The sequence below is a fragment of the Pygocentrus nattereri genome, chromosome 17, assembly GCF_015220715.1.
Source record: "Pygocentrus nattereri isolate fPygNat1 chromosome 17, fPygNat1.pri, whole genome shotgun sequence".
Classification (NCBI taxonomy): Eukaryota; Metazoa; Chordata; class Actinopteri; order Characiformes; family Serrasalmidae; genus Pygocentrus; species Pygocentrus nattereri.
The window spans coordinates 29,132,247-29,373,297 of record NC_051227.1 but is presented as its reverse complement, the minus strand read 5'-3'; the positions used below and the strand labels follow the sequence as shown (position 1 = coordinate 29,373,297).

Here is a 241,051-nt window from a genome sequence, read left to right as displayed (position 1 = left end):
AAGACAAACAAGATAATCACAAGAGGTTTAAAGCAACATAGTTGACATTCCATACAGTAACTGTTCTTCAGTGAAGTTTATCACAATGTATTGAGTCTTTAATTTTAATTATTATTTTATATTATTGTCTTATGTTGCTATATTATACTATTGTTATTTGTTATGCATAGTTACATAGGTATGTTAGCATTGACAGTAATACATGTGTTTATAGTCTAATAGCAATCTCAGATAATATGAGTAATCTGTCATAGTTTCACTTCGTAACTGCTTATTTAGCTGAACCTTAGTGTGTTAGCAGTGTGTTGTTACAGTAATGTTAACCCTGTGAATGTTCTCTGGTAGGTGCATAAGAATTGTTAACGAAAAATGAAGTTGCACTAACCTGAGGCCTTATTCCATCTCTAAAGTGAATAAAATTACAACAAACACGTGTAGACAAGCATGTTGCAGATAATGTTCTAAGACTTTCAATATATGAGTCATTACTGACATATGGGCATAAGGTTTTGAAAAGTGCTGGGCACGGGGTTCACAGTGACAACCATATATCGTAACTAGATAGAGTCACATTCGCAATACAGTGCAAGCCACTTTCCATAATTAGTTTGTATAAGTCTCAAAACTCTTTAAAATGTACTTTTTCCTTTGATGATTTTGACAAAGTATTACTAAGAGCAACTGTTTAACCTTCAGAAAATTTTTATTTTTTTTTATATTTAAATATTATTTCCCACTTCAGGCTTTCAAATCAAATACAATATGATTTACCTGAAATGTACATTTTACCATTTTTTGAATTTAGGAAGATGTATAAATAACATTAATTAAATGTAAACATAAATTAAAAGCCTGTTAAAATTCATTACTTTCTAGCAAGAAATACAGGAGTAAGGAGTTTCAGGTCATTTGCTCTCGTTCGGCTAAGGACTCTTATTTTGAAGGGAGGGGCTGGTTCCGTCCGAGGGCATTATATGCGTGTGAGTGGAAAAAGCGATGGGAGGGAGAAGCGAACATGAACGCGGCACAGTAGAAGAACGAGGAGGATGTGTGTGTGATATCAAAGTAAGCAAACGTCACACATTTTTGTAGTCAGTTTTATTAATATTCACATCAATAGTTGACAACCACAACAAAGAATACATTTTTCATAGGCAAAACATTTCAGCTCAACGTATCCTGACTAAGGCTGATACCCAAATGCCATTGAGAGTTAAATACACACTGAACCCGAACTGACACTGGGGACTCCGAGCTGCCTGACTGGAGTGCTCTACACTATTACATGCCAATGTGAACCTACTGGTTTGTTTCACAGACACAACACAGACTGACTGACCTTCATAGGCTACGTCTTGGGAGCTGCTTGTGAGAGGAATCATTGTTACAGGGGTCAGTGATGACCTCTAACGTCTATTCCCGCCACTGCTGACTAAAGGACACTCAAGGACAATCTGCCTGTCACAAGTCCTTCTGATTTTGTTCCCATAAAATCGAAGTCAGTGGATATGAAAATGCGGAAAGCATTTAACATGTTTAACACTGATTATAAATGTATAATCAAGCCTTACTGTGCTTATAGTGAATGATTTTCCATTGTGAGCCGCTTTCTGTATATTAGGGTGAAATGAAAATAGAGTATATTATATATATATAATTGTTATTATTGCTGTGTGAAAACTTTCAGTGGTCACTTCTGTTCAGATTAGTGTTGCTTGACTCCAGTTTTATCACATCCGTCTCTTTTTCTGGCTATTAGAAGCTAGAGAAATATTCTTCTGGTGTTGACTTAAAATGGGAACATTCAAATCAGCATGTGGAAAACTTCATAAAATTGTGGACTGCTACATTAATGTTTCGTTGGCTGGTTAGATTTGCTTAACAATTCCATCATATATACAATCGGACCAAAAGACTTTACACCAGAATTAAATCACGACTGATTAATACCGCTAGTTTACTGTTAAGTGCTGTGTTTCAATGTAGATGAACTGGAATTCAGTGCTTAGCTACATTTAAAAAAATACTTGGTACTTTTAACAACATTTCATTTGTCAGACTTATCCATCATCTAGCACAAGCATTCACACAGAGCATGCATAATTCACAAACTATGGCAAGGCTCAGCTTTGCTTAGCAGGTACACATGTTTTGTAATAACTAAACTGTACAATCAGAATATTTCAAAGAAATGTGTAACTCATTGACTTTCCTTCACCCTGCCTGATTCTGCATCAGTGTGCTTTTGTGTCCTAACGGATGGTGCAGGTTTGTGTAAACTGACCACAGACTGCAGTGAAATGAAGCATGATGTTTAACAGAGTCATAAGAGATGGTTACTTTTGTCTTACAGGAACTCTCCCTGCTCACAAGATGAGTTCGTGTTGAACAGGTGGGAGGTTTCTGTTTCTGTATTCTGATGTGTCGTTGGCCTTTAGTTGTGAGTACATGTCTCTCTATTATATATTTGTGTCATATGTTTATATGCCCATATATGTTATGAATTGCCCCTCAAGTACAAATAAAATATATTCAATTCTATTTAATATTCAAGAATAAATTAACATTTCTGCTGCTTTTCTGGGCAAAATGAAAATGAAATGAATTTTCTGAAGGATAAATTATTGCTACTTGTTTTTGCTCTGCATCATGATCATTACACAAGCTGCTGTTGCACAAATTCTCTAACCTAACACCTAACAATGGATTGTCTCTTCACACATACTAAATACACCTAGCATTGCTATTTCTTCCCCTTCATTTGCCTTTACTTTGTTAAGAAATAATAAAAAAAAATACCTGTAAACATTCATTGTATTTTTAACTCATAAAATACTGTCCAGAGAAACTGTCCAGACTGCAGACCTTTTCTTTGTATCCCTGTATCAGTCTATCAAGTATCTTTTAATCATTGTGGTGACAACAGAAACATTGAGGGTGTATTTACAAAACTGTTGTGTGTGAATGTGTGGGTCTGGGGTGGGTGGCATACTCTAATAACACTGTATGGGCGTTCACTGTCGTTGCCTGTATCTGTGAGTGTGTGACTACTACACACTGAAGCTTATGCAACCCCTGCACTGTACACAAGACACAAAGAGAGCTACAGACAGGACGACTGTAAATATATTCACAGGCTCACTGGCTCAGGTATTACACAACATGTATATGCTGCATTCTGAATCCACTCTGTGGTGCCTTGACATTCACAAAATGTTTATTCTCTAAACAGGCCTTCTTGGTGATTTACATTTACACTGTATCCCAACAAGGTTTCTAGTATATCACTGAAGAGACTGATTTTTTTATTCCAGGGAATGTGTTTATAAATATGCTGGGGCTGATTTAAATCATGTATATTAGTATTATTTTAATGAAGTTTATTAGTACTAACAAAGAGTCCACTAGCTCAGCTCCATAATAGGGATGCGCTGAAATGAAAAATCTTGGCTGAAACATGAAGTTCAGACCAGGGCTGACAACAAAAAAAGGTGACAATAGATAACTAAATAAAATTATTACAGTTGACAATGATTGTATTGAACCATGAACATTCAAAGAACTATTTTCATGCTTAAATGTTTTTTTTTCTTTCAGATCTATGGAAAATGTGTTGATTTCTATATAGAATTTTTTGAAGAGGTCTACATAGCACCAAACACGGTACTTCTGTTGTTACAAGATTCACATCATACCAATAGCAGAATCCTAGTTGGTGCTATATTAAACCACACAACGCATTCTCCATCAGTTTGAAGAACCATTCATAGAAACATCTAAGCATGAAAACCATCCTTTTTAAGCACATGAACTTTGCACTTTGAACACTTTTCTTCTTTTTGAAAACTTTAGGGGGGCTTTCCTTCTGCTTCTGTGCTGTATTAGTTAATTCAGTGGGATATCATGTTTTCAAGTTCTATCAAACCTGTAGTGGAGAAGTTCTGGGATGTTTTTTCCTCTTGATTCTTGAAATGAACTTGAAATGAACTACAAATCACTGGTCTAATGCAAAATAGATGTGTAAATAGTCTAAAAGTGTCAAATTGGAATTTGAAAGAAGAAAAATGAATAGAACTGAAGGGGTCGGTCAAATATACATTTTGCTACACCTCTTGGCCAAACTGGTGTATAATTTTTATATTTTATGCCTTTGATTATGCGGCAGATCCTTATGATGCAGGCAAATTAATAAAATACTAAACTGGCCAACAGCATTCAGTTAGATACCACTTGGCAAGTTTAATGCAACATTAAATAGAATTAAAATGTAATGAATTGTCCCTCAATCACATTGTCATATGCTGAGTTTAGTTAGTTCTTCAATTCTTTCACAACCATATCAATGGGTATCATACAGAACATCTCCTAATCATGGACAGTGAGATGGACCTGATTTTGTATTTTCGTCAGCATGCTTCCCTCCTGCATAATACGCCTTCATATGTCCCGCAGCATCTCATGTTTATTTTCTTACTGCCTCTTCCTTCTACTCCTGCTCATATAGCATGTGGGACTTTTTCTCTGCACTGTGCTACAGTAAATGTTGGGAAGGTGTCTGTTAAACTACGATCCTGATATTCAACTAATTATTCAGTTATTCTAGAGATCAGAGAAACGCTGAAGTGACAGACAAGGTAAAGACTCATTGTTACTGTAACCTATGCACATTACAGTGGAACTGTAAATGTCCTACTACTCAAACAGCCTACAAGTGCCTAGTAGTGTTCTATGTACGGAGGTAACATTATGAGTAGGTGGTATTTGTTGATTTAATTGGGTTAAACACACAGTCTGGCATGCTTGCAATAGTGGGTGCTTACTGACAGCCATAATAATTTAACAAGACACAACTGAAGTGAACTCTGTACTTTCCACTCATGGATACCTGCTGCCAAAGGGACCAAATAATACTGGTTCATTATAATCTTGGAGCAACGCACTGTAGTGTTGACATACTAACGGTTGTAGTGGCAGTTGAGGATAGTGAAGTGGATACTGGTACTGACAAAAAAAACTTAATCCTACCCAGTGGTTTCCATTTCATACTTAACCTCCAACCTGCTAGCCTCATAGAAACATCCTGAAACTAAATGTATTTCTGTCTAGCTTTTTGTTGTTTCACACTGTCTGTGTGATGGTGCTGCCAAATGGTCATAAGCATTTGGTGCAGCCATTGTTCTTGTTTTCAAATTCCACCACTAGCATTGCTGACCCGAACAGAACATCTAAGGAAAGCAAGAACAGCATCTGAAGAAGCATCTACGTGGAAAGTAAACAAAAAAATGTTTCAGGATGGTTGTATGAGGCTACCAACATCCTGCGTTCAGACAAGTCCATGAAGGAAACCAAGTATGGATTATCCTGAATGAAACCACAAACCTGTCAAAGCCTTGCCTTGAGATCTGATCTGTGTTTATCTGGGGAAACAGAGAACATGGTTAAAGAAGAGAGAAGAAGCTGTTGACAATGGTGAGATAAATGCAGGTTTTAAAGGGTCAGCTTGTGTACTGCTAGAGTACTGGTTTGAACCCATTCCCTGGCAACTAGATGCGACAGGCTGGACTGAGACGAGGGAGACTGTGGACCCCAGAGAAACACTGCGAGAGGTGTTGCAATGTGGGTGGGAGGTGGCTGCCACTCGGGGAGGACCAGGAGATGATATTGGTGCCACGGTCCGTGTGAGCTTGTGCATCCTCTTGGAAGCTCAGCTTGTAAGACTCAGTCTGTGGAACAGAAGTTAAAGATACTAAACCTCAGAGCATTAAGTGGAAAACTGCTGTTTTCTCTGACAAAACACATCATATATTGATATAAATATATATTGACTGATTTGGATCAAGGGTTTGAAACATTATCTGAACTGGGGATATCATTAGAATTTCTTGGCACTGAGCAAGTAACGTTCAATGAACTCATATCAATTAAATCTAATCTTAAATTTCTTTGGTAGGAAGTGTGGCATCAATACTAAGTGGCACAAAGTTCTACTCGGTTCATTTCAATGTAGTAAAAATACCCATATAATTTAGGTAAATGTTCTTGATCTTCTCCTAATATGACTGTTCTGATTCTGTACATTCAACGGGAATGTTAAAATTAGTTGTTCCTACTCTCTGTATCAGTTTCTCAAGGAAATCTGCTGACAGGAAATTTTAACTTTGAGATTGAACAGCATGGCAACTCACTGGCTGGGAAGGCTTCCATTACTTATCAGTCAGCATGAAACTCTGCCTACCAGACTTCCGAGAGAGGCTGTATCTCAAACAGTAGCATAAGCTGTAGCAATTTACTAAAGTTTCTTGGATATAAAACTGATATAGATAATTAATTTGAAGGTGACCTTTCAGTGGCATGCCGCATGCACTCAAATAACGTGATGAAATGGGTCTAAGAGATTTGCTTACTGTTACTCATTTTCAAATTGGACAAACTTAAATCTTGACATTTTAATTCCCACTTGTTTTTGAACACGCCCTTTGTGGCTGTGATTTGCTGGAAGAGCAAAAGACAGACAGGAAGGAGAGTTCTTCTGACCATTAATTCTTAGAGACCATTTCTCATTTCTGAGAACTTTAAAAAGCTTTAAAAGCTAAAAATACTTTGAAAGGCTATAACTGAGAAATTCTCTGAGGGCAATATCTGACATTGTGCTAATGAACAAGCAAACAGTGTCAGTGTAGCAACTGTTTGTCAAATAAAATAGCCTTTTGCATCCCACAACAACAGTGTAGAGCTGCATGTAGTGTTATCATGTAGTGATAATTCTGTTTTAATCAGAACACTGTATACATGTCAGGATCAGAACTTTTATCAGCTCCAAAACATTATATAATCGAGGAACAATCAGGGTGCTCTGATTAAACTGTTTTGGCTTCCATTGCTTATCAGTCATCATAAAGCTCTGGCTACATGATTAGGCAGAGAGTCTGTCCCTCAAACAAACCCCCAATAAGTGCCTTTGGCTTTAGCTAAATTGTACATTTTGCCAATTGGTTTGGTTGCCTTGGTTATAAAACTGATATTAAAAAGAATGAATTTAAAGTTGTTGTTTCAGTGGCATGTTGGAAACATTCACAGTTGACATAATGAAAGAGATCCAACGATTTTGCTTATGGCTACTGATTTCCAAATCCAAAGCTTTTAAATTTAGCTTGCGGTTGTTTTGTGCATTAGCTAACAGCGAAGACTATAAAGGGCAGCTGCTTCCTTTATTCAAATGTGAAGCAAAATAAAAAGAAACAAAAAAATGAGTTTAGAGGTTTTCTGAAAACACTGACAACAAGGATAACTCTGGGAATAGAGAAAATAACAAGTGGGGATAACAGAGCAATTAGATAAACGAGAATGACTAGATAGAATAATGAAATGAAAAACCTACAAAAGAAATCAAAAATATTAAGAGTTAAAGGCCGACGGACTAGATCATGGTGCACAGACATCACAGTTTAGTGAAAGTGCCTCATATATATTCTTACTTGTCGCAGTGATACGCTTGTCCAGGCCCTGGGAGTTCAATAACCCCTCCCCCCCAGAGGGAACAGCAGAGGAACCCTCCTTCAGCCCACTCTCCTTAGCCGCTTTATCTGCCTGACTGGGGAGGTTTGCAGCAGGGGCAGGTGGGCTTCCCTCAGATTTCTGCTGTTGCCCCCCCGCCTGGAAGCACAAGTGAACATTGTAGTGTACAGAAAGGATGATGAGGATGTATCAGAATGTCTGTTAACACAGGCTCTGTGTAGAAAGAGGGGAGTATAGCACAGGCCACTTTGCAGACAAGCAATATCAAATAGCTTTCATGATGCTGCAGCCTTTCTGTTACCTTCTCTTCCTGTGGTACAGATGTGCTGTAGTGTGATGCTGGGCAAGAAGTGCCAGCAGTTCTTGTATTTTAGGCATGTTTTCCAACAAATACAATAAATAATGATGCACAGCAAAGTCAGATACCACCCCTCATTTAATTAATTACCAGTCAGAACAACCATTAAATACAATTTATTCATTCTTCAAGAGATATTTCAGAGATGGATTAGATATAAAATAATCCACTTTCATAAGGAAGGGGCAAAGAGCAAATGAAAAGAAGTGAAAGTACTTAAAACTTTCATCCTTGAGAGACTGGAGAAAATCAATCTCTGCTTCAGACATTGAAACTGCTGGTGCTCTCAAAATGATGAACTGATCGCCCCAGAGCCCAAAGCTTAGCGTCACTGAAGGTGTGTCGAATAATGAAATGAAGCCAGCGTCTAAGACTGAACTTTGGAGGTGTGGAAAAACATCCTTGCAGATGAAAAACTGAAAGCAAGTCTCCTAATAAGAATGGAAGCTCTTATAAAAGCAAAGTATGTATACACTTAAATTTTTTTTTTTAATTGTTGTGGTTTAATTCTTTTAAATACACGTTTTCTGCTTTTTCCTGATTCCAAAAAGACACATTTTTATTGAATGGCCATTTTGACTGGAAATTAAATAAATAAAGTGTGATCTCTCTTTCCTCAGTAGTGTATCCATAGAAAAAAACATAAAAACCCCCTAATATATGCCCAATAACATTTGTAATACACACCTAGGTAAAAGAAACTTCTAATGGTTTATGACTCGTTCATGAAATGTCAGCCAAACGTTTCTGCAGATTTACTGTGAGATGATCTGTCGGTTTGCAGATATGACCATTTTTTTGGCCACAAGTACGAGATGTTTTTTTGTTCCTTTAAATTGAACCTAGACGAAATCTCTCCATGACAGCAGAACAGAGATTTGTAGATGTAGCAGTGATGTTAATTACCTTAACTTGCTCGCCTTCGGGTTTATGGCTCACACCGTCTGGTGATCCGTCATTGGCCTTGGGGCTGCTGTTTGTCTTAGGAGACGTCTCGTCACCATCACCTGTTATGGATCAGTGGTTACTTACAGAAAATATATAGCATAAACAGAAAAATGATTAGCAATGACTAAGCAGTCAGTAAGTTACCTGGCTTGTTCTTAATGTTGTCCTTGGAGCCACACTTTGCGGTCACTTTGCTCACATCAACCTTTTTGTTCTGAATCTGAATCTGAAGATCATCACATTAGGAAGAAATTAAGTTCATAGGGAGGTTGCTATGTTAAAGAGCTAAGGGTCCTTTATCTGTGAGAGGAGTCAAAATGAGTCATTGTAGTAGGAATCATGGAGAATTATGTGTTTTGTCATTACATTTTATTGTAGTTCTGTATTTTTATGAATTTTACATGTAAATATTTTAATATACACTATATTTCCAAAAGTATTTGCTCATATGAACTTGAGTGACATCCCATTCTTAATCCATAGGGTTTAATATGATGTCGGCCCACCCTTAGCAGCTATAACAGCTTCAACTCTTCTGGGAAGGTTTTCCACAAGATTTAGGAGTGTGTTTATTGGAATTTTTGACCATTCTTCCAAAAGCGCATTTGTGAGGTCAGACACTGATGTTGGGCGAGAAGGCCTGGCTCGCAGTCTCCGCTCTAATTCATCCCAAAGTTGTTCTCTCGGGCTGAGATCAGGACTTTGTGCAGGCCAGTCAAGTTCTTTCACACCAAACTCACTCATCCATGTCTTTATGGACTTTGCTTTGTGCACTGGTGTGCAGTTATGTTGGAACAGGAAGAGGACATTCTTGAACTTTTCTCACAAAGTTTCTCACAAAATTGTCCAAAATCTCTTGGTCTGCTGAAGCATTAAGAGTTCCTTTCACTGGAACTAAGGGGCCGAGCCCAACTCCTGAAAAACATCCCCACACCATAATCTCCCCTCCACCAAACTTTACACTTGGCACAATGCAGTCAGACAAGTACTGTTCTCCTGGCAACCGCCAAACCCAGACTCATCCATCGGATTGCCAAATGGAGAAGCATGATTCGTCACTCCAGAGAACACGTCTCCACTGCTCTGGAGTCCAGTGTTGGCGCTTCACACCACTGCATTCGACGCTTTGCATTGTGCTTGGTGATGTAAGGTTTGGATGCAGCTGCTTGGCAATGGAAACCCATTCCATAAATCTCTATGCAATGTTCTTGAGCTAATCTGAAGGCCACATGAAGTTTGGAGGTCTGTAGTGATTGACTCTGCAGAAAGTTGGTGACCTCTGCGCACTATGCACCTCAGCATAAACTGACCCCGCTCTGTCATTTTACGTGGCCTACCACTTAGTGGCTGAGTTACTGTCATTCCCAATGGCTTCCACTTTGTTATAATACCACTGACAGTTAACTGTGGATTATTTAGTAATGAAGAAATGTCATGACTGGACTTGCACAGGTGGCATTCTATCACGGTACCATGCTGGAATTCACTGAGCTCCTGAGAGCGACCCATTCTTTCACAAATGTTTGTAGAAGCTGTCTGCATGCCCAGGTGCTTGGTTTTTTATACCTCTGGCCATGGAAGTGATTGGAACACCTGAATTCAGTGACTTGGATGGGTGAGTGAATACTTTTGGCAGTATAGTGTATTTACTGCCCCTTCGATGTGTTATGGATGACCCAGGCTGCTACTAAGTACTGATGACTCAGGGTGATACTAAGTACTGACTTAGTAGTGTCCATATGTTTACAAATGCCATAACCACTGTTTTATCTTTATTGTATTTTTAAGTTTTTAATCAAATATAAAGTAACTGTTCATTTACATGTTTTGCTACAGTTTGTTTACTTTTTACACTTTTACACAGATATGTACAAATTTGTCCTGGGATGCCCAAACCTTTACATATAACTATAGATGTTCATGACTAGTGAGGCTTGAACATGAATTCCAAGTTGTTGTACATTTCTATTCAATCCAAACTTGCAACTGAGCAAGAAAATATCAGTCCAAATATGAACTTTCTTAAGTGCTCTCTCTGTATTACTCTATGGACAAATTAAAAAATGTGGTAGTTCAGTTACATAAGTTTTGTCTGACTAATTTTGTTAAGCAAGTGCTGAACACATACATATTAAGGCAAAAGTATTTATACATAAGGTTGCAATGTGTGATTGAAGGAGGTATAATATGTTTATGCATGCAATACTAAGACGTGGGGCACTTACATTCCCTCCTCCTGGGGTGTGCTTGATGTTGTCCTTGGAGCCACAGCGGGAGGTCACATGGCTGAAGTCTAGTTTTTTGTGGACTATCTGAATCTATACAAGGAACAGAGGGCATAGAGTCACAGATTCCAAAACAGAGTAGAGATTTATGGTCTTATTACTGTAGTTTTGAATCTGAAAGGAGCAAATAAACTTTTTTTTAAAAGCCAAACTATCTATACTACATCTTTACCACCTTACACTAATACATTTGCATCCACTGCATAAATCTTTGTGTTATATCAAAGTTTTAATGTATTTACTATTATTTTAAGATGAGGTAAGTAAATAAGTAGATATGTAGATAAGTAGATATGCTTTTGATTGATACTGTAGATAGTAATTTTTTTACAGCCATAAAGAAAAACATGAATTCTCATGCAAATTAAGTTACTGTACTAAGCAGCAGAGTAACCTCACTCTTGATCACGATACCTTGCCTCCACCGGGCTGGTACTTCATGTTGTCTGTGGAGCCAATCTTGGAAGACACATTTTTTAGGTCAGGCAGGGGGGCGTTAGTGATTCGATTGTTACGGGGTGCTCGCGGCACTGGAGGCTTCCTTGGTAATGGAACCTGCTTGGGAACAGGGGGTTTGGTGATGCGTGATGGACGAGTGGTTGAGTTCCCATTGGTAGCTGGAGTATTGGCATTCGCTGAGGAGGAGGTAGGGGTTGTCCTCGGCGGGATTTTAGCTTTTTGGAGGAGGAAGGCAGGAATTAAAAACAGAGACTTGAAGTTAAAGATATGATTCTGTGGGCAAATCTAATCTTAGAAAGCAACACAGAATATGGTACTACTTAACAAGAAATTAGTCTTGTGGAATTGAACTTCAAAAGTTCAAGACTATTCCCACATAATATATTAAAAGTAAAATTATTCACTGCAAAGCAATGATACATTTCAAAATAATACTTTGGTTAAATCACATGTTAAAAACATGGTATGCTGGTTGTTGTAAGTTGACTTAATCATAAAATATTAATAAAACAAAGAAAAAAATGCTTGCATGCACACTTTGGGCATATAGTGGCAACATCTGTCATTTTTAACTTAAGTTAAGGTAAAATGTTATGGGTCAAGTTTACTTGAGACTAACCAGAGGAACCCCGGCCAGTGCGGGTGTTGCTCTTGGTGCTGCCATTAAACTTTGGCACAGGAGGCTTCCGCTGGGGTGGAGCATCATTCTCTGGAGTCTGAAGAGAAAAAGGCAAAGAGCTCATGTAAGAGGTCTGGAGAAGTAGCCTGGTCATAGTGAAGTGGGTCAAAGAGCAGCCTAATTGCATGCTTGAAGGAGAGATGACATGCTACTGCTGTTAGCATAGAGAGGGTTACTCCTGTTATCAGATGCCAAAGGCAGTCACCTGACAGACCACAGTCTCAAATTTGACCTAAATGGCTTTTTATCCAGACCAGATAGCACTGCTCACTGTAGACTTACACTGACCCACTATCATATACACTGGCTTATGCTATGTCAAAACAAACATCAAAGTAATTTATTTTCACAGAAAATAATTTCTTAATGACTATTGTTTTAAATGACAAAATAAAGAATTGTTACATTTTCACAGAGCAGTTAACCTAAATGTACCCCTATATGGCTTGTACAACCTTTTTTTCAGTCAAGAAAAGTTTTTGCAATGACAAATGAAATAGGCTACATTTTTAATCTCCAATTGCTTTTTTTCTTAAACACTTCGTTATAGTGGACATTTTGATTTGATTTGCTTTCACTGGGAGCAGACTTTTAAACATACTAGATCACACCCAGACTTCATGCTCACCATCATATCCAAATTGCCACAGCTGGTCAGGGAAAAAGTCTACTCACCTTTGCTTCACGGGCAGAGGTGGTCCCAGAAGGTTTCTTAGTGCCAGTGGTAGGGGTCGTTGTCTTGGAAGCAGGGCCTTTTTTATTGGCTGAATTTTCTCCAGTGGAATGCAAGTTTGGTTTTGCTGAATTCTGTTTGTCTGCCTGCATATGATTACATACCACAGCCATATGCAAACAGAACGTTAAAAAAAAGCATGCTAGCATAGATCATTCTTTTAAGTCATGGAAGAAAATGCTTGGTCAAACTAAGTTTTAGCAATGGATAAAGTATTTCCCCATTTAAGGCCTACCTTAGCTTTGTTGTCAGGGCTGATCAGTTCTTTATTTCCATTAGCTGTAGTGGGCTTGACTGTCCCTTTACCAGCCTTCTCATTCTTCTCATTTTTGACCATCTTGTCCACCTTTTCACTGCCATTCTTCTTCTCTTCTTTCCCTTCATTGTTTGTTTTTTCAGCTTTCTCAACTTTCTCGTTCTTCTCAGGTTTATGGTCCTTTTTCTCTGCCTCCTGATTCTTGTCCAAATTCTCTTTCTTCATGGAGGCATCAGTCTTCTCTGTCTTTTCAGGCTTGTCTGCTTTCCCAAGAGTACTGGAAGTATCCATCCTAGCAGTTGTATCCACCTTCTCTGTCTTGTCTTTGGCAGTCAAGCTTTCTTTCACTTGAAAAAGACAAGGGGTGTCATTAATAAAATTACCTTTTTTACAAAGTTTTTGTGCATTAAAAAAATGATTTAAAGGTCCTGATCACTCTGCTTTCTCTCCCCTTGTGTACCCATATCGCTTAATATTTATAACTACTGTTACTAAAATAGATGCAGTGTTATTTTGTAGGTATTATTGGAGGAGGAATCCTTGACTGGTTGTAACTAGATGCAAGAAAGGTTCAAAAACTGATATTTGTGTGCACCAGTGAAGATCTCAGAGGCCTGTCCTCATCATGAAAGAAGAGATGTAGGTCACAGCAACCCCTGACAGGTACAGCTTACATCTGCATTTCTCCTCTGCCATGTCAAAGCAGGAAATATGCTGTTGGTAGGCAATGTCTCAGCAGCTTTTCCTCTCCACTGCACACATGCCATTGCAAACAAGTATTCAGCTAATAAATACCAGGGCAGTAGTTTACTGAAAGTGGTAGATGATCAAACAAATGATTATTTACTTTAAATTACAAACCAGACTGCTCAAAGATTATTAGCTGTCTGCAAGTGATAAATATTAATTTAAAAAATATGAATTTCAAGCTTTTTTTGTTGAAAATGACTGATGTTATTAGTCATCTAGACTAGAATAATAATTTCATTTCACATGAACCGAATATTACACATTTGTTTGTAAGTTCTAGGACCCACATGTCAAACACAAAGCCTGTGGGCCAGATCAGGCCTACGACACAACCCTATCCAGCCTCCAACAAACGGATCAGGAGTGTCTGGTTACTTTTTGCACATATAGTGTATGTTTATATTAATAACTTCAGCAACATGTCCATATCCTTGGAGCTGTGACTCAGCGCTACTGATTATCAGACTTTTCAGTTTCTGTTTCTGTAAGGGAACTGCAGTTGGTATTTTAGGTGCTAAAGGTTGTTAGAAAATATTAATGATGTTCTCAGCATCTTAGTTCCTTTTTGAAAATTTCAGCCTACAGTTGCAGTTGTGTCATCTGTAATCTGAATATCAAATGACTACTTGGTTGGCTGAAGCACACCTCTCACTCCAGGTTCACTCAAACAAATCAGTATGTGTCACCATCGATTGGGTGGTCTTGGACCTTTACATGTCTTTGCATAAGCTATTTTACAACAGCTGTAGTGACAATAAGCAAGAAAAGCACTATAAACTGTTATGCTGGCAACAAAGTTTAATTGATTTAGAAGTCATGCATGCACTTTCACCCACTTGCTAGGTTGACAGTACTATGCTTTTTGCACACCGAGTGCCATCTATGGATGATTTTCATAAAGGTAAAACACTAAATCTGAGCATAGATGCTATAAATTGTTAATATGGCATGCAGAAAGCACCCCCCAGTAGTTTGATCAGGTGAATATGCAAGTTTATTACAATATGGTGATAAGATGCTTCCTCAAATGCTCATTTATCATTTCCTTTTGTGACAGAATATTTTAAAGATGTCACACTCACACACAATCGTAAGATATAATCAGTATTTTGTTGGTGTTTCAGGTTATAGAGTTATATAAAATGAAAGACTGAGATGTCTTACCTGTTTTACGTCCAGAGTTCATCAATCAGTGTAGTACATAAACAGAAAGTAAAAAGAAAAATGTTTTCATTAATACTAGATGTCCTGTACTTAGCATTTTTTTATTAATACATCCAGAAGTCCAGTAGTCATTGAGGAAAAAAAATCAAACATTTGAGCAGATTCTCAGATTAGAAGTCAACTGACAGAGCTGTAGATTTATATTATGAAAACTGTTCTAGTTGAGAGAAAGTCTTGAGCAGAGCATGGGTATAATAAATGACAGCACGTTTGCAAGAAGATTGGCCTACAAACTGACACTATCATCAAACCACTCTGGATGAGCAGCATTGAATACCATACACATAATCAGCTCATGATAGCCACGCAAAGCTAAAGGATCAATGCACTCTGGGAGATGCTGCGAGAAAAAGAGGCCTGCTGTTATCCAGAAAAAGAGCCAATAAACAATTACATTCTTTTGGTTGATGCAATGCAAAGCAATCAGTGTGTTAAGACAGCACTGACAGTTTATTACATGCAGGAAGGATCAGAGAGTATATGGCACAGGGACAGTTTACTATGGGATTTCCAGTCACAGTAAATTCCCAAAGAGAACATTTTCATTTACTCTTAAAAGAGGGGTTAAATATGAATAACAGTAACTCGGCCAATCTGGGGCACTGGGACTCAATTAAACAGCTCTTGTGCAGCACTGTGTTAATTTGCTCATTGGCTACATCGTTGGCAGGTCAACAATTCGAATTACATTCACCCGGATTAACATACTGCACTTGTCTCACACAGACGTTTCTGTTCCAGACTGTCCATCTTTAATTCATCTTAGTGGGTAGATTTATTATAAGTTTTCTAACTTGTTCATGGCTGCAGCAATCATCTATTCTCTAATAACTGTCACTTGGAGATCTGTTAATCATACATTAATATACCAGTTTATGTTTTATGTGCCCCGCGACCCTGACGGAGAAGCGGATTAGAAAATGGATGGATGGATGGATGGATGGATGGATGGATGTTTTATGTGGTAATGCTGCTAATTTTCCAGAACAGACAACAGCATATATAGACTATAGCAGTGGTCACCAACACTCCTCCTGGAGATCCCCTCCTGTAGGTTTCACCTCCAACCAAAATCTAATGTACAGCTAATCAAGGACTTTTTAAGGCATTAATTACATAGATCAGGTGGGGTTGACTGGAGGTGGAGCTGAAGTCTGCAGGAAGGGAAATCTTCAAAAACAGGGTTGGAGAATGCTGGACTACAGCATTTTCCCCTAGATTTGTTTTAGATTGGGTGGTAGACCTTCTGAAGCTACCAGTCTTGGCATGGAATCACCAAATACGTGCAGGACTGAAGTAGTGTCATCATGCAGAATAATAAATTGTGAATGAACTGTACATGTGAATACACAATTTTTATGTTTTCTGCACATTTACTTTCAAGAAGTGAACTTAAACAAGTAAATAATTTTTTGCGAGTTAAAGTCAGTTAATTTATATTAGTATTATACTGACATGCAACTAAATGCTTTGCATTTAATACTATGCCAAAGAACAGTTTTCATGTATTTCTATAGAAAAAAAGTGTTAACACATCCTTAAACCAACATAAAATACTGTTTGGAGAGTAAAGTCTATTAGGAGGCCTAGATAGATCTATTTTTGATTATAAGTGCTTACAGAATGCTACAGGACACTGACTACTTGTGTCTGTTAACATCTAGAAAGGATGGTTCTCACTAGTTTCCTCAATGGTAAAACAGGAAACACCATGCTTCAGTTTCATGTCTTTTAACACCATTGATTGAACATCGTATTTCAATAAAACTTTCTGAAACGAATATTTTGTTCAGAAATATTCAGTGATTAAAGTCTACTTTGACCTACTTTGAAAACTAACACTAGATGCTGCTCCTTTGGGAATAACCAGCTTGCCTCTGCCACGCACTGTCATATCGTACTGCTGTATCAATCAGATCGGAGCATGTTCAAATGTCCTCTTAAATTGTGCAGTGTGCAAGGAGACAGAAAGAAAAGTAACGGTTACTATCAATATGAATTCATCAATTAGTTAAAAAGTTAGTTCAGAGTAGTTATCTGTATTATTTCATAATGCAGAAGTATAATATTCTCATCTCAAAAAGTCAATGGTACTGATGTGTGAATGATGTTTGAATTAAAGATGACATAATGACATGCTTTAAGGACTCCAGTCTGAACAATGCACATGTAAGTTAAAAACAGCCTGCTGTAAGTGAACACACTTTGTAACAAAGTTTGGCTCAGTGCTGCATGAGAGAAGCTTGTTTTTTTGTGTCCAGCTGGGCATTTTGTTGTTTGTCGTCACCTGAGTTTGGACCAACTTTCATGGAAAATTGTTCTACAGTAGGTTACTGTGACCTAAAATGGGTGTGGTATCTCAGTACAGACATAGCTAAGTGGAAGAAGGCCCACTCCATTGAGCCATGCATTAAGGAAATCATCTTCATATATTCTTCTGTATCACCAACCTTGCAGTTGGGGGGACTTTGTCAGCGGTGGCTCCTGGTGCTTTGTGAATGAGGTGAGGGAGGCCGAAGCTGCAGGGTTTTGGCTTACTACAGTGCTGGAGGTGACTGGAAGGGAGGGGACGGGGTCAGACATAGTGGAAATGTTCAGGGAGGTAGTGCTGGTCTGTGGGCTAGGGATGGAACCTACAGTAGTCTTAAAGCCAGAGGTGAAATCTAGGGATACATGCGAGGAGGCAGTTACTACTGGGGTGCTTTGGGAAGGGTCTGAAATTGTAGATTGTGAGATAACATTTGTCTGACTTGCAGTTGGGGCAGCTGATTGAACTGTGGTTGTAAGAGATGTAGCATCTGGTCTGATAGAAGTTGGTGCACTCCCTTGTTCATTGCTAGTGGTAGAAGCAGTGCAAACGTCCATGTCTGTGACCATAGAGGGACCAGGTGGAGGAGATGGACTGCTGGTATTTGCCACGGTGGCCCACTCTTCAGGGAGCTTTGTTCTACTCTTGTTTTTTTTGGCTTGGATCCGACCTCCACCCCACTCTCGAATCTCACTCTTCCAGCTTTCCCCTGGACTTGGGGGTGAAGAGCCTCCCTGGTCAGTGCTTTTTGATACAGTTTTCTCAGGAGACCGGAGGCTTTCCAAGAGACCATGCACCTCTTCCATATCATCACATTTTTTCTGCTTCTGCTGGCCTCCCACATTTGACTCTTTCTCAGCTGTAGCATCTTGATCCTGATATCCTTGGATACCCAAAGGCTTAGTGGGACTCTGCTCTGGCTTGCTGGGGGAATGGGACAGCTCTGTGGAGAGCATATCCTCACCTGTCCAAGGGTTTCCCCAAACTTTGCGGTGTACAGAGAGGAAGAGGAAGTGTCATTTTCTACCATGCATATCATTTGTGAACAAAGGTCATCAAAAATGCATCACCAACACATAAAGGCCTGAGAAGCACTGGACTGGGGATCTATCATCACTTGTACCACAGAGAAACAACGTAACAAGACAGACCTGACACCACTTTTGCTACTCAATGGACAACAAATTAGCCATTTGAATTTTTTAGGCTTGACAGTATCATAATGAATGTAAGATAAAAGAGAAAACAAGCAAAATAATCATAAGATAAAATAAATGAATCAAAGCTGTAGAGACCAGCTGACTGGGAATGTAGAAACAAACAGCAGTTTTAAATTTCCAACTTAAAGCTCCCCTAAATATTTCTTCTTGGTAGACAGTGCTGTAGCTCAGGGCCTATAGGTTTTCTATACACAAAAGCCCTGTTCAAAGCAAAAAAGCAGGCCACCCTTTGGCCAGTTAATGCATTCGCTGGTGACATTTTCCACACAGATGCACAATTTTCAGGAAAAAAACTTTGTCCTCAGCAGCACCAAAGGCCTTCTTAAAACATCTGTGTTAAATATCAGGGTGTAGACCCTCTATTCTGACAGGTTTAAAGAGGTACTCATATGCATACACAGTATTTTGTTCATAAAAAGCACTTCCTTTCATGAAAGAGCGTTCAATTTTATCACACATGTCCATGTCACAAGGAATTGAAGCTCTTACAGGAAAAATATTCTAAATACTATTTTTTTTACCTAATGTTTAAAATAAAAAAGGGAAATTTTTAAAGTATAGGCATTTTGGGACTATTACTTAATCTTGCCAATACAGCAGAGTAATTACTTACTTATTAACAATATAAATCAGCTATAAATCAGTCATGTAGATTTAAAGTTGAAGAAGCACGCTTACAAGTAAAAGGCTTGTGTATTCAGGCAAATGCTGGTCAGGCATTGTGTATTTTTTTTTACCTGTTTTATTTATTTACTTATTTTTGACAATTCACTTTTTTGCTTTTTATTATGCAGTTTTAAAATGGTATAGGCTAGGTGTATATTCAGTGGGTGTTACTAACTAAATATTTGTGAACTGGCATGCGCCAGAAGACTGTAGCACATGCCTTAATAGGTATACAAAGAACACTGCACTGTGAGACACACCTGTTTATTATCCAGGATCTTAAACCACTACCAGATCTCAGCTCAAACCACTGGCATTCCCAAATTCTTTAAATGTTGTTCAAGCCTGAGACCGCAGGGCAGATGGCTGTCTAGTTTGCACTAATATTATTCACCTGTAAATGTGTATTGTTGTAGGTTGGCTGTATACCAGAATCTCAAGTTCACTTTACACTTTTTGAATACATTTGCTTCATACTGCATGTGCATTATAGAGGAAGGTTCATTTGAGATAATGTTCAACATAGAAAATGTATTTTGATCAACTGCACTTTTATTAATTAACAGAAAAAAAAGAAAGTAAATTAAATATCTTAAACACAACAAAGACAGAACATAATTGAAATATTTACTATTATTCTGACTAAGCTGTCCTCAGTGTGGTGTGGTTAGCATTTTGACCGGAAGCTCTGAAACAAGAAACTGACCACAAACCTCAGTTAATAAGTGATCCTGTTGTGTTGTTTACAAGAGCACTATGACCTGCATTATAATTAGAGATTAAGTGTTGACAGTTAATAGTTAACATCTGTCTTACCTGCACAAGTCTGCAGTGAGGTGTGTTAAGTAGAGTTGAACTTTACCTGCAGAGTTGTCCGAGGTGTTATGAGGGCTTGTGTCAGAAGGTTTACTCTGTGCCTGGAATGGTTTGGGTGGTTCACTGGCATGCAGAGTAGATGTCTTCTGAGGTTCAACCAAGCTGGGAGGTTTAGAGGACTGGAATGGGGCCATGCCCACATTCATATTAGCACTCATATTCATTGCTGGCTGGGAGAACCCTGCAAAGCATAACAGTGGAAATATAGCATGAGGTTTCAAGAGATAAATCACATAACATGCATTAGCATTATTACAGTAGTAACCTATAAAAGTGTCCATACTGTTGTCCTCAAGCCCCGTTTGCTGATTTGCTGGTCCTGACACTCATCTAGGAGCTTTGGAAGCTGGACTGATCATTCTTTCATTATAAGTAGGGGCACTCAAATGGTAGTTTTATCACATACTTTCATTTATTACATTTTTGGTCAAAGATTTTTTTTCTGCATCAAAAAATAAAATCACAAAACATACTTTTGCTGTTCAAAAAAAACAAAAACATGTATCTCCAATATAGTAACTTTACAGCAGAAGGCAAAAACATTGAATTGATCAATAGAAATGCTTCAAGATTACTTTTAATAAAACCTCTTTAACTCAAATTAAAAGAGGTTTTATTCCAAGTAATTATGAAGCATTTCTATTGGTCCATTCATCATGAATGTAAAGGATCAGCACACAATGTAGAGGACAGCCACAGGGTTCAGATTATGTAGAGAATTTTTTGGAAAGCGAAATATATTTAACAGAATATTACAGTCTCAACAACTAAATATGCTATTAAGTGTGTCCACGCTTTGCTTTTATTACAGCTGCTATTCTTTTTGGGGGACCTGCTCTTAGTTTTTATATAAATGTCAAATAAATGTGCAGGGATATTTTCTGTACTTCTTGTAAACACCTCCAAAGTTCAGTTTTAGAGGTTGGTTCATTTTTCTGCTTCTGATGATCCAGATAATCCCAATTACAGATTCGTCAGTTCATTTCATACATTTCAGAGGAAGCATGTGCTACTGTTACTGTACTGGTACTGTTACCCCTTGGTATTATTGTAAAATTGAGGGGGGGGGGGTGGGTTCTGTTTCTGGACAGCAGTGCATGCTGTCAGACTCACAGTAGAAGGATGGACAGAAACAAGTGTGTATTTGTCAGATATGAAGCAAGAGTGAAGCTTGATTTTCTTCTCTCTAAGATGAAAGCTTTAAGTGCTGTGTCAGTTGTAGTCTACCAGATCTTGCACAGTTTTATTGTTTTGTCATTTATTATCTTTTGACTTCCCCTTTTTTATGTATGTTGATTACTTTATATCTTTATGCATTATTTTATATTTTATATCTCCTCAGAATATCTCCTATAGCCTTGTTAGATGCACATGAAAGACAAATCTGCAAGGCAGCTAAGGTGTGTTCGGGTACTTGTGTGTGTGTGAATGTTAGCATCTGTTTGAAGGGAACTAACCTTTAGGAACAGCTTTTGTTGGGAGGACACAGCTGTAGCTCATTGATTTTAAGACTAGAAGAATGGAAGAGTCAAAGTAGCTGTAGAGTGCGGAAGTGAAGAGTGGACCAATTAAATGCTGATAGATGTTACAATTAGAGTTGGAGGCTTCTGTGTCATTTTCTGTTACATGTATGTTTCTTGCTTTTTTTCTTTTTTTTTTTACTTGCACTGAATGGCTAACTGGAAATTAAATAAAGGAAAAGGGTGGCCTCTGACTTTTCACAGTACTGCTTCTATTTACATTTAAATGTCACATTTTATTCATTTATACTTTGCTTTAAATCAATTGCACAGGCCGATTATATGCCCATGACAAATTACCATAATTTGACTACTGTTCAGAAAAAGCAATGTTATTAAAGTATAGACTATCAGGTTATTTAGGAAAATACCTATTTCTCAGTTAAGATAATAATTAAAATATCATCATCTACCATGCTGTCATTATTCTTTTTTGTATTGTTATTTTGTATTTTGTATCTTAGCCTGTCAAAAATAATCATTAAGCAAGATCCAGAAAATACAATTCACTGAACTGAACTCAACTTACTGATCGACATTTACTTTCTCTTATACTCACAGAACATTTGCTGTCAAAATAATTTCTAGACAAATGTGCCACAGTCAGCCTCACCTGATACGTCAGTGCTGAAGAGCGTTTTTTCAGGTGCCCCAGGGCGACTTTCTCCTAGGAAACCCTGAAACTGGCTCCCAGTCTGCCCCCCAGGCATTCCAGAAAGGAATCCAGACCCTGGGAAGGCTGAGAGAAGAGAAATCGCACTGAGCCTGGTCATTTTGTTAATGGCAGAATGAGAGAAAATTGTACTTCCTTTCCAGTCAGATGGCTAAGTTCATGAAGTGTGACAGAGTATGGTTTAATGTCAACTGTAGCTTGGTGAGTCTGTTACTGAAACAGTCCAGCCTCATCCATAGTCTTAATCAGGTGTAATGAGAGGGCTAGTCATAGACAACTGATGCTGAAAAGAAGAGACAGGCAGAGAGTGTGGGCCCATTACCATGGTTACACAACCAGCTGTGACCATCCTCGATCCTAGCAGCAAACTGTGTCAAGTAATTGAGATGAGGAATGAGAACGCATCGAGCTCCATCCACATGGTTCATTAAATGTGTTATGTTAAAAAATAATACATTTTGAATCAGTTTTTTCAGCTTGTGCTCTGTAATGCACTGTATGTACTCTATAGCCTTAGTGTACAGAGTGAATATGCTGATGATTATTTATAATGAGAATGTCTCAAAATAGCTTTGTGCATTGTATGTCAAAGCCATTGTGTTGCTGCACACTCTGTTCCCCATTGCTTTATCGTGGCTTTTCGACTAAAAGAGTAAAAGTTGCCAAAACTTTATATTTTTTGATGGTCTAACAAAGTGTTTATACAGTGTAGCTGTTAAGCTGACATAACATGCTGTCTAGGAAGCACTCCATATAAAAGCCAGTAAAGTATTTTTAGGAAACACAATTTTGAGGCTTTTCAGAAAAGAGTAGAATGTATTGCCATGAGGTTCAAGCTCACCTTCACTCTTCCCATCTGTCCTCTCACCAGCTTTGTTGTCAAAGCTCTTTGCCTCTGGACTAGCCACAAAGTCTTTCTTCAGCAGGCTGTCCTGGCCTGGCTTGGGAGCTCCGCATGCATTATTATCACGGAAGCTAAAGTCCATTCTCCTGAACTGAATGAGAACCACAGAGAGAGCCAGTCAGACAAAACAAAGGGTGCAGCCATCTGCTCAGCTTTTTTTAGACAGAGTTGAGGCTGTTAGTCCAAAGATATGTTTCGACGGCATTTTTATAAAAAATATTTTTTTTCCAAAGTAATGACGAGCTGCCAGCTATTATTGACAACTGTTGTTCACAATTAACTCAATAACTGTATTCTGATTATATAAAACTGTAACAGTGCCATATGTAGAGAGCAACTAGTACTTGGCTGTACAAAAGCATTGTTCTAAGGAAATGAATTCTATCCAAGGCAGGCTGCATTCTTTTCACCAGCTAAGCATTCAAGTTATAACACAAAAGAGAACAGACAGCAAACAAAGTTTATATTCTCTTTGATCACATGGCTTTTGTGTCATATGCAGCATATGAGAATGTCTCTCTGAGTTCAAATGGAAATGAAAATAAGACAGATGTCTATTTCTAGACATCATTATAATGCAGAATAAAAGACAAGCACAGTTTAGTAGCAAGTATTCGTGTGTAAGTTTGTCTTGTACTTCAGTGGGATGTCTCAATGTCACATCATAAAAGAATAGCAATTAGAGATGGCACTGATCTCATAACCGGTATCAGGCTAATATCAGCAGAACATGCTGAATTGGCTATTAGCGGGAAAAAAGAATGAATTCAGTTCAATCCTGTAACAGCCTGAGTACACACACTCATTGTGTGATGGGATGTCAGCTGTGTATCCTTCTTGTGGGATGGTAGAGTGAGCAGTTTGAGCATTTAGATGGCCATCTTTAGTTAAGTGTTTCACTTTAAAATAGCTCATTTTAAAGCTAAGTAGTTTTTAATGGATGAGTATCAGCTCTGTATTGGCTCAAGATTTCAGTATCCAAGTCAGTATCAGGGAAAGTGTTTTGAAACGTAGGCCCTTAAATACATCTGATGACTAAAGGGGAATTCTAATTCTGGTCCAGTTTAGTTTAAGATGTAAACAAAGTCATTTAGCCCAGTTTAATGTGACATACTCATGTTTCTCTAGACTGGAGTCAGAATTTCTCACAGTAATGGTAATAGGAACCAGACATCTGAAGACTTCAAGGCCCATAAATTCTACCTCACAGACAGTTGTTTTATGGAATGGTTACAAACACACTGTCTGATGCCTGAGACGTTGTTTCACAATAGTTGTAATAATAAAGTTAGAATCGGCTAGAATTCTAAAGTTAGAATTTTTTAATCCAGAGAGATACACACAGAATGTTTGGAGGTTGATTAGCATGATCAACATTACATATGACATACATATGTCATAAGACATTGCTGGTTCATTGCTCAGTCTGGACAGTAAATAAAACATGCATATTTCTGTTGTGACCCCTGGTTCCTATCACCACCATTATAAAGAAATCAGTTGGCAAGTTTCTCTACAAAACGCCATTTCATTTAAAGCCACCCTAATGAGGTTTGTTTACATCTTCAACAGCTGAATTATGCAGAAATTTTGAGAAGTAGGTGGAGATCCTCTTTGAGGCATGGCACAATACAAGCCACCAAAACGAGTGTTAGAAAAGTGACAGTTTGAGCGTTAATGTGATTTGCAGGTAGGCAGCAGCTTTGGGGGGCTAGAACAGCTGTCTTGGTCGTCAATGTCAGACGACGATGTCCGCTCTGTCTCGTCGTCTTTTTTTGTGGCGCAATTTCTGCCTCTGACGTCACACACACGCGCACAGGCCTCTTCTCTGTGCTATGACTGGATGGGCACTGGTGGCGCAGCACAGGCCTGCTGGCCCTACACCGCATCACTCACATGGCACCTGTACACACATCACCCATCAATAATAATAATAATAATAATAGTAATAAAATACACAGGACAGCCCCACACATCAAGTATTCCCCTGAGCAACCAGGAAAACAACGAATATGCGCTATCCATCATCTTTACCCTGTTCATTAATTATTAATCAGCGTGCTCGCCAACTGCAGTTCTCCCTGCTCCGTCTAACACCACACACCGCTCAGTCAGTGAGGCTGAATGACTGCTGAGGGCCTCGGACCGTGTAAACAGCGACTGATTGTTGACTGACTGTAACACGCCCCAGTATTTGCCATTTTCCATGCTCCCTTCATCACGGCAGCTCTCAGCGTCGACCTGTGTGCTCCAGTCTGCCTCATTAGCACAGACACTCTCAGCTGTGGACTAGTACGAGTTTTAAAGGCTCACTCACCGCTGTAGGCTTTTCAGACTGGGATGATGAGGTTGCCCCTGTTCGCCGTCAGATCCTCCTTGGAGTACAGTGCGTCTGTATGACTGCAGACACAAACATGCACACGCACAAACACCCCGCCCCTTCACCAGGCTCGACCAATCACAGCTGGCCAATCTCGCCCGCCGCTGTGAGCCCCTCGTCTCATCACTGAGGCTGCATGAAAGCAGCTCTTGGTCCTCAGCCTCGTTATCGTGAATCTCTCTGTCGGTGCGTGAAGAGCAAGAACCGATAAAAAGGCTATTGTTTTTGTCCAACGCGTTCTCTCATAAACAGCAGACAGTGGCTTACAGTTTGGTTCTCAGCGCTTTGATGTGGAGGAGAGGTGGGCGTGGCAGCGCGGGTGGGCGTGGTCTTCACAGTGTCAGGCCCGCTTAGCCTATCAGACAACGCAGGCACATGAAGCTGAGCCACACTGACCCGTTCGCTGCTCTGTGGACCTGACGGATCTGGAATGTTCCTCAAAACGAGGAATTGAGCTGCTGTCAGCTGCTGTTAAAAATAACGCTGCTGGAGGTCGCTTGTTCAGCGAAAGGGCTTCATAACGTAGATATTTACTTATGTTAAGTAGGTAGATTCTCCTCCTCCAGTGTACCAATTAAGATGTTTTTTGGTAACACAGTAAATCGATCCACATCACCTTAATTTATGCACAGCAATATAATCTGGCGAGCATGAAAAATATGGATGTCGAAATCATGGATTTCAAAGCTAATGGAAAAAGAAGCAGGTCACTGAAATAGAGGGTAATTTCCTGCCTAGAAAGTCAAAGCATTGTAAATTACAGCTGCCTTCATGACACCAGATTGTCAGTTTTCCCCTCTGGCTTGCTCAGTGGTTAAACTAACTTGACATGAAGGATGTAGTTTAAGTGGTGTATGTGGGTGTGTAAGTGTCAAGGGCACCTCTGCTGAGGTTCAAGTACCCCAGTCCTTGGTAGATGTGCACAGTAATCTGACTTCATTATGCATGAATACATGCAAATCATACTATACATCAAAACTGTGCTTATCGATTAACTGTGCACAACGCGGTTACATCAAATGAAAAAGCAGATATTTAGGATTTGCTGTAATTGTGTCAGTTCAGCCGTGGTTAATCTCACATTTTTTTTGGTCAGGGTCAGTTTTAGATACTTAAAGCTGCCCAAGTCATTTTCCATTGCCAGAAATAAGGGAGTGCTGAGTAGAGATCCCCCACCCATACGTATAGTATATATACACATATAAACAAAGCACATGCAAAGCTATTTGCTCTAAAATCACTCTCATTCTTTGTTCAACAGAGTTTTAAAAACCATCATCAGATTTATCACACTGTGATCTGTTATCTGTTAAAGTTGATCATAATAAATCTTAAATGTTAATAGAGCAGGGTGTGAGATTTGTCTCTACTTGGTTATTTAAAAAACTCATAACAGGAACACCACTAGCAGACTGAGTATAACCTGTCTTCTCCCAAACATGGTCATGAACATGGTCATACTCACTGTCTTAAGCTCTCGCATCACAGGGCACAGCATTGGCAATAGCTTGACTTTCATGAAGACCCAATCACAGTGAGTCCACCAACTGGGCAAATGTATACACAACACAGTACCACATCAGGGAGATGAAATATTTACACAAAATCTGCATGCACGCCATGAAAGACTACAATAAACACTTTGACCACTTGATTAATTTATTTGGCAAGAATACCAAACAAATGGGATGACAGAGTGGTTTACAAGTAGCTACTCCACAAGATTTTCCCTGGAATTGTACTTAGTATTTCTCAGCAATCACTTTTGCTTGAACATTTTTCAGCTTTTCTTTAAACTTTATGTATGTGACTCTTAATGTATGTGACTCTTAATAATATAATTGAATTCAGGTTATCTGTGCTGATCCAAGTAAGTGAAGAAAATAATTGCCATATCACTGACCAGCAAAAGCTTGATGCTAATGCACAGGGGTGGACAAAATAATGACAACACCTAACAAATATCTAATAAGGAGCATGCTTGCCTTCAGAGCTGCTGTAAACATTCTCAGAATGCCATCTTGCAATCCTAAAAAAGCACAGATATTGTGAGTCTAAACTAAACTGATAACTTTTGTTGCATGTGCAACAAATGAATCTGAAATACAGAATGATTTTTTATTTTTAAGTATTTTTCCCATACTGTATGTTAGAACAATGTCATCTGATGCGTTTAGTTCCCTATTTTTAGTTGAGTATAAATACTGGGACAAAGGAAGTTGCTAATGCTGCTCGAGAGTTTAGTTTTGTCTTTGTATATAAATAAAAGAGCTGTGACTAAGAGAACTAACTATAAGCTGTGAAAAGAGAACTGAATATGACAGAAAAGGAAGCAGTTTTGATGATCAGATTCAGTTGGGCATTGAACAGATCAACTGGACACTGAGTGCCATAGAATGAGAGAGACTGCTCGTTTCATTGAGAGTTAGTTTGAGGTTTTCCTTTGTGATTTTATAGATTTTTTGTCATCGGTCTTTCTGAGGGCTGAGCGATATTACAGCATATATTGTGATATTATTGTGATAAATTATTTCATAATGTGTAATACAGTATACTTTTCTGAACATATGGATATCATCTGTACATGTAGAGCACTGAGCAACTGCATGTTTCATTATGAAGAGAGGAAAATTACTCCTGTTTCACTGGATTTAATGCAAAACAGTATGCCATGTGTTGAATAAAAATCATTGTTTACATTGTGTTTTTAAAAACGGATCAAATATTTAAAAAAAAATATTTTGACCTATCATGCATTGTGAAAATTTCTTGAAGTATCATTATATATTTTTGCCATATCGCCCACCTCTAGTCTTTCTTAGATGAATCACATTCATTTTAGTAGTTTCTTTCTTCTATAAAATCACTGCAAAATCTAGATCATGCTTTGTAATTGTGTTTTAGTGCCTTCATGTGGTGTTTCTCTTATTTTGTCCACCGCCTGTATACTCACTTTTAAAGTAATGTGAGTTATATTGTTATTCATTTTTTTATTCATATTCAAGTCAATTCCTGGGGAAGCATATCTGTTTGCTCTGAAAATTTTCTAGTTGACTAGTACATTTCTGTAGTCTTTCAATCACAGATTGTTAGCTATAGTTTGAGATATCTACAGTTCTCAGTCTGTAACTATTCAATAAACACTCCTATTCAGATTTCTACAGCACATCAGACTAGATCATGTAGTACACTTTTACATCATAAGCTGTACTCAGGAACATTATTAAAGAAATGTCTTTGTATTGCAGTGGTCTAGGATACTGTTCATTTAAATGCAGGTTTTAGTTATAAACAGAGAAAATGAGGCATGAACCAATTACATTTTTTAAAGATACTTTTCATCACATTCACATCTGTAATTTCAGTCATGAGACGGTTCATTTTAACTGCATTCACAACATCATATAGCACAGGAATTACTGAGTATCACTGAGAATTACTCAGTATGAGTATTTTAACACAACTAGACCAGTGTGCTTTTCTTTTACTACCTGAGTGAGACTCAAAGCACATTGCATTGTCAGAAAAAGGTTTACCGTACTTTGAGGGACAATATTGCTCGGTCTGAAACCATAAAAAAAGCACAGTTATGACTACCACATGTAATAATATTTGCAAACTGTTTTCATAGCATTTACTCATACCAGTTAATGTAAAAGAGCTCTTTCCACTAAAATAAAAACAAAAGTTGACACTGACATTAAGCAGGGACTGAACCACAAAACAACAACACTAGGAATTGTTAGACCGGCTAACACAAACAGTTTATCCAACACTGGGAACATCAGTCGCTTCTGTACATTAAACAATAATTCCTGATGTAGTCCATATAAAACTAAAACATACCAGCTTACAAACTCACACTCCCACTGGCAGCAAGAGTTTTTTTCAGTCTGAAAATGAAGCAAATATCCTGCGCTTAACATCCAGGATCAGAGGCATGTCTCTTCTGAATGGAGGAGCACTTCTCCATGGGGTGTGGCCCTTGCAAAGAAAGCCGTCTTCCGCATTCAGAAGGCATCAAATCTTGCCTCTTTTGAGCATAGTGATGGCTAATAGATTCATGAAAGCTCCTTCCCAGGGTAGAATTCCCTAGAAGACCCGTCATTGGCTGTCTGTCAGGTTGAGAGCTTATGACATGGGAGATCCTCTCAGGGCTACTAGTAATGCTCAGTGGCCCTGTGTCTGCTCTTTGGATGTGTGGGTCAGACACTAAACTCTCAGGAGAGGAGTCCAGTGGACAGTCCAACAGCTGGAGTTCCTCAGTATGCTGCAGTGACTCACAAGGCTTTGCAGAAATGTCACCAACATCCTTAGGATCAAGTATCTAGGAAAAATAAGACAAGAAAAGAAAGAAGTATTAACCCCGTAAACTGTGAGTGCCTGTAAGCCCCACATTTGACTTCCTCACATTAATAACAACATAACTTCTAAATAATTTCATAGTAGTTGCTGAATCATTAATAACTGAATGATAAGCCTGCAGTTTAACAGATTTAAGTATAAAATATGGTGTAGCTCCAACACCATGTAAGTGCCTACAGTTTAGCAGTGGGTTAGTGGTACCGGTGAGAGAGTGGGTGGTGTTTCCATTTCTAAAGGGTTGACTGGTTGCACTAGCTTTTGTCCAGATTTTGGTGGTTTTGGAGATGATTCAGGTGGAGAGGTCACAGTGCTGTAGGCCGGTGGAACCAATGACATCTGTCGCTGAAGAACCTGCATGATGGCTCCAATGTCTGTGGACATACGGGACTCCAATCTGTGGAGGTACAACATAGAAGATTAAAGTCTACACATACTGTAACGTTTGACAGGGGAGAGACGAACGCGGATGAAGCTAACAACATCCCAGGGATAGACAGAAGTCGAAATCCACATAGCCAGTTCCAAGTCAAAACAAGGAAAAAGCCAAAAACCTCCAGCTAAAGTACAAAAGGGTGAAACCAAAGGATGAATTCGGTAGAAACGAGAGAAAGGGTCATAACATGTGGATATCTAGAAATCGCTCAGTACGTTCTTATGGTGGAGAAGCAATACCTCGCACCGAACCCTACTTTGGACCAGTCTTAAATAGTGCCAAAGTAGGTCAACCTGTACAGGTGCGTCTGATCAATAATCAGGGGACTGCCAGTGCTGGTAGTGACACGGACGCTCGTCCCGAGTCATGTGATCTCCCGATGCTGTCTGGGAGATCGAGTCCGAGATGACGTCCGAGTCCGCCTGAGGCGTGACACATACAGTAGCTGACATATAGCTGACATTTAATAAGGCATAAGGCTGAGGAGTTATATCAATATGCAATGGATCAGATAAGTGGTTGTTAATGATCTTGACTGAAGTTGGGAAGAAAATTTCTAACATTAGTACCCAGGATTAGCATAGTTTTCAGTGTTATCATAGTATTGCTAGAATATAAAGAAAACGTTTAAAAAGCACTAATACAAATTAAAATCATTTTATAATGGCTATAAACGATTTTATATGATTTTATATGATATGATTTTAAGAATTATAGTATAACAACTTTATAACAAAACCAAAACTCAAATATGGTTTTCCCAAACTAGCAAATTATCATATAGTCATTGCATATTGTGCCTGCAGCAGTAGGCTATTTACTTTTATTGTGACTTGTGGGTAGTTGTGCAAGATTATCAGAAGTATAAACATTTAATTTTTATCATTAGGTTTTATACCACAGGTATACCATTGAAACCTTTTCCATTCCTAGTCTTACCTGTTAAGCTGCCTCTGCAGCAGTTCCAGCCTGTTTTCCACCTCACTGCGTTGATGGTGGGTTATATTGTGCAAGAAAGCGCTGTGTGGGGGTGAGGGAGGAGGACAGGACATGCTGTGGCTGGGCACCTCCTGGTACTGATGCCCTTGACTTTCTCCCCAGAAACTGAAAATGTTGGAGATCCCTGAAAAAGTTCCTGATTTGAAATAAAGAGTGTTAAAGCCTGTTTTTAATGTCGTAAAAAAGGCACAAGCCTGGTCCATGACTGTGCTAAAAATATATATTTTTTGTGAGCTTTGTGCACTATGTAGTGAGATGAACATAATGCCAGTAACTACTGGTTATTATGGTTCTTCAAAGGATCTACCTGAGAGAGTGTTACAGCTGTTTTGCTCTCTTTTATTGCTGATGTTGAAGCTTGGAGCGTGACTCTGAAAAAAGCCCACTAGAGTGGAGGTTTCTTTAGATTCATCCTCATCATCACTGCTGGGGTGTGAGGATGAGGAGCCTGAGTCCTCATGAACTTTGTGTTCTTTGTCCTCTTGCTGCCTGCTCTTCTGGCTCAGAGGCTGGAGAGTTGTTCTGTTGCGTTTGGGTTCTGCCTTCACTGTATTACAGAAAACATTGTATGGAAGCAAAATGTATCAACATCTACTGATAAAACTGAACATATATAAACAAGCATTACCCCAAGTATGCTGCACTCATGACTTCACAAACACTGGAAAATGAGGTGGTTGTTGTCATATGGCAAAAAAGGACAATAGAATTTGTCACTGCTGTAAGAAAACCTGTACCTTTCTCATTGTTGCGACAGGACAGCCTTGATCTCTGCAGATGACGGTTCAGACAGGCCTTGTCTGACTCCTCACTGTTCACTGACCCGGAAATAAAACTAACCTGATAGGAAAGACATTTTGTTTACATTTTTAAAACAAATTCTTAACAATTCTTTTATTTGCTAAAGTTCCAGTAGTTGTGTGTCTCAGTAAGTAGACATGTACATCTCTGAGGTTGAAGGTGATCTCCAAATTGCTCCAAAAGTAATCAGAGAACTCCGGGTACATGTCCAGGACTTCCAGCATATCCTCTCTGTGGATCTTGTGCAGGTCACAATAGGTTAGTGCTCGGACATCAGCACTGGACTTCCCAGGACGTGCATACAAGTTAATGGGTTCCCCAAATATATCATTTTTTCCTGCAGAATCATACAGGACAAGCAGTACAGTAAATGTTTTGATCAGCTTATAAGCTTTGAATACATATAGACTAATACAGACATATACTAATGCAGCGCTCGAGAGTGAAGGTAAAGTTATCTCTGTGATAGGCATCTCTAAAGAATAGGCAAAAACAAGAAATAATGAGTGAATGAACAGTTTATAAACTAGGTACATTACAACAACTGATGTCTTACAGTCGCTGAAGAAAGGAAAACGCTGATAGCTGGCAAAGATGCTCAGAATACAAGTGCACAGTGATGTCCACAGGAGGGCACTCCTTCCAAGACTTCAATACTTCAAAGTACTGTATATAAACTCCCCTCAGGCAAAACATTAGGGATGTCTAGATTTTTTCAATTCTTTTAAAATTAATTTCTTTGTCGGTTTGCAGTATATTGATCGAAAGCTATTTCTATCTTGCCATTTTTGTAGACAAAAACTGCAAATCTGATGGAACAACTGATAAAAAATACTCCCTTGTGAATATTGCTTCATACTCTTAAAAAAGATGGTTATTCAAAGGTTCTTTGGTAAAGACAATGTTCTATATAGAACCATTAACAATCAAAGAACCATTTGCATGCTTAAATGTTCTTTACACCATGAAAAGGCTTCGATATAGCATTGATTTCAAGCTTGCAACAATAGATAAAGCTTTTTTGGTGCTATATAAAACCATTTTCAAAAACATTACATATAGAACCATATGCAACACATTCAATATCTGAATATCAATCTGAAGAATGCTTTAAGCAAACAAATGGCTCTTTGAGTGTTGATGGTTCTATATGGAACATTGAGTGTTCATGGTACAAAATAGACCCATTGTCTTTACTAAAGGACCCCGAAGAACCATCTTTTTTTAAAGAATGTACTGTCTTGATTTCAGACCTTTTAGGCTTTCAGCATGTGCTTTTAACAATAGTCTGGAAAAGAAAACTACCTTTATTTAGGCTAAATCTACTCTTCATACTGAGGAAGGCACAATAATGAAAGGCTCTGTGTGCAAGAGCATTCAAGAGAATCTAAAACTGCCTAATGCAAGCCTTACCCAAAATGGCTACTACCACATCTCCCCTCAGGATTTCGATGGAGCCTCGGGAGATGAAGTAAAGGGCTGAAATGACATCGCCTGCATGGACTAAAGTGTCTCCCGGTGGGGCATGAGTTGTCTTGAACTTCATAGCTAGGGCGCGTAAGCAGCCTTTGGTAGAGCCTTTGAAGGCTTTGCAGTTTTGCAGTAGAGCCCGGTTCAGGTGCAGACAGATGTCTGCCTGCAAGCATTCAGGGAAGCCCTTTAGAACCTGCACAGAGAAGAAGACCACTATTAACAGCGGTCAGGTTATCTAATGGCTGCACATTCCTAGCTCTATTATATACTGTTCACTAGTTGTGAGATGCAAATGTCCTTGCTAGCACAATAAAATATAATAGAAAAAAATTGCAGTAGCAGGTTCATAGTTAAAGTATAACATTCAAAGTGTGTGCAAACTGACGCAAAGCAATGTCTACACGGTACATTCTGAAAATATGCTTGAAAATGGAACTCACAGCATTCATGTCAATACCGTTGGTGTAGGACCAGGCATGTTGGAAATATTCCTCTAGTCTCTGTCTGAGTGGATTAGGGATCTGATGAAAGCGAATAAACTCTCGAACTCGGAGCATCTGGGTGTGGTAGCGAGCAGTTCCAGAGTAAAGTCTCTGGATAATTGCTGATACATTTCCAAAAATACTGGCATACATCAGTGCTGTACAAAGACAAAAAAATTGGGTTTGCATTTTGCCAGTGCAAAAGCTGCTGTTATTTCACAACTAATAGTAAACCTTTATTCATCCAGTGATAACTCTTAAGAAAAATTCTATAGTGGTTTCTTAGAAATATAAAGCTTTTAAAATTGCACTTGATGGTTAGAACACACCTGAGAGAGGCCTGTGTGCCGCAGCTTGTTGAGATCTGTTGATTTCTAGCCACATGCTCTCACATGACCAAATCTTTGCAAGTTACTGAATTCCATTTTGGTCTCAATAATTTCAAACTAGAAATTGAAACTTAGTATTTCACATCTGCACATATCTTATTTTCTGTTTTTCTCTGTAGGCAGAATGTACTTTGATCATTTAAGATAAAATTATATAGAGAATCTCCATAACACAAAAATAAGGATGGTTATAAAGAAATATACTATTTATTCTTTGATGTATTCTTTTTTTAAATTAATATATATGAAAGAATATTTAAATACTAACCACCAATGAGCATAACACAGATGGAGAAGATCTTCTCGGAGTTAGTGTTTGGGGAGACATTTCCAAAACCCACACTAGTCAGGCTGCTGAAGGTGAAGTAAAGAGCCGTGACATACTTGTCTTTTGTTGATGGTCCTGAACCTGGAATAGTCACATTATAGGGCTTGCCAAGCTGTTCACCCAGCGAGTCTAGCCAGCCAATTCGAGATGAGCCACTTCTTTCTACATTTCCTATCGCATACCAGATGCAAGCCAGCCAGTGAGCAATCAGAGCAAAGGTGCACATGAGCAGGAAGAGCACTGCTGCCCCGTACTCTGAGTACCGATCCAGTTTCCGCGCCACACGCACCAGTCTGAGTAGCCGAGCAGTCTTCAGCAGACCAATCAGAGTTGTTGTCTGGTAATGCAAGACAAATAGCTCTTTTGAAGTAGGTGCAAAAATGTGAAGAGAATAATGACAGTGTATAAAGCGCCAGTCAACAAGCAAATTTAAAAAATGTAAACATCTTTAAATTAAAACATGCATTCAATCAGGTGTGCCCAGACATTTAACTGGTACTGTACAATTATAACCAAAGAGTATCCTCACCTCCTCCCCAGACCGGTAGATAAGCAAGTCAAATGGAATTGCAGCCACCAAGTCAATGAGAAACCAACCTTTAAAGTAGTGGACAGCAATACGGCCAGGCTGACTGACCACCTCATCATTGGTATTGACGTATGTTGTGCGAAAGTTAATGACAATATCAACAACAAACATGATGTCCACAATGAGATCCACCACATTGAGAGGACTGCAGGAGTAGCCACAGCGCTGCATGGCAGCCTCCTCCTCGTCACTGAGCAAGAAGGATGCTGAGTAGGGTGTGAAGATGGCTGTGTAGATGACCAGCAGCAGAATGACCCAGTCCCACACAGCCTTGAAGGGACTATAGTGCAGGATGGTCCATTTGTGAATACGGGGAGCCTGGAGCTTGTACTCAGGAAGGACATCATCACCCAAAGAAAGTACCTGAAGCGAGATGTATACAATTCCAAAATGATTAGCTTTGATCTTTAAATAACAGGATTACTTTGATGTGCCAGACCCTTCAAAAAGAATCTGTGTACTTTGGGACTGTACAGGTTTTCCTTCCAAATGCAAATCATATCACTCTCACTGAAGTCAATGCAAATAGAATCTGGAGAAATGACTCCAAATCATGTTAAGTATTTTTGCTGACATTGATTGTAAGAGGAGAAAACATGAGGGACAAGTTCATTAACCACCATATGTGCTTGAAGGCAAAGATGCTACTTGCTAAATATTAAATTTGTTGTACGTTCAAACACTTTTCTGGGTATATGGAAGATTTCCACAGCTGTTCCCAAACAGCCAACACTGAACTCATCTGCAACCTTCTAATAACAGATTGCAATAACAACATGGAGTTATATAATAACTGTCTCTGAGAAAGAAAACCATGTCCACAGTCCTCACCCCTAAACTAATATCAACCATGTATAGATGATCATCATTACCTATTTATGTGTTTGTTTTTTAACTCATCATCTCTCCTTTTCTTTTTGTTTTCTCTTTAAATTTATTCCTCCAGAAGGGTTTGACTAATCGGCTAGAAGAAAATGAGGCCATGAACTAAGGCCTTAGAGATCTACATCTCTTACTCAGTCATCAGCAAATCTTATTTCCCTAATACTTAGCTTACTGTGAGCAGGAGGGATGTTTCACTGCTTTCTTACACTTTTACATAGCATATTTTACTTGGTTTCCAAAGAAGTGGACAAGGCTTACCTGTGGGCAACCTGACACATCAGCAGATATTATTTGTGGCAGTGCTAGTATAATTTGTTTGTTCTCACTGGGTATCTACAATCGGATGAATGCTCACTTTTACCTTTACTTTTACAAAGGTAATCGCTACATTTCCAAAGGTGATTCCTGAGGAATCTGTCAGTTTACCTTTCCACTATAGTCTTCATAAAAATAATATCTTTAACAGGAGCAAAGTTCTCTATGGCTTGGTACTTACATATCATGTTTAGCAGGCTGATGATTGTCCAGAAAGGGGAGCTACAATCTATTGAAGCAGCATTTGAGTGCATCATTGAAATGGAGAAAGCAGTAACTGAGTACCTGTGTGGCACCTATTCACGAGAGAACTATTCACCCAGACCAGAAGGGTGAGTGTTAACATTTGCAGTTTACATGCAGAGAGATTACATTTGAGAGAACAACACACAGGAGTTAGAGGAAAGTGGAAAAAGAAGTTGACTAAAGACTTGAGAATAGTAATAGATAACTAAGAGTAAGTTTATGTTGCTCGTGAGACATTGTCTGCTAGGTCAACTGCAGAAAGTTACCACATTCTCTGAACATGAGCTAATATAAACTCTAAGTCAGTAAGTTTTTCTGCCTGGTTTTGATCGATTAAGCCTAATCTTGCCCTACATTTTTGTGTCAGTTAAGAATTACCATTAAAAATTCTTTTTAGATTAAGTTTAGGCTTAATCTGGGTCTTGAAACTGTCTCTAAAATACTGAAAAAAACATGTAAAAAATAAGTTCCCCCAAAGTCAGTTTTTTGGTTACAGGAGATGCAGATGTGTCACATCCTTTGACTTAAAAGATATCCTGATTTGAGGTAGCCAAAGATGCTCAAGATGAACCACAGATTCTAATTCATTTCACCTAATCTAATATTTCTCTTACTCATCATCCTCTAATTAGGAAGATGAAATGTATCCGCCCAGACCAGAAAAGGAACAGGGAAACAAAAACAGACGTTCACTTATATTAATTCATTTATGTCTATACTGTGCACTATTTCAGGATGATCACAAGCACAAATCCTACAAATTAATTTAAAGATCTAATCCCACAGCTCATGAACATCTAATGCAAGATACAACAACAGCTCATAACAATGAAACCACATTTTAATTTACACCTTTGTTGTTTACTTTTCTGGAGTAGGAATCTTCATGTCCAAAAGCAGGTGCTCTGCGAGCCTTAGAGTCTATGAGTAATGAAGTTACAGAGCGGTAGTATTGAATTAGCATAGCCTGTGGCATTTGTGTTGTTTTATGTACTCATTGTAATTCATTTTCCAACCTCTCTTTATTCCTTACAATTAAACAGGCTTTTTTTACTGTGCCTTCAAGACAGATATCTGTAAATTAGCTCTGTTCTGGCTTGTTGCCCTGTATTGTGCCTCATTCAAAAGGAAGTCCCGGCTAAAACACTCCTTTTAACTGTAATGTTGATGGGCGGGGCTGAACAGCTATAAGCTGAATAAATGGATATAAACCAATCAGCCATAACATTAAAATCCATCTCCTTGTTTCTACACTCAGTGTCCATTTTATCAGCTTCACTTACCAAATACATACACTTTAGTTCTACAATAACAGACTGTAGTCCATCTGTTTCTCTACATACTTTGTTAGGCCCCTTTTACCTTGTCCTTCAATGGTCAGGACCCCCACAGGACCACCACAGAACAGAAACAAGGTTTTAATGTTATGGTTGAACTGTGTATGTCAATGAGTTGCTTTTTGTAATGTCACAACGGTAACAAATTCAAAATGAGCTGTTTTTGCCGCTTACTTTCCATTATATGGACTATATGGACTGGAGAGTGAATGATAGTTAGAAACTTTGACAGTTTTTAGGTGAGACATCAAACCCTTCCTTTTTGTGAGGAAAAGTATATGAGCCATTTAAGTTTAACTATAGGCTAGTTCCAAGCTTTACACAATACTGAATCAAAATGGGTTCCATTGTACAAATGAATGTTGAGCTTAACAGTCAGTAAGTAAAACCTATTGCAACTTTTTTTTTTTTTTTTAAAATAATTCAACAATTATATATTACTATCTTATTACCATAAAAGTGGAACAGAGGTTTATTGAGGTTTGAACTGAACAAAAGCAATATTTTACATCATCTAATATATCCTCCTAAAACCCAAGCCTTACTGTTTAGTGCATTGTTAATTTCTTCTGGCTTTTTATAACAAGCAGCACATGCTAACTGTGTAAAATTAACAACAACCTTAAACACTGACTTATTAATGAAAAAATTATGTCCTCATATGGCGACAGTTGGCTTGTTTAAAATAGCTTGGAAATAAAAAGAACATAAATAGTGTGGTATAAAAAACAAGGGTAACACTTTATTTAGATACTGTAGATGATTTGTAGATGTTCAGTATATCTTCACATAGCATTCAGCTAAATACAATGAAATGCAACTGAACTTGAAGTTGAGCGTGGAAGATTCTAATAAATCTAACCCTAATCCTAAACTATTCTTAATCTCAAGGCAAAACCTACACCTGCTCCTAAACCTAATCCTAACCATAATGTCTGCAATAATCAACTGTCATTAGAAAGTTTGTTAATGTAAGTATCTGTACACCATCTATAGGGGACCATCCAAATAAACTATGACCAAAACAAGTTGCAGGTTGTTTCCTGCAGATAAAAAATGTGCAATTTAAATTAATTAGCAACAACAACAAAAAATTTATATTTTTTGTCTATATTTGTATTGGTTAAGAATGCATTAGAATGTATCTGTTTGTTCTGAGTAATAAATCTTATTCATATATTGTCGCTGTCCAGCAAAAAGCAAGTATCTCCCAAATAGTAACTTTACAGGAGGAGGCTAAAATGTTCTTTACTTTCAATGTGAGTTAATGGAAAATTTTTTATTCTAAGCAATTTTGGAGCATTTCTGCTGGTCCAATCATAATGAATTTTTCACACAATGTAAAGAAGAGCCGTAGAGCTCAAATGCTGCAGAAAAGTAAAAATCGCAAAAAATTTACAAAACGTTTACAATAATTTAACATAGTAGTTATTGTTCTATACTTATATTCTAGTTGGTATAAAAAAGTCTGCTTTTCTCTAGTGAGAAAGTTATGTTCACTTGACAAGCACTTAAACACACCATATTTCATACTGCATATGTACAGTGTAAAAATGAATTTAGAGGAAAATTATAAAAACTGAATACAAAAACAGGCTGAATAGTGAGAAATTCAAATTATGTGGTATATTATCTTACTATTGCTTTCCTAGGCTATGTATAAGATTTTCCCTTTCACCTACTACGTTTTTAATGCCATGTCGGCCTGTAAATGCCATTTAAATGCATCTAATTAACCACACAGTTTACTGACTGTAAACAAACTAATTACAATGGCAGAACAGTTTCTATGTGCTTCTCCTAAGGCATGTTGGTGTGTCACCTTTTGTAAACACCATAGCACGTTATACTACTGATACCACCAGATAGCAGCACAATTTCTGAATGCTAGTTGTAAGTTGATAAAATAATGCCAAAATGTGATGTCCTCATATGAATCTCTTTAGGAGGCTATATAATTATTGCTCTCTAGTATTTTGTATTAATCTGACATGAATAAATCCATTTAAACTACTTGTTGCCATATTATTGACCTAACACCTTTTTTTCCAGTGACGTTTAAACATGTGTAAATCCTCAAAAGTTGATATTTACCCTACTCAGAATTGCTGCTGACCTGCTCTGGCTCCATGGGCCAATTATCCCTCAGCTTATTATAACAAACAAAAAAAACAAAATCAAAACAAAAAAACACTGTCTTGGCTGTATACTGGAGATTGGACATGCTTGATGTCCACCATCTCAAAAATCCTAAACATTTTTCTTCTAGTGAATTAGACTTGAGCTTTGAGCACTAACAGCACTCTAAAGTTAATTAGTAAAGAGCAGACAGACTGCAGTCTCTGACAGTGTAATAACAGTGGTGACCCAGGACAAACAGATTTCTCCCTCGGACACTACTCTCAAATATTCAGCGAAATTTATGTTCACAGCATTCATAAATAAATGTCTGGCATGCACTTACGCATAGCATGCATCATTCACTGAGGCAGTGTACCATGTTATAAATAGAGTCAGGTCCTATAGCATGACTGCACTGTCCTTGCGAAGGCTGGGGAACATATTAGCCCAGGGTGAATGGGAAATGAGGCAGGGCTGCAGTGGAGATGATGAATAGAGTGATGAGATGAAGGGACTGGCCTTAGGCATCCAAACAGCCCTCAGGGATTGGGCTCCAGCAAAGGACAGCACAAAGTCAATACGTTCATCTTTTCTAACAGACAGTGTATTGTTTAATGAGCTTTAATTTGGTGTCAGGTCATCTATTTATGGCGATTCCGAAGAAGAGATGTCCTGAGTTGTCCTGAGTTATTAACACTCTCATTAAGTTAGTGCATTTATTTTAATAACTAGTTTGAACACATTCGTTGTAGGTTTACATTAAAAAAGCTGCAATGCCAAATTCATAAATACTGGACTACTGTACGTGCTGCCAGTCAAATGCGTATCACAGTATAATGTTCTGTACTTTTACCTCTATTTCTGCATATTTCTCAAATGTAATAACCAAGCTGGTAATAATATAATCAGGTGGGCATCTTCAACCTTTATGTAAATCCTTTAATGTATAAATGCAAATTTATACATGAATGCAAGTGCATTCAATTATGCCAATTAAATTAACTATAACACAGTTCCTATTAAATGAATATTTTGACATCATTTGTGTGAAGATCAAGTCTTATGCAATATACCTGTCTCTTTTAGCTTTACACAATGTGTGTGTACTCTTCACATTTTTACTGAAGCTATCCCTCAGCAGAGTGGTGTGTCAAGCGCATGCAGTTAAAATACCAAAAAAAAAGACACATTTCTGGTGCAAGGACAAGTTCTGTGGTCATTAGTGTGTGTGCTGTATAATGATCTAGAGCTTATAACAAGTGAAAATACATATTTTTATTTGTGCTTGATCTAGAAGTTCTATTAAAAATGCAACAGCTTTGTATGACATCCTTCCTAACATCTACCATTCTTTTTTTAAACAACACCAGATATATGATGATAGTGTTTATTTCACTTGATTGAAATTTGTACATTAGTTCCACATACTATAATGTGCAAGTCAGAGACTGCCCTTTTCTAGTCAAAATGGCTATTACCTACAGTGTATTAATTGTTTAAGAGATTAGATACAGGATAATCCACATGCATGAGGAAGTTGAAAAAATATTAAAAGATATTTAATAAATGGGACTCCCAACAACCATGCAAGACTGTGTAGACCACCAAAACTGGATATCAGATAACCATCAGATAAACAGTACTTAAGGCTTTCATCTTTAAAAAAAAGGAGAAAATCATGCTCCACTGTTGCTTCAGATCTGAAAAATCCACAGGTGTATCTGTCCATCCTTCCACTGTGAGAAGACAACACTATAAGTCTGAAAGCATGTGTAGCTGCCAAAATGCCATTACCAAGAAAAGGGAATAGACAAAAAAGTAATAAACAATATTACAAATCAAACACAGAAGCTGCTGGCTTTCTAAGAACAGTGGACTGACCACCCCAGAATTACTTGAATAGTGAGAAGCAGAAAATGCAACTTCTAAGACTGAACTTTAGAGATGTGGAAAAAATGTCCTTGCAGATTTCTATGAAAAATTGAAAGCAAGTCTCCAGAAAAAAGGGAAGGTCTGATAAAAGCAAAGTGTGGACACATTCAATAAAAAAAGTTCAGATTTTGTACTTAATGGCTGTTTTAACAGATTATTTAAATGAAGGCTGCTCTCTGACTTTTACACAGTATTGCAAAGATATTTTAATTGTAATTTAAACTTTTAAATTTAACTTTTGGCAGTAACTGTGTTAAGGTAATGTATTTTATTCCTATAGTCTCAGTGTACACATTTGAGTCAAGTAAATCCAACACATAGTGTAACAGTATAAACAGACCTAAACGCTCCTCATGAGTTCTCCTGTTTCTCTCCCTCTGCCTCCTTCAAACCTTTGGTCACTCACCTCTTGAGCAACAACACTAGAGATGCGGACTGCTCTTCTCACCCGAGTGTTCCTGTGCTCGCTGCCCACTTGGGACTCCTTCTGAGGGACACCCCTGGACATGTCTGTGCCCTTCTCTGCTCCTTCCTCTGTTTCTGTTATCGTCCGCCTCGCATTGCAGCTTTAGCTACAGCTCCCAGTAACAGTTCAGGGAATCAAACACGCCTGGAGTCTTACTGTCTGTACCTCCAAAGTCGAAATAACATTTCACCCTCAGAAAACTTCCACTCCCAGGATATTTCAGCGCTCTGTGAACCTGTTACCTGATACTCACGATGTTCTCCAAAGTACAGAATCAAATGCTCCTTAAAATCCTCCTGCAAGCACATTACCAGGCGCAGTTTGTTCAGGTCATCCAAATCTCTGAAAGAGCTCCTCACAGAAAGTTGCAGATGTTCACTTCATAAATACAAAGGAAAAACTGAGGTTTGAAAGTTAGTACGAGCACCATTCTCACATTCTCTCTGCACAGGCCTCTGGTTGTTTTTGCATGGGTTTCTGCTAAATTGTCTGTGGTGGTCTGCTCACACTCTCTACCTTTCTCTTACTGCATGTGTGTATGAGCCTCACACACACCCTCCCCCTCTCTGTTCTGTGGGAGTCCCATTCAGAACAAGCCATAATTGCAGCTGGCAGTCTGACTGTCCTCTATATCTCTGGGTATTACATCTGTAGAGCCTGATTGATAGCTCTGAGTAACACTCTGAGACATTGTAAAACAAAGCCATTGAAGAACGGCTTCAGTAACTGCTACTTCAGTCTGATGAATGTACACATGGAGGGAAACAGCAAGAACCATTGAAGTACAAAGGTTAAATGCACTCTTATGCAAAAGTTTGGGCACCTCAGGTTAAATGACACGCTTTGATGATTTTCTAAGTGAAAATAAATTAACAGATCCTCTACAGGGAATACATTTCTGCACATTTTAAACAAATAGAAATGGGAAATAAATAAAAAATGCCATGTTTGTTCCCTGTAGAAGATGTCTTACTTTTTTCACTTAGAAAATCATTTGACCAGGGATTTCATTTTTGCACACAAATGTAGTCATTAAGTTGGTGGGGGGGGTTCCAATTTTTTGTCTCTCAAAACAAGATGGTAGGTAGGTTTAAATGCAGCTAAAATACTTTGGAAGTTCAATTTTAAAAGTAACATTAAAATGTATTCAATTCTAAATATTACATAATGTAAATATTTAAATGTCATCGCTGTCAGGACAAAGCATCATCTCCAAAATGATAACTTTACAGAACAAGTAAAAAAGAAATTAACTTGTAATGGAAGCTAATACAGCAAGATCTTGTTCTAAATCATTTTGGACACTTTCTATCTGTTTATTCATGATACATTTTGACACAATGGCTTCTTCAAATCATGTGAAGAAAAATGACAGATTTGTTTCCTCAATCCGTTTGTTCTCTCATTGGTCGGTAGGCTTATTCTCTCAGTCAGTGAGGGGGTGTGCCTGGAGGGCCAAATCAAACATCTTCATGGTCCAACTTTGGCCTGTGGGCCAAACTTTACGTGAAGATTTCTATTTATTTGATAATTAAATCTTACTCCACTGAAAGCCCTGCGGTCCTGTAATATGGTTTGAAAGAAACAAGCTAATTCCTGGGTGCAGTAAAAGCCAGCTTGACTCCCATGAGCTTTCACCTTATTCTGCTTCATGGACTCAGTTAGTCATCCGAAATGAACTGGAGGTGCGCCTGGGGGATTTAACTTTGTTTTTCAAATCAAAGTGCACACTTGTGACATGGCAGATACGAACCCTTTCGAAATTTAATTAATACGAAATTTAATTATGTATATTAAATAAAAAGGTGTAAAAATATATAAAATGCTAAATAAAGATATCTAAACAGTGGTGCAAATAATCATAAAAAAATAAAAACAATGGTAAAATAAATGCTAATTAAATTCTACAGTAAAAGATGAAGAGGTTTTGGTTTTGAGGTTTTTCTTGACAGTAGATGAGACCTGATAAATAAGCTGTAAGTGCCAAATCTATGGAACATAAAAACTAAAAGGCTGCTTCACCCCGTTTCTTGTGCTTCATACTTGAGCTGTGCAGTCAGCCAACACTTGGTCATAAAACTTGGTTTGGAACACAGTCTGTAAGGCATTCGGAGATTTATGAAGGTGCCAAGCAGTAAAGAAAAAAAAGACAAACCTTTAAATCCATTCTAAATGAATGAGGCAGACAGTGATGCTAAAACAGGTGTAATAGATTTCTTAATATACCTACCTACCTACACTACATATACACCATCATATTTTTAATGTATATAAGACAAAGGTTCACTTAGTGAACTGTCCCGGGCCGGCCATGTGGTGACACTAAAGCACAACATTTGCATGTACAATTGATAGGAATATTAGAATGTTGCCATATGTGCATCACATATGAGTTTGGGAGCATTTCTCTTTGATCTGCACTTGAAATTGGAATTAAAACAATGACTGTGTGGTGAGACAGGAATTCCATAATTTTAAAAAAAAATTCTGCATAATTAAATGGTTAAGATATAAACAATCATTGAGAGTTGTTTGATAGGTATCAAATTCTAGAGAAGCTTGTTCACAGTGGTGGTGACAGGAACCAGATGTCTGGGAAATGCCTCTAAAAGCTACCTCACATAAAGTTATCAGAAGAAATAGTTATGAATACACTGTTAAACATATTTTGAAGATGCTATCATGGTGGAGGACTACATGCAGGGTTCTGTGAGGCAAAATAGTATTCAAGAAATCATGTTTTTTCAAATTTACCACTGTTTTAACATGATCAATGTTACATATACACACTAAAGCGACATCTAGAAGTTCACTGGCCATTTCAGATAGTAAATAAAATGGCTATGTTTGTGCTGTGTACATGGTGACCTCTGGTTCCTATCACCATCATTATAAAGAAATCTGAAATGGCAAGATTGTCTACAATGAGCCATTTTATATCAAAGCATTCTGAATGACTGTTTACATCTCAAGCACTGAGTTATGCAAAAAAATAGAAAAATCTGGGGAATTCTCCTTTAAAGTGCATGGGCTTTAATTTGCAATATTTTGCTTCCTTATTGGATTTCAGGAGACCATCAGTAATTGAACCAGGGTTGTTTCTTGGAATAAGGGTTAGAAGCAATTATTTAGTGCCCCCCAAGCAATGAGAGAGCCCTGAGTATTTACTTTTTAAAATGTATGTGCTTTAATGTCATTTAAAAGGTCTATAGATTTATGCAGTATAGTTTAATAAGTAGAGACATAGATTATCCTGCACAATAGTGAAGAATGGAGAAAATGTGTGAGAAAAGGGAACTGCTCATGATCCAAAGCGTAGTACCTCGTGCATGAAACAAGGTGGCTGCTAGTGAAACCGACTCATTTGTTTTTGATGATGATGTGACTTCCAGCGTCAGCAATGGTATGAGTTGTAAATTCCAGATGTGTACAGAAGCATTTTAACTGCTCAGCTCCAGTTTAGTGTTTAGCAGTTAACCGTAAAGCATAACAATATCTTCTACTGTCATACTTAAGTTGGAGCTGAGTCTGAGTTCTTGAAATGCAGTCCGAAAAGCCTTTCTAAACAAGTAAGAACTAAACAAATAGAACCAGAAAGCAGCTTAATTAGAGGTTTGACAAAGCATCACCAAGGAAAACATAGAATGTCTAATAAAGTCTGTGAGTCAGACTTCAGTCAGGCCTTGATTTTAAAGAGACATACATGTGCTGTGATTCCTGTATGTCAGAGATTGTCAATTCAGTCCTCAAGGACGGCCACTCAGTCTATATTTTAATCTACTCCAGTTTCTAACACACGTCTAACAGGTAAACAATAGTTGCAGAACCCTTAATCTCCTCAGAAGCAGGTGTGTTAGTGACATGAAATAAACCAAATATGTGGATTGTGAGACTCACAAGGACTAGAGTGAGAATTATATGGTTCATCCAATGTATGTGTAAATACTCTTAAACTAAAGCTGACATTTGGCATTTTAATCTGGAATACAGAGCCAAAACAACAAAACTCTCTCATTATCAGTACTGTGTACTGGGATGTCCAAAAATATCCACCACAGACAATGTTTGTTTCCTGTCTGATTTACATGATGATGTAGCTCTGATACACAACTCATCAGCCAACTCTTGATAACTAATAAAAATATAAACAGGCCATCAAAAAAATATTTAAAAGCTGTATAGTTTGACAAAAATAATGAACTATATTAAGTAACTAAATAGTCAATCAGATGTATTTTTAACGTAAGGCATTTCCGTAGATCCTACTAGCACAAGTCTTAAATCTAATCTGTGTGGATTCTGAGCCTTGCTTATCTCCTTGTATTACTACATTCTTTAAAACCCTTCAAGGGTTCTTCAGTAAAGAAAATGGTTCGATATAGACCCAAAAAACCCAGTGCAGATTAAAGAGTTCTTTACAATGTGAAAGAGTTCTTCAGATTGATGGAGAATGTACTATAGAGTGTCCTATATAGCTATATAGAACATTTTTGAAAAAAGGATGCTTCTAATATCCCAAATTTTGGCACTGTAACAATAGAAGAACAATTATTGATGCTTTAGAGAGCCCTTTTCAAAAGGTTCTATATAGAACCAGAAGTAATATATTTTGCATCAATCTGACGAACTCCTCCACGATGCAAAGAGTCATTTAATCACGCAAAGGGTTCTTTGGGTGTTCATGGGTCTATATAGAACTAAAGAAACCTTTTTTGAGTGTGTAATTTTACTGATCGTGTTTCAGTAGTTTATGCTTTATTCAAGTGTTCCCCTTCTATTATCACAAGTTTCACTTCCAAATGAAATGCCCAAACTGACTGGGACAGTGGAGTTTGTTATGTGTGATATGACAACCACACATAATATCACTGTTTTGGAAAAACAGCCAAATGTAACTATTAAAAAAAGATGTTTTCAACATGGAAGCTGAATGTTTATAAACTGTTCAGACAATACAACACTGGCTATAACCTTTCTGTGAGTTTAGCACTTCCTGTGTTATGAATTATATGAAACTGTTTACTCTTGGTACATGGTGGCAGAAGTATAATGGCTATTCTGTGGGAGACCACAGAGGCACTGAGAATTTAGTTATCACTATGAAAAAGGAAGCTTTTTATCTAACCTTCCCTTTAAGGAGGTGTACAGCGCAATGCTAAAGTCAAAAACCTTCCTTTCATTTATTTGATTTCCAGGCAGAACAGCCATTAAGTATGTAATTCATTTTTCAGTGACAGGAAAATAGCAGGAAACACACAATTACCTGAAAATTACACAAAAGCCTCCAACACTTAGTATAATATCAAATCTGTCAGTATTAAATTTCTCCACTCTTTACTTCTGTGCACACTTAACCTTCTGTCCTTCCAGTCTTAAAACAATCCAGTTCCAACTGGCTTCTCCCAACAAAAGCTGTTCCCAAAGGAGTCACTGAGTTTATGTTACCCTTGAATGAGACTCCTAACATGCAAGACCTGGTAAGCCATCAAAACACTACCAGATAACCTTTCATCTTTTAGAGATAACAGGAAAAGTAGCTCCATTCTTATTTATCTAAAAAAATCCACAAGTGTTTCGGTCCATCCTTCTACTGTGAGAAGACTCATTACTCTGTGTCTGAAAGGATGTACAGCTGTCAAGAGGCCATTACTGAGAAAAGGATATAGAGAATTTGCACTATTGCACTGAAACTGAAAGTAAGACTATGTTTTTTTTAATTGATTTTATAACTGGGATTACTTGGATGGTAAGAAGATGAAAATTTTACCGCTTAACAAGCCATGGGCCTGCTGATGAACAGGCGTTTTTTTATTACACACTTCTATAACCTAGAATAGCTTCCTTGGGGTTAACCAACTGCTAAGACTGAACTTTGAAGATAAATATCTTTTCTTCCTCCCAAAAATATGATGTATTTTTACCTGTTGAGGCTTTTGTGCATTTTTCTGTTTACTATTTACTTTTTCTAATGCTGAAAAATTAGAATAACTTGTACATAACGGCTGTACTGACTGAAAATGAAATAAGAGAAAGGGTGGTCTCTGACTTCTTCACAGTATTGTAAATAACAGGGAGACAGGACTGCATACAGACATGCGCTGATCAACATGAACATGTGGCATGATTTCATCCTCATGCTTAGGCCTCCAGTGGCTGTGTCAGTGTGATCAATGAGATAATGGCTCTTAAAGTGGGCCAGGACTCTGGAGAGGAGTGTTACAGGATTAACTGTACTGTGAGGGATGGGGATGAGGTTCCCTCCTCTTTCCTCTACAGTATTACATCCACCACAAAGCCCCATTTATCCACATTACAGAATGTCAGAGACTGGCACAGTCATCAGCTATTCAAAATTCATAATGAAAGAAAGCTGTCTGGCCAATGCAGCTGTCCCTGTGCTCACTCAGTGATGACTGTCTACATGTATGTGAACTAAACACTTAAACTGGCAAAATGAAATTATCCTCTTGCAGATCATTATTATTCATTTCTGGACAATTTATACATTTTTTTTATTATTTGAAAGTTACTTGCCTTTGTTCCTAAATGATACAGCACATACTGAATATTTGCCTTGTTTTATTTTAATTTTTTTGACATATGGACAAAATGTGGCTTTACTTCTCTTAGACTTCTGGTGGGAACTTTTTATTATAAACTTTTTCTACAAATATACCTTATTTGAACATTACTTTTTCACTTTTGCCATTTCACATTGATTTCCTCTGTAACCCTGTAACACTGCAGGTTTTTTTAATGTTTTACAAAACAGTGCTTCTATCTCAGATGAAAGGCTGAGTAATCGAGCTGCTCCACTCACCTGAGTAACTCTTTCAGTCACGTTATGGGTGCGGTCGATCAGTTTGCAGGGAGCAATGATGTCAATTTCGCTCGGAGGGAGAGTTACCAAGGGGTCCGACTTGAAGTCTATTAAGTTGTGCGTTGTTGCAGGACCTGTATTTAATGTGCGGAACCGCATCAGGTCTGAGTCTGACGTGGAGTTGGGCATGCTGCCTTTACGACGCATGGTACCTGAGCAAACACAAAGGATTTAGAGACTCACTGGTGCTCTTATTCAGTGTTTATAATTGTTATATAATTACTACATATGTATTTATAAGTTATACTTTTTAAAATCTTTACCTTTTACTCACTGATATATGAATATTCAGTAATTATTTGAAATTGTAGAAATCTCACCATTAAATATAGTTCGTAGTCATTATTAAAAATGATCTAAATATTGTGCTACTTTGAGATGCATCAACTTTTCCTGATGCTTATTGATTATAAAGTGGTTAACATATATGCTTTAAACATTAGTAATCATTAATTGGACCCTGATTATAAAGTTATGACATTATAACACATTTATAAAGATATATTATTATTTATCCTACTTAATTAAGATATATTTGAAAGTGCCTTCATTATTTGTCTCATTAAACAGATTCAAAAGGTAAATCATGTTCCTGCACAAGTAATAATTATAGAATTATTAGCTATCTTTGAAAAAACTATTAGGTAATAATTAAATTACTTATGATCAGGTCCTTTTATTATCACTTTTTCCTTAGAAGAATACATCCTAACCATGAACCATTTAAGAAGTGTTATTTTTAAGAGTGCACCATAACCGACAGCATGCGTTTTGTTATTGAAAATTAACTGTGCACTCACCTGTGCTGTTGGGCCTGATGAGCAGCTTTTTGTCCCAGTTGAAGTCATTTGAGGGAGAGCGGCGCATGCTGCACAGGCTTTCACAGGAGCGGCTGTGGGACATGCTGCAGTTGGAGGGTGAGGTCTCTGGCTTGGGGCAGTGCAGCCGGGGGGAGGACAGAGAGAAACCCTGGGTCAAAGGCTGGGCCGGTGCTGAGAGAGACTCCGACGGGGGCTCGTCTTCCCACAGGAGCATCGGAGGCCCCTCTAGTGCAGCGCGTTCTGGAAGGGACAGCAGCTTGTCCAGAGCCACGGACTCATGGCCCATGTGAGGCATCTCCCGCATGTGACCCATCTCAGCATCATCGCGCAGAGACTGCTTATTGCCGCTCAGAGGGTGCAGCAGAGGCCGGGGAAGCCTGAACCTGGGTCTGCTGCAAGCTGAGAGACACAGTTTATTTACCAAAGTTTATCTAACCGACCTATTCATGCTCCTTCCACAAGTACATTCTTTTGTAGCAATTACTGGTTTGGACAGGCTTTACAAAACACTGGTAAAAATTTCAGAGTTCTTTGCAGTCTGAAATGTAATGCTACCAAGTTGGATTATGCTGTTATAGCTAAATAAAGCTCGGCAGGTTGGAAAGGACAACAGATTTATGACCATGCTAATGATAGTTTGATTACATGATGAAAAATATACATCTATATATATTTTCTGTATATCTATACATCTATTCTATTTGTTTTATATATCTATGTATCTTTCTATCTAACCTCCTACAGCTAAATATACAATGTAAATCAATTTTCTTGCAAGTACATTAAAGTAAATCTTCTTCTTCTTCTTTCGGCTGCTCCCTTTACGGGTCACCACAGCGGATCATCTGCCTCCATGATTCACTAGTTTAAGACAAAATTGCTTATGCTTTATTAAAATATACACTGATGCAGATCATTTTGAGAATGTTATTTACTTTAAGTACATCAAAGTAAATAGCATTCTCAAACTGATCTGCATCAGTGTATATTTTAATAAAGCATAAGCAATTTTGTCTTAAACTAGTGATTCTGCCAACAATCTGATTTACACAATTTTCCCCTTAGCCCAGATGTGGCCATCCAGCTGTGTTTGCTTCTTTTGTTTTCTCTATTTTAATAGACAACACAATGTAATACAGTGACAGAAACCACATAAGTCTATCTGAGATAAAAACTCAACACAGTTTGAGGGAAATAAGATTCATAAATGCCGTTTGCACAGTGCTATTTGGAGAAATATAAGCTTCTATTACTATATTATACTATTATTATACTAGTATACTATTATACTACTATTAAGCTACATTATTCTTCTAGATGCAATGCAAAACTCAAAAAGCGAACATTATACATCATCTTCTTGGCTGATCAAGCTCATTTTGGGTAAGGGAAAAATTGCCATTTAGCTGAACCATCATTTCAACACAAGTTAAGACCTCAGGGTCTTGAAATATGACCAGAAGAACCCTAATACACTTGGAGTGAGTGAGTGGTACTATATCACCTTTAGAGAGCCATGGAATGGGCAATTTGACGGTGCGAGCTTTTAGTGGTGAAGTGTTTGCTCCTCTGTCCTGCTGGTCTGCCAGCTCAAAGTTCAGGATGAACATGATGACCATTCCATCCTCGTTTTTTACTGGAACCACATCCACGAAGCATGGAAAACACACCCCTGTACAGAAAATAAACGTTCAGATGTATATGTGCATAAATGGGTGCATAATACCATTTGCCATCAAATGTCTGCCTCCAAATACAAGCCTTCTTCCACTAGAGGGAGATAAACAACAAGATTCAGGGAACTTGTCACTGGTATGGCTCTGTAGCACATCTGCTGCCTTCCTATATGTGCACAACTTAAGCTGTACCCAGCAATCACATGACCATTTGACTGAAACTAAGAAGTCACAGTAGACGTTGTAGATGTTGAAACTGGCTCAGAACTTAATATTTACAGACCCAAAACTCCGAACATGTGGCCTAAAGCACAGATAAATACTCGTATAAGCTTAATTACATGGCATGAGGAAACTTACTATCCACATTCTCCACAACAGGATTTTTTTTTTCTTTAAGGATAGATCAGATTTACATTTTCAATACTGAAATCACATTCATAGTGCATATGAGTCACAGACCAGACCTCAAGATCACAGAGTGTGTTTGAGATTACTTGAATCCTGAGAAGCAGAAAATGCAACCAACTTCTAAGAATGAACTTTGCAGGTGTGCAAAAATCGAAGGTCTCAGAAATAGAACGGAGGCTAATAAGAGCAAATGATGGGCTCAAGCATTGATATATTTAGTGTTTGTAGCTTCTGTGTTAACCTTTCTGCAATCTTCATATTTTTCTTTATCTTTATCTTTAACTATCCAAAGTTCTTGTACTACTACAGGTATGTTAAGGATGGTTCTTTAAGGGTTCTTTAGTAAAGAAAATGGTTTTATATAGAGCCATGAACACATGTTCATGTATGGTTACATGTTTCTATTGTTATTGTTATTGATGACAAGCTTGTAACAGTAGGGAATCCCTTTTTGGTATGTTTGGTGCTATATAATATACATTTTTGGTGCTCAATTAAAATGTTCTATGTGGAATCATCTACAGCACATTCTCCATCAATCTGAAGAACCTTTCACCATGCAAAGAACACCTTCATAATGCAAAGGATTTTTTGAGTGTTCATGGTTCTATATAGAACTGTTTTCTTTACGAAAGAACCCTTAAAGAACCATGCTCTTAACCGTCTTCAGTGCTACTCAGGCATCAGAGCCCCAGACCTCCCTATAGCGCCACAACACCAACATGTTCTGCTTCCCCAGTGCTTACAGCAGTGGGAGGATGAAAGCTGAGGGGACCCTGAAGGACAGAAAGGACATATGTGGGGCCGAGGACATTTTTTAGTCTTTCAGGGATTACTGATGAGGACATGCCTGTCTATTCTTCTCTAAATCATTTCATTCATACCACCAGCATCTGCTACTGTATAACATCATCCCGCACCATCTGCTGCTGAATGCCACACAGCCCCAGAGGCCCCTACGTCATAATCTTACAGCGGATATGTGACAGCAGGTTGATACAGGTGAGAATGGATCCTATCTTGTAAATATACCTTCATGCACATAGGCTAATGTATTTGAACGGTCTGGAAAGCATGAGGCACATGGGAGAGAGGATTAAAAGTCCTGAGTGCCCGAGGGATATGATTTGCAAACAAGAGCTTTATGCAGAACGGGGGGTTTGGCTTCTTCAGCACCAAGGACAGAGATGCCAGAACCACAGAGGTTAATGCCTCAAGAGGAAAGGATCATAGTTTTCGTAAGACCATAAGCACCATATAAAAATCAAATTACCATCAGGATTTAAAGCCTGAAAAGCTGACCCAAAGTACCCTGTCTCACACCTCACATACTCCTTTCCCTGCTCGCTCTCTCCTGGCCTTAGTATTGCTTGCTTTGTGGACCTAGTTTGTGTGAGCTGCAGAGATGTGCATTGGCAGCTGCTCTAACAAAGCTAGCAATATAGTAATTAAGTGATGAGCTTAATCAGGTGTGCCACTAAACTGTGCTGGACTCTATATAAGTATACATTTACAGATGTTCATGTGGTGCTTTTGTAATTTCCATTTTTTGCAGTTTCAAAGAGCCTGAAGCAAAAGTTTGGGCACCCTGCATGATCAGTGCTTAGTAACAGTCCCTTTACTATTAGCACTATAGTACTTGTAAATGTTTTTTTGTAGCTAAAATTAAATAATCTAAATGTCTGTTAATTCTTATTTAGGGTTTTTTGCCCATTCTTCCTTGAAAAAGGGTTCTAATCCTGTGAGATTCTTGGGCTGTCCTCTTTTAATGTCTATCCACAGATTTTCGATGTGAGGGACATGGCAAAACCTCAGCTAGCACCTCTTAAGGTAGTCCACTGTGGATTGTTAAGGTGTGTTTAGGATCATTATCCTGTTCTAGAAGCCATCCTCTTTTTTTTCTTCAGCTTTTTACAGACAGTGTGATGTGATGTTTCCAGAATTTGCTATTATTTTATTGAATCCCTTCTTCCCTCTTGAACATCTTGATTATATTTTCAAACTGCCGCTCACACAACATCATTGGACAGCTGAACGCCCTTGGAAGAAAGCACCAACTGCCAGATCTGTTACATCAGATGCCTGCACTGACTAACATCACATTGAGCGATGGGGGAGAAAGAATTCTAAAAATTCTATTTTAACTTCATCAATCCGCAGGACTTGTTTAGATGTTCCTTTGCAAATTTCTGATGCTGAATGTTTTGGTATGGACACAGGAATATAGAACATGTAGTACAGCACAGTGGAACACTGCATCACCACTCCAGAGCTAAACCTTCCTGAAGGTCTTTTGCTGTCAAACAGGGGCTTTTTTTCATTTTTAACTTTATGGAAATTGATTTGACAGAATTAAATTTTTTTGGAAATGTTTGGAGCTCATCTTTGAATTTAACTATTCAAAGTAACAGAATTTTTGACTACGCTGCCCAAATTTAGCATGCCACTATATTTACAGGGGTCGCTAGTTCCAGTCTACTATATCATGACTACAGTTTAAGTTTTTGGGTTATCTGTACTGATAAAAATGAAAAAAATGTAAACAAATTTTTAAAAAAGCATAACACAATCTCATCCAGCTTGTGCTACTTTTAGTTTTTTCTATTTGAATTTTTATTTGAGATGAGATTTATTTCACTTTTTATCAAACTACACACACCTTATTCAAATAGCTATTTAGTTAAACAAATGCTCAGATGAGTTCTGTACAGCACAATAACAGTGTCTCTTGCAAATGTCACAGTTTGCACCGCTTAAATATTTACTGACTTTTGCTAGTTATCATGTACGACCAAAAATGTAGAAGTCAAAAGGTTTTTGGCATCAATGCCAGACATCATGTTCGGGACTGTGCCAGAAAGAAACCCTCAAATATCACAATTAAAGCAGGTTTGTCTCAGACAAGGGGACGTGTTTTGTTTTATTTTGTATACTAGTAATTTGTATTTATCACTTACATTAAAGCTTGAGAACATTTTTCCTGTTTGGGAAAACTCCTTTTTGGACATGTTTTTTGTTATTAGAAACTACATCCAAAGATATTATTGAGTGTCTATAACATTTACCTAAAATAGGCAACTTGTGAAGGGGCATATATAGAGTTGTATGTAATTAAATGTGAAATTACATGCACTGTTGATTTTTTTTTACCTGGATTACATAGCTGATAATTTAAATTCTTCACAATTAATTCAATTTTGAAATTATGTATTGTGGGAAAACATTTGTGTCAGCAGAGTGACTAAAGTAGCTTTTAGAGAGTCTCTATTTCAGGAACTGAAGACTAATTGAAACAAAATCAGAACACTAAATATAAAAAAGTGGAAAGAAATACTGAAGTCAAACCAGTTTTAGCTGAGAACAAAAAAGGAAAATGTCTGGCTGTGGTCCCTCAGACGAGACAGCCATACTGTCCTACTGTACAAGTGACCAGGGATGAATAATTAACTCCCTGAGACAATCTCAGTCATTACTCTGTCTAATTATAGCAATGGAAGCCATTACCAGACTATAAAGACTGATGAGTAGGGTCATTCTCTATCTCTAGTGAATTATTTGAAACAGAAGCATTTATTGTGCTATTCTTTCATACTTTGAGTCATCAAACATTTTAATTGGTAGCCCAAAATAGTCCATTATGAGCATTGCTTGTAAACTGAAAGTCTTTTTTAGGTTTAATAATAATGATGCATAGGCTTCTAATTTCATTTCATAGTCTCTTTATGTATTTATGTATGTGTGTTCCTGGCTTCTTAGAAAGAAATGGCACCCTACAACAAATTTAATACAGGAATAAAACAGCCTTTAGGTGAAATATTTTATATATATATATATGTGTGTGTGTGTGTGTGTGTGTGTGTGTGTGTGTGTGTGTGTGTGTGTGCATTATACATAAGCCTGAAGCCTGCTACTGTTGGTGCATTCCAATCACCATTATAGTTCCCTGTGGAATACAGACGATATTCAGCCATTTTAAGTGTGATTTCAAACAATAAAGGGTGAAAATATTCATTGGAATGGATCATCACACTGTGTAGGGAGTAGTAAACAACCATTTATCACTTTGCAGGAAGTTCCAGGAAAGTTTACACATTAGTCATTGTGTTCTCTAGAAGAACGGTGTAGCTTCCTGTTTGATAATGATGTTACTGAGTGTTCCAGACAAATCCATTTCATCAGCTGCTGCTCCGTTACACACATCCCATGCTCAGTGTGTAGAAAAAGAGTGTTATTGCATAGAGACCCTCTGAATGATACAGTATTAATACAGTATTAAAAATCTAAACTAAAGCAAAGTTATTTCTGCTCACTTTTAAGATTCTAAACCGCATTTTCCCTTATGAGACAAATGGGACATAAACAGCTCATTAGAGCTCAGTTTAGTGTAGCCAGAATGACTCTGCAATTTGTTGGTCCAAAAGTATTTTTATATGCTCATGTTATATAATGTGTCTTATGTGCATAAATAGTGCTTTAGTATTAAACAGGCAAAGGATAACTGCTATATCAGGACAGCACAGTGTGAAAACATTAGTATTTTATTTTATACATTTTTTAAGTATCTATGACCTAATTATGGCTATTAGTGTCACTAAATGGTAACCAGCACTCTTATGTGAGATGTCTTTAGCACTTTGGGTGACTAATGTGCCAGTTTGGGTCAGTTTTGGAAATTCAAAATGTGATACTGTGTATAGGACTGTGTTGGGCTCAGAAAAGCTGTATTTGAGTTTGAGCCCGATTAAAGCTCTAACTTTACAGGAGAAGGAAAAAACATTTGTAACTTTGAATGGAAGTTAATGAAACACTGACACATATTGGACCTCCTTCACAAAGCTTCTTAAAGTAGGAGTGCTGAGTTAGGACCAGATTCTATTAATAAGAACAGATCCTAGATCTGCACTCCTGGTCTACTTATTGGTGTAGATTATTGTGAGTACTGTATGAAATAAATGATAAAATGTGGCCCTAAAGCCTCATTAGAAATATCATGTGCACAATAAAAAAGAACTTCAGAGATTAATACAGTAGAATATTTTCAGTCCCCAAGAGTCATCGCTAAGAGGAGGAAATCTGCTAGTCTTCAAACACTTCTAAATCATTTCCCTTGAGTTTAACATCAATGCACAATCAGGCTTAAAAGTCACTCGGGCTTTTAGAAAATCACTCAAATTTATGGAGCTACCCTTTCGTACTTCTTGTGCTACTTTTATACCATGTTTTGCTTGGAATGTCCTTCCTACAAACTCCTTGAGGAAAAGGTCCTTAAGGATCCCCTCTTCAACTAACAACTTGATATAATATTAAGAAATACAATTCTGACAAAGAGGCATGATCAACATGAAATTCTCAGTACAACATTTTTTACTGTAACTGCTTATAGATATGAGTACAAAACCAAACCCCTCAGACTGCATTATGAACCCTTTCATGGCAAACGATTTCTAATAATTTGTCCTCTGCACACTATTCACCTTACTGGACCAGTTAAAGTCAAGTTAAGTTAAAGTCAAACCTGTTTTTGCTAACTGTACAATCTCTTCTGCACAGCACACAGACATTTCATCTGACTGTAAAATGTCCCACTGTTCAGCTGGAAAGGAACATCATACCATATTGGGAGTAGTGAGTAGTGTTTAGTAAGACAAGGAGAAAGTGACCTGAAACACAGTGAGGCATCCAATGACTTCAAGAGAGAATAAAAGTTGAAATTATGCTGTCCAAATCCTAATTTATGGGCAATAAAGCATGCATTTCAATAATGAAAAATAACCACTGCAGATGGCTGTAGCAAAAATAGTACAGTAAATGCTTTCATTCATTCAACTTTTCATTTGTTCTGTAGCGCATAGTGTAAAAAAGTAGTTTTAACTGTGCTGTTCCAATACTTACAGAGGGCACTCTGTAAGTCTCTTTAGCAGAAATAGGTAGAAATTAGGCTAGTGCTATAAATCAACTTGTAAACTCTAAGCCCAATGCCGTAAACTGACTGACTTTTAAAAAGATCCTTAAATCAAAAGGAAACAGAAAGTCACCTTACTGGTTCAAGTTCACGTAGAGAAAGATTATTAAATGTTTTGTTTCACAGAAGAAAATATTTGTTGTAGTAACATTTTTAATACTACACTACGTTTTGGGGATTTGGAGACCTCTCTGGTGGAAATATGTAATTGCACACAACATGCAGAAAAACGTTATATAACAACAGTTGTGTTTGGACTCCTTCCCTGATGAATCTGATGATTGTGAGAGCACTGAAAGAGTATTGACAGAGAACTCAGTCAAAACTTGGTGAAGGACCTGTCTTCTGATGACATCAGTGAATTATCTATTATCATCATCATATCTTCATTACTATAATGTTATATATGTATGTTGTATAATATAATAATGTTGATTTTAGATTTGAGACGTAAACATCAAGCTGGACCTGCTTTTTGAGCCTATGCGTTGACATTAACTTGTAAAGACGTTTGATGTGGTCTGAAAAACTCCTGCGTAATCCAACCCAAGACCTTAACATTTTTATTTTAGGCTTTACAGGGAAACCCGCAGCAGCACACACACACCATGTTCAGTTTTTTTCCTCTTGATTTCCCTCAATAATTCTACTTCATTAATTTAAAAAAAAGCTTACACAGTGCAGCTTTGAAATTTAAAGTTCATGATTAATATATGAAACTAAGCTGCATACATAGCTCATTCTGAATTCATTGTTTGAATTCATTCAGCCTACAGCAGTTTCCAATCCAACCCCTTCATACTGAAGTTATAAAGAGTATTTCAGCCTGGACTGCTGAATGTGACACAATACAGGGCAGCCAATCAGAACAGCTTATGAAGTTTAGGATAGTTTGTTTCATTTTTTTAAAGATTGAATGGTTTACTGCCTGCCTACATCTCAGAATGTTGATTACAATCAGTTTGCATATGATTTCTGATGTAATTTAAATGAAACACAGAAGTGGTGAGACTTCAGTTTATTTTAATGAAGCACATGAATTTGTCAGCCCCCTTACACACTTTGTAAGAAGCAGATGTGATGTTTTTTAGTTCTTGCTTTGGGTTGAATATTTAGCAGACCAATTCATGCCAAGTAGAACCAATGCAGAACATCTCTGAAAGGTTCTACTACCTCTCCTCTGTATAGAAGATCAAACAATATTAGAAATTACTGCCCATTTTATACCTTCATTCCCCTTTTAAATTCTATTATTTTTGTAATTCATATGAAACTAATTCAGCTGCTCGGTGCTTTACTTGGAACTGGCGCAAAAGTGTGACTTTCTCTATTGTTTACCTCGAGTTAATCTTAAAAGCTGGATTCCTGCCATTTCATTCTCCACTCAGATTATCTCCATGGGTTATCCTTACTGCTTTGAAGGAGAGTGAGTGCAATATTTAATGGTTTACTCATCTAATTAGGGATTTCGCTTAAGAGGATTATATTCAATTGGATGTAGTGTACCCTAATAACTGGAAGGAGACACCCATAAAAATAACCACAAATAACTATTAATGACTTGAGAATGTATATTGATATATGTATATGTACATCGTAATGAATTCAACATCATCAGTAGTTCACCATCTTAATCTTTTCCTGCTAAATGAACTTTCACACCACACTGTTTCGCTTTGTTTGTTTCCAGAAAATCGGCATTCTTTCTTTTTTTGTTGGTTAAAAATACCCTGCATATACTGGAAACAAAGATTTGAACTTAAAAAGTAAGTAGCTGTAAACCTAAAAGTGTTTTTCACAGCTTACGGTTTGATATTCAGCCAATTCAAATATGTAAGGCAGACAGTTAACTCACCTTTTAATTTAAAACATCTTTTAAAAAATCTTTTTTTTTTCTCATGACTGTACAAAAGTAGAATGTACATGCCAAAGCCAGATGTGCAGTCAAACAGTATGCCACTAAAGCCTATAAACCTTCTGATGTACATGGAGCAAGCACATTCAGTTATGCAACCCTGTTTATGATCAGAAAGGGAAGATTTTCAGAGGATATATGGAGTTAGCAAGGTGTCTCCTGATCAACAGTAGAAAGGATTTGCTCATGCAAAATAAATACACTGTTAGAAATAAACATACTATGCAGGTACATGATTCATTCATCAAGGTACAAACAATGTAAGTGTACCCTCAAAGGTACAATAGTGGTTTTAAGGTCCAATGGTGTACCTTACATGAGTTTTTCCTAGTGGAAAAGTAGACATTTGTACCATTTCATAACTGAATGTTTTAAATCAGAACAATAAAATAAAAAGCCTGGAGAAGAGATGGGGTGTGTGGAGTCAGTACAGTTTAGAAAACATAATTTCAATGGATTATGGTACAATGTAGCTGTAGATGATTCCATAATGTCAGAGAAAGCTCAAAGTATGTTCTCAAATGCAGAAACCATTAGACCTTCTCTAAATCTAGCATTTAAACGAAAATCATACTTTTACACCGTATGTCTACTGTGAAAAAATGTAATTGTATTCAAAATTATCTTTAAGGAGAATTCCAAGGCAAATGCAGGTGTTAGTCAATGTACATATTCAGAAAAGGGTTAGAGTATATATAGCTCAGATAATGACTGCTGTCATGTTGTTAGTATGTAGGGATGTTAGCTATTTGTTAGTATGTATGAATATAAGGAATGACAGGACACAACCTAACACAGGATAAAATGCAACCCAGGTTCTTTTTTGAGGTTAAACTGGTAGAGCTGAATGTGATTTTTGTCATCTTGTATACTCATAGCAACATCATCTGCAGCATCATCTCACAGCAATTGGACGAATATTTGTAGCATGAATAAATTTTTTTATCATGTTTTTCTAAGTTACAGAACTGACGGCTGTAAACCAGCACCATTTTAAGCTCCTAAAGTAAACAACGAGAAAAATCCATATTCCTGTCTATAAACTAAAAAAAAACAGTTTTTCTTTTAACATTATATTCATGGATTGGTTGATTATATTTACTGATATTTGCTGTTCTACAATGTGGTCAACCATTGAATTGACCAACTGAATGAAATGCTTCTTCCCATGATTATTAATGTTATTGCATTAATGTTTATGCATATATTTCCCCATATTGCTGTTTTGAAGTAAGAGTTGGGTCGGCTGGCAGTGTTTTCACTCTCTGCCATATCTCAGGATTACCATGCTTCAAATAAAAGCTGTACATCTAAACAGGTAAAATTCATGTGAATCAGTTAAATGTAAGGAAGGTTTAATTTATTTTATCTTTGGTTTGTATTGAAGAACAGTAGCACTCTTGACAAAATGGACAAATGGTAGTTTAGAGGGCAGTCATCTTAATGTCACAACTTTGTGAGAGTCCCCTCTTTTGACAGCCAGCCCCATTCTTCAACTCACCAGACTTTTCTATTGACCCTTGGGTTAAGTTGAAACACTTGCACTCGTGTCATTTGTAGCAGAGATGTGTAGTTTCCTTTTATTTATTGTACTATATTTTAAATATATATATTAAAAATGATATATTTTAATAAAATAATATTTTAAAAACTATTTAGCAAAAATAAAAAAAAATTAAGGCTGTGCTCGCTCCTGTATGACTGACACTGTGGGGGGCTATAAGCACCACTCTTACCGTCTTTCCTATACAGGGAGATCTCCACCTTCCTCTCCTCAGAGCCCAGGAGGGCCTTAGCCATCTGAGCCACAGCAGACCTTCCCGTGTGAGGCCCGTATAGGAAGCTGCAGGTACACGGCTTCTGCATGACCTCAGCACGTGTGTAGCCACACATATGGCAGAAGCCGTCATTGCAGAAGATGATGGCACAGTTCTCCACTCGTGCATTGGCGATGATGAATTTACGATCTGTTGAGGGATTAATGCTGTAGATTACATGCCATCCTGGAAATACCTTTACAAATGACACTGAAACAGCACAAACATATGGTAGCAGACAGGACACATTTCAGAGGACTCTCAATGATGCACTGAAGAAAAAATTAACCAACACATTACAACCAACACGTACAATGCATGCATGTATCCACCATCAATCGATGGTCTAAAATAAGTTTAGGCCAAAACCAGATCACAAGACTATCCTAAAACAATGTCTCAGGCTGTGTAATCAAAACTATTGCATGTAATAATTTTATGTGAGGTGGCTTTCAGAGACATTGAACATGGCTGATGTCTGGGTCCAATCACAACCACTCTGAATGACTTTGTTTACATCTTAACAGACAAACAGAGAAATAGTTTTGGCCGTAGACGTCTTATAGAGGAGGTGTTGGATTTATTGTTGTCTGTGAAGAATCGTGCACTGATGATTAAGTGGTACAGAGAACAAGAACAGCATCTCTTTAAGTGAGGTGAAATGAAAAACTGTTTAAACTTAATGTTTGTGACAACAGAATACGTTGAGACAAATGAATCAGTGGGAAGCCTGTGAGGAAATCGAAGAATGAACTCATATTCTTGCATGATTAAACAGTTCTTCGCTATGATGGAAAATGTGTTGCATATGGTTTAAGGGCCTTTTCCACAAAAAAATCCATAATCATGAACTTTAACAAATCTTTTAACGTTAAGCACATTAAAACAATCTGTTGGACTCTTCAGGGCCAGTTTCCCAGGATTAAGCCTACACTCTTAAAAAAAGATGGTTCTTCTAAGTAGGTTTTTTAGTAAAGGGAATGGTTCTGTTTAGAGCCATGAGTTCTATATAAGAACCATGTTGTGCTTAAATGGTTCTTTGCATGATGAAGTGGTTCTTGAGAGCGATGGAAAATGTGTCGTAAATGGTTCCATGTAGAACCTTTTTGAAAATGGTTCTATAGAACCTAAAGGGGTTCTCCTGTTGTTACAAGCTTGACATAATAACAACGGTTCTATTTAGAACCAACAGATCTCTCTGGAGAACCATTGCACCATACCAAGATCCATTTAAGCATGAAATGGTGAAATAGTTCTAAATAGAACTCATGGCTCTAAACAGAACCATTCCATTTACTGAAGAACCCTTGGAAAAACCATCTTTTTAAGAGTGTAGTGTTGGACTAAATTCCAGTGGTGGATCACCATAGGAGATGCTTGAAATGGTCAGTTCTATAAACTGACGAAAACTTTATGATGATGATGGTGATGATGATCTGTACCAGACAGTAACAGTAATAGCTGTAGTTATTCTCTTACTTTGTCCTTCGAATTTCCGGATGATTGTGTCAAGGAAAGTGTTCTGGGGGGCGACGTGTCCCCTCCTCACCGGCATGATTCTCCTTTAGAACACGCGGAACTCCTTTAGTTGTCTGTTGGCGAGATTCCCGGCTTTATTCAAGTTGAAGTTTCCTCCGAGCTTCAGTTTCTCTCCCTGCCCGACTCACTCCATCCTGAGGGGCTGTGTGTGAGTGTGAGGCTCCATCCGCGCCTCGGCGCTCTGCGCTCTGTCCGCTCTGACGCGCTCAGTGCGAGAGGAGGGCTAACACGTGGCTGAGTGTGTGGATGGAGTGGAGGGATGGGAGGGTGAAGTTGGATCCGCTGTTGAAGGGTGAAGTTGGATTCCGGCAAGTTTTCAGCGAACCTTCAGCTTCGGCTCTGTTTTACTGCGAGGCTAAACACGACACCTCAGCGAGATCAGACTTTTTGTAAAGACTTTGTAAAACAGGCGAGGCTGAATTTGCCTCCTGTCCGTCAGCTTCTTGTTCGAATTTTTCCGCTCCACCTTAAATGGTGCAGGTGACTGAACGGAACAGCTGCACCACTTAAGGTGGGGCGAAAAAAACGATTCTTCTCTGATTTACAGACTTTAAAATGTGAGCCGCTTCCTCTCCTCAGAGTCTTACAGTGGATAAAAGAAAAAGCTCCCACAGCACCAAACTCTCCACACGCCGCACAGCCGTCTCCAAAGGTCTGAGCAGTTTAAAGGCAAAAGACATCCCTGCTGAAAAAAACCCACAAAAACTATAGTGTTTCTGTTGGCTCCTGATGGTTTTTAATGGTTTGGCCTTTTAAATGGGTTAATATCACAATGTAAAGGATCCCAATAGTTTAACAGGTGACTAATGCCTGATTCTAAATGCCTTGATGGTTTCCTAGTGGGATCTAAAGGTGTTCTACAGTGAAGTAGTGCTATTCATTGGAAACCGTTAACCCAATTCTCATTAGAAAGCAAAACCATTAAGTTTTGAGCCTAATGCCATCTAATGGTCTTTTTTCAGCAGGGATGTTCTGTTGATTTTCTAAGTGAAAATATATGACCACGTCCTCTACACTGTTAAATAAAGGTTCTGTGCAGGTACATTTATTGTTCATCAAGGCACAAAAGTGTAAATGTTCTCCCTAACGTACGGCAGTGGTTTTAATGTCCCATTGTGAACATAACAGTACATACTTGTACTGTTTCATAACCTAATGTTTATAAAATAAAAAAGTCTGGAGGTGAGACGGGGTATGTGGAGTCAATACAGCTCAGAAAATATCCTTTCAATGCGTTATGCTACAGTTATGTTCCCTGACTGACGTACCCATGAGGGAACCAGCTCAGCCGTGCTTAAGTGTGTTCTCTGTAGAGAATAACTTACTTCCATTTAAAAGAAGCAACAGGTCATTTGATCAGGAGTGTTCAAACTGTATATCAGAGTAGCTTTATTAGGGAATTCCTCTAGAAAGCTCAGTCATGCTATCTCTTCATTAATATCTTGTGCTCTTAGCTTTAAAAGGCTACTTTTCCTAAAGATCTCACACATTTCCTCTAAGTTGTGTGTTACATGTGTTTTCATATATATTCAGTTCAAACTGAATAAAACAGTTTAAAGGGAAATTCCACCAAATGTTCCAGATTTCTGTATAATTCAGTCACTGAGATGTAGAGTCACAAAGCAAATACAGACATTTTATTTGCTGAACAAATTGACCAATGAACCTAAACATGTCTTCTGCATTTTTTTGTGATAAATTTGTAGCAATCCAAATAATAATAATAATAATAATAATAATACAACCCAAATTCCAATGAAGTTGGGACGTTGTGTAAAACATAAATAAAAACAGAATGCGTTGATTTGCAAATCCTTTTCAACTTATATTCAATTGAATACACTACAAATACAAGATATTTAATGTTCAAACAGATAAACTTTTTTTTTTTTTGCAAATATTCTCTCATTTTGAATTTGATGCCTGCAACACGTTCCAAAGAAGTTGGGACAGGGGCATGTTTACCACTGTGTTACATCACCTTTTCTTTTAACAACACTCAGTAAGCATTTGGGAACAAATTTGAGGACACTAATTGTTGAAGCTTTGTAGGTGGAATTCTTTCTCATTCTTGCTTGATGTACAACTTCAGTTGCTCAACAGTCCGGGGTCTCCGTTGTCGTATTTTGCACTTCTTAATGCACCACACATTTTCAATGTGAGACAGGTCTGGACTGCAGGCCAGATCCTGTATATCACAGTTTATCCAATATATATCAGTGTTCATTGTATATATATCAACATTCATTCAATATATCTCAGTGAAACAAAGATTGATATATATATATATATATATATATATATATATATATATATATATATATATATATATATATATATATATATATATATATATATATATATATATATATGGAATGAACTTTATTATATATGTATATACAATGAACTTTGATATATATATACAACAAACTTTGATTTATGTGTGTGTGTGTGTGTGTGTGTGTATTATGGCAAGCCAAGCAGGAACTATTTAATATAATATTTATATCATATTAAATATATATCATTTTAAATGTCAGGATAATTAGCTCTAAAATTTGATCATCAAATTTTATCATAAAATTAACAATTTAATTAAGTTTCTTCATTATGGTATACAGATTTGTCAAATATGGGATCATCTATGGGTCTGTTAATCATCTTAATTTTTGCACCATCCTAAATTCAAGTATATAAATGATTAACGATATCTCACAAAACTCATACCTATTACATAGACACTGAACTGACTGAAATGAACCATTTATTAATGTGAACTAATCACAAATAGACAATATTACTATTAGTTAAAATAACTAAAATTACTTTTACTACTAAGTATAAACTAAGTACTGCAGTTACTACTAATGCTTTTTAGTATTTGCTTTCAGTAGATTGATTAAACTTTATAATTCTAATTAATGCAGCAAGTTTTCTGACTGACATCCAGTTGCTTCAAGCAAAAAGGAGCAAATGATTCAAATACGGGCAGAATCATCTATTTCAGAGAATGCATTTGATTTCAGGCTCTTGGGCTTGTCTGTTTGCTTTCACTCATCACAGTAGTACAGACTGAACTTCACTGTGGTTAAAGTAACAAAAACATGTCAAAGATAACAAAAAACACAAACTTAATTTAAAGAGCCCTGATAAAATAATGAAAATGAACAAATGAAAAAAGAGCTTATTAAGAGATATGAACAGAAAAGAATGATGAGAAACTCATCTTATCATTTACAGTAACTGCAATCTATAAACTCTGTTGCAGTCAAATAAATGAAAGAAATGTTCAGTCGGCGGTATCTGTGGAAATCTATGGGTTGCTGCCAGGTAGAGGAGAAAATGTGTTTTTTTCCTTCTCTGTTGTTCTTCTCTCTCTGGCAGTATTATTTAAAAATTTTTAATTATTATCTTGACATTGACTTCTCTTGAAATAATGACACATTTCTCAAAATTTTGGGTCATTAAGACAAAATTCTGACATGCTATGTTGAAATAATAAGTCAATTTTAAAAAAAGCAAGCAATTATTTCAAGACACTAAGTCATTGTGTCCACATAGTACATTATTATTGTGAGAAAATGAGTCATTATTTCGACATAGTAAGTCATTATGTTGACATAGTAAGTCAGTATTTTATTTTAAGATACTATTTTAAAAGTTTGTGTGGAAATGAGATTCTTTAGAAATTTCTAATGACTACAAGACTGTTTTAGTAAAGCCAGCATCAGCATTTAAAGTGTATATTGCTGCCATGTTTGACATATATTTATTTGGACCATATATATTCAGTTTTAAAAAGTCAGTACTGATATACACGCCATTATTTCAAATTCACACTGACAGCAGTCAGTTAGTGCCCTTTCATAAAGCAGATATTGGGCCATTTCACACTCTTGCTTAAAGTCTAAGCAGCGACCAGGATAAAATAGGAATAACTACTGTGTTCTTCAAATCATTTGATCCATGGAGCAAGTGAGAAGTGAAACTGCAGGGGGAGCCATTTCTTAGTCTTAGAGCTACTTCAACTGATTATCAACACTCAGCTTTGAATGAGCTCACAACAGATCAGACACATGTGTTTCTGACACTATACAATCTTCAATTAAATTACTGTGTTTCAGCTAAATTTACTTGTTATAGTTGTGGGCTAGATGATGGAAAAGTGAAAGAATCTCAGGCTAAAAACATGTGCCATTAAACAAGCAGCACAGAATCCTTAATTTGCATTTACGTTTACATTTACAGCATTTAGCCAATGCTCTTATCCAGAGCGACTTACAAGAAGTGCTTTGTCTATCTAGAGAAAGCATCTTTGCTAGTTACCAGTAGGTTAGAGAGAATAATACACAGTGCAATATAATAAAATACAATATATAACTGCAGCACAACATATTGCAATCAATACTTAATTCAGTGTTCATTTAAGTGCTGTATAAAGAGATGTGTCTTTAGTCTGCATTTGAAGACAACAAGAGACTGCTGTACGGACAGCCAGTGGGAGTTCATTCCACCACTTGGGTGCCAGTACGGAGAACAGTCTTGATGCTTGTGTTCCATGCGCCTTGAAGGATAGCGGGTCAAGCATAGCTGTACTCGAAGCTCGAAGGGCTCATGGTACAGTTTGAGATTTCACTATTGCCATCAAGTAGGTAGGGGCTGGTCCATTTTTGGCTTTGTAGGCAGGCATTAGGGTTTTAAATCTGAAGGGAGCGCAGCAGTGGGGTGATGTGGCTGAACTTGGGAAGATTGAAGACGAGCCATGCTGCTGCATTCTGGATGAGTTGTAGCGGCTTGATGGCCTGCATGGGAAGACCAGCCAAGAGTGAGTTGCAGTAGTCAAGCCTTGAGATGACAAAGGACTGCATTAGCACCTGGGTGGCCTCTCAACTGAGAAATGGTCGGATCTTCCGGATGTTGTACAGGAGAAACCTGCATGATAAGAATGATGAGAATGATAACTGGCCACCCAGAATCACACCAAGGCTTCTTGGCTCTACAGACGGAACAATCAGAGAGTTCTCAAATGAGATCATGATGAGGACCTGTAGTTGCAGGGATGAGTAGCAGCTCAGTCTTGTTAGGATTGAGCTTCAGGTGGTGAGCTGCCATCCATGAAGAAATGTCAGACAGACATGCCGAGACGCGACTGGAAACCTATGTGTCAGAGGGTGAGAAAGAAAGCATTAGTTGAGTGTCATCAGCATAACAGTGATAAGAGAAGCCATGAGATGATATCACATCACAAAGAGAGCTAGTGTAAAGAGAACAGAGAAGACCCAGCACCGAGCCTTGTGGGACACCAGTGGAGAGCCTTCATGGAGAGGATGTGGACCCTCTGAGAGGCTGAGAGGTCAAGAAGAATAAGAACAGTGATTGTGATGATGGCCCAATGGAATCTAACTGTCCATGTTTAAGATGTCATATACTGACTCAATGGGAACTGAATATCATGGCCATTACTTTTACTTTAACATTTATATTTATTATTACATTGGCATAAAAGCAATATGGAGACTATACATGTACAAGCAATATACAGATAATGTACATATTACAGACAACACACAATATACAAGCTACATACATATTATATAGGAACAAAGCAATAAAACTACTTTACTTTAATTAAATCAACTTTACTGATTATGACCTTAACTGTATCATGTTTACCATTAAACAGCCTATTTAATCATATTTACAACAAAGATTAAAATCAACTGTAACATTTTTGCCTAACAAATAATGAAGGAATAATGTGTTTCCTCTCTCAGTCTGTAGAGGGCAACATTTAGAGCAGAGATCAGCAACTAATCTCCTGCAGATCTGCCTTCCTGCAGACTTTGGCTGCAGCATTATTTAAACCTGCCTGATGTATCTAATTATTGCCTTCAGAGGTCCTTGATTAGCTGAATGAGGTGTATTAGGTTTAAGTTTGGAGGCAAAACCTACAGAAAGGTAGATGTACAGGAGTGGGATGGTGTTGAGAACTGTAGAACTTAAGTGTTCCTATTACAAGAGAATAACTAAAGCTTGAATGATCAATAAATAGGTTATCTAACCCTACTGTTACTGTATAATGTTACTGTATAATGATTTGGTCAGTAACAGTCAAAGATTATCTCTCTGTTGGTTCCTATGATTTAACGGTTGTCATAACTTTTTTCTCATTCAAGTCTCTATCAGGTCTGTTATTGTTGCTTATATTAGCAATTATCAATAATTTAGTTGTCAATCAGGTATTTTTAATGATCAGTTGAGCAACCATGGTTTTAAAGAAAGGCCAAACAATTAAGATTTAAGACTTAACAACAAAATGCATGGTCTTTTGTTTCCTGATTTCCAAAAAAGAAAACTAAGAAGTCTTTTAAAAGTATTTGTAATGCATATAAATAAGTCTCAAATCAAGTCAAATCAAATCTCACTTATTCTCACATCACATTTACACGTGAGGCGAAGGTGAGTGAAAATCTTGCGTGTGTGGCCCCTTTGTAGTATATTTATAAATGTTATATTTACAAACGTCTGTTTGGTAGAGAAGTTTTTTTAATTGAGTAATTGTGACAATTTCGGTATCTAACTGGACTGTCCATTGGTTATGCCACTCCATGAGGTTCTGTGTCACCTTTTTGAGAATTTCCTTTGTGTCAAATGGTGCCATGCTGCATATCTTATCAGCAGCCATCCTCCAGTAACTGCATTTATAGTTCTGTTATCAGTGTGCACACCCTCACAGCCACAGGGCAGAGTGACAGTGTGCTGGGCACGTGTTCATTTCCAACGATTTCTAGAGGGTTCAGATGTTCTTCAGTTGACATATGCTTCTTCTTAGTTATATTCTAGCATGGAACACAGGCGCTATTTGTGGAAAAGAACCTCAGCAGTGGGAGGAAGCTGCTCTGAGTGAAGGGGAAGCAGTTATTTACCTGTGTATTCCCCAGTGTTACCAAATAATAACAATAAATTACATTTATATAGCGCCTTTCACAAACCCAAGGTCGCCTCACATAGCACAACTGAAAGGTATATTGTTTTCCAGGTTTTCCCAAACTCCTGTGTGTGTGTGTGTGTGTGTGTGTGTGTGTGTGTGTGTGTGTGTGTGTGTGCGTGTGAGTGTGAGAGAGAGAGAGAGAGAGTATTTGGGTGGGGGTTGTCTCAAGAATGTGCTGTCCTTTGTTGTGGTCACTGTTGACTTGTACTCTCTCAGACATCACCACAAGTTGCCAACTCCCTCTCAGTTCTATCTCCCAATCCTCTCAGGTACAACAAGAATGCCATTAACAGAAGCAGGAAATGCCACCCCAGGCACTGTGTTTGGAGCATCAAGGTTAAAATATAACAGGACACAGCTGGATTTGCCTGTTCTCTTCAATGCCTACACACTCAGAACAACATGTAACACTGGGGCGGGCAAATCATTAGACCAAAAGCAACCTTGTTAATGGTGGGAGAGAGTGAAGCAGTTACATAAAGAAAACGGACATGCTAGATTTGCTGTTTTACATCTAAATTTGGCTAGAATGTATTACTTTTGTAGCCTTGTTCCTGGCACCGTTTGTCTTCTTAACTGGGGCTAAAATGTGCAGTTTTCTTCTCATCCCAAATATATTTGATCATAAATGACATGTTATGCTTCTTTAGGTTTGAACAGGAGCTAAGATGCTAATGAAGTTCACAAGTAATGGAAAGCTGTAGCCATTAGTTTAGCAAACAGCATGCCTGAATCATCACACATCTGCTTCAAAATGTGTGGATTGTTAAGTAATCTAAATTAGAGATGTTATGTTTTTGGTTTCTGACACTGATATCTTTACAAATAGTCTATAGATAAACATAAACAGCTGCTGTCTTAAAACTAAAAAATAATTTTATCCAGAACTCTGTGTGCTTGGAGGAAAAGTGTGTGATGATTTAGAGGGAATTGCTGGCTGTTTTATTTCATTACTTGTTATCTGTATTAGCTAAGTTAGTTAGCTTAGTTGTCACTACTGTGTCAACTAAAGAAGATAGTTGGCTGATGGACTACATTGATAATGGATGATAACTTCCACTTTAAATGTGCTTTCTTACCTTTAAATATAGCAACAATATGCTGCTTTCAAAGGATTTTCTAGTGAAACTCTGTTTCTTATATAGTTTGTTTTACACACCTAAAAACAAAGGTTCTTAAATGATTCTTGGTTGGATTGTTCTAGGTCAAAACATTGGTTCTTGTGGGGGCCAAAATGCAATGTTTGTGGAGCAGAGGGCCAAAAAGAACAAAACTGAGTACAAATAAAAAAAGGCACATTGCATTTTAAAAATTCATTTGGTAAGATTATACTATATTTTGTTAGGTTCAGCAGCTGCCTTTTACACTGTGAAAGTTTCATGCTCCAAAATGGTTTGCAATAAAATCTCTTTACATTTACTTCCATTAAAATTAAAGGATGTTTTTGTTTTCTCTTGTGAATGTACCATTTTGGAGATCCTTGTGGTAATACTTTATTTGGAGTGGTCCTTTGTAGAAGATTAATAAACTCTTAATAACGTGTCAGTAACACATTAACAACATATCAGTGACGTAGCAGTAGTGAAGCAACTGAATATATTGAAGTAAATACCTTGTAGATGTTCTGTTGATACATTACTTACATTATTTATTATTTATTGTTAATATGCTATTTTCATTACCCAAAACTTAACCTTACCCAAACCTAACCCTAAACCTAACCCTCATATGTTTTTGACATGTTACTGAGAGTCTGTTGAGTGTTTCATCTAAAAGGGCCACTCAAAATAAAGTGTGACCAGTTTTGGACAGTTTATAAAAGTTCTTCACACTCATGTACAAACACATATCTTCAAAGAACCACAATGAAGTGGTTGTTTTATAGCATGACTCCAGAGCCCTTTTTGGCACCTTTATATTTTACGACTGTACTGTCCCACCGCTAGGGTATATCATGGTTGAGAGTGAGCGCCAGTCTCTGCCCCTCTGCTCGGAAGTGTCAGGCAGTTTCCCAGAGGGATGGGCAAGGAGGGAGGAGTTGTGCAGTGTTCCTTATTTGGTGGAACAGATCACATGGGTCCCAGTGCCTAAACGGTAGTGGTAAGAGAGCAGGGGGAGGGAGAGGGGGAGAACTTAAAAAACTTTTGTGAGGCGATCTAGAAGGGAGGGGGTGTGTTTGTGAATGTGTGTGAGAGAGAAACAAGGAGAGCAGCGATCTCACACACATAAGGAGCACATGTGGTGAAAGAAAATGCCCACCAACTTCACAGTGGTGCCGGTGGAAGATGGTCAAACTTCAAGTCCAGACTCTGATGATAAACACTCTGGAGGAGAAGATGAGGACAAGCCTGGGCTTTACTCAGGTAAGTGTTATTTGGAAAACTCTTTTTCCTGTGAGTGTGAGAACCAGCCCAGACACGCACTGCCACTCCACACGGAAGAGTTGCTCTTTGTCTGAGCCATGACTCACATTCACAGGCTGGCGCGTCCTGTAGATGTCCACTTCTGCTCTTCTTCATGTTATTCTGACTTTCAGAGGCAAAATCCTATGTTACAATGTGTCAACACACAAATGCCAGTTCAGCTCTGTAAATATGTAACGGTTTCCTGGACTTCCTTCTCTCATTTTCCTGTTTCTCTCTTATCTCTCTCTCCCTCACTCTCTCACTCTTTCCTTCCATCCCTCGCTACTTTCCTCTTGCCTTGATTGGAACCACAAAGTAATGCAGACGAAAATGAAACCTCAGGCTACAGAAACCTGCGGTATTCTGCTTTGAACAACAAGTTAGGCTTAATCTGGGTTCTGATCTTTATCATAAAGGGGTAAGCCATAATGTTAAATTGCAGCTCAGGCCTCATTCTCTCATTGTAACACAGTCTGTTATTGCTCCTTTGTTGACACACTATCAGGACACGTTGTATAACCTTGGAGGTAAATGCATTAAAGTGGAAAACTACTTAACATCTGTACTCTGTCATCAGCCTTTCTCTTTGGAACTTTATCAGTAACAAAATAACTGGACTGAATTCCAGCAAGTTTTTTGTTTGTGTTTGTTTGTGTTTTCCTTCATATCTTTGCAATCTGCTATAGCAAACAGTGACCATAATGAGAGCTCATAATTGCATGCTTTACAAAGACAAAGTAAAAGGTTATAAACAGATATGTTTTATGAATGATTTTAGAAGCCATGTACTTTATTAGCCTTTATTAAGACTTTATTCATAAGCCATGAAACAAATTTACCTTAATTTGTTTGTAGGTCCTGTGATTCTTCATCAGCTTGATGTACAGTGTATTTAGCACTGTTTGTGAGACTGGAGAGACATGCGGGTGTTGACGAGTAGAGACACTAGTGCATTAGTTTATCTCACTAGTCTGTAATGACTGTTTACAGAATCTTTTCGCTTCGTGGCTAGTTTGTGTGTGTGATGGGAAATGTTTCTTTCTGAAGCAAGATCAAATGACTCAAAGAAAAGTGCCTCAATAAGAGATTTCAGGAATGTTATGAGTAATTAGTCTGTCATTTTGGGAAAACTTACAGTGAGTATTAATGACTATATTGTCACTGTCCAACAAAAGAAGCATCTCCAAAACATTCTTTAACATATGGACTATTTCTATTGGCCCATTCACTGTGATATTTTCACACAATGTAAATATCAGCGCTGCTTAAAATATGTATCAAAATTTAGATAGAAAAAAAAATTGATTTTTTTTTTAGACAGCAATGATATAAGTGAATAAACAACAGCCATTGCAGAAGTTGTCATTTGCAGTTCTCTGTCTGTTATTTAAAAACTATACAGCACATTGGTGATCACACAGATTTTGGATCCCAGTCAATTACATACTTTAACACATTCTCTGCGGGAAACAAACTTAATTATGGCATTTTTAACCCCTTTTTTAGTGCACTAGTTCTTTGTGTTTGGTGAGTTTAACTTATTATTATACTTTTGCATGGGCCACACTTTGCTTTTATTATTTTTCTAATGTGTTAAATTCAGCTATTAAGTAACTGTTCATTAAATGTGCAGAAGTGTGTTCTCTGTAGAGGATTTATTAACTTATTTTCAGCTAGAAATGTAATAAAAGTAAAGTAATTTTACCCAGGTGCCCATACTTTTGCATATGACTGTTTTCCTACTTTCTAGACTTTGTCTTTCATGTGATTTTGACAGTGTTTGTTATCTGTAAGCATGATTATTTGTCATATTATTGAAGTGGGGTGTTTTAAATGGTAGGGGTTTACTTGAGGAATCATGTAAGTGCAGTGTACAGTGGTTTGAGGAATGTGTGTAATTTAAATAATGCTTGTGGTTTACTAGAAATGCATTTGTCTTGAAAGTGAGGTTGTAAACACAGTTACCTTGAAAAACTATAACCTAAGCAGTTGAAGAAGTTGTAGCATTTGAAGAGTTTTTCAGCTGTGCTACAGGAGGAAAGTAACTGAACTATTCAGATTGACATGAGACACTTTAGTGAAGAACAAGGCTTCCAAAGTGGCGAGAATTGTGTAAAGGAGTCACTAACCCATGCCTCTAGACTGGACACTAAGACTCTTCATACCTCTGTCTCCGGTGTTTTGATCACAAGGACAGCGAAACTTCTAGCCCTGGCATTCCCATGAGTCTTGAATACTCCAGTGACTACATGTGTCAGGTTTCATGACTAGAGGAAGGGTGCAGCGCACATTTACTACGTCAGTCTCTCAATGTGGTCAGACAAAAATGTGCCATGAATCGTTATTTTTGTGCATGAATAGACTGTTAAAATTTTTGAGACTACATAAATTGCTTAAACAACTACTAACCCAACAGGACTGGGTTTCCTGAAAGCATATTAGTACAAAATGATTCTTAAGTGATAGAGTGAGCATCACACTGAACACTCTCTCTACCAGTTAGGATCAGCTTAACACTGAGATGCTTTTGGGGAACTGGGTTTTACTGGGTCCAGTAGAGGAGGTGAAGAATGTAGCTACACAAAGCTGCTGCTTTTATTGGTAGTGTGATGATACAGTTGATTAGGTGGTCCTTTGAGCTGTTGGGGTTGCCCACAAATGTTATGTGGTCGTATGTGTAGCTGACCACCTCTGAAGGTGGTTTGAGTGATCAGCTCACATTGCATCTCCAAGACACATTGGGCTCCTTTCACACCTGTACTTAGCACTGTCCACTCCAATTCATCCCAGGAGCATGTGAATACCAGGTGTGAATGGCTCAAGATGACACCCATATGGCAGGGAAGGGCAATGTTGTCACAATAACTCATATTACATTATGTTTTCTTGAGCACATCAGATGATGTGGGAATACATATGACTTGTAAACAAAAGCCAGTGGCATTACACTGTTACATTAAAACTGCACAAAGACAGTATTAAGAGCTGATTAGATGGTAACGATTATCTTAGTTTATCATGGTTGATTTTTTCCTTCTGTTTTTATGAATCTCTATTGAATAAAAAAAAATTAATGTATTTATTTATCTATATTTTATTTCGTCTACAATCTGTGGAGTTTTTCAGTGTTTGCTGTTTTTCTGGCACCCCATGTCTGTTACAACTTGTTGTACATCTAATATTCTGCCATATGGCAGACAACCATTTAGACTCTGGTGCCAGAGATGGTGCCAAACATACAAAGCAGCATAAATAACATTTCACACAGCACTTTTAACTTAAGGGAGCATTTGATTTTTCTTATTATGACTTGATTCAGCCACTGTTCTTGCCAAAGACAAAGCGGAATATCACAGACTGTTCCAATGTGGTTACATGTTTGTGTCAAGTGGCCCAGGACAATACACCCGTCTCAGCAGACAATTACTAGGCCTAACACCTGTCCCAGCAGACCTCTGATCAGTGAATCAGGGAAATTTTCAGCTGGCATTCTTACGTTCATTCTTCAGCTCCAGAGGTGTGAAGCTTCTGCAGTGTTCGTAGTCGTTTTTCAGACCACAGTTGACACACCTTAAGCTATTTACTCTGCCACCGAGTGCATTTACATGTACTTTTCAGTAGTTATCTGATTATTCAGGTGGTCATGTAAATAGCATACTCTAATTCCTTACATTGGATTAAGGCAGATAAATTTGATGATGCAAACAATACATCAGCTAGGAAACATGCAAGGCAGCGTCTGAATGATGATGACACATTTCAGAAATGTACAGAACTTTTGTACATTTTCTTACAACTTCTACTGAGTGATCCACTGCCTACATTTTCTACTAATTGAACTAATCCAACTATTTAATAAGACAAGCGTGTGTTTCAAATAGAAATGCCCCATTTGTATTAATGAGAATTGCCAACCAAATGTTGGATCAGACATCAGAGGAAAAAAGAAGGAATTCCATATGACCCAGAAAAGAAAAAAACTGTATAGTTTCACTTTATTCGATTATCTAATGACGTTCAACACCAACAGTTAAACTGCTGCTAGAAAGGCTTGGCAAAACATCTGAAATGAAGATGGTAGACAGATTCTGTTATTTGATTGGCAATGTAATTGATACAGTGTTGTTACTCTACTGATTACAAAGTCAATATCAATGTTTGTTCTTTATTAATCTTAATTATTTTATTATTACAGTGTAGACGAGAGGAACTAGGTAAAAACTCCAAAAAAGGATCTGCCCCAAAGCACAAATACACAAGAATAAAACTCAGTTTTGTGCTGAAAGTATAGTATAGGATTCAGGTAGTTAGCTTTATTTAAAGTGGAATCTCTAAGCAGGATTATAAGTGCAGTCACTAATCATCAGTTTTATGTGCAGTCTGAAGCATTTAAGGGTTAATAGCAGGAAAACACAGAATGTATAATCATGACATGCTGAGACTGAGGCGGGACCTGCCCTCCAGATATGAAAGAGCTGTTGTTAGTCGTCATTTCCCTGGCTTGCTGAAAAGGTGTTACCAAGAATGATTCCTGGAAATTTCTCACTCTTTAAATCCTGCACTTTAGAATCTAGTTAATTTAATAGTTTTGGTTAGAGCCACGAGTCATACCTTGACATATGTAGCAGGGATTTTCAAACAATTGTTTTATAAGAAATAACCCAAGAAAAAAGTCTAAAAGTATTGTTAAGAGTTTTGTTTTCTTCCTCTCAGTGAGTTTACTACAATGCTACAATGTTACTACAATACTAGGTTTAGTACAATGACTAAATATAACCATAAATATGAAAATGAGGGCGACTATTGCTGACTGCTGTGCATAGTCTGGGTTGTTTTTAAGGTGACGTGTTTTTGATGACCAGAATGGTGGCACCGGTTGTTAGAAGGGTGGGGCAGCTGAGCACTAATGGGTGTTACTGGATGGAGTGGCAAGCATGGAGTGGAGGAATTCAAATGTCTGGACATCTCCAGGGACCTGGTTGCTTTAACATGAGTAGTGTTTCCGGGATTATATAAGAAAGGTTAAATGGCCCATATGCTGTATTTTCCGTGTATTTTATTTTTCCCACAGGGGCCACTTATACATTTTTACATGACCACATTCCAACCTCTCTTTCCCCTTAGAATTAAACAAGCTGGTTTTGTTAATGTGCCTTTAAGGCTGGTCTTGGTAAATGAGCTCCCCTCTGATGGGCGGCACTGTATGGTACCTCATTTAAAATACAGTCCAGGCTGAAACACTACCTATACATAACTTAAGTGGGTGGGATTAAACTGCTGTAGGCTGAATAGGGTGATGTATGTAAATGTGCTGGTTTGTGCATCAATTTAAAATGGGCTCTTTGTGAAGCTCAATATCTATATATGAATGCATCGGGCAGGGAGTTGAACTGTATGTTTAAAAATGCTGGCGGGGTCTGCAACCTTCCCTATTCATTCTGTACATTTGGCAGGAGTAATAGACCATGATAGCGTTTCTGGGATGCTGTCAGCTCAGTGATATTACCTTGTCTGTCTGTTAAACATGGAAACAACAGATATATTAAGCTGCCATTAACCACACGATTTTAAGCCTGATCACTGGTGTACATAACAGTTGGAAAGGAGCTAAGGAACGTGATTTGTAAAAAAAAAGAAGACTTAATCTGCCAGGGTGTATAAACTTCCTTTGACAGAAGTATGTAGAAGTGGAGAAATGTATTGATGCCTTATCCTTGTGCCTGTCCAGTCATGCAGGGTAAGTTCTAGAGTTATCTCAGTCATCATTACTGATGATGTAACTAAAGACGGCAACACTGCTTTGACTTCAGTAGTGTACATAAAGAGAGGTGAGGCCTGAGAATAACAAGAAACAGCAGGAGGAAAGGAGAGATGGATGAAGTGTCTAATAACAGGCTGAGAGACAATTACAGGGTGCATATGAAAGGTTTCAGAGTGCAGTGGAGTACAGTAGAGGAAGTAGGGGAGGGGGCACAAAAAATAATATGCATCAGGGGTGAGAAGAGCCTGTTGAGAGTATGAAAACTAGAAGCAATCTACAGCAAAAGCATAAACAGCATAGAAAAAGACACCTAAGACTGCATTTTAACATCAATATTAGCATATTAATTAAAGTAAGTTTTGAGTTTCTGCTGTTGGATAACTGTAAATGCCACAACCAGTTGGGCCTTTTGTTGTTGTTTATGGGACTATTTGTCTTCACTGATCATGCCATGCATTGTGTATATTTCAGTTCATTATAAACAATTTTTTAAGCATGTCCCAGTAAACTCTTACCTTCACCCTCAGTCATACACAAGAGTAAGCTGTTCACAGGGTTTGTCCTGTTATAAATGGCTCCCATTCAGATTTAGTGACATACAGCACTGTGCAAAAATGTAGACTATTTGTCATTTATTTCATTTCCAGTCAAAATTGATCTATTTTTCAATTGATGCAACATCTGGTAGAGCACCAAATCTGTTGATATCTAAAGCCTTTCTCTTTGAGAGATTGGAGAAAAAAAAATCCACAGGTGTTTCTGTCCATCGTTCCACTGTAGGAATACAACTCAACACTATGAATTTCAAAGGATGTGTAGCCATCAAGAAGCCGTTACTGAGAAAAGGAAACAGACAAAAAGAAAAAGATGCTGGTGTTGGACAATGGACTGACTACCTTAGAACCCAGATCTCACCATCACTGAATGTTTTTGGGATTATTTGGATTGTGAGAAACGGAAAATTAAACAAACTTCTAAAACTGAACTTTGAAGGTGTGATAAAATATACCCGAAGGTACTAAAAACCAGCAAGTCTCCTGAAAAAAATAAAAAGCTCTAATAAGGACAAAGTGTGAATACTCCCTCCAGTCCCTATACTAAAAAAATATTGAAATGAAGGGTGCTCTCTGACATCTGCACAGCATTGTAGGCTGTGTACTGCTGCACATTATCATTAGGAGGTATCTGAGCATATATAGCTTGTCAAAGTTAAGAGCCTGTGAAACTAACTGCTCCAGTCTCTTATTTCAACAGCTTGGTCAAGTTATGCTCTAGTTTGTACTCTTTTACTACATCATACAAGGTCTTATATTCTACATTATAAAGCAATGTTTTTGCATGAGTAACCTTAATCCAGTTTTAGATAAAAGATTTGTGCAGTGTCATGAGAAAATTTATAGTAGAATGCATGATAAGTGGGGTGTGGTTTTGAAGGATCAGGGGCCACTTTGGTGTGTGTTTTTTATTTTGTTTCATTCATACCCCCTTCCCTCTGTGGAAGTTGGAGAGAACAGCTTATAGCTGTGCAGGACTGTCATAGAATTGACTGAATACATAATTACCTTTTATCTCAGTACTGTATACTTTGGAGTTAGTGCAGAGGTCACAGCTCATATTTGCTGTTCACTCATGTAATAACAAGCATCCATGTGATCAACTAGCCCATATATTTGTGTACTGTATTCAGCATAGACAAGCTTTGCACATATTTCTCTATCAGCAGAAGACTAATTTGCTAATTTCTTAATGTCTTTCATTCCTGTACTGCGCTGAATTTTACTGTCCTTGTACTAGGTAATAACTATGTGGATGAAGATGAGGTACTACATTGTAGTTCACCCAGGCCTTCATGCTACTTTGGCTTAGTTGACAGCGGGCCCATGATGTAATATGAGAAACAGGCTTCTGGACATATTGGTCTTTCCATCATCAGAAAAAAGAGCTGACTTACAACAGTGAGAATTAACATGTTATTAAGTGTCATGACATTCCTATTCCTGCTGTGGTGTAAACAAAAAGCATAGAAAGGTCGAACAAGTAAAATATGAACTAACTTTAAAAGTAAATGTCAAAATATGTGTGTTAGCAGGTGATGAAACCCCTGGAGAGGACAGTCCCTTCCTCACCATTTCTGACCATGAGAGGAGCTGTGATGGGAATAATATGGCACTGTTCGAGGTAAAGATCAATGCTGGTTAAAGTTTATTCAAGCACTGCAGAAATGTAATGAAGACAAATAAAGGGTTCCATTATATTGTACAGTTAAATGCTTCTGTGTTAAATTGGACACTAACTCCCAGTCAAAAGGTACACAGGACCGAATGCTAAAGAATGCTATATTTTTATGACAGTGCGTGCATGAACATGATGTAACCTTCAACATGATATTGTATTTGTATGTACAAAAGGCACTTTCTTTTCTATTTTTTCTTTCACAGGCTGAATGTTGGGACTGGGGCATAACATTTCATCCCATATGACAGAATCTTATTTCAATACATGAAATTATTTTTTTGCTTGATTCTCAAACACAGACCTACCTTCATTGTGATCCTTTGTTATTTTCATCGAAATATTCACGCAAATGTTTTTAACATCAGTAATTTAATTTCACATACCTTGTCTGCTCGTTCTCTACACTCAGGAAGAAATGGACAGCACTCCAATGGTGTCAGCCCTCCTCAACAAACTGGCCAATTACACCAACTTGACACAGGGGGTTGTTGATCATGAGAAAGCTGAGAGTGAGGATGGCGTTAAGAGGGTTGCCATCAAGGTCAGTATCAAACCATCACTCTGTGTTGCTGATGAAGGTCTTACTCGTGTCATATCCAACTGAAATCACCAATGAAAAATACTGTAGCTTAATTGTTAAAATACAATATGCTAAAACTAATAATAAAAAATATAAATGTACAAAATATGTCCTATGAATAACTTTTCAAGGCGTATTGTGCCAAAGTTTTCCCCTTTTGCTGTAAAGGCTGATGTGGCTTTTGTTACATACAGTAACAAAACTCTGTTCTCCCTACAGTCTTTCTGTGTTTGAGTTGAAGAAACATATGAAGTGAAAGCTAACAACGGAGCAAAAGCTAACCTGGCAAGCATGAGTTGTTAAGCTAGCTCATCTGTCTGCCTGTTGTCCATCCATTTGTACATTAATTTGTACATTTTTACATCTGCCATTTGCTATTTTTTTTCAATCTTCAGCCCATTTGTTTGTTCAGCCAGCAGACCAGTATCCCTGGATGCTCATTCAGCATTAAAATAAATAAGCGTTTTAGTGAGCTGTGGAGACCTGCATATGTAGAACCCGTTTCACTCTTTTCTCTCTGCTTCATTCCCACTGCTGTGTTTAGTTCTGCGTCAGTGGTGTAGCAGGAAGAGTGTGTCGGACTGAGGAATGTCAATCATGCATGCTTATTAGAATGTTAGGACCACTCAGACAGTCAAAAAGGCACTCCATTTCATTATCATACAAACATTTTAAACATTTTACACTGTGTTTTTCCTGGGACTGTATGGTTAATAACAGTAATAAGCCTGCATGGGCCTAAATGGGTTAATCCGGAACTATTTTGATGGCACCTGAAGCCAAACTGGGGCCTGTGTATGCCTGAATTCAGCTCTGTCTTTATCCTGTGTTTAGTTTCACATTTTTCATTTGTTCCAAATTGCCTCATGCTGTTCCACCTTGAAACAATTAGGAACAGTTGCTCAATTCCAATTCTCTGTTACTTGTATTCTCAGGGTCCTCAGATGGGCACGTTTATAGGTGTGTACCTGCCCTGTATGCAGAACATCTTGGGTGTGATTCTGTTCCTACGCCTTACGTGGATCGTGGGCACAGCTGGAATCTTGGGTTCCTTCACCATCGTCTTCATGTGCTGTGCCTGTGTGAGCATCGTTAAGCACTATCTCATGTCATAAAACTTTATTGTTTATAATGACCATAGGATTGTCCTAGACTCTTACTCTATTATTAGTATGTAATTCCATTTTTATACACATTTCTGTTTTGGGGTACATTTAGGCTCTTCCGTAACCCCTTTCTCAGTTTTGTGTATCCGCTCTATGTTCTGTCCTATAGACTCTGCTGACTGCAATATCAATGAGTGCCATTGCAACTAATGGTGTGGTACCAGGTATGTTTATTTTGTGCAATGGCACAAATAATTTTGTCCTTCTGATGTTTTTAGATTTGGCCGCGCTCCAGGACGTTTGTAATCACTTCATATGAGTAGATTTAATTCATTTCTTTCTACATTTCTTAAATGTGGTGTTTCTTTTTCAGCTGGTGGCTCATATTATATGATCTCAAGGGCACTGGGTCCAGAGTTTGGAGGTGCTGTTGGCTTGTGTTTGTACTTGGGTACAACCTTTGCTGGATCCATGTATATACTGGGCACCATGGAGATCCTTTTGGTGAGGACATCCTGAGACACTGAATGAAAGCTTGAACAGCTACAGTGTTTATAATAAATGGGTTTATTGACAGCTTTTAGTAAAGATTAGGCTTAGTGTTTAGTAATCAAATATTTTGTTTTTCCTGACATTGTGGCATTTGACCATTCAAGCCAGGCATTTGTATTGCTGGCTTGTTCAATATTTACTCATTTTGCTCTTTAGCCACAGAAAGTCAGTGTGATATAACACACATTACATAACAAAACCTTTGACAAAACCTTTATGTCAAGACGCTGTTACTGAGACATAAACAAAAAAGACAAAAGAAGAAGAAAAAGAATATTTGAAAATCAAACAAAGAAGATGTGAGTGTTCTCAGAATAATAGGCTGACCATCTCACAGACCAGACCTCAGCGTCATTGAATGCATTTGGGATTACTTGTTTAATTAGCACAAAATACAGTACAACGTCTATGACTGAACTTTGGAGGTGTGCAAAAACGTTCATGCAGATTTCTTTGACAACCCAAAAGCAAGTCATAATGAAGACGAGAGGTTGACATGCTAAACTTTAAAAATTAATTTTTTTTAAATTAAAAATTTAAATTTAATGAAATGAAATTTATGTAGTTGCTGAGGCTTTTCTGTTTCAAATATGTTTTCTGCTTTTTCTCTGATACTTAAACATGAATAATAAAGTACACAATGTCTGTCTTGACTGGAAATATAGCAAATAAAGGGTGCTCTCTGAATTTTGCACAGTGCTGTAGGTCTGAGACTTATCCGATATTCAATTTTGACCCCTACAGGCATGGTTACACATTGTCTGAAAAGAACTGTATACTCATTAGCTACATTTTTAATTGCTGTTTTTATTGTTAAAAATCTTTATTAACTGGACTGGTCAGCTCAGATGTTGCAGCAGATTATGAGAGAAATAAAAAAAAAATTACATTGCAACATATTTGTTTAGAACAGTGGTGAGGCCATGTCTCTAATACCAGGAGATGTTGTATGATGTGTGTATTCTTTCAATCTCTTCTGTCTAATGTATAGATGTACATAGTGCCAGATGGAGCACTGTTTGCTGACAAAATGGATGAGCCAATGTCTCGGCAGAATAACATGCGTGTTTATGGATCCTGCTGCTTGGCTCTCATGGCTCTGATGGTGTTTGTCGGTGTGAAGTATGTGAATAAACTGGCACTGGTCTTCCTCTCCTGTGTGATTCTCTCCATTATGGCCATTTATGCAGGAGTTATCAGAACTGTGATAGACCCTCCAGAGTTTCAGTGAGTACACGGCACACACAGGACTACATGACATCACATGTAAAACTCATGACTGGTTGTTGCAAGTTAAAGCTAAAAATGACTTCATATGTATTACTTAACAATTTATCTGTAATAAAGCTCAATTGTACATCAATTCAAACCTCAAAAACTTCAAATCAATTTTTTAGCTCTTCCACTCTTAATAGTGAAGTCTGTATTTAAGCTGTTGACTGCTTATCCTACTGCTGCTCTGTCCTAGACACTGTATACCTCACTGCCTATGAACAAGCCTGTTCTCTTAACTAACATGCAGTAAATGCATCAATTGCTAGTTCACCACATTTAATTCTCAGGCTCTTCCTAGATAAACTTTGACAGACTTGTAACGTTAGTCATACATTTTCTTTGGTTAATGTAAAAGCCTCTGTTTAAAGAGGAAATCTACTGATTTTCAAAGTTCCTGCATAATTCAATTGTTGAGATGTAAACAAAGTTATTCAGAGTGTTTTGATGTGAACTGCTACACCTAGGATAAACTTACCAACTTGGATTTTCTTTACAATTAATAAGGGATTGTGTTAGGCAAGGTCTACAACACAAATACAGCCATTTTATTTACTGCCTAAAACAACCAGTGAGCCTACACATATCCTCTGAGTTATTGTATGTAACGTTGATGATGGTAAAATGGTGTTTAATGTGAAAAAATACATTTTCTTTGGGGAAAGCTTTGCCTTAGTGCACCCTGCCTGTAAAATATATCATAAAAAATAACAAACCCTAATAAGGCATCTTAGTCAGATGTCTGGTTCCCACTACTCCCACTATCACCACTACTATGAACATTTAAATTTATGAATCATTTAATTCTGCAGATTCTTTTTATTTTGCATTTAACATTTACCTCATTCATAATTTTCATAACTCTGATTGTTATTGCTTGAGTTATGGTTTTTGCTCTCCGATGTCGACCACAGAAGGATGGTTCTCTTAGGAAGTTTTTCCTGGCCACTCGTCAAATCAAATAAAATCAAATCACGTTTAGTGTCGCATCACATTTACACAGGTGGAAAGTGAGTGAAAATCTTAGGTGCGTAGCCCCCTTATAGAATTTAAATACCAAAAAATATATAAATATCTAAGAAGAAAAAAGCCTGACCTTGGCTTCCCGTTAGGGGCTTTGGTGTAGATTTCTCTTAGTCAGCTTTGTGATGACGTATACTGTAAAAAACTCATAGTATTATATTGATGTTTTTTTTCCATATTCACCAGAGTGTGTCTGCTTGGCAATCGCACACTAAAAAATCTTGACTTTGATAAATGTCTGAAGACAGAAGTCATCAACAACTCAACTCACACCACTGAGCTGTGGGGGCTGTTCTGCGATGGACCTTACCTCAACGCATCTTGTGATGACTACTTCACCTTCAACAATGTGACTGAGATTAAAGCCATCCCAGGCCTGCTCAGTGGAGTCATCTCAGGTGACACTTCAGCTAAAGCTACAGACTTCAGGTACACTCATCTGTATATACAGCCAGTAATGCAGTAAGTTTATATTTGTTTTCTAGAGAACTTGTGGGGAGATTATGGTCCAAGCGGGCGGCTGATAGAGAAAAATCTGTCATCAGAAGCCACGCAGGAGACTTTTGAAGACATGAAGAAGCCTTATGTCTTCAGTGACATCACAACCTACTTCACCCTGATGGTGGGCATCTACTTCCCCTCAGTTACAGGTGAGAGATAGGAGAGAAAAAATGTTTACAACTAAGGGCTGATATCAACAAGTTGTGGACAGCAGAAAGCAGACTGCTTTCCCACTTGTTAAATTTGCAGTTGGAATCAGAGATTTTTATATCTTATCAGATCTTTTTTGACACAAAAGCCCTCAGACTGAAGCAACCTGAAACACTACATGCAGTAAATACAAAATTTAAATAAATGCAACTTGAAATGTTCAGCCTGTAACTGTTTAGATTCGCCTGTAGTGTACTGTTAGCCTGTAGTACACAGCAAGTATGCTAGCTAGCAAGTCAGCTGAAGTTTTAGTGACCTGTAACTTACAGACACTTAAGCTAGCAGACAAGTTCAGCTAGCTGACAAATTTAAAATGAGCTAATAATAATTTCCCTATAGCTAACATAACTGCTATTCAAACTACTATTCAGCCAATTCTTTCGACTTGTTTTGTCTCTTTCCTTTAACGACTACATGTCCTACATGTAGTGGTTTGTTCTGTCCATCAGACTGGCATATTTCAGTAATTAAAGACTCATTATTTTAAGATGTATTGGTTCTGCAAGCTGCAGAAGAATGGCATTGCAATAATGACTATGCATGACTATAGCAAGAAGATGGGCAAAGTTATACGTGTGAGGATAGAAACCTAAGTTTTTGTTATTTACTGTGTAAGGTTACTGTTCCTTGTCAGTTTTTTTCTTGTTTTTATCTCAAGCTAAAATTTCCATAGGCTCCAGTCAGAGTCAAATCGCATGGGGATTCAAGTGTAACTTGAGCCCACATCTCTGATTGGAACTACCAAGATATGAACTAACTGATAGGATCTTAAGAGATTATCAAAAGAGGGGCTTGCTTTTAATAGAATATCTAAAAGAGCTCCTGCCTTAATCATTAGCAGATGTTTGGTATGTAGATACAGTTATAGATATTATGTGATTTATGATATGTTTGTTATGAAACATGCTTCTCGTGTTCTTTTAGGCATCTTGGCTGGATCAAATCGGTCTGGAGATTTGAGGGACGCTCAGAGGTCCATTCCTATTGGCACCATATTGGCTATTGTTACCACTTCCATCATCTGTATCCTTTGGCTACAGTCAGCTCACCTAGCAGAAACTTATGACCTGAGACCGTGCCATCTGGAGAGATGATTTTCACTCTGCCTATAGAGTGAATTGCAGAAAGATCTACCAATCATCTTCCCATGAAGTTTAACAAGTTAAATACCTTAATCATATCATTTAGATATGTCCTGTGTGGTGCTGTTTGGAGCCTGTATAGAGGGTGTGGTAATGAGAGACAAGTATGTGTTTTGGTGTAAAATGTTAAGTCCACTATGCTACATTAGTTACGCTGTACCAGTCTGTAAAGTTTTGCTTTGAACAAAATCCATCAAAGCCTTTGTTGGCAGAATATCTTGTTAATCTGGCTTCAGAACAAGTTCTGGATGTACAAATGAATATTCAAAAAAGTGAAACTGCTATTACAACATTTGTTTAAACATTGCTTGTGTGTTGTGTTTATTTAATCCCTTGAACCTGTGACTTTGTATTACGTTATCAATCTTAAGGCCTATTCTGTAACTATGATTCATTATTCTGTTATTACTATGAAATTAATATGTAAGTACCTAGGTCAATTAGGAATTGAATTGTGGACCCACATTTAGGCACACAAAGTTAGACTATCTAAGACTTATTATGCAGGTTTTGTAGTTGTCATAGCGAGGAATTAAAGTTTGAGCCTATATAGTGACTGTTGTAGTGTACAGCTTTCATTGAATTATTATATTTTTCATGTGATATGTATTAACAGGTTTGGCTACTCTCTGAAAAGAACCCCGGTGATAGGTACTCTGGCCTGGCCATCTCCTTGGGTGCTTGTGATAGGCTCTTTCTTCTCCTGCTGTGGAGCAGGATTACAGAGCCTAACTAGCGCCCCAAGGCTTCTACAGGCCGTCGCACGGGATGGAATTGTACCATTCCTAAAGGTGATTAACAAAGTTCTTTACCAGTCTTGTCTTTGCATATAGAGCAGCTGTAAATGTAATGACATATGTGAAATGTTTTGTTGCATTGTTGGTTAATTTGAAGCAATTCTTTAACTGGTTCACACAGGTTGTGATAATAAAATAAACAGCAACTTAAAAAGCCATGTATATGTTACTCTTATAGGTCTTTGGTCATAGTAAATCCAATGGTGAACCAACCTGGGCTTTACTGCTAACTGCAGGAATCTGTGAGATTGGGATTCTTATTGGCTCCCTAGATTTTGTTGCTCCAGTCCTTTCAATGTAAGTGTGGACCTACTGTACTTTCCTTCTATGAACCTATTCCTTCATTAGAAGTCCTGCAAAATATATAATTGTTATCAAATCAGAAATCCCCAGTTTAAAGTTGCTTCCTTATTTGCTTTGACTATGAAAAACAGAAAGTTATCAATCTTAAGCTCAGGTGGAACTTCACATCCATACTTCTACATTATGTGCAGTTTTTGAAAGTTGCAGTTCATCATATTGGCTTGTTCCAATATCTTAAATTGTGTTGAATTGTGTTTTTATGTTTGAGCATCTTTCATATGAATAACAAGAATAATCAACCAATCAATCAACCAACTGATAGGTAAATATCTTTTGCAAAGATATGGCAAGCATGTTAGTTGTCTGTATAATACAAGTTGAATGACCGTGTATTATAAAACTGGGATGTAATGAAAACTTGATATAACTCTGTAGACACCAGTGCCTTAGAGATTTCACAGACATGCATAAACTAAAACAGGATTTGGTTTTAACTGCATAACAGCGCAAGTTGTTTAACTTTTTAAATGGCCAAGACCTGGTCGGTGGTTCTGTTCCCCTCTTCTGTAACTTATAATTAAAGCAGTTTGCATTGCTTTCCATGTACTTCAGGATGTAATAAGCCTGGGAATCCAAGGGGTTGAATGGGGTTAACCCATTAAACTGTAGATTTGTTATTCTGTTATTAATCTTAACACTTCAGTAACTACAGTCACTATTATGACACTAATATGTATGATATGTGTTTATGAGACTGAGGAACTGAAATGTTGACCCATGTATGGATCTTTGCAGCATAACGGGTAATGATTAAATGGAATTGATGAATACCTGTTATTGCTATCATTGTGTTCAGGAATAATGCTCTTAAATGGCCTAGGCTCCCCAGTGGGCCCAAAGTTTTATTACACACTACTACAACCTAAGAATTGCTCAGCCAGTTTTCTTCTGAGTCCCTGTAGTTACTGAATAATAAGCCTTAGTACGTAATAAGCCTGGGATTTTAAGGGGTTAAACTGGTTGAAATGCTTGCACAGACTGGAAGAGAGGCCTTGTCGGCTGCCAAAGATTTGCCAGAGCAATCCAGCTTCGGGTAACAAGATCAGAGTCAGAGATTAGCAAAGGATTTTCTAACACTCAGCAATATTACGATGCTCTGATCAGCAGTGTCACTCATGTAACATGATACTCTCAGAGGCAAACTTATGAGTCTAATGATGATAATTTGTTTATAGCTGTTGCATAATAGATGTAAAATGTTGCTTGCTGCTCATATACTGAAGGAATGAAGATTGCTTAATTGCATTCAGTGGTGTACTTCACTGTAAAGGCAATAAAGAACAAATCTAACAGTCCTCTTTAGTGTATTCATGGGTCACATTTAAGGACAAGTGTGCTATTCTCTGTGTAATCACATGGAACAATAATAAATAAGTGCCATCTTGCAACAGTCATCTCAGTATACCAGCCTCCAATTGTATTGCATTTGGTTGTGGTGCAGCACAGTTCAGTCCTCACAGGCTGAAAGATTCCATTTATTTGATGTCAGTTGATACCTTTGGTTAAAGTTTATTTTCCTCACTCCTGCCGATCCTGTTTTTCCGTGGTGTACAGGTTTTTCTTGATGTGCTACCTGTTTGTTAACCTGGCCTGTGCTGTCCAAACACTACTGCGCACCCCAAACTGGAGACCAAGGTTTAAATTCTATCACTGGTATGTAAACACACCATTTGTGTCATATATGATAAATAAATGGAGTATTTTTGCCTCCTAATGTGTCACTCTAATAGTATTTCTTCCATTCTCCAAGTAAAAGCAAATAATTTTTGCTTTTGGATTAAAGTAATTTATGTGTGTCCATACACTTACTGAGAAACTATAGCAGCACATCCAACAGCAAAGACAGCATAACACATCTTTTAAACTGCTATCAGAAGTTTGAAATTGCAATTGGAATCACTGTTTTTAATTATATAAATCCAACATTGTTGGAGGTACATGTGTGAAATGACTCTGATATGATGCTACTACTCTACAACTTTACTGATTTCAACCAAAGTGTACAATACTGTTTGAAAATACATTTTAAATATATCTAGAATGAAGTATGGCGTTATACATGATTCCTTCATAATTTTAAAAGCTGTATATAATTGAGAATAATTAACTATTATTATGAAATTGGCATTCAGAATGCCTTGAAAAGTAATAATCTGATTGTGAGTTAATTGGTTTACATATAAACTACTATAAATAAATATTTTTCATTTAATATCTTTTTGGTTTTCCAAAAAATTGCACCTTATTACATACTTAAGATATCCTCTAGTGTCTAGCTTTTATTTCAGTTGACATGCCAACTCTGAAAGGCAGTCAAAGGGTACAAAGCCAGAGTCTCTAAAATTATTGCTGGTGAGATATAAGGTTAGATAGTCTAAAAACATATAAAACATATTTTCGTTGTCAAAGTACTGTACAATTTAATAGTCAATATTCATTGTTTGCATATAACTTAACCATACATTTACTATTTTTTAACACTGCTGTTGTTAATTTACAGAGGTAGAATGTAAGTTCATTAAGGCAAATTATTGACTTTATTTTATAGACATTCACTTTTATTTTAATAACAATTTCTATTATTATTATGGTAAAATACTGTGCACCAGAAGAATTAGTTTAAATATTGAAACTGTTAAATCACAGTAAAAGAAATTGAATGACTGTAATTTTACCGGTTTTTCCAGCATTGAAAATTGTTAATTAACAGGTTTTGTCTGACATGTCTGCTGTAATAATACTACATATGCATATTACATTTGGTAATACCACAATTCTATACTCTTGGATTTAGAGGTTTAACCATTCATTAATGGTAGAAACCATTTCATAATTCACCTTGACACAACTAGGAGAGTGACAGTGGATCTCTGGGTATTTTGCAAGTACTTTTATAGCAAAATACAGACCATAAAATAATGCAATACCTTTGTTCCTATAGGAGTCTTTCATTCCTCGGGATGAGCCTTTGTCTCTCTCTTATGTTCGTTTCCTCCTGGTTCTATGCTTTGGTTGGGATGCTGATTGCAGGATGCATATATAAATATATCGAATACAGAGGGTGAGACTCTTTCCCTTCAGTTACATAATAACATATTTTACAAGGTGCAGACTGTGTTTCCTTTATATTAGTTAATGGTGTTTTTGAAACCTGCAGGGCAGAGAAGGAGTGGGGTGATGGAATCAGAGGGTTGTCCCTAAATGCTGCACGTTATGCACTTATTAAGCTGGAGGAAGCACCACCTCACACTAAGAACTGGAGGTAAGCACAGGGACTTTTCATACAATGGCAAGAATTTGCGAAGCGGCAGATAAAAGGCAAATGTAATTATTGTAGTTGTTCTGAGATTGAAATTACAGCTGATAATTACAACCAGTAACACGGTTATTGGATTATTGCTTGAACATGCATTGACATGCTAAGTCACTAGTGGCTCTGTTCAAGTCTTTCATAAGCAAGTCACTCAACAAAATCTATAGAATAGTGGATAACACAGCTGCCCAATACATGGAAGAATATTTGATTCTCTGGCCAAGCAGGAATGCTACTGCTATATCAATAAGATTCTCTTAATGCTGGGCAAGACTCACATTATACATTAAACTGCAGGCACACTAGACCTTTGCAATTCATGTCACTTTTCAAAATGAGAGGCTGGTCCTGAAGATTGCAGACAGAAAATGCAGCTTGCAGGGCAGTGGTGGACACATACATACAGACTCCTGACTGTCTGTGTATCAAGCAACCTGTGTTTCATGTGTTTATTTAAAGCCAGTGGTGAAGAAATGGTAAGTGGATTGTGATTAGACCCTGATTAAATAAGCATTTCCTTCATTTTGGAGGTTTAGGACTTGACACAAATTTTTGCATGCAAAAATGTATTAAGCCCCAGAAGTCACTGCAACATTCAATCATTCATCATGCAAATTACATTGTAATAAATGGAGTTTTGCTCATGAAAATTCCTGACAAATGTAGTTGTGACTAAGTCTTTAAATTCAGTTACCTTTCAAAAGGAAAATCTGGTAAATATGTAAATGTTAAATGAGTAAAATAATTATTGATATTTTACTTATTATTGATATTAGTATTGACCACAACATGGTGCAAATTATTGGTCCATTATCAGTCCTCATCAGTGACACCTAAGAAAATGTCTTTGGATTGTTTGATTATTTTACATGCAGTATCTCTCTTTATCTCTTTTTGTCAAATTTTTGTACATCAGATTTACCACTAATGAAACATGTGTCCTGCAGGCCCCAGATGCTAGTGCTGCTGACCCTAGACTCTGACTTGGCAGTGAAGCACCCACGTTTGCTATCTTTCACATCCCAGCTGAAGGTGGGGAAAGGCCTGACCATTGTGTGCTCTGTGCTGCAAGGAACCTTTATGACACGGAGTGCTGATGCCAAACGCTCTGAAGAGGTAAGCTCAAGAAAAATGAGGCCCAAAATTTTTTTATGATGTTAGAACTTGAATGACAATATGGCTATGCAAACTTAAGAAGTTGTTTTTGTTAAAAAAAGGAAAGAAGGCTAGCTTGTTGATGTCTTCATCAGAAGTTTGCCAAGTGTATTTACACCCATGTGGTCTTCATTACTGATTGGAGTCAGCTTAGTTGAACTAAAGCCCAAAATCAGAGCTCTGTTGTATTGCTGGGTTGACGCCCAGCAATGACGCACTTCCATGTCCACAGTTGCATGCAAAAGTTTGGGCGCCCCTGGTCAAGTGAAAATAAGTTAACACATGCTCTACAACAGGGTCTTTAATTAAAGTTCAATAAGGTCCAGTTACAAAACATATCCTCAAGCAAAGGTCTGGAACATCATAATATCTAATTTGCATCATGATTCAGTGCCATATTCTGTATACTGAAGTAGCCTAGTAGTAATGTGTGTGATATTTACAAAATATGTGATTGGTCTGTGAAAAGCTTCAAAATAGGATCAAAATAGGAGCAACCTGTCGAAATTAAATAATTCTCTATAGTTTATCGGTTATAGGTCCAGGTCCGCATTAGACAGCGTCTGGGTCCGGACTTGGGCCGCAGTCCGCCTATTAATGACCTCTGTTCTACAGAGAACACACTTCTGCACATTTTAAGGCACAATTACTATTGGATTTAATGTACTGGAAGTGTAAAATTAATAACTGAAAGCAACACATAAAATGTGAAAAATTTATTTCTTCTGTTTTCCAATATGTTACACCTAGCAAATAAACAAATAGACTTTGTGCTATACAACATGCAGAAAAAATATCATATATATATATATATATATATATATATATATATATATATATATATATATATATATATATATATATATATATATATGTATATATATATATATATATATGATGTGTTAACTTATTGTTGCATAGAAAACCTACAAAACGTGTAACACAAAACATTTGACCAACAAAATGTCATTTGATGCAAACATTTACAAATTGACAGATGTTAATAATAATAATAATAATAATGATAATAATAATAACATTTTATTTGGTAAGCGCTTTTCAAGACACCCAAGGACACTGTACAATGAAAATCATAGAAAAAAATGAATTTAAAAAGCAATTAAGTTAAAAAGAATTTAAAATAGATTAAAAAAATATATATAAAAGAAATGCACATAGTTCACAAAAAATCACAGTACTTGTTCTCCCAAAAGCCATCTGGAAAAGGTGGGTTTTAAGACTAGCTTTGAACATAGCCAGAGTCGAACAAGCACGCAACTCAGAGGGGAGACTGTTCCACAGCTTGGGGCCAGCAACACTGAATGCCCTGTCACCAACAGAGCACAGCTTAGAGGGAGGAACTTTAAGCAAATGTGAATCGGAGGAGCGAAGGGTGCGAGCTGGAGAGTATAACTGAAACAGACTGCCAAGGTAGGAGGGGGCAAGGCCATTCAAAGATTTAAAAACCAGCACAAGCAATTTGTATTGAACATGATGCTGTACTGGGAGCCAATGAAGTTGTTTCAGAGTTGGACTGATGTGCTCCCAGAATCTAGTGTGGGTTAAAACTCTAGCAGCTGAATTCTGCACATACTGCAGACTATTCAGAACCCGAGCAGGGACTCCATGTAGCGCAGCATTACAGTAGTCAATTCTAGATGTTACGAAAGCATGGATAACAGTCTCAGCAGCAGAAAAGAAGAGAAAAGGGTGGATCCTAGCAAAGCTCTTCATATGGAAAAAGGCTGCCTTACAAGTGTTCTTGATATGGGGTTCATGTTGCTAAAAGTTTTCTTTTTTAAGTAAAGTTAAGAAAATAAATGAATTGTTGTTATTCATGAAGCCCTGCTTACTGACCTAGTCTCAAGCACTAACATTACATCATGAAGCATATAATTAACATTCCCAAGGCTAATTTGTGTGATTAAGCTGCCCATTTGGGAGACCACTTGGGACCCATAAATGGTAAAGGGTTCGAGCAGAGTAAGAACAGCCACATCTTTAAATTCCGGCTCCCTGTTTTTCAGAATGTCAAGAAATCCATGGCTGCCGAAAAGACAAAGGGCTTCTGTCATGTTGTGGTGTGCTCTAATCTACGGGATGGCTTCTCAAATTTGATCCAGTCGGCTGGCCTGGGAGGCATGAAGCACAACACTGTTCTGATGGCCTGGCCCAGCAACTGGAGACAGGCTGAAGACACCTCCTCCTGGAAGAACTTCATTGGTGTGTGCATGCTTCAGGCACTGATTAGTCCCTAATGGTGTAGACTTATTACTCAGCTACTTTGTAGCTCTGTTTCTGAGAATTTTGCTTTTCTATCTATCTTCACTGTCACTTTTTTTGGTGGCCAGCAGGAGCTTCACTTAGGCTGTATTTAATTAGCGTAAGCTCATTTATATGTGGATTTTGATTGTTTCTTGCCTAGGACACCAGTAAAAATACTCCACTGCTCAAAAGACACAGGTGTACTAATTACCACCCTGCTGACTCTATAAATAGCTCTTATTTACAGTGCCATACATTTTGCATATGAATTTGGCCCACTGCATTATAGAACTGCAATACTTTGCTCTAAATTCAGCTGATAACTGTTGTACTTTTTCTTCTGTACTTGAAACATTTAATTATTCAAATCTTAAAAAAATGAGTGTAACTCGCCCATAATAGAATAAATAAACTCCTTTTCACAGCTGCATAGGACTGTTTACACATCACAGCTGTTGCAGCACTTACCAGTCATTAAATCTACAAAGATGCCAGCAACCAAATATCTTTTAATTATAACATTACAGGATAAAGCAGTTAACTGGAACACAAAACAGAAGAGCCATGGAAAATACATTCAAATATGTATGTGGGGCAAGAATAACATGTTCAAAGACTAAATCCTGTGAAATGAACTATTGATGAAAAACAAAAACTAATTGATGAAAACTAACAAAACCTCAAGGAGTGCTGGTAAGCTTCACACTCATCACTACATCATTCAGAGACAGTCTGTCCAGAACTGCACAAAGTACTGCCTACTTTCCCAGTGTGCTTTGCAAATACTAACTACTTTTAGTAAAATCCAATACTTTAATTTGTTTGGCAAGATGCTTTTTTGGAGCAGTCAGTAGATTAACAATGGATTAATGCAATGTTTCATGCTGTAAATTTACATCAAATCTTTAAATTTCATCTTAATGTATTGAGATTTTATTCCAAGTCAATTGAATCATTCAACATTAAATGTTCAAACAATAAAGGGCAGCTGCTGTTTAAAAAACAAAGGAAAAAAAAACAATAGGTATGGAGTATGATGGTGATGACATGCATGTTTCATGCCTAGATTTCTGAATTTGTGAATCATCAGTACTTAAAAAATGCATAGATATCCTTTTTCTTCACTAACCTCTCTGCTTTCTCATTTCTCACCTCATTGCCTGTACTTGTACCATAAATTCAGCGTAGCTTACATCTGAAAGTAGAATGACCTGTTTTGTAACCCTGTCTGATCATAGTCGTCATCTCAAGCAACATGGAAATATGCAAATTTCTTGCTCTGCAGAGACGGTGAGAGAGACGACCGCTGCTCATCAGGCTCTGCTTGTGGCAAAGAATATCGATCATTTTCCCTGCAACACGGAGCGTCTGGTTGAGGGCACCATAGATGTGTGGTGGATTGTCCATGATGGAGGCCTGCTCATGCTGCTGCCTTTCCTGCTCCGCCAGCACAAGGTACAAGGCTGAGAAATAATCATGAGCATTTTGAATTATGGAAGGTTGGCGTAGCAACAGGGTCTGACTTTGCTTTTCTCTGTAGGTGTGGAAAAAGTGTAAGATGCGCATCTTCACTGTGGCTCACCTGGATGACAACAGCATTCAGATGAAGAAGGATCTGCACATGTTTATGTATCAGCTGCGCCTTGACGCTGAAGTAGAGGTGGTAGAGATGGTAAGATTCTACTGCAATTATAGTTTATGGGAAGAAAGTACTGAGTTAATAGATGTGGTGTGGAAAGGAAAGGAAAGGAAAAGAAAAGGCAGAAAAGGACAGGACAGGACAGAAAAGGAAAGGATAAGAAAAGATAGGAAATTAAAGGAACAAGACGGAGAAGAAAGAACAGGACAGAAAAGAACAGGACATGACCGCACAAGGTAGGCCACGACAAGACAAGAAAGTATAGAAATAATATCTTAGGTGTGGATACACATTTGTTGATTATGGATCTGCTCCTAATAAATCTTGCTTCTATCAGCGTATGCGTCCGCCTCATCATCACTGCTACACGTTACAAGATGTTGTTTTGTTGGCACCCAGCCCAGGAACATTGTTATGACAAGAGTAAAATTAAACTTAACTTTAGAGAGACATTCTGGCTAAATAAACTGGCTGTAACAACAGTTTATATATAGTTACTGAAATTCTTAAATGTTTTAAATGTTTAGATAAATTCAGTTTGAATTCATGTAACCTTTCTCAACACTTTTATTGTTTGTGTTGTTTAGCATGCAAGTGATATCTCAGCCTTCACCTATGAGAAAACCCTGGTGATGGAGCAGCGTTCTCAAATGCTCAAACAGATGCAGCTCTCCAAAACAGAGAGAGAAAGAGAGGTAGTAATTCTATAGTGTACCATTAATGCTTCAAATGAGTCAGCATTCTATCAGCATTGTTGACAATTTTTACCTGCTAATTCATTAAATAACAGATACATACATCAGATACATTGTTGTTTTTTTATGAAATTGCAAGTTCTCTGGCCTTTTCCTCCCACTTGACGCAGCTGTTAAGAGATCCAGCAATAGAGTGGTTACAAACCCTCCTTCTGGAGACCTGCTTTCCTGCAGAATTTAGTACCAGCCTGCATCTAACATGCTGCCCCACCGCCTTACCTAATGCTAATGCATCTGATCCTGCCATTCAAGGAGTTCTAAAGATCTTAAATGGCTGTAGCAGGTGTGGCAGATTGTTGTTAAAAGTTCAGTCCAGAGAAAGGTTTTTCTCCAGGACCAGGGTTGGTGACTACAGGGCTATAGCCTGTTTGCTGTCTGCTTCTATGTGTCAAAAGAGAGGAGCGACAAGTGTGTGGCTTTTGCTAAGTATGGAACAATGTTCTGTATGTCCCTAACTCATAAGATTAGCTCTGTTTAGGAGTAAATCTAACTTGAAAGTCTAAGTATTGAGCATATCTCTGGGACTTTGTTTAGTAGAGGTCAAGATTTATATGGCCTCTTATGTTCCTTTGTTACTGTGTTGTATGTTCTATGGGTGATGGCAGATTCAAAGCATTACTGATGAATCCAGGAGCTCCATTAAGAGAAAGAACTGCATGAAGGAACCAACTCCCAACACCTTAGAAGTACCAGGCATGGCAGAAATAGAGAATGAGGTATAAATTTTGTTTGTTATAATGATAATAATAATAATAACAATAGTAATAATAATAATATTAATAATAATAATATCAAACTCACCTGAAAATAATAGAAAGTTTGCACTCTGCAGCTGCAACTCAAACCACATATAACGTACTAAATAATATAATGGTGCCATTACTGTGTTGAACATACTATTCAAAGGATAAAAAGGAAAGTGAATTCGTTTCTTATTCATTACAGCTACTTTAAAAAAAAAACAGTTAAATATGCTTTTTGATCTGTTTTATGCATTAATCTACAGAAAGCACAGTAAATAAACAGTAGGTTGCTTTCTCATGATTTTATTTGTGTTACACAATGGCAGAACAAATAGTAGGCTAGGAAAATGTATTGTCCAGAGTTTTACACCTTAAGTTTGTTATAGACAATATGAAGAAATATATATAAAAAAACTAAACTCACTGAAGCCCTCTGATGGGCCATGATGCCCCAATACTGCAGTTTGTTCTTGATAAGCAATACAGTTTGTCTTCTTGCAGGCTCAGATGTTTCATGAAAGGAACACTAAGCCACATGATGGCCACCAAGAAAAGCATAGCCCCACATCTGACCACATCCACATGACCTGGACCAAAGAGAAGTTCATTAGTGAGAGGAACCGTCACCGTGAGGCCAGCCCAGGTATCCGGGACATCTTCAACATGAAACCGTAAGTATTACATGCATGGACACAGGAAAACGCTGATTCTCATATCACCTCCAGCCATGTAAGAATTACACATTAGCATGTATATTATGTATGTTTGCTGTTCACCCTGAAAATATCTAACACCAGCTTTTTCGTCTCCCCTTTTCTAGAGAATGGGAACACCTGTAAGTCATATTTTATTTTGTTCTATTTATATGTGTACAGTGGATCCTAAACTCTTGTTTGGAAATGCACATTGAGTGTGTATTTGTGTCCACTTACTGCAGTGTGCAGAAATCAGAGACCACCCTTTTATTTGTTTTATTTTCAATCAAAACACTTTCAGTTTTTCAAAGAAATCTGCAGGGATGTTTTTCTACACCTCCGAAGTTAAGTATTAGAAGTTGGTTGCATTTTCTGCTTCTCACTGTCCCAGTAATTTCAATCCCTATGAAATCTCACTCCATGTGTTCTCCAGTTTTAGTATTTTACAATAAACTTTTTGTCCATTTCCTTTTGTCAATCGACAGTAAATTCCCTACTCTGAGATACGCTATATGTACAGTTTTTAGACACCTGCTCATCCAACGTTTCTTCTCAAAACAAGGGTATTAATAGGGAGTTTATTCCCCCCCTTTACTATGAAGATTTTATTGCATTCAACCACAAGAATTTTAGTGAGGTCATTTACTAATGTTGTATGATTAGTTCTGGATAATGAACACAGCTGCAACTTATCCCAAAGGTATTGAGTGGAGCTCAAACATTTTAGAGAATGCAGCTACTCAGGAGTTTTCCATTCTACTGACAGTATTTTATGCAAGCTGTGTGTGTGTGTGTGTGTGTGTGTAATTGGGTGCTGAATTTACTGTCTGGATGCTTTTGATGGAAAAATCTAAACAGATTTTGTGTTTTCATTAAAATCATTATGATTACCTGAAATTGTTTCTCACAGAAACCAATCCAACGTGAGAAGAATGCACACTGCAGTCAAACTGAATGAAGTCGTGGTCAACAAATCCCAGGGGGCACATCTTGTCTTATTGAACATGCCTGGACCACCTAAAAACAAGGGTGGTGATGAGAATTGTATCCTTTTTCAATACATATTTATGTCTGAAACTCTAAAGAGTTTTGCATGATTTGATAAATGATGCTAGTTAGTGGTGTAGTAGTAAAATATCTCAGACCCTGTAGTGAAGAGGTCACATGGTCAATTTTCTTCTAGTAAATATTTGCACTTACACTGCAGACTGCAGGTTCTAATAGCTCCAGTACTTACACACTTTGTAAAGAGATACAACTTTAAACTTTGTGCTTTGAAGGGGATTCCAATTCTAGTTTTTTTTTAATTTCTCAATAATTGAATTATGTAGAAAAATGATGGAAATGGATGGAATTCCCTCAAAGTCAGCCAGGATGAAGGAGTCTTTTAATTTTTTAAAGGTTGTTTATGGAAGCCATTAAAGAGCTAACCATACTGTTTTGTACAGCTATGTATTCTTTGGACTATATTGTGACCATTTGCTCCTTGACAGGCTTCTGCCAGACATGGAGTTTTTGGAAGTTTTAATTGAGGGCTTGGATCGGGTTCTGCTTGTACGAGGTGGAGGTAGAGAAGTCATCACCATCTATTCTTAACCAAATGGCAGAACACGCACTCTGGAGAGTGTACGTGTACAAAGGAACTGTCTACGACTCAGGATAGGAAAATTGGAAGCTAGGAAATTTGCCTTCTGTCAGGGATGAGTTAAATAGTAAACACTTTTAACCAAACTGGACTCTTGGATCCTGGAGTCTATGCCAAATCGTCAAAATATTTGACTCAATGTGTAACTGCTGAACATATAGCCAGTGAACATGTAGGCCAATGTTTTGGGTAAATATATTCCTTTAGGCTACTTTTAGATATGTTTAGCTATATGTACTGATTGTGACAATTAATGTATGTTGTCTTCCACTCGTAGCAGCCAAGAATGGATGCTAAATGTTACTATTGTTTTTTTAATCTGCTGCCAATCCAGTGTGATCCACTGCAAATAGAAGAGTGAATTTTCCAGGACTCTTCCCGAATATAGCTGTATTTGCTTCTGACAAATGATTTAGAAACAGCTGAATTACTTATTTTCTGTTTTATTAGGGCAAGACATTGCACTCAAATTCCAAGCCAAAGGGTTGCAGGCCTCACAAAACCAACAGTTTTTCCAAATATGCCAACAGAAAGTATTCAGTAGTGTTTATATCTAAGCACATTATACATGTGTTATGAATGATAATATGAAGTTTATAAATAGGGTCTGTAAACTAAAATTTTACCAGATATGTATATGTATTTATCATGCTAGACCTGAGATGGATGCAGGCTTTATTCACAATTGCTTGATTTCATTTTTAATTTAATGTAGAATAATAACTCTAATAATAACTGAACTGTAAGACAGTATTTTAACAGTGTTGGGTTAATTAATAAGTATTTGTATCCTCCTTTTTTCCATGTATTATACATATCTTGTGCTGCTATTTTAAAAAGCATCAGTTTTTAACACAAGGAAAGGGCTCACACACTCAATTTTTCACAGTAGTAATAGAATAATTAATTATTATGATTCTTTTTCATAGCTCACATATGTTTTGTGTGAGCCACAATGGAGACTGAACAGCCTGCATATATTGAGATCATTCTCAGTGATGAGTGTTTGCTGAGGAACATGACACAAAACCAGGCTTATGATGATGCCACCTCAGACTTAGTAACACTTGCCCATTGATCTCTTCATAATGAGTGTCAGATTCAAACCATTGAAGAAGACACAGCCTGCTCACTCCATGTACTATCCAAAAAGTCTTAAGACAAACTGTTAAAATTAATAGTTAATTCTATCAGCTTTACAGTGCACCTGCCTGTTCTAGTCTGACTGACCCTTGAGGTTTGCCGTTTACCTGCCTAATGTCCAAATTCTGCACAGACACTGAATCCTGTAGTCTTGAAAATGTGTATATAGTCTTGAATGCTCTTGGAAAATTGCTAGGACTCAGTTGTCTGACACTGTTTTAGTATTTTTAATTTATTAGGACATAAATGATTGCTTTTTGCTTTGGATTCTTAGGAATTTCATAGAGAAGCGTGGGTGTACTTACCTATGAAACAATCTTCTAAACAAATACATATCAGTTAAATGTTTGATTGTACTGATACTGACTGATTACTGTTCACTGGAATGAGCCAGTTTAAACTTGAAAGTTTAAAACAGGGGGTTCTTGTGCTGACGTGTTATTTAACGAGCAGTTGTGAACAGAGAGCTCTTTGTTATGCTTCATAGAAATGAATGAAAAGGTTCCTATTCTTATCCTATGGATAGAATATCATTTGAGGAAGCTTTTTTGTCAGTTTTATCTCTTTTAGATAGATTTGTCAAGTATTTAAATGCACAAGTTAGATAAGATGCTAACTTGGGTTGAAAAAAGTTCAGATTGGATTTGTCAACATTTCTGTTTTTAAGGGGTTTTTTTTGTGGGGGGGGGGGGGGGGTGGATTTGTAAATGTTTTTGAGTAGAGTGTTCTGTCTTAGCAAAACTGACATTTTTGTTAGATATCAATAAAAACTGCACTTCAACTGTATTTCTGTTTTTCTGTAGTTGTTTAGATTCCCTTTACTGATATATTTCACATTAAGAATTAGATTACAGTGTCTAGATACACACACACATACACACACACATACATCATCTAAATCCTTCTGGGTTTCTGGGTCATAGTGGGGTGCTGAAAGCTATTACACTTAACACAATTCCTTTAAATATATATTTTAATTCAATTTGATTTATTGCCATATTGGTCATTCAAACCTGTTTGAAGTAAACAGGGGTATAAATTTTACATTATCACTTCAATTATAGATGAGATGACTTCCTTAAAGACTCATATTTCTTGCTTTTTTACAAAAGCCAACGTATTTAAATAGATCCACCTATTCAATCTACAGTAGTTTAGCCCTGCCTATAAACACTGAAGTTATAAGGAGTGTTTCAGCCTGGACTACTTTTTGAATGAAGCACAAAACAGGGCAGCCTATCAGGAGAAAGTCTTAAAGGCTTAGTAAAAAAACAGCCTGAGGTTGGAAATGCTCATGTAAAAATAAATTATTATGCTATAATATGTATAATAAAATGTATTATTATATTTCAGAGGCAGATGAAATGGTTTTTAGCATACTATTTACTGTGCATTTATGGTCCATTCAGTCCATGCCTTCTTGCAAAGCCCCAAAATTAGATGGGTTTACCCTGGAGTTTTGTAAGAAGTTTTGTCCTGATCTATCACGCATCCTTATTCCTGTCTGTTATGCACACAGATAGCGTAACATACAGAGTTCTGCAGAACAGCTTCCCTCAGTCTGCTTTTAAAAAAGGACAAGAATCCATTTGAGTGCTCTACTTAGAGGCAGATAAATTTATTGTATGTAGATCTTAAAATCATTGCCAAAGCTCATAGGCTAGAAGGCCTGTTGCCATGGTTGATACACTCAGATCAAATAGTATTTGTGAGACATTGCCTTGTGATGGACTGGCAGCCTGTCCAGGGTGTTTCGTGCCATTCGCCCAATGACTGCTCGGAGAGGCTCCAACTCCTTCTGCAACCCAGAAGGATACGTGTCTTAGAAAGTATGTGTGTGTCTGTGTGAGATCAAGATACCACCTCAACAGAAACACGGATCCAGTGTTGATTGTATATCGTAATGCTGAAAAAACTGGGACTTCTTATTTTCACTTTATGATGTCAGAATCTTTGTGAAAACTGTGTAAGTGGGTTTTAAAAAAATGTGTTGGTGAATGAGGCCCTTTTATAAGAAAGTCATTCTGTAGCTCATCTTTGGAACAACGCTTGGAAGTTATTTCCAGCCATACAAGACCAGACTCCTGTCTCTTTTTGAATGGAGAGACCAAAATTCTTGAAACTGAAATCTAAAATGCGTCTTTGAAATCAATAATAGAAATAGGACTTTCTTGGCTCAACAACACACAAAACGTTTTTTTGTCTGGTTGTTCTGGCAACTGCAATCATGCAGATGCCCACAAGGAGGGGGGCTTTTCCCACTCCAGTGAGTAACCAGTGAGCTGATTGGCTCTTTTTCTTGAAGGCCGGAACTTTCTCCACAAACAGATGCCCTTTTAAGTGTTCCGAGCTTTCCTATTCATTTTCCAACCAGTGATGGGTTTCCTCCTTTACGACTTCTCTGATTATACTAAATGACAGTCAGAAATATCACACAGATATTTTAACTTCTCTGGCAACAAAAATGTATCTTATTGTTGTGGAGATCTTCAGATATTCCATCTCTTCTCTCACTCTGTGCCATGTGTGCTCCGCTACCTCTGTTTTGTGAGTTCTATAGCACACACTGCAACATCCATTTCTTTCTCCTTTCATTTTTCCTCTCTTTTTTAACACAATTGTTACTTTTTTCTTTTTTCCCTCACTGCAATAAATGTCTGCTGTAATCTGTAATTTGTCTTTAATCTTTAAATATTGTGTAGCCGCTTTCTGTTATTTTGTGGCAAGGGATAATTTGTTATTGTAGGCAAAAATCTTTGCAAATCAATAGACATATATATATATTTTTTAATGTACTATTACACTTTTGGTACATAAACCCATGTGGACCTCAAAGGAATGAAAAAAAGGAACAGAAAAGGGCACAACATGGGCTCTTTTACGTGTGCTGTAAAACTCTGAAACTGTTGCAGAAGCAGATCAATTCAGTCCAGTTTGAGCAGCAGGAAAATATGTGAAATATTATGTCATTATGTTGTCTTGGGGCAAACCTGTCTGTAATTTACTTGAGTTAACATGAGGAATTTCTCTTAGGTTTTCTATCTCCTCACATTCTGCTCAAGATTCATGTCAGTTTACTTGCTTGCTCAGGATATTGTGTAAGGACAGCTTGCTATACTAAAATAATTGAAGATGTATACATAGCACATAAAAAATAATCTGTTCTTGACTTGAGTTACAACCGGCCTCTGGACATGTTGGCACAGGAACTGTTCATTCAGGAACAAAAAGTACAAAGTGTGAATGTGCAGACATTGTGTGCAAACAAAAATTTAACTAGAAACAATAAATATGATAAATTAAACAGACTTTAGACACAGTAAACAGACAGGACAGTGCAGCACCGACACAGCACTCATTCTGGATATTCCACAACCTCATAAGGTGCAGAGATATTAACACGCTGTGATCTGTGAGTCACGCAGTCAGATGACATACATAAACACAGCAGTTACTGAGGTAGAAAAACCTGAGTAAAACAGTCAAAACACAGTGTAGCAGCAATGATCCAGATAGTAGAGCATCAGAGGTGTGTGTGGAGTATGTGTGTGAGAGTGGGGGTGGGGGTTAGCTCATTCCTTGTGAGTTTAAAAACCTGATTGCTTGAGGAATAAAGCTGTTGCAGAGTCTGGCAGTGGTGGCATGGATGCTCCGGTACCTTCTGCCAGATGGCAGCAGTGAAAAAAGTCTGTGTGAAGGATGGATGGGGCCATCCAAAATGCTAGTGGCCTTCCGGATACAATGTGTCGTGTAGATGTCCATGATGGAGGGGAGAGAGACCCCAATGATCTTCTCAGCTGTCCTCACTATATGCTGTAGGGTCTTTCGGTCTTAGGTGGTGCAGTTCCAAAACCAAGCGATGATGCAGCTGCTCAGGATTCTCTCCACAGTCCCCCTGTAGAACATGGTGAGGATGGGAGAGGGGAGATGAGCCTTCTTCAGTCTCCACAGGAAGTAGAGGTGCTGCTGGGCTTTCTTGGCTATGGAGTTGGTGTTGAGGCACCAGGTGAGGTTCTCTGTGATGTGGACACAGAAGAACTTGGTGCTTCTGACAATTTCCAAGCCTCTCGAAGCACTTCATGATGATGGGAGTGAGTGCAATGGGATGGTAGTCATTGAGGCAGGACACTGGAGACTTCTTCGGCACAGTGTTAATGATGGTGGATTTGAAGCACACTGGAACGACTGCAGTGCTCAGAGAGATGTTGAATATGTCCGTGAGAACAGCAGCCAGCTGTTCGGTGCATTCTCTGAGCGCTCTGCCTGGTATGCTGTCAGATCCTGGTGCTTTTCATGGGTTGACTCTGTGTAGAGTTCTCCGCACATCAGCTGTGGACAGACACAGTACCTGTTCCCTTGGAGGAGGTGTGGGTTTCCTTGCCGTCGTGCCATTCTGTGCCTCAAACCGAGCATAGAAGTTATTAAGCATGTCTGGAAGGGAGGCATCACTGTCACAAGCAGGTGGAGGTGACTTGTAGTGGTGATGTCCTGGATGCACTGCCACATGCGCCGTGTGTCAGCAGTGTTTTGAAAATGATCATGGATTTTCTTTGAGTAGGCATGCTTAGCCTGTTTGATGGCCCGGGAGAGCTTGGCTCTTGCCACCCTGAGGCTTGCTTTGTCCCTTGACTTGAAATTAGGGTTCCTTGGTCTTCCAGCCACACACATGTCTAAGATCACCATAGGCAACAACACATCAGCTGGAGTGGTGCAAATCTCAGCTACTACACTCTGGAGTAGTGCAAACATATTCTCTGGAGTGATTCACCAGTGTGATAAACGGAGTGGATGCCAGAGAACGCCACCTGCCGTAATGCGTAGTGCTAAAGTTTGGTAGAGGAGGAATAATGGTCTGGGGTCTTGTTTTTTATAAATTTGGGCCCTGTTGTTCTAATGAACAGAAACTTATGCTATAATATACAGTGGACATTCTAGAGAACTGTGTGCTTCCAACTTTACGGAGACCTTTTGAGGAACGTGTTTTCCTGTGTAATCATGGCAATGCCCCAGTGCACAAAACAATGTTCATAAAGACATGGTTTGCTGACCTTGGTGTGGAAGAGCTTGAATGGCTGACACAGAATCCTGACCTCAACCCCATCAGAACATTTAGAATAAATTGGAACGCTGACTGTGAGCAATGTATCATCGCTCAATATCAGTGAATCATGTGCATTCTCAAGGAACACTAAACGACACATCAACAAATCCCAAAAGTCATGTTCCAAGATCTAATGGAATGCCTTTCGTGAACCAGCACACATGATGTTCAAGTGTCCACATTCTTTTGGCCATGTAGTGTAAAATGCCTCTAACTACGTGTTTTCAACAATGGGATCATTTATCAGTAGATTTAGCCTTGTGGTGGCCAATGTGTTCCCTTTAACAAATAAGCCTTAATCTCCTTTTCATATCTGCCAAAAAAACATTATTCAAATAGAGAAAGAAAATAACTGTGTTTATGTTACGGTTCTTTTAGAGATGCTTATCTTCACAGGGCAAGGCTACCAACTCTGACCATGAGTCTGTCTAAAATGTACTCTCTCTCACTATAAAGTGGGAACTGAGTGTCCCTAAAGGAAGACATGATGGCTGAACTTTATAAACAGGATAGCTACACTATGCTGGGTCAGTTAGTTATGATCCCAAACCAGCATGCAATTATAGGCCTTTACATTATGCAGTGCTTAGTTGTTTTGTAGAGGAAAAGCTACAAAAACTACTTGTTACCTAAATATAACATTAATTGTAAAGCACAAGTACATAATAAGGTATACACAATAGACATAAAGGGTTGGGGTATTGCAAAATAGGCATTTTATTGAAGAGGTGTTTGATGAACAGATAAGGATGGTAGCTGTGGATGTTTGATCCCACGAAGCTTCCAGAGTCAGATGGTCAATCTTACAGAGGGAGAAAACATGCAGTTTAAACTTACAAATAATTCACTGCTTCTTTTAAAAATATAAAGTTTATTCTCTCTTGATGTTACTGATGAGCAATAAATCCTCTCTTTCTACATTCTAACGTTACCCTTCCAATCATGCCCTTTATTTAACCAGAAACGTTCATGGAGAACAAATTCTTTTACAGCTTTACTATAAGATCATGAAGTTAAGGCTTAAGTGAAAATGTCAGCAGTGCAGATAAAGCACAACAAGGAAGAATAGTAACCCATCCTACACACATTTACCTTATTACATATAATATACACATACACACACACATCACAAGAATTCACAATTGTGTATTGTTTTCATCATTATCATCAGTGTTCTCACTACAGTAACCAGCATTACACAAATACATCACGTAAGCCATTCTCTTTATCATAATGATGGTTTGAAGACCGTTCCTACAGTTATTTGTCTGACTTCCTTTAGCATTCAGAAGCTAGCCTGCCTAGAAAAATCCACTCTGAAGCAGTTCTGCTTTTCAAAAGTGCCTCCCACCATCATCAGAAGGGGGTTTAACGTCTTTAAACCAGAAAATCTCACTCTAGAACAGGGGCGTCAAACTCAACCACTGAAAGGGCCGTATTAAAAAAACTCAGCAAATCCGTGGACCAGCTGTGTTTTTATTTCAGTCTTAACACTTAACGTTAATGACCTGAATGGGCCAAAGCTGCAACAACAAATTAGGCATTAAATACTTATTCAAAAATAATACTAAATAAAAATAAATTGTTTTGGTAGTTTTTTGGAAACTACTTATTTGCTTGAAGTAAACACCAGGCATCTTTTCTTTTTGTGTAACTGCTGGCCTATAAATTGTTGTTGGGGGAAGGGGGTTAGAACACACATTCTGTTGCAGGGCATGCTGGGGACAGTAGTGCATCTTAGGGTGAAACCGGCAAACAAGAATAGAAAATTAAAATAATTTTGTGGTCTGAGTAGGCCTGTGCTACAGGCCTTGTGTTTGACACATGGACTCTAGAGACTACTTCAGCGCTGCATCGTGTTTTACACCAAATGCAGTAATGGTTGCATTTGTCATTTTTACTGGAGTGCCCTTAAAGAACCTCCACATAAGGTTCTATACCAATTATGTGTAAGGAATCTTTCTTTTATAAGCAGTAAAGAAATGCATCACGTCTGTTTCTACAGTAAGATTTTTTCCATTTGTTGTGAATTGAACAGTAGCACCGTCATAAACATGAAGATCCGGATATACATACGCACACATACAGCTACTGCAGTCCAGTGGCAGTGCTCAGAGTCACTGCTGATTCTTTGCTTTCATCACACCAGTGGTTTAGATGAAGGACATCTTGCTTTCCTTCTCAATAACAAGCTTGCTGTTCTCCTAATACTAGGACGCCTGTACAACAGAACACACATTTATTTACACTTTATCTCTAGAACCAATATCAAATCACTTTCTGTTGCTTTATCATTTCTATGGAAGTTTAAAAGCACATTTCTTACTTGTTTTAGCATTAACAGTGGGAAATAGTAGATTATAAGCCTGCTACAGTAATAGCAAGTAGGCTAAGCGCAACAAAACAGTATTTTAATGCTTGTTTAAAGTTAACTTTTCCCAAAATTCATCCAAAACATGGATTCCGAACACAACAAGTGCCCATCTACAAAACATATGAGCTTAAATAATTAAATTGCTCGATGACGTACTTACCTCGGATGAAACCCAGTCCGGGAAATATTTATCAGAATCAAGAAGAAAAGTCCAATAAACGCAGCCATGATGATCCAGAATATGATAACGATTGAATCTAAAGTGCATCAGAGGACAGGATGCCACGTTAGGAAATCTCCGACCCAATGATTCTCTATTGTTCCCAGTATCAGACATTCCCTCATATCAGTGCATCTATAAACAGAAAGGAAAACTTACATCTGTTGTATCTGAGGGTTCTCGAATCCACGATCACTGGATCCAAGTAATCATAGTAATACTCATATGTCAGTTCATACACGGACGAGTTACGGGACTTCTCCATTATCCGTGTCTTCAGTGGCAAACCGGCTCAGAGACAGAAACAACATGCTGACTGTGTTCTTCCATTATAGTCTCCACCCATGAACCCATAAAGGACTTCTGAAGGACAATTTAAATGATCTGATTACAAAAACAACAGAGATGAACAAATGACAACTAAAGTCTTGACATCAAAATGACATTTTTGGCTTATTAGTTTAAATTCAACACCATTCATCATATTATATACTTTAAAATACAAAATTACTGTTTACATAATCTTCAATCACAACGCATGTACTGTGTCCTGCCTCTCAAACCTCTGCTGAGGTTCAGTTACGTCACTGTGACATTGCATCCACTGAAAAATCCATCATGTTATGGAAAATGTGCTCTGACATCCGATTCATGTGGAATTGATTATAAAATTAATGCTTTTAAATCAATGAGGAAAAGTATTTTATGTCCAAAAAAAGGAACTAAATTCCACACATTTTCACTTTTTATCACTTTTACAACTTTGTCAACATTTATTTTATTTAATATTTTTTAATGAAGGGGCGGCACGGTGGCGTGGTGGGTAGCGCTGTCGCCTCACAGCAAGGAGGGCCTGGGTTCGATTCCCCGGCCGGGCGACCAGGGTCCTCTCTGTGTGGAGTTTGCACGTTCTCCCCGTGTCTGCGTGGGTTTCCTCCGGGTTCTCTGGTTTCCTCCCACAGTCCAAAGACATGCAGTCAGGCCAATTGGACGTGCTAAGTTGCCCCTAGGTGTGAGTGTGTGAGTGACTGTCTGTGTCTGTCTGTCTGCCCTGCGATGGACTGGCGACCTGTCCTGGGTGTATCCTGCCTTCTGCCCGATGACTGCTGGGATAGGCTCCAGCATCCCCCTGCGACCCTGACAGAGAAGCGGTTTAGAAAATGGATGGATGGATGGATTTTTAATGAACTTTTAAGACTTTTTTCACATGATAATGAGAGGCTTATCTAAGATTAAAGAGGAGGCAAGAGCGGCTGAAAGCAGCTGACGATCCAGTAGATGTTTTTCGTGGCTCTACGTGTTCATTCTGCTTTATGCACTATTTCTGATTCTTGTCTTATCCATAGCTAATTTAGCAGTTAATTGTTTCCAGGACTCTGATTAAGCTTAAATCTAGTCTCAGATCAAGGCTGTTTGTGAAGATTTGGGGGCCCTAAGTGATTCCTACGTGGGGGCCAGCTACCCACCCCAATCAATACTTCAACTATTTTGAGCCAGAAAAGGTTCAATAAAAGTTTTGACCATATAACAATGAACAGGTATTTACACATCATGCAATATACAAATACATACAGTAAATAATACACACATAAATACATACTACATACTTATTGGAATGTAACCCAGGACACACATTATACAGTACTGCACAAAAGTGGTTAAAGCGGTTTTTAACACTGTTTAAAACTATTTATCTGGGCAAACAGTACATGACATTACAATACATATAGATAAAAATGAATATAATAAAACACAAGAATGTTTTGGTCATGTTGGTTTGAATCAGAGGTGGACGAAGTACACAAATCATGTACTTGAGTTAAAGTCGAGACACCCAAGGTAAAATATTACTCCATTAAAGTAGAAGTCCTTACTCTAGACCTCAACTTGAGTAAAAGTACTAAAGTATTTGCCTTCAAATGTACTTAAGTATCAAAAGTAAAAGTACTAAAAGATTAATTCTGTCTCTGATGTCCTGTTATCATTTTTATAACAAGACTCGCTTCACAAACTCATTTCAGGTGAAAGTCCTCCATCGTCTCTCTTGGTAAACCAGTCTTTTAATAGAACGTCATTAATTAGTGACGCTGACGTCTATTAAAATGATCATAAGTACAAAACACTGAAGGTAAACAGTTTCCATCAGGGAGAACTGAGTGGCTCTGAAATCACTTTTACACACAAGCAAAGTTTCAGTTTAAGATTACTTTGTAAATTAGTTACAAGCTGAATAAAAACTGGCTTTAAACTCAGGATCACGAATAAGCTCCTGTACTGTATTGATCTGTAGGTCTCTGTTCATTAACTAACCCAAAATAATTTACTATAAAATGAAAGTGTTTGTATGAATTCAGAAAAAAAGAAACACACCAGTCACGACTGCATGTGTGGACATATTTCTATATTGTGGTCTATTTACACAAAGTTAGGTTAGTTCATCATTTATGTGACGCATGTGCTCCCAAAACTTTACGCTGCTGCGCTGACGTTGAACTGTGTGCTGCACTGGGTTGGTATGACCAACAGGTCAAAACAAGCTCAGAACAAAGTGACCGCTGTGCCCTGTTTAGCGTTCCTGCTTTGCGCTACTTTTGATTTGACGTTGTTTTTATACACAAAAAAACAAAAGGAATGACAGATTTCACAAAATGTAGCGGAGTAAAAAGTCAGATATTTGACTCTGAAATGTCGCCCAAAATGGAAAAACTGAAGTAAAGTACAGATACTTGAAAAAACTACTTAAGTACAGTAACGGATTACATTTACTTAGTTACTGTCCACCACTGGTTTGAATAATATATTTAGAGTACATAAGTTTAGCTCCTGACGTGTCACTGAACGCCAGTCACTGTATGTTTGATATCAGCAGCACCTGACTGAATCCACTGAAGGGTTGATTAGCTGAAGCAGGCACTGGTTAATAAATATAAATACTGGTCTTCCTCGAGGACAGCTCAAACACACACACACACACACACACACACACACACACACACACACACACACACAGACACACACACATATCAAATCACAATGTGCTATGTTTGCATTTCTTAACGAATAAATTGCATGTGAATAGATTTACACATCATCATCACTGTTTGTTTATGATAAGAAGCAGCTGCAGATACTGTATATGGGCCTAATGTGATACCAAGCCTTTAACCTCCATAACTCTGCTGGTCACCCTTCAGGTCTGACAGGACCATAATCAGCTCAGGCACAAAATAGAAACGGCTCCGATTAAAATCCATTTCCAGCGGTGATTTATCTTTAGCACTGCAGATCAAACTTAACTAACTGAACTAAACGTTTCTTTTTATTTTTGTTATAGATAATCCAGTAAGAATCAGGTGGGACCTTACAGGACTCGTCCCAAATCGCGGTTTCAATTCGCCCTCTTCTGCAGCCGCATTGCCACGTTTCCTTTAGGCGTCCAGCAGGTGGCGACGACAGTCCTTTTACTTTGCACAGTAGAAGAAGAAGAGCAGCAACAACATCGCCAACGAGGCCAACCGTCCCTCACTTCCCCTAGACACTTCTACTAGGAAGAGACCATATTACTGGGAACAACATTAGTTTGTACATGACAAATGTCCTAATTTTAGATGTTTCTGTTCAGTTTGCAATTATTTTAATAGTTAAAAGTCGTATTCATTGGAGTTATTGTAGTAATTTGTGCACAGTTGTAATTAAGCTGCGGTTAAGTGCCGCTACGTTTGTTAGACGACCCCGCTTTCATGGATTAACCCAAAAGAAGGGATTAGAAGAAGTGGACATGGGCCTGTTTATTTGTTGGATTGGAACGGCACCTGCGTTTAAAACTGCGTACCGCCATATCAAATAACGTTGAACCGACTTGCTTTTCTATTTTTTTTTTTTATTCTCTTACGTTGTTTGTAGTTGAACAAGTCGTTTTTAATGTCAAAAGCTTACCGGGATATTTCTGACTTCGGTGTAGTTCGCGTTAATGATGAGCAGTGCTGTGTTATGTGATTGTGAGAGGTCGGATAACTTGTACTTAGTGTTTTAATGACTTGTTTCCCTGCAGACGGAAAACAGTTAGATTAACTCTAACAGCGCTAACCGCAGGTTAACTCGCTCCCCGGACGAGGGAGTCAGAGAGAGATTTCTGTCAAAGAGAAACCAACGTCATCTTCAAGTTTACCAACTAACCTAAAGCTCTTGTTGACCTGACTTTGAAATTTCTTCTTTAGAGGAAAGAGAGTGAGAGAGAGGAAAAGGGGTTCAGCAGTTGTTGTTTTGTTTGTTTGTTTTTTTGCTGTGCACTCGCAATGGCGGAAGGAATAAACTCAACCTTCACCTCCCGCGTCAGGAAAACCAACAGCAGCAACACGACCGCAAACGTGAGACGAAGCAGTCGACAAAGCAGCAAGAGGGACATTCACAGCCGGGTATGAGCTTTTTCCTCGAGGCTGAAATTTGGTGTCTTATTCGCCAGCTTTTTGTTCGGATTTTTCCGTTCCACCTTAAATCGTGCCGCAGTTACATTCTGGGGCGTATAAGGCTGCACCATTTAAGGTGGGCCGGAAAAGTTCGAAAAGCAGTCTGACTTCAGCTCTGTGCTTTTCCCCACATTTGGTCAGTAAACCGCTGTCTGTTCCTGCTAGCAAAAGTTTGGAGACGGGTGTGGAGGGATGTTGTGGTGGTCCGCCCTCCTCCTCATCCGAGGCAGCGCTCAGGGCGCAGTTTGCTCGACCATGTGAAGGGGAGGATTCTCCTACAAGTCCAGCTGGACAAATGGTCCCTAAAGGACCTCCAGCAACCGCATAGCTGGAGGCAGCGTTTTGAACTTGCTCGGGAAACTAATCGCAGTCTGTCACTGGTGACTCTGGCAGGGGCCACACGATGTCATTGTTTTGTGCATCAAAAACAGTCATAATTTTCCTAATATTGTCTTTTTTGGTTGTGTTGTTATCGTGTTATTAAGACTTATATAACTTATGTAATACAAACATCTAGGGATAGGCAGGGAAAATGCGCTGTAGCCTCATAATAAATGGAGATGTGGAGGTTTTTGTGACTCTACAATCACTAAATGAACTAAATTAGAGACATTTGAAATCCCTTCTGGATAAAGCGTCTTTATTTGTACTGTTTGGACTGAACAGCATGTTCAGAGTCTGTGTAGCACATCAAACTCTCTTTCTCAAAACAGTGAGGAAAATGATTTTCTCTGCAGTTGAAATGTTAGACCTCTAAGCCCTTTTCAGGTTCCCTCAGGATCGACTTTAGCCGATTCTCTTTGACAGGAATACAGCTTGAAGATGACATGATGGCTTTTTACACCAGATGTTAGAACATTGCTGTGTGGATTCGATTGTATTTAGCCACATGAGCATTAGTCAGGTCAGATACTGATGTTAGATGATTAGTTCAGGATCACAACCCCACTGTTCCTCATCCCAAAGGTGTTGGATGAAGTTCCATTGCTCCAGAAAACGCAGTTCTGCTGCTCCACAGTCCGATGCTGGAGAGCCTTGTGTCCCCCTCTATCCAACACAGGGTATAGGACATGGTGACCATGGGCTCATGTTGTAACCCAGTACCTCCCATTTCCTTAACAAAACTTTTTTTTATTGAGATACAACAAGCTGTGTGTGTGTGCAGTTTTACACAGTATTTGTAATCTTAAAGTAGCTGATTTAACTTATTAGAAGGGTGTTTGAATACTTTGGACATGAAGTATAGCTGAAGAAAAACAGAACGCCCTCTTTTCGGCACTGAGAAAAGAAAAGCCTTTGTAAATTCTCTAGTTAGTTAATCTTATCTGGAGGAATTGCTTTTCCTAAACCCTACTTTGCTGACAAATTATTTTGTCATTCCAGGTTGTTCTGGAGAAAGTATTGGGAATCACCACCTCCAACAGCAGTGGCTTGGCCTGTGACCCCAACTCGGGGTTTGTTGCATATCCTGCAGGGTAGGGTCGTGTTGCCACGTGGATTTAACAGTTGGAATATTTAACTCTTTCTCTATAACTGATGTAGTTATTCTCTTGCAGATGTGTTATTGTCATCCTCAATCCAAAGAAAAACAAGCAGAGTCACATCTTCAATACATCACGGTATGTAAACTTTGCACTTTAAAGTGGCTCTTCTAAAGCTTACCTCTCTGTTGCTTTTGCTCTTTATGAAGTGCTACATGAAGCAGGATCACCTCGGCTTTACTCTGGTTTTATTGCACAGAAAAACCTTCAGTGCCTTGGCGTTCTCCCACAATGGAAAATATTTGGTCACTGGTGAGGTAAGTGGCTGGAAATACAAAAATTGAAGGCTTTGTATGCCTTCTGGTCATTGCTTTTGATAACCGCTCCAGAGTACAAGGCTGATCTCATGCTTGTCCCATTTAACACATTTGTGCGAGAGTTGTATTTCAGTGCTGCTTCAAAAGTTACGTCTGGGATCTGTCTCATGAAGTATTTCCAACTTGGAGAAGCTCCTGACTGATTGACAGTGGTTAACTCTGTTAACCCTGTTCTAGATACTCAGGCTGGGATTAATCCTTGTATGTGTGAACATGAAAGGATTACATTCATGACTAACAGCCAATTGCATGAAGCATGAGGATGAGTTAAGTGGCTTATTTTTCAAGGAAGGGAAAATAAATCATGCTAAATAAAACGTAGGAAGGGAAGCATTGAAAGCTGTAGCTGCACTTTATTATTCTAATTTTATTTTTATGTTTGAGTCATGTTTTTAATTTCTAGTTGCCTTTAATTTGTTACTTTTTAAATTCTATTCAGGGTTCAAGCATGCAGTGTGTAGTTGCACAGCCAAATGCATTTTGCCATATAACTCCTAAACCAAAATATTTAGAGACAAAATTTATTTTTACCTGATTCTTTGGGTCAAGATGAACAATGTTGCAGTTTGGAAAATTTAGTGCCACCTACTTAGTTTTTTTTTGCATATTTGCATAATAAGCAAAACCTACTTTTGCAATCTAGTCCTGGGTTAGGGGGCATGGTACCTGCTAAATAACTGTTCTTAGTGTCTGTATATCCGCTCAAGCTGAAATTTTGGCAACCATCTCAAAATTGTAAATGTGTATGTCTTGAGAATCTGGTGAGGCCTGCAAATTGTAAAATTGGCCCATAGAAGGGGCCCTTTAGCACTCAAAACCACATTTACAAAATTATTTGTAAAACAATTGGCATGATGTGATTCCGTTCTCTGGTCTAACTTTGTAATTACGTTATGTCAGAAATTGGACTTATTCATTCAAAGACTACAGCTTATTATACAAAGGTCAAAAGGTCATTCTGTACAAAACCTATTGAATATCTTCGTTGAAGTCACTTGATCAATAAACATAACATATGGACACCTTGTAACAAATTCTGACCCGCTTTCATGTAGCTCCTGTATGCCAAAAAGGCCCCTAATGTGTCCTTTGGACCTCAGTATGGCCTGCATATTAAAGGGTTAAACATGGAGACCAAACCACTTTGCAGACACAATTATATCTGAAATTTCTCCCTCAGTAATGCATTTTTAACATCTATATTGACAGTCTTTATTGTTAAACAAGTCTTTGTAGATCAGTGTCTATGTTTGAAGACCACTGTTCATTATTTATGACAAATGATGTCTTTTGATGAACCCTGACTTCCTTTTCTTTTTTCATCCTATCTCTGTATATAAGGCCCAAACTACATTAGGCCTTCTTTGGCCTAGTTGGCTCAAACTGCATAACGGCTTATTGTGCTGATGGCCTCTTGAACCTGCTGTTTGCCACTTGTGGCTGTATTTTGAATTGTCTTTGTATTTCATCATTTGTAAAGCACTTCGTATGTATGACTACAGTGTATGGAAGGTGCTATGTAAAATAAAAGTTGCCTTGCCTTGAAATCTTATCACGCTTGGCAAAATGGCTTGTTATAGCATTTAAACTAGATGTTTCTCTAGTTCTAAGCAATGCTTTGATCAGTGTATTTAAAAAAATATATTTATTTTTCCAACTTACTCTCAAGGCTGGTGCTGTCCAATATGTATGTAGTCACAATATAAATTGTGACTACAATTATTTGCTCTTTAATGGGTAAAACGAAGAATTAAATAGAGCTACATGGAAAGCAAGATGCAGCAGGCTATTTAGCCCAGTGAGTCAGACATAATTCTGCTACAACCTTTTATATAGGTCAGGAATGTTCAGTCTAATCAGCGAAGAGCTGTTGTGGTTGGAAAAAAAGAGCTGTTGTGGTTGGTTTTTGCTCCAACAAAGTAGGAGCGCACATAATCAGTTATTGAAGAATGAGACCAAGCCAATCCGACTGAATCATATTGGACACCCCTGACATTCAGCAGTTCAGCAGCATTGAAATACAGCTTGAGGTTTACATTGTTTTTAATCATAAAATATCAACACATATTGAGCAAAATAAAAATAATAAATTGTTGATTGCTTGTTTAGAGCAAACATCTGCTAAATTCTGACATGGCAGATTCCAGTCTTGGATTATTATCTTTTTATTAGTATTGTGTGAAAGGGGGAAAAAAGTGTTTTGCCTCATGTCTCTTTTCATCAGTGTCTGTGTCTTCATAGAGTGGGCACATGCCATGTGTAAGGGTGTGGGATGTCACTGAGCGTACGCAAGTGGCGGAGGTCCAGTGTCACAAGTATGGAGTGGCCTGTGTTGCTTTTTCTACCAACGGCAGCTACATTGTGTCTGTAGGATTCGAGCATGACAGAACTGTCAGCGTGTGGGAATGGAAGGTGAGTTTAGAGATACATTGAATCACAAACTGAAAGCCACTGATATAGAAATTAATAGGTCTTGTTTTTTCTTTTTTAATATCTATGATAATTTTATAGTGGTGGCACTGAAGATGCTAATTCTAAATGCTTTAAATTTATCTGCTTGTTAATAATAACACATTTTTATTAGACTAATTGAGGCAGCCAGTGTTGCTGTAAATGTATAGTTATTAGGAGACCTTTAATGTTCCTTGCTCATTTTTTTTTTATTTTAGGGGAAGTTTGCAAAAAGTTTTCTCTCCTCCTCTTAATTTGCAGAGAGGTACTGTTATTGCATCAAACAAGGTGTCTAGTCGAGTGCTGGCTGTCTCTTTCTCAGAGGACAGCAGCTACTTTGTCACTGCAGGAAACAGACATGTGAAGTTCTGGTACTTGGATGCCTCCAAGGAGAGAAGGGTAAGACTGAAAGAACCTTTAAAGCCTGGAGTTAAGATTTAAATTACTGTCCTTGCTAGATTATTTTCTCATTAAGTCTGTGCCTTATCTAAATGGATTTAAATTGCCATTGACTATTTAGTAATTGTAGACACTTGAATTAAGTCTGCTTTTCCCGCATCTGTTTCGAATCTGTGAGGAAATGTGCAAAATAAGTGAGAAAGAATGACTTGGAAAGCTTAAAAGTGCAGCAGATGAGTGGAGAGGCTCATTAAGGGATGATGTAACATTGTTTTGACTGGGCAAGCTATGAGTTGGCTTCTGCCTCCCCTTTTGAGGGTTCTTCGAAAACGGCTCATATGTTTTCACTCAGTACCTCCAGCATAAAATGACATACCTCAGCAATGACTAAACATGTCCTCCCCAAATATTTCAGTTCCAGTTTTGAACATAAACACACAGGCTCATACATTTAAACAGACCATGCACATTAATGCACAACATTGTTTTATTATGTAAATATACCATATTTAACCAAATGTCTCATTATCATCTGCTCCTCCTGTTGTTAGAATGACTTACTTTCCATTATACAAACCACTAAAGGTTTATCTGAATGGGGAAAATCAACTATTTTAAGCTGTTGATGTTTTTGTTGTGCTGTGAGTGACACTGGTTTGATCTTCCAGGTAAACAGCACTGTGCCTCTGATTGGACGATCAGGGTTGCTAGGAGAACATCAGAACAGTGAATTCTGCGACTTGGCATGTGGTCGTGGCACCATGGCGAGCAGCACCTATTGTATCACCCACACAGGTCTGCTGTGCCAGTTCAACAGCAACAGGCAACTGGATTTATGGGTTGACCTCAAAGTAAGTCACGTTGCTCAGGAAGAGATTAGCAGTGACTATACAATGATGTTATTTCCTCTCATAGATTGCTTTAGCACAACAACTAACCACAAGATAGGCTTTCTTTAGCAGGCGCATCTTCATTTGGTCTATTGTTAGAAATAAGTTTATGCCAGTCTGACAGTATATGCAAACATCAACTTTTATTAACTGAAACAGAAATTCCACCATTTTATAGTCATTCAACATGTTTTGTGCCTGGCATTAAAATGTCACAGATTACTGACAAGGACCATCTGAGCTTGATCATTGTCGTAGCACACAGTGACACATTCTGTGATTTGCTCCAATGCTCATTTGCATATTGTAACCTTAAGTGATCACATTACAGAAAGTATGGTAATTGTGATCTGTATATGGTGCAGCCCTAGACTGTATTAACTATAGGGTTTCCTCATCTCATTGCACGTATACAATACAACATGTAAAGAGTTCTATATCATGCCCCAAAATATCTTCTATATGTTGATTTCATTGTGTTTGTATGCAGACGTCTTCAGCACGATGTCTGTCTGTGAGCGAGTCCTTTGTTTTCTGTGGCTGTGCTGATGGCACAGTGCGGGTGTTTAGCCCTCAGAACTTGCACTACATTACCACCCTGCACCGGCCCCACTGTCTGGGAGTGGATGTCTCACAGGGCGTGCAACCTGGGTAAGACCTTTGTCTCCGATTGGGTGGATCTAGAGCCCATAGTAGTTATTCCAAATGCTGGTCTAGGCTTGTCAGTTTCAGATATCAGTAGTAATGTATTACATATCTTCCCTGGTATTCATACAGCAGTCCTGAGTAAGCCATCAGATCAGATTCCTATTCCTGAAGTCTCACTTAGCCAGTTTCCCAGGTCCAGAAAGAATTACCAGTAGCGATTCACTATTAGTGCTGCTCTTTAATCCAAGTCTAGGCTTAATCCATGTCTGGGAAAATAGGCCCATAAGCATTCAAGAGGTGTCCTTAGCGGTTAGAAGTTGCTGAAATGGTAGGGGCAGCTGTTACCTGCTTTTATTTTTATTTTACTTCCAAACCATCTAATCTATCTGACTGCTTAGAAAAGTATACATATGATGAAAAAGCTGCTTCTATTTAAAAAAAAAAATGTATGCCTGGCCTACAATGCAGGATAATTAGGCTGATGTTCAGGCTAATTTCTTTCTCCCATCAATTGCAAATGATAGCTTCAACTGGTTTTAAACTATCGTCTTCCCAGATTATCCTGTAACGTGGCATGTTTTTTAACTTTTTTTGATTAATTCTACCCTTCCTAGTTTTCTATAGCGTTCATAACATTTCTAACATTTATGTTATGATTCTGATTCTGATAAGTTAACTTTGGCTGCCCTACAACTGAAACCATCTTTTGCAGACAACAATTAATGCATATTGCATATTAATAAGCTTGTGCAAAACTTATGAAGGTTTATAGTATTTGTTTTTGCTCTAGATACAACAGTGTACGTCTGAACATTTACTAGATAAAGAGGAGATGGTGGTGAATATTAGCTGTGTTATTATACAACAGTTAGTTCCAGCCATGCGAGCTGATTGTTTGCGAAGCGTTCTAACTGTACTGTTATTTAGCCATAACAGAACGTTATGCCATTAGTAAGCAACAACTTTGACAGCTGTAGGGGATGCTCAAGCCGTTTGAACGTTTTTACTCTTACTTTGCACACAAACAGAAAATGCTTACTTTTAAGATCACATTTGACCTACAGCTGATTTGGTCAGACTGTGAAGATGAGACTGCACTAAATTCTGAAACGGCAAGCTTTTCAATCTGCAGCTGTGACAGAAGAACGCCTAAACAATCTGGAAATTAACTGAATACCACAGTTGCTGTGATGATCTACAGTGCTCGCTTTCAGCTTGTGCCTGTGACCAAATCACAGCCGTGATGTTATTTCGCGATAAGAAACTGCTTCTCATCTTCTACTGCTAATATATATAACAAATTATATTTTTAACCAGGTTTCTCTGTATAACTCTTTCTTTCCAATTACTGTTGTATAGGCATCTGTTCACTGCACTGCCAGATGCTGAATATCCAGACACTCTGGCCCTCACTCATGACCCTATGACTGGCCACTTGACGTGTGTATTCAATGACCACAGTGTGTATGTGTGGGATGTGCGAGACATCAACAATGTAGGGAAGGTGTTCTCTGCCCTCTACCACAGCAACTGTGTCTGGAGTGTTGAGGTATGTTTCATATTCTTTATCATTTACACACACAGCATTATGCAGAGACCATTATTAATTTATTTAATTTCCAGCCAATAAGTACAAATCATTAATTTTTCAGAGGATATTTGGGAGATTATATAGAAGACAGATTTGAAAAATCCACTGGGGTTTCTGTCCTTCATTCCAATTTGAGAATACAACACTATGAGTTCTGAAAGGGCCGTTACTGATGAAAGGAAACTGAACAGTGGAAACTGGACTGGCCACCCCAGTGGCTAGACCTAAGCATCAATGAACGTTTTGAGTATTATTTCGATCATGAGAAGCAGAAAATGCAACCAATTTCTAAGGTGTTCATTGCGAGATTGTTGTATAGTTGCAGAGATGTTTTTCCTATGGTATGTTTTGAGAAAAACCCTTCCACATGTATACACACTTTCCAGACTTACCCAGAGTTGGAGGATTCAGCTGCAACTCTGCTACCTGGCTCTTTCTTCACCTGCTCGTCTGATAACACCATTCGCCTTTGGAACAGTGATTTTCAGCAGAGCCACAACCAAAACACTGACCTTCACCGCAATCTGTACAGTCAGGTAATGTTCGCTCAGTCCACATGGAGTCCTCAAATATTTGATACTAAATTTCGATCTGTTTGTTCAGTTTTTACTCTGTATCGGTTTTGTGGCATCTCTAGTAGCATCTTGTTATTAATGTGTGTTTGTGTGTGTATTAAAGGACTTGGTGAAGATCGTGTATGTGGATGAGGACACTCGGCACCTCAAGGCTCTGGCCGAGAGAGTAGACAGCAGCCTGGATGGCAAATTTGGAATCAGAGTGCTGGGAATCAGTCCAGATGGCCAGCACCTGGCTGCCGGGGATCGCAGTGGGAATCTGCGGTGAGACACACACACAAACACAAATATATACACATACACACAGGCCCGTTAATGTCAATTCCATGCCCTGTTTTCTCTGTTAACTAAACCTAGTGCTTGTTTGAAATATTGGTGGAGTTATGTATGATTGGCTGACTAACTGTTAACCAACAAATGTGATGTTTCAACCATGATGTTGATGTTAAAAAAAAAAGTTCATTTTGTTCATTAAAATGTTTAATCTGAATGGGCGAGTATATAATTTTTTCAGTTTTTCTATTGTATGCATTTGGGTGCAATAGACCATTGATTCTATTAAATAGACTGACCGTAAAATGAAGTGTGCAGTTAAAAATAGTGGTGTTCAGGTCCCCGTTCTCTGAGATAAAGTGTGATGCACAGCAATGTGCGAAAATCACAAATGGGTGTTTAAAATTGTAGAGAGGGACGTGGTGGACAGTGACTGCCTTTGAGAGCAACTGAGGAACATTGAGCCAAAATTCATCCCAGTCATGTTGGTTCTAACTTATTCTAGTAATGACTGCTAAAGGCAACTTTAGAAGTTTAGAATGTAGAACCCTCTGTAGCCCAATCTGTTTGCTTCATATACACCCTATTTAGGCCTATCACACTCATGGACTCTCTTGACATCTTCCATCCATCCATCCATCCATTATCTTCCGCTTCTCCGGGGTTCAGGTCGCGGGGGCAGCATCCTAAGCAATGAAGCCCAGACCTCCCTTTCCCCAGCCACTTCCACCAGCTCTCCAAGGGGGATTCCGAGGCGCTTCCAGGCCAGCTGGGCGATATAGTCGCGCCAGCGTGTCCTGGGTCTTCCCCGGGGTCTCCTCCCAGGTGGACTCGCCTGTGACACCTCCCGAGGGAGGCGTCCAGGAGGCATCCTAACCAGATGCCCGAACCACCTCAGCTGGCTCCTCTCGACGTGAAGAAGCAGCGGCTCTACTCCGAGTCCCTCCCGGATGACTGAACTTCTCACCCTATCTCTAAGGGAGAGTCCAGACAACCTTCGGCCGCTTGTATTCGCGATCTTATTCTTTCGGTCATTACCCAAAGCTCATGACCATAGGTGAGGGTGGGAACGTAGATCGACCGGTAAATCGAGAGCCTTGCCTTATGGCTCAGCTCTTTCTTTACCACAACAGACCGGTAAAGAGCCCGCATCACTGCTGACCCAGCACCAATCCGCCTGTCAATCTCCCGCTCCCTTGTACCATCACTCGTGAACAAGACCCTGAGATACTTGAACTCCTCCACTTGAGGCAAGAGCTTATCCCCGACCCAGAGAGGGCTCTCCACCCTTTTCCGCCTGAGAACCATGGTCTCGGATTTAGAGGTACTGATTCTCATCCCAGCCGCTTCACACTCGGCTGCAAACCGATCCAGCGAAAGCTGAAGTTCGCAGCCTGATGTCCCCAATAGGACCACATCATCTGCAAACAGCAGCGATGTGACCCTGAGGTCACCAAACCGGACACCCTCCATCCCTTGACTGCGCCTAGAAATTCTATCCATAAAAATTATGAATAGAATCGGTGACAAAGGGCAGCCCTGACGGAGTCCAACTCTCACTGGGAACGAGTCTGACTTTGTACAGGGCCTGAATGGCTCGTAGCAAAGAGCCATGTACCCCGTACTCCCGAAGCACCTCCCACAGAATACCCCGGGGAACACAGTCGAATGCCTTCTCCAGATCCACAAAGCACATGTGGACTGGTTGGGCAAACTCCCATGAACCCTCCAGAATCCTGGAGAGGGTGAAGAGTTGGTCCAGTGTTCCACGACCAGGGCGGAACCCGCACTGTTCCTCCTGGATCCGAGGTTCGACTATAAGCCGGACTCTCTTCTACAGTACCCCTGCATAGACCTTGCCAGGGAGGCTGAGGAGTGTGATTCCCCTGTAGTTGGAACACACCCTCCGGTCCCCTTTTTTAAAAAGAGGCACCACCACCCCAGTCTGCCAATCCAGTGGCACCGCCCCCGATGTCCACGCAATGTTGAAAAGGCGTGTCAGCCAAGACAGCCCCACAACATCCAGAGCCTTGAGGAACTCAGGGCGGATCTCATCCACCCCTGGAGCCTTACCTCCAAGGAGCTTCTTAACTACCTTAGCAACTTCGGCCTCAGTAATGGACAAGCCTATTCCCATGTCCCCAGACTCAGCCTCCTCACTGGAGAACGTGCCGGTGGGATTGAGATGGTCCTCAAAGAATTCCTTCCACCGCCCAATGACGTCTTCAGTCGAAGTCAGCAGCACACCATCTCCACTATATACAGTGCTAGTGGCACACTGCTTTCCCCTTCTGAGTCGCCTGACGGTTTGCCAGAATCTTTTCGGAGCCGACTTAAAGTCACTTTCCAAGGCCTCACCAAACTCCTCCCATACACGGGTTTTTGCCTTGGCGACGACTGAAGCCGCAGATCGCTTTGCCTGTCGATACCTGCCAGCTGCCTCTGGTGTCCTACAGGCCAACCATACCCGGTAGGACTCCTTCTTCAGCTTGACGGCATCTCTCACCTGGGGTGTCCACCACCGGGTTCGAGGATTACCGCCCCGACAGGCACCAACTACCTTATGGCCACAGCTACAGTCAGCCGCTTCAACAATGGAGGAACGGAACATGGCCCATTCTGAGTCTATGTCCCCCACCTCCCCCGATATCTGGTCAAAGTTCTGACGGAGGTGTGAGTTGAAGATCAATCTTACAGGTTCTTCTGCCAGACGTTCCCAGCAAACCCTCACTATACGTTTGGGCTTGCCTGGTCTGACTGGCATCTTCCCCCACCATCTGAACCAACTCACCACCAGGTGGTGATCAGTTGACAGCTCAGCTCCTCTCTTTACCCGAGTGTCCAAAACACATGACCGCAAGTCCGATGACACGACTACAAAGTCAATCAATGAACTGCGGCCTAGGGTGTCCTGGTGCCATGTGCACTTATGGACATCCTTGTGTTCAAACATGGTGTTCGTGATGGACAAACTGTGGTTTGCACAGAAGTCCAAAAACTGAACACCACTCGGGTTCAGATCAGAGAGGCCATTCCTCCCAATCACACCCCTCCAGGTCTCACTGTCATTGCCCACGTGAGCGTTAAAGTCCCCCAGTAGGACAATAGAGTCTCCAGGAGGAGCACTTTCAAGCACCCTTTCCAAGGACTCTAAGAAGGCTGGGTACTCTGAACTGCTGTTCGGTGCATAAGCACAGACAGCAGTCAGGACCCGTTCCCCAACCCGAAGGCGTAGGGAAGCTACCCTCTCGTCCACCGGAGAAAACCCCAACATACAGGCACCGAGTCGAGGGGCTATGAGAAAGCCCACACCTGCCCGTCGCCTCTCACCATGGGCAACTCCAGAAAAGAATAAAGTCCAGCCCCTCTCAAGGAGATTGGACCCAGAGCCCAAGCTGTGTGTTGAGGTGAGCCCGACTATATCTAGCCGGTATCTCTCAACCTCGCGCACCAACTCAGGCTCCTTCCCCGCCAGTGAGGTAACGTTCCAAGTTCCAAAATCCAGTTTCAGCAACCGAGGATCAGAACGCCAAGGCCCACGCCTTCGGACACTGCCCGATCCACAAAGCACCGAACCCCTACTACTGCCCCTCCCATTGGTGGTGGGTCGATGGGAGGGGGGACTCATGTAAGTCCTTCGGGCTGGGCCCGGCCGGGCACCATGAGTAAATGCCCGGCCACCAGACGCTCGCTGGCGAGCCCCTCCCCCAGGCCTGGCTCCAGGGTGGAGCCCCGGTAACCCTGTTCCGGGCAGGGTACACAAGTCCTGCTTTTGTGTCTTCATAGGGGTTATTATGGATCACCCTTTGTCTGACCTGTCACCTAGGACCAGTTTGCCATGGGAGACTCTACCAGGAGCTTTTGCTCCAGACAACATAGCTCCTAAGATCATTCAAGCACGCAAACCCCTCCACCACGATAAGGTGGTGATCCAAGGAGAGGTCTCTTTACATCTTGTCAAATTAAATTTTAGCTCTGATTTAGCTAAAGCATGTCTCATGAGTAAATGCAATTAACAATGTAATTGTTTATTTTGTTTACTGCTATTAAAATACAAGCCTAAAATAGCCATATTGGGTGAATAAATAGAAGTTATGAACTTTTAACTAATGTGTCTGCTTTTTTATTTACATGTGTCTGCCTTAACCAAACTGGGAAATACATCCAATTTACATGCTGTTTGTTGTGACAAAACCATATAAAATGTGAAAGCTAACAACTGTGTTAAATAATAACAAATGCAGTCAAATAATTTTAATCAGGCCCAACTCTGATGCCTGGCCCCACCTGTTTCAGTACTATTATGCATTAATACAGAATTCAGTTGATGTGTGCACTTGTGTGAATTTTACAACGATTTTAAGTGTAGCTCAACCAGTCAACTTTAAGATCTGTAAGTTTCTGTTTTGTAATGTATATTTCAGTGGATCACATCCTCAATTAGGCCTGCTGGTTAACAAGTAATTGCCAAAAATTTGATACATAGCCCTTTAGCTTTACAGACAGGTAAAGCTAAACACCATTTAAAAGCTTGACTGTCTCCACAGTTTAGAAGCATAATAACTAAAAGATGCCTCTCTATTTCCTGTATTTTACAGAAAGTATTTGCAGAAGGCCAGTATCTGCAGATCTAAGATCACATGCTTGAACATAAATAGAGACATTCTGTGATCTAAGTGGGTCCTAGGTCATCTAGAGCCTTGAAAACCCATAGCAGAACTTTAAAATTGATCCTTAAAGAAACTGCATTTCCTTTTATACGGGAGCCATGTGATCTCAGTTTTTGTTTTTTGTTTGGATCTGTGCTGCCACATTTTGTACGAGTTGTAGAGGCTGTATTGTTTTCTTAGTCCAGTAAGAAAAGCATTACAGTAATCAAGTCTGCTTGTAACAAATGCATGAAGTTTTTCTGCGTTAAAAAAAGCAATATTTCTCAAACGATAAAGAGCTACTTTAGTGATTGTGTACATGCAGGGTAAAACAGAGTTTCTCAGAGTTTAAGTACCAACAATCAGTATTTCTTTTTTTTTTTTTTTTTTTTTGTGATTTGTAGAAAATTTTGTGACATCCTGTGAGAAATATCTGACACACAGCAGGTCAGCCTGTCTACAGAGTTTTGATTACCAGAAGAAATAGAAATGTATATTTGCATGTCATCAGCATAGCTATGAAAATTAATGTTTTCTAATGACATCACCTAGAGCAGGTGTCAGCAACCCAAATGTTAAGAAAAGCCATTGTGTCAAGTTTCAACAAAAATCTAACCACCGTGGGAGCATGAACAATTCATGTCCATTTTATTGAAGTAAGGTTTCACCATCTTGGCTGTAAATATGTCTCAATATGTGCTGAAGTACTAGTATAGGCTAAAAAGTATAAATGAAAACATAGGCTTGATTTGCTTTGCTTTAAACTTTAGCATAGCTATAGCCACTTTTCTCCCATGTCCGGCAAGTTACTTTTCCACAAGAGTAGAATATTTTTCATGTAAATTGTCTCTTAACTTTTGACTTTTACGAGGCTTCTCATTCACCAGCTTCTTGTTTGAATTTTCGTGTTCCACCTTAAATGGTCCATTTATGACCAAATTATCGATGTTCATCTTAAATATTTCTCTTTGCCTTTTTGTTTGCTATGGTGACTCCAGAATTTAAGACCATTAAAACTGTTAGAAGGACCAGAGCTTGATTTAAACCATTCTAAAACTGTACCTGAAAGGCAGAGTTTGGTTGTAGCATTTAGATCAGAGACCAGGTCATCACATGAGGGAGAGAGAGCTGTATTCAGTGAACCACTGTAAAAATGTTTTAATCTTCTCAAAAGTTCCCGAGTCAATGGAACAGTCTTTAAAGTACTTTTCAAACACTTTCTTCCTTTTCTTTCTCTTTAGGATCTTTGGACTTTTTTTCATGGATGAGCTACTGAAGATTGAGGCGCATGACTCTGAGGTCTTGTGTCTGGCCTTTTCCCCTGCTGAGACTGGTAAGGCAGTATTACATTTAGTTTACAAAATACATTTATTTGTTGAACTAAATAGTTATAAATGGGGGGGCAAGGAGGTGAATGATTTTTTTTTTAAATATAACCTAAAGCATGTTATGTCTGTCATATTTAATGTGCTTAATGCTTATAATAAATATATAATAAAATATAAATTCTTGGGCCTTCATGTTACTTTTTACACACAAAATGTTTTATATGGTCATTTTCTTCCTCTCACCAGTTGTAGCCATTATTTATTTTTTAACCACAAGATATCTGCAGAATATCCAAACATTGCCATAATCTGAAATTCTGGATGAAGCAGGGAGTTGTGTTAAGGTTTTATTTCAAATAAAATCTCTCTGCTGCTCTCTGTGGAATGTTTTTCCCCCTCTACCAGGTTTGCAGTTGCTGGCCTCAGCTAGTCGTGATCGACTTATACACATTTTCAACATGGAGAACAACTACAGTCTTGTACAGACTGTTTATGACCATTCAGCGTCTGTCACTGCCATGAAGTTTACCGGTCAGTTAGAGAATATTATAAAATGTTAATACCTATTTCTCTATTTGAATTGGCATGTTTGCAATTTTTTTTTTGAGGATTGTGATTTGTTCACACTCAGTGTCTTTATTGTGATAGGTGTGGGTTCAAAGGTGTGCATGGTAAGCTGTGGTGCTGACAAGAGCATTTACTTCCGCTCTGCCGAAAAGGTCAGTCCACCAAACTTATTGTAGTGATCACATATTTCATTAAATGTCACCTTTCTGATGTGAACTTTTTAAAAACAAATTTCTGCCATGCTGTTGCTGGTTGTTACATAGAAAGCTTTGTATATGATTGCAGTCCTCTGAAGGCCTGGCCTTCTCAAGATCACATCACGTGGTGGAGAAAAGCACACTATATGACATGGACCTGGATGCCACAAGCACTCACACTGCCATTGCATGCCAGGACCGCAACATAAGGTAACGTCTAATAATTAGAGGGGTAAATCTCTGACCTCACAATAATTTGATTGATTCGTCAGAAAAACGATTTGGTGCATCACAAAATCTCAGATTTTTACTATGAATCAGTTTTTATTTATTGCTTTCCCTTTGTGCAAAAAGAATAGAAAAAAATCACAAGGCTACATTAACAGACCATCACCAGTTAGTTAACTACACACGTACAGATTTTTTGTTTTGCACAAATTTGTCCAGAAGATGGGTGCCAGTTTGTTGATTTTGCCAGTCTTTTGATTTGATGGACCCTCCCCTCCCCTCCACCATGGACCAGACAGTTTAGCATACTAAACTGGATGATGTATTCTGTGTGCTTGAAAATCGGTAGTATTACTATGCTTGCTAATAATCTGTTTATTTTCAATAGTTCTCCATCTGAACATTGGCAAATGGGTGCATTAAAAATTAAGTAATAGAAGCTATCTTGGATAGTAATCTTATGCAAGGCTCTGTTTCATTTGCATGTGGAATGTCTTAACTGAATTTGAATCACAATAATTCTGCAGAGGATATTAGTTTATTTGTCTAAACTTACATCATTGTCCAAGCTCACTGAATATACAAATATGAGTGGAATATACTTCATTTTAATAAATAAATAAAAAGATTTTGCTTTGGTTAATATCAGTGCATATTTCCTTCAGTGTTAATATGAAACTGTAATATTCCAAATCACTGTGGTTGAATTGTTAACTTTAGGATTATTGTATCGTGGTGTATCAGTATATTTATACATATCTAGTGTACGATAATAAGACCATAAGAGAGCTTTAAGAGGTTAAGCATGTTTATTTTGCCATTTCCTATTTGTTTTTGTATTTTTCAGGGTGTACAATGTGAAGAGTGGCAAGATGAAGAAGTGCTTTAAGGGTTCTGCAACTGATGATGGCACCCTGCTCAAGGTGTGCTTATGTTTATGGGAAGATGTTAAAGTGAAAGTGTAACGGCATATAATTAAGGCTTAGTTTATAATTACAGAATCAAAATCATATTAATCACTGCTACAACTTATTTATTGCTAATAAGTGTCACTTTTCTCCTCTGACAGGTTCAGCTGGATCCTTCTGGCATGTTCTTGGCCACCAGCTGCTCAGACAAAAGCATCTGTATTTTTGATTATGAGTCTGGAGAATGTGTGGCAACATTATTTGGGCACTCTGGTGACTTCCTTTTTTGTGCCTTACTCACCCTACATAACTTTTTTTATTTTAAGTTTTTTTTGTTTCTTTTTGCTTAGTTATCTATTTTTTCTTCTATAGAAATTGTGACTGGGATGAAGTTCAGTCCAGACTGCAGGCATCTCATCACTGTGTGTGGTGATAGGTAAACATTTCTCTTTTGCTTTGTCTCTAGTTAGCGCTCTCTCTCTCTCTCTCTCTCTCTCTCTCTCTCTCTCTCTCTCTCTCTCTCTCTCTCTCTCTCTCTCTCTCTCTCTCTCTCTCTCTCTCTCTCGAGGGGGCTATTTTGGGGTAAAAAGGTTTTTGGGAACTATTTTGCTTTGCGCCAGTTCTCCACCATGACTGTATTTTAGGCCAAAACTTTGTCTTAGAACTTTTAGACATAATGTTATCCTAGCACTTACCTTAAAAATGTTAATGAATCAAGTAGTGCATTCGTTACCATTTCATGTAATAATTCTCTGTGAGCTAGCTTTTAGAAGCATTAAACACTTCCTATCACCACCATATATATATGTATATATGTGTGTGTGTGTATGTATGTATGTATGTATGTATGTATATATATATATATATATATATATATATATATATATATATATATATATATATATATATATATGTGTGTGTGTGGACATTTTGGAAAAACTTGTAATTCTCCTTTAACACATTTTCATTTTGATTTTGTGCTCTTTGTAAAGGTACCATGATAAATGATAAGTAACGCTTTGTCTGTGTTTGTGTGTTAGCTGTGTGTTTGTTTGGCGACTGTGCTCTCAGATGACTAACTCCATGAGGAAAAGACTAGCAGAGAGGAGACGGAGAGCAGGACAGAGGAACTTGCAAAGAGGAGTCCCCTGCAAAGAGCAAACCATCAGGTACAACTAACACATACTCACCAGCTTTTCACTTCTGATTTAATCCACTGATGCAAATTTAAAAGCTAATTGTAATCTTTCCAAAGAATGACCAAAACCTAACCTTAAATTCAACCCAAAACCAAAATCTAATCCTAAATTTAATCTTATTGCTGTAGTTAATCTATTGCATTTTACCAGATAGGTTGCTAATGATTTGAGCAACTCTAGATAATCTCTCAAAACCTGCACAATCCTCTTTTTGACATTTGAACTTTGCGCTGTTTTTTTTTGTCACAAAAATCATTCCATCTAATCATAATTAACTATCCCAGACGAACCAATGTTTCGTATGTTCAAGAAGACCTCTGTGAAATTAATGTTAGTTACTTATGAGAGTGAGAGGGAAATTTGGATATCCAAATGGGATAATCCTGAAAACCTTGTTACTAAATTTTAGTTTGTGTTCATTTTTCAACATTTAACAACTATTCTTAACATGGCGTTTTCTTTTGCTGCACAAAATGCTGCACAATTTACATCACAAATCAGTGGCTTGTTGGAAATTCTTTCTAATCACTTAAATTCTTTACTCAACACTTTCTTTACTGAGCTATCAAGCTAACGTTGCTGAAGTTTTAGAGTTTGTAGAGACTTTCACCATATAGGAGTTTTGCATACCAAACTATTACAGGTCTAGTCTTTATATAGGTTACGACTGTGGATAACACCTTAGTTTACACAAGCTATCTAAAATACATGCTGTTATAATTATTGAATCATTTTAATGCCTCAAGCGCCAAGAACTGTAAGGAAACAAAAGATCCGTGGAACAGTTGTAGGCTCAATGTATTTTGTCTTGCACCATTTTAGGAGGGAGACTTATATTGCTGTACCTCGCAGTGGACTAGCGAAGACAGAAGAAATAGAAGCAGATAGCACAGTGGAGGAAATCCCCCACACTCCAGCCAGGACAGACACCACTATCGGTGAGTAAATGTAACAAAATTGTTTTTTTTACAGTCATATGATTGAAAAAGTGTACTGTGTATGTACTGTAAAGTATATGGAATTCATCATATTGTAGTCTGGTATTCAGTGTCCAAGGGTCATATGACCGCTGGTTATGTCCTCCTGAAATGACCGCATTGCATTTTGGGATGCAGTATACCAAGAAGATAGATCTGTAATATTTGAGCATTTCCTCATGCCTCATACTTTTAGCGCACTGTACAAATTCATGTGTGTAGGTATATATATTATATAAACTTAGCAAATACACATATTACATGCAGGTTGCCCTTTTCCAGTTACTTCTATTTTTGCATATTTGTCATGCTGTTCAAAAAAAGCCCATCAAGCTATTTTAATATTAGACAAATATAACTCAAGTCAACAAAACACTGTTTTTAAATGATGATTTCACTTACTGAAGAAAAAATGCTGTTCAACCTGGTCCAATGCAGAAAAAGTAATTGCCCCATTAGGCGCTACATCAACCAGTTAACCAAATTCAACTGACTATTGTGTTCAGTTTCACTAGCAACACCCAGGCATGATTAATGCTAAACCTCTTGAATCCAAACCTCACTTAAATAGAACCTGTCTGGCAATGTGAAGCAGGCTAGAAGGTCTCAAAAAGCAGCACAGGATGCTACGTTCTGAATAGATTCAAATACAGCAACAAAGTCACTGAAATCTTACCAGTCTGGAAAGGGTTACAAAGTAATTTCTAAGGCTCTGGAACTCCAGTGAACCACAGTGAGGCCCATTATCCACAAATGGAGAAAACTTGAAACTGTGCTGAACCTTCCCAGGAATGGCTGGCCTACCAAAATTTCACTAAGAACGTTTCAACAGCTCATCCAGGAAGTCAAGGCCTCACTTGCCCCAGTTAGCGTTAAGGTACACATTTCTACAATAAGAAGAGGACTGATGAGTGAAAGGTGGAACTTCTTGGAAGACATGGGTCCTGTTACATCACACAGAAAGCCAACACCCCACACGTTCCACCATAAGAACATCATACTAACAGTCAAACATAGTGGTAGTGTGATGGTCTGGGGTTGCTTTGTTTCTGCAGGACCTGGATGACTTATCATAATTCATGGAACCATGAATTCTGCTCTCTATCAAAAAATCCTGAAGGAGAATGTCTGCCCTGATGCTCAAAAGAAGCAAAGTTAAGGTACTCAGATGGCTCCTTCAAAGTTCTGACTTGAATCCCATTGAGATGCTGTGGCAAGACATTAAATGGGATAGTTCATTCTCGAAAATCCTCCGATGTACCCAAATTAAAACAATTCTGCAAAGAAGAGTCGGCTAAAATTCCTCCATAGTGATGTAAGGGATTCATCGTGAGTTATCACAAACGTTTGCAGTTGTTACCAAGGGTGGCACAACCAGTTATTAGGTTTAAAGGGACAATTACTTTTTTCACATGGGTGGTATAGGTTTTGAAAAAAAAATCTTCAGTATGTGGAATGATCATTTAAATGCAATACATTTACAAATATATATATATATATCAATATATCAATACAAATATATATATATATATTGTGTGTATGTATACAACCCCAATTCCAATGAAGTTGGGACGTTGTGTTAAACATAAATAAAAACGGAATACAATAATTTGCAAATCCTTTTCAACCTATATTCAATTGAATACACTACAAAGACAAGATATTTAATTATTTAATGTAATAAACTTTTGGTTTTTGCAAATATTCACTCATTTTGAATTTTATGCCAGCAACACGTTCCAAAGAAGTTTGGACTGGGGCAATAAAAGACTGGGAAAGTTGAGGAATGCTCAAAAACACCTGTTTGGAACATTCCACAGGTGAACAGGATTGGAAATTGGAAACAGGTGTGTAATGATTGGGTATAAAGGAAGCATGGGTATAAAGGATGGGGCAAGGTTCACCACTTTGTGAACAACTGCGTGAGCAAATAGTCCAACAGTTTAAGAACAACGTTTCTCAATGTGCAATTGTAAGGAATTTAGGGATTTCATCATCTACAGTCCATAATATCATCAAAAGATTCAGAGAATCTGGAGAAATCTCTGCAAGTAAGCAGCAAGACAGAAAAGCAACATTGAATGCCCGTGACCTTTGATCCCTCAGGCGGCACTGCATTTAAAAAAAAAAAAGACATTCTGCACATCTTACAACAGCGTGGCTTCATAGTAAAAGAGTACAGGTACTAGACTGGCCTGCCTGCAGTCCAGACCTGTCTCCCATTGAAAATGTGTGGTGCATTATGAAGCGCAAAATATGACAAAGGAGACCCCGGACTGTTGAACAACTGAAGTTGTACATCAAGCAAGAATGGGAAAGAATTTCACCTACAAAGCTTCAACAATTAGTGTCCTCAGTTCCCAAACGCTTATTGCGTGTTGTTAAAAGGAAACGTGATGTAACACAGTGGTAAACATGCCCCTGTCCCAACTTCTTTGGAACATGTTGCAGGCATCAAATTCAAAATGAGTATATAATTGCAAAAAAACAATAAAGTTTATCCATTTGAACATTAAATATCTTGTCTTTGTAGTGTATTCAACTTAATGTAGGTTGAAAAGAATTTGCAAATCATCATATTCTGTTTTTATTTATGTTTTACGCAACGCCCCAACTTAATTGGAATTGGGGTTGTGTGTGTGTGTGTGTGTGTGTGTACGTGTGTGTGTGTGTGTGTGTGTATGTATGTATGTATGTGTATTCAAATTAATTTGATGATCTGAAACATTGAAATATGACAAATTAGAACAAATGGAAGATATCGTGTGAGGGGCAAATACTTTTTCACACACTGTAGATGAACTCTCTGCCTGCTTAAGAATTGCCTCCAAAATCTTTGTCCTCTATATCCACACCGAGGTCCTGGGATCTTGTGATTATGGGTCAGTATTTCATGGCAGAAGAGTGAAAATGGTGTGGTAAAGTTTAGAAATAGCACCCTTTTATCTAAAGATCTATTTTTAGGATTTTGAGAAATTAATTCTGATCACATACTGCATACTATTTTTTATTTTTGGGCACGATCGTGTGTTCAGTGGTCTGGGATTTAGTTTGTCTTTACCCTTATCATCTATATCTTTATCTTACAATTTTTCAGTTTCTTTAATATGTCTCTTTCTTCATGAGTTGTATTAAATTTAATTTAAAACATACTTTGTTATTGTTATTTTTTTATTTAAGGACACTTCCATTTTAAACGTGTTACTTGAACAGAGTTAGGTCAACTTTGATTTAATCATGTATATGTTGGCTTGTTTTAGAGAGTCTGGATCTCATGATGCCACAGACCAATGGCCGATTGCCGATGTGGGCCCGCAGATTGGTATGTACTCTGAACTACGTAATTGGTACATACTGTGTACTGTGTGAACGATTGTGTGTTAAAAAAAAAAGAGAGAAAATAATAATAATAAATAAAAAAAATAATTAAAATAATTAAAAAATAATAATAAAGAAGGAACTGATCATGCTGAACGGTGTACAGTCAAAGACCCAGGTGAGACCTAGATTTGTTAACTTCTCTGTCCCTCTGTGAAACAAGTTTGGAGAGTATTTACTTATGTGTGTGTGTGTGTGTGTGTGTGTGTGTGTGTGTGTGTGTGTGTGTTAGTGTACTTTTTGTTTTGTATTTTTCTTTTCCATTTTTCCTAAGACCGCCTTAAACCACTTATGTGGCTTTATCTACCCAGTGATAATTAGTTAATTTTTTACTTGATCAATCCAGTCTGTCTTTGTTTTAGAATTAACCAGGCTGTTTTTATTATTCTGCCTTTAGGACTGATATATGTACATGTATGTAATCTATGATCTATTTGGTTACTCTGTATTCTGCTTCATTGAAAATGCAGTCCAGGCTGAAACACTCCGTGTGAATTTGTAGGTTGATATATGTAAAAGTTGTTGTTTTTGTGACATGACAACATTCATATAGGCCATTTTGTTTACATATGTGCACTGTATAGACTGCTGAATGAATACTTCAACAATGTTTGTGTACTACATAAAATTTTAAATTAGATTTTCCATGGTCCCTTTAAGCAGCCTCATACATATAGTAATAGACCTGTTGAGCATTAACCACTGTCAACTGTTTGTTTGTTTTCTGTATGTAGGGTGCTGGAGTTAGCAGCAGTGTGAATCCCACTGGTCCTAGTGTCACTCAGTGCCACCAGCCACAAGGACGCTGGGCTGTACGTGCTGACCCACTGGCTGTTCGTTCAGTGCTGGAGACCTGGAGTCTCCAACTGCCCCTCTCTCACACTCCCAGTAGAGCAGAAGAGGATGAGGAAGACTGTGAAGAAGAAAAGGATGGACATGAAGATGTGGACTTTCATCCTCAGAGCCTAGACAGTCTTCTAGATGAAGAGGAAGAGGGTGATGTAGAAGAGGAAGACGACACAGAGAGGGTTTGTAGAGTAGCATTAAGTTGCAATAGTGTACTGTGGCCATTTTAACAATTTTTTTATTTGAATATCTGTTTTAAGCTAATGTTATGTGTATCCCAATGAGAAATGAATTGAGATTGTTCTGAACAAAAAAGTTAATACAGGGGGGTTAAAATGTATTCATTACATTAGCATAATAGGCGTTCTGTGCTTGATGTGTATGTGATTTAACTATGTATCGGTCAACAGAATGAAAAATTTAAGTTATACAACATAAGCTGTACGAATGTGTCCTCTTCTTGTAAAATATTTTCACAAACAGCTCCAGTTTTAGTTAACGTGAGTCATTATTTTGTAGTCTGGTATGTGAGAACTTGTTTAAGTAATATCAGAGTATTCTAGCCCGGGCTCAGTCTTGGATGGACTCGGAAATTCTTCTTGAGACTAGCTATGTGCAAAGCCTCTATCTGAGGTAACTGGAAACTGATTTTTATTCTTCAAACAGAATAAAACCGTTCTTGCTCTTCATGCACTACATTTCAGTTGAGGATCTAATTGATCCTTTCTATGATGACTTAACTGGGTATTATTTGTTTGCTGATGTTCATTGGTTCCAAAATCCAAGCATCTCCCGAAAGCAGATCAGAATACTATTATTACTGTTTTCATTTAATCATAAAAATGGATGCATGTTGTTTGTTCTACAATCAGTTGACTAAGTGGTGGTTCTGAATATGTTTTAGAGAAGAAAGGATGGAGAAGTACCTCATTTTTCACAATGCAAAGTTGAACTAAGACTGAAAAAAACAAACAAGCAATGGTAATATTTTTAGGCTACATATTATCAAATGGTTTTACAGAATATTTGATAAAATATTATGAATTAATATACATCATGTATAATGAATATACCTTTTTATTTTTAGATTCTGTAAAAATTCTAATCTGGTCTTGGTTTTGACCACTCCTGGCCTCAGTCATGCTTCAGACTCTACTACAGAGTCTTGATCTTGACTCGAACTTGATGTGTCCAGGTCCATTTATCTGGGGCATAATGAATAAGTATGACCGGATGTTTCTGTTTGCTCTAGGGGTCTGAACAGTTTAGCAGGCTCAGCTCTTCAGAGAACAATGACTATATCCTCTACCCAGCCAACAGCACTGCCCTATCCACTGCTGGAGAAGGGTAAACTGCTTAAAACTTATTTATTTATTTTTTTTTAATTCTTAATTTTTACAGTGGTTTACAAAAGCTCATATTTGTGTGCTTGTCTTAGTGACTGATCAAACTGATCAGCCCTTAATATGCCCCCCAAAGGAATACCACCACATAGTTTTTAGAGTGTCCCTGTGCTTTTTCTTTACAGGGAGTTTGATGTGAAGGCCCTTTGTGAGGGTGTTGAAACTGATCCAGAAGAGGAGCTAAGTCCAGACAGTGCCTGTTCAGCTGAGAGTGACCAGGTGCACAGTGATCAGGCCCATGACCGTGAGTTTGCCAGCATTATAATTATTTTTAAGGATCAGTTAGTAATTATGTGGTTACTTTATTGATCTTTAGTATCCTAAACTACTGTAACACTACTTCAACTTTTATATATAGCCAGTAAATATACTCATTTGTATGAACATATCTTACATTTTAGAGGATACTGACTCACTCAGTCAGGCAAGCTCTGTGGGTAGTTCTGGAGTGGAGGAAGAGGAGGATGAAGAGCCTGCAACACTTCTACGCCAGCACTTTGACACTCTAGCTGTGGCCTCTAATGGTACAACATGCTGTCTGTCTCTTTGCTGTATTTTGTATTTAACTATTTAAAGTGATGTTACATTTTGATGTTATTTATAGTCAGCACTGATTTGTAAGCCAATTTTTATCATCATAGTTTTTCTGTAATCTCCTGCCCATGGATTTTGTAGGCTCTACAACAAGTTCATCTCTTGTGCTGGAGGGTCAGTGTCCAGCACAGTTTGGTGATTTCCCTGTTCAGAACACTTCTCATTCAAATCCTATGTTGATTGCCAGGTTCATGTTTGAGTAGGGGGAACTACCAGACTGTGCTGGAAACCAGCCCACAAAGTAATAGCCTACAAATAAAGATGAACTTGTGGTTTTGTACTTGAAGACATGTGATCTTGAATGAACATCTTCAGTCTGCAGGTGGAAAAACTATATACTATACCCATGCTTAACAGTAGGTCAGTAATATACCACGTGCAAGTAAAAACAAGAAGGACTTTTGTAACTACTTATTGTAACTGTTTCCATAGAGAAATTCAACACAGATCTTCGCATTCTACAGCCTACTAATGAGAGCAACTTCCTCAACCCTCGGCTCAGTCTGTCTACCCGTTTCCTCTCACGCTTCCAGAGCCGCGTTCGGTCAGTCTACATCACCACACATACACACACAAGTGCACTTAAAAAAAAAAAGTTTTTTTTTTTCTTCCACCAAACATATTTGAAGATGCACATAAAATTTTCATTTAAGCTGTTGATTGAAATCTTTAACAATGTAGGTTGGGGTGTCTGAAATGAAAATGCAGTCTGGTTCAATGTGTTTTCAAAGGCTTTCTGGCAAAGAGCACAGTAGGCAACAATATGTAATTGCAAAGAGAAGAGGTGCTGTTTTCCATTCACATTTGAATTTTGCCCTCTTTTTAGCTTGGTGTTCTCTTTGATGATGCAATTTAAATGCCTTATTACAGAGTGAAAATGCTATAAGATAAATGACATTAATTATTATTTTGACACAATTATTGCATCATCACATAAAGCGTAAATATGCAGTTCTGGAAATACATTTTAATTTATGTCAAGCTACTCATAAAACATCTAAATCTTTTATGTAAATAAAATGTCAGTACTAGTGCACCAAATGGTGAATTAAAATCTCAGTATTGAATTAGAATTTTCATTTTGAGCTCAACATTGCATTTATGGGTGGGAAATGTGAATGTAAACACACAACACTGCCATTTTACAAATTTAATTTTAATTTTTAAAACTGATATGCCTATATATGGGTAGCTTTTGCCACTGTTTATCTAGAAGTGCATGTGTCTACCATTAGGGGAAAAAAACAGCAGAAATTTGATGTACATAGATGTGCCAGGAGGGAAGTCTTTGCTGTCTAAAAAGAAACACTGGCGCTGGACTAAAGCTTGCTAATGAATATCTAGGAAAGGACCAGAACTACTGGAACCGTGTGCTATGGACAGAGATAGGGTTGTTGACCACAGTACCCATTACTACAGTCATTGTCCATTTTGTCAGCTCCACTTATCATATAGGTACACTTTGTTTTTCCACAATTACAGACTGTGGTCCAGCTGGTTCTCTGCATACTATGTTTTGCCCCCTTTTACCCTGTCCTTCATTGGTTGGGACCTCACACAGAGCGGGCGTTATTGGGTGTGGATCATTCTCAGCTCTGCAGTGACTCTAACCTATTGGTCCTATGTCAGTATATATTGCTTTGGTATGAGTGGCTGACTTGTATGTATGTGACCACGTTGTATGTAATTTTGCTTTTTTAAGAAAGCTCAGGGGAAGTGGTTGGTTACTGGGTCTGGATTAATGCAATGCAGGATTGTGTAATAAAAGTTACTTTTGTCCTCTTACTCTTCCAGTGGTACAGGAGCAGGAAGTGGTTCTGTGTGTCGACCTGGAACTTGCCTGCCCAGTATCCAAGATGAGTCCAGCATTAGCTCTGCAAGTCTGGAGAAAACAGAGGTATTATGGACATATAGTGCCAAATGAAATGTGCATCAGACTTGTGGTTGAATTGCATTTGATGATCATAAGGCTTTCTTATGAATTAAGGGGTACAAATGCATCATTTCAGACTGTCAGCAAGGTTGCTACTTTACTTTTCCTGAACACATTTTCAAGAATACAAATTTTTCTTCTGCTCTCACTTCCGAGTTGTTGGGCAAAGTGTGAAAAACGTTAAATAAAAAACACCAAAAAGTGATATGAAAAGGTGCTGTGGTTGAGTGTGAAATGAACATGCTCATAAAGTCATCACCTGTATATGTCTGTCTGTCTCTGTGTGATTTTAAGGATGATTCCATACTTATCGCTCAGACTTGTGGTCCAAATACCACAAGAAGTGATCAGAAGAAAAGCCAAAGAGGCGGTAGGTTACATTTCTTGTGTTGTGCCATTTTTAAGGTAATCGCAATTAGATATTCCACAAGATGATTTTAACGGTTAATTGTAAACGACTTTAGCTTAAATTACAGAATGTTATTATTTTATTAGGCAGTATATAATTCCAAAATTATTGTGCACTTGACATAAGAACTTCTGAACTCATCCTTTAGCCACCAAGAAACGCTTCTCAGTCTCTGATCCAAAATCTCACCTCAGCCTCCGCTGCAAAAACATTCTTAGAGGTGTGTTTGAATGTGTGAAAAAAGAGCAAAGTATTTGAATATCCAACATTTCAAAATTATTCACACCACTGGGAATTGGGATGATTTCACATGGTCTTAATTGGTGGCACATCAGTTTTGTTCTACCTGGTTCGAAGGTTCTGTTCTATCCTTATATTTTTCATTTCATTTACCATTGGAAAAATGCACATCTGAAACCTCTAACAAATTTTTTTTTTTTTTTCCTCTTTTATTTCAATGCTTTTTCTTCCAGATATTACAGACAAAGCAGTGGTCTCACAAGCGACTGTCCAAAATTCTGCCAACAATCAAAGCATATTTGACACCAAACCTGCCAACCTCTCCTTTGATAAAGTGTCTTCTACGTTGGGTACCACAAAATCCTCCCACCAAAGTGACATGGCTCCTTTTGCTAGTTCCTACACCACCAAAAGTAGCTCCGTGGATGAGAAAGTGGAAGAGCCCAAGTGTGGGAATGCAGTGCTCCAGAACGCTTCATTGTCTAACCAGGACCTCAGTTTGAATCTGGAGAGTAAGGAGAACCTCCTACCTCAATGCACTCATTCCACAGAGCACCTTCTACCCATACCCGAAAAGCAAGCGCCTCCTCCAGCACCCCCTGCTCTGGGTAACCACAGTGCCCGGGCTGCACTTCACTTGGACCTGTCTGCTCCTCACGGTGCCAGCATGGTACCTGCTTCAATTAAAACTCTCAGGAGACAAATGCAGCATATTGACCCTCCGTGTAGACAGGCTTTGGTGAGTCCGACTGAGATGCGGTCACTTGGAAAGGATAGTCGAAAGAGGATCAGTAATATTGAAAAGAATCTGACACCGAAGTCTTCCACCAGACTCTCATCTGGGCGTGCATTGTCTGCGAAGTGCAGCCCTCTTGCAACGCCAAAGAAGAGCTTTGAAAATGCCCAACCTCTGGCTCAGTGCAACACAGTGGAATCAACTACATCAGAGGTCAAATCTGAGGGAGCAAAACCTGTAGACTCAGGTACTGTATACTTTTCATGGTGTCCTAACCTAATGCAGGGTTTTAGGTCCTAATTTGTCTGATTTAATTTTCACTTTACTAACATTGCCTGCTTTTGAGCAGTAATTTCAGGTGCACAGAGATCCGTTGATAAGGTTGTGCCCCGCTTTGAAATGTTTTTATATTTGGTATATCATCCCTGCAGATTTGGTGTTTTTAAAATAGTCTTAAGTGTTAGGTTTTACTTCAGGCATGACTACATTTACCTTTCATAACTTCTGTTCTACTTTTTTTAGATGAATGTATGACTTTGCAGATGTGTAAGGAGATTGTGAATGAGCTACAGCACACCATGCAGAAAGCAGCAAGCTTTTACAGTAAAGTAAGTTTAAAGTTCTTAAGCAGGTTTTTATTTATATGCCTGTAATTGGCCTTTTTTTATATATATGTGAAGCACCTCATGGAAATGGGTTCATAATAGCAGTTCTTTGGATCATTAACATCATTGGCCTATTTACACCTTGCATTAACATGTGTTTTTGGTGATCAGTGTTAATTTGCCGGGTGTTAACAACCCCAGGACACATTGTGAGGTGATTACCACCACATTTGGAGGTGATCAGAAACAGATCTTGACCACATTTTGCACATATGTGAATAGAATGTATTTTAGTTATCTGTATATAATTACATAAGCGAAATGAGTCTGTAAAGTGCTGACTAGTAGGTGAGATAATAAACAGTGAAACAAAAGATGGTGGATACATGAGGCTGAAGTAATCCCCAAACCAACAGCCTTCTTGCACTCTGGACCAATGAAAGCATCCAAGCCAAGCTTGTCTAACTTTCTAACGGGGGGGAAAAGTCAAATGGAAATGAAGTAGGTGTTGATGTGCTTTTTATGCAGGTAAAGTAAATTCAGATCTCTTATGGTTACAGAGTTTAGTGAAAAGTAAATGGAATTAATACAAGATGTAAACAGGATCTCCTGCTAAGCTCCTTATTTTGCAATAGTTGCTTCTGTCCCATCATTTCAGATTTTTAAGTAGACTGAAAATGTTTGTAAAACTATTTTAATGCAGATAGAAAATGTCAGATGCCCCATGCAGTAACTAAAAAAATAAATAAAGCTAAACAGATTGTCATATGTTCACAAATTATTCATGCAACTGAAAATGCATGAAAAAGCATTTTACCACCTGTTGTAGTAATACACTTATGAGTGTTTGGGTCTCTTAACAGCTGTTAAGTGTGTGAACTGAGTGAACATATGTGAACAATGTGTGGTAGGTCATTGTGGAATAACACATGATTAGTAGTTCTGTATTCAGGCTGAATGAGATGTAAATTATCATAATGCTGGTGTAAGGTGGTATGTGGAAATCGGCAGATTTCTGCTTCAATGTCAGTCATAGTGTCAACATCTTAAATTCAGAATTCACTAAATAGAATGCACATGAAATAACACCTCACAGACCAGGTCATCCAGCATATCATGCTGTTGAGTGAATGGCGCAAAGCATAGGCATTTGTGCGACAAAGGCAGTTTTAACTGCTTTTAATAATGTACCAACTAGTCTGTGTCTGATTTATGAAACTTTCGAATCAACATCCTGTAATGACATGTAAACAAGCAGAAATTTGAGTGCACATGAAGAATCAGCTTCAGCATTGAGCAGTGAGCCAGTAGCTGTGCTCAAAGGCCATGTGCTCAAATTATTAATAGTATTCCATTTTTTTTTATAGTATTATAAATGATACTCACAAACGTTTTTAGTTATAACTAATTATTTTAGTATAATTTAGTTATAACTAAACTTAATAAATCTGCCTTTTTTTCAGGTTGTTAAACTATTACAAAAAATTTACAGAGACTCACCAGACATGAGTTTGATCATGCAGATGACAGACAAAAACAAAACTGTCAGTGAAGTTTTTCTAGCAGATTTGACCGGGTGCAACGTTGATAAGTGAGGGCCAGTGTTTTTGTTCCCTGAATTGGTGGTGTATGTAGGGTATTACATCAGTCTTATTATGCGCCAAAATATATTTAAAATGTGTATTTATTTTAAATATTTATGTACATAGTGATTATGTACATTGTGATAAAAGAAGACACTTTACTTTTGTTTATTGAAAATCTTTGCCTATTTGTATATACAGAAGATTTCTGTTTTTATTAGCAATCAATAAATAGGTGACATGGCACCTTTGCATGAAACAACTGGTTGTACAGTAATTGGTTAAAATAAGGTGACCTCAGAAAAGCAAGACAGTTGGAAGATTCAGTTTTAGTATTAACAAGAAAAGCATTTTTGAAGCTTTGAGCCACAATATAAGCATATGTAGATTCTGTAAATATAAAAGTTGCTCAGCTTAATTAATAAATTAACAGTTTAATTGCTGTTAAGATGCTGTTAAGGCCCAACAAGATGGGCTGCCATTATTATAAAGCAGTTTGTGACTTCTGTAGATCAGCAGGAAACCCTACTAAACAGTTCATTTAAATGTAGGTCTATCACCCTGTTGTATGCCTAATTTTTTTCCATGATTCTCATACTGCTGATGGTTTGTTGTGTAGAAGAGCCAAATTTGGAAGCTTGCTTCATGGTATTAAACTGCTATGAAGAAAGTCACAGGATTACAGGAATGCACAAAGTTTCCATGCTGACTTCTGCGTCTTCCTACTTCTTCTGTTTTTTATGGTGGCTTGTTGATATTTTTGTGCTTTGGTCAAAACTTCAAACTTAGAATCAACATTTAGCATGATGTGATACTGTAAAAAGTGGCTCATCAGATCTACCTAAAATTACTTCATGTGGTAACAAGTAAATTGACTAGTTTTATTCAACCTGAATAAATACTTTGATTGGATGATTATTACAAATGATGTATTTCTTAAGTTGAATAAAACTAGTTCAGTTGCTTGTTACCACAGTATTTTTTAGGTAGATCTGATGAGCCACTTTTATATTGTGTGTGCAGAAAATGTTTTACTCATATTACAGTTCTTCCATTTATAAAATAGGCAGATACGTTGTCTACATTTCTTCTTTCTACCTTTCTTTGCGTGTAGCTTCAGGCCATCAGTGAGTTGTCAGAGCAGCATGTGCAGATGAAGAGCATCCTGCAGGAGGCTTTTGCTGGGATTCTGCAGGAGCTGGACCTTCTCTGCCCCCAGAACCCCTGCCTTACTGCCCATCAAACAACCCAGCAACCTCCTGAAGACTCACCTAGCCGGCAGCTGAGGGACGACCGGGCCATGGCCCTGCTGGAGAAGTACTCAGAGATGCTCCTGTTGCGCATGGCTGAAAAAAAGACAGACTGCAGTTGAGTTATTACAGACGAGTGGCATTGGGACACTTGAGGGAATGTTTTATCAGTCCAGATGACAACGTGCCTGATTCAAAAATCCTCATTTTTGAAACGCCTTGAACAAAAAGCAGTGTATTTGGTGCCTTTGTCTTGAGTTACAGCACCTGCTTGAATCGTCCTCAGTATTTTATTTCAAACAGCCTTAACGTTTCAGTTCTAAGCTCGTTTAACATTGGTAGCATTCTGCAAATTATTTATTAATGCACAGTGATTTATTACTATCAGTGGTGATCATTTTTGCCATTCATTACCTATAAGGTCTAAGATTTCTGCTTATTATAAATTCTTTTACACATTTCAAGGTATCTTTCCTCCAAAGAAAAAGCTGCCAATGAGAACTTTTAACATCTATCAGGGTAAAACACAGAAGGCTAGATTCATCAAGGTAAGTCATTCAGACCAGTACACTGTGGTTCCAAGCCAGTTTTTTTTCTTCAGATGACTATCTTTACTAACTCATTATTTAATTAAAGGCAGTATTAACAGTATTTGAGTTGAATGCTCATTGAGTGAAGTTGTCATTGCTCGTGTAGTTTTGTGGTTTTGGTTCTTGACCTTGTTTTAGTATCACTGCGTTGGCTTTAATAACACCAGTGTCACCCCGTCACAACCACCTGTTCTGATTCCTGTCGTCCCTGAAAACGACTGTTTGCACAAACCGTTGAATTTTTCACATTGTCTCTCAAATGCAAGTGTTGCAGAAGTATGTGACTCCTGCTCACACTTTGGCTTTGTCCACTGACTTTTATTTTGTGAAGTGCTTGTAAATACCTTTTTATACCTGTTTGTTTTTAAAATATTAAAGACTTTTCAAGACTTTGAGTACAGTTTTGCTTTTTTGTGGGAACTGGAATGATTTCCCTTAAGCAGTTTTGGCACATCATTGGCCAGCTTCCAGTCCTAGATTAAGCTTAAGTATTGGGTGGATAGGGTTTTTAATGGTGGTCTTTGATTAAATTGTTATTGCGAGGGTTAATCCATATGTCTGGAAATGTTTTTTTGACTTTGCATTTGTGGCCAGGTCAAATGCCAGGTCATAGTCATATTCAACGTCAACACTTTTAGGTAAAACTGCTGACCTTGCCAGAAGCCAGTCCCACACCGAAGTGAGCTTTTAAATCGTTAATCTGTAATTTTAAAATGGGTCAATGTACATCAGCAGTGGGTCTTTAGCTGAAACTGAATGACAGAAACTGTTCTGCCTGTTCTGCTGAGTCACAGCAGAAAACCAGGATGGAAAGTATTGTTTGGTGCCTCAGTGTGGAGTTAGTCACCCAAAAAAGAAACCTTGCCTACTTCCCCGTGTCTGTTTTTGTGTTCGACTCCAGTGTCTTCGTTCATTTTCCGCTTGTGTAAAAGCAGCCCGGTCTTTACGGGGCGGGTCGTCGGCGATGACGCATCCCAGTTTCCGGGCGCTGATTGGCTGTCCGCCCCCGGTGACGCGCTCGCTAACTTGTTGCTGCGAGTTTCTTCTCGTGTTGACCGCGGCTGTGTCCGCCGCCTCAAACTGACCGCTTAAAGGACTTACTAACGTCAGGGCTGACCATGAGCACATCCACCATCAGCGGTGCTGACGGAAAGAGGCGCTCCTGTGTGTGTTAATCATGGCCACGTCGGAGCCTGAGGAGCGACTCTGCAGGAAAAGTCCCGATGCCAAACTGACAGTAGAGAGCTGGAAACGCCATATCATACGGCAGCTGAAGTGTCGGGATAAAGCGCAGAAGACTCTCTTCCAAGATGTGATACGCTCATGTAGGCTATGCTAAATTTTACACTAACTTGCACTGCTGTTTAACACGTTGAAGCTGCTGTAGGGTGTTTCACAGCTGACTGGGAGGCTTGGCGTGTCCTCTATTGACCTCAACCATGTCAATTTTGTGCATTTCAAACATTAGTGGCGAAAACATAAACAAAACTGCTCCAGGTTTTCCAGCCTGCTCACTCGGCTCACGCTAATGTGCTTTGTTTTTCAACGTGCTCCTCAAATCAGAGAAATGATGTTAAATAAATAACGAAGTCAGCTTCTTATTTCAATTTCCCCGTTCCACCTTAAATGGTGTAGCAGTTACGTTCTGGCGTCAATTTTGTGCTCGAGGCGCCAGAATACCCGCCGCAGCATTTAAGGTGGAACGGGAAAATTCGAAAAAAAAAAAACAGCTGACTCCAGCCTCGTCAATAAATCCGAGGAAAACGTCAAAATATGTCTTGTTTACCTGCGAACCTGCCGTGTCTCTACTACTGTTACTGTAGTGTCTCAGGCGGGGAGCAGAGTGAGCACAACTGATTCAGAGCGGAGATTGACACTCAGGTGCGAACAGAAAAGCTCATCAACGTGTGGTTAACCTGTGAAGTCAGAATGTTGTGTGTTGCAGATGTGAACCTGCTGGAGAGATGCACTCAGAAAGCCTTCATCACCAAAGGGATTCTGTCAGCGACAAGGTAACTGATGGGCTACTCTTACAAAAGACGGTTCTTTAAGGATTCTATAGCAAAGAGGCTCTGTCAAGTTCTGTGTTGAGCCATTTTATGCTTAAATGGTTCTTTGCATGGTGAAGTTCTTTCGATTGATGGAAACTTGACATGGTAACAATAGAGGAACCCTGTTTGGTGCTGTGTAGAACCCTATACACAACGTCTCCAACAAAGTAGAACTTTTTACATCAACAGAGGTTCTACAGTACCCTGCATATGAACTGAAACTTGAACTGCAGAGATGATTTATTTATTCATTTAATAACTGTAAGAATTATTATTTGAAAACTAACGTGTTAAAAGGACCACTTTAGGACCAGATATGATTTGGGTGGTGAACTATTCTCAGCACAATATCCAAACTGTCCAGTGAGCCTACACGTGTCCTCTGAGTTATATGTGTAATGTTGATGATAAAAACAGTGGTAAAATAGTGGTATATCTGAAGAAAACAAGGGTTCTGTTTTGCCTTACAACATCCTGCTTGTACCTTTCTGCTACAGTTGTTGCAAGAATATGTTTTAAGCCAAATCCTTTCCATAAAGCTATTAAACAATGTCGGCCTGTAAGCAGCATTTTTGTAACCTTTTCATGGAATAACTTTCTGTGAGGCATCACACATTTCAGACGGTTCCTGTTAGCGCCATTGAGAGCAATTCTGACTTCTCTAGAATGGAACATTTCACACCAAACCACTCTGAACAACATTTGTTTGTTTATCTCGTCACCATTTAGTTTTTAATATTAAATGTCTGTTTTGCATACTTTTTGAAAAATGAGTGGAATTCACCTTTAACATCCACTTATTATACGCAGCTGAAGACTATAGTGTGGTACTCCAGCTGAGAAAAGCCACCCTGGCATGCTGTAGTGGTTAAAGTACAACAAAGTGAGTTACAAATGAGTGTTCACTGTACACAGAGAGAGCCTACAGGATAGATACAGTGAACGCTCTCACAGCCGTGCCACTATGTACACAGTTATTTCACACATCAGTGGAAGACACAGTAACCATCTGTGAAGCCGTAAATATGCACACCAGAACGGTTTAATCCCACTATTTATAGCGATTTTATAGTCGTATAACGTCCTTGAAACCAGGACTGTATGAAAATTCTGAGTGATTAGAAACTCAGCTTTTAAATAGGCGTAATGTATGGAGGACATTAACATTCATGACCGTCTTAACACACAGATGAATTATCATTTTCATTATTTTTGGACCCACAATATTAACTCTAACATCATATTAAAATATTCTAACTCTGTCTCCTTTTGTTTCTGTTCTTATTTCCATCATTGTTTTAAAAGTGTAGCTGCCCTTAAAAGAGAATTTCACAGATTTTTTTTTTTAATCCTGCGTACTTGTTAGGGTGTAAACAAAGTATGTGAGAATGGTTTAATGTGAAGTGCTGCATAGTAGAAAAAAAAATTCTTTAAACAGGTGGTGATAGGGTCAACAGTCTACCAGCATGTCTACAACACACATTTAGTCATTTTATTTATTATGCAAAACCACCAGAGCACCTACATATATTCTGAGTTTTTATATGTAATATTACAATGCCCTGCACATATCTCACCTCCATGAATAGGTTTAAAAGAACAAATCCTAAAAAGCTTTAGGCTTGTATTGTCAAAACGTCTGGTGAATTAGCTTTTGGAGACATCTGTTTCCTGTCACCACCACTGTGAACAATTCTTACTCAGTATATTTTACCAAAAGGAACATTTAACATCAGACCACTCTGAGTGACTTGTGCAGAAAAAAAAAAATCAGCTGTTTGAATGTTTCATGATGAGTATTCAAATGGGAAATGGAACTGCTCTAACTTTTGTAATGTAATATATAATGATAAACAGCAAAAACTGAAGGAAATAGACAACTAAGATTGTTTATATGTGTAATGGAAGTCTTCTTCTAGGCTTCATGACCGCCTCAGACTGTTTTATTATTTGATAATAATGCTAATTTTGAAGTCTTAGCTTCCCTTGTGTCCTTCATTGCCATTCACACACATCTACAGTGGTTAGATCCATCAGTGGGAAAGAATAGGATGACAATAATAATAATAAATAATAATAATAATGATAATAATAGACCATGTGAGTTGCCACTGCTGTGCTCAGAATGGTCCATTACCCAAATATGTGGTCAGCAGCAGTCCTGACCAGTGATGAACAGAGTGTATATGCATCTCAGCAGTTCCTGTCGGTATAGTCACCCCCCCCCCCCAAAAAAAAAAAGTTTACAACTATGCATTTTGGCTTGGCCGTATGTAGGGATGCACTTATGTGGCAGTACCGAATGCCAATATCCATTATTTTTCATGTTCATATCTGCTGTTACTGATACATAAACATTTACAAAACGTAAATAGCTTTTACCTGAATTAGCACTGCAGAAAAATATAACATTTATTTGTACAGAGGTACAAATGCAGTAAAATGATTAAAATGGAGATGCCCAGCATTACCTAAACATTCTGCTCTACAAAATACTGTGGGAAGTCTGGGACCACCTTCAAAATCAAGAGTGTTTTTCTCATTTAAACCTGGATGTGAACAACAAAGGTTTTGCATGATTATGACACATAAAAGGAAGAATATGTGTTCAAGATTCTGAATTGTTTCTAGGTCAGTATTCAAATTTTAACACAATAAGTTTATGGCTGCTCAAGTTCACACTGCCCTTAAAGCAAAAGAGAGATACCAAATACTAAGAAATTCTGAAATTATATAAACATTCAAAAATTCTACTTTTCACTCACAGACTGTTATGCTAATAATGTCATTTATAATAAAAAGAGTTTACATTAAATTAAAAAAAGCTAAATAGATGCATTTTTATTAGTTGTCTCAGATTTTTGGACTCACATATGTGAATGCTTACTGCCCAGTTTAATAGATTTAAATACAATTTTCTCACAACATCTTTGCACATCTATATATAAGGGTTTGTATTGACAGCATGCAGCTTCCCTCCAGCCATAGCATGCTCTAATCATGAAGATTTATCCAAATGTGTTTTCTTAAGTGTTATGACTAAATTGCTTTATAATCTATGCAGGCCTCTGCTGCTTCCCTCATCTGAGGATTCACTGTCATCCCTGAAGACAGCCACTGGTGAGGTAGGAGCAAGTACTAATTCCAAGCCAATATAGATAAGTCCTGCAATCTCAGATCTAAATAAACGTTTTTACTAATCTCATTGTTCTCTTAAAATGGTTTTGTTCAGTCACTCAAAACTATAACAGAAAAATGCAAAGATTAGGCATATTACTTTCTCTTTAATTAATTTAATTATTAGCCAGAGAGCTAAATTACGAGACATAACAGGTTCTTAGTTTTGCCAGTCAAGTGCAATCTGATCCTTAAGGTTATCCACACAGCAACAAGTGTGAGGAAATTGCGAGAGTCATCTGCTTGCTTACACACTAATCTGTTCTGTAAAAAATAAACAAACCCCAACATGTCTGAGCAAGTTGACACTGCTGTACTTCACTGGATGCTTTGCGGCATAATAAGTATGTCGTGTCTATTTTTATGTCTGTTTTGTAGCTTGCTTACCAAGTCGTGGAGCTACAGCAGGAGATAAAAATCAAGGAAGCTGTACTTGACAAGCAACATGCCAGGTAAGCCGCCTTGTCAGCTCGTGACATTCTTGTCCAAACACGTTTCTCGATTTTGAAGTGTCTATACATTTTATGTTGTTCCAAAGATATTTCAGGTATGTTTGTTTGAGCTTGTCAGTGTAAAAGTTCCAGTTTTCATAAAGAATGATTTAAGCTACAGGACATTTATGAAGTGTTGTTATCCATTGTCTGTGCATCAGTGTTGCTTTAGAGCATGTAGAACTGAACGTTCATAAAGAATGTGAGAAATTAGATTCTTATCAGCATACCTGTTATAAAGGTGGGGGAGATCTTTACTGTAACCTGACTTCAGCCGGCAACGCACTGGCTCAGGGTGTCCTTGTTTATTGCCTGGAATTGTCCAAGCAAAACCAGAACATCACAAAAGATTAATGTTTATACAAACATTGGTGTGTATGTTAAATGTTGGTGGTGTTTCATCAGGAAATGTTGGTCATGTTGTAATGACCTGAGTATAGTCCCCAAGATTTGTGGTGTATTGAAATGGTGTAAGAGTATGGAGCTGTGTTAAGTACTGACATGCAGCTTAATGACTACATCATACAGCTGGCAGTCAAAGAGAATTGATCATCTGCACGTCATACACTAATGTTTAGCAACTGTTTTTGAAGTGTTTCCTGTCTCTTCACTTAAAGAAGGAAAGCTGCAACAAAATCATGATATTCCAACAACACCATGGAACATGCCACAAAACTCATTAAGTGAAACCCAGCCTTCTTGTGCGGCTACACTGGAAGATGTATGGAGAACAGAAGTCTGACTACTATGGATTTGGACAGCAAGAATCTTTGGGAAACAGTTGCTTTAAATTATTTAAAATAAATACATAAATTAATAGATTTAGGTGTGAGCCAGGAGAATAGTTGCAGGTGGGTCTGGGAGGCCTTGAAATATCCTGCATTTCTGACTACTTCAAAGATAAAAGGCCAATGATGATGCTATAAAAGAATACAGGATAATACTTAATGCTTACAGTATTGGAGGAGCTCTGAGTTCTTGGGTTTTTCGCACCTTAACCTCTTAAATGGCCAGGGCCCACCAGCAGGCTCAAAGTTTTAATACATACTTCCATAACCTAGGAATTGCACTGAAATCCTTATGGTTACTGAATAATAGTAAGTAGTTAGTATGTAATAAGCCAACTTTGGAGGTCACTTTTATGTATTTAACCCCTTCAAATCTCAGGCTTATTACATTATAGGGCTTATAATTCAGTAACTACAAGGATTTCAATGTAGACTGGTTGAGCTGTTCCTGGGTTATAGAAGTGTATAATACAAGTGCTCCAAAATTGTTTTTAGGTCATCAACATTCCATATACTTTGGAAAATTCAGTTTTTGTTATGTCAGTGATCATTACAGAAATGCCTTTGAGTATTTCTTTTTTTCTGTGTTGTATCCCCAGTGGGTTATACATGGTACCTGAATTTCACTTAATGGATTTTTTGCCATATGGCACTGTTTTGTAGGAATTTTCATTATTTGTTGTGGTTTTCTTATTTTAAGTTAACAGACAGGATAAAGATGTGTGCGAATGAGCAATTCCTCCTGTACTGAGGATTTTATTAATATTATACAGAATTCTGCCTGAATGAACATGGAACGTCATATATTGTCTTGTAGATTATTTGCTGACATGCTAGGTTCATACAGTACTGTATGGAAGCCAGAGACTACCCTTCATTTGTTTCATTTCCAGTCAAAATGGCCATTAAGTTTAGAAAATAACTGAATATAATGTTTTTTTCAGCATTTGTTGACACTTTTTCCTGTGTTACAGCTTACATTGTTCCCAAGAGACTTGCTTTTAGTTTTCCAAAGAGATCTGCAGGAGTATTTCTCCAAACTTGCAAAGTTCACTCTTAGAACTTGGTTTCAATTTCTGCTCCTCAAAATCAAATCCCAAACACATTGAGGTCTTGGCTCTTGGGTGGACAGTCCATTGTCCTGATACAACCAGCAGCTTCTTCAAACTTGCTTCTTTTTGCGTCCGTTTTTCTCAGTAATGGCTTCTTAGCAGCTGCACATCCTGTCATACTCACAGTCTTGTCTTCTCACAGTGGATTGTACCTTATCTATTGATACTAAGATTGGGCAATTTGCTTTTACAAATCATTTCACTTATAATGCAAACCTGTGTATTATTTAACATACACCGTGTGTTCTAACTGCTAAGTGTACAGACCTGTGCTGTGTTCTTTTGGCCTTAAGGCTATATAACAAAAAAAACAGGCAACTCTATTAATTCACATCTAAAAATTCAGTTTGATTTTTTATCAAGTTCACAATATAAGAAACAAACAAACAAGAAACAAACATTAAATCTAAATCTAATTTACACATTTTACACATATTTGTTGGTAAACATGCTTTGAGGGTGTAATACTGATGATTTCACGGGCTGTATTTCACAATAGCAGTGTGCGCTGTTCTGGGTTATCAGGTTGAGTGAGACGCAGGATGATTTAAAGGAAGTGCAGTTAGAGCATGGCAGACTGCGGTCCTGTGTGGCGGAGGTGCAGGAGAGGAACCAGCTGCTGAAGAATAAATATGACTCCCTGCTCGAGTGCTGCCAGCACACAGAGGCAGCCTATCGCAAGGAGAAGCTTTATGGCTCTGAACTGTTGGAGGACATGATCCGCTGGAAACAGCAGGCCGCTGCTCGCATGAACTCGCGCAACGAGAGGAGAGTCAGGTGAGTGAAGATGGCAAAATAGTCCCGTTGCCCTTTGAGGCAAATTTTTGTTCACAAGTATTATGTTCATGCTCTTAGACAAGATTATGGATTAAACCAGAGTTAAACTCAGAAACTCAGCATACACCAAGATCATGTTATTGGCATACAGATCTTTGATCTTGACCCAATAGGCCTATTTTAATGCAGCATTGTATGTTGAGGCTCAATGAAAACGTAATTGCAGCTATCTCTTGTTTGAAGTTTTGGCCAAACCTCATCTCTGCTTTCTAGAAATGTTTTTCTCTGTTTCAGAGCCAGAGAGGCTGGTATTCATAGAGAGCTTGAAGTAGCTGCTAATAAGAAGGTGAACATTTATGAGTAAGTATTCATGCTGAACAGTAACTCATTCGTTCCTTTCTCAGAATCAAAGAACAGTTTTGAGACGTCAGAAAGTCATTGTTTCAGAAAATAATCGTTTTCCAGATAAACCTTAATTGGTCATGGACCTTGTGGCCACATGGAAAACAAATGTTCCTGTAATGTCTTTTAATGTTGTTAAACAGACTATGAGTTCAATATTATATTTACTTGTGAATAAGTGTAAAGTGTTTTGAGAGATGCATGTTCAAAAGTTCACAATGCCAGAAGGGAAATACTGTTAGTAGTTACATAACTTGCTTATTGACCTTCTACTCATAATGATCATCTCATAATGATCGTCTTCAAGGGGAATTCAGTAACATTTTGTTTGAATAGACCATTATAGATGCTTTATAGATACTTACGTTGCATTTAACTTACATCCATCTCAATATTTTTTTATTCACCTTAACATTGCATAACCCTAACCCTGGTCTTAACTCTAAAGTTAACTTTGGCCTCAACTCAAAACCTAAGCCTAGCTTTCACGCTGGCCCTAATCCTAACCCTAACAGAGTTGAGGATCATCTGACTTTCACCAGAGAGTTTGTTAAGAATTTGAACATCTTTAAATAATGCATAGGGGCCCATCCAATCTACAGGGGTCCATCTCAGTGGGACTGGGAATTCCACAGATTTTGTGAAATTTCTGCAGGATTGAATCGTTGAGCTATGAAAAGTCATTTTATTTATTCTTGGCTCTAATTGGCCTGACTGCATGTCTTTGGACTGTGGGAGGAAATTCACACAGACACAGGGAGAACATGCAAACTCCATACAGAAAGGACCCTAGTCGCCTGACTGGGCAATCCAAACCAGGCCTTTCTTGTTGTGAGGCGACAGCGCTGTCTTGTTTACTTATTAAAGACTTAATCATCCTGAAACTTAAAGAAATCAATCAATATCAGTGATATTCTCTTTTTTTCCTAGTAAATTTCATCCTTGTCTGGCCTTAAATAAAGGAGTTAACCCCAACATGTCCATCTCAGCAGACCCTGTGGTTTCTCTGCTTTGAATGAATGAAGTAAAAATAAAATCAGTGTCTGTTAAGGCAATGGTGACCACACAGCATGATTAACCTTTTTATTGTCTAGGTAGGACTTTGGCTTTCGTTTTATATATTGACATGCACCTTTCATATTTTGTAGTATTATTAAATGTGAGAGTGAAGCAGACAGGTTGACAGGTGGACAGACAGAACGTGAAGCATTGAGGTGAGCAGAAGGGAGCTTTCTGTCATGATGGACACTAAATGAAGTTTAGAGAATGTGAGGTGTGGCAGATGTGTCAGTCTGTCTCTGACACTGCAGCACTTTGTAGAAGAACAGCAAATGTCAGAAGAACAGCAAAAATTATGCTTAAAACTGACACAAGGTCATGTACAAAGTTTCCAACTGCCCATTTCAGTACTGGCTTTAACATGCACTCATCCACTCATTTTTAAGGGAGTGCAGTTGTTATGAGCATTTTAATGTTAGAAGTTCTGATGATGAATAAGAAAAGCTTGAGTCCTTCTACACTGAAACACTGCTGAAAGCACTGTGATATAGAATAGGGCTAAATAAGAAAATGAGCTTTTACACTTTTTTTCAATGGAAATATTATTCAGCTAAAGTCCAACACAAAAGTCCATCTGTGAGAGAATATGAAAATCCAATGGTTGTTTCTTAGGAGTCATTTTTGAGAGAGAGAAATTTGAGATTAAGAGGTGATGTCATTTAGAATATTTCTTTCCTCTGAGTATCTCTACTTGGGGAGGGATCACCGACAGCATCTTAAGGGTTGTTCCATTACTATATTAGCTCAAGTGAAGTTTGTTAGATGAGAGGCGAGGGATTGAGAGAACACTGTCGATTTCAGCAGCAGAACTTGCGCAGAAATCATTGAGGTTTGATGAATTTCCCTAGAGATGTTATGAGCGAGGAGACCAGTCACTGATTGAAATATGAGTGGGAAAGCTTGTAACACACAACATGGCATCTGTTTACAGGGAAAGTCCTGGCCTTCAGTAAAAGGAACCAATCAGTTTGCTGGTTACCAGTAGCCAGAGCAAGCTGAAAAACATGTTTTTGTGTGGTATTGGGCCAAATGCTATAAACACTACTAAGTTTATTTGTGAGATTAAACCAGAGATTTCAAATATGTTTCAGTGTTGAGTATTTACTTATAGTCTGGTCATGTATGACCTGGTGGAGTTGCAGATGACAGCCAAATGAACAAATTTTCCTATAAGCTGTTTCCCCTTTCAAACCCCCTAAAATGGGGGACAAAGCTGTTTATAAGCCATAACCAAATCTGTATGCATTACTAATACAACTTTATTACATAACTTTGCTAAATTGCTAGGAAGCTAAAGGCTAACATACCTGTTGATTTGCTCAGGAATTGGTTTGTTTTAATGACAAGCGATTTGCATGTTACAGTTCAAGCTGCTAAAGAAGCTTGAGATTCTGCCATGTTCTGATGCATTAAACTTTGACATGTTGCAAAAGGTTTGGTGTCTGATTTTAACAAATGACTGGTTCTGGTGGATAACTGACCATCATTCTATTTTTTGTATGCACAGAAATTCAAGAGATAGACAGTGTATGATGCACAGATACATATTGTGCACTTGTGTTTTTGACAGATGTTTGCTGAAATGCTTGTTGAAACTGTAAAATGCACTTCATCCTCAAACAGCAAATTGGAGAACAGAACATAGAATTGATAAGAATTCAGACTGCATAGCAGAATCCAGCATGTTTCATACTTAGCAACCAGTGTACTCAAATAAAATGTTTTTGTGGTTAATTAATTCATTAATTTAATGTATTTTTTGAAAAAGAGTACCTCAAAGTGCATCTTTACCATCATCGCCTTCATCACAGAGGAGTGAGAGTGGAGAGAGGCTGGAGAGAAGCCGTGGACGACTTTTCAGGTAATAATATCTATTATATTTTAGTAAAGTATCTAGAAAGTATTTATTAGGATTAATAAGTCTTAATATGTTATGACTTGCATATTAGAATCAAGAGATCCAGAGAATAGTAGACATCCTTGCATGTTATAGAAGTGTGAATTGAAATTATAAAAACGATACTTCTGGTTCTAAAATCTGATTGGCGGAGGCACACATCATCGCTATTTCTCCCCAAAAAACTATCTCTTAGTATTTAGTATTTTTCTTTCTTTTTTTTGGACAACAATGATATCCAACCATTAAAATAGTGTAAATACACAGCCGGGACCGAAGTTATTAAGAGCTGCATTGTTGCATGGCGACTATAGCATATTTTACTGACTACATTACTTTGTGCAATAATTGTAATCATTAATAGTAAAAATAATATTTAGTAAGCATTAGTATATTTTGTCATATTTTATTTTGTCATTATGAAACTTAGCAGACCTCTTAACTGTTAAATCACTGTAATGCTCAGCCCTTATCGATTTAGTTTGGAGTTCTGGAAGCTGTAGTGCTCATGGAAGGCACAGGAGTTTTGACTGAAGCGCTCAGATCTCATGAGTTAGACACATGGAACCAGGAGCAGGAAATAATTAGATTATACTAAACATGGCTTGATGTGCATTGAGTAAATGGTGGACAGACAGCATGTATGGTATGTGTCCAAAAGTATCCAGACGGTCCTAATGAGCTAATTCAGATACTGTAAGATTTGCCTGTTGCTGACATAGGCGTTCAAATACACATGCACAGTTTGTAATAGTAAAGTACTGACCAATAGAATTAGACACTCCACACATGAGCCTAAGGTCTCCATGCCTAAATACTCCCAGCCAAACTTCATAGTAATCTTCCATCATTTAGTGAGAAGCCTTCCCAGAACAGTACAGGCTGTTCCTATTAATACCTTTGATTTCAGAAGAAACTGGATGAGTAGATGTGGAGTAGATGTCTGCGAACCTTTGGACATATATAGTATATAGTACAGAGTGATTTGGGGACAGCGTTTAATATTCAGTTGAGGTGGAGCAGCTGAGGTGTGAACGTGACACCTGTGACAGTGAGGCACTGGAATGACTATGAGGAGGTGGTCTATCCTCCTTGCAGATTCTTTGAAGTACACAACTTACCCAGACCTTTTATTTACGGTCTTTTATGTCTCCCTGTGTCTCTTCTGTGTTTCTTCATCTTCTTTTTTTGCCATCTGCTTTGATCACTGTTGCTCACAGGTCTGCTTCAGCAACCTCGCCCCGAATTCTCAGCTCCATCAGAGATCTGTTTGAGTAAGTTAGCCTTTTTTCTCTATTATTGTGCAAGTGTGCACTTGTAGACTGTGCATATACTATGATCACAGGACTGCTGTGAATATGAACACCACCTTTAGAGAATAGATCAGTGAAAGAACCCAAATGCATTCAGTAAGGTTGAGGTCTGGACCTGGGGGTTGTCAGTCCATTGTTCTGAGAGCAGCAGCAGCTTCTTTGTTTGATTTGCCAATTTTCCTCGTTTTTCTCTATTTGTGTTTCTTAGAAACAGCTTCTTGACAGCTACACATCCTTTCAGACTCATAGTGTTCAGTTGTCTTCTCACAGGATGGACAGAAACATCTATGGATTTTTTCAGAAATAAAGCAGCTTGATTTTCTCCTTTCTCTCAAAAATGAAAGCTTTAATTGCTGTTTATCTGATGGTGAAAGTTTCGAGGGTCTCCCAGTTCCTGCACAGTTGTTAAGAGTACCATTTTCTCTTTAGGTTTTAGTAAATGTTTTAACTCCAGATTTGGAAGCTCTTGCTTTTTTCATTTATTTTACCTTTCCTTATGAAAATATGTTATCTTACATCTGATGTCGTCAGAAATATCTACTGAAAACGAGGTGAACAACTTCAGGAATATACTGAATGTGAATGGTTGTCAAGTGCTGTGTATATCTTATGTTAATTGAGAAAATTGATTAGTAGCTAGGTCAGTCTTGTCAGCTCATTCACTTTTCTTGTTACTGCTTTCAAACAAATCAGAATATTTTTAAGCAGTGAACTACATTTAGTAAACATAGTACGTCCTGTGTGCATATTTTTGCTGTTCTCAGGAAGAAAAGGCGAGGCAATTCCGTTTGTAGTTTGGAAGAGGACTTCTGCGCTCCTCTAGGAATCTGTCTAGCTGCTAGAGTTCCAGCCAGAGCCATTTACACACTGGTAAGCGTTTGACTCTTGGAATTTATAAGCAACATAATAACATTTCCCCTAACAAAGAATATTTCATATGCTGGAAACATGCATGATATCAAATCACTTCAGATCAGAAGATTGGAAAGTGGTGTGTAAATCAATTTGTTTGCAAGTTTTAGGAAATCTGTATATCATGAAATCACATATTTGATGACAATTCAATTTAGTTTAATTGTTTTAGCACCGTTCAGAATTATGTTTAACCACACACTAAATACACTGGCGGAACTGTTTTAACAGTAGAGGTTGATTTGGATTTTTTGGTTTGAAAATAGAATTTTGTGTTGGCCAAAACAAAAGAGCTCATACTTCATACCCATACTAATTGATTACGATTGATTCCGAAATCAGTACAGTTGACCACCTGGCCACCTTCATACAAGTGCATCCCTATGTCTCAATTTGTTTTCGCTCCCATATAACTGACTACATAATAGTTATTCAGATTGAGTTATGAGTACATAGAGTGACTGATAGATACATCAGTAGAGAAAAGCATGAAGCATAAAGAGACTGATAAATAGATGAGACTTGTCTTTTTGACTTTATGTGTAAACTAGTGAAAGGAAGCTGGTGGTCCATGGTTGGTGTGGCTCTGGAGGGATAAAGGCTTGTGTGTGTCTCTGCAGAACAGAGTCCCTCTGTGCGACACTGCAGCTCTGTCACAGCTCTCAGCACACAGGGCCGTTTTTTAGTTCCACTGCACACTCTAGGACTAGATTAGCCACCCTGAGCTGCGGGAGTCCTTAATTGCACAAATGTCAGAATTTGCATATTGTGTGTTATTTTCAGCATGTGCAAATGAGAGTTAGGCCTGCACGTTTCCTCTGTTTTCTCTCCTCTCAGTAAATTGATACTGGGTGTTTTGAGATCTGAATGAGTAAAGACTGTTTAAGTTAGTGAAAGTTGGATGCACATTTTGTGTATTTAGTCCTTCGTAAACAACCATTGTCCATTGCCATTAAGGTTTTACATTTAATTTATTTTTCTTTGATTTTGCATTTCTAAATGAAAGACACTTTTGGCAGTAATATTTTTCTACAGCTATGCTTATGGGAAAGCAGTTGAATCAGTGCTTTTGTGTACAAACACGGTGAAAGCTGGCAATTTGAAAGCAAGTGAAAAGCATGGCTAGATCAGCATTTGAGCCAAACTAACTGAACAAAATTGTAATGTAAAAGAACCAGACAAGACCTGTCATTTTGCTTGCTTATAGGGCACTAAGCAGACATGAGCAAAACAGCTTACACCCAGGAAATGCCACCTTTCCTCAGACCATAATTTTCTATCATGGAAAGCAGTGTTTCACTCCCAAATGTATTATTCCCTATTCTTCTAATTTTTGTACTAAAGCAAATATACATATAATGTACGTATAGCAAATATACTAAAGAAAAAAAAATTGTGGAGCATTAAAAATAGGAAAAAAGTCCTCTTAGAAATTGTGGCGCAAGACTTCAATTTTCTGGACTAATCAGTTGGTCATGAAAACATTGTCTACACCTCATATCATTTGATTTTGGAAGTACAGTTTGAATCTGTATGAACACTAACCAGTGCTTTATTCTAAATGCTGCTGTGACTGATTTGAAAGAGTCTTTCTCTGTTGGTGCAGGACGCACATGAACTGGGAATCAATGCGGCCAGATTCAGCCCAAGATCAAACCTGCTGGCTACTGGAGGCACAGACAGAGTCATTAAACTGTGGGACATCAAAGCAGGTACAACACACTGCAACACTAAATTAGAAGCAGCTTTTCCATCTTACACTACAGCTTTAATGATCGCAAGAGAAACTACAAAATTCTCCCATTAGCAGCATCTACTAGCTGTTCAGACACACTGCTGTAGGTGTCATGTTGTTCTGGGCAGTATGCTGTGTGTGCTAGTAATTTTGGGATTTCTGTCACAGAGCAATATCGATTTCAGGGATGAACAAAGAAAAAAAAAATCCAGATTTGAGTGGATGTAGAAATATTACTGGTGTAATATTACTTGAGTAAAAGTAGAAGTAATCCCAATTATGTTTGCCAAGTAGCACCATTTTTCCATGTTTTTTATTTTTTAAATGGGTCAAACTGGCATTTCAAATTTGTACATGATCCCTGGCCTATTTCAAAATCAGAACATAAAATCAAATGAGCGCTACATTCAAGGTGTGACAGAAGCATTCAAGCACAAGTGTTAATGTTTTTGGCATCATTAAACTGCAACAGAGCCTGAGTAAAAATAATGAATTGGCTGATTGCCAATTGCATGTTTGGAAAAAAAATACACTGTGCATCTTTGATTAAAAGTAAAAGTACTATGAGCTATTACAGTAATTGCCATGTTATTTTGATGACATAAAAATGAAATGATCGTAGACCGTGTTAAGTCTTCATGTCTGCAGTCACACAAGCCTCCTTTCTAGAAATTGCTCTTCAAAATAAATGCCATAATGACTAATTAAGGTTTATAAGATGTTCTTTTAGCATATCCTTTCAGTGATTACATCAATGCTTTAATGACCTTTACTATTGCAAACATACTTATAAAGGAACTTATAAAGGAACCTTTTTGGTGCTATGTAGAACCATTCTTTGTGATGTGTTATCATATTTTCACTTACAAAATCAATAAAGCATGTAATTTGACCTGAAGTGTTCAAACTTTTGCATACACCTGTAGCTTAAGTATGTTTAAATGAAAAGAGAAGTAAGCAAAAATGTGTTATCATCTTGTTGATAATAATGTACACAGTTACTTTAAATCAGTAGATCATAAAAAGAACACAGTCACATGTTTAATGCAGTAAAAGTGTATTTTTAGAATTTAAGAAAATAAGAAATAGATGTGTATTGTATAGCTTTCAGAAAATGATTTGTGCAGCTGCAGCGTGGCGTGCTGTGCATGTGTCAGTCTCGAGACCACTCTAAAAAAGTTCGGTTGTAAAGAGAACGTGTTGCAATTTCTGTTCTTCTAGGTGTGCTGCACAACAGAGGGACACTAGAGGGGAGTAATGAGGGCATCACCAGCATTGAGTTTGACTCTACGGTATGAAAACACCATTTCTCCTTAGGAGGTCTTTGTGAGGAGCTCCCTTTGATTTCATTTAAATACAAGTATAGATTGTTTAAATGATTGGAACCCTGTTTATTTTTTGCTGAGATTCAGTTCTCCTGACTAATATCTGCAGGGGATGTGAATGCTCCTGGCTTAGTTAACTGTGCTGCAGTGCTGTGTGAGTGGGTGTCTTTGTGCTTTTAAGCCTGCCTGTATGTCTATTCATATATCTTCATATTATGTCCTACCTTCATCAGGGCACCCGAATATTAGCTGCGTCATACGACAAGTCAGCTCTGTTTTGGAGGCTGGATGACTGTGTTCCCAAGGTAACAGCGCCTCCCCTTCACCCCCCACCCCCCACCCGGTCTCGCCTGAGTGGTCCTCATATCTGCTGCAGTGTACTGTCTCCCCGAATCACTGTCTGCAGGGCTTCATCCACACAGAGCTGTTCCTGCTTAATTTCAGATGTGTAGTTTGAATTGATATGGCACTGACAGGAGAGAAAATGATCTCTTTTATATACTCAGTCTTGTCTTTTGATATTTTAGACTTGCTGAGCCTAGAGCTTTTTTTTTTTCGCAATGTGTCCAATTCAAATCAGATTTATATGTGCATACAGTTATTGGTGCTGCTCACATTTCTTTTGTTGATGGGTAAATGCTCTGTTAGCATAGATGCAATATGATTTGTGCATATATATATATATATATATATATATATATATATATATATATATATATATATTAATATAAAATATAGATGAGCACTGTTTTTGAAATGCACATACACTACTGTGCAAAAGTCTTTTTTTTTGTCTCACAAAATCTTCTAATGGGACCCAATGTTAAGCACGTCCTGCTACAAGTGCGCAAAACAAACGTAGCCTTGAGAACAATAGGAGGAAGTAAAAAAGACCTGCTGAGCCATCATTTCATCTCTTTTATGTGTTTGCATGGATTTTTCTTTTGAGGAATCCAGCAAGCCTTTAAAATGCTGTCCTTTCCAAATTGTAGAATTGTCCAGTGGTGCAGTTTTCCACTAGAGATCTTTGCACATTAAAGGTTATATTTGTGAGTAACAGAGCTGCTGTCAAAAACAGATATTGAAAGCAGTGCTGAAAGCAAAAAATATATTGAAAGATTAATAAACAAGGTCATATCTTTTATGTACCTGTACATATAAAATAGATCAGATATACTGCTTTTCACACAGGTCTCAAGACACCTGAGAAAATGTATGCTGTGTTTATATAGTGGTGTCGAATAGAGCGTTCCGTGCTTCATAGCAGCGGCTTGCAGTTCTATAAACGCTGCTGTTGTGATTGTATTACTGCATTTTCCACTGCTGCTTCATTCAAAAACATGGAACATCCAGTTTGCTGTTGTACGTCTACTGTCATGTAAATGCAGTATTAGACTTGTATTTTATATTGTATATTTATTGTATTATTGTATTGTATTTGTATTGTATATTGTATTTTGGCTCTGGTTGTACAAGTAGGAGGGCTATAGTGAAGAGTTATCATTCAAGAGGAATATCCTAGATGCGTTTGTGTATTTGAGGTAGAGAGAGACACTGAGGAGACAGCTTGTAAATATGAGCTCTGGTTAATTTCACCTCTGTGCTCTGTTATTGTAGTTTACGCTGACAGGCCATTCTCGCAAAGTGACCGCAGCCAGGTTTAAGTGCAACTACAGGCAGGTGGTGACAGGGAGCGCTGATAGAACAGTGAAGATCTGGGACCTGCACCGTGCTGCCTGTAAGTCTCTTACACATACCTCTACATAATGTCAGTCTAGTTGTCAAATTGACAGGTGTATTTTAATGCAACACATACAGTGTACTTATGGATTTATCACACTTAGAGCAAGGGTGGTTATTGTACTCATTAATTTACAATGGGATGTATCTGAAAGGCTAATTATAAATTCAGTACAAATACAAACCTTAAGTTGAAACAGTATTTGAAATGCTAATTAAGAAACAGAAAGCAGTCTTTGACCTGTGTTCAGTTGAAAACACTTAATTAGATCCTTTTTTTTTTTTTTGATGTCCACTTCCAAAAAGTTGTGAAAGGTAAATGTTTACAACTGTGTTATATCACCTTTCCTTTTAACACTTTTAACACAAAAATGTTTGGGGATTGAAGACACCAATTGAGCCAGTTTTGAAAACCAGTTTATTTTGTCATTCTTCTGTTGTACACGTCTTCAGTTGTGCGACTGTACTAGACTTTAGTGCATATTATGCACTTCATAGTGCACCACATTTTTTCAATTGGATACAGATCTGGAGTGCATGCAGACCAATCTAAGCATGGGGTGTCCTTGAAAAAGTCTGTAAAGCAGCACATATTGCTTAAAAATGTGTAAATATCTCTCAGCGATAGCTACCTTCACAGAAAACGCAAGTTACCCATGGACTCTTATTAATACACCCCCATACCATGACAGACACCCTTTCTGGGTGTGTGAAGTTAATGCATCTAACACAGAATGTGGTACGTTTACGTTCCATATCTAAAGACACTGAAGATGTAACCTTGAGACAACATTCCTAGTGTTAACCATGTCCCAACTTTTTTGTAACTTAATTGTGTTATAGATATAAATGTCATAAGGAGCTTATAAAAAATACCTTATCTTTGTACTGTTTTTAAATACAGGACAAAGTGGGTTTACAAATCAATTACAAATGCTTTACAAAGCAATTACAAATGCTTGATGTATTTTACATACTGTCACAACCTTTTTGGAATTGAGGTTTGTAGATTCCGGCTCCAAATTGAAAGTAATGTTGTGATAACATTACTCGACTAAGCATTTCATTGTGTGGCTGAGATTTACACAGGGAAATGTACATGTTTGCTTATTAACAGTGGGCAAACATGATTGTTTATATGTTGCAAACAAGTGAATGGTGTTATGAAGCTACGTGTGTCACACAACAAACATGTTTTGGCCAACTGATAGTGCTTGGAGTCGGGGGATAGACTGTATATTTCACTTTCTTAGTGAATCTTTTTTTAACTAGCTTGAAACTGATTTTTTAATTCTCTGCCCAAAGTGTATGTGATGCAGGTTTTTGAAAGCTTCATTAGCTTTTCCTTCACAGGCAGCTCTCAAAGCTTTCTGCTTTATGCAGACTGACACCAAAGCTAACTACGTCAGGACTTGAAATAGTCCTGTCAGCATTCCACTAGGTGTAGTTTTGCCTGAAAGATATATATTATACTATTCAGTAGGTTTATAAAACAAGGTGTAGCACTGCATGTGCTCAAGGAGGATGCTGGAGGCAGGGTTTATGGTGGCAGCAGCCATTACTTTTAATTTCTCACACAATAAACGAAGTACACACAACCTACATCATGCTGGCCACTTTTCAGTGGCTTCTACTGAGTCCTTTCTCACAGGAGCTTTTCAGCTCTTTGTCTTCTTGTTGCTGCTGCTTGTCCCCCTCTCACTCTGTTCCCGCTCAGCTCTTTTTAAAGGCGCTCAGGCTGCCCACCAGATGAGAATCAACTGGCTCTCATTAAGGGCAGTGTGAGCACCGGAGCCGAGAGGGAACGAGAGCTCGCTGCTACGCCTCCTCGTTATCACCCCCAGCTGGCAGCTCAGCCGCCTGGGTCAAACATAGTGGCCTCGTTGTGTAACAGGGGGCGGGGCCCAGGCGGTGGAGCTTGGGACTCACTCCTTGCTCTGGTGCCTCTCGTAGCTGGCACCAGCGTCACTCCCGCACATTGGGGGAGCTTGGGCTTTGCACTCTGCCCCCTCCACACTAGTGGCTCTCTCCCTGGCGTCCTCGCTGAGGTGCGTCGCCACTGAGTGTTTGGGCCCCGCCTTTATCCCGCCTCTCTTGGCTATCATCATCGGGGCCCAGGGGGCGGGCGCAAGCCACACAAGCTAATTGGGTAATTAAGCATTTAAATCAAGCTTATAAGTACAGTTAGACAGTGTAATCAGCTATTTTCTATCAAGTGGATGTAAATGTGCTCACCTGTACTTGTTGCTCATATTGTCTTTCTCTGTCTTTCAGGCATACAAACCATTGAGGTGTTGTCGTACTGCAGTGATGTGGTGTGCTCTGAGTATTACATCATTAGCGGCCATTATGACAGAAAAATACGTTTCTGGGACAGCAGGTAGGGAGACACCACGCAAATAATGAAAGTAATTTGTTACCACTTATACAGATGTTTCAAGAGGTAGAGCAGGCTAAAATAATCACTGTGTGCTTAGTAAAGCATTCAGCTCCAGAGGGACTCTAGCTGTAGCTGTTTCATGTAAGTAAATGTAGGTGGTGAAGTGAACATTGTCTAAACAGAGTTTATTTAAAACAAAATGTTAATTCCATTAAATGTCAATGATATTTTTAATTTAATACCTTTTATTACATGCCATGCCACCATTTACACGGGGTCGAGAATAATACTAAAGTATTCGACTTAAGTATTATTTTTAAAGAATTGTATTTTAAGTACGTATTATTGAAACTGAATACTTGTATGATTATATTACTGGCTACTTTTAGTATGATCTTCGAAGTACTTTTTAAAAGTCACAGTCTAAGAGGTTTTGCTCTTTTTTTCTACTGGCAGTCCGTTGAGTTAGCGCACATTTTAATTAGTTTTTATATTAAACATCTGCCGAATTATTCCACATTTACTTGAGCTACAAATTTTTAATAGTGTTTTCACTTAAGTGCACGTTTTCTGCTTTGTACTTTTTCCTAGAGGTGGGTGATTTGGAAAAAGTCTAATATTGCAATACTTCAATAAATGTTCACAACTCACGACTTGTCACTATTTTTATTTTTTTCAAACAGCAGTTGGAACAGAGAAAGAAAGAGTCAGTAGTGCTACATTTAAAAAATACTGTCAACAACTGTGAAAACACTAATTCGTATTTAATATTTTGCTTTTTAATGCAGTGTTGCATTAAAAAGTTAAACAGGACAAATTATGCTCTCTTTATAATGAAGCATGCAGTTAGTGTTCTACAATTATTGTTCATATGCACAGCGTGTTCAGAAAGCATATGGTATTATGACATAATTTATCACAATAACTATATATATTGTCTGATTGCCCAGCCCTCGTTTTTGTCCCCTGCATATTTTCAAGTTACTGTTTTTTGTCTTCCCATGTTTGTACCAAGTTGTTGTCTGAGTGTTAATTGTGAATGTGTGGTTTGGTGGGAGAGAGCTCTAATGGATCTGGGAAGAGCTGCTGTTCCGCTGGCCTCTTCAGCATTTTCATAATCTCATTTAATGGAACTGAAATTCAGCCTTAGAAGAATTTCACATGCTGTGAGCCTATGACTGATTCCGTGCAGTGTGTCTTTGAAGAGATGAGAAGTGAAATGTTGGTGTCAGAAAGTATGCAGAGCAGGAAGTGTTTACAGTCCACTCTGATGTGGGAATCTAATGCAGACTTGAGGCGAAAGAGAAACACAGTCCAGAAAATCAACAACGCTGAATAATGTGTCGTTGCACTGTGGCTGAGTTTGTGAGAGAGAAAGCAAACGAGAGAAATATTTGAGGGAGAAAATGCGTTGAATTCAAGACGGTCAATATTGATTGATTAGAAATTTGTAAATTAGTCAGATGACTAAATAATATTCATTAAATAATCTAAAAAATGGATTTACCTGAACTATATGAAATTTCAAACATCCAAAAAATGTATTAGAAAAAGAAAAACAAGGAAGTTTAAAATCAACCTCAGATTAAAACGGACATTGTTACCTTGTTTTTTGATGTCCCTGGTCATATTCAGAAGCATTTATCATATCAGGATAATTTCAAATACACAATTCTCTTGTACATTTTTGTAGTAATGTCCCATCAGAGTGTAATGATTTTCACCCATAAATGTATTCAAAATTTTGATCACATCAGTAGGTGAAGAAAAAAAAAGCTGATATGATGTGTCATCCTCCCTCCCACCATATTAGGCCTATCACTTGGCAAAAATGCTCATCTAGCTCAGAGACTCTCTCTAACATGTATGCAACTGTATACAAAAGTTTGGCACCCCTGTTCGAATTGCATAGCATTGCAGATAAAATGTAATTTGACCAGGCGTGACCAGCTTTTGTATAGTATTAAGCGACCATTATTAGTTCCACAATGGGGAAATTTCACCTCTGCAATCTAACCCATCTGTGCAGTGAAACACCACATACACACTAGTGAACACACACACTAGGGGGCAGTGAGCACACTTGCCCGGAGCAGTGGGCATCCCTATCTGCAGCGCCAGGGTCAGGTGCCTTGTTCAAGGGCATTTCAGTCACGTACCGTCGGCTCAGGGGATCGAACCGGCGATCTTCTGGTCATATAGCTGATTCCCTAACCTCCGGTCCACAACTGTCCCCATATGACTGTGTAGTACTGTGCAATAGTCTTAACATTGTTTAAAAACATTTTTTGTGGTGTGTGCTTATAAAAACATCACATTTCCTAAGAACTAATGCAAAAAAGAAACGCACACACACACACAAAATTTTGTTGTTTTCAAAAAATTAGTTGAGATGTTGGGAGCAAGTGTGAAGAACAAAGTTTGGCTCCAGATTTCTCATGGACGCCTCCAGCTTCACATGAATTTGTAAAATTCCATTACATCATCAGCACATCTGCTGTATCATGTTCATGCACTGATTTCCCAAACCAGGTAATAGATGACAACTGCAAATAATACTGGACTGCTATGAGGAGAGGTTTGAAAATGGTAAAAGTAACACTTTTGCATATGTACAATCGCTAGTTACTGTAATAGTATTTGTTGTATATATTCTAACATTAGTATTTTTCTTAACTAAGAAATGATTACTGTCCAGATAAACAGCTTTTTAATTTTACTCTTTTGCACAGTACATTATATATAATAGTGTTTTTTTTTCTTTCTTTTCATAAGGCAGACGTCATCTAGTACTGTTTCACTGAAGCGAACTGTGTTGGTGAGCTTCTCTTTAATTAAACTGTGACAGATAACCCTTACTGTCCCTCCCATCTCCCTGTCTAAGCAGGGCTGAGGGTCTAGAAGTTGCGTGGCCTCCGGTGGGTGTGTAATTAGCTGTGGTGAGAGACGGCTTGTTAACACTTTGTTCTTAATGCAGTAGACTGATAGCCCTGCAGGTGTGTTCATAGCGGTTTGCTATATTTACTGCTTAACATCTGCTCCTCACTCTCTCTCTTCTGCAACACTTATGTGGTGCACAGCAATGTCTGGAGCTGAATATAAGTAGACAGTAGTTACAGACTCCTCTTTATCTGAGGTAGAAAAGTCATTTCAGACTTGGCACATTTACATTGGTTTTAATCTCTTCGTTATAGCAGTTTCCTTTATTATAAATCCAGTAAAGCCATCCACTAGTTGATAATCAGTTGTTGTAGCATTGTTAGTCAACTAACATTCTCTTAGCAGACAATTGCATTGATTAATTGATTAATACATACTTCATGCTTTCTTTATTACTATAATGACCTACTTATAAAACACAAGTGAGTAACCAGTAGTTATATTAGTATAGTAGGAATAGGTGTAGTTTATGAAGTATACATTACTGTTAAAAAGTTTAGAATCAATATTTTCAATAATGTTAAAATCAATTTGGTTGCAGAAGTGTATAAATTAATTCTAATACATTGGTCCTGTACAACATCACAAGTTCCAATAATAAATCAATGACTAGGATACTATGAAACTGTAAATGAACTTTTCTAGAATGATGAACCGAGCTGAAGAAGATTCTTTAATGACTGAGGATGCTGTTTAACAGCAACATCAAGAATGATGTTGGAATAAAATTGATATCCTGAATTCTTCATAATGGAACATTGCAAAAAATCTATGTCAGTAGATAATAATAGTATATTCTTGATTATTTTAATGACTTCATGTTCACTTGACTCATAAAATACTGGATAAAATATATGAATGCACAAATACACTATATTGCCAAAAGTATTCACTCACCCATCCAGATCATTGTATTCAGGTGTTCCAATCACTTCTATGGCCAGAGGTGTATACAACCAAGCACCTGGGCATGCAGACAGCTTCTATAAACATTTGTGAAAGAATGGGTCGCTCTCAGGAGCTCCGTGAATTCCAGCATGGTACCGTGATAGGGCGCCAACTGTGCAACTAGTCCAGTTGTGAAATTTCCTCACTGCTAAATATTCCACAGTCAACTGTCAGTGGTATTGTAAGAAAGTGGAAACAATTGGGAATGACAACAACTCAGCCACAAAGTGGTAGGTCACGCAAAATGACGGTCGAGACGTGAAGACATGTTCTTTGGCGTGACGAATCATGCTTCTCCTTCTGGCAATCCGATGGATGAGTCTGGGTTTGGTGGTTGCCAGGAGAACAGTACTTGTCTGAATGCGCTGTGCCAAATGTAAAGTGGAGGGGGGACTATGGTGTGGGGTTGTTTTTCAGGAGTTGGGCTCGGCCCCTTAGTTCCAGTGAAAGGAACTCTTAATGCTTCAGCAGACCAAGAGATTTTGGACAATTTCATGCTCCCAACTTTGTGAGAACAGTTCGAGAATGTCCTCTTCCTGTTCCAACATGACTGCACACCAGTGCACAAAGCAAAGTCCATAAAGACATGGATGAGCGAGTTTGGTGTGAAAGAACTTGACTGGCCTGCACAGAGTCCTGACCTCAACCCGATAGAACACCTTTGGGATAAATTAGAGCGGAGACTGTGAGCCAGGCCTTCTCGCCCAACATCAGTGTCTGACCTCACAAATGTGCTTCTGGAAGAACGGTCAAAAATTCCCATAAACACGGTCCTAACTCTTGTGGAAAGCCTTCCCAGAAGAGGTGAAGCTGTTATAGCTGCTAAGGGTGGGCTGACATCGTATTAAACCCTATGGATTAAGAATGGGATGACACTCAAGTTCATATGTGTGTGAAGGCAGATGAGCGAATACCTTTGGCAATATAGTGTATGTTTTGGGTAATGGTTTTGTAATATTTAAATCACATTTTTACAAGTTATTATTCTATATGTTATTGTTTGCTGTCCAGTGTCGACCAGAGCAGGACAGATTCCCTTTTGAGTCTTGGTTCCTTTCAAGGTTTCTTCCTCTTGCTTTTAGGAAGTTTTCCTTGCCACTGTCACCATTGGTGATGCTAATGGGAGCTCAACCTGGATTTTTTTCTGTAAAGCTGCTTTGTGACAACGCCTGTTGTGAAAAGCACTGTAAACTTTGACTTTACTTGCTTTGACTTGACTATATAAAAAATTTTACTTTGGCAAGTGATTTTGAACACTAGCCTAGAGAAGCAGTGTGTGTATTATTTGCATATTATTTGCATATTATTTATTTGTTCATTTTGTAAATCTATTCATTAAGAAATACACACATTTAAAAAAGTAGAAAGAAAAGTAATAAAAACACTTGCATTAGCATATAAAGTCAACTCAACTGAGTGTTTATATTAGGAGTATGGTCATTTTAATTTCCTTAGTCTGTTGTTTCCTATATTATGTCATTAGGTTATTAACTGTTTCAGAGGTGTAGAGAAAGTGGAGCAATTAGTTTGATTTTAGACAAATCTTTTAGTGGATGGTGAAAATCCTCAGTCAAGAGTAGCCCTAAAATGTACACCCCAAACTTTTAGTGTCAAGCCTTCTCCACTGTGTGTGTAGAGGTAGAAACCTCTTCAGCGGTGGTCTGGTGGAGCAGTCGTTATTAGATGATCATTGTGCAATTAGTCATTATGTAATATTCTTGTGCATAACCACAAGGAATGCCATATGGTTAGCAGTAATAACAAAATATTGTTTCATAAGCACACACAGTGAGTCTGTAAGAAATTGCTCAGTGATACAGTTTTTGTTTTGTTCTCCAGCACATTAGATTTGTTAGAGTTTATTAGATTTGTCGTACCAAGACAGGCTTCAGTAACAAGTGCATATATCAGTCAGAACAATGGTGTTTCAATGAACATACTTTACAGTGCATATGTGCATACATTGAAACACACCATTTATATACACCCTTGAAGTTTTCTTCAGGAAAGGCAGTGGATACATATCTGTGGGAGCTCTGAGCAGTGTGTGTGTAGATGTATATATAAACACACACACAGATGGGCCATTATGGCCATCTGCCTAATATGCTGTTCGTCCTTCGCATGACAAACTGCTCTGACCTGCCAAGGCATGGAATCTACAAGAGCTCTGAAGGTGCCCTGTGGTATCTGGCACCAAGATGTTAGAAGCAGATCCCTTAAGTTCTATAAGTTACAAGGTGGAGCTACCCAAGATCAGATTTCTTGTTCCAGCATATCCCATATTGGAGGCCAGGGCAACGCATTCATTAAGTTCCTCTAACCATTTCCAAACAGTGTGTGCAGTATGGCAAGGTGTATTATCCTGCTGAAAGATGCCATTGCTATCAGGGAATACCACTGCCATGAAGGAGTCTACCAGCAGAAGCATCACTCAGAGCGTCATAATTCCTGCCCTGGTTTGCCTACTTTAAACAGTGCATACTGGTGCCATCCCAGGAAGACAGAGCAAACATACCCAGTCGTACCTGCAATGTAAAAGAGAACAGGACTGATCAGACCATGCAACCTTCTTCCATTGCTCCTAGGTCCAGTTCTGATGCTTATGTGTCCATTGTGCCACATTAGCCTTTCCGTCTGTTTGGACCAGATGGGACAGCACTTGTTACCCTCATGATGAGCCTTGTACCCTTATATTCCTGTAGCTTTATACATCTATAAAATGAACTGTAAAATAACCTTAGGTTTTATTAATCCTGTGCGAATCTATGCTAGTAAATATTCTATTATATCCTATCCTTTAAAAGTAGTTAGTAGATTTTTCAAGTATCGAGACAATTCAAGAAGGATTTACTTGTATTCTCTGTGGTCATCAAGCAAAATCAAGCCAAAATGTACTGTGTATGACTCATACATCATGCATTCATTTAAGACATCCAGGTTAGATAGTTGGGGTAAATAAAATTATTAATAAATCAAATGTTTGCAGGTTTTATACTTCTGAGCAGTGAAACATATTGCATAAGAACTTTTTTGATGTGTCTGCAATGCATATGGTAAAGTAGTCACTCCTGTTTCTGTGATTTATAAAGTGTATGCATGGATACTGACATACTCGATTAACCATTTGAAGTGGCAGTAGTCAAATACTGAAATCTCTATTCAGGTGTTCGGGTATTATCACAGGAAGACAAAAAATATAGACGAGACCAGCAGTTCAATAAAATGCCATTTTATGTTTTAACAAGACTGTGAAATGTTATGGTTTTGCTCGTATTTGTGAGTAACTATATTACACTGTCACTCAAACACAAGTGAGTGCGTTGCCAAGCACACATTGCTAAGGATGTGATTGAGAAGTTTGTGGCTTTATTACAAACTATTCTAACTGCTCTAGCTGATGTTTGCTATAGTTTTAGCTTGTGTCTAAAGATGCAGCCTCTGTTACTCCAATCCAAATTACACATTTAAGTAATAAAACATTTCTGAGTGTGTTCCTCGGCTTGCTGCTAAACTTTCATTTTTTTAATCTCTTAACATCAGAGAGGATTAAGAAATGCAGAGCTAGGTTAGATTTAACAGGCCCATGCTTAAGATCGTAGTGTAACAGTACAGACATTTCACAATATGTATTGTAAGATAATAAAAACGAAGTTCTAGCATTCATTTTGTGTTTATTTTCATTTTAGTCAAAGACCAGTAGCACCCAATGAAAGTGTAATTAATCAATTATTAAGTATACGCAGTGCTTTGGGTGCATCATAGAGTTTTTTTTTTTCTCTTCTTTTGTCACTCTTGAAAAGTTGTGGGGTGAAAAAATAGTTTAAACCATTCCAATTTCTTAATATATCTGATACCACAGATATTTGTATCATACGTCATAAGATCTAACTGTGTTTGATTCACAGTGATGTCTTTTAACCTCTTTTAACAAAAAAATCAAGACATTTAAAATGAAAAACGTTTATAAATGTATCTTCGCTGGCTTTCTGTAGCTGTGTGTAGGTTGTCAGCAGGCATGTTGCATTTTAAGCCAAAGACTAGTCAGAACAGCCGTGTGATCTGTGTGTGTTGTCCAGTACTATAATCAGCATGCTTCTGCTTCTGCACATTTTGAGGTTTAAAAATGAGCCTATTATTCACACCATGGCTGAGCCCTTGACATCTCTCATTCACTCCCAGCAACAGTAACCTCCAGCTGCTGCTGTGCTGGCAACTCGTCTGTCGCCTAGCAACTATCGGCCCACATACTAATTGTCTCTTCAAGTCTCTGTAATAGGTGATTTGTGCTGTGTTATGACATCTGTAAGAAAAAAAAAGTGCAGTGCTTTGCTGATTTGACAGATTTGTTCCAGAGTAAGACTTGTATGTGGTGACTTTATGGTCATATGCTTACTTAGTATTTGTTCTAAACTCATAAATTACTCGTTTCATGAGGGTGCACATTTGTAAGTCATTTAGTTAGCTTCTTTTGCTTCAGCACAAACATGCACTGTTATGTTTTCATTTTAATGCATTCCTCACCAGCATAAAGCTAAGGCTATATAAGCTTTCACACGAGTCTCCAGCTCTGTGCAAAAGTGAATCAATCAGGATGCAATGAGACGGATTGAAATCAATAAAATCAATTTGTTTAAAGGTATAATAGAGTATATAGGTGCTCAGAGACCTAAAACCACCAGGGAAGGTCATCTAATTTATTATCTTCATGGGTCTTTTGGTGGTGCTAGGGTATAGGCTTTTAGAAAAGTAGTGGAATATAGTTAAATAGCATGGCATAACATTAGAACAATTTAGAAATTAGAACAAAAAGGACTGTATGATATTTGCAGGAAACAGACTTCCTTTCAACACTAGACTGCTTTGAAGAATCCATCTCCATTGCTAATGGTAATACTAATGGCACTACTAATATTTTTATATGAAATCTGTATATATAGTATTTCAAAACACACAGCAAGTGTAGTGGTTATACAGAAAAAAGGTGTTGTACACTCTAATTCCCCCATCATCAAGGTAAAATGGGGTAAGAATTTCCTTACAATACTGTCTTTGACACATCTCATCTCATTAATTTATTCCGTTAAAATGATTCTGTGGTAAACAGTTTACCTTTACCATCATAAACAGTGAGACTATATAAAAATATATTACTTCATGGTTTCCCACAGGCATCTAAAGAAGAGTTCCAAAGCTCATCTGCTATAGCAACAGAAAACATCTTGTTTTTTATTACACAATGTAGACGTGGCTTTGGAGCTCCCGACTAGCAGGCTGAAGTTTTTCCAACAAAGGGAGCTATTAGCACACTTTGCTTTAGTGTTCATCACTTAAAGAAAGGAAACTGACATGGACTCTGGTAGGATGCAACAAACACATGTGTTTGCAGTAACAGCTTATGAGACTTATGATCTGATATTGATTATCAAAAGATATTGAGTGATTTATTATAAGTTTTGTGTGTATTAAAATATTTTATGAAGTCAGATAATGGTAAAAAGCATGTAAGCTAAAGGCTGAGTAGATCTAAGCTGCAGAGACCTAAGCTGTTTGTGTTTCACTGTTGATCTGCTACTGCTCAGATGGTTTGAATGCACCTGTTTTTTGTTTTTTTTTTAAACTGTCATTCAGATTACTTAAGTGGTAATTTTAAAAGGAATTTTAGACCTGTTTAACCACTCTTTGCAGCAAAGACTGAAAAGTGCCACATTTGACCATTTTCAGGTGAAAAACCGGAATTTTGGTGCATCTCTAAATTGGCTTTTAATTTTACATGAGAGGAAAGCAAAAACTACAACTTACATCTTTTATTTTTCATTTCTGCTGTTTCACTGTAATAAAGTATGTCCAGTAAAAGGCCAATTTTAATACTCGACCTGTAACAGCCCTAAAATGATGCTAGCACTTTAATTTTGAATCTTTTTGGGACATAAAACCCTTTGGCTTTTGCATTTTGGGCAAGGTGCAGTCTGTATGCAGGATTATTTTGTGGTAATCTTACAGACTGCATTACACTGGTCTAAGGAAGAAATGAGAACAAATGCATGAGTCAGCTAATTAGCATCTTGAAGCGTGAGTCGTAGTGACATTATTGATGTCTGATTTAAAAGTCAAATTAGTCATGTTTAACACCTAAGTTAGGCTGCTCTGTCTAATCTGCTTGATCTAGTCTTGTTTCTAGGATTTAGTAATATTAAGGACAATTTCTGTCTTTTTCTCATTTAGTTTAAATAAATTATTGTTCATTTAACTTATTTCACACAGAGCTCTGCAGTTATCTGTTACTACAGAAATGCTGAAATTTTCTTTTCAAAAATGTAGGATTTGGTTTACGAATGAAAATTTAATGCAATTGATTTTCTCATCAAAAATGATGCCAAATTCACACACTTGTAAGATACTAATGTTGAATAACTCCCAATAACACATGTGTGTTTAGCTGTGGTAATAAGAAGAGTATATCAGAATAAGTTTTTTTCTGTTGTTTTTACCCGCTACATATACAGTATACAGTAAGAATAACTTGGTGCATTCGATTTGAAATCTAAATCATTACTCAGCTGACATTCATGTTTGTACAGAAAACATGTTCTAATTTTTTGAGATTTGAAAATAAATACCTTTTCTAGAAAGATGAATGCAAAGCAACACAATTATTTTTTTACTTTAAGTAATTTTCCATCCTCTTAATTGCTTATTTTCTTTTCTCTGAAATCATCTTTCCCTAAACCTGTCATGCTACTTTAGGGCAGCAAGCTGCACACAGGAGGTCCCCTTACAGGGCAAAGTTACATCATTGGACATCTCTCCCAACCACAGGGAGCTGTTAAGCTGCTCAAGGGATGAGAGCCTGCAGTTGGTGGACTTGAGGATGAGCAACACCAGGATGGCCTTCAGGTGCAGAGAACTGTACAATATTACAACTGTATAGTAGGGTTGTCCCTGTAAACGCAACTTTGACTTTAGCAAGTTTAAGACTTTCATTAAGTCAGATAATGCAGTACAGGTCTGCAGGTCCTTTAAAAGTCTTGAAGTATTAAATTTAATTCAGTGACTTTAAGGCCACACAGAGCATTACATTTTAGTATTTTATCTTTTTATAGTTGTCTTAAACAGTGTGCACTGCAGCAGGATTATGTTATTAAGTATGTTACACTGAAAGATTAGTGTTTTATAGCCTATTTAATTGCACATTTTGTCATCCATTGATGTGGTTGCGGTGTGGGCAAAATGGTTGCCAGGTCCATCTTTGTTGAGCCAACTGCATTAATTCTGCTGTACTGATAGTCTTAAATTGCATTACTGCTATAAATTGCATTATACTATGACCAATCTCTACCAGTCATTACTGAATAAATTCATGTCTTTAAACAGCAATCAGTGAGTAACTTACATGCACACTAATGTCTTTAGTTGTGCTGAAGCGCTTCAGATTTGTTCAGTTCTCTGGTCACATATCTTACATGTACACCTTAATGTAGTTTTGCTAAAGTGTGATTAAAATCTCTGTGCATTTTGGAGCAGAATCAATTTTCAAATATTCCTGGCTTTACCCACCATTTTTTATTGGACCACCATAGATGGAAATGCAACAGCAAGTCATTTGTTTAAACAAAAGTAACAAAAATGAAGTTTTCTTTGCTCTTTGTTCTATATGGTCATTGTAGGGCAGAAGGTTTCAAATGTGGAAGTGACAGTACCAAGGCCATCTTCAGGTGAGATGCAAAAATATTACAAGCAGTCCTGCTGTCCAGCCAGTCCAAAAAATCCTGTCAGATTTAGCGCAGTACAAATGTGAATCACTAAATACAAATCATGATCTGTAAAGAGTTTTTAATGGTTGTTTTTAAATGTGGCAATGCTAGTATAATGTGTCTGTTTGTCAAAATATTGTGATACAAGGCTGCTGAAACCAAAGGGGTGAGTGGGTGCTCGAACCACTACTTTTCTGGGGGTACTGGGGTGATTTTTGGATTTATTCATGATGCTTTCATAAAAAAACAAAAAAAAAACAACCTCTACTCTCCATAACATGCATGGATCATGGACCACTGACATATAGACATATATAGTCACGTTGGCATAACCTATCAAAATCTCCATTTCAGCTGAGGGGAGGGCAGAATGTTTCCCAAATGTTTAATTTAATGTAAAGTGTTCTGCCTGAGTGTAGTTGCAGTGCTAGCTTTAGGACAAACTGCTGCATGTTAGTTTAAAATGTGGCACAGCACATGTTGTAATCTTAGTCTGGAAAACTGTAAACATATGTTAAAAACCTGGATTTGAAAGATCATATTTAACATGAGATATTAATACTGATGAAATACCAATCATTTATAGACTAATTTGTTTAGCCTTTAAACTAATAGTATTTTATCCATGCACACTTTAGCTCCACCTCATTTGTGTGTTAAAACAGGCAGGCTTCACAACTGTTTTACTCTTTGCGTGAACCTAGAGTGATGCACTATCTGAGCAACAGCTCAGATTTTGCACTCAAAACTGTACTCCTTAAATGCTGGATCAATAAGAAGAATCTGTTCTTATAAGCAGGGTAACATTCAGCTGTCCTCTGATAAAACATTTGTGGTCAATTTGAATGTAAATGATATTGACAGTTTGAAAAAGCTTTTAGAGAAAAAAAACTATTTACTATATTATGTGAACCAGTAGATTCTGGGAAGAGGCCTTTTGTAGTATCCCAGATGCTTTCGTAAAGGTCAGCGTAAGAGAATTGCTGGAAGCCTTTAGTTGGCTCCCTCCTCCTCGCACCACACACCCTTTTCACAGTGTGACCCTACCATTTTCTTTGCATGATCACCGAATGGGGTGTAAACGCTTGGTGTGATGTAAGATGAGCGAAGAAAAGAGAGACAGAGAGCAATACAGAAATAACAAAGGCTGAGGCCCCATTTATGCTTCTGGTGAGTGGCTGACTCCCAGTTGAGTCATACACTTAGTAGTTTCTATGGCAACAGTAGAACCAGAATGCAATGCGTCATTTTTTTAAGGTTGGGTCTGCCTGGGTAATGTGAGCTAGGAGAAGGAGGGGCCTAATGGAAGATTTATCACCCTCCCCCTCAACATTTTCCTCAGGTCCAGAGCTCACCACAGCACCGGCAGCTCATCACTGCTGCCAAGAAACAGAGCACGCCGCCGACTTTTACACACAGATTAAGCTTCATCCTTATGTAAATGGTGCTCTAATGAAAGGGCAGATGAATTAATGAGACCATAGCAAATCGGTCCGAATCATTAGATGAGAGCATCTGACCAACTTCTAAAGTACGTTTAAAATGAAGGCATACTGTGACTGTAATAACTTATCATTATGGGACATTTTCCACCCTAGAATTTTAAAGTCAGTTTAACCCTTTAGAGCCACATTCAGGCATTTCCACTGCATTTTGCCTGATCAGACATTTTTAACAAGTATCATCTACAAATGTAGAACAGCCTCAACTAATGAGATGAGTAAACACTCCTGTACAACACATTAGAACAAATCAGTCATAAACATTTAAATTTTTTACATATTTTATATAGGGATGTACGTGGGTGCTTCAGTAATTAGTAAGCCATTTAAGGTGCCAGTATTTCAGTATTAAAGCACTGAAATCACTATTTGGTGTTTGGTGTGTTTTGTATTATAGTTTTGCTCATATTTTTGAGTGTCCTTGAAGGGTTTTGTTCTAAAAAATACAAGAACCATCACTGTTATATTATTAGAGAAATAAAAATGTGTTCCATTATACATCAGCTATTATTCTTTTCAAAAACTCATGCGTAAAATTGTTTCAAAAGATTTTACAGCATTTTGGAGTGGAACTCTTCATAAATATAATACTTTACGATACAATTACCATAATGCGAATTTGTTGTCAAGAGCAAGCCGTAAAGGATGTGACTGAGAAGGGAGAGATAGTGTGCTAACAGGGCTCACCACTCTAACTACTCTAGCTAATGTTAACTCCAGAAGTCCAGAACCAGTTTAGAAACAAAATTTGATCCCACCTTCGTGGGAAAATATATTTATCTGATGAACTAACATGTTGGAACACCATGAGGTGAAAACTTGTGTAGAAGACACTGTTGACCTCATCAGCAGCCAACATTGTACCATTAATGTTAGCTCATTACGTTCTCTGAAGAGGTTACCTCCCTTACTCATCCAACAAGAAAACCTACCAATATTCTGTTTGCTATTTTTGAATAATAAAAGATCTTTCCACATTTTAACCCCTAGTGTTATCCACTAAAAAGTCCCGACAGCCTTAAGCTAACTTTAACAAAAGTTTTTTTTTTATCGTTGCTTTTTACATCCCTTTGATTACCCAGATAATCATTTATTAACTTTGACAGGTGCTCGATTATCAACCAAAATTAGGCCTTTAAAAGACCATTTGAAATGTGCAATACATGATCTTTTCGGCAGAATTTAAGGTAATGCAGCATTAGCTAAAGATATAAATTAGCTTTGAGTGAAGGAGGTTACACTGACAAATGTATTACAAGTTCTTGTAGACAATTATTGTGAATGAGGGAACATCTTTGCAGAATTCGATCCCACTTGGCCCCCAGTATAATATTTGTAGTGGTTAAAAAGTTTTGGTTTTTTGGTATTTGGGTTTGGATTAGTTCAGGCCCTGGTTGAGGTTTAGGCTTGGGATTGGAGTTAGGAAACATTAAAGAGAATTTAATAGATAAATAGTTAATGTAACTAAAAGCTAGGTAAATGTATAAGCATCTAGTGCAAACCTTCCAGGTTTTTTTAACCCCATATTTTAACATTGGTTCCTGAATAAAATGAAATAGGGAATCATTTTCATTCTTATTTTTATGTGGTGCTACAAATTTAAAAATCTAAAGCACTCACTCAGCTGATTTCAGTGCATTTAGTAACTGCATCAGCCTTTAAGAAGGCATCTTCACCCAAAAGGTCACTGAATAATTATACTTTCGCCTGAAAAATCACAAGGCAGAGGACAGGTATTTGAAAAACATATAGCTAGGCATATCTTGAGAGTTGCTTTTATCATCTGTCTTTAGTCCAGATGGATGTTACCTGGCGGCTGGCTCTGCAGATGGTTCTCTGTACGTGTGGAACGTTAGCACAGGCAAGCTGGAAACCCGACTCCCGGATATGCACAGGTATCCAGAATCCCACTGTTAGCCTGAAACAGTTTCTGCACAAGATTAAATGATATAAGGACATGAGAGGGATTTTCTTTTTGTTGAAATACTAAAATCATTCATAGCTTGGATTGTATTGTCAATTTAATATTACTCAACTTTAATGTTACATAATATCAATTCAGGAAAAGGTACACTGCAACATGTTTTCCAACTTAGTCCTTAAGAACTCTCAGTTTATGTTTTTACTCTATCCTGGTTTACAGGACAACTACAGCAGCTATTCTGTGTGTTTGAATGCTTAATTTAGGTAAGCAAGTAGGTTATTAACTTTAAGGTTATTCTCTTTTAATAGTTTATATCAGACCTGAATAGCATCTTCTGAATACATTTTACTTGTTCTTCAAAATATCTTGTCAAGTAAGACATGAAATGAAGATTTGCTTGAGGTAAGGACAGGTTTGTTATAATATAGGACCAGCCTTGCCAGTTCAAAAAGTAATATGAGAGAGACTGTAAAACTTACAGCTCAGTATAGAATGAGACCTTAAAGGGGCACATTGGCCAAAATGAAATATCTTACCATTACTACATCTGTTGTAAACATGACTACTCATCTCCTGCAGTGATACCACAATACTCCAGTTTAAGTGCTTGGAAAACCCCCTTCAGGTGATGTATTTTGAAGGTGGGAACAACATTTTAAACATCACTATAACAGTGTTTCTTTACTTGGTGGGATTGCCAATGATTGTATAACATTTATACAATGCATGCCGGGCATTGTAGTGAGAGTGCATTGATAAACTAATGGATACAAAATTATGAATTGATTAAACCTTTCATCTTACTACTTGGCAGAATGAATTTTATGCCATTTTATAGATGTCAGTTTATACTATAAAGGATAGTTTGGCAGTTCAACCTAAAAAAAGACTTCATGTGGTAGCAAGCAAATTAGCTATTCTTTCAACTCATATAAATACTTTGAATGAACAATTTTTGTTTATTTTTTCTTGATTATTACAGCATTGCATTTTTTAGGTTACCCTTTTTACAGTGAACCTCTGTTTAATCTGATATACCCTTTATCAACTGCATTATAACAGTTTGTTTGGAGTTTTCTTAACTATGTCAACATAATGTTCAGCCTGTCATATAGTTGCTGTGTTGACTATGTTTACATGCATTCAGACTGATTTAACTTTCAGTACATTTAATCATAAACCGAACATTACAAATGTAAGATCTCATTTCTAGAGTTAAGCCTTTAGCTGTAAGATAACTTTGTTTCCTTTGCAACTCTCCACCGCAGCCATCAGGAATATTTTTATCGCTCTGTTGTTTATGGACATGTCTCACTAATGCCAAATTGTGGAGATTAACAATCCTGCTTATAGACTGCACTGTTTATTTCAGATGCTCAGTTAATGCTGTGGCATGGTCAATGTCGGGCGAGTATGTGGTGAGTGTAGATAAGAGCAGGCGAGCCATTCTCTGGAGTGACGTCTGAACCTGGAGACACAAGGCTCTGCTCCCTGTTGTTGGATTGCCCACCAGTCTCAATAACCTTCGGTCATCCATCTTCAGCATGTGAGGAACAGTCCAGCATGCTTTATCATCCAACTATACTCCTGTGTTTCAGTGCAGACAATGCTACACAAGCCAGCATGCAAGCATCAAGTTGGTTTGACTTTCTACAGCGTTTTGGATCCTTCAGATACCTCTCTGTTGATTATTTTCATAAATTACTGACACTGAGTGTGCAAAAGCATTTGTTTGCCAACATTCACAGTGCTGTTCACAAATATTGGAAGAGTCAAAATTTCACTCATACCCTCAAACTGTTTGGCTTTGTCAGAAAAGACTAATGCCAAGAAACGTATGAAGAGAGGTGCCCTGTACTTTTTGCCGTATTTGTATTTCCATCGTTAATGTTCACTACTTCAGTACACAGAAATATGCAAATTCTATTATGATGTTTAATATATTTCTGTATTTATAATATATTTGATCTTTGGGCAGTGATTCCACTCCGAGGGCTTTTAGTGGACTTTTTTTAGCCAGATACTTTTACATACTCAAGATATCCAGTGGAGTTTCTCAAGGGAACGCTCTGATTTGTTTACATTCTAATTTGGACTGTGTGTGCTCTTGGTGCCTAAACTAAAAGGTGAATAAATGTCTTACCATAATGCAAAGTGTTGTGATATCTTTAACAATGTGCTGTTCAGACACTGTGGAGCAGCAAGAACCTTCTGGAGACACTGTGTGAATGCAGGTGACAGAGTGATTCACAGTATAATCCAGGTATGCCACACTGTATTGCTTTTGTGGGACAAAGTCATTAGAACACACTAGAGGCCTGTGGCATTTCAGATGACTTTATTTTTATGATATCAATTGTTTGGGGTTGTCAAGGCAGACATTAGAGAAAAGACACATAACCCAAAGTTACATGCTTTCTTTGATCTTGATCAAGTTACAAAAGATTCTGGAAGTCATATGAATGCAGTGGTAAGATAAAAGTAAGCGAACCCTTTAGGTTGCCTAGCTTTCTGCATTAATTGGTCTTAAAATGTGATCTGTTCTTTATCTCAAGTGCAGACAAACACAATGTGCTAAAGCTAATTATAATCATTTGTGTCTTTATTGTGCACACCAATTAAACATTCAAAGAACAGCCCCCCTGACACGATCCTGTTGGAGGCATTGGTAAATTTGGGAATTAATTTTTTTCCTTGATTGTGATTGATCCAGACCCAGCGGCAGCAAAGTAGCACCAAATCATGATGCTCCCTCCACTATACTTCACCATTACGATGATGTTTTTTGTGTTGGTATGCAGTGCCCTTTGTACCCCTTACGTAGTGCAGTGTGTTTTTGGAGAGCTGCAGCTGAACCATGCCTGTTCAGTGTTATTTGTAAGGTTCACTTATGAATACAGATATTAAATAGTTCCACTGATTTACTCCATCCTTTAGCTGTTACTCTAGTGTTATTGTTTACTTTATTGAGCATTTTGTTTGCCTTTGGTTTAATTTTGACTCCCACTTCTAGGGAGAGTAGACAATTATCTCCATTTATAGAAAGTTTTTCTAACTATAGGCTGATGAATATCTATAGTCTTCAAGACTACTTTCTGACCCTTTCCATTAGTCTAGAGATTTACATACATTTTCCAACATATTTGTTGCATGTTTGAAGGATGTTTGCAATATGGAAAAATGCATTATTTTGTGTTCACTTAAACAGTTTAGTTTAAACAGATTATGTTTGTTCTTTATTTTAACTTGGATGATCACACCATACTTTAAAATGACTTTATACATAAATGCATATGTTTTTCTTTCCACTGTATAACCTTATGTCCAATTGTGAGCATCATGGTTAGTCCTATGAGTTGCATGATTAACACCCTTTTTAATAATTATTTTAATATTTAAAAAAAAAAAATCTCACAATTTTTGTTTTGTAGTCACATTATTAATATAAATGCTGGGAAATTTCTTTCATTTGATTAGTCTTGCATTATCTGGGCCGGTTATTTCATATAACTGCTTCTGCTCATCTTTGTCAGACATTTTGACTGTCTCTTTTTGGAGCTCCTGATTTTCTTCAGTCTGCTCTGACTAGTGCCGGGTGATATTAATAACACCAGGTGATCAGGTTAATAACAAAATAACAATAACAAAATATATATATATATATATATATATATATATATATATATATATATATATATATATATATATATATATATGACAATAGTAGAAAGACAACATATCAATGTTGAAACACACACACACACACACACATATATATATATATATATATATATATATATATATATATATATATAGATAGGTAAATGTTTCAACATTGATATGTTGTCTTTCTACTATTTTCAATTAAATGTAAGGTTTAAATAATTTGCACATTGTTGCATTCATAAAACAACTAAATATAAAACGTCTGTTTTTTCCCACTAAGTTAAATTCAGTAAGTGAACAGTAACTGTACATTAAAATGTGCAGAAGTGTGTTCTCTGTTTTGCTCTAAGATGAACTTATTTTAGAACAAAACATTATTTGACAAGGGGTGTTCAAAATTTTGAATGTCTGTTTCATTGCTCAGCACTACTTTTGGTTGTATGTGACATGCGATCTAAAGAGCCAAAAATATTCAGACGTTATTATTATATTCAAAATGTCTACAGATCAATCCAGAAGACATCTTTTAGACCACGTGTCAGACCAAAACCCTGCCTCTTTAAGAACATCTGATTCAGCTCATCAGCTAATTAGCAAGGCCTTCATGAACTGAATTCACAATGTTAGATGAGGGTAAATGATAATATCTGCAGCACTTTGGCCTGGAAGGTCCCCAATTTTACATGGCTGTTTTAGACCATTTTGATATTCCAGAGAATGCAAAGAAGAGCAGATTCAGTGTAGAGTCGGCAAGTTCTGTTTCAGCTTTTTTCTCATTTGAATGTTCTGTCTTGTGGTCTTCTGCCTATGAATCTGTTCTCTGTACTAACTGTTGTTTAGGTTAATAGCATTCATCTTCAGCCCCAAACGACAGAATGTGAGTACTAAGCAACTTCACGGCCTGTGAGCTCATATGCATCACTCATCCAGGTTAGATAGAACCACTGAAGTTTGGCCTTTTCAGTAAAGAATATGTATGGCTGATTTTTGATACTATGATACTATGATTCATGTGAAAGATACTATGATTCATCTGAAAGCTGCTTTGTCTGGCATTTTTCATAAGTGATTAAAGCCTTAATGGTTAAAGTCACCCTGATGCATGATTTTCACACAAAGTCTTGATCTGACAGGTGTTTTACAGATCTTAACCCTGTAATGTGTAACTTTACAGTGGATAAAAGTGATGAATAGTGATCAATTGACAAGTTCGTGTGATCTCACACATCATATCATGACATTAGGGAGCTGTTGTGCTCAGAGGACAGGGTATTGCATTTGTGCAGCTGTTATCTATTCAGTCAGGGTCCTCTTATCCAACATTGCTGATAATATTGCACTGAAGCTTTCAGCAGTGTGTGTATCCCACACTGCATATTACAGCAGAACAGTAAAGAATATACAATGACTGCAGTGCTGCAATCCAAACTACAGAAGGATGTTGCAGACAAAGTGTTGCTGATAAAGTGATATAGCTATTGTAGGGTCCTAGCTATTAATATATGATTTTTGGTAGTATTACATTTTTAATAGCCACCATGAATTATTCAAAACTATATTTTACTGTGGAAAAAGAAATTATTAAATTAGAACATTTAAACAAGAGAGGTTATGAATTATTCAGCAGTCTAAAGGACAAGAAACCCTTAAAATATACCTATTGTGCTGAAGAAGCTGGGCTGAATGGAATGTGGCCAACAGAAATGCTAAACAGAAGTTGGGAGACCAAAGTTTGAAAGTCATTACGATTTAAAAGGTTACATTTAAAATAATACATTTTTTGTGCACCACAAGAAGGAGTTTAAACATGCTTCTGCCAACTCGTTGAAGATGCTGAGAAACTGACTTTAGGTGAACTTTATAAATAAAGGTGGGTCAACATAAACAAATGTACTCAATGCGTTTTTGATTATTTTAACATTTTTAAAATCTGAACAAATAACAGTAGAACTGTTAAAGTACATGTATCCTGAATTTACTTAGATGATACGGTACATCACAAAACAGGGGTTTTATCCTTGCTAACTTTTTGTTGTTGTTTTGTTCTTTAATTTATGTTTCTGTGCAGCTGGCAAAATACTCTTAAAGATTCCTAAAAGGTTACTAGCTTGGATATGCAGTATTTGTCACATGTGAAAATACATTATCAGATTTTAGCAGACATTTTCACAAGTAATAATACACAAAGTATCAAAGCCATTCATCTTTGTGGAAAGACTGTTAAAGGGTCCATGTCTTGTTTTTTTAATAAAAGAATGTGGTGTAGTACATAAATATTGTTAAACCATAACATTTATCCCCATCCATACAGTCCATATGTGGAAATTGCATGAACAGCATGCTTTGAATTCATTTACATACACAATATGGACAAAAGTATTGGGACACACCTCCTAACTCCTGAATTAAGGTGTTTCAGCCACACTCATTGCTAACATGGATAAAATTAAGCACATATCCTTGCAGTTTCCTTAACACTGGCAGTAGAATGAGTTGTACTGATGAGCTCAGTGATTTTAAACATTGTCATAGAATGCCACCTCTGCCACAAGTTAGTTTGAGAAATTTCTGTCCTGCTAGATCTGCCCCTGTCAACTGTCAGTGCTATTATTGTGAAATGGAAGCACTTTGAAGCACCAAGACATTTTGGACAATGCTATGCTTCCAACTTTGTCAGAACAGTTTGGGGAAGACCCTTTTCTGTTCCAGCATGACTGTGCCCCAGTGCACAAAGCAAGGTCCATAAAGGCATGGCTGGGTGAGTTTGGTATGGAAGAATCTGACTGGCCCTCACAGAGCCCTGACCTCGACCCCATTAAACAGCTTTGGGATGAACTATAAAAGAGATTGCAAACCAGGTGCTCTCATCCAACATTAATGTCTGACCTCACAAATTCTCTTTTGGATGAAATTGCAAATATTCCCACAGACACACTCCAACATCTTGTAGAAAGCTTCCCAGAAGAGTAGAAGCTTTTATAGCGTCAAAGGGGGATCAACTCCATATTAATGCCTATGGATTTAGAATTTGATGTCATAAAAGCTCCTGTGGCAGTAACATGGAGGTGTCTCAAAAAGTTTTGTCCATACAGTGTATCATCACTGTCCAAAAAAAAATAATTATATTAAGTTATAAGGTTAGAATGTTATTTATAACTTATAAGTTATAAGTGTAATTAAGTTATAAGGTTAGAATGACTGTTTCAGCTTGTTTTTCCATAAGATACAATACAGGGCAGCCAATCAAACAGAGGCTATTTGCATGCATCTTCATTTCAAAGGCACAGTAAAAAAGAATCTTATATCTAAGAGACAAATACAGGGAGGAAAATTGTCACGTTAAAATAAATTAGGATAAAAATAACAATTTGTTACATATGGCATTACTTCAAAGGGTCTTTTTGCCACAGTTGTGGGCCCAAATCTTAATTTTTCTTTTCCTGCGATCCATTTGTTGTGATTGGCCACTCTGTGTTGTGCTTAAATAAAATAAAAATCTGTCCAGGTTGAGAGACTCCGTAAACTTCAGCGTGAATGACTGGGGCTAAACTGCTGTAGGCTGAAAAGGCAGATAAACAATACTGTCCTAAAGTCGTTTGAAACAGTTTATCTGCACAACAGTTGTATTTTCACTTGAAAAATCAACAAAGAAAATTACAATCAAAAGAACTAAATGCTATTTTCTTTAATGCTTAAATGTTTAATGTTTAAAATGGAAGATTAATGATTACAAATAATTAAAAATAACTTTTAATTTTTGGTTCTAGATTACTCCTCGACGCCCTCAGCCATTGTATAGAATAGTTGAATTCAACCACCAGCACAAATGTTTTGCTTTAATGAAGGACTGATTAGCCAAACCAGGTATAAGAGATATAACTACAAATATAACAGAGCTTCTTCAATGAGGTTTCAAAATGGTTAGAAAGGAACAACATGCATATAATATTGTCATTTTTATATTAATATTCATTTAGATTGAAGAGTTTTATGCAATATTAGTATATTTCTGTATTTTACTGCCCAGAAAAATAGCTCTTTAAATATCATTTTCTCAAGTGCCTTAACGTTTACACTGTATGTCAATGCATTGGTTTTTGTGACATCAGAAAAACAATGATTTCAAAATGGTTTGTTATTGAAGCAACAATTCAGTGTATGGTCTGGGCAGAGAATGGTTTGTGTACATATTACATTAAACTCTAGAAGTTTGGAAGATAATTGCTTCTCCACAGTATGGGCTCTTTAAGAATGTAGGATGTCATCAGTGTACAGCTCTTTGAAAGCATGCAGGGTGTGTGTGCTGATTCCTTGTTTCTCTGCTTCTTTTATGGCAGGGGCAGTAAAGCTGTGTGCATTGAGGGAATGTGTGCTCTGAATTTCACTCCTCTGTCATCTCTGTTAATGTCTGCAGAGCAGTGGTGAGCAAAAAACCCTGTCCTCCTCAGTGCTGGATATCAGCCTGTACACATCCCCTCTTACTTCAAAAGAGGAGGGCGAGAGAGGGTGGGAAATTATGTGAGCACGCGTGTGTGTGAGAGAGAGAGACAGAGTGAGAGAGAAGAGACAAAGAGTGAGGGAGAGAGTACGTGTGTGCATGTGACAGAGGGAGAGAGCGGAAGAGAGTGTGGGAGGGAGATGGAGATGTAGCGAAGGGCAGCAGCAGCAGCTCTTCCTCACAGTGTGCCTCACTCAAAAGCTCAGGATTTAGAATGCAGGCTTGTTTTTTTCCCCCAACAGAATTTATCTGAGGAATGCTGTAGCTCTAACTGAAGAGGGACGGAGTGGGACGTGTCCAAGTAGAAGAGTAGGGGGGAGTCATCTGCTTTTGCTTCATTTTTGGGGAGGGGGCCTCTTTTGACAGGCAAAAAAGCAGAGGAGATGCTGCTGTAATCACATTCAGCTGGACAGCGTTCAAACTGCAGGGAGGACATCTACATGACAGAGGCTGTACGCACAACCTGAGTCTATAAGTGATTCTCTCTCACTGCCTCTCTCTCTCTCTCTCTCTCTCTCTCTCTCTCTCTCTCTCTCTCTCTCTCTGACTCTTCTCTCTCTCTCCTCTCTTTTCACTCTAGCTATTTTTTTCTTCAAGTTGAAAGCAGAGAATCCGCCACATAAGAATCTTCATCATGGGTGATAAAGGCACGAGGTAAGCATTTTATACATTTCATCATCATGATAGATGCTGTGGAGGGAAGTAAATCGGTGAGAGAGTGTTACATCACTGCCCACATCTCTCATCCTTTCTTAGTGATGATTATTCTATTTTTGCTGTCAAATCAACAGAATTAGCTTAAATAATAATTGCCCATTTTTGGCCAATATGGTGATGGTTTTTCATTTATATTATTTTCCAACTACAAAATATTAAGAAATAAATGTGCGAAACTTTGAGGTGCGCCTGCTCACTTCCAGCGTCAGTATTTTTCACATTCAAATGCAAAAACTAAAGGTGCCAGAAAGCGTTTTTTTTGGAGTGACGCCATAGAAGAACAATGCTTGGTTCCCTGAAGAACCTTCTTTGACAAAACACTTATGTAATCAAACGTGAAGAACCTTGTAAAGTTTCTAGACCCAATTAACAATTTCTCCTAGAACCATATATTCAGGCCAAGAACCACTTAAGAACCTTCATTTTGAGCACATTTTCAGGAAAGTACATAGCGTTTCTGTGTATTTTCAACATAATTGCTACTGTCAGAGCAAAAACGTTATTCATTTTAGGTGAGAGAGTTTTATTCAACTTAGTTTTAGACAGTTTTTATTGGTCCATTCATCATGAGTTGCTTACACAATGTAAAGGGTAGCTAGGGTTTTTTAAATGTATGCAAACATTTAAAAACACAACAACGGAGATGCAGCAACGAAAATGTTCAATAAATATCTTAAAAACATATTTTTTACATGTGAAACGTTAGCTGTTATTCATTTCTTAGCCTCCAGAATTCTCTCCTTCTTCTGAGGGTGTTTCTGCCAGAGCTTTATCTGTTAAGATTTTAGATCTTAGACAAATTATCACACTGCATTTTGACTCATCTAGTCACTTCTTGGCTGTTGATATTTCACACATAGCTTGGTAGCATAACAACAACTCTGAAGCACTTGAAGCTCTCTAACGAGGAAGTAGGCTATCCACCATATCTTTGCTCTCAGCAGGATAATGAGGCAATTATCCTCTTACAGTAATACCACAGCTCTCTGCTCTGGCTGCATTGTGCACTGTAAAATATCAGCAACAGCTGGAGAGGAATCCCCCAGTGTCCTGTGATGGATCCTTCCATCAGAAAGGCTTTCGGCTGTTAACTGTCTCTCTGAATGCAAGTGTATTGTGTCTAAAGTCATGTTGATGCGAGGAATAATAAGTTTCCCCCCACTAATATTTCATTTGCATCTGTTTATCTGTGTGTGTTTACTTGTTGTATGGGTCTGTGTGTGTTGTGGGAATTCTTCCTGATCAGTGTGTCAATGTTTTACCCAAAATTCTGTAGAAAAAAGCAACTTTTACATGTAGCCTAATCTGGCTTACACAATCAGTTTTAGTGTAGGTTTGGAGATAAAAAGGAATATGGAGGGAAAGATTCCTTGCCAGGTTCCTCAGATTGGATTATGTGGCATGTGGAAGGTGTGTTTTCCGTTATTTATGGTATTATCACAATACAGTATGTACTATGAATGTTGCATAATTTTGATCTGTTTGTAAAACGTATGAAGTAGAATGTGCGGTCATCTAGCTTTGTTGCAGATCCTGATATTTTGGCATTTGGACACAATGCATTAATATTAATGCCACATTTAAAATCAGTTATCAAAAACAAAATGATTTTTGTTTAACATATTACATAAACATGACTAATTATGCTCCCTTTGTAACCAAACATGTAATTGGTCATTGTTGTTTAAGTATGCTGAGAAAAGCATGCTGTGTATGACGATAATGGAAATTTATTACAATAGTGCCATAATATCGTAATATTGCCTGTGTTTACCTCTAATACATAATGCAACACACGTGACAAGAAAATAGTAGGGCTGCATGTTACTGGAATGATAATCACATTGCAATATTTGAGCTTTTTGTAAAAAATATTGCAATATTTCACATTGTATTTGCATCAAATAAAATCTCTTTACATAAACTTACATTGAAAGTAAATAATGTTTTTGCCCTCTCATGTGAAGTTATCATTTTGGAGATACTGGTTTGTCTTTGGACAGTGATAAAACAAACAAATACAAAATTTACTTAGATGAACTATTCAAAAAGCTAAATGTCATTCTGTCAAAGGAAGAGTGTATCTATAAGGGAAATTAAGGCAGTAGTTGAGTATTCTATTTATATACTCTATACAGTCATATGCGATTGTTCGGATGCCCCTGGTCAAATTACATATTTACACATCCACTACAGAGAAGACACTTTTCATGTATAATGGTTATTTGCTGAATTTAACATACTGGGGAAAATAGAAAACATAAAATGTGGCCTGTGAAATGGTAATAAAAATTTGCAATATTTGCCATATTAGAAAAAAAATGCCATATTTAAGTTTGTTCTCTGTAGAGGTTGTGTTCATTTTTTACTTAAGATATCAACCAAACTTATACTTTAAACATCAACGTTTAAACTTTTCCACAGAACTGCATAAGTTATATTCAACTGACACGCACTAGGGCTGCACAAATACTCTACTGCAATTCAGTGGACATCTGGTGACATTACTAAAGATTAGTGTGCATTATTGTAACCAAAATGATGCATGTTTTTTAGATTTTGTCAGTGCCTTGTTTCATCAAAACACCCACAGAGACTCATCTGAGGCTGATCCAATTGTGCTGTAATTTGTTGAAGTGTTAAGTTGCGTGTAGCAGCCTTCTGTCATATTAGTTCTGCAAAAGCCAACATCACAATAAAAATAAAAAATGCTGTATTGCACAGCCCTAGAAAATAGTATCTGCCTCAATGCTTGTTTAAACTAATTTCTGTGCAAGGGTTCTTTGGAAAGCATTTCAATGCTCTGTAATATAAAGCTACACATGTAGGAGAGCTGCACGAAGCTTCTGATAGAGTGTGGAGATTTGGGCTGTGGAAGCTCATTGTAAAATTAGTTATGTGCCAAGCAATGATACTGAGCCATTGAAGGTAATACATAGAGTTAATTCTGGAAACAGACCTGGGGAAGGTGTAGCTGTTGTTTGAAGCACTTGTAGATGTGTTTAATAAATGAATAATCAAGTAAATACAAACAGTGCTCAAAAGTGGTCTTGGGACATTTCAGTCATCATTTGCTGATTGTTCCATTTGTTACTGTATTATGAAAAGATAAAATAATCATAATTTATGTTCAGAAAGCTTCTCAAACTCATTTTAACACTGTATATAGTGGTTTCTTTGTAGAATTACTTAGTATGTTCTTCCCATTGCAGTATAGAAGGAATATTGTCCAGCTGATGGTCATGCTGTTCATTGATTATGATTGCTGTTGCTTCTCAATTGAAGCCTCTGGTTTCTGTCCACTGTTGTGCTCTCAAATGTTGACCCCTGGTGACCCTGTCTAATCACTGCCACCTTTATTTAGAAGTTGGCTGGCCATTTCGTGCTAAGAGCAGAAAGAGTAATTTGCTAGTCATTTATCAGGTCCTTTTTGCTCAATTACCCTCTTTCTTATACCTCATGTCTCAACAGTTAGGCACAGACTGTATCACTGGTACTTGGTATATACTGATTTCTGTTAGCCGTCCCTTTTACATCAGTAAAGTATTTATTTCTCATATTTTGAATGATTTTTAAAGTATCCTTTGTTTTACTCTCTCTCTCTCTCTCTCTCTCTCTCTCTCTCTCTATATATATATATATATATATATATATATATATATATATATATATATATAATTGTATATTTAAAATTGTAAATTTACAGGAGAAAAAAAAGACACTTTACTTTTAATGTAAGTCGATGGAACCAGATTGATCCATTCATACTGTATCCATCTATCTAATTTTGGTCCATTCATCATGAAATTTACACACAATGTAAAGGCCAACAGATATTTTCAAATTATGTAAAAAAAACTGAAAATTGTGAGGTTAAGAGGTTTTTTTTCACAACAGCAATATATATATATATATATATATATATATATATATATATATATATATATATATATATATATATATACTGCTGCAATTTTCAGGAATGCAAGCCTCATTATATAGAGGGCATAATGCATACTTACAGTTTGAGATATGAAAGCTAGCTCATGTATTTTTGGATAAGCCTTTGCTTTCGAAAGACTATGCAGATTAGACTTACCTACCTACCTACCTATCTACCTACCCACCTACCTACCCACCTACCTACCCACCTATCTACCTATCTATATTGATCCTGGAGGGAAATTGCAGTGTTTCAGTAGCAAGACATATAATTAGGTTGCTAAGCAAATGGAATATTAATATTCATGAAATAGTGTGCATATGACTCCTGCTCTCAGATTACTAATAGTCAATCAGTGTAATCACTTACAGGCATGACTGAAGATCAGAGTTAGGCTAAAGGAACATTTATCTCCTGAACACACACACAGGTAGCAGCAGATGAAAAATCTGGTTAGAACACTTTCAAAGAGCAGTTCAAAAAGACCAATTTGTTTGAAAAATCTTTAAAGCCTAATCTTCTTACTACAGAGAGACATTATGCATTACCCAGAATTACCTTACTTAAGAATTTTACTGTGCCGTTTAACATAAAAGAAATGGCAAGATCTTTAATGAAATTGAACAGCAAGCATTAAACGAGTGCTGTTAACCACCATGTGTTACTGCAGCTCATCTGCTGTTGTTGTTTCTAAACTGGCACACAGCAGATTCACACAGACCAGATGGGAAAGGGGTGATCATGCAGGCTAAGACATTCATCTTGTAAAACATATTTAGCTAGTATTATCAAAGTAATCACTCTTAAAGCAGAATCTCTGATACTTGTTTAATTGTACATGTTCTACCTTTAGAATGCAGTTTTCCTGCTCCAGAAACTTTGTTTGAACGTACTTTTTTGGTCACAGGACACAGAAGTGACAGATGCACATGGCTGCACAAGCTGTTACATGACTGTTTTTCATTGTGGAGACTTTGGTCTGGTTCCAGCTCTCCTTCCCTCAGCCACCCGAACTACATCCACTTATGTTGTCTGTATTTTTGTCATGTTTAAATATTTTATTGCTTTCACAATAAATATTATATACAGTGGAATAGAATATTGGTCCAATGCAACAAACACAGTAGGCACATCTAGCACTTCTCTACTGAGTTATAACACTAGATTGTGAGTTAATTCAGTGCCAGTATTGTGTGTGTGTGTGTGTGTGTGTGTGTGTGTGTGTGTGTGTGTGTGTGTGTGTGCCGTTCTCACTGCAAGTTTGTTCTGGGGAGTTTTTTCCCTCACTTGACAGAGGAAGTAGAGTTTAGAGACAACTGTCAATGTGGAGAAGTATGGCAACCATTGTATTGCTAAATGTTTCATTATTCCATAAATTTTAATAATTTAATGTATTATTAAATAATAATACAGTATTGATTTTATTGTTAGGTTTGGTTGGCTTTCATACCTTCAGTGTCCAAAAACTGTTTAGGAACAACATCAAAATCAAGACGTTAATTTTAGTGATGGTTGAATTGGATGTGAGCTATGTGAGGTCAAAGCACTATTTTTCATGTCTTTTGGAGTCATCTTGGTGAATAAACTGTTAGGCGAGACAACAGAAGGTCACCCAGATCTCTGAAGTGACAGACTGGATATAAATATTTACACTAATTGACCCCTGACCCATGTGACAAGATGAAGCCATTAGATTTGTCATGTGCCAGGGCAGATCACACTAAGCACTCTGACAGCAGTACACTCAGCTGACAGTCAGTACAACACTGTGCTGTACCTGCACATCCCAGCGTCATTTTCACCTTAAACGCTCTCCGACACTCAGTTTTAATTTCTGCTGTATAAAGCTTGTTTGTCATCACATGATAAGGCTGCCTACAGGCTTCAGATTTCTAAGCACAGTTTTCTTGTCTTTTACATTGAGTTTAATTCATGGACTGCTCATGGTTTGCGTTTGGAGTGCAAAGGTGGTGTATATTTAGCTTTAAGGCTTGTGCAGGGTGGAAGGGAGTATTTGTCTGGGCTCTGAATTCATTTATTGATTTGGCTTGAAAGCATCTGACAGGAGGAAAATACATGTCTGCTGTTGAACTGTCTCAAGGCACTACTCAAATTGGTTGTCTTTTACTAGCGTCTCATGCTATGATTCTGTGTATACATAGTCATAGAAGTGAAAAGGTAATTTGTTCTAAAATAATGTTCTTTCTTCTTTGTAATTGATTGAAGTACATCTGCAGTCACATTGCAGTAGACGGCCGCAAACGTCACTCTTTTAAAAAGTCAGGTCTTATTTATTTATTCATTTATAACATTATATTTCATTCTTCCTCTTATCCATATTTGTGTGATTTTCTATACCAATAAGAGTCATATGACTCTTAATAAATTGTTATGTGACCATGTTTCAACCTCTCTTTATCGCTTAGAATTAAACAGTCTGTTTTTGTTATTTTGCCTTAAAGATATATGTAAATATATATAAATATAAATAACCTCTGTTCTGGGTTGGAATGTAAAACCCCACACTGGCTAATTGTGGATAAGACTGGACACCCTTGATGTAAATAATCTAAAATGATAGCTAGCCTTGCCTTGAAATTACAGAATTCTTTAGACTTTATACATACATTGTATTAAATACTCTGTTGTAGACAGAGAAAGTCCTCACTCCCATGAATGTCTGATAAAAACCAGTATATGGCAACAATAACATACCGTTTTTATAGACTCTGATCTACACTACACAAACACTAAGAAATTCTGAAATTCAGTGCAAAAAAGAAGCATTTTCACTCTCAGACTTTTGGTACCACTGTAGTTACATAATTATGTAACTAATCAATTTATCTTGACCCACAATTTTAGCGTGGATGATTTTATATTTGCTGCACATGATGGCAGTGTGAAAATGACCTCTCTGATAGGTTATACTATTGTAAAGGGATGCATTATAGCTGAATGGGAGGCATGCCTTGAAATGACAGAATTCTTTAGACATTTAATACAATACATTGTATTAAATACTATTTGTTGTAGAGAGAGAAACTCTTCTCCCAAGAATGTCTAATAAAAAACAGTATATGGCAACAATAAAATACAGTAAGTATAGACGTGAGCCAAAACATGCTCATATTTACTTGATTCTATGTGAGCAAACGTAAAATAAGATAAAGATCAGGAGCGATGCAGGACATGGTAAAATCATGCTAGTAATCAGTAGCTTTGTGTAATCACATTCCTGTCCAGACCAGCAGACTGTCATAGTAATGGAATTGTATTAGGCTAACCTGCAACCTAAGCCTAGGCCTAATTCAATCCCATTTTAAGATAAATAAGTCAGTGTTGGAACCCTAGAGGCAAAGCTGAGTAATGAACTTGGTTCACACCAATTTTAGTGAATTTGAGAAACTGGAGAAGTTTTCCTTTAGGCAGTGCCAGGTATTTGCCATCTTTCCATTGTGAACAGCAGTGAATGCCATTTCCCCTTCCTGCTGAATGTGATGGAACCAGCACAGAAGGATGTTAATAAGAACAGTTTGCCTAATATTTTGTGAAATTAAATTTTACAGTTTAACTGTAATCTTTTAGATGAGGAGCTCTTTTCTCAAACACACAGCTGTGCTCTTTCATAAATGTAATAATACAGAATTCTGCAGAGTGATGTTAAGGGGCATAATTATCAGACATCTGCTGTGGAAGTAGATACACAGATAATAGATTTGTCAGTGGAGTACGCAGTGCAGTTTCTCCTCATTGCTTTAAAGAACTTTCAAACCATTTGACTGTTTGCATTTGTGAATTAGGGAATGTCAAAGTAAAGGTAGAGAATATTGGGAGGACACTTTGAATGTGATGCTGCAAATGAAGAGTAAACATAGACATTCCCCCCAAGTGATTGTCTGATGGCAGAATTAATGTCAAAGTGTATTATTAATTGAGTAACTTAAATTCTAAATCTGTTAGACATTTGTTATCATTTGTATATTGTCAGGATGGTGAGGTTCTCATATTGAATGAATATATTGAAAAATATTGAAAAAATTAAGAAATCTGAGACCTTGCTGAGCCTTTGTGTCACCTTTCTCAGCAATGTTTCAATGTGGACAAACAACTTTTTGGTAAAATGTGTAATATGTTATTAAATATCACACTGAATTAAATAGCAGTTCTCCTCACATTAGACAGTGAGAAGAATTTAGGGTCTGTGCCTCCCTTGAGGAATATCAGAATCTGTTGAATGGCTAGTCTGAGTAACATTAAATTGATGTTAAAGTGTCTGAAAATTTAGATTTGTAGCTTGATCCATAGACTTAACAGACACCAGCGATTTGAATGGTAGCAACCCAGTGTTCCATTCAAAAATACCTGGTATTGTTTGACAGGGTGTTGTTGCTAAATCTGCCTTCATTATTTTTGCTAAGAGCATGCACAGCAGTGACACCACATGCAGCTGTATTTATCTGTTCATGCATAATTTAAGCCTATTTATTTGTATGATGAGGACCACTGAGACCACTTTAGAAAACTAGGATTGTTTTAATTTAATCCTACACATAAACAGAAAATCTTACAATTTTGAAATATTCAAACCAAAGAAAAGTCATAAGTATAATGAAGAAATGCTCAAGATTCTGCACTGTTTCTAGGTCTCTTTTCTAAATTAAGCAAAGTCTTCTCTCACTGTTAGTGATCAGAGTCTTGCCAGCTTGAGAGCATGCTGTTATTAAATCAAAATGGGGACAAACATGAAGAAATTCTGAAATTCAGTGCAAGAAAAGGGGCATTTTCACTCTCAGACTTTTGGTACCACCGTAGTTACATAATTATGTAGCTAATCATTTTATCTTGACCCACAATTTTAGCATGGATGATTTTAGATTTGCTGCACATCATGGCAGTGTGACAATAACCTCTCTGATAGGTTATATTATTCTAAAGGAATCCATTATAGCTGAAACACTAAGATCTTAATATACTAAACCTTTTGTGCCAGTTTCTGGTGCAAATCTGATGCAGTCTACCCAGGAGTTTATGTACAAAACTGGTGCATGAGCCTATACACACAGTATATGGGCTGTATGTATGGTGGATCATGGGTGGATCACACAAAAACTAAATGGTGGTATTATTTGTGCAGATGATTACATATTCTGTTATATTTACTAAGGTTTGAGCAACTTGTGGCAGTTTGGTTTCTCTGCTTTTTAAAAACAGGTGTTAATTTGCATTACAGGCTCAAAAGTCATCTTGTAGAGAGACTCCTTTAACAAAGGCAGCAGACACTATGGCTAGATGAAGGCATTAACCTTGAACATATGCTGAAAGAATGTTTACCATTAGAATAACACTGTTTAAACTCTGTGGACCAGACGTAGGTGAGAAAAATATGCTGTGATGTAAGCATGCCTGCAGTCTGTTTGATTGCAAATTCTATTTTCTTAGCTTGAGTGAAATAACAGTAGAATGTTTTGATGGGAAAGGCTCATGAGGGAGCCGTTAGTGGGCAGGGCTACACACAGTTTGCATGATAAGGCGCAGTCTTAGTAAATTGAACATTGATTTCTGTCACATTGTGGGCACATATTCTGGCCTCAAGGCACATTTTACATTGCTTCTGGGCTCATATGTGAATCTGGCCCACTGTGTCTTTGTGAAGACTATATCATCAGTCATGTATTTTGAAAAATCATATGCAATTGTGATTCCCACTCTTCATATGCAATACCTCCAAAAATCAGACTCCTAGTAAATATTGCAGATATTATATGCCAAACATTAGTTTCTCTATGAGGCAGGCAGAAGATTGAGCTGATTCAGCCTCACAACCCAATACAGATTGCCTGGGCATTACTACTGCATGCACTCATTTAAAAATTCATACACACTTTAAAGTCACTTACTGTATGTTCCTGGGCTATTAAAACCCGGAGTGAAAGAGTGCATGGAAGAGCTTAAAAGCTTTCTCGAGCTTATGGTACCTCTTAGGTTGAATTTCTTTTTGGATCCCACCTCCATGTTTGCACATCATAGGAGGGGCTTTTAAAAGCAGGAATTAACATGCATCATGCAGTAATACACAAATATGTGTATTATTCTATATGTATTTGTAATTCTTGTGGGGATAGCATATAAGCATGATCCTGATTTGCTAAGAGGTTTTAAAGCTGCTCTTGGCACCTAGAGGAATGGACTCTAATTTACATTCAAATGCAGTGCCATGTGTCCTGCTGGGACAAATGGAGTTAGAGTAAATTAATGTGCTATAACAGTTAGTATTTAGTCACATATTGCCTGCACATAATAACCACACTGAGACTATAACACAATGACATTACCATTTCCATCATTTTCTTTTATGCTTTGTAAAGCCTTTGCTTCTATGAGATGGGCTGCCAGCCTTCTTTTTATGCTTAATTGAATTTAAATTGGGAGGTTGAGTTGGCAAGTTGAAAACTCCACTTTTTCTGCTGATGAACTCTTACCTAGGCAGAGTGCAGTTATTGTTTCTCTGCATACTGAAGCACTGCCCACTAATTCTGAAGGTATTCTTATGTGAACTGGAGGACTATTTCTGTACTCTTCCGTATTGATGACAGTATGTAGACCTTATGTCCAAACGCATTCAAATACCTCCTCTAATCAGTGAATTCAGCTACTTTGAGGGGCATTAAATAGCTGACACAAGCATTCATTTGTGCACACACAGCTTGTATAATCGCCACATTGCTAAAACAATGGGATGCTCTGAGGCAGAAACACATGAGCTTAAAGTCTGTGGAGCATTGAACCATGTTCTCTGGAGTGATGGAGTTCCATCCAACACCTTTGGGAGGAGTTAGAGTGGCATTTGTAATCCAGAAATAATCATCCAACATTAGTTCCTGACCTCCCATGTGCTCTTCTGGTTGAATACAATCAAATCCTCACAGCAGTGTTCTAACAGCTATTGTAAAGCCTTAGCAGACGAGTAAAGGCTGTTTCTGAAGGACAAGCTCTCTATTAATACTGTTGGTTTCAGAAACTTTGGCTTACCAGGTGTTTATAAACTTTTGGACATGAAATGTATATTTTCAGTTAATTAATAGCAATGATCGATTCAGAGAATTATATATATGGCTAATCAAGGCCTAGCCTTATCTCAATTGAGCTGGTTATGGTTTAGGTCAAGAACTAGTAGCATTTCTTGAATATGTCTTTTTAATAAACATGTATTATCTTGACTAGTTGCAGGTTTAAATGTAACATATGCATATGCACTTGTTTCTTTGTTTCAAACTGGTGATTTTTCTAGAGATGCACGGTAAAATTAGAATCATATTGGTATGATAATTGTTTTAAAAAACACTATTGGCATTGGACAGATGTTTAGATCTGACCGATAACTAGCTAGCTAAATTATTACTTTCAGCGTCACTTGAGTTGTATCAAAACAATAAGTCAGTGCTTATTACTTTGTAAAACCCCAATTCCAAAAAAAGTTGGGACGTAAATAAAAACAGAATACAATGATTTGCAAATCCTTTTCGAGGTACATTCAATTGAATGCACTACAAAGACAAGATATTTAAATGTTCAAACGGATAAACTTTATTGTTTTTTGCAAATATTCACTCACTTTGAATTTGATGCCTACAACACATTCCAAAGAAGTTTGGACAGGGGCAACAAAAGACTGGGAAAGTTAAGGAATGCTCAAAAAAACACCTGTTTGGAACATTCCACAGGTGAACAGGTTAATTGGAAACAGGTGAGTGTCATTATTGGGTATAAAGGGAGCATCCCTGAAAGGCTCAGTCGTTCACAAGCAAGGACGGGGCGAGGTTCAGCACTTTGAACAACTGCGTGAGCAAATAGTCCAACAGTTTAAGAACAACGTTTCTCAACATGCAATTTCAAGGAATTTAGGGATTTCATCATCTACAGTCCATAATATCATCAAAAGATTCAGAGAATCTGGAGAAATATCTGCAAGTAAGCAGCAAGGCAGAAAACCAACATTGAATGCCTGTGACCTTCGATCCCTCAGGCGGCACTGCATTAAAAACCCACATCATTCTGTAACGGATATTACCACATGGGCTCAGGAATACTTCAGAAAACCACTGTCAGTGAACACAGTTTGTCGCTCCATCTACAAGTGCAAGTTAAAACTCTGCCATGCAAAGTGAAAGCCATATATCAACAACACCCAGAAACGCCGCCGGCTTCTCTGGGCCTGAGCTCATCTGAGATTGACTGACGCAAAGTGGAAAAGTGTCCTGTGGTCTGACGAGTCCACATTTCAAATTGTTTTTGGAAATCATGGACGTCGTGTCCTCCGGGCCAAAAAGGAAAAGGACTGTCCGGATTGTTATCAGCACAGAGTTCAAAAGCCAGCATCTCTGATGGTATGGGAGTGTGTTAGTGCCCATGGCATGGGTAACTTGAACATCTGTGAAGGCACCATTAATGCTGAAAGGTACATACAGGTTTTGGAGCAACATATGCTGCCATCCAAGCAACGTCTTTTTCAGGGGCGTCCCTGTTTAGTTCAGCAAGACAATGCCAAGCCACATTCTGCACGTGTTACAACAGCGTGGCTTCATAGTAAAAGAGTGTGAGTACTAGACTGGCCTGCCTGCAGTTCAGACCTGTCTCCCATTGAAAATGTGTGGCGCATTATGAAGCGCAAATTATGACAACGGAGACCCCGGACTGTTGAGCAACTGAAATTGTACATCAAGCAAGAATGCGAATTCCACCTACAAAGCTTCATCAATTAGTCTCCTCAGTTCCCAAACGCTTATTGAGTGTTGTTAAAAGGAAAGGTGATGTAACACAGTGGTAAACATGCCCCTGTCCCAACTTCTTTGGAACGTGTTGCAGGCATCAAATTCAAAATGAGTGAATATTTGCAAAAAACAAAGTTTATCCGTTTGAACATTAAATATCTTGTCTTTGTAGTGTATTCAATTGAATATAGGTTAAAAAGGATTTGCAAATCATCGTGTTGTTTTTATTTGTTTTACACAATGTCCCAACTTCATTGGAATTGGGGTTGTAAGAAGGAAGGATTGTTTCTTTTTTTTGTCATTTGATTAAATACCCTGGAACAGATAGATAGATAGATTTTGTCATGCTAACATTTATATTTTTACCTTACAGAGAAATAAATGTTTTATCTCTCTATAATGCAAATCCTGTTTCAGTTTCTATGTTTTATAAATATTTATATGTACATGAACAGATATGCACATGAAAAATATTGGATATTGGCGTTGACTCACAATTTCCATATTCGTGCATCCCTACAATTTGCTAAGCTTCATATTTGTTTTGTGGTTCTTTTGTGGTTCATAGTTCTACTTTGTACTTTCAGCACAGTGGACATCGTCGTCCTCTTCAATGCTGTCTTCCTCAGATAATTTGCAACTTTTCTGTTAGTTTAAACTGACTGACTCAAGCTTGGTGATAACAGAAAGGGTCCAGAAAGAAGGGTTTAACCCTGTCTACAGTGACAAACCATGTTTATTTTTTCCCTTTGTTTATCATATTAAAATAATAATATTCAAATGGAAAGAAAATGATGATATTACAATGTTCTGTTGATGTTATAAAAAGAAACTTCAGAAACTAACATGATGCCAAACTATTTCATTTACTTGCCAAACTATTTCATACACTGAGACATCTTTTAAAATATGCAGATGAAAGCAGGCAGTGGGAATGAAATGAGAATAAAAGTGATATTGATACTAATCTGAACTGACATTCAATTATCTGCCATGTCGGTTTCTACCTTTGCGTACTGTGAAATTATTACTTTCATCAGCGTCACTCAAGTTGTATCAAAACAATAATTCAGTGCTTATTACTTTCTAAGATGGAAGGGTTGTATCATTTTTCTTTTGTCCTTTGGTTAAATATCCTCGAACCGATCTTTACTCTGGTTGCCACTTACGATTCTGTCAAGCAGGAGAGGATGAAAGAAAGCCGTAGGGTTTGCTGTCTGTGTCTGGATAGTCTTTTTAGTCCTTTGAAGAATATCCAGACACAGACAGCAAAGCCTGCCTCCTTCGTAACAGAGGGACTCTAAAGGCTTTATTTAAATGAGAGAAAATGTAGGTCAGTAAAAGCCACGGTTGGAGGAGTATGCTTATACAGCAAGATTAAACTTTAAAATGTAGCCCATATCTGCTCACCCTGTATCAAAGAGTGATGGTAGAGTTCCAATTACTGAGAACATGACATGTATTAACCTCATTCTTTAAATCAATTTGTCGGTTCTTATTTATTTTGCAGTATATTTAAATCATTCAGTATCAGACTGTCATGTTATATTACAATAACTGTGCGAAACATTGTAAGTATAGAGTAGTAGCACTATGAACTATAAATACGATACAATTGAAAAAAGCAGTGCTGCAGAATCGTGGGAAAAACATTAAGCTATGTGTCTGTATGCTACTGTGAATCGCCCCTGTAAAGCCTGAAATAATAGTAAAATAATAATAAAAGTCAGAGGTGTTGGGTTGGATTTGGGGGGAGTTTTTCAGACCAAGTCATATGTCTTTATGTATTAATATTACACTGGCTCAGTGTTTACATCTTAAACACAACATCAAAATTGTAACAGTACATAACATTATAACATTACTGATAAATAACCAATGTTACAAAATGTTCTTCTGCGCATTGTGTGCCACATTTACACATTCATTTCAGAGAGGTCTCCAAAATGCCAAGATCTTATCAAGTGCAACTTTAAAGTCAACGTTTTTGCATCTTGCATAATTTGTTGATTTTTAGAGTGAAAAACAAACACAGCCTCCACAACAAATTGCAAACTACAAAAATAGTTTTCTGCAAATATTAACACACAGTTACTTTATATTTGATGGACCAAAAAAAAAAAAAAAAAGCAAAAATAATATAGTAATTGTGGCACGCTCAAAAATGGGACACTCTACCAAGTCAGTACTTAGTAACACCTCCAGTCCAACTCCTGCACATGGCACAATTAATATCGATTTTTTTTCCAGGTTAAATATAAAGTAACTGCATTAGCAGTCGCAGAAAGATGCTATTTTTAAAAGTAGTTTGCTGCAGAGAATCAATCAAATTTTGCCAGTGATGCCTAAACATCTGCATACTACTGTATATATGTTGATATTAAAGCTTAAAAATAGCTTAGTTAAAGCTGAAACTATAATTGGCCTTATGAAGACATTACAGTCAGCATTGTAAATTGATTAGTTACATTCTTTTCCTTCAGAACTTCTCCGTTAGTGTTTGTATCTTCACTATTACAGATTTCCCATTACTGAGAAATGTAATATTTGCTGGGAAAAGGTCAGCATAGTTGTACTGTGCTCATTTTGTCACTGTAATTACTGTAAGTGGTCTTGGGTTGTAGCAGCAGAATCCATTGCCTGCTGTCATCAGCCTCATTGCATTTGCTTAGGCCACTAGAGAATGGTTAGATGCTTTATTCTTATGCATGTATCTCTTAAGTGGCCAGTTCAGATGTTCAGGCACTTCACAGGAGCTGGAATCAGGCCTTTGGATTTAGAGAGGCTCATATTTAGCTGCCACTCAGCTCTGTAGTAGCAGATGTGAGGCATGAGTGCATATGCTAACTAATCACTAAATCAGGCTCTGGAAGGAAGTTATTGGGGGGAAAAAACAGTGGATATTAACTCTGCCTCAACACAGTTGGTGTCATCACTGTCATGTTAAAACGGACTCTTTTTTACACCACTTGAAAAACGCCAGTTGCCCTTAACATTGGGGGAAAAAGTTTTTTTAAAAAAAACATTTAATCATTAATGGACAAACAGGAATAGTCCAAAATTACATGGACTACATTTTGTTACACTAATGTAAATTAAACCTCACAATCTTCTTTCTTCTACAGTGTTACCAATTTGAAAATATTCAATTCAACCAGTCTTATTTATACAGCACTATCTAAAACAGATAGACAGGACGCAGGCAGCTATTTACAAAGCGGTTTTATAGAAAATCCTCCCTAAATGAACTCCGAAGGGGAACTCATCCTCACCCTAGTAAAACAATAACGCAACAACTGCAATATGAATAAAGTATAAAGATTTGACAGTTAATAAACAATATTAAACAATAAAGAAAAGAAGTGAGGCTGCCATTAAACAGAAGTATTTAGATCAGGGGTGTCAAACTCGGCCACTACAGGGGCAATATTATAAAATCTTATCAAATCTCAGGGACAGAGGGGAAAAAAGCTTTTATTTCATTTTTAATTAATGTTGTGCTGTAACTCGACCTGGACATTATTTATTCAAAATTCAAAAACTTCAACAGTCAAATACAGTAAACCTTGTAGTAAACCTTGAAATATTACATGAATAGTTGAAATATTCAAAAATATATTTTTTTAATTCCCCTATATGCTGGAACTAGACACCTGGTGTCCTTTCTTTGCTGCAATTTCATTAAAACTTAAGATCAATTGCTGAGCTGCTGAACTGATATTAGGTATTTATACTGGCTGAACTGCAATCACAGTGCATGCTGGGGACTGTAGTGCAGCACATTGTGAAACGAGCTAAAATTAATAGAAAATTAAAATCCTTTTGCGGGCTGGATAGGATTCTGCGGCCGGCCTGATCTGGCCCTCAGGCCTTGTTTTTGACACATGGGATTTAGATTAACCAGTAAAAACTGATAACTACTATTTGAGGCCTTTCAGAATAACAGTAAGAAATGAATCTGTGTTACTGTTACTGTTAGATATGAGGTCTTTTCATGATAGCAACGATGCATCCTTAGCATTTCACCTCCATTTTATTATATTGTTCAGTGCATTAATAGTGCTTTACTGTTAGGATGTGATGGCATCACAGTTACATCATTAGTGCAGGCACAGCTTGGCATTAGGCAGAAAATATCTCTCATGTTGATGTTGCCTGATGAGTGCAGAATTACTTTTTATTCTCTGAAATTTGCTTAGTCTGTGTATCAGTATTAGATCAGCTAGAAAAGTACAGTGCAGTACGTAAATAGGCCTTGTGTACTTTCATATTTGTCATTTCCATGTTAGTCATATTTGAGAGAGAAATCTCTTTCACTACACACACTTATCTTCCACTACATGCACTTTCCGTTGTCAATAAATAACTTCCAGTCTTGTGAGAGGCTGAGCACCAGAGCATGACGCATTGCAATCATTACTCTAGGAGATAATATCTTGGCAAGTGAAGCATTTTAAATGAAGGCAGCATGTCTAATATTTTGTAACATTATGAGATGTTACAAAATAGTTCTGCCTACAGGGGGTCCAAAAGTATGTGACTATATTGATAATCCTTCTTTTCCCTTTAAGCCTAAATAAAATATAAAGGTTTTACAATAAAAAAAACAGGTGACAAGTAAAACAGAGAAGTAATATTCAAGATTCTGCACTATTTCTAGGTCACTATTAAAATTTAAGAACATTTGTGACATTGACTATATTACAGTCTTTATACCAAAGGTCAGATTTTGGTCCCACTACAAGCAAAATTATCTGCCTCACTGCAGTGTCATTTTATCAAATAAGTCATTTTTACATAAATTAAGCTACATTTTTGAGTCATTAAATGAGTGCTTTTAATCAAAGTTGAACATATATATTTACAATATGTGAAATGCCAAGTGATCAGTGGGGGATGTGGGGGCAACAACGTTGTGCAACAATGGAATGGATAAAGGCAGTAGCAAGAAAAAGGTCTCCTATGTAGCCACTTGAGAGAACACTGCACTTTAAATTTTCATTTTAAATTATTTTTTATTTAGAATAATTGTTGTGCTCTTGCTTAAGTCTAACATATTTAGTATATTATTATATATAATATTAGTAGATGGAAGCCTGTTACAGTCAAATCTAACGTGTTCAGTTAGCATACTGATGGTTTACTAATATCATCAGTTTTATTAAAATAACAGAAAGCCATTTCTGTTGACCAGTTATTTTTATTTAAATGACTTCGTTCTTTTTTTAATATTTTAGCTCTCTTTAAACAATCGGTAGGTGTGGAAGAAATCAAAACAATAATTTACAGTGTCGCATCACGATGACATTGTTTGGGCACCCGAAGTCAAATTACATACAGTATTTGTTGAAATAAGTTCTGCACTCTTTAACACAATTAGTATTTATTTACTGAATTTTACATATTTAATAAAAAAGCATTTTTGGCCTCTACAAAAGATATGCATATGTTACAGTAGCATCTTTACAAAAGCGATTTATGAGTGTGAAAAATATATTTAAAAAAACATGTAAGGGTTTTGCATCCAATTGAAGAGTTCTTCTGAGAACCTTTACATTAAGTGGAGGTGCTTTACAACATTTCAAAAGGTTCTTCAGGCTCCTTTTTTTGGCACCTTTATTTTTTAAAATGAGGGAGCTACACCAAGGAACCAAATTTCAAATAAGAACAATAATGATACTAATAATAAGAATGCTTGGTTTTCTTGCACTCTAGACATGGAGGTACATTTTGGAGGTGGAAATTCTGGTTTGAGAGGCCAGAGAGTGACATGATGTGAGTGACAAATACAAATCAAGGTGCCAGAAAGGATTGTTTGGAATGATGCCATAGGAGAACTTTTGGTTTCATAAAGAAACTTTTTGTTTTCTCAAAGAACCGATGAAGGGTTCTTTCTATGACATCACACCAAACAGGTCCTTTTGGCTTTATTTTAAAGACCCCAGGAGAAATTTGACTAGGCTAGAAGTTTGAGTCGACCCAAAGCGTTAAGTCATTAGAAGTAGGCTGCACTGCATTCAGGAACAGATTTCTAGCATCTGTAATTTGCAGGAAATTAATGAGTCGTGCTAATGGCTTAGTGTGCAAAAGCTCCAGAAGCTGAGCTGTAAATACATCCTAAAACTATTGGCGCCTTCTTTACCAATAAGAGATAAAGGTCGACACTTACATTAGGAAGATATTTAACTCCACTGCTGGATAAATTGTACCACATTTTACAAAAAATATATCCTCTAATCATGAAAACACTTTTATTCGAAACAGCAAGGATGTACAGGAGTCCAGTGAGATTTGTGGAGACACCAGAGCTAATTTATGACACCATTACAGCCTAACAGATAAGAGGCCTGGGTAATTGCATCTGAAACCATTAACTTGGCTAAGGGAAATGTTACTCTTGTGTTGTAAAGGACTGAGTAGACTCATTTTGTGTGAGAAAGTGCCGGAGGGTGGTTTGTCTTTTTCTTGCGTGTGATGAACAGGTTTATTATGCTGTTGTTTATATAAACTTCATGAAAACACTGCTCTCCGCCCGAATATGTCATAAGGAAATATGACATTAAAAGAGATATTTTTTAACATAAAACTTTTATGTTCCATTGTTATGTGCACTCTCCTGTCAGATACCATCTTTGCTCTCTTTCACAAGACATTTTCATTTGTTCTCTTTCTTTTATGGCTGTGGCCAGCACAATATGCACTGAGCTCAGCCCTCCTTTTTGTCTCGATACAAAATGAATATGTTCTTTCAGTCAATATCAAATTATTGTGCTGGTTTCATTGAATGTAATGGTACTGGCAAATTAACCTCAGATAACGTTCTAGAAGCAGCTATTTTGTGAGGTAATGATGCCTGAAATGGAGGCCCTGAGCGATTTTGTAAATGTGTTCCTCTTTGTTGGATAGGAGGCCAGAGTGCTGGTTACTTTTCTTTTGAAGCAAATTCAACAATTATCTGTTATAACAAAAGGGTCACATAATAGGGTTCATCTTCTAGATTGTCTGAAAAGCTTTTGTAGGTTTCAGACAACCCATTTAAAATGACACACACATTGGACGTGGAAGCTCTGTTTAGTAACTTTCCTTACAAGAACTTTTCTTAAGTAGTTGAGCTTTTGGCTAAACAAATTCATGTTTGGATTTCACTACATGCTCTTGAAGAGCAGCAATTGTTGGGGAAAATAGCCAGTACATGCTTTTGGTACCATCTGTTTAGCCCTGCCCATTCACATTGAAGTTATGAGTGTTTCAGCCTGGGCTGCATTTTGAAAAAGTTAAGTGATACTTTTTTAATCCCACGAACGGGGAAATTCCACCTCTGCATTTAACCCATCCGTGAAGTGAAACACCACATACACACACACACACACACTAGGGGGCAGTGAGCACACTTGCCCGGAGCAGTGGGCAGCCCTATCCACAGCGCCCGGGGAGCAATTGGGTGTTAGGTGTTTTGCTCAAGGACACCTGATTCATGGACTGTCAGCACTGGGGATCGAACTGGCAACTTTCCGGTCACAGGGCCAGTTCCCTAACCTCCAGCTCCATGACTGCTCCAATACATTGCAGCTGATTAGAATACAGCTCATTTACATATATCAGTCTTAAAGACATAAAGAGAGACTGGAAAATTGTCATGTAAAATTAATCATAACGTATTAAGGTAAATTGAAAAGGAAATTTGTAATTTTCTGAATTTGTAAAGGAAAAAACAACATAAAGCATAAAATGACTGTTTTGGTACCGAAACTGGCACAAATTTCAGATGTGCACTTTAATAAAGCACACAGAAAATAACATACAGGAGAAATTATTTGTTTGATTACTTGAAATCAGTCTCCCAATTCTGTGTTGACACTCTTTTAGTCTCTTTTCCAAACATTATAATAGGTTAAAGAGAAACACAGGGGCTTGAGATTATACTACATAAATAGCACAGAAGTAAATAATAAACCAAAACACTAATGCACGTAACAATTCCATGGAATGGCTAAAAAAACTGAAAACCCACCTGCATCTACAAGGCATGTGCAAAATAAATCCCAGAGCAAATTCAAAGAAGGTTAAAGGTTGACTTCTGATTGGTCCATGAGCTATGTATGATCTGTAATCTTTAAATGACCCTGCCTTAGAGCAGGTTAGGTGTGCACCATGAGATGCCATGGTGTTATAGCCCAATAAATATGAGACAGGAAATCCAGTTAGGTCCAATGAAATTTAAAGTTAGCAATAAACCCTGCTTTGTGAGACTTGCCCCTGAGTCCATCAGAATAAACACAGACTCATAATTCTTGCTTGTTGTCCTGTTTATTTACATACAGCATCAGTGCTGAACAGTATTTCCCTGAAGACAGAGAGCTTTACCCATTCTGTGTAGCAGACTGGATGGATGAGGCTTATAACCACATTCTGTCCGTGCTCAGTCTTCCAGAAGGTTGCCTGGTTTACTTTACTAGTATCCCTCGTGTGACTAAGTGGCATTTTGCTGCAGGGTTCCGACACAGTTGATAATGAATGTAGCACATCTGAGTAGAGATGCTGTACAAGTCAGTGAAGCTGCCAGTGCTGAAATCTATCATGCAGAGAAAAGGCTGGAAGTAGGAGGAGCTAGATGTGACTGCAAAGAGAATGTCTTCCTTCTGAACATCTGCAAGCTCTAAACAGCACCATACTGGTGGGCCCTCATCCATGCCAGTAATATTGTTTTGTAGGCAAGATGGAAAAGAATTATTACTTAATTCTTAATTTTGAACAGTAAAATGTTAATAAACACCCAGATAAACAGAATGAAATGATAATAACCTGTGTACAGGGAAATAAAGTCTTCAACTCAATTATTGTTTAAAGGGCACATATCATGTAAAACCAAAGTTTTCTTGCATTTTTGAAATAAAGGAGTTTGAATTAATGTAAACATTGTCAGTTTTAAAATATACCATTCACCACCAAGTCCTTATTAATGACGTCCAACTTATTTACACATATCCATATATATAGCCTACTCAGCCTACAGCAGTTTAGCCCTGCCCATTTATATTGAAGTTATATGGAGTGTTTCAGGCTCAGTACAAGCCAGCCAATCAGAACAAAGCATATTTATATAATCAGTCTTAAAGAGACAGTAACAAAGATAAAGAGAGGCTGGAAAATAGGTATGTGAAAATGAATAATGGAAATTTGCTGGAAGTGAAGAGGTATGTGAGCTCTGGTCAGAACAAAGGCCAAGGGCAGTGAAGGATTCTCAAGCCTCCTGATTAAAATAGTCTTAAAATAGTCTAAGACATTTTACCCAATGTGTGACATTAACATCCATAAGATTATTTTCCTTTCGTCTTTAATGCTGTTCACCGGTGTCACTTATTCACCGGCCCCCATGTAATCTAATATTTGGATTTAATTTGTTACCCAAACAGGTCTCTAGCTGAATTCCTACTGTAATCTTTTAAGCACTTGATTATATGATTATATTATTATGGTTTGATGATTATAGTCCCTTATAAGGACATAATTGTACAATATTTCTTATGTGACGATTTGGACCCATCGCTGACCTGCTGTTCACAAAACTGATTGTAGTTTTTGACTGCCAACTGCTGTCCGTGATGTTGACTTGTGTATATGTATTATGGATCCACTGCCACAGTGTATATCTTTTCATTTGTGTTAGTTGCCTAATTTTCTCTAGTTTGTGAAAAGCAGTGAATTCACACAACCCTTAGATGGCATCATAAATAAATATGCTCACAGGGTGACAATAAGTAGACTAACATGGTCATTGCTAAAACTAGTCAGGAAATTTGTGTTCTTTTGAAAATGTATGCAGCTGAGAGCTGTGATTTATGGAGCTACAGTCCTTTGCTGTAAGGCCTTGTCAGTGAAAGTAATTGCTGAAGCTGAAAATGTTGTGCATAGATTTGCAACCTTCATAGGAACAGAATCAGTCAGCGTTGATACAGAAGAAAAAACTCTGAGGGAGATAAAACAGCCTGTACATCAGACCATTCTGAGATTGACAGATCTATGTTTTTAAACACAATGACTATTTAATGATTCTGTTAATAAAACATATTGCTTTTGAGGAAAGTTCTTTTTCTTCTTCTGATGAGTATGTATGTGCTAAAAATGTGCACATTGCATTTTGCTACACATGTTTCTTCTTCTTTTCACACAGGGTTTTTAAGAAGGCCAGTCCAAATGGAAAGGTGAGTTAAAGTATGTTATTCACAAACTTGTAATGAAGAAATTGGTATGAAAAAGAAGATGAAAAGGTTTTCAGCCAGTGATGTTTGCTGGACAATGTATTGGCCTTTAAACAGTAAAAGGCAGGCCAATAGGTTGTGAGATCTGACTCACATGATATTGTGCTATTGTTTGATCTGAGATCAAAGGCTTTACAGAGACTCTGCCCCATTGCAAGGCAGATGGAACATCAAAAAATGGCATCATTTATACAAATGGTCAGTCACTTAGTAGTCAGTGATATGTTGATTGCTTACAAGAGACTGTTAGAATAGATTTGGCATTTGTCTCTGAAATCATCATGTTTGATTGGATTTTCAAACCTTTTTGTTTTTATCTCTAAGCTCACTGTGTATCTTGGTAAGAGGGACTTTGTTGACCATGTGGACCTCGTGGAGCCTGTTGGTATGCTTTAAAAGTTGAAATCTTTTGATATTAATAGCACTACTTTTTGAAGCATTACTCTATCAGAAACAACAAAATACACATTTTCTCCCTCATTTTGCTGCCATTTGTTAAATTGCTGTATGTATTCCGGCTGCTTCCTGACTAAGCATTTTAGACTGAGACTGTAGACTGCCCTTTGGACCTATAACTAATCTCCATTTTGCAGATGGTGTGGTTTTGATTGATCCAGAGTACTTAAAGGAGAGAAAAGGTGAGGAGAACTCTTTACCCAGTGTATTATTTTCAGTGTGTTTCTACCTTCATGAATAGCACTGTTGCACGATCATTTAGACTGGTAATCAAACATGTCACTGAGCAGGTTGAATACTAAGTGGCTCTGGCCTCCTTGTCATTCATCCACAGTTTTTGTAACGCTGACATGTGCCTTCCGCTATGGGCGGGAGGACTTAGATGTTCTTGGCTTGACATTTCGAAAGGACCTCTTTGTGGCCAATATACAGGCATTCCCTCCTGTGCCTGAGGAGAAGAAAAGCCTCACACGTTTACAAGAGCGGCTGATTAAAAAGCTTGGAGAGCATGCTTATCCCTTCACCTTTGAGGTTATTTCCTAGTCACCATATTGTCCATTACACATACTGTTCACACACTTTAACTATGTCAATGATTACTCTGAAGGATACAACTCCTTGGATAATAATTCTACATTTTAAAGCCTCCCATACGTTTATTTCATGGGTGACACTATGATTTGATCTCATATTGTCTAATAGATACCTCCTAATTTACCCTGTTCGGTGACATTGCAACCTGGGCCTGAAGACACTGGAAAGGTCAGTATTATAAAAGACATATGGTTTAAATCACAAACATGGAAACTAGGACCTGCAGCTTGAATCACTGTTGGCGATTGTAACATTTCCTCTCCCTTTCTCACTTCTGCAAAGGCCTGTGGGGTGGACTTTGAAGTCAAAGCTTTCTGTGCTGAAAATGTTGAAGAGAAAATTCACAAAAGGTACAGTGCTTTGGTGCAGTCCCTCTGATTGTGAAACAAAATGGTTTGAATACATTTTGGTATTTTGGTTCTGGTAACCAAAATATGTGGACAAATTTAATAGCCCATTGACTTGTTTTTGTTACAAGGATTTAATTTGGAAATTAAAATAAACCTTTTATGCCATCTTGTTTCACAACTGGAGCATTTACTGAAGTTGTGGCTCACTGGCTTTCAGTTCTTTATGCCAAAACACTGAGTCACCACAACTACCAATGCATTTGCTAATTTGTTTTGCATGTATAGACAGTATGGCTGCAGATTGTAGGCTTCCAAACTCTGCTTCCCCAAGAGTGTATTATACCAAACTGCATCTTTAGTTTATTGAAGATTACAAAATTAAGATGCATTATCTTGTTATAGTATCTCATTGTACTGTATGATGATGCAATATCTTATCTCATAAATGCAGTGTCTCAATGTTCTGTATTAAAATGTAGTATCTCACTGCTGCATTTTGATGTATAATATTAACATTCAATATGTCATTGCAGAATCTCATTCTGTAGTATTAAGATGCAGTATCGTATTGCAGCATCTCACTGTACAATATTAAGATACAGTGTATAATTGGATTATCTATCTACAGTATCCCATTGCATAATCTCAATGTACATTATTAATATGTAGGATGTCCCTGCAGTATCTCATTGTACAATATTAAGACGCACTATTCCATAGTAGTATCTCATACAGTATTAAGATGCAGTCCTCTTATTGCAGCATCTCATTGTAATATTAATTTACAGTACCGTTTTCTCTCTCTTGGCATAGGAACTCAGTGCGTCTCATCATCAGAAAAGTGCAGTATGCTCCGGAGAAGCCAGGTCCACAGCCAATGGCAGAGACAACAAGACAGTTCTTGATGTCGGACAAGCCTCTACACCTGGAGGCCTCGCTGGACAAAGAGGTGACTGGGTTATCATGACAGCCAGGAGTGAAGCCAGGAGATTAGTTTATGATAGTAGTTTATGATTGTAGTTCACCGGCCTCCTCCTGTACTGTACTGTGTGGTTTAGTGTTGTCCTTGCTCTGCCACACCTCATTGGTTAACTATCCATTAGAGGTGGATAGCATGTGTTAACTTAAGGGAAAATACAGATTTTTGCAGTACAGGAAAATTTCGGGATGAGAAGCACTGGGCCTACGATAATCCTCAGGATGCATGGTGATTTGTATAACATGATAGTTCCATCTAGTGGTTGAAATAGGGTCGTACATTCCAAGTATTACAGATTGTCTTACATGAGTAGGATTTCACCAGGTTTACTTTGAGTTTCCACAACATAGCCCAATTTTATGGACATCTCAGGCACAGTATAAGATTCTGTTTATAAAATTAAAATGACTCAAAAATAGATGTAATATTAAAACTAAACATTCTGTTTTGTGTCTTTGTGTTTTCCACATCATTCAGATTTACTACCATGGTGAGCCAATTAGTGTAAACGTCCACGTCACAAACAACACAAACAAGACTGTGAAGAAAATGAAGATTTCAGGTTTTTCAACAATACATCTCTGCATTTAAAATGAATTTAAAACTGAAAGTGTATTTACTCTTGAAATGACACATTTTCACTGCTATGTTACAGTGCGTCAGTATGCTGATATTTGTCTCTTCAACACTGCTCAGTACAAGTGCCCAGTAGCGACAGAGGAATCAGAGTATGTACAAAACACATATATAATTGAAGCAATACAGTACGACAGTAATTAATCTGACTAATATATTTACTCTGATTGTCTAGTGACATTGTGGCTCCAAGTGCAACATTCTGTAAGGTATATACTCTCACCCCCTTCCTTGCCAACAACCGAGAGAAGCGTGGCTTAGCCCTAGATGGAAAGCTCAAACATGAAGACACGAATTTAGCCTCAAGTACATTGTAAGTACATTATCATGTATATGGTCTAAAATGTCCATTTAAAATGTGCACTTAATGTACAGCATGCATGTCAGTTGGGAACTTTCCAGGCCAAAGTGCTGCATAGATTAGTGTTTATCCTCACCTAACACTCTTCACTCTTATTCAGTTCATGAAGGCCTTGCTAATTAGTTAATGAGCTGAATCAGGTATGTTTAATGAGCCAGTGTGCTGAAGTCTGCAATGTTCTGGCCTGCAAGGACCGGAGCCTGACACATGTGATATACAATCATGCCAAAAAAGGTTCTAAATAATACAAAAATTGGTTCTTTGACATGTAACAATAACAATAACTATTTTTGATGGTATTTAAATTTTTTAGAAGATTCTCCCAAGAACCATATGCCACAGGTTTTGTGAATTTATTCATTCATTCAAATGGCTCTTTGAATGGTCATAGTCTCTCATATATATATATATATATATATATATATATATATATATATATATATATAAATATGGCATTAGCAAAAAGTCCTTTACACATCCTTTACTATAGGGAACAAGCTTAAATATGGCATTTTCTGCCATATTCCAATTTAGTTAAATATATTGGAAAAAAATATTGTTTTTCCCCCAATATAGTAATGTCAGTAAAGAAACAGTAATTGTGCATTAAAATGTGCTGAAAGGTATTCTCTGTAGAGGACGTCTTAACTTTTCTACAAAACATGTCGTTTGACCAGGGGAACCCAAATGTTTGCATATGACTGTACAACCACTGCCTTTACTAAAGAACTCATACAAAACCACTTTTTAAGGGGTGTACCAAAGCAGCCTTTATAAATCAAAGCTGCTAAGTGGTTCTTGGCTTGGATGTACAGTTCTAGGAGAGACCTCAGTTGGTAGAGTGTTATGTGCATGTTCTTCATTCTCACACAGCTTGTATATAAGAATGTATCTCTTTAAAGGACCATATATTGAAAGGGTTATTTTGGGAAGCAAATCTGGCTCTTCTCTAGCATCTCTCTGAAAGTGCTTTTTTGACACCTTTATTTTTACGAGTGTAATTTATGACTGTTTTTTGGTTTTGTGATTGGTTGCAGTGCTCTTTTGTGATAATGGTCTGTCATGTCTTTGTCCTATGAAGGTTAAGAGAGGGAGCCAATAAGGAAATTCTTGGTATTATTGTGTCCTATAAAGTCAAAGTGAAACTGGTGGTGTCTCGTGGTGGGTAAGTTCAAGCTTGCATTGAGTTAAGTGGGTTTCAGTATAGCTGTCTGCTCTGAGGTTGTTTTGACATTAATCACTATGAGAAAATTCTAAATATCACTAATGACAGATTCAGAAATTGAAATCATGTTTGTGTGTTAATCCATAACAAAGTGGAAGGTTCATCATGAAAAGTCTCATTACTACAGCTACTGTTAGCAATTTCTCAAACAAAAATTAAACTTTGAGGAGAAAAAACCGAAGAGATGGCTTAAGATGACTAACCTGTGAACATATCTTGAAATATCTGTGGTAACAAATATGTTTACTTTATTCTTTTCAGGCTTCTGGGAGATCTCGCCTCCAGGTATAGCAATCTAAATATGACCTTGACACTTCAGTATGTGTTCGCGTGTATGTATGTGAACAGGCTGCTGAAAGAGGACTCTGTTTGCATGTTTGGGTGAAGAGGGCTCTGAAGCACAGATGAGGGCTGTCTTGAAGGAAGATTCTAAAGGAAATTTAATGTAATTCCAAAATGACAAAATTATACAGTTGGGTCCAAAAGTCTGAGAACGCTACTCAAAATGCTTCTATTTTGCATTCATTTCATGACAAATTGCATTATCAGCACACAAATCTGAGAGAAAAGTAGAATCTTTGAAATTTTAACATGGCTTTAAGAATTTCTTAGTATTTGGTAGACTATGTTCCCTATTTGCTTTAATGACAGCATGTACTCAAGCTGGCATGGACTCTAGAAATTTATTCAAAAGCCTCTGCTGAGTAAATCAAATGCACCTGAGAGGCTTTTTGTACAAAAGCCTGAAAATGGTCAGTGACACAAACTTGCTTCAGTTTCTTTGTTAGAACAAAGAGCACAGGTATGGTCCCTGACTTCTCATTGACTTCATTTACAAATTAAATTCCTCCAGCTCATATAATTTAATTAAATGAAGGGTTGATTAGCTGAAGCAGATGTTGTATGGTAGCTTTGGAAATAGTTACACGAACATCAAATCACAAAGGACTGTGTAAATGTTTATTAGCATTTATTCAAAAGTTGCCAATTATGTTTGCCAATAATGCAAAAACAATCAATAATAATGTTCTGAAACACAGATAAGCATAACAGCAGAATGAAATAATGAATGTTTTTATTTAATTCGCCATTATACATTTGTAATTAAACATATTCTGCACTGCTGAATTTCATATCTGTTGTATTGCTATTGCAATATGACACAGTCAAATTATACTGTTGCAAATTCTACCCTCACTGTCAAAACTATGTATTGTCAGGTTTATTCAGCAGGTCCCAAATGGCAGTAGAGTTATTAGCTAACAGAAAAGGCTTACAGAAGGAGATGCCATAAACGTATAAATAAATAAAGAGCAGATTCAGGTATTTCACTCGGGAACGAACAGGTAGTGAACAGCAACGGCTGCTAGAGAGGACCTCTATAATTGTAGTTTCACACCTCTGCTTATCCTCACACTGTACCTTTTCTTTTTAGTGATGTCGCAGTAGAGCTGCCCTTCACGCTAATGCACCCTAAACCGGTAGAGGAATCCATCTACAAGGATGGTATGTATATGACAGAATCTATTTGAATCGACTGATTATGCTTTCTTATTGAATTAGTGGATTACCTCAACCATCAAACTTGGGGGCTGTTAATTTGTTTTAACCTTCTGTGAAATGCTTATTCTCTCATGTATACCCATCATCTATGTGCATCTGCTGTTTCTGTTTGCTGATGATATCAGAGCCTTTTAAGAGAGCAATGCAATGCAGTAGTCTAAAGAACCTGTGAAAGTTCCTTCTGTAACCTTTTTAATTCTATTTTCTCACTCATTACGCAGGATATGCACACAATGTCTTCAGCACATTCTCCCTTCCTGTGCACTTTGCTAGTCATTTAAAAACAGATAAGCTAAAAAAAAGTGCAGTGTACTAAGAAAAATGTCTTGTCAGGGACGTCAAATATATTCAGAGAAAACATTTTAATTAAGTAAGAATTCCACTGATTTTTCTACATTTCTGCTTAATTCCATCCTTGAGATGTCGAAGTCATCCCATCTGAGTCATTTACTCAGATTTCTTTACAGTGGTGGTGAAATGAACCAGGGGTTGCGATGTCTACATCTCAATTATAGTCATTTTACTTACTATCTAAAGGGACCACTAAATCTACACGTGTCATCTGTCATATATCTAATGTTCATAATGGGGAAATTTGAAAGTTTTGTTCTCTAAAGTTTGTAAGGCTATTTTGTTTTACAAGCACCCTGCATGTATCTCTCTGCCATAAATGGATTTTAAAAAATGTGTTCCTCAGAATCATCTAAAAACAATGTGTCTGGCACCTAGCAGCATATTCGTTACTATTTTCTGTGACAGCTTTCTATGAAGTAGCTTTTAGTTACATTCAATTCTTCAGATGCTGGTTGCTGTCACCAAACTTGTGAACAATTCTGGCTTAGTATGTTTCTCTATTGCACAACTACTCTGAATGACTTGACATCTTAATGGCTTAATTATGGAGAAAGTTTGCGTGTCTCCATTTACTAGCATACTTACAGTCCTGAGTCCTGTCTAACAGTATATGACGTGGGATAAAGCATGTAAAGAGATTCCAGTCAAAGGGGGGTTTAGTGCACTCCAGGCACATATTTGTGTTTTGTTGTCAGCAGAGGCTTTATTCTGGACTGCCTTCCAAATAGTTAATTGTAGTTTTGGAGGCTTGATTATCAGAGGATGCAATTGACTCCAGCTGTTGTCCACAACACATTGCCTCTCCACCCACACTGACTTTTTTTTCCCCCTGCTACTGCCTACTTGTTTTGGGAAATGTGATTATCCTCCACTACAATTTATAGCTAAGTTATCACATCTTAAACCAGTTAATCTGTTATCCCTTACAATTTTTTGATTGTGGAATTAAGAAGCCCTTCCTGGATCGCGGCCTTCTCGTGGCAGAAGGGCTTGTGTGGTCTAGGGATCTTCAGAGCTAAGTCATTGGGAGCAATATGCTCCTGGTAGGATCTCCCAGGGTGAACAGGTCTGGAGTGAAGACCCAAACTAACACCATCCAAAAACTCACCATGAAAAACGGGCACAGAAAACAGCGTACCCTGCCCGGGATAGAGTCACCGGGACCTACCCCTGGAGCCAGGCCTGGGGGTAGAGTCCCCCAGCGAGTGCCTGGGCAGCCCATGTAACCCGGCCAGGCTTAGCCCGAAGAGGCAACGTGGGGGGACCATGTGGGCCCACCACCCACAAGGTCCAGCATGGGGGAGCGGTGCAGTGCTGAGGCAGAAACTGGCTCTTGGCACATGAAATGTAACTTCACTGGGGGGGAAGGAGCTGGAGCTTGTGCGGGAGGTTGAGAGATATCAACTAGATATAGTTGGGCTCACCTCCACCCACAGTGTCGGCTCTGGAACCAAACTCCTTGATAGGGGTTGGTCCCTCTCCTACTCAGGGGTTGCACAGGGTGAAAGACGCCAGACGGGAGTGGGGATACTCATGAGTCCCCAGCTGGCGGCTGTGCAGTTGGAGTTTGTCCCGGTGGACGAGAGGGTCGCATGAATGCGAATTAAAATCGCAGAGAGGAAAACTCTGACTGTTGTGTGTGCTTATGCACCAAACAACAGGTCAGATTATTCAGCCTTCTTGGAGCTGGTGGGCGGGGTTCTGGAAAGGGTCCCACCTACATTCTCCATAGTCTTACTGGGGGACTTCAATGCTTATGTTGGCAATGACTGGGAGATCTGGAGAGGCGTGACTGGGACGAACGGCCTGCCCGATCTAAACCCGAATGGTGAATTGTCATTGGACGTCTGTGCCAGGCATGGATTGTCCATAATGAACACCAAGTGCGAACACAACGATGTTCGTAAGTGTACATGGTACCAGAGGTCAATGATTGACTTTGTTGTTGTTTCATCTGACTTGGGACCATATGTTCTGGATACTCGGGTAAAGAGAGGTGCTGAGCTGTCAACTGATCACCATCTGGTGGTGAGTTGGATCAGATGGCAAGGAAAACTGATGGTAAGACCCAGTAGGCCCAAGAAAATAGTGAGGGTGTGCTGGGAACGGCTGTCAGAGGCCCCTGTTCAGAATGATTTCAACTCCCACCTCTGGGAGAGCTTTTCTCATGTCCCGGGGGAGGTAGGGGACATGAAGTCTGAATAGACCCTGTTCAAAACCTCCATTGTGGAAGCTGCTGGGAATAGCTGTGGCTAAAAGCTTGTGGGTGACTCAGGGTGGTAACCCAAGAACCCCCTGGTGGACACCAATGGTGAGGGAGGCCATCAAGCTGAAGAAAGAGGCCTTTAGGGATTGGATGGCCTGAAGGACTCCCGACTCAGCAGATAGGTACCGACAGGCGAAAAAGGTGGCAGCCGCAACGGTGGCAGAAGCAAAATCTAGGGCATGGGAGGAGTTTGGCAAAGCCATGGAAAAAGACTTTCGGTCGGCTTCAAGGAGGTTCTAGACAACTGTCTGGAGACTCAAGAGTGGTTGAGGTGGCTGCGCCCAAGCTGTATTCGGCAAGGGTGGAGAAACTCTTGACTTCAAATGAGCATATTGTCGGTCGGTGAGCACTTTGAAGAACTCCTTAATCCGGGAGACATGCCTCCCTTACAGGAGTCAGGGCCGGAGACCTCTGGCGGGTCAAGCTCCATTTCCCTGGTTGAGGTCACTGAGGTAGTTGGCAAGCTCTTCAGTGGCAAAGCACTGGGGGGGAGGATGAGATTCGTCTGAAGATGCTTAAGGCTCTGGATATTGTGGGGCTGTCGTGGCTGACGCACCTCTGTAATATTGCATGGACCTCAGGAACAGTACCCTTGGACTGGCAGACCGGGGTGGTGGTCCCCATTTTTAAAAAAGGGGACCGGAGGGTGTGTGCCAACAATCGGGGTATCACACTGCTTATGGCTGGGGTATCATGCTCAGCCTCCCTGGGAAAGTCTATGCCAAAGTGCTGGAAAGGAGACTCCGACCGATAGTTGAACCTCAGATTGAGGAGGAACAATGCAGACTCTGTCCCGGCCGTGGAACAGTGGACCAGCTTTTCACCCTCTCGCGCATTGTTGAGGGGGCATGGGAGTTTGCCAACCCAGTCTACATGTGTTTTGTGGATTTGGAGAAGGCTTACGACGGGGTTCCCCGAGATATCTTGTGGGAGGTCCTCCGGGAGTATGGGGTATCGGGGCTACTACTCTGGGCCATTCGATCTCTGTACTCCCAGAGTGAGAGCTGTTTTCGTATACTCAGCATTAAGTCGGACCCTTTCAGTGTTAGCGTTGGACTCTGGCAGGGTTGTGCCCTGTCTCCACTCCTGTTCGAGATATTCATGGACAGGGTGTCAAGGTGCAGCCAAGGTCTGGAGGGCATTATGTGTGGAGGCCGGAGGGTGGCGTCTCTGCTATTTGCAGACGATGTTGTTCTTTTGGCTGAATCACATGGATGCCTCCAGCGCTCACTGGAGCGGTTTGCAGCTGAGTGTGAAGCAGTTGGTATGCGGATCAGCACCTCCAAATCGGAGTCCATGGTCTTAGCCCGGAAAAGGATGGCATGCCCACTCCAGGTAAGGGGAAAGGACTTGCCCCAAGTGGAGGAGTTTAAGTATCTTGGGGTCTTGTTGGGGTCATCTGGGATTCTCTGCTCTCCCAACTGCTACCGTGACCCTATCTGGATTAAGCGGTTAATGACGATGATGATGATGATGAATTAAGCAGATTACGTTCACTTTGTTCACAGTTTTCTCAGTGCTCCCCCAGTGATTCAGGCACAAAGAGAAATTATTAATATTTAGGATGATTTGCCACACTTGCATTTCACTTCCAGGCTCAAACTTTTAACCTTGATTATTATGGCTCTTTGAGTCTTTCCAGGCCTCTTAACCAACTCATACATTTCAGGACATTGAACCAACTACCCACTTTTTTTTTTATCAATTTATGAATTAGCTACTGCATGGTTAAGCTTACTCTCTGAGGACTCTGGAGTGGTGTTTTGTACAGTAAATCAGTGTCAACAATGCTCACTTAACACTCAAATGCAGTAAATGGATAACACTGAGCATCCCAGTCTCTTTTTGTGCTTTGTTTTTGGAAGTTGAAGAAATGAAGTGCTTTTCAACTCTGCCACCCTGTCATCATTTACCCTGTTTTGCTTTGTTTTCTGTGGTAGTTCCAGAAAATGATGCACCCATTGACACAAACTTGATTGAGTTTGACACAAAGTAAGTAGCTCTTTTTCATTTTTTATTATTCATCTTGTCAAAGGATGGATGATTCTTCCAAATTAGTTCAAACTGTGGTCCAACAGTAACTTCTAAAAAAAAAAAAATTTAGTTCAAAGTATTCAGATCTTTTGTATTTATTATGATTATGTTCTAATCTATTTAGGCTTAAGTCATTAATTGAGATAGTAATAATCTAAAATTATAAAAAATCCTCATTTATATATCTTCTGTTGGGAGGAGGCTATCTAAAACCCTCTCTCCTAACTCTGATGTTCAACTTTTTTTTTTTTAAAGATCCTTTAGATTTCTTTTTAGAGTGAAGTTAATTTGGATTTGTCTTGTGTTTAATGTTCATATAAAAAAATGCTGTCGTGTTTTCATGTCACTACCAAAGCACTACATTATACACTACCTACTATATACTGCATACTTATTCTGCGCAAAAGTCATAAGTAGTATGCAGGCCCTGATCATAAAATTATGCCCCCCTTTGCACAAATGTTAGATAGGCCCCTACCTGGCTACTTTTTTGCGTGGTCATGATTTTTTTTTTTAATATCACACCAAGTTAAACAAGGCTTATGCAGCACCACAATGGCAGCATACTAACCGCAGTATTGGCATGTCAGTTTGAGTTCTCTCTGAAGTACTGCATCCCAATATGCAACGCGGATATTCCAGGAGGCTGTAACGACTGATGGTAACTGCCTGGATTTTTTAATAGCCCTGGATTCAGCCTTTCTTCCGTACATTAAAAACAGCAAAATAAAAGAAATTTGACCAAATGCTGCTACACTCAGTGAAACACTGAAACCACACCAGCTTTCTCTGCTTCTCTTGCCATAGGCTTGCTTACTTTGTCTACTTAATAGTTAACTGGGCATAATATGCATAAAACAGTAACTTAGCTGAACAATCCGCTCAGCATCGGCTATTCAGACTCTTGTGGCGTCTCAATGCTTATGATTCAGACTCACTGCCCCCTAGTGTGTGTGTGCTCACTAGAGTGTATGTGGTGTTTCACTTCACGGATGGGTTAAATGCGGAGGTGAAATTTCCCCGTTGTGGGACCAATAAGGGTCAATTAATCTTAATCTTAATCTTAATTATACAGTCCCTGACAAAAGTCTTGTCGCTTATCCAAGTTGTAGGAACAACAAATAATAACTTGACTTGTAGTTGATCAGTTGAAATCAGAAATGGCTTATATGAAAGGTAAAGTCCTCTAGATTATGCTTATCATTCCAAAAGAAAGTTTTGTATCATTCATTGAGTTTTATCATTTAATTAGGACAGAAAGATCAGATTTTGCTTGGACTTAAGTCCATATATATGTCGTATATAAAAATAATGTTAAATTATACATATACTTTATTTTGAATACACAAATATGCTACAACAATAACAAACTTAATACAACAATGACAAAACTTATTGATGAAGTCATCTGGAATGGCAAAGAAAGCAGTCTTGCAGGACTCCCAGAGTTCATCAAGATTTTTTGGTTTCATCTTCCAAGCCTCCTCCTTCATCTTACCCCAGACATGCTCAATAATGTTCATGTCTGGTGACTGGGCTGGCCAATCCTGGAGCACCTGGATCTTCTTTCCTTTCAGGAACTTTGATGTGGATGCTGAAGTATAAGAAGGAGTGCCATCCTGCTGCAGAATTTGCCCTCTCTTGTGGTTTGGAATGTAATGGGCAGCAAGAATGTCTTGATATTTCAGGCTGTTAATGTTGCCATCCACTCTGCAAAGCTCTCGGACACCCCCATAATGGACGTAACCCCAAACCATGATTCTTCTTCCACCAAACTTGACTGTTTTCTGGGTGAATCTTGGGTCCATGCAGATTCCAACAGGTCTTCTGCAGCATTTGTGGCAATTGGGATGCAGTTCAATGGATGATTCATCATAAAAATCAACCTTCTGCCACTTTTCCACTGTCAATCCTTTCTGCAAGCTGTGGGTCTTGGCAAATGTGACACAATTTTTTTGTTGTCTTCTAAGCACAAATTCGGCCATGAAGACCACTGCATGAAAGAATTCAACAAACTGTTCTCGTAGATAGGGCATTTTCTGGTGACCAGTTTTCATGTATCTCTGCTGCAGTTGAAAAAGGGCTGGCCCTAGAGTGTCGAAGCAACAAAAGGTCCTCTCGAACAGTTGTCTTAAGGGGTTTGCCTGACCTGGGCTTGTCATGAACATCACCAGTTTCTTGAAATCTTTTTCTTATCCTCTCCACTTGACGTTTGGATGCATTAAAGATGTCTGCCACCTCAACAGCAGTCTTCAAGGTCTTGATTATCAACACTTTGGTTTGTGGTTGAATCTTTGGCATGTTGTCAGAGGTCAGGTTGCACTTCACATGAAAACCTGATGTGCTGGGTGGTTTTTTATACACACCTGGGAATGTGTTAATTACATTATTTGTCCCAGGTGAAGCTCTAATCTCTGATTGGATGAATCGTTTAAAGACACGACAAGACTTTTGTCCTTGCAAAAACAGATATTATGAGCTTTACCAAGCTGTGGACATGAGGACACTTTTTGACAGTTTCATTTTGCATCCAGTTATTAATATGAAAGCCCATGACATTAAAGTGAACCATTTATTGTAACAACTGATTCATTACAAATAAAGTTATATACCATTTTAAGTTACTATGTACTTATGAGACAAGATGTCCGTCAGGGACTGTACGTATATAGTGCTTTTCAAGAACTCAAAGATGCTTACAGGTTTTCAAAATACAAAACAGTAAAGACAAACATGAGAACATGAAGCACAGTCATCATATCACAAGCAAAAACATAGCAGGACTTGGCAAAGGGCTGGTTTAAGATTGAAAGCAGTTATAAGCAATAGAAAAGAGAGAGGTTTTAAGTTTAGATTTAAAAGTAGAGACAGATTTGGCCTGTTGAATATGCGAGGGAAGGGAGTTCCAGAGTCGGGGAGCCAGCCAAGAGAAAGCACAATCAACAAACCCATGCAGGTTGGAAGATGGGACAGTGAGTAGACCAGCAGAGGAAGACCTGAGAGTGCGAGTTGGTTTGTAGGGAGTAAGTAGATCAGACAGTTAGGAAGGAGCAAGGTTAATTAGAGCTTTGTATGTGAGGAGAAGAACTTTGAATTGTATGCGGTATTTTACAGGAAGCCAGTGGAGATGTTGCAGGATGGGTGTTGTGCTGATGTGCGCGGGTGTGGGTGAGGAGGCGAGCAGCAGAGTTCTGTACCATCTGCAGTTTGCATAAATGGGAGAAGTTAATACCAGCAAGTTGAGAGTTGCAATAGTCCAGGTGACTAGAAATGAATGCATGAATAAGAGTTTCTGCAGAAACTACAGTGTTGATGTGTGCACTCAATGAGAGTTGAGTCAAAGATTTCTTACCAGATTTCATATGAGAGGGGAAGGGGACAGAGTTACCTTGTCGATGGAAAGAGAGAAAAGTTTTAGAGAGAGTTGATTTGAATCCTATAAGAATAAGTTCTGTTTCATCACTATTTAACATGAGGAAGTTGTCCTTCATCCAGGTTTAAATTTCTGTTATGCAGTTTTTAAGCTGAGTGAGGGGTGGATTTTTAATAGATTGACTGCTAATGTAAATCTGTGTGTCATCCGCGTAACAAAAATAAAAAATCTTTTGATTCCTTAATGGAGTACATCATTATGCACTCCAAAGTAAAGAGAGTTCAGAGTCATTTAGCTCCATTCACCCCCATTTATTGGGGACACGCAGGCATGCTTTTATATTTTGCAGTCTTTTTTTTGTATGAGAGAAATGGGAAGTGACCAGACACCCCATAAACTGACTCTGATGGCAATGCATGTCTTTGTTGACATAGCACCCTGAGGTACACAACTATAAGCACCCCACAAACCATAGTTCATTACATATGTAATTTAAATCTACACATTTCAATAACATTGTACAAAAAAGGGTTACACATGTAAGACATATCGATACATAGAGGAGCAATGCACATCTCCTTAACTCTAGAAAAATACTCTGATCCTTTCATTCTGAGGGGGTTGCTTCCAAAAAGCGTCAAAGCCATAAGGTCCAGGGATGTTATCTGCAACATATTAGGAGTGTAGCACCATAATACTTATTGACAACAGTGCACAAAATGCAACAGCAGACATTTCAATTTTCCTTTTATGTCACAATTTGTTCCCAGTGATGATGACATCATCTTCGAGGACTTTGCGCGACAGCGACTCATCGGGGCAAAAGATGACAAAGACGAGGATGAAGAGGGTACAGATTCACCTAAGCTGAACGATAGATAGACAAAGAAGACAAATGTTCTACTGTATCACAGCATTAGAAATGGAATGAGAACCCCTTGGAGAAAAAAAATCTGGAAGTTTGGGACACCCTTTAACACACTCACTGTGGTGCAGTTGTTGTGGTCCTGTTTACATATGTCTTCTCCATCCTGAAAGGGTGTAAAAAAAAATGTGTTGAAAAACATGACCTCGTTGTCAAACTATTTAGCGGTGAGATTTTGGTTCACTGGCCACCTACAGCGTGCCTATGATGTTTTGAGGGTTTTTCATGGTAAGAGGAATAGCTTTTCATCATGTTTAAATGAACTTCAATGGTAGCATGCCTTTGTTGTTAGTTTGTTTTACATGTTCTTCTTTCCATTAGAATGAAAAGAAATTTTAGAGACCATAACTTTGTTATAAGTACATATGTTCTAAACACTGTGTAAAGAAACAGAAGTGTTAATATGAACACTGGCAAATTAGTGTCTTTTGATGGACAGTCTTGCAGTGATTAGTGAACAAAGACATTTAAGTATGAAACAGTTAAAACTGCTGGAGACTGAAATCAATTTCTCCATCAATATTGTAGGTTACTGCCCAGATTCAACCTCAAAACCTCTCAAACTAACATAAATCAATGGTTTTGTTATTCTTATCGGTACTCACAAAGTCAAGGCCTTGTAATGATGCGGGTTGTCTCTTTTCTTTTTTCTTAGAACCAGTTGATGGCTCCTAGACACGAGCTGCTATTAAAACAGCAGCACTGTAAAATGTTACTGCTGTCTTATTGGAATATCAGTCATGTGTTGAAATTAGTGCTAAACTAGTACAGTAGTATTTTGTTTTTAAAAGTAGAGCAAACATAGCTACATAACTTCTTGCTGAATATTTGTTACTGGCCCCCTGGTGGTCATCAGAAAAGAATATCTTATGTTTGACCCAAACACTGTTTAAAGGGTGTGTTTTCCTCAGGCAACCATGAGGCATCACTTTACATGTCCACATAACATTGATTACCATTATTTGAAAACCTCCGTAGTAGCAGTTTCTCTATGGGCACTTCTTTTGCATCAAAATCAAATTCTCACTGAAATCATTATTGTGTTCTTTTCTTCTCATTAACTATGTGCATTGTAAAGACAAACCACTCAAATCATATTACTTGTGACAGTATTTCACTAGATCAGCTTTCTTTATGAATGAGGCCTTGATTTACTGCATGAAACATGTCAATACTTTCTATGTTTTCAAAACTATTATTATTTTGTAACATGAAGACTGATATTCCATTGTTTGATATTGTCCAGTGACCTGAAACCTGGAAGGTTACAGGACTACACGTTACATACAGACCTAATTTAATACAAAATGAGATGGCAAAACATGTAAATGGATAAAGTGTTCATAATATGAAGATAAAGTACACTATATATTAAATATACTTTATGTTGGATATATTAAAGTGTGTCTTCTTGAAATCCTGTCTTTCTGTATGTGTGTACTTAGTGTGCTTCAAGTGTGCATACTCTTAACACTGACATTTCAGTGAGATGTGACAAGTGAATCTGTTGTGAGGGAGTCTCTTAGTGTCATCCATAGCTGGTCAGTCCACTGAACATTCGTGCTGTTTACATGTACTTACCAGCAGGTGGCATATAAACACTGTCTAACCACAAGAGCTAGTCCGTGTGCTCAAAGCAGATGGATTTAGACTGAGCTTCTTCCAGTTGCTCCCATTTTGCCATTTGTACTGCACATTCCAATATGAACAGCTTTAGTTTTTTTGCAAAGTAATTCTAGGACAGACAAGACAAGGGTGTATATGTTGCAATGAATGCTTTGCTTACTGCCTTGACTGACTTCAGTTTAAAAATGATAAAATACTATTCCACTTATTATAGTTCAATAAATAGATTAACTTAAATCATGCATTTGAGGAGAAAATAAACTTTTTAAGGAGAAAATAAACTTTCCTGAAAAAGTACTCACAATATATAGATACACTATATGGACAAACCTATTGGGATTGACATGCCTCTTGGTCATTGAATTCCGGTGATACATTCAATCACATTGCCACAGGTTGATAAAATCAAGCACCTAGCCATGCAGTCTGCCTTTACAAACATTTGTTAAATGAAAGAGTTCACTGAATTCAAGCGTGGTACTGTAATAAGATGCCACCATTGCAACAAGTCATGAACTTTCTTCCCTCCTAAATATTCCACAATCACCTGTGAGTGGTATTATGGAAAAGTGGAAGTGTTTAGGAACCACAGAGAGGCAGTCATGAAGTGTCAGACCACAAATAAAGTTACAGAGTGGGGTCACCCAGTGATGAGGCACATAGGGCATAAAAGTCACCAACACTGCTGATCAATAACTGCAGAGCTCTAAACGACCTCTGGCACTAAGATCAGTACAAAAACTGTGTGGCGGGAGCTTCATAGAGTGGGTGTCCATGACTGATCAGCTGCATGCAAGCCTTACATCACCAAGCACAATAGCAAGCGTAGATGGAGTGGTGTAGAGCACGCCGCCTTTGGAAACGTGTTCTGTGGAGTGATGAATCACACTTTTCTATGTGGCAGTCAGATGGCTGAGTCTGGCTTTGGTGAATGCCAGGAGAACGTTACCTGCCTCACTGCCCTGTGCCAGCTGTAAAGTTTGGTGGACGAGGGATACTATGGGGTTTATTTATCAATATTAGTTGTTCAATTTTGTAAACCAGCCATTAGGGGTGTACTTTGTGTACTTCTGGTGCCGGTCCCAAGCATGAATAAATGGTGAGGGTTGCGTCAGGAAGGGCATCCGGCGTAAAACTTGTGCCAAAACTATCATGTGGATCATAAATATGATAAAAGTGTTCTGGATGTAAAGAGAGTGTCAGACAGGATCATGAGCCTGAAGTTGGAGGTTGATGGTGTGATTTTGAATGTGGTCAGTTCATATGCACCACAGGTTGGTTGTTAGTTAGAGGAGAAAGAGGAATTTTGGAGTAAGATGGATGAAGTGGTAGATGGTGTCCCTAGAGAGGAGAGATTGGTGATTGGTGCAGACTTCAATGGACATGTTGGTGAAGGGAACAGAGGGGATGAAGAGGTGCTGGGTATGTATGGTGTGAAAGACAGAAATGCGGAAGGTCAGATGGTTGTAGATTTTGCAAAGAGCATGGAAATGGCTGTGGTGAACACGTATTTTCAGAAGAGGGAAGAACACAGGGTGAAATACAAGAGTGGAGGGAGGTGCACACAGGTGGATTATATCCTTAGCAGGAGATGCCACCTGAAGGAGATTGGAGATTGTAAAGTGGTGCCAGGGGAAAGTGTAGCAAGGCAGCATAGGGTGGTTGTCTGTAGAATGAGGTTAGAAACAAAGAAGAGGAAGAGAGTGAAGACAGAGCCAAAGATTAGATGGTGGAAGCTGAACGAGGAGGATGGTTGCAGGCAGTTCAGGGAAAAATTGCAACAGGCCCTTGGGGGCAGTGAGGAGCTACCTGAGGACTGGGAAACTACAGCTAAGGTGGTGAGAGAAACTGGCAAGAATGTGTTGTGTGTTTCGTCTGGTCAGAGGAAAGAAGACAAGGAAAGTTGGTGGTGGAATGAGGAAGTCCAGGAGAGTATTCAGAAGAAGAAAGCAGTTAAGAAAAAGTGGGATAACCAGAGAGATGAAGGAAGTAGGCAGGAGTACTGTGAGGCTAGTTGCATAGCAAAAAGAATGGTGGCAAAGGCAAAGGCTCAGGCCTATGATGAGCTGTATGAGAGGCTGGACAGTAAAGAAGGAGTAAAGGACTTGTATTGTTTGGCTAAACAGAGAGATAGAGCTGGAAATGATGTACAGCAGGTTAGGCTGATAAAGGATAGAGAGGGAAATGTACTAATGAGTGAACAGAGAGTGTTGAGTAGATGGAAGGAGTACTTTGAAGAACTAATGAATGAGGAAAACGAGAGAGAGGAGGACAACGGGGGGAGAGATAGTGGATCAGGAAGTGCAGAGAATTAGTAAGGTGGAAGTGAGGGCAGCTTTAAAATGGATGAAGAATGGAAAGGCAGTTGGTCCAGATGACATACCTGTGGAGGTATGGAGATGTTTAGGAGAGAAGGCAGTGGACTTTTTAACCAGGTTGTTTAACAAAATCCTGGAGAGTGAGAGGATGCCTGATAAGTGGAGAAGCAGTGTACTGGTCCCCATTTTTAAGAACAAGGGTGATGTGCAGAGCTGCAGTAACTACAGGGAAAGAGTTGTTGAAGCAAGGCTAAGGCAAGAGGTCCAGATCAGTGAGCAGCAGTTTGGTTTCATGCCCAGAAAGAGTACGACAGATGCAATTTTTGCATTGAGAGTGTTGGTAGAGAAGTACAGAGAAGGTCAGAAGGAACTGCATTGTGTCTTTGTGGATCTAGAGAAGGCATATGATAGGGTGCCAAGACAGGAACTGTGGTACTGTATGAGGATGTCAGGTGTAGCTGAAAAGTATGTTAGGGTGGTGCAGGACATGTATGAGGATAGTGAGACAGTGGTGAGGTGTGCAGTTGGAGTGACACATGGTTTCAAGGTGAAGGTAGGGTTACATCAGGGATCAGCTTTGAGCCCCTTCTTGTTTGCAATGGTGATGGAAAGGTTGACAGATGAGGTCAGGCAGGAGGCTCCATGGACCATGATGTTTGCCGATGACATTGTAAACTGTGGTGAGAGTAGAGAGCAGGTGGAAGAGAATCTGGAGAGGTGGAGGTTTGCACTGGAGAGGAGAGGAATGAAGGTCAGTAGAGATAAGACGGAATACATGTGTGTGAATGAGAGGGAGGCAGGAGGAAAGGTGAAGATGCAAGGAGTAGAGGTCGTAAAGGTGGATGACTTCAAATATCTTGGGTCAACCATCCAGAGCAATGGACAGTGTAGAAAAGAGGTGAAGAAGAGGGTGCAGGCAGGATGGAGTGGGTGGAGACGGATGTCAGGGCTGATGTGTGACAGAAGGATAGCAGCAAGAGTGAAAGGGAAGGTTTACAAGACAGTAGTGCGTCCTGCTATGATGTATGGTTTGGAGACTGTGGCTCTGTCTAAAAGACAGGAGGCTGAACTGGAGGTGGCGGAGATGAAGATGCTGAGATTTTCGTTGGGAGTGACAAGGATGGAGATTAGAAGATGAGCAGATCAGAGGGACAGTGAAGGTGGAGCAGTTTGGAGATAAAGCCAGAGAGGCCAGGTTGAGATGGTTTGGACATGTGTTGAGGAGGAATAGTGGATAGATTGGGCAAAGAATGTTGGAGATGGAGCTGCCGGGTAGAAGGAGAAGAGGTAGACCTCAGAGAAGGTTTATGGATGTAGTGAAGGTGGACATGGAGATGGTTGGTGTGAAAGTAGAGGAGGCAATGGATAGGGCAAGATGGAGGCAGATGATCCGCTGTGGCGACCCCTAAAGGGAGCAGCCAAAAGAAGAAGAAGAACGTTAAATGTAAGAGTGAAAATAAAGCCAGTCATGCAGAACAACATTTTATTCAATATTTTACACCTACTACATCACTAAAGTCAGTCGCTCTTGTAAAGTTTTTAGAAACTATGACTCTGTCCTGACTGTGGCAACCTTTAAAAGCACCGTGTGAAACCTGAATGATGGGTGGTGTAAGGTAGGCTATGCCTTTGGACATATACCGTGCTCATCTGGATACAGTCAGGAGAGGGCCCACCTTCTCCAGCTCTCTTCGGGACGTGAAAGAGGCCCGGCTACTTGAAATCATATCCTCTCTCCAATCCGGGGGCCTTCTAGGCCCGGGCCGGGGGCGTTCCGTCCTCCTAGCCCCCCGAAGCCCCGCCCCTAGTTCAGCCGACGTAGAACGCTGAAGGAAATGTAAAGGTGGACTACTGTCGTAATAACAAATCACTCTGTGAGCCCCCCTCTTGTGCACGCGCATCAGGATACAGTGTCCGACAGTGCAGTATGGACGCTGCGCTTTCTCTCTGCACATTACAGGAATCGCGAGTGTCAACTAGAGCGTCCACAGGTCTGCGTGACACAGGAAGGGGAGTCGGATTCTGCCAGCGCGGCGGATTTCGGCACAACACCTGCAAACATTAGAGGACTTTAGTGAGGGGGTTATAAACTTTCAAGGCCTATTTTGGGTGAGATTGGCGAAGACAGACCAAACTCTTTGATGTAGAATGAATGTATTTATTTGCATGCTAGCCTGAAACAGGGCTGAGGTTCGATGACGATTCGCGTTGGGAAACTCCACCCAGATAAGGTTACAGTGTACGTCACGACATTTCAGTGAACTTTCATTGACCAGGGTGTAACTTACATTCTGGTGTCCGGCGTCCTTTTATCTCTTTTAGCTCTCGCCGACGAGTAAACACTAATCCGACATTTATTCCTGTCCGGTCACTTACTCTTTTTCTCTTGCTTTTTTGACAACGTCTTCTTCGGCCTTCTGGCGGCCTCTGCCGCTTTGGCCCTGGTGGGAATACCGCGCTACACACACACACACACACACACACACACACACACACACACACACACACACACACACACACACACACATATATATATATATATATATATATATATAATATTCGAGTGAACGTTTTGTAGTCTGTCCGCATGTTTTCTTTTTATTCGTGGTCACAATTAACAATTTGTTCTCTCGTTTTCTTTTAATGTGCACACATTACTTCGTGCGCACCTTTTCAATTTGTGATGGTCGTTTTCTTTTTAACTGAACGCATTGTGTTTTTTTTTTTTATCCAAGCACAAACAAAAGAAATGCAGTAGATACAAGCCACTAACAGGTTCTGACGAGTTAGATTGGTGAGATAATAGACACAGATGCTCATTAGGGGTGATTTTGATTTGCTGGAGCCTATCCCAGCGGTCATCGGGCAGAAGGCAGGATACACCCTGGACAGGTCGCCAGTCCATCGCAGGGCAGCTATTTGAAATGTCACGTTTAAATAAGATCTGCTCTCACAGTCAGAAACGGTAATACTGAAAAACCTAATACTGTATCCTAGAAAAATAACTATTAACAAGCCTAGTTACTAGACTATTAACTAGACTATCAACTAAAAGTAGTATTGGTTTAAAGACTTTTACTTGAGCTTTGGGTGAATCATGAAATGTGCTGAACTATTGTGTTCACATTTTTGATCTCCTACTATCTTGCTATGCTATGGCCTTCTCAACCCACCTTGGTAATAGTGGTCTGGAGTACATTGGCTTTCACAGCTGGAATTTGTCTTTGAGTTCAACATATAGACTGTTTTTGTACATGTTCCTTTTAATTCAGAGGACTGAATTTGGCTGTTGGTTTCTATTTGACAGTCCTTATCTTTGGACTTAATTTATCTGGCTAACATAGAATCCTGCTTTGTGAAATACCCTCCTGGTGTCATCTGCAGTTTACCCTCAACAAGCCCAAATAAGCATTTGTGCTACCAAACTAGTAGAGCATGGTTATGACTTGATGATGTTCTTTGTATCTTTTGTGTATAAGACATGTTATTGTGTCAAATATATGAAGTATACAAATAAGTTACATATAAACAACATTAACTTGTTCTTAATTTACTCAATTGTATAGCTGGCAAGAAGGCATCTTAGGAGATCTGCAGAAAACCTGGAATCTGATCATCCCGTGAAGTGTTACACATTTTGCTGAGAACATCGAATCAGCTTTGGATTATGGTCCCATTCTGTCTGTTAAGGTTGGTGGTGGAAAAACCTTTATGCAGCGTTATGCAGCCATTGGGGTTGGGAACATCTCTACTGTACATGCTGATACCAAATGATAAAGTCACTAAAATATGTTGAAAGTTTAATTAACTTTGCGCAAGTAGACTGTAAAATGAACTTGAGTTCCTTGTTTATTGTCATTTTTCTGCAGTGCTTCCTTTTCCTATGTGATGTAGTTGCTGGCCTTCTAGTCCAATGTGCAGTAGCCTTCAGTCTTAGTGTTAAGAACAACTGGTAGAGGCAATGTTCAGTGTTGTGCTTGCTCTACTATTCAAGAATCATCTGTGTGTCTAAGATGCTTTTCCAGAAACCCAGCCCAGATCAGAGCTCTGATCGAAACATAAGATGCAGGTTCTACACTGCCCTCTGCTGTAGTAAATAGTTCATACTTATGTCTGATTTTTAATATGAGAACATAAAACATGCTTTCTTGACCATTTAAATATTCAAAGATTTTGTCTCATCACTAACACCAATTAATTTAGTCTGATTTCAGAGAAAAAGCCGGTAAGAACAATATAGAAATGTGTGTTGTGGACATAGTGGCTCTAGTTTGATTTCAAATGTTCTAGTTTGACTTTGCTCAGTTAGCTGTGTCACTAACTATATGCTACTCAGTAGCAGGGTTATGAGCTCCTAAACAAGTGTGTTTTAAAAATGTTTAAAGTAGAAGAGGTAGTTAAAATATAGTGAATTTATTTAAAATGAATTGACCTGGGAACGTACTTGACAATTCAAGAACACATGAAGACTTTAGAAGAGCATTGTGGCCAGTTTAGCAATGGCATATCACATTCATAGGTAGACTGCCTGTTTTTAAAGATCTTGTAAAGCCTATAGACTTTTAGGAGTAAATCCACATCAACATTTGCAAGAGGGGACCCAAAACCGGTAAGTATGCATGTATGTAACACAGGTAGGAGACTGTGGAAATATGCATAACCAGCTCAGTAAAGATTCATTAAAATATCTGTTGAATCCCTATACTTTGCACATTAAGCAGTGTTAAAATGAGTCAAATCAAAAACAATTAACAATGCCATTACTGGCTAAGCAGTGATATAATAATAATACAACCCTTGCTTGCTTGCTTTGCTTGCTTGCTTGCTAATACAACCCCAATTCCAATGAAGTTGGGACATTATGTAAAACATAAATAAAAACAGAATACAATGATTTGCAAATCCTTTTCAACCTATATTTAATTGAATACACTACAAAGACAAGATATTTAATGTTCTAACGGATAAACTTTGTTTTTTGCAAATATTCACTCATTTTGAATTTGATGCCTGCAACACGTTCCAAAGAAGTTGGGACAGGGGCATGTTTACCACTGTGTTACATCACCTTTCCTTTTAACAACACTCAATAAGCGTTTGGGAACTGAGGACACTAATTGTTGAAGCTTTGTAGGTGGAATTCTTTCCCATTCTTGCTTGATGTACAACTTCAGTTGCTCAACAGTCCGGGGTCTCCGTTGTCGTATTTTGCATTTCATATGCGCCACACATTTTCAGTGGGAGACAAGTCTGAACTGCAGGCAGGCCAGTCTAGTAACTGCACTCTTTTATTATGAAGCCACGCTGTTGTAACATGTGCAGAATGTGGCTTGGTATTGTCTTGCTGAAATAATCAGGGATGTCCCTGAAAAAGACATTGCTTGGATGGCAGCATGTGTTGCTCCAAAACCTGTTTGTACCTTTCAGCATTAATGGTGCCTTCACAGATGTGCAAGTTATCCATGCCATGGGCACTAACACACTCCCATACCATCAGACATGCTGGTATGCATGCTGGAGATGCTTTTGAACTTTGCGCTGATAAAAGTCCGGACAGTCCTTTTCCTCTTTGGCCCGGAGGACATGACGTCCATGATTTCCAAAACCAATTTGAAATGTGGACTCGTCAGACCACAGGACACTTTTCCACTTTGCGTCAATCCGTCTCAGATGAGCTCGGGCCCAGAGAAGCCGGCGGTGTTTCTGGGTGTTGTTGATATTTGGCTTTTGCTTTGCATGGCAGAGTTTTAACTTGCGCTTGTAGATGGAGCGACGAACTGTGTTCACTGACAGTGGTTTTCTGAAGTGTTCCTGAGCCCATGTGGGAATATCCGTTACAGAATGATGTTGGTTTTTAATGCAGTGCCGCCTGAGGGATCAAAGGTCACGGGCATTCAATGTTGGTTTTCTGCCTTGCTGCTTACTTGCAGAGATTTCTCCAGATTCTCTGAATCTTTTGATGATATTATGGACTGTAGATGATGAAATCCCTAAATTCCTTGAAATTGCACGTTGAGAAACGTTGTTCTTAAACTGTTGGACTATTTGCTCACACAGTTGTTCATAAAGTGGTGAACCTCGCCCCGTCCTTGCTTGTGAACGACTGAGCCTTTCAGGGATGCTCCCTTTATATCCAATCATGACACTCACCTGTTTCCAATTAACCTGCTCATCTGTGGAATGTTCCAAACAGGTGTTTTTTGAGCATTCCTCAACTTTCCCAGTCTTTTGTTGCCCCTGTCCCAACTTCTTTGGAACGTTTTGCAGGCATCAAATCCAAAATGAGTGAATATTTGCAAAAAACAATACAGTTTATCCGTTTGAACATTAAATATCTCGTCTTTGTAGTGTATTCAATTGAATATAGGTTGAAAAGGATTTGCAAATCATCGTATTCTGTTTTTAGTTATGTTTTACACAACGTCCCAACTTCATTGGAATTGGGGTTGTAATAGTTATTATTATTATTATTTTTTAAAATTATTTTTATTATTATTATAGTAATAACAACTGAAAGAAAAAAGTGTGACGATAAGTACATTATGAGCAACCATGCAAAGAATCTATGTATTACAGAATAATGAAAGGAAAAAAAAGTCAGTTTACAAGCAGAAAAGAGAAAAGGATAAAAACAGTCAATAAAAGTTTTCAGTAGAGCTTAATTGACAGTACAGATAGCTTTTTATAACAGCACAATACAAAACATAGGTCAACTGATGGGCTGACACAGGGAAGCAACATGATTAATTAATTAATTAAAAAAAGAAAAAAAGGAAAGGGGAAAGTTCACTGGATACTAGTGAAGTATCGCTAGTGAACTTAGGATACTAAGTGGCTAGGTTACCTCCACATATATAAAGAGGGGAAAAACACTATCAGAACCTCACAACTCACATGTAGTGCAGCAGAGCAAAAACATAAAAGTAGTAATTTTGTAACAATGATTAATGTCAAGGTCTGGGATGTATTAGACTGTAAACAAACAGTTCTTGTCGTTGACTCTGACAGCTGACTCTGATGTTCGGCAGCTGACTAACATCCAATATCAAATGTTGGATTCTCAGTCCAGGCCACAACATCAGTATGTTGATGGGAGTCATTGATCAAGGTTCCTGACGCTACCCATGCTGTTGGATGTCCTTCTGGATAAGAACGTCTGCTAAATATATGAAGGTCTGAGCTGCCGTACTATGCAACTTTTGGTGTAAAATAAGCAT

At 38.1% G+C, this 241,051-nt stretch overlaps 6 protein-coding genes and 1 long non-coding RNA gene across 11 annotated transcripts; 4 read left to right on the top strand and 3 right to left on the bottom strand.

Moving 5' to 3' along the window:
- Positions 1-1,079: 1,079 nt before the first annotated feature.
- On the bottom strand, positions 1,080-26,032 carry map4l (microtubule associated protein 4 like). 2 transcript variants are annotated; one of them, XM_017719200.2, is made up of 14 exons: positions 25,692-26,032; positions 23,312-23,465; positions 22,411-22,536; positions 20,264-20,458; positions 17,658-18,500; positions 13,213-13,580; positions 12,920-13,063; positions 12,185-12,281; positions 11,521-11,780; positions 11,047-11,139; positions 8,966-9,047; positions 8,780-8,880; positions 7,476-7,653; positions 1,080-5,723 (listed from the first exon to the last, which is right to left on the bottom strand). In XM_017719200.2, the coding sequence occupies exons 2-14, from the start codon at positions 23,454-23,456 to the stop codon at positions 5,719-5,721; spliced, it is 2,637 nt and encodes an 878-aa protein (XP_017574689.1). In that variant the 5' UTR covers positions 23,457-23,465; positions 25,692-26,032; the 3' UTR covers positions 1,080-5,718. The 2 variants fall into 2 exon arrangements, with proteins under 2 accessions (XP_017574689.1, XP_017574690.1); XM_017719201.2 differs by lacking the exon at positions 17,658-18,500 and having other exon boundaries at positions 25,692-26,023.
- Positions 26,033-28,451: 2,419 nt separating this feature from the next.
- kcnh2a (potassium voltage-gated channel, subfamily H (eag-related), member 2a) lies at positions 28,452-64,024 on the bottom strand. Its single transcript, XM_037546452.1, has 15 exons — positions 63,877-64,024; positions 62,317-62,547; positions 52,121-52,288; positions 50,596-51,015; positions 49,736-49,947; positions 35,554-35,976; positions 34,965-35,361; positions 34,266-34,465; positions 33,766-34,018; positions 32,496-32,689; positions 32,289-32,391; positions 31,859-32,098; positions 31,492-31,687; positions 30,321-30,513; positions 28,452-30,081 (listed from the first exon to the last, which is right to left on the bottom strand). The coding sequence occupies exons 1-15, from the start codon at positions 63,950-63,952 to the stop codon at positions 29,674-29,676; spliced, it is 3,714 nt and encodes a 1,237-aa protein (XP_037402349.1). The 5' UTR covers positions 63,953-64,024; the 3' UTR covers positions 28,452-29,673.
- Positions 64,025-73,082: 9,058 nt separating this feature from the next.
- On the top strand, positions 73,083-102,925 carry LOC108440363 (solute carrier family 12 member 7-like). 2 transcript variants are annotated; one of them, XM_017719203.2, is made up of 26 exons: positions 73,083-73,290; positions 81,183-81,271; positions 81,738-81,869; positions 82,844-82,990; positions 83,184-83,238; positions 83,388-83,518; positions 84,558-84,793; positions 86,048-86,259; positions 86,347-86,511; positions 87,497-87,595; positions 87,761-87,818; positions 88,331-88,505; positions 88,690-88,808; positions 90,429-90,527; positions 91,816-91,935; positions 92,032-92,136; positions 93,135-93,303; positions 95,370-95,565; positions 96,893-97,062; positions 97,148-97,279; positions 97,834-97,941; positions 98,607-98,717; positions 99,246-99,415; positions 99,565-99,579; positions 100,350-100,483; positions 100,944-102,925. In XM_017719203.2, the coding sequence occupies exons 1-26, from the start codon at positions 73,179-73,181 to the stop codon at positions 101,033-101,035; spliced, it is 3,351 nt and encodes a 1,116-aa protein (XP_017574692.1). In that variant the 5' UTR covers positions 73,083-73,178; the 3' UTR covers positions 101,036-102,925. The 2 variants fall into 2 exon arrangements, with proteins under 2 accessions (XP_017574692.1, XP_017574691.1); XM_017719202.2 differs by having other exon boundaries at positions 81,180-81,271.
- Positions 102,926-108,024: 5,099 nt separating this feature from the next.
- LOC108440387 lies at positions 108,025-113,349 on the bottom strand. Of its 2 annotated transcripts, none has more exons than XR_001858840.2 (5): positions 113,288-113,349; positions 110,082-110,285; positions 109,863-109,959; positions 109,405-109,547; positions 108,025-108,130 (listed from the first exon to the last, which is right to left on the bottom strand). It is a non-coding gene; the product is annotated as an uncharacterized LOC108440387 (long non-coding RNA). The 2 variants fall into 2 exon arrangements; XR_001858839.2 differs by having other exon boundaries at positions 108,031-108,130; positions 109,415-109,547.
- Positions 113,350-113,776: 427 nt separating this feature from the next.
- Positions 113,777-147,082, top strand: wdr62 (WD repeat domain 62). Of its 2 annotated transcripts, XM_017719204.2 has the most exons (31): positions 113,777-114,337; positions 115,772-115,863; positions 115,945-116,007; positions 116,129-116,186; positions 118,488-118,658; positions 118,959-119,096; positions 119,765-119,947; positions 120,477-120,637; positions 121,994-122,183; positions 122,612-122,761; positions 122,904-123,064; positions 128,964-129,055; positions 129,456-129,581; positions 129,699-129,769; positions 129,903-130,024; positions 130,890-130,965; positions 131,112-131,223; positions 131,323-131,386; positions 131,991-132,119; positions 132,972-133,087; positions 136,387-136,448; positions 137,239-137,532; positions 138,603-138,697; positions 138,879-138,997; positions 139,155-139,277; positions 139,780-139,891; positions 141,142-141,244; positions 141,575-141,650; positions 142,163-142,912; positions 143,188-143,273; positions 145,968-147,082. In XM_017719204.2, exons 1-31 carry the CDS (start codon positions 114,218-114,220, stop codon positions 146,223-146,225), a joined length of 4,473 nt encoding a protein of 1,490 aa, XP_017574693.1. In that variant the 5' UTR covers positions 113,777-114,217; the 3' UTR covers positions 146,226-147,082. The 2 variants fall into 2 exon arrangements, with proteins under 2 accessions (XP_017574693.1, XP_037402654.1); XM_037546757.1 differs by lacking the exons at positions 113,777-114,337; positions 115,772-115,863; positions 115,945-116,007; positions 116,129-116,186 and having other exon boundaries at positions 118,494-118,658; positions 118,916-119,096.
- A 631-nt stretch (positions 147,083-147,713) lies between these two features.
- LOC108440365 (protein Atg16l2-like) lies at positions 147,714-185,074 on the top strand. The gene is made up of 18 exons (XM_017719205.1): positions 147,714-148,018; positions 148,639-148,705; positions 151,809-151,869; positions 152,300-152,373; positions 154,838-155,089; positions 155,384-155,449; positions 158,319-158,411; positions 159,668-159,721; positions 160,525-160,630; positions 162,279-162,384; positions 163,629-163,699; positions 163,966-164,037; positions 165,350-165,470; positions 167,747-167,852; positions 178,488-178,637; positions 179,408-179,455; positions 182,790-182,891; positions 184,293-185,074. The coding sequence occupies exons 1-18, from the start codon at positions 147,871-147,873 to the stop codon at positions 184,384-184,386; spliced, it is 1,791 nt and encodes a 596-aa protein (XP_017574694.1). The 5' UTR covers positions 147,714-147,870; the 3' UTR covers positions 184,387-185,074.
- A 6,071-nt stretch (positions 185,075-191,145) lies between these two features.
- arrb1 (arrestin, beta 1) lies at positions 191,146-231,307 on the top strand. Its single transcript, XM_017719207.2, has 17 exons — positions 191,146-191,536; positions 191,682-191,738; positions 214,687-214,717; positions 215,099-215,159; positions 215,368-215,412; positions 215,565-215,761; positions 215,933-215,992; positions 216,107-216,174; positions 216,988-217,123; positions 217,631-217,715; positions 217,809-217,881; positions 217,965-218,102; positions 219,232-219,315; positions 219,637-219,660; positions 220,811-220,881; positions 225,499-225,550; positions 229,736-231,307. The coding sequence occupies exons 2-17, from the start codon at positions 191,719-191,721 to the stop codon at positions 229,845-229,847; spliced, it is 1,257 nt and encodes a 418-aa protein (XP_017574696.1). The 5' UTR covers positions 191,146-191,536; positions 191,682-191,718; the 3' UTR covers positions 229,848-231,307.
- The last annotated feature ends 9,744 nt before the right edge of the window (positions 231,308-241,051 follow it).

Bases quoted from the DNA above. Each gene is read 5' to 3' on its own strand.
- map4l (XM_017719200.2), bottom strand. From the start codon at position 23,456: ATGGACTTTAGCTTCCGTGATAATAATGCATGCGGAGCTCCCAAGCCA. The intron at 11,140-11,520 runs GTATCGTGATCA...TTCCTTGTATAG, and splicing joins ACCAGCCCGGTGGAGGCAAG to ATTCAGATAGTCCACAAAAA. The intron at 8,881-8,965 runs GTAACTTACTGA...GATCCATAACAG, and splicing joins CAACATTAAGAACAAGCCAG to GTGATGGTGACGAGACGTCT.
- kcnh2a (XM_037546452.1), bottom strand. From the start codon at position 63,952: ATGCCGGTGAGGAGGGGACACGTCGCCCCCCAGAACACTTTCCTTGAC. The intron at 49,948-50,595 runs GTGAGTGCACAG...GTGTTTGCTCAG, and splicing joins CATCAGGCCCAACAGCACAG to GTACCATGCGTCGTAAAGGC. The intron at 32,392-32,495 runs GTACATGTCTAC...CTTTCCTATCAG, and splicing joins TCACCTTCAACCTCAGAGAT to GTTAGTTTTATTTCCGGGTC.
- LOC108440363 (XM_017719202.2), top strand. From the start codon at position 73,179: ATGCCCACCAACTTCACAGTGGTGCCGGTGGAAGATGGTCAAACTTCA. The intron at 82,991-83,183 runs GTGAGCATCGTT...TCTGTCCTATAG, and splicing joins TCTTCATGTGCTGTGCCTGT to ACTCTGCTGACTGCAATATC. The intron at 97,063-97,147 runs GTACAAGGCTGA...TTTTCTCTGTAG, and splicing joins TCCTGCTCCGCCAGCACAAG to GTGTGGAAAAAGTGTAAGAT.
- arrb1 (XM_017719207.2), top strand. From the start codon at position 191,719: ATGGGTGATAAAGGCACGAG. The intron at 215,993-216,106 runs GTCAGTATTATA...ACTTCTGCAAAG, and splicing joins GGCCTGAAGACACTGGAAAG to GCCTGTGGGGTGGACTTTGA. The intron at 217,124-217,630 runs GTGACTGGGTTA...CACATCATTCAG, and splicing joins AGGCCTCGCTGGACAAAGAG to ATTTACTACCATGGTGAGCC.
- wdr62 (XM_017719204.2), top strand. From the start codon at position 114,218: ATGGCGGAAGGAATAAACTCAACCTTCACCTCCCGCGTCAGGAAAACC. The intron at 116,008-116,128 runs GTATGTAAACTT...TTTATTGCACAG, and splicing joins CACATCTTCAATACATCACG to AAAAACCTTCAGTGCCTTGG. The intron at 132,120-132,971 runs GTACAACTAACA...GCACCATTTTAG, and splicing joins TGCAAAGAGCAAACCATCAG to GAGGGAGACTTATATTGCTG.
- LOC108440365 (XM_017719205.1), top strand. From the start codon at position 147,871: ATGGCCACGTCGGAGCCTGAGGAGCGACTCTGCAGGAAAAGTCCCGAT. The intron at 162,385-163,628 runs GTACAACACACT...CTGTTCTTCTAG, and splicing joins ACTGTGGGACATCAAAGCAG to GTGTGCTGCACAACAGAGGG. The intron at 164,038-165,349 runs GTAACAGCGCCT...CTGTTATTGTAG, and splicing joins TGGATGACTGTGTTCCCAAG to TTTACGCTGACAGGCCATTC.